The sequence below is a fragment of the Tachypleus tridentatus genome, chromosome 10 (genome assembly GCF_004210375.1).
Source record: "Tachypleus tridentatus isolate NWPU-2018 chromosome 10, ASM421037v1, whole genome shotgun sequence".
NCBI lineage: Eukaryota > Metazoa > Arthropoda > Merostomata > Xiphosura > Limulidae > Tachypleus > Tachypleus tridentatus.
Genome location: NC_134834.1, coordinates 191,788,241 through 192,035,452, shown reverse-complemented (window position 1 = coordinate 192,035,452; position 247,212 = coordinate 191,788,241). Strand labels below are relative to the sequence as shown.

Here is a 247,212-nt window from a genome sequence, read left to right as displayed (position 1 = left end):
TTCGCATACCCGTCGCACCAAACATGCTCGCCCTTTCAGCCGTGTGGGCGTTATAATGTGACGGTCAATCCCACTATTCGTTGATAAAAGAGTAGCCCAAGAGTTGGCGGTGGGTGGTGATGACTAGCTGCCTTCCCTCTAGTCTTACGCTGCTAAATTAGGGGCGGCTAGCACAGATAGCCCTCGAGTAGCTTTGTGCGAAATTCAAAACAAACAAACAAACAAATTTAGATCCTTATTTTTTAAGTCACTATCTTAAAAGCGTTAATACGATTTAAAATAATTACCCACTGATAGTGGTTGTTACTAGTAATTTAACTCTTACAAAAAAAAACAATAAAAATTAGAAGATTGCTTATTTAACATGCAAAAAATTAGTTCACATACAGTGCCTCATGGGTCGTAGCCAGAGGTCTAAAGATATTGGGGCAAATCGAAAAATATGTTACTTTTATTTTTAACAACTTGTATAAACAAGGAAAGCGAAATGCTGTCATTAAAGTTTATTTTATTAGGTGACCAGATCGAACAGGCAGCATTGTTAAAAGTTGTACTTCCTCTACGTTTTACCTTATGGTTTTATGAAAAGGTAAATTAAACACAAGCCCAGTCTCGACAGAACAGCTTGTTATTTAATTTCTGTAGTGCATATTGGTGCGTAGGAAAGTTTATATTAAAATTTTATGTCCGTACTTTTAGTGTACTTCAAATTAAAAAAATCTTACTATTATATTATATTACTATTAGTCACAAAATTACACAATCTGTACTGTATCCATGACAAGGACTGAATCCCATATTTTAGTTCTGTAAGGCATCAAGCTTATCGCTGGACCACAGAAATATATTGTAACACAGCAAATTAAACCCTGTGAAAATGCACACTTTGTTTACTAAAACGAAACCACAGTTAAAACATGTAAAATGTGGTGTTTTAAACAAGTGACGAAGACAAGCAACATGATGACATCATGTTTTGTTATAGTAACCAAAGATCGTCAATTGTAATTCAAATGGAAATTTAATGTTTGTTTTTTAAAGAAAGTATACCCTAAAATGCTACAGTTTATTGTGAAGTAAGGATTCTTCGACTTGAATAATATTTCACGTGGTTAAGAATTTGGCAGAAATAATGAATGTAGCGAATATTAGACTCGAGTGTCTGGAAGCTTGGTTTGTTTTTAATTTCGCGCAAAGTTACACGAGGGCTATCTGCGCCAGCCGTCCCTAATTTAGAAGTGTAATTCTAGAGGGAAGGCAGCTAATCATCACCACCCACCGCCAATTCTTGGGCTACTCTTTTACCAACGAACAGTAGGGTTGAGCGTCACATTATAACAAGAGGTTTCAGCACGGCTGAAAGTGCAAGCATGTTTGACGGTGATCCGAAGCCGCGAGTGTCTGGAAGTGTGTATCAGGAGTGACGAAAATAATTTTGAAACATATACCATGTTAGTTTGTATAAAACTGTCATATAGTTAAGTAAGGTTCAAACAATAAGACTTAGAGAATTTTATTTTATTCAATAATTCAAATGGGAAAAAAACAAAACTTTTTTGTGAGTGTATATTATTTTTATTTCGGTTGACTTTTTTGTGAGACCATTTGTAATTAGATCTTAAAAAATGCTGTCAGAGATTGTAAGATCGAAATACAAGCAATAGTTAGAGATCATGCGGGCTTGATGACATTATAAAATGGATTGGAGAAGAGGAGATGGAATTACGGAATCTGATGAAGGAAATAGTGGTCGGTGACATTGGGAATTGGGAAGGACATGAGGGTTGACTGACAGTCAAAGTTGTGCCATCCGCTGAATGTTGTACTTCGAACAATATGCTCTATCAACAAGTTCATTTGTTGTTAAGCAAAAACTTCCTAAAGGAATATACTTGATGTGCCCAATATATGAATCAACTCTAGAAATTTAACGTGATAGGATTTTAATCGATGGGAGGACTGACCTTGCGACCTCATTAAATACAACTTTTACGTAGCGTGATATCACTTAGTTTTAGTAGCCTACTCATTGTTGAATGGACTTCATAAACATGTTAAACGTTTTTAAGATATCAATTCTCACGAGGTATAAAAATAATCGGCGTTTGACAAAAATAAATTCAAACAGTTCACAAATCAAAGGATTTGTTTGTTTGTTTGTTTGTTTTGGAATTCGCACAAAGCTACTCGAGGGCTATCTGTACTAGCCGTCCCTAATTTAGCAGTGTAAGACTAGAGGGAAGGCAGCTAGTCATCACCACCCACCGCCAACTCTTCGGCTACTCTTTTACCAACGAATAGTGGGTTTGACCATCATATTATAACGCCCCCACGGCTGAAAGGGCGAGCATGTTTGGCGCGAAGGGGATACGAATCCGCGACCCTCAGATTACGAGTTGTACGCCTTAACACGCTTGGCCATGCCAGGCCTAACTAACAAATACCCAGGCACACCTATATATGATCTTTGATCGTTATTTCTCCACACATACTTAAGCGTATGCAGATATTTTGCATAAAATATTCCATAGTTTGTTACATTTATGCATCTTTCTCTTGATTTTTCTTTAGCCATACATAAATAAACTGTAAAATTCATGTACATTGATATTTACATAAGTAAGTAACCACAATCAATTTTAGAATTTAATGTTGGATTTCGAATGTTTATTTAAATTCCAAAACGTTCTTTATTGTTAAACCTTGTGTACTTCATAACGATCATACCAGTGATCGAAACGTTGTCCCTGTTCTATAAATTAACCGTACTTACTATTAAAGCTGTGAATTGTAATGTAATAGCATATAATAGAAAATACTGGCAAAATTATATTGTTTAAGATTGTTAATTCAGATTCAAATTACACGTTATGAAAACTAAACCTTACAACCTTGTGAAAGTTTCCTCGTGAAAAAACGCCACCTTCCTTTTTATATTATTTCTTCAGAACATATAATATTTTTTTGTCGGTGGGAGAAAGTGATAGAGGGGAATTACGGAGACATTCTGACTCTTTATGCACTCCATATCTCTGACAACGGTTTGATTTGTTTGGAATTTCGCGCAAAGCTACACGAGGGTTGTCTGCGATAGACGTCCCTAAGTTAGCAGTATAAGACTAGAGGAAGGCAACTAGTCCTCACTACCTACCGCCAATTCTTCAGCTACTCTTTTATCAAAGAATAATGGGATGAAGTCACATTATAAGGCCCCCACGGCTGAAAAGTAGAACATGTTTGGTGTGACGGGGATTCAGACCCACGACCACCTGGACATGCCTGGCGATGGTTTAAAAAAAAGCATAAATAAAGCAATTCTGTTATAAGAATATGTTGTGGGTTTTAAATTTACGATCATGTATATCTTACTAAAAATCTCAATTCTCTTTGGTAATTATTGTTGTGCTATAAATTCGCTAAAACTCTTCCAAGAAACATTTGAGAGTAATTGTAAATGAATCGTTCTAATATTTTTACAAAAACAAAAGGTAAAAATATCATTAATTGAAATCACACTATTTGGTTTAAAAAAATTGCAAATATTCACATCTTCTATGGTTTAATGAATAATACGCCTGTTGGTGCTTCGTGATTTTCTATATCGATGTTTATTTTTAACACGAAATTATTTTTACCTGAAATAATTATAGTATTATTCATACAAATCTAAAAGTTTAGAATTGGAGTTTATATGTTACGCAAATCATTATAATTTTGCTTCACTGTCTTAACACCACAAACTCGATGTATTTTCCTTTTTAAGTTTACCTCACTTTACTATACGATCCCTCTCCAATAAGTCTTCCTAATTTATAACCATGTTGTAACAAAATTTGTGCCTCAGGCATTATTATCTGAGCAAAGTTTGTTGACGTACTAGGTTGATCGTTAAGTAATTTAACCGGCCATTGGTCCATAGCTAATTATTTGTCCGTTTAACTAATTTTGAGATATTTAAAAACGACAGAATATTTCACGGGCTAATGTGAACTATTAATCAGTATCATTTTTGTTCGTGATTTTAAATTTAATCCTCGATCAAATAATATTGTCATGGATACAGTATTGTGCTTCAATAATATAAATATCGTCTTCGTGGATCTCCACGTCATCATGTGATAAGCATTGTTGGTTAGTCTTCTGCTAGAAAGCTTTATTTTGTTTACTCTTTATGTGTAGCCCAACCATAAAATACTTTCGATGTTTGAATAACATGTGAAATAATGTCGCAGTTAATTATCTATTATTAATCAGCAGCTTAACTGTGTATGTATTTAGTTGTTAATTTCTCTTATTCAGCAAAACGTGAATTTTATTGAAGAAAAAAAATGACATCGATGCCTAATCTATTTACTGATTCACTACTTCTACATAACACCGCGAATACTAGAGGGTTCTCAGGGTGCAACAGTACACTTCTATCATATATGAGGGGTTTCGATTTTGTTTAGTGGTTTCCAGGTCTCCTACTGCAGAAAATTTTCTAGCGTCAGTTGTTATCGAAATACCCGTTGCATTTTAGGTTAGTAGCGATGAGCACATCACAACCAAACTGCTCACTGTACGAGGCCTACTTTGTTTCGCTCTTTCAAGTAGCACAGATGAGCTGTTAATTCAGCGAAACTAGTCTACTGCAGTAAGAATAGCCAATTGAAAACTAGATTAGCCCTTTGCGTCATCTGTTCTTTACCAAAATTCACGTTTTGTTGAGAAAAAAAAGTAGCTAAATAAAATGCTTTATTATAAAAGGATGGTAAAACGATTATTTAGTCTCTAGCTTTCAGAATAACGTTCATCACTTTAGTAACCCAAGGTTTGATGATACGGAAATACAAATATAACGTGGGATAAAGCTCTTTCGTTGACAATATTTTTTTAGAAATTCTTTTTTTTTTCCATTGGCATTTCAGGCGGGCTTAAGTCCCTCGTATTATCACAATTTGTTGCAAAACTAGTAGGGTCTATCTGCCGCTACCCCTAATTTTGAACTGCCAATCAAAGGCAAATGAACTCTTGGGTGCTGTTTACCAACAAATAGTATGACTTACCGGCAACCTTAAAACGTTCCCACGAATGAAAGAGCGAGCATTTTCGACACCAGGTTTCGATCCCCCGACTTTTAGGTTATGAAGCGATCGTCCTAACCATCAGGAAGGAATACTGATATGGTTTGAATAACACACACAAAACCTTTGGAGCCTCGTACTTCAAGTAACACTGTGCATTGAACGATTTTTTTTAAACACAGTACATCTGGCAACCAAAACGTTTTTCTTGAACTACTTTTTCACAAGCATAAAATAAATAAATTATACGGTCATAAAAACAAAGATAAATTGCTTTGTTCATTAAGCGAAAATCTATATAACGAACTACCTATGCTTTCCATATCGTATGGATAAAACCCCTACTTTTAGTGTTCAGAGCTCAGAACATACAGCTTAAATACACATTTGTACAATTTTGTTTTTGAAATCTTTAAAATGCAACCATGTTCTGTCTACCATACGAATATTAATTAAAACATATACACATACCTAGAATGGCTATAACCATCACTTCTAATTTCAACATACTGAGAATTTCCAAAAGCTCTCAGAATTTCACTTTATTTCACGAAGATTAACCTGATTTTATTTCAGTGTAAAGTTTCACTGTCTCAATCTTCGGAAATGAAAAAGCGAAATACTATTATCCACAAACACCTATACCTACAATATCAGAATCTTGCGCAAGACAACTACAGATTTCTATAATAGCCGTCCCTAATTCGCCTCTTCTTTGTGGGTATGTTGGATTTTAGATACTTAGGAGGATCAGGTGCAACAGACCTCTTATTATACCAGTTCTAGGCGTCTAGTGCATGGTGGCCAGCTTGATTTATATTTTTTAAATATATATTCATAGGAGAGGTACTTAGGACTATGTTGTTCATCACGTACGTGGTATCTGTCGAGATCACATAATAAATCATTTTTATGCCAAATTAAAAAAAAAATAATTTAGTGCATTATGCAACAGTCTTATAGATATTGTCTGTGTTTGCATACTTGTGCATAAATGTGAATGAAGTACTGCGGGGTACTTTATAAGCTGAAGTTAAGATTGAATTTTGTATTATGTCTATCCAGGATGGACATGCGTATTCTATTATATGTCTAATGTATGTTTTGTAGATTTTTATTACATTATCAGGTGATGTACCTTGATTTTTACCTGACAGACGTCTTGCACAATTTGCTTTTTCCAGATTCTAGTCAGGATATTGTTAGTATGCTGTATCCACGTTAATTTGATATCGTAAGTTAATCCTAAAAATTGAACCAAAGTAGTAGTCTGTAAAATTGATCCATTCATGTATAACTTTGGTGGATCTTTTTTCAGTTTATTTAATCTGGTGAATGGTATTACTTGGTTTTTCAGAATATTTATTTTTATTCTATATCTCTAGCAGTATTCTTCTAAACTATTCAGGACTGGTTAGAGGTTCGTTGCTGCTATTGGAGGAGTGGGGACACTTTTCCAGACCGCTACATCGTCAGCAAATTGTGATGCAAAACCTTTAGGTCCGACAGTGGTATATTACTGACATACATGATACACCCTTGTGCTAATTAATTGTAACAAGACGGAAAATTACGATTTTTTCAATTTTTTGCATCTTATTTCTGAGAATCCAAACATTACTCACAAATTAATACATGATATGACCGCCTTTATTTTTCAGGAGATCATTAATCCGCTTTGGCATTGAGTCCACGAGTTGTCTGCAATCTTTACTAATTTTTGATCGCGGTACCCACCTCAATTATGGCCTTAATTAGCTTATCTTTCGTAGTACAGTCTTTTCCCCGAGGCCTGGCATGGCCAAGCGTGTTAAGGCGTGCGACTCGTAATCTGAGGGTTGCGGGTTCGCATCCCCGTCGCGCCAAACATGCTCGCCCTTTCAGCCGTGGGGACGTTATAATGTTATAGTCAATACCACTATTCGTTGGTAAAAGAGTAGCCCGAGAGTTGGCGGTGGGTGCTGATGACTAGCTGCCTTCCCTCTAGTCTTACACTACTAAATTAGGGACGGCTAGCACAGATAGCTTTGTTTTGTTTGTTTGTTTTGGAATTTCGCAAATTTTGGAATCTGTGCTAGCACAGATAGCAATCGAGTAGCTTTGTGCGAAATTAAAAAACAAACAAACTTTTCCCCGAAGTCTTTCTTTACAAATCGCCCAAAGATTTTCAATAAGATTAAAGTCTGGAGAGTTTCCAGGCCAGTCCAGTCCAGCTCCTTTATTTGCGTTGTAGTCATAAAATTCTTCACAAATTTCGATATGTGGCACGGAGCCAGATCTTGCTGGAAAATGCTAGATCCATCTGGAAATCTCTTTTTGAATTCTGGAACGACTCTTCTCTGCAAAACTTCGATGTACTGTAATCCTCGCATCATACTTTCTACGATATGTAAGCTGATAGTAGCTGAAAAAGCCTCAAAACATCTTCTTCAAGGGATGTTTTACGAACTGATTGACGTGAGATTCTCGAAGTTTCTCACCTGGAGATCTGTGAACATGCAGACTTCTTTGACCCTGTACGAAGAAATGAGTCTCGTCACTGAATAACACCTTCCTCCATTGTGCTTGCGTCCAGTTCTTGTATTTCAGACCCCATTGATACCGTTTTTTCTTCATTGAGTTGGTAAGAAGTTGTTTTTTTACTGGTCTCCTTGCCCTTCTAACGCAATTTCGAATGACGTAATATTCCTCAAAATTTCGTCATGTATCCCAAAAATAGATCGACCGTACTGCAAAACACAGCTAATGACACCGCCTGTGTGAAAAAAATGACTATCAAAGGAAATCAGCGGGTCCAACGAGCCTACATCGGCCGCCATGCTGAACATTTTGTAAAATGACCATTTGTTTCAATTAATTTGCACAAGGGTGTAAATAAGATAGGGTTGACTACCCCTCCCTGTGGGGTTCTTGCCTCAGGTGAAAAGATCGTGAGTGGGCCCCATTCACATCTACTTTACACGTTCTGTTATCCAGAAAGTTAGATAGCCAGCGAATAATTTCCTGGATTTACCATTTCCGTTAACCGGTGACGTCCTCCGTTATGCCAGACCGTGTCGAATGCTTTCTCACTGTCGAGAAAGCAAGCTACAGCACATTCGTTCTTGTTAAAACTGTCTGTAATTGTTTCAGTTAATCTGATTATGTGGTCTGTAGTTTGTCTATATTTTCTAAATTGTTTTGAATTTCGAGAAATTTTATATTTACTTCTAGGTATGTGGATAGTCGATTATTAATTATTTTTTTCTAATATTTTTCTGATGCAACTGGTTAGGCTAATCGGCCGGTAATCGTTTGGTTTATTTGTTGGCTTTCCTTCTTTCTGAAACATGAAAATTATTGCTTTCTTCCAATAAACAGGGTAACTGTATATATATATTTTTCTCTACAAGTGGGTTTTCTCGACATCACTGATTATTATTTCATCACGGCGATTGTATGAGAAGTGTAAGTCTTTGTGTTTTCTTTATGTATTTGTACTTATCTGTTATCATTATGTCTGAACTAGCATACCTTACACCACTATTAACAGTACACGCTCAGTTACCTCTTTCGTTCTTTGTGAACCTAACGATGACCGAAGAAGGTCGAAACGTTGTTCGCTCCTCTACGTAAAAAATTTTCTCAACTCAAACGAGCCGTTTTTACATATATCGAAGTGTTTATTGTTTATTTTGAATTTCGCGCAAAGCTACACGAGGGCTATCTGCGCCAGCCGTCCCTAATTTAGCAACGTAAGACTAGAGGGAAGGCAGCTAGTAATCACTACCCACCGCCAACTCCTGGGTTATTCTTTTAACAACGAATAGTGGGATTATAACGCCCCACGGCTGTAAGGGCGAGCATGTTTGGTGTAACGGGAATTCGAACCCGCGACCCTCAGGTTATGAGTCGAGTGCCTTAACCACCTGGCCAATTCAGAAGTGACAGACTAGAGGTAAGGCAACCAGCTTTCTAGTTTATTTTCACCAAAAAAACGTGGGATCGAACGTTACAGTCTAACGCCCCCAAAACTCGTTTTTGAAAGGACAAATGTTTATAAAGGAGGATTCGAACCTCCCAACCCGCAGGTTGCGAACTAAGCGTTTTATCCGCTAGACCACAAGCTACATGAGACGTACTCAAAGAAAAATGTTATAGCTTATTACTTTGTATGTATTAAATCAGCTACAGGCGTTTAACAGCAAATATGTTATTAGTGTGAGAAAAAAAAAGCGAAATAAATAAACAAGTCTCTCGGTCAGATTTTGTCTATTTTATAGGATTTTATTAATATACAAGCACAGAAATAAAAAGTAAAGAAAGTTTTCATACAACGGTAGACGAAATGATCACCATCTGTACTTATAACATCCCTTAAAACAATAATAAGATCTGTAGTCTATCACCAGGAATAATAATTCTTATTTACATTAGAAGAAAAATTGGAATGGTGAACGTTTATGGGTGAGAACAGTAGTAGATCAACCGTGGCATATTTTGTTTTTACGTCTGGTTTGGAAGTCTACTACAATATATACATAAAACAATTTTAAGTTATCATAAACAATTATATAATTATATGTTATCTCTATAAAGAATCAATAACCATATAAATAGGCAGTGCAGAATTTTACGAATATTTTAAGATATGCCAAGAAATTGAAAAACATTTTCGACTAAGAAAAATCCAATATTAAAAAAGGGCTGTAACTTTGGTGATCACAATTCTGGTAAGCTTTTAACTTAAAACTGAGTAATTCCCAAAAATTTGTATTGAATACAAATATCAGATATAATATGGACTTGACTTTCAAACAAAATCAAGAGGCAACATGAGATAAAAGGTTGACAAACAAACCAAGAACCAACATTGTTTTTTTTTAAGATTTCTAAAGTGCAGTATAATGTATTTGAGAAGGACAATTATATAAATAAAACAAACCCAAAAACCCAAATTTTCACAAGTGATAAAACAAAAAACACTTTTACTTTATGGTAATAATTGTTACTTCTTTGAAAATGGCATTCTCTGGGTGGTTCCACTCAGGTGAAAAATTCAGTGTAGTTAAAAAATTATTTCTTTGAATCGGTGAGTTAAAGAAGATAAAACGAAAAGCAGTGTATCTACAGAAGATAGGGCTTTTATCTTCTTCACCTAAACCATTCACTTTATAATAATTCGTTAACATACATTGATATTAAAGTTTGAGAAACAAGTTTAAAAGTCTTTCTTTACCATAGTTTTCACACTTTACATAACTCATGTGGGTATTATCATTAACTGGAATGAAACAAGTTTTCTTCAATCATGTAAACATTCATTTCTTGTTTTATTAGTGCTTAATTTCTAGAAAAAAGCTTCTAGGTTCCTGTTGATGGATACAGATAGAAGATATTTTGAAATATGAGGAGATAATTTAAATATTAATAAAACTACTACCTTGGATGAGCCTGGAAAGAGGTAAAATAGACAAATTTTCAATGCAACTGAGTCAGTCTTATAAGTGATAACATCTTTTAAACCAAAAACAACAGGTTTTGGATCTCTATTTCAGCAGATATTATGGAACATAAACACTGATTTTACTAAATACGGGTAACATTATTTTAAGTAATTAAATATGGTTATTCAAAATTGATTACTATTATTAACAAACACTTTCTTTTTCATTACATAAATACCACATCTATGCTATACCTAAACATTAAAATTGCATTAATTTTACAATTCATTTTAGGGCAAGTTTTTTGTATTATTTTTCCTTTCATAGTAGTAATTCTAATACACACAATTTATTATAGTAGTAATAAATTATATCATATGTTTTTTATACTTGCTAACAGCAGTAAAGTACCCACAAGTTGTCAGGATCAAACATCATAAATACAGAGGGCAGAAGGGGGACATGTCCCCACCCCCAATTTTTCTAGTTAATGCACATACACTGTTATTAACCTCTATTTTAGACTGGATTAGATTATGTTTTTATTATAACTAAGTCTTTAATGTCTTTCTATAGTTATGTTAGTTTAAAATTTATAGTCTGAGGTATTTCTAACAAACTCATATTACTCAAATTTACTAAGAAAATCTTAAAGTATTATACAAAAAAATATTTGTACACAGTTCTCCAGTCATGAAAATCCACAAAAAGTGGTAAAATTGTGATAAAGTCTTTGCAACACAATATTCCAAGTCAAACTTGGGCATGTGCTTGATCTATTATAAAGATCTGTTGCTGTTTTGACCATCAACAGTAAAGATAAGAGTACTTTATTAAGGGTAATAGAAGCAACTGGAAACAAATTATGTTAAAAACTACTCCAGATGAAACATACTCTTGTTTTAACACTTTCTTTTAAACAGTAGATGAAAAGGGTAAACATTTAGAATACAAGATAATAATAGATAAATGCTGAACAAAGTATTTTAACAATTCGTCAACTATGAATAAAAACAGATCATATCAAATTAAAATTACATACAATTATATTCAGAGAACAAATATCAGTTGTAAAAACAATGACATGTTTATGGATTCTCCTGACAGCTGTTAAACTCTTTTTGGTTAATAATTTATGAAAATCAACCAAAACATACCAAGCATAAATCCATTCCATCTGTCTTGTCTTGATGTGTATCATGCAGTCAATTCCAAACTGAATTCCAAGTCTGTATCACACACTCAGTTATGAACTAAATTCTCTGTGTGTATTCTACAGTCAATCATAAACTACATTCTCTTGTCTGTATCCCACAGTCAATCATGAACTGCATTCTATATCTGGATCCCATAGTCAATCATGAATCAAATGCCAAGACTGTATGCTACAGCCATTCATGACCCAAATTTTGAGTCTGTATTATAGTCAATCAAGAACCAAGTTTTGAGTCTGTATTACAGTCAATCAAGAACCAAGTTTTGAGTCTGCATTACAGTCAATTAAGAACCAAGTTTTGAGTCTGCATTACAGTAAATCAAGAACCAAGTTTTAAGTCTGTATTACAGTAAATCAAGAACCAAGTTTTGAGTCTGCATTACAGTCAATCAAGAACCAAGTTTTGAGCCTGTATTACAGTCAATCAAGAACCAAGTTTTGAGTCTGCATTACAGTAAATCAAGAACCAAGTTTTGAGCCTGTATTACAGTCAATCAAGAACCAAGTTTTGAGTCTGCATTACAGTAAATCAAGAACCAAGTTTTGAGTATGTATTACAGTCAATCAAGAACCAAGTTTTGAGCCTGTATTATAGTCAATCAAAAACCAAGTTTTGAGCCTGTATTATAGTCAATCAAAACCAAGTTTTGAGCCTATATTACAGTCAATCAAGAACCAAGTTTTGAGTCTGTAATTCATTAACAAAATTTCAGATCTTCTCAAAATTCCATTTAGTACATGTTTCCCTGTTTTCATTCTTTTCACATTCTACACAGATTATATTGTTACTTGTTTTGCTCCTAATTTACAATAACAGTACTTTTTTGCTATAATTTTAGCTTTATTAATTTTACAAATTCAGTTTTATTTCTTTTACTTAGTTTATCTTTTATTTCAAAACAACTGGCCTGCATCTGATTTGTATAGAGAAGTATCAATCAGACACAAAACACTGACATGAAAAGACCAATGACTTCAGATACAGTAGTTAACAGATCAATAATACAATAAACATCATGCAGTTTCTAATCAACCTAATGGTGAAAACTTTAAAAAATTCACAGCCAAAAAACAATTTACAAACCAAAAGAAATCACAAACACTCACCAATAACAAACTTGCAAACAGCAGTTTATAAGCACAAAGAAGAGTTTTTGTTGGTGGCAGAACATACTGCATATTTTGACAGAACAATAGTTTGTCTTCTTGCACTACTGACACCTGAAGATGACAAAACAATGTTCTGTCAAAACATGCAGCATGTTCCACCATCACTTTGAAAAAAAAACACTCTTATTTATCTTTATAAACCATTGTTTGCCCGTCTGTTTTGTTTTGTTTTTACAAGTACACACTTACTAAGTAATTTTAAATTAACATTTCTAAACTATATACATCATATTTAGATAAACAAGTTGTTTCTCTATACACCAATATACTCAATGTTAGTTTACATACATTTTATAAGACAAAATGTTGAAAATAAATCATGCTTTACCACAACTTTAGTTTATTTTTTTATATAGTGCCTTACAATCATGTTCACACTTTAACTTTTATTTTTCAATCAATATTTTAATTCTTCAAGATAAAGTTTCCTTTTTTCTCAGCTTGATAACACTTTACTCCATTTACCAATACATATAACAAACAATCTATTTTCAGAAATGTCCAGTGACTATGAAAGTTCATATAAATGTAAGAAATTCTATTTCAGAGTCATCGAGCTTTCCTTGGAGTTTGAATACAAGTAAACAATGAAACAGCATGGCTTTCAGTCATTATTTTACCAATATATATATATGGATAAATGTGAAGACTGATGTGACGTGTTAAATTTTAACAAATAGTATATCAAGTTAGTTTCCGAGAACACTGTTTACTAATGTTGACTATCTGTTCACTATCATTTCTCACCAAAAATTGAGAATAATAAAAACTAAAACATTTGCATTATATTAATACCTTTAAATTAACTTTAAATAATTAATCTTTTCAAAAATATTCAATTATTAAGTAATTTCAACTTCACTGTCCAAGTGCGACCAGGAACCTTGTTACTAAATATACTAACAAAACGTACACGTGTATATTTATGATCATTATAGTAAAACTAATATTATACGAAAAACTACGAAGGTTAGGAAACGTTAGAAGTGCTTAATATTTAGTGATTTTATGATAATATTCCTCTTTATACGTTCCAGTGTTTCAATTCACATACTTTATGATTTGTAATTCCTCGATTAAGATTTCAAGGGTTACATAAACTTGTAACAGTTTCTTCAGAACTATCTACAAGTTCAGTTACAAAGATATCTGTAGAGGGTGTTTCGTTGTAATAAGTACTTTTTTATACGCTAAAGTTGATAAATACAAGTACACAAGAATTGTAGGAAATTAATTTCATGGAGTCTTAAACATAATTTTATTTATAACAGTCACACATTTTTAAGCCACAAGGAAACAAATATTAAATGTGAATTTCCACCAAATGTAGTTTAAATTACATGTAAGAGGACATGGTATTAAACTACTGTCACCTACTATGGACAAATCGAGATATATGTACTTTTATGATTTTTTTCTAAAAACATAAGTTATGTTGTTTATTTAAAATCATTTCCTAGTTACAAACAAAAACATTCTCATATGGGGTTTATAATCTGATCATATAGGGCCCTTCATAACTTTTGGTAGAGAATATGTTCAGATATAGCTCAGAAATTTGTGTGTGGTTAACTTACAACAGAATTTTATTATGAAGCTGTGGTTTCAACCTGGCTGAAATTATTTAAGAGTGGATGACAAGAAATACAAGATATACCTGTTAAACAGCATGAAATACAGAACAATAAACACCACCAAATTTCATGGATATCACACAGTACTGACCAGGAAATGTCAATATTTGACACATGATTAGGGTCAGAAGCTTTCTCACTCGTCAACACTTTAATAATTATCAGTAAATCTCTGAACATGATTTCAACAGCTATATACAAAGAACAACTTGTTTTACAAAGGAAAATGCTAAAAACACACAAAGATTCATGACAGTTATCATGAAGTCTACTCCTAGCACCTTACCAACCTTTTCACATCATACAAATTACTGTTACAAACAACAAAAATTTACAACTACAAATTGAAAGTTACTGGAGAATGTTATAAGCAACTGTTTCTTGTGACTTGGGTATATGAAAATTATCCATTGTTTTAAGAAGCATTAGTTCCCATAAATCACACGGACCATCTCCAGCAAATACATGTACGTAACCAACTTCCCATTAATTTTATAGCAATGATTATAGTGCATTGGCCACCTGACTAACTTTGAAGTTAGGTCAGTTTACAAACAGGAAATGGTTAGCTGGAATAAGGGTTTTGTTTGGACATATACAAACAAGTAAAGTACTAGGAGCTTAAATAGTTAACTGAGACACCAATGGCCTCCTAATTTGCGATCCTAAAATCAGAAAAGACTAGTAATTTCTAGGAAAATGTTATTTAAAATATCTCCTTTCTCTCACTCTTGAGGGCCTAAAAATTCAAGAATCACTGTGATAAGTAACAAAGCTAGCATTTGGAACTTTTTTTGTTCTTTACTTGATATATGACCTTTGTAAACTTCACAGATTCAGAAGTAAAAAAAAATCAAAGGAGCTACTTAAGAGTTAACGAGTTTCTACCTACACTGTTCCTTATAAAGTAACTTTTACAGTCTTAGAGATTTAATAAGTTTGATTTTTTTGTTAGGTAATACAGATACAAAATAAAAAAAGGCTATTAGTGTCAAAACATTTTCAAATTGTTTGACTTATAGGAAAATGAATATAAAACAACAAATATGAGTAGCTAAGTGTAAGTAATTTCATATTAAGACACTCAAATCAGATTAGTGCAAAAATATAAAGTGCATAATATACATGTATGAAAAAACTCCAAAATGTATCAGATACATTTAGCTAACATATTTAACAAAACGTTTTACAGTAAAACGTACAAGAAAACACTAGCTTGGCACTCAAGTTTCTGACTTTTCTCCCCTACAAAGCATCTTTTTGTTAGAGCTAATAATGATATGGAACATTTGCTAAAAAAGGTTCAATTCTGAACAAAACTGTTGCTAGTTTCAGAAATGTTTGATTAAATAAAGGGAACAATAACCATGATTATAGTACTTACATAACTTAAAGAAACTTAGTTCTGTATAAGCAAGCAAGGTTTTTCAAACATGATAAAATATAAACAAAATTATAAAAGGTATTCGAAGAAACATATATATAAACATATCAGATGACAGTGATCTAAATACCACTGGCCCATATACTCTCAAATAAATATGAAACTTCAAAATAAGGAGATATTAATTGGAGAGGAAGAACAAGACGCACAATGATCTTTTCTCACTTTTAAGCAGTACAGTTAAGGTTCACGAACAACACAAGTTTGTTGCCAAAGGCTTAAGAACAAACCAGCCAATCCTGGTCTGTAACCATTAGTAACATGATGATGTTGGTTTGTGAGATTAGGACAAAGAGAAGAAGGATGAAGAAAGGTGAGCAAATAGAGGAAACATACTGTACTTTTACCCTTAATCTTAAAAATAGAAATTATCCATCCAGATGGAGATAAGCTCCCTATCATGTATTCTTTAATAGACGTCTTATGTTTAGGGTTGGCCATCTTCAGGCAGTAATTACTACATGTCCAACAGTGCAGTTAGATCTTGACACACTGAACTGCCTTCTTGCTCTGCTTTACGTGGAACATTCATGATGGTTCTCTCTGAAAAAAGGTGGGTTTTTTTCATTAAAACAATAGCCTAGTTTTAGGCTATGAGTACTTTTTTTTCTTTCAGTAGATCTAGGTGTTCCTGGGCAGAAAGTGTTATTTACTAATTGCTTATGCCTAAAGTAAATGGTAAAGACCTATTTTTCTCTTCAAACTTTGCTTTTGTGACCTGGGAGCATATAAGGAAAACACAATGGGAGACTATATTTGTGGACTGATACGTGAAAGTGATTTACATTATAGTAGCAAATCTCGAAAAACTACTCACTTCTAAACATTTTTGTTCATTTTTGTATAACTTTAGTATAAATACATGTAAATCTTGATTCATATGTTTTTTTATTCAGACCTTATGTAAATGAAAATGTGCAAATTTGCCCATTTTTACATAGAAAATAGGTTAATTTCTAAATTTCATTATCCAGGTCACAAAAGCAAAGTTTGAAGGGAAAATGGCCATTTTCTGTACTTTTACAACATAAGCAATCAAGAAATAACACATACTATCCAGGAACAAAATTTATGTTACATAGTGTTATCTGAGTCTACACAACATTCACAGAGTTCACTATCTCTAATGGCACAGTTGTCATAAGTCTTGCAATTACCACAAGCTCCCACATCATATGATAAAAGTATCAAAATCCTTACAGTGCCCATACAATCTGATCTGACAGTACAGTGGTCACAGTTATCTTGTTATGAAGATAATTAATTATGCGTGTGTGTGTGTTGGTATTCATCACCTACAGTTGGTTGGATCAGTTACTAAAATAATGTGGTGATAGTCTAAATAAATTACTAAGTATGTCAGAGATTAAAATATACTTTTTTATAACACTAATGATATAAAGAAATGTTTGTATGTCATTTTTATTGTGTCCAGATTTGTTTTCACTTTCATTCTGAATCACTGTAATGTTAGATAACTCACATCTTTAATTCATTACTTCCCAAGTGAAAAGAATACTGATTACTCACTTTTTGACTCAGTTCTTCTCAAGTGAAAAGGTTACTGATTACTCACTTTTTGACTCAGTTTTTCTCAAGTGAAAGACTGATTACTCACTTTTGACTCAGTTCCTCCCAAGTGAAAGACTGATTACTCACATTTTAACTCATATCTTTCCAAGTGAAAAACCTACTGATTACTCACTTTTTGACTCATTTCTTATCCAGTGTTAAGGATATTCATAATTTACTTTTAGATACATTAAAGACTACTAATTTCTCATTTTCAACTCATTACTTACTAAGTGATAAAGCTATTCAATATCTACTTTTGGATTCACCATTTTTTGGGTAAAAAGGCTATTAATTCCACACATTCTGATAATTATTTATTGGATTTGTAAATAATTTATTAATAGTTGTTCAACTCACTTTTTTCTCTCTATTCTGCTAATGTTAGAAGGCAGCTCCCGAGATCTTGGGAGCTGTAGCTGCTGGCCCACTGCTTCCCCCCGTGGCCTCTCTTTTTCTGCAGCTAACGCACGTTCTCTCTGTAACCTAAATTTCAAAAGTGAAACAAACTAAGGATTGATATTTTTTATTATGGATTATATTGTAATACATAGAAAATATTTTATTAAAAAATGGTTACTTATGTTCAGAGAACTTAAGTCTACATAGAAAAATAACATTCTGTGAAACACACAAAACAATTTTTATTTGCAGTATGCATTTATAGTATTTTTTAGTTTCTAGTGTAAGTTGTTAAATTAAAAACTATTTCAAATAAAATAAACAAGTTATAACAATAAAGACAAAAAGACAAAGGTAGCTGTAATAGGAGAAGTGCAAGTCCCACTTTTACATCAAGAGGATGGCGGGTACCTGAGGGAGTAACAAGGTAGAGGAGATTAAAGGTTGCTGCCCAGTGGGGGGTATGCTCTGAGTACATGTGGACTGTTAAACTTATACAAATTACCACCAAAAGCAGGTTGAACTGCGCAGGAATAGTTCCACACAGTGATACCAGAAGAACAGATATTTCATGAATTACAGCCAGTATGTAGAGAATGTCTCTAGGATGTTACCCAAAACAACTAATGTTGGCTTGCCCCAGTATGAACATAGGCCATTTCTCACATTAGCTCTGCACTCTTGTGATGATAAAAATGTCTACTTTATAATATCACGTTAATATTCATACAGGTGTGACAGGAATATGTTCACAGATTTATAATGCTAAAATTTAGGGAATGATTCCTCACATCTACACAAAGTTAAAATTATGTGATTAAACAAACTTTTTTGTGTGGCTTATCAGTGGCTCAGAAATCTGAAGCCTCATAATGCTAAAAATTGGGTTTCAATACTTGCAGTGGACAGAGTGCAGACAGCCAACCATGTGGCTTTGTGCATAATAACAAACAAATAAAATCCACTTATATAATAAACAATATTTGATTCATGTTACATGTATTACAGTTTGACTAAACTTATAGCATAATTTGTTGCACACACATAAATTACACTATGTAACAACATTTTTACTTTTTCTTGTTCCTGGACAGAAAGTGTTATTTCCTAATTGCTTACACCTAAAGTAAATGGAAAAAAAAACTTTTCTCTTCAAACTTTGCTTTTGTGACATGTGACGTATAAAGAAAACATGATGAGAGACTATATTTGGGGGCTGATATGTGAAAGTGATTTACATTACAGTCGCAAATCTCGAAAAATTACACTTCTAAACATTTTTGTATTACTTTAGTATAAATACATGTAAATATTGATTCATATGTTGTTTTATTCAGACCTTATGTAAATGAAAATGTGCAAATTTGCCCGTTTTTACATAGAAAATAGGTTAATTTCTAAATTTCATTATCCAGGTCACAAAAGCAAAGTTTGAAGGGAATAATGATCATTTTCTGCACTTTTACAACATAAGCAATTAATAAATAACACATACTATCCAGGAACAAAATTTATGTTACATAGCGTTATCTTTGTACTAGTTTAATTTTCAAGCTATGTATTCTTGAAAAGGACTGTTTTACATGTTAAAAATTATTTAAATTTTGAATATATACCCTATGCATTACATTAATTAAAGTTAATACAAAACAGTTTGATTTCATGTTTTTCATACAAATTATTCATACATTAATTTTCCAGTTACATAGTCCTGAAAAGAGCTTTTTTATATTCATCTAAAGAATTCAAAATTCTAGATACTTATACCATGCATTGTACTAATTAAATACAATATTTTCAAACAAATAGTTTTTTTATATAAACAGCATGACTCCTTGAAGTTGAATTTTTCAATCCATAATTATCTGTATATCACTGTTTTCATTCTTAAGTGATTATAACATTTTTATAGTTTTACCTCTATAAAAGCTTGTTTATTCTAATTAACAATTGCCAGAATGTTGCCTAAGAATGCAGCTCAACTTCTGGTCAGAGATTCATATAGTAAATGCTTAGAATATATCTAGTATTTAAAGTAGGTTACTATACATAGAATAAATCATAATTAAAAGTGGCTGTATTTGTTAATAGTATCAGTGTAGGTGATTTTTCATAAATTCCTAACTATTGTATCTACTTTTATTTGTAAACTATTTTGAAAAGCAGCATACAATCTGATTCTTTTGATAGTTGAAAGTAACATGTAATGCACATGTTTTATAGTGATTATGTTTCATCTATTAGGGAAAACTGTTTTGCAAAACGAATTATATTTGAATTCAGGATTGTTCTATGGAAAGATATACATATAATATTGTTATCCATAAAATAATAAGTACTCCATAACTTATGATTTATGTGTTAAGAAAAACACTACATTTTGGCAGTCTTTAGCTATAATAAGTAATTTCTGGTAGAAGTTAATAACTAGAGAGTAAAATAAAAATGTTATACCATTAATGAAAGCTAGGGTATATTGGTAATTACCAATTGATAAATGTAAGTTTAAACAACTTGACTGCCTGTATATATATATATATATATATATATATAAACACTTTTTTAACATTCTACTGTCTTTAATTAAAGTTTGTTATGGTTCAAGTATCTAGGGTTTTGAATGCTTAAGGTTAATATAAAAAGTCATTTTCAGGACTACATATCTGTAAGATAAACAAGTGTACAAATGTATGTATGTATATGTATATAAACTACAAAGATGAACCATACTTATTTTGTTACCATTAGTTAGTACAATGCATACAAAATATACATAGTATACATAGTTTAAATAATTTATGTTAGTATAAAAAGCAACCTTTGCAGTTGGTATGTTAAATTAACGTATGGATAATTATAAATGGAAAACATGAATTATGCTATGTATTTATAATCAACCTGTGGCACATATTTATTTCAGGCATTAAAATGCTCTATTATTGAATAAATGGTTTTTGTTTGTTTGTTATATGCAGAGTGACAGAATGGGTTCTGTATTTTGACCACTGTGGATGTCAAAACCCACTTTTTTACAAGTCCTCCAGCTTAGCAACTTATTGCTGAGCAATCATGGAGCAAAACAAAATCTTTGTTTTATTATAAAACCACATTGCTATCTGTGCTCTTTCCATCATAGGGAATCAACCTCAACGTTTTGCATTATACTTCTGAAAACTTACTGCTGGCTCACCTGGGGATAATAAATGAATAATGAAATTATAAAACAGAATAGTTATATATGTAAATTGCAAAGTCAAACTATACTGTTTCACCATAAGTTAGTATGTAGAGTTTGAATGCAATATTCAATTAATATGAATATGAAAATATGAAAAATGGTCCTTTTCAGGAATATGCACACTGAATATTTTGTGTAAACCGTATATCAGACAAATTTAATGAAAACTGTTATATAATAAAATAATAATTTTACATATCCAAAATCTTTAGTTTATTATTGAATAATTGGGTATTGAAGTTAAATTTTGAACAAACAATTTTGATTGTAAATAATGCATAACTAATAATGTATCAGGAATTTTTGCACTTGAGGTCAAAGTTTAATATGAATATCAGTCATTACCAATCTGTGGGTCCCATCCTGAAGGTACTTTATAGAACTGTCCACCCACAGGAAGAGGTTCCTAAAATACTTGCCCCTTGGTGATACTTCATGATATTATTGCTCCTGGTAGTAATTTGTATAACTAACAGTTATGACATCACTAGTCACATAAACTCACAGCCTTAAAGCATACCTCTTCATGTCTTCAGGAGCTGGGATCCTTTGGATGAGCAAGTGGAGTGAATACTACTGACATGTTTAAGAGGAAGAAAGTGTGGAAGATTGATACAGGAAAAGTCTTTAGTATATTTGAAACATTTAATTTCAGATGCTTACAAAACTTAATTGATTTGTGCACTTCAAGCAGCATAATATAAAAGAGACAAAATAAATCAATATTAATGTTGTTTAAACATACGTGTGTGTGTGTGTGTGTGTATAGTGAAATTAAATAATTATATCTAAATGAAGTTAAATGAATAAACAAAATCATGAGCAAGGACTTCATTAAAAACAGCAAATCGCAACCTCTGATTAATTATATTATAACCATAAAATTTGTTTAAAACCATAAATCAACACACATTAACATGAAATAAAATATGCAACATATTTTTAAAAAAGGATCCTAAGTTTTGGAGGTGATTGAAGAAGTAGAACCCACATTGCAGTGGGGATACACCATCTGTCAGTCTTATTCTCCAATTTGCTAGTCTCACATAAGAAAATTAGAAATTAGGACAGCGAGATGTGTGTGCTCAAGCTAACAATGTCCCACATCTATATCACCCTTCACTGCCTGCACAGTTATGGGAAGATGACTGCTCTCCCAAGTTTCTTATTTTAACTAAAATATAGGTGTGGGACATTGTAGGCTTGAGCACCCACACCTCGCTCTCCTAACTTCTAATTTTCATATGTTAGACTGGCAAAACAGAGGTTAAGACTGATAGGCAGTGTATCTCCACAATAATGTGGGTCCCATATCTTTAGTCACCTCCAAAACCTAAAATACATTTTATAATCCACACATTGTAGTTTGTACCCTATGATAATTTTTAATAAATATGCAGCATATTTTATTTCATATGAATGTCCTTTGGTATATGGTTATACATATATACACACACATAAAACACTGTATAACAAAGATTTTTTGCTAAATACTTTACATGAAAGAGATGAAGACTTACAATACAAACTTATAGAGTAAAAAGAAATTTATCTGGTAAACTTTTAAAAGGTTTCCATGAATAAATATATTTAACTGGAACAGTTGACTTCATATAAAATAATGCTGCACAAAAATTCCTTTCTACATAAAATGGTGAAGGTATCTCATTGACCTTGAACTTGTGACTTATTTCAAATCTCTAACTGTATTACAGGAGATATATTAGTAAATACCTGAAAAACGCTTTTAGTTTGTTAATAAAATACACCTTACTACACATCACAATACAATGTTGAAAATTTTAAGACTTAAGGTCTATTGGTTAATTTTATGTTCATAATTAGATTAGTAAAATATTTTATAGCTGTAGAAGTGACACACATTCTTTTCATCTTTTATCAAATCAAGTTCAAGTGCAGTTTATTTCAAGAACTTGAAATTAAAAAAAAATTCATCCATTTGAGTATGGAAACTTTGTTATTCATAAATAAAAAAAACAACAACAATCTTTTCATTAACAGTTTTAATGTAATAGACCAGAAAAAAAAATTTAAATAGACATTTTATAGTAGTGTTTATTGTATGTGGAATAGCATCTGGATTGTAAAAGTTACTTCAAATTCCATGAAAATAAAGAACACAATTGCTAATATTAAGAAATATTTTAGACCTAAAGGAAAGCTCTAAGTATGTGCCAATTATTAAGTGTGTAAAATATATATTTATTTATTGTGAATATTAACTGAAATAACTCACTATTTATGTAAATAACTCTATCAGTAACAAAAGCATGTTGTTCTGAAGAAACTATAAATAGAAATAAAATAGAAGGATGGATCAAGGCTTAAGTTTGAAAAATTAGACCATATATGTATGTGTGTAAGGTTTTAATACATTTGATTAAGGGAAACAAACAGGTATACAACATAAACAAAATACTTGAAGTTACAAATTAATGATAAGAAAATTATTCAATCTGTGAGTCATAATAAATTATAGAGCTTTATTACTCTTAACAAATCTCAAGAAAAGCACACTTTGAACAAATAAACACAGACAAACAGACAGACACAGTAGTTGCTGTGTAAAACTCACCGCTCTCCCGTGCCACAAGTCCCACACACTATACAAGGTTAGCAATGAAATAAGAGAGATGGTGACTAGTTAGTGGAGAATGCAGCTAAAATAAACCTTTCTCATTGGTTCGAGACCATAATAAAAGATCATGTAAATATCACTGTGCTGTTTCAGAAGTGATATAGAAAATGAATTACAGGAAAAAAATTACTTCAATAACTCTTCATTAACTTTTATCAATTAAAATACCTTTTTGAAGGTATACAAAACTGTGAGTTAGGGTTAACATATACATAAAAGTATAAGTTATGATAAGACATCAGACTATGCCAGGTGTTCTAAACTATTTTTAGAGTCAATAATTTTCCATATATATATCTATGTACATATAATTATTACATCTTAATGTATGTTAAGCATACTATATAATCTAAAATTAACTAATTAATAATCAAAGTAATTTTAGGTGATTGATTCCTTTTTCAAAAATGGATGGAAAATCTAAAGAACTGAGAACTCAAAAATGTATCTCAGTGAGATTGACCATCACATTATAGCACTCCCACAGCTGAAAGGGTTTGCATGTTTGGTGTGATGGGGATTTGAACCTTTGACCCTCAGATTATGAGTCAAGTGCCTTAACCATCTGGCCATGCCAGGCCTATAAACTAGGGCTTGTTGTCAAATTCTTGATGATGAGAAAACCGCTTGAAATAAAAATGTATCTCAGAACAACTGGTATGGGTATTAACACTTATTGATAAGGATAGAACAACGTTTTGACCTTCCTAGGTCATTTTCAGGTTGTATACTGGAAGTTCATATTGTAGCTTCAGTAATTATCACTCATAATATAACAAAAATATATCGTCAACTCAAATTCTACCTGCTATTATCTCATCAAAACATCCAAACTGCAATGTTTTGTAGTTGTCAATAGAGGGCCTAACAAACTTTAGGTCAAAACATTGTTCTATCCTTATCAATAAAAGTGTTAATACCCATACCAACCATTCTGAGATACAGTTGTATTTCAAATGGGTTTCTTGTCATCAAGAACTAAGCACTCAATTCAGAGGATCATTGGTTACCCAGAATTATTCGTAAGTGTACTTTTAAATTGTCATTCCATTTTAAACAGTTTAAATCTAATTTTGTTCTTCAATACTCAATGTTCACCAGTCACCATAATACAAACACCCACAGATCAGTGCACTAGCTCAGTAAAACATTCAATTTTGGATTCAGATTAAATGTGGATTAAAAACAAACCTAAAAAGAAAGTAAAGAAACAAAACTACAAAGAATTTGTGTATGCATTAAAAACATATAATATTTTTTAAGGTTGATACACAGATTTACTATTAATATGACTACACATCTAGCAACCTGAATAACAAAACTGAAAAGTCCAAGTCAACAGTGTTGCAAACACTTTATGACTGTGGGATGCAAACTTCAGAATTTAAAAAAATGGAAGTACAAATTTTACCAAATGAAAGACAATTTAAAAATGGTTCAAAATGTTTAGTCACAAATCACAGACTTTTATTTTAAAAAAACGACTGTAGCAGGCATTTCATAAATCTGAAAACAGTAATCACAAACTTTTACATCTAGAAATTGGGATGCAAACAAACCAGATCCGATAACCACCTTCCACAATCCTATATCTATGCTGAATTATGTTTGTATTTTTTGTTTTTCTTTTGAGGATTTACTTCGTTAAGACATTAACATCAATCTTAAAACTGAGTATACATAGTTATTTAGATGTACTAGACAACTATAAGTCACTTCTTAACTGGCACCCAACTGTTTACAGTGTCACATGAGCCAATAATTACAGCAGTGTTCTATTAACAAGTCGTCCCATTCGTTGTCCACCATAGTTTATCAAAATCCGTTTTAACTGTTTCACCTTACTTGTGGTTTTTTTTCACTTTAACCTAAAGCAACTGACGAATTCATGAAATATAACAAGCCTGTATGTTAATTCATTCAGGTTTTTTTAATAAATAAATACATAGGTTGAAAAAGTCTGAAAAACATAGACTGCAACACAGAAAATTACAGCAAACTTTTGTTTGTTAAATGATTTTACAACTGATTCAATATACCAAAAATCACATAATTAGGTGAGATTTAAAACTTGTTTCTTGATTATTGATGAAATAGTACTGAAAACCCATTTGATATAATTATTGTTGTGAGCTCAATAACAAACAATTTACAATATATAGAAAAAAGGAGACCAAAGTTTGCTTTTATTGAATCATTTCTGCATTCGATAAAAAACGCGTCCTTTCTACACAGTAAAACTTGAACCTCAATCATGGTTGGATTGTCAAAATCTAACCACCAAAAAATAAAAGGGTCATTCCATGTCAAATCATCCAGGGACCTGCGGGTGACCCCCACAGAATGCCTTGAAAAAATTCACATGTGCTCATCTACCCATATAATGAAAAACTGCCAAAGATTAGATCAATATCTCTAATAGTTTCTGATTTACAGCCCTGTAATATTTAATTTTTTATTTTTGGCAAAATCATTTTTGGGCAACTTTGGCTGCTTAAAGCTGCAAGAGTAATGGTGGTAGAAGGCTGAAATTTGCTACACTGACTGAATTAATCCCATAGAATTCAAAAATGGTCTCAAACCAAGTTTATCTCTCTTAGGATTTGCATAGTGAGGCAGTAAAATCACCTGAAAACCCAAAATCGTAAAAAACATTGGTTTGTGTAATATGCCATAGCTCTAAGACTTAATATGATACAAAGCTGAATTTTGTTTTCAAATATCCTATAACATATGAGTTGATAAATCAGCAATTGTTGTAATTAAAAGTCTGTTAGATCTCCTGTAAAAATATTTAGTTGCATGCAACTTTTTACGATTCAGGTAAAAATAGCCCTACTTCAGGCCACAGTTTGACCATGTCACCAGTTATTCAGCCTTTTCAGATTTCTACCATATATTCTTACATCTCTAAATATGATCTACACGAAAAATCAGGATGGTGTTCAACCTACTTTTTGAGTTATAAATTTTTAAAGTATCCTCTGACCATACGTTTTTTATTTAAAAAAAATTCAGTTCAGGTGTCTTACTGTGTGCAAATATATCCATACAAATTTGAAAAATACCTGTCAGAACTTTATGAATCCCACAGAAATATTCTAACCAGCCTTTCACAATGTTAAATAATGAAATTGTAAAAATTTTGGGCTTTCAGGTGATTTTACTGCCTCACTATGCAAATCCTAAGAGAGATAAATTTGGTCAGTGTAGCAAATTTCAGCCTTCTACCGCCATTACTCTTGCAGCTTTAAGCAGCCAAAGTTGCCCAAAAATGAATTTGCCAAAAATAAAAAATTAAATATTACAGGGCTGTAAATCAGAAACTATTAGAGATATTGATCTAATCTTTGGCAATTTGTCATTATCTGGGTAGATGAGCATGTGAATTTTGTAAAGGCATTCTGAAGGTGTCACCTGGAAAATTTTCCAGAATCTGGATGATTTGACATGGAATGACCCAAAAGACCTTCAGAAAATGTAAGATAAAGGTAAAGGAAAGACAATACAATGATAAATAATAATCTAATGCAAAATTTGTTGTTAAAAAATGGTTTTTCACTTAGTAAACCAAATTTTACAGTGTTCTGTAAGTTCTGAAGCAAAAACTCTGCATGTGATACAACACATAAATGAGACGCTGAACCAAACCATTCAGTGGAAGTTTAAGGTTTGTTTCATGACATGAATAGTTTAACAAACATTAGTACCATTAAAACCAGCATCTAATTCTTATGGACAGTTTAGCAAACATTAGTATCATTAAAACCAGCATCTAATTCTTATGGATAGTTTAACAAACATTAGTATCATTAAAACCAGCATCTAATTCTTATGGACAATTTAGCAAACATTAGTATCATTAAAACCATCATCAAATTATTATGGATAGTTTAAAAAACATTAGTATCATTAAAACCAGCATCAAATTATTATGGAAAGTTTAACAAACATTAGTATCATTAAAACCAGCATCTACTTCTTATGGACAGTTTAACAAACATTAGTATCATTAAAACCAGCATCTAATTCTTATGGATAATCTAATGAATGCATTAGTATAACTCACTTATTTTTGGATTGTCTCATGAACTGCTGAATTTTTCTTGCAGCCTGATGCTGTCTTCTCTGGGAGTAGGTGCGTCTTCATACATTGAAAAGAATAATTTTTTAAACCATAAAAATAATTAAAAACAGAAAAATATTAACTTTATGTCATTCATTATATCTCACTGATAATTCAGACTATGATTTAACACAATTCATAATTACAGGTACAAGAAAAAAAACTGAAGTTAAAAATAATAAAACAGAGGTCAAGTAGAGTCAAAATTTCAGTAGAGGATTCAAGGTGGCATTTCTATATTTTAAGTCTGAAAAATTATTTAATTTCATGATTAATAAATATAAATAACTTGTTCATTTTAAAATCAAATACCTGCTAAAAGTACTAAGGATTTTCCATTACTATGATACATGTATACAAATGAACTATATATATCAGTGATGTCAGCTTCTGGTCAGTTACCTCTTTCTTTCTTTGTGAACATGACGATGACCGAAGAAGGTCAAAACGTTGTTTGCTCTTCTACATAAAATATTTTCTCAACCCAAATGAGCCGTTTTTACATATATAGAACTATATATATGTTATTTTAGAGGTCTACACAGGCTTAGCAACGTTTCTGAATGTTTGTGAATTCTTCATTAATGCCAAACTACAGAGGTTAAGTCTATATTACTGACAACACGACAAGAACATAACATTAGGCTACAGTGGTCAATATACTTTTGAACATAAGTATGAAAAACTTTTGTTAATTACAACAAGACTATTAAGAACTGGTTTAAATAAACCAGGTAACCTTGAAAAGTTTTTGTTCTAATATTAAAGTTCACCCCACACAAATATTTATATACAAAACAGTAATGGTAATAAAGATTGCTGAATATACAATATGGCTCGTATATTTTTCATCTAATTTCAAGAGTAGTGTTAAAAACTTGTACCCTGTCTCTAACAACTAATATTATTAAACTATTGAACAGCTATATTGGTTGATGGCAGAGCTGTAAAAAACATACAATCCTAGAGGCCTACACATATGTTTGCAACTAAAAATGAAGAAATCAAGAATGAATCAAACTGTGTTATATTTACATTGTATATAACTACAGGGTCTACACATAAATTAAGGGTTAGCTAGGCTGCTGGCTGTAAACACATTATTTAATAATGCAACTAAAAAAGAACGAGAGACTGTGGAGAAAATTGCGTAAACTTTATATCATATATTCCACTGATTCTCAAACATTTTATTTATAGACATTCAGAATGTTTTGTTTTTCTGTATCTTTGCAAACAATGTGATCTATACACTATACTGCCTGTGCACATTGAGATTACTAATGTATGCTATTACATATAAACATATATTTAGGCCTAATAATGGCAGGAACCAGTAACCTACGTTTTATAGTATACACCTCATCAAGTTTGTATTGTACTCCCCAACTGATAAAACCTCTTTTCTTTCAGATGAAGCTCGAGATTGACAAAGTTACCAATAAAAGACGATCTACAAAAACCTGAAATTATGATGCCTGATTATAAAAACCCTTATAGGATAAGTTAGTATGGGTTATAATATTATTATATACATCAAAATGTGCTAGTCAATTATCACATATAGTTAATTCTGTGGTGCAGAATGTATTTAATCTTCTCGTGTTACAATTAAAAACATACTTAAAGACTGATGTTGGAGTTCCTTCTCGGCTGCAACTAGGCCTTCTACTGTCTCCATCTCCTATTGTTCTATAGAAAGACTGAAGACTAGGACTAGAAGTCCCTTGAAGACCACTAGAGCTGGCATTAGAACCTGCTAAGATTCCTCCTCCTTGACTCTTTTTGAATCTCTTGTGTTCGCAGTAGCTACGGTACTGGTTCTGTATCACCTGAGCTGCTCTAGTCATCTCTTTGTAATAAAGGTACTACAAACAAACAAAAATTATGAATAATTCTGTAATGGAAGCAGTACATATAAGTTGCTTGGAATACCATTGATACCCTATCTCTTCAATTTGCTGCCAAAAAATGTACTGGAAGAATTAGGTTAGAGTCTGTTGAACACAAAATAAAATCTGTTATAAAAGAAAGGACCACCTTTTCTATAAACTGTCAATTGAGACAACAGTATCAAAACATAAATGTCAGTATGACAAGCATTGTAATTTGTTTAACTTGCAGTGAAAACAACAAAAATATCGACATCGTTCATGTTTTCAGTCTTCAAACACCTCATCTATAGATTGGCAATAAGCTAAGAAAAAAAGTACTGCATGTATATATAATACTAAACAAGTCTTTTAGCATTTTACTTCATTTTGATACTATTTGTTTCTTTGGAGATACAGAATACATCCACAGTTTCTTTAACTACTATTATGGTAAAAGTACTTCACCACAGTTGCATGTTTATCATATATTCAATTAAGTGGTTCATGGCTAACACTTAAGTTTCTTCATTGTCAGTTTTGGTAGAAATTCAGTGTACAGATTTGAAAAGGTTTTCTTGACAATCAGGTTTATTAAATATTTAAATATGGAGATTAACAGCCACTGATAATTAATAGTTTCTCTTTACACTGACTTCAGACAATTGAAAGAGAATTTCATTTCTCTGAGAAATGTTGTTGTTTACATAGGTAAATGATTAGTGCTACCATTTTGTGCAGAAGTGTGTGTATAAGAACACAAGATGGCAAGATGATTTTCAAACTGATAAAACATTTATTGTGATAAAAGCCATTGTTATCTGTGCAATGAAAAAACAAATATGACCTTATTTCAAAACAATATTCAAGCTAAGTTTGTGTCTTTTTGTTTGCATCTTTCACTCACTATAGTAGTAGCCTATAAAAATATGGAATGAGCATGCTCATGTTTAATGTCCACGATGTCAAATTTTAGTGTCAATGAAAAATCTGAAATGCATTTTTTTTTCTCACAAAACCCCCCCCAAAATAACGGAACAGATTTTTGGTACGATGTAAGTGGAAATAATGAAAGAAAAAATTATGTCTTTTATAGAAATGTGTTGTTGTTTTGAATTGAGCACAAAGCTACACAATGGGCTATTTGTGCTCTGCCCACCACGGGTATCAAAATCTGGATTTTAGCATTGTAAGTCCCCAGACATATTGCTGAGCCACTGGGGGGCATAGAAATGTGTGCTACTACTCTGGTGTCAGAATAAAAGTCCATCAAATACTTCAGTGTAAAATATCAATAAAAAGAAAAACAATTCTGATTGTCATTCATGAGCAAGAAAACAGAAGCAAACAAAGTGACAATGAGACTCCATAGGAAACCAAAGATTTCATTTATCCAGAAGCACTGCAGTGTTTTGGGTTCATTTATTTTCTTCAATATTTATGATCTTAAGCCTTTTATCTAAGAGAAGTATGACCATCTGACATGTACTGTTATATGAAAAGCAAAAATTTTATCCTTTCTGTTTAAACATTGGTCCTCTGTTCAGGTAGCAGTCACATAATGCTGATTAGTAACTGTTCCAGTTTGCGATGTACACAGATTCATCCTTTCACTGCATGCAAGAAACTTCTCACTATCTTACCTGTTTGTACCTTCGATAATAACTCTGAATTAGAATAGCTGCAGCTTTTTCTTTTTCCTGCTCTTCCTGACGTTTGCGACCTTTGTAGGAGCGATAAGCTTTCTGTATAATCTTGGCTGCTTCATAAAGTTCTCTTTGCTCATGGTCTATGGAGAAAACTTAAATTATTCACAGGTTAAAAAAAACAGTACAATTTACAGCCACTGGGTGTGCTTAAAAAGCAAAGAAAAAGAAAGAGAGCACCATGTGGAGAGAAAATGAACTTTAGAGAAAAGGAAACATGTGAAACTTAAAAAAAACACCAACACCAAATTTCAAGAAGTGAAAGATGAACAAAGCAAGTGGAGTAAATAAAAGTAATAAACTGTTATATTTAAAATAACAAATATGAAATGAAACTGGAACAACAAATTCCACTTACCTGAAAGTGTTAGGTTAGAAAAATCTCTCTCCATAATTTTACCAGAGGCTTGGAAAAATTCACAAAAGTCTGCAGTGGTGGGTGGTGGTGAGCAGGACTCCAAAGTGAAGCTTGCTGGACTTTGAAGAGATGAAGAAGTGGGACTTAAGGAAGAGTTTGGGGTACCAGCCTCACAGTATCTGTAAGATGGAAAAATGTTAAACAGTTAAGTCCTATACAAGTATCTTTTGGAAACCTAAGTCACAAGATGCATTGACAGCTTTACAAATGCATCATATTTAATTTTCTACATTATTACTTTTTAATTATAAAACAGTCCAATTAGTTGCCATGGGTCCTAGTAATTCAAAATAATGACATTTGCTTGAAATAGAAAGTTGACCAAAAAATGTCTTTTATTTATTTTTCATCGTTAAAAAAACTTTTAATAACAAAACAAAATGTATAGTAAAAAATTTGTCTCCAATTTTAACTATGGTTTCAGGAATACAACTGTTAATCTAATAAGCACTCAGACAGCACTTGTACTATCATTACAAGTTTACAAGGTTAGTAAAAAAATTGCCCAAATAATTTCTCTAGTTAAACGAACAAACTGTTAAAACACACCTTTGACTACTTCCCTTACCTGTACTGGTGGTCACTGAACTCAAAGTTAAATAATTTCTCTAGTTAAACGAACAGACTGTTAAAACACACCTTTGGCTACTTCCCTTACCTGTACTGGTGGTCACTGAACTCAAAGTTAAACTCTTCACTCAACAGGGGAGGTGGAGGTTCATCCACAGGGCACAGTTCCACCGAGGACTTATCTTGATTGCAGTGGTTTTCAGAGATTCCACTATCTTCCTGTGTTAAACTTCCTTCACTTTCCATCTCCATAAAGTCTGCGAGCACACCAGTGTTTGAAGAAGCCTTAATACGGTCAGGCATAGCAGCAATGATTTTCTCTGCCAGACTTAAAACTTGATTGTCTGCATCGCCCATGTTCAGGTCACAATTAGTGTAGGTTTGCGGGTGGTTGGAAATGTTGCTGCCAGCTGTAATGAAACACAACAGCCTAGACAATTACAAGAGTGTTTATAAACAAACGAGACTGATATTTATGAAAAACCTTAAATAAAGTGAGCAACAAAATTTTAAAAGTGAAAATATTTTCAGTATTAATTTTAAAAAATGTATTTTTACTGTTCTAACTACAAACACACTAAGCTTGATAAAGACTAAACTTTTGATCATAAATGATAGATACACTTCTACCGAGCTGAAAATTAAAAGTAGAGGAAATAAAAATCATTAAATATTTTTGGCAAACGTACCTACATTAAGAAATATTACCTTCTAATGAAAAAATCATTAGCATATTATACTGAATTTTTTCTGGTCTGAAGCCTATCTAAATTTGTAGAGGTTATTCATTTAGCTTATCTTTATTCATAATCAAGTTTTAACGAATATTGTGAAGACTTAATATGCGAGATTTAATTACATTTTGCCACTATGGACTCTTGAATATAACAGAAACATTACAGAACAAGATTACTTATGAAGGTAGTGTAGGTTTAAAATTAATCAATAAAAGTAGAGTGCAAAAGATTTTTTTTCCTATTAGTCAGTAAAAAGCATGTGTATCTTGTCCTTCAGACATAATGATTTCTAGAAATCTGTAAAATTTTGTATTTAGTAAAAACTAATACATCACGAATTTTTTTTTATGAAATTAAGATAGGTCTACAAACATCTGAAATACAGCATTGAGTTTTATCATCATTGGTGAGCTAGTTCTTTCAACCTGGAGTCTTCACTGGTAAAATGAATAATTTTAATGGACTATGAAGGACCTTAACATGAGTAACAAAGCCCTCTGCTGGCATTAGTATTCTAAATATAAATGGCAGAGTATGAAACAGATGAGTTAGATGGCTAGGCCAGAGATCCTTAAGATTAAAACATAGCCATTCCTAATTCAAAAGTGTTGATCAGAGGGATAACAACTGGTCAACAGTATCCACTGCTTACCCTGTTATTTTTTAACTGAAATAGCAAATTGACTTTTATGGTTATAATGCCCTCACAGCTGATAGAATAGAGCATATTCAGTGGGATCTCAAAACTTTGATCCTTCTACAACCTGGAATATTGACTTATAGACCATAAATAGCCAGTAATCCATCAGAACAAAGAAAAACATGTTTGCTTAATAAAATTTAAATAACAAAAAGACAAATATTCCAAATATTCAATATCAGCATAGAACTTTATGTGAAGAAAAACTGATTACTGATACACACCCTTTGTTACAGCTATCACATTCCGACTGTCGTGTTCTTCATCAGAAACACCAACAACATCTATGTAAGGACTCTTATTATTGGACAATGTCTCACCTGAAACACAACAGAACTGCATGAGTAACATTCATCTACTTTAACATGATGAGCAGAGAGGCAGTTGTACAAACATTTTACCCATAAAATAAAAACTTTGTCATTATCAAAACAGAATGTGATATAAATCTAGAGAGATTAACAATGCTGGAATAATATAAAATGAAAACAAAAGTGAATCTAAGAGTTTTAGCAAGAGCAAAATTAATATATGCAAACTAAATAAAATGAGAACAACAAGACAAACTGGTGAGAGTCCTTTAAATTTGTTGCTGAAGTTAAACTTTACCAGCAATGTATTGTAAACAGTTACAGCTGTGCAAGTACACCATCGATTCTAAAAGTTTTATGCTCAAAATAGAATATTTTTCTGTGTCTGCTCCTAGAACTTTTCCACTGCTTAAATGATGTGTTAGAATATTTCCCCTGCTCTAGTCGATCTGTTACAAAGAAACAAAAGTTCTTTTTATACTACTACTAATCATACGTAGTTCCTGGAATCCACATTGGCTTAGAGAGTGTCCATCCATCATTTAGTAAATACATTTAAAATTAATACAAATGACTTAAGAATTATGTTACTTCAAAGTTTCAAAATAAAAAGCAGACCATTCTATTTATAAACTGAAGGGTGTATATTGCTTTCTTTTTTACTTATATTTACTAAAACACTAAGTAAAATGTTCACTGGAAAACTTTTACAGATAAATTGAAGAAGAGAATGAATATTCTTAGTCACTGATAAATTAATCTTTTTTTTGTGTAAATAGGGTCTGACAAATTTGAATGAGAAATTCGTTCAAAGATGACTGATTATCTAATATGTTAATTTAAGGTTTTGGTACCTTAAAAGTACAAAGAATTTATTCAAGAACTTTAAGATGACAAAAAGCAATTTTTGTTTCAAAAATGACATTAACTTAATCTTTTTTTATTCAATGCATTAGCTTGGTTCTGTTACATTACCAGTATCCATGAGACCAGGTGACGGTATACCATCCTTTTCTCTAATGTTGGAAGTTTTCACAACTGCAGAACCCGTCAGGGGTAAGGATAGGCTTCGATCACTACGAGATAATAATGGAGTTTTGCACAAGTTCTTGGTGCTAAGAGGTTGTTTAGACAATTCTACAGACGTGGTGAGTCCCGGAAGAGAGAGACTGCTATCTACAGAAGACTGTTTAGTTAAAAGAATATGAGAGGCTGTTTGATTAGGGTTCTTTGAAGATGTGAGATTTGATAATGGATTTAGGACTTGTAACACTGATGATGAAAACTTTATCATGTCAGGGATAGAAGACATCCTATCGATGGTAGACTTGGAATGATTTTCAAAAGCACTACTATGCTTAGGGCTAAACCTGTTAAAAGCAAATGTTATAACAAAAATTTGTAAATAACTCTTTAAATAGGGTACAATATGAATATCCAAAAAAAATATTAAGGACATTAGGAGAAATGCAATAAAGGAAACTTTCTTTTGAAAAAACAACAATAACAAGATCTAGAAAACATGTTCAGATTGAGACGGATGTTAATGTGAAACATGTTCTTACCCTGAAACACCTTCCTGATACTGTTGAGCTTGTTCCAAATGTTCAATTTGCTCGGCTAATTCATGATGACCTTTGTGGTGAGCAATAGTTAAGGGGTCATTACCAATGCTGTCCTGGATCTTGACTGCAGGCCCATTCCATTGGTATAACAACAATGCCACCTCTTTGTGCCCACGGGCACAAGCCCACAACTGAGGAAATAAAAATGTGAAACTTTCAGGTCCTCTTAGTGTACAAAGTAGATTAAAAGTTAAAACAAACAAAACAGCCAGGATTACCTATTTTGTTTTCACTTGATGTATATCCTTTTTCATATAATTCTGAGAAACAAAATCTATCTGAATTGCATATCTGCAGCTTACAGTATGTTTTTTTCCTTTTTAAACTCTTTGTTGTTAACTTAAATGATGGAGTAACGAAAGACATTTAAGATCAATAAATTATTAACACTCCCAGTTCTTACTGTGGAAAACAAAATGATATAAGAATACTCATATATGTTTTTAGTAATTCTGCAGTGTATACACAATAAAGATGTGGGAAATACAGAGACATGGATAAACAGAAGTAGGATCTCATGAGTTGTGCTTACTGAGAAGAATACAATTTTAGATGTGGAGTTTTACATCTTTTGAGCTTTGATACACGATATGGATTTAAATATGCACATAAAGCACATTAAATGTCTTTCATTTTAATAAAAATATTTTAATAAAATAGTTGAAGTTATTAAGTATTTCTCTGGTGATCAATATTTATATCCATACTTACTAGTGGCGTACACTTGTTTTTGTCTCGACTCAGAGCATCTACTTCTGACTCTAGAATTAACGATGGGTTTTCAGCTCTCCAATGCAGCAAAGTACACACCAGTTTGCTATAACCAAGGGCTGCTGCTAAGTGAAGTAAAGTGAGATCAGAGCGAGAAGTGACTTGCAGGGGACTTGTGTCATTGCCAAGAGTCCATGTTCCAGCAAGTAGCCGTTGACATAAAACAACTAAGCGATCTTCAAAGCTTCTCTGTTTGTCACTGCACCCCTGGATGAAGAATAATAAATATAAAGTACATAAAGTCTTTGGTTTCTTTGACTTTTCACCCTATAAAATCTTTACAAAGGTTTAAATAAAAGAAAAAAATTGGAAAAGATGTCCAGGTGTGTTGGACCAACATATAATTCTAACAAGGTTTAAGTTGATCTGCTAAAAAATGAAGAAATGGCACTCGACTGTGTTTGGAAGAAGAAACAAAAGAAAATAGTATGTCTCTCTGCAAATATATAAAAATTATATAAGAGCCTGTGCACACATGATTCTCAATTAATATAAAGCAATGAAACAATATTTTATAAATTGTTACATATCTAACGATTTATGTTACCATAATTGAAATTAGGTACTTATGCAAGTTTAAATGTTTTAGTAAAATCACTCAACAGTTTCCAAATACACCCACCATTCACACTAATATTCCAAGTCTTCAAAACACCTCATTTAGTACAACAGATGATTTATGTGTAATACACTAATATTAATATTAATTTACTACCACAAGTAGTTCTGTCAGACTACTAATTTTTTAATTACTCAATCAGTACACTTTAATGAATGAAGTTTACTTTATAATGTACGTCTTACTTGCGTAAAAATTCCAGCTGGATAAACTACTGTCTCCTGAGGCTGAAATAACATTCTTGTCTCTAACATTTCCAATCGTTCCAACAAGGAAAACTTTAGTACTCGATCTACAGATTAAAACAAATGTAATGAAATAACAAACATAAAGGACTGACTTTCAAATTTTCATGAAGTAAACAAGCATAGTTCTTTTCCTTAAACTTTTATTCAAGATTTATATCCTAAAAAAAGCAACTCACTAGCATTATTGAAATAACCTAACAACTAAAAATTCACACTTAATATTTAACTGGCATTAATAAGATAACCAAACAAAGTTCACACTGAACTGACATTATCAAGACACACAGTTGTGCGTCATGCAGCTGAAACAACCTGCTGTGTGCTATTAACAGGAATGATAGTTTGGTGATTTTCCACCTTCTGCATCTCAGACTGTGGTAATCTAACAACCTGCTGCAAGACATGCTGTGTGCTATTAACAGGAATGATAGTTTGGTGATTTTCCACCTTCTGCATCTCAGACTGTGGTAATCTAACAACCTGCTGCAAGACATGCTGTGTGCTATTAACAGGAATGATAGTTTGGTGATTTTCCACCTTCTGCATCTCAGACTGTGGTAATCTAAACTATAAAATATTTTTGGGAGATTTTTTTCCACTAAACTGTTACTTCAGATACCAGATTTCAAGGTAATCCATTTAGAAATAACTGAAATATAACATCTCCAATTTTGAATGAGTTTCTTCCCCCTTTTTTGTTTTCTACTTTCACAAAAGCAGAGAAAATTTCATTGATATAACTTTTTTTTTAAATTTGATACACTGGTAGATCTTTTAAACCTACAAATTAGGAGTCACATTTTGTGTAAATATAAGCCACATGTGCATAATTATTCAATAAAATCAGTCACATTTCAAGTGATCGGCCCTAGAAAATGTTGCTGATGTTGAGCAGGAGGATTCAACAGGTTGCCCACCAAGACACCAGCCGATCGTCAAACCAGATTAGGGCCCTTATGAACGCAGAATGCAGCTCAAGAACAATAAGATGGCATCTACGAGAGAAAGGCTTTAAAAACCATAAACATCTTCAAAGGCCACGCCTCCTTCTACACCACGAAACAGCTCGGTTAAACTTTGCTGAGAAGCACTAAACACGGGATGTAGAAAAGTGGACGAAGGTTTCGTTCTCTGATGAGAAAAATTTAACCTAGATGGTCCAGATGGCTTCCAATGTTACTGGCACGATAAGGATATCCCATCAGAGACATTTTCTACATGACACAGTGGAGGAGGTTCCATCATGATCTGAGGTGCTTTCTCCTTCCATGGAACAATGGAGCTTCAGGTTATACAATGGTGTCAAACAGCAGCTGGCTACATTGGCATGTTTAAGAGAGCATCCTTATTGACTGAAGGCCCTTGCTTGTGTGGAAATGACTGGATCTTTCAGCAGGACAATGCTACAATCCACAATGCCTGCAGGACATTGTACAAAAGTGATTCTTTTGTACCAGTAGGTACTCTTATAGCACTGATAGGAATTTTAAGTAAATATTCAATCATCAGTTAGCTAGACCACATACTTTGTTTTAACAACCATTATCCCCCAAGCTGAATAATATATATATATATTCAAGTTGTGTATGATATGTTAAGAAATGAGCAACTGACAAAAAACTGTAGAATAAATATATTATTCAACAAAAAGTAGATATTTACACAGACACAAACACACACACATAATCATTCCCTTCAATACACTAAGCAAGGAACCACCAGTACAGACAGGAACAGTTATTCACTGTCACAAACAGACTGCCAACACAGATAACCATTATAAGTTGCAGCAATTTATTCATTATCAAAACAAATAAACTGTTCACACAGATAGGAGGAGAATTATAAACTGTCACTGATAAACTACTAACATAGATAGGACAATTTATTTGTTATGAACAAAATATCAATATAGACAGGAGAGAACTTAACCAATACAGGTAAGAAAAACTTGTTTGTTATGAACAATCTGTCAATATGAATAAGAGAAATTATACAATGTAATAGATAAATAACCAACACATTCATGATGTTATAAAAACACATAAGTTGAACAAGTCTTGACAGAAATGAAACTGTATAACCTAAATACTTTCAAAAGGTGGACCTTTTGAAAACTGGTAGTTTTCCCCTGAAGAAATAACAACAAACACAGAGAGAAGAGACTGAGAAGAGAAGAGAACAAACTGTCAATATGGATAAAAGAAGGCTTGCACAACGTTACAGATAAATAATGAACATAGATAGTAGAGATTTGTTTATTATCAACAATCTGTCAATACAGATAGGAGATTTGTATAAATAAAAGTGTTAATACCCATACCAGCCATTCTGAGATACATTTTTTATTTCAAGTGGGTTTCTCGTCATCAAGAGATAGGAGATTTGTTTGTCACAAACAAACTGTCAACATACATACAAGATATTTACTATCAGAAATAAATTAACAACATAGATACAGAAAAGTAATTCACTATTACAAAATGATAAACTGCCAACCAGTTTCTTTAGTTTTGAATTTTAAGTGAAGCTACAAGAGGGCTATCTGAGCTAGCCGTCCCTAATTTAGCAGTGTAAGACTAGAGGGTAGGCAGCTAGTCATCGCCATCCACCGCCAACTCTTGGGCTACTCTTTTACCAACGAATAGTGTGATTGACCATTACATTATAACATCTCTAAGGCTGAAAGGGTTAGCATGTTTGGTGTGATGGGATTCAAACCCTTGACCCTCAAGTTATGAGTCTAGTGCTTTAACCACCTGGCCATGCCAGGTCCCTGTCAACCAAAGAAGAGAGACAAAGAAAATTCTTCCATTATGCACATATCAAGTATTGTATCCAATTACAAAAGTACAAGCAGATATATTCACTAGTGCAAAGACTTTGTAGAGATGATGTCATAAATATTTCAAAAGAAATTTTTGTGATAACAAGCTTCCCTTTAATACAAATAGTTTTAAAAAGCTGTGACACTATTACAACTGAAATATTACGTTAAAAGTAACGGAAAATAAGTACTTGCCATCCACACAAAACCAGTCCTGTTCATTGGCATCAGAGATCATATTTCTCTTTCGGTATTCAAATGACACAGAGTTTGAAACTACAAACCCCTGACAGGACACTTGCAAAGTCACTAGGCCAGTCTCATGAGCTGTAAAAGCATACCATGGTCATTTTAACAAATAATACAATTAAGTACGACATATCAATTTTTTACACTTTACAGACTAAATGTCTTACAACTATGAGATTAACTGAAGTAATCACAACTAAAACAGTATTTGCTTACACCAATCTTTAAATTTTCTCTACAGAGTATTCAAACTGAACAGTTTGAAAAAGTTAAAACTTATCTGTAATGAGGATGGGTTTAGCCAGATGTTATGTAATGAATAATAAATAGAAAGTTCAAACCAAAATTCAAATAAAGGGTACATACATAAAAAGAGAAACCAGTATTAAAAAATATGCAAGACAGAACAAGATAAAACCAAAGTATATGAAGCACACCCAAAGAGAGTTACAAGATTAACAGTTGTGTCATTTCACATGAAAATATTGTATTACATTTAATTTTATTTGTCAAACTTTCAATGCTTTACGTTTTTTATGTATAGCTTTGAAAAACTACCAAGTATTTTACACTGGAGATGTTTTTCATGTCACACAAACTTGTATTTGAGAGAATCTGATTGATACACATGCAGATGATTTCACAAAACATGCAAGAATAGAACTCTTTCAAATATTCTATAATTACTGAATTTCAATAAAGAAGAATTGGTAAAGTCAGTGACCAAAGGTCAATATAAGAATAAATATTCAAATAGGAACTTGCTGAAATTAAAAAAAAAATATTTTTTACATCAACTTTGGATGAATAGGGCTAGAAAAACAAATGGCTGAAGTTTACATTTTGTTTGAAGTTGGCATAGTTGTTTACTTTAGATGTTTTACCCCTCCAGCTATAAGATACTTAACACTCTTACGGTTTTATTTTAAAATGTTTTGATTTTTGTGCAGTATTATAATGCTATTTCAGAAAAAACAAAATTCACAAAAATGCTAGAATTTCCTCATCACTGACTATAATACTAGATCCAAGCTTCAAATGTTGGACATGAAGTTTTAGTTCACTCAGTATATAAACAATTTAAATACCTATTTTAATATACAAACACTTTAATATTATTAGAACTCAGACTGAAATTTATTTTTTAATATATTTAAATTTTTACATTTATTTAAATTTAATTTTTTTATTAAAGTTTTCATCCAAAAACTCTAATGATCCTTAACAATTCACTTACAATGTAAATCTGTTTATAATATTTAAAGAAGGAAAGTTTCAAGAACCAACAGTATATAATGTTAGCTCCTTCAAGCATAGAAATTATGAACTACTATTGGCAGTTATTGGCTTAAAAGTTTGGTTCTTAAGTTATGGAAATAACTATTTCAAAACTTGACCTTAAAATTCCCTAATGACTAAGCTTTTGATCATAAATTGTAAAGTAATTTTAATAATGGCATTAAGAACAAATTAAACTATTTTGAAAACAGTTAAGTGGAGAATACCTTGAACAACATACACATACAAAATTCTCTCATAATTTCTTAGAACTTGACAGCTTTTTTTTTATTATTATTTATCCATGACTGTATTTTGTTGAAGTATTTCATGTGGTTGATAAACCTTGAAAAAAATTCTAACTTTACCTGGACAAAAACACCGTAGAACACCATTCTGCACCAATGTCGTTGGGACACTGACACCATCAAATATGGCTGAGTACACAGAAGTTGTTGAATCCCACGGACCTGTAATTAACACCTTCACTCCACCCTTTCAAAAGAAATAATGAAGTGAATTTTTTAAAAGTCATTAGTTTTTTTTTTAATTTTACATCAGTAGGAAAATTGAAGTGTTTTTAAGCCTAGTGAATGTTGGATCCTATAATGTAACTATTATTTAAAAAAAATTCTATTTTAAAATCCCCACTAAATGATAAAAATACCTGAAGCTGACTTGAGAGATGAAAAATTAAAAGCAAAGTTGAATAGTTTGTATACAGTTCTGAACAAGCAATTATTAGTACAATGACTGCTTCGCATTTAATAGTTCTCTCATCCTATCAAAATACAAAAAAGAAAATTGAACAGAGAGGATTTTTTTTTTTTTTAAATGTCTTGACATACCTCCCAAACAACATATTAAAAATCCTCCCTTGCCTCCATGTGCTAAATATGAATACAAAGCCATATTAAAAATCCTCTCTGGCCTCTATGTGCTAAATATGAATACGAAGCCACGCATCTCCCCTACATCATAACAAGCAGGAAATCAGGGTCAGTTAACATGGTACATAAAAGGCAATAATAGCTCCAAAACTATAATTTACATATATATAAAAGCTCATAAAAATTATGGGAAACCACTGTTGAATGATTAACTAAAATTACATAATTTAATTAAAATTTGGCTGTACCTCCAAAATGCACCTACTCTGTGCTTATTTTATCAATCTTAAAGTAATTCTTTAAACACTATATTCTTAGTAAAACTATGTATAAAATACTCTACACTTATTTTCTCAATCTTAAAGTAATTCTTTAAACACTATATTCTCAGTAAAAACTATGTATAAAATATTCTACACTTATTTTCTCAATCTTAAAGTAATTCTTTAAACACTATATTCTCAGTAAAAACTATGTATAAAATACTCTACGCTTATTTTCTCAATCTTAAAGTAATTCTTTAAACACTATATTCTTAGTAAAACTATGTATAAAATACTCTACACTTATTTTCTCAATCTTAAAGTAATTCTTTAAACACTATATTCTCAGTAAAAACTATGTATAAAATACTCTACGCTTATTTTCTCAATCTTAAAGTAATTTTTTAAACACCATATTCTTAGTAAAAACTATGTATAAAATACTCTACGCTTATTTTCTCAATCTTAAAGTAATTCTTTAAACACCATATTCTTAGTAAAAACTATGTGTAAAGTGAAATGCTGTCATAAAAAATAGCACTCTTAAGCCTTTTTAGTGCATTCCAGGTCAGGAAGAAGAAAACACAATGCAGACATTCTGACACAAATTTTCAGCTTTATGACTACAAAGGATAAAAACTATTTGGTTGTAATAGACATTTATTTTTCTTTTTGTTTTAAAGCCAACAAGACATCATATTGTTAAAATATCAAACAAGCATTTATTCACCATTTAACTTTTTTTTTAAACACTGACTCTATAATGGTAGTAACAGTAGGCCTATTTGTAGTCTAATACAAAGATGTAACTTTAGGCTTAGCTGAAACACTACTTGGTAAATTTTATTTTACTTTTCACTACAACTCAGTATCATAAAGCTTCCAATTTAAGCTATTTTACTATTATATCACTGAAGTTATAAAAGAAAAATAGTAAGATCAAACCTCTCAAACAAGTCAACACGAATACTGAGCATTTGACACACACATCATAGCTGGCCTGAGAAAACTCAGGTGATAGTTTGTTGCTAAGTGACAATGTATATTGTGGGCATTCCCAATCAAGGAGTTTGAAAGTGTTCTCTTCAGAGCGACAAAAAGAATAAGTCATTTATAATCAGCAATACATAACTGCAAAGCTAATATATTTGTCTTTTGACTGATGTAAAAAGATTTCAGAAATAAACCTTTTAAAACAGGATTTTGGCCAGATGAGGCAAGAATGAGGTAACCTGAACAATACCGAAAAGACCTGTTTTGTTTATCATATGTAGATATATGCTAGGACACTACTGCAAACATACTTTTTATGAACAAAAACTGAAACAAATCAACATATTTGTAAAACTGTATTGCATAACTACATATGAAAATTACAGTCCAGACAAATCATTATGTCTGGTAACAAATACTTTTATCTTGAAGTGTTTTTTTTTATAATAATTTAGTTATCATCCATTTCTGAAGGCACAGAATTTTCACTGCTGGTTTGCATGTATTGCAATATTTAAAAGCTACTCTCTTGCAACAGTAATTTAAAGTTTTAATTAAATCCTGTCTTGCATATGCACCATATAATTTTCATGAGAGTTTCTGGAACAGGTGGTTTGTTACTTGTTAGAGGCATCAGTTTACCATTTGTAAAGCTTCCATCTCCATTCACAAGGATCAACATGATCATCCTTTCACTCTTGTATCTGTAAGCAGTATCTCAGACCATGGTACTTTAGCATCAGACACTGGTGGTTAGTACTCTCGGATCCATAAAGCTAGAACTCTTTGCAGATTTCACTGTAAATTTAGTGACATTATATTATTCAAACTTTCTTTCTTGTTACTCTTGTATATTAACTTGTCTATTACCTCCTGTTTGGTTACTTCACTTATTGAATACTGAATTCTTCATTTTTTACCCTCTCCCCAACAGGGGGGGGGGCATGGGTGTTGCAATCAGGTCCGTGTGTGTGTGCATCTGTATTTATATTAACCTATATCAAAAATTAATATACACAAATATTTTACACAAAATGAGAAATCAGTATTGGGCACATCTGTATCTGGGTCACATTGAAGCAATTACTTTTATACATATGGTAAGATATGGCATTTTTGAGGTTTTAGATTAATAATTGTAAAATGTGATCAGATTTGTACCAGATTTCGTAAGCATAGTATGATCTCAGGCCAAGAATGATCATAAAAGGACTTTGAAGTCTTTCAAGGTAAAATTATCAAATATAAACACATACAATCACGATAAGTAGTGGGAGGTTGAGGGTATGAGATCTCTGATTGCTCATTTCATATTGTTATCAATACAACACCCATCCCAAATCTATAAGTCACTGATGTGGTGTCACAGACTAGTCCTGCATGTAAAAACAGAATGTGAATACAAATATTGTCCCTGAACTTTTGTTTTGCCTCCAGAATGTTCAAAACAACAGGATTCTTTGATTTTGTACTTCATTTCAAATAAATACAGAGAAAATCTTTCTGCATACATTGGCAGAATAATACAAGTAAGTCAACACTATCTCCCACCAGAACTGTTTTATTTGTAGCTACAAAATATACAGCTGTTTTCATAATAAAGACATCAGCATCACCAGCTGCATGCAATATTCTTATACCAGCCACTTGAAGATTCTCACTTATCAGATTAATATATTTTTTTTTGTTTTTTGGTTTAAAAAAAACGTTTCTTGTTGCCTTTCATAATCATTGTCTCAGTGAGTTTGACTTTAATGCAGGCATACTCACCAGTGAACTGTAAATGAGTATTGTCTTTGGTGTATGGTATATCATTATATCCATCAAATTCCACTGTAGCTTTGCCATACCATACTTTGACTGGATAAATTCAATGTACATATTACAAAGTTATGCACAGTTGCAGTATCTTGGCCATGTGAGCCATTCCATAAACATTCCTCTATCTATCATGCATTTGATTTCTTCACCTGAAACACTGTTATTGGAATACACTTTAGGTTTTATCAATGCTGCAATGGAATGTTTATCAGCTTCTCTTAACAGCTCTACAGATACAGTTAATGCAGTACAAAGCTCATAGGAGAAAACAGATGTCAGTTCATCTTCTGAAATGGAACTCCTGGTAACCGTAATCAAGCTCTGAAATAATACATCTTCTTCTACACTTGTGTCTCTACAACAGGCAGTTGCCATCCATTCTACAAAGTTTCATCATGAATACTCTGCCTAAACAATCTGTCAAAGAATTATTTACCATAGTCAAAACCCAGAATAAAAAAAAAAACCATCTGATCATGATAGAAACATTTACATATTTTAAAGATTCCTGAGTTAAATATGGTTTAAAAATTATAATCACAGTACTTCAATTTTAATTTTACACATGAAATAAATGTACATTTAAGGTCTTGGTTTTAATACACATCAACTATTTTGATCCTTTGACCCTTTAGGGTCAAATTACTTATATCTTAAATCTTACACCAATCAAAACACAACTGCATCAGCTTTGTGATGACATATAGATTACAGCTGTGCAGAAACTATTTCTTCTTCTATATCAAGTTAACTAACTTTACCCCTCTATACTTTACAGTGTAGGAAATAACATGACCTCATATGACCAAATTTCCTATTTAAGATGCAGGAGCAACTGAAGATTCTTAGCGTATTGTTTGGGAGGCACATCCAGACATAAAAAATCAAAATAATTTCCATTTAAGTTTCCTTCATGTTTCAGCACATTTTTTAAGACTGATTTGATTATAAAAGAAATAAAACAAAAGGTGAATGATTCAAATTAATTCACAGAAGGAAGAAACTGAAGGTTAGTAAGAAAACACAAACTACTATACTAACAACATGTATAAAAGCATCTGGAATGTATAGTAAGAAAGAGCCATATATTTTTTCTATAGGATAAAATAATTTATTTCACAGCATCTAAAATGTAAATCCCTGTAAAAATTCTTATATCTCGTTATCTACAATATCAATATTGTGCATATATCTAAACATTCCCATCACTTAGGGAACACAATATCTGGACATACTAAAAAGTGCAACTGGAGATTTTCAGTAAGTGAATACTTAGTACATATCTACATGGGCAAAAGATAATCTTACAGAACAATTATTAAGTGATAATTAATAATTACCTCAGTCTATCTCCAGTAACATTATTATCTGAAAATCTGATAGAAGCCCAGTGAACAACATTACATTCTTTCAAGCATATATCACAATTTGCTGTTAAAAGCCTGATGATAAAACTTAAAACTACTGTACAAGTTATACATTTCATGCTGATAGAGTTCAAAATGAATAGTTCTTTTACTTATCACCAGGATTTCAACAAGGTCAGTCAAGCTTCAAATACAACTATCATGTACTTACCTCTGTATAAGACCAATGAGGGGAATAGTCAGTGATGTGTTGGGATGTATGATTTGAATCTGTGGAATCGTGGTGGTTATTTTTAGACACAGAGATTGCAACTGAGCTTCCACACAATCCACTGCTGGATACTAGGTCAGGGTGAAGGTCCTCTAGGTTTGGGAGATCAGTGAGCATGTCAAATGTGTCAAGGTTAAAAACCTCATCATCTGGTGTTGAAAGATCATTATCAATAAAGTCCATGGGATTTAGATCCACAGGGTCCAGGTCTGGGTGGTTGGTAGGCTCTGTTTTGATTAAAACTGAAGAATCAGAAGTGGTTAAAGGTGGAGACGTGGAGAGAAGGTTCGAAGACGTTACCTTCTGGAGATCTTGCAACAATGCCAAATTTCCATCAGGATCAAGAGTGAAATCATGAAGAGTCCGACTTAGATTTGGATCCTTATGACTAGACACATTTGAATTAAAGTCCATGTCTTCGCCCTTTAAAGAGTTGATCAGTTTGACTTGTGGGTAAGATTTAACTTTTGAATTTGTGTGTTTGGGTGTTGATGCCAATGAAGAGTCTGATGTTTCCATGGAGCTAGAATTCTGGGTGTTAGTAGGAGTCAGAAGACCTGCATCCTGGCCACACAGGAGAGTCACAGGAGTAAGACAAGCTGAATTTAAATCCATTCCTGCTGCTGCAGCAGCATTGTTTAAAATTAAGAGTCCTCCACCTCCTTGAAGTTGAGAAAGGTTTAAGATCAGAGATGTGTAGCCTGATGTGGTTGAGAGAGTTGCTGCTTCTTGAGAAGTCCCATTCTGTGCTAGTGGCTTACATGGGGTGGCAAAGATTACCCCACTTGAACGCTGAGAGACTGTAGGGGTACTTGCTGTTGTTGTAGCATGGATAATGCTCGTAACCATTTTCTGACTGACCGTTTGAGAAACAGAAGTTTGAGCAGAAGTTGTTGAAGTTACAGAAACTGCAACACTGCTGTTGTTAGCATCAGGAGCTGTAGCAGCTGCTGCTGCTACCTGGGTCTTGGGAGAAATGATCCGATGTAAGGTGTGGCTACATTTTTTGTCAACTGCTACTGATCCCGAGGCAGTAGACGACTTGGAGGGAGTACTGGTGTCACACACGCACTCGTGTGTTCTGACTGCCATCTTGGCTCTCTGTTTCTCCATAAGTTGTTGAACGATAGCTTCAATGGTTTCTGCAGTCTGCTTTATGACAAAAAAAAAGAGAAATCAATTTATGTCTGCAATCTTTTGCACTAGAATAACACTTTGCAACTTCATACTTAAGACATAAAAATCTCATAACAATAATTAATTAAATTAAAATTTTCCTCATAATTCTGTCCTTGAGTGGCTCAGCAGTAAGCTTGGGAGTCCATAATGCTAAAACTCAGGGTTGTAACCCCAAGATGAACACAATATCAGAGAGCCAATTTTGTAGCTTTATGCAAAAAATTATGAACCAATCAAAAGCCTCTAATTTTAATGTGCTTCTAATATATAAAATCAAAAACAGGGACATAATGTTTTTCCTTGGATGGGAGAAGGATAGAAATGTTCATGTAATTATAAAATAAATGCCTAAGTTGCTAGGTAGCTTAACCCATAATGGGTTTTAGATGCTCTTTAAGATATAAAGAATCATTCGAAAAAGGCTTAATAACATTCTTCTACATGTACAGAACAAGTTGACTATGCATATGGGTCATTTCATGCCAACTCACCTATGGCTTCCCACTTCATGTCACAATTTCCTTGAAAAAATTCAAGCAAAAATTCATTTTAATATATTCAGCCATGTAGTACAGTTTTAAAATTTTGCATAACTGAATAAATCAAAATGAAGTTTTAGCTTGAATTTTTTCAAGCAATTCTATGACATGAACTGGAAAAAGTTCTTTTTTCTGGGTGAATTGGCATGGAATGACCCATATCTATCTACCACAGGTTGCTCAATTAAGTTGGAAGTGCAAGTCTATAAACAAATATCATGGATCTCTCCACAATAAAGCTTAGATATCAAATGGCTTATTCTGTTTAGCATGTAGAAAGTTTACACATTTTTATGTATATTTATTTTTATTACTTATATTAAAAGTCTATTTCTAGAAGAAATCAAACTTTCAGGGCGTGACAAGTTCCAAAGTAATCAGTTTATGGTTAAAATCACATACTTGGTGTCATTACAATACACTGCTTATTCAACACTCGTTAAATCTAAACAGCTTTGAAGTATTTTTTTTACTTATAACTGAAAAACCAAAATCTGCATATCAATCACAAAAAAATGTAATGTACAAAAACATAAACTATTTACTTCTATAATATTTCAATGTTGTCAAATTTAAAAAATGTGTATACCTAGAAACCTCGAAATCTCAATACTTACTGAAATTTCTAATTCATTGTTCAAATCTGGTTCATTTTCGCTATAAACTAGAGAGAGAGAGAGAAAAAAAAAAAAGATTTAATTGACTCGAAAATACAAAACATAAATACAAAATATAATAAATCATATATATCTCTTTATATCTTCTCCAAGTTTTTTCTAAATAAAACTATTAATTTTTGTTAGGTCATTAAAATACAAGTCAGCAAACTTCCTTTCCTCTACTGAGTTCAGATCTTTCATCACACAATAGGCAGTTGCATGAACAATCAGTTCTCAGATATCAGTCCTTGGCCTTAATTTCAGACTTCATCATGGTTATTCCAACATAATCCTTTCTCTAATCCATACAGCTTCCCTGAAGCCATACTTTCTGTAATCTTTTCTGCTATTATATTGTCTTCTCAGACAAGTGTGAATCACTATCTACATATCAATAAGTGATACAATATTCTTCTACTTATATATGAACATTAAAACAACATTAACCAATAAGTTGTCTGACAGTACTTATCTATCATAGGTCAGCAAATAATTCAACTTGAAACTCAGTGGTTAATAAACAACAACAAAAAAAGATGGTTCCAAAAATATAGGTACCATACAATCTAATATTCCAGTCAATACAGTTGAGATACAACAGATGTAGGACTTGTAATTAATTTATATAGTTTATGATGATTTAATGTATATTAGTGAGGCCACACAAAATACATCATTGTGATTTATTTCCAAAAAAAAACTAAATTCGGTTGAAATTAAAGCTATGAACTCTAAAAATAAATTAAACAAACTTAAAAAAAAACACACATAAACAGAGTGATTTAAATTTAAAATACAATGAAAAAGGAAGTACAATTGAACACACCCTTAACAATGACCTGTGAACATAATTGTAAAAAGCTTTTGTACACTGAATCATATCTTTCTCCTGTCTCTGCTCCACTAAAATACTAAATGTATATACGTGTTATACTTCATCTTCACTGTTGTATAAGTTTGGGGCTACTTAACAGTACTCACCTAGAGAAACAGTGAATAGCAGACCAATCCCCATGTGATCAAAACACCATAAAAACTTCTAACGTGTAAAAACACCAAGTTATTCATAACAGAACAACCACGTGAGAAGTAACACATACATTAAACTGTTATTAGAAACTTACAAACATGCATAAGTAATGGATTCACTTACACATCTACTCGAGCCAGATTAAGGTCTTGTGGAGCCCAAATCTCAGGTAATATTTGGGAATAATAATAACAATTTACTCTTGCCTCTATTCTGCTAGTTTTACAAGCCATAATTCCTTTACTTGGGTGGCCAGTAAGGTCCTGGTAGGGTCAGGGCCCTTGACCCAGGCCTGATTAAGGTCTAGTGGAGCCCAAATCTCAGGTAATATTTGGGAATAATAATAACAATTTACTCTTGCCTCTATTCTGCTAGTTTTACAAACCATAATTCTTTTACTTGGGTGGCCAGTAAGGTCCTGGTAGGGTCAGGGCCCTTGATCCAGGCCTATGCATTAAACTGGCACTCCATCCATATCAGTTATTATAATTATTAGAGTTGCAGTTGTATATCAAAGTACTTGTGCTAACATAAAATATTCTTTAAAGCTACAAAATAGAAAATTTCATCATGGGGTTGTAACAAAAAAATTACTCAACATGCACAAATCACTTTTAGGTCAATAATAGGTCAAACAATTTGGACATTAACAGTTTTCAAGACTGTGACCTTTAATAGCTTCAACATGACAAAATTTGACAAAACAATGAAGCCCCCCCTAAAGAAAAAGTAAAACATGAACGGAAGTTTGCGTGTAATGAATGGAAATAAGAAAATATTTGAAACAATTTAGTACATGGATTAATGTTTACTTTATCGGCCACCTGAAGATAGTTAGATGTAAGTTCTAAACATTTGGTTAGGGAAACATTTGTGATCACATAATATGCTAATAATTAACATATCCGGAAAAATACATCAGACTACAATTAGGCCAAAATATAACAAAATGGCATAAAAAAAACAAAAAAATATCATTTGAAAGTTAATATCTGTGTTTTATTAGAGAGTAAGAAGGATGTACAAAAAAAATTCTTCAGATACAAAAAACCTAGAAATAGTCAGTGACTAAACTTACACATAGGTTTTAACTGAGACACCAGTTCATCTTTTGTCCATTCCTTTTTATCAGTGCAGTAACTGAGATTAGGTGAGATGAGGATTTTGTTATCATCACTGTAGGGGACATTCAGGTAATGAACCAACACAATGTCAGGATTCTGAAAAAGAAAACGGGGCTACTCGTAAGTTTTGTGGTGGTAAATTACTAACTAGATGGAGTTATGAGATATGCAGTATTTTTGTTGTGGATGTACCATAAAAAGTCTGCTGTTATGTCTGCAAAAAGCTGTAACCCAGAATGCCACCTTTTCCAGTTACTTTTGCAATAGTTTTTATCAGCACTACTTTGTCTTTCATACTTGTGCTTATATGGTTTAAAACTGAGAACCTTTACAGTCAAATATTTTTAAGTTTCTGACTCTCCAGTAGTATCAGTATTAAAACACGAGTGTCAATTGATACAGAATGAGACAAAAAAAGTAATAGATGTGGAGTATTATAATTTTTTTTTTAAACAGTGTTAAGAACTTCATTATTCAGTTGTTTTCCAACCGTTAAACCTAAGGTAGCAAACTCATTAATTGGAAAATATTAGGTTATATTTAGATCAGTATATCCTGATCAAGTAAACAGTTAAACTTTTCTAAACAACCAGAATGCTTTCAAAACTCAAATTAGAAATTCTCACTATGATCAACTAACCATGGTATATCAGAAACCTTTTTTCATCAAACACATCCTACTTTAGGACGGTATCTCCATGTTATTACTTTCTTCATAGTGTTGTACCTACAACTAACATGTGGATCTCAGCAATTTGTACTTCTAAAGTATGAGGTAGCATCATGATTACAGGGTAAATTGTGAACAGGGTTCCAGTTCATGTTGTTTACAAACTTTCAAATAAAACAGTCTAAGTTAACACATGTAAAGACGTTGCATTCCTCTTGATTGAATAATCATTACATTTTATTACAAACACACTAGTTGTTAAGATCATAAAATAATAATTCACATGAATGGACATAAATTGTAATTAATATAAGGCCTTGTGGAAACATCTAAAGCTTAAGAAATCACATAGTAGTCCAATCATAGTTTAATAACTTTAACCTCAAATGAATCTATATTAATTCAGTTCTAGTACTTTACTGAACAATGATATAATTTAGTTTTATAACAGTAAAAGCTACGACATAAAACTGTATATAAATTCAGTAGACTTTACTACCTGTTAGGCCTTAATACATGCTATATGTTGGACTTGTTTCTAATAAACAATAATCCATTACGGTTTCACCTCCAGAAAATTCATACAAATTACAATATATGTTTAAATATGATTAATATAACTACATCTATAATGTTTTATCATGAACACATCATTTGGTAAAAACTGGTTACAAAGTTTTATCTGTTAGTGTATTTTAACAATGTATTTTGCTAAGTTACACTGTTAAACATTTGGTTTCTCTATACCAAAAATACTTTGAAATGAGAGTTCACATTAAAACCAAACTCAACTGAAAGTAAAATGAAACATACATTACATGACTAGTCTTGAAATTATCTTAGTGTCGTATAAAAATAATTTTTGTACTAATGCGTAAAACCACACATATTCTATAAAAGTGGGAAATACTGTTTGCTAACAGACAAAATTACTTCACCTTTTTGTTTAATAATTGTGAATAAATCATTATTTACCATTAATACAAAGTTTTAAAACCTTTGTTAAACACTGTTATCTTTCCTAGCACACTCCAGTGCATCTACAGCTTGACTAAAAGATGAAACAAATGATAAATTCAAAAACTGTTAACGAACCTGGAGAAGCCAATAACATCGTCGATGGAAAGTCGGAAGAATTGCTGAGTGAACATAACATCCATAGATACACTGGAAAAAATTCAAATTTTATGTAGACAAGAAATGACATAAAGCACTTGTAGTTTTAGTCTTCATGTAATTACAAAATTACACAGAGAAACACTATGTACAAGAAGCAAACTTATTTGTTTGTTACAAAAGATTATTTTGTGAATTATGCTACAGCTGCTCTACCAATCCCAAGCTTGAAGTTCCTAACCTGAGAATGAACCATAGTGCAGTCAGATGATGTTAAGGGGAAATATCTGCATTTTCATAAAATTAATATCACAAGCACAACTTTAGAAGATATTTTTAAATCTAATAGAAATGTACCTAAAGTTTACACACCAACACAGCTATAGTAAGAATGATAAAATTAAAGCCTTAAACACAGTAGTAAAATAATTTCAATAAGAACTGTAAATGGACAAAGCAACAGGATATGCATCAGCCAGCAAACTCAAAATAATCATTTTCTGTAGACAGTCAGTGTTATAAGTGACACATTTTTGTGTTTGTTTAACATTACTGATGACCAACATTAAAATGTCTTACAAAGTCCTTAAATCATGTTATAAAGCTCACAAGACTATAATTTAAGAGTATAGGAGCTTAAATACGCTGCTAATGTAATACAAAGGTCATACAAGCACTCTTTAAACCATCTGACTTTAATTAGGTGAAGGATATAAACATATGTCTGCTTAAATTATAAAAAAAAAATCACTGTTCCCACACTCCATCTCCAGCATTTATCTCCAAGAAACTCAGAAGAATGTCTAAATCTACAAAAGAACATTTCATGACATTTTTCATAAGATCTTAAGTGAAAAATACTTTAAGCCTGCTTCACAAGACGTAAAGCAAGAAATATATGAACTTTTGTAGAAGATTACTGATTTTATTCTGGAAAAAAAAATTAATATTGAAGCATAATAGAAAATAAACAGTTTTTCATCATTTCGTTCTATAACACAAAAAGATTGGAAAATTATGAAAGGTATGAAGCATACAAACCAACTTGATAACAAATGATCACAATATTGTAATAAAAAACTACATTTTTCTGCTGTTTTTTTACTCCATTAAGCAACAAGAAGTAAAATAAAAAAGTTCCATGATTTTTTTATAAAACAATTTCAATGATAAATTTCATATTCTTGAATGAAGAACTTAATTAAAAATCATTATTATAATATAATCACTATCACATTTTACTTGTTTAACTGGGACTTAACCCTAACCATGCCTAATAAACTTTAGCTTTAACATCAAATATTTAAAACAGAGGTTACAAACCTGTTTAGCTTAAAGCCTCCATAACCTTAAACATCAAGGCAAGGTTACATTAGTCACTGCAACATTTTCTTTGAAAAAAATCTCATGTATCAAAATAACACTGTGTACCGATACATACAGCATTAAATATAATTTACTGTTACAAATACTGTTTATTCTGGTGTCTAGGAAGTTTTAAAAAGAATATTTCTACATGTGCCTAAATTTCCTTGCAGATCCTTACTTGGGTACCATTGCTATAACCTCCCTCAATGTCTCATACAATTCAGTACAAAATAACGCACATAAGTGCAGAAGGATCTTTGTAATAGCTTATCGATGAAGGAGTATTTATAAATGGAGAGCATGTAAGAGTCCAGCCTGGTCTGTGGTTTACTCACATGGAAAAATATTTCTTTGGATAGTAAGAAACTCATTTGGAAAAGAAATCATCAGTAAAGTCATAACCTAATAAATTATAACCTTTAAAATATAAATATACTCTAAGTGCATTAGGCTTATCATGAATTTAATAAAACAACTCTTACATCAACTTAATTTTAGAAATAAAAATTTTTAACTTAAAACTGATCTTATTCTTAGTAAGAAAATGTATCCATACACGTGAATAAATTTACAAATTTGTTTCACTAAATAAAAAAGTCAAGTATTTGAATTTGTGATTTCTCATCTGACTGAGTAAGGGGGTCAAAAAATGTGGCTTTTGAATTAAAATTTTAACAGAAAAATAGATATATGATAAACTATGTTATTTTTAAGTGACTTCTAACATAAAAGCAAAGGCTTTAGTAGAGAACAACGTTTTACAGTGATAATGCATCTAATAGGCTTCCTGAACTAAATTTAAAATGTCTAAACAGAGCTTGGATAAAATTATAAAACTCCTAGTCATACTTTTAACACAGAAAAAAAAAAACAATTTGAATTTCAGGATTTCATAAAATAATGCTACCAGAACAAAGCACTATCAGAAAGTCTATTCGCTTACTGTTACAACTGCACATTATGTGTTGCGTAAGATTCCAATTAAAACTATAGTAAAAACTTCCTTTCAATTCATTATAATAGAGCTTGAAGTCAGTCTCCTACATGTGTTGTATAATTGTAGAGTTAGGTGATATTCTGAGAAAATATTTTAACACAATGATCATGAAAATCTACACAAACATAAACAGACAATAAAATTAAAGATTGTTTACAGATAGGTTAGTTACTTGGTATATGGGCAAAACACTTAAATCTAAGTTACAGTTACTACTATGTACTTTAATTAAAGCAAAACTATAACTAATTAGATAATTGTTTGTTTTTGAATTTTGTGCAAAGCTACACCTGGGCTATCTGCACTAGATGTCCCTAACTTTGCAGTGTAAGACTAGAGGGAAGGCAGCTAGTCATCACTACCAGATGCCAACTCTTGGGCTACTCTTTTACCAACAAATAGTGGGATTGACTGTCACATTATAACGCCCCCCAAGACTGAAAGGGCGACCCCGTTTGATGTGACGGGGATTCGAACCCTCGATCATCAGATTACGAATGGTACGCCTTAATTAAACGGGATTTAGTGTTAATTGTACATTAGAATGATTAACAATTTTCCTTTTGTATTGAAATTTTAACAGGCTAAGTAACGTAACAGTTATTAGCATAAACTATTATACTAGTTATTAAAGTTTTGACACTTTAATCCACGACTAGGATTGACAACTTTAAGTTTTGAACTAATATTAAAAACATGTTTCCTGTAAAGCGTACAGCTTATGGAAGTTGTTTTTAAATGCCCAGCTTTATAATGAGACAACAAAAAGGAAAATAATAAATAAATAAAACATTTCATCCTATTGTTTCACAAACGCTCAACAGATGGCAAACGAGCAGTCGAGCAAACAATGGGCAGTTAGTGTTAAGCCAACAATAGGAAGAAGTATGAAACCACTTCTATATCTAAAAGTTGAGAAGCAATTGTTAGTGTTCATTTAACAAGAGCAATATACAAAAAACGCATAAAAAACACTCCAATTTTTAAATAAAATTCTTCATATAATTTTATTTAGTTTTATATATATATAGTGTTTATCACTTCAATAAAAATTATTTACGATAATATATATTTTTCCTTTTGCCACCAATATGTTAGCTTTTAACACATGCTGGTGACAATCGGAAGAATATCTGTAATAACTTCTAGGTATTACCATGTTTTGTTTTGTTTTGTTTGTAAATATGTGACCAGCTATAAGGATGGCCAAGTTTTATCATTTATTGCCAAAACCAAAATGTACCAGTATACATTTTAATGTCACTTGTAACTGTATATCGCCTTGAAGGGGTAGGTATGGAGGTCTAAACATATATATATATAAGAACAACAAAATTGAGTTTCTTTAGTGTATGATGAAGTACAACTTATGGACAATAGCGAAACACTTTAAACAGTAACGTTTAAATCATTATTTCCTGACTACTTCAAATGCCCTAGAGGAATTGTTACCGAATTTCGCCTGAGTTTACGTACAGCTATAGAGCTCATAACTGCCCCAAGTTTTGAACCGATAATATAAGGGGTTTGTTTATTTCAGATGTCCGCGCATAGCTACACTAGCCGTTCATAACATTAGTGCTGATAGACTAGATCACTATTGAGAAAGCAGATGATCAGGAGCACCCACCACCAACTGTTTCGCTACATTAACTGGCTTGGTTTGTTTTAAATTTCGCGTAATGCTAAAGGAGGGCTATCTGCGCTAGCCATACCTAATTTAGCAGTGTATGATTAGAGGGAAGGCAGCTAATCACCACCACCCACAGTCAACTCTTAGGTTACTCTTTTACCAACGAATAGTGGGATTAACCGAAACGTTATAACGTCCCCACGGCTGAAAAGGTGAGTATGTTTGGTGTGAAGGGGATTCGAACCCGACATTAATTGAATAGTAGGATTTGACAGTCACTTTTATAACGCACACAACTCAAAGTGTGATATCGCTTTTTTTTTTGTGCAGAAATAAAATTCGAATCATACCACAGTCCGGTGCAGTGACCGCTAGGCCACGCCTGGAAGGAGGGCGTCTAACAACCCTTGCCAACTTTTAAACTACTGGTTTGAACAGTTGACCACCACTCTTAAAGTATAAACATAGCTGCAATAGTCAGTGGTAAACCTTTCTGATTCATCGATCGAACACATTAATCTTCGTCCACACTCAATCATTCCGATGTCTAAAAACAAGTTTAAAATGTTTGTCGAATTTCAAAATCTTTTGTTTTTTACTTTTACCCCTTTTAAAGTTCACACAACTTGTATTCTTTATTCACAAGAGTTTACTTGTCTTTTTTCGGTGATCTTATCTTATATAATCTTGATTGCCTTGGAAAAAAAAGTTTAGAGGTGAAAAACTATCTTCTGGCAGACTAGTTTTCTATCGCTTCATCTAACAAGGGTCACCACCTTCGGTATCACACTCTTACAATACAAATTGTGCTGAACAGTATGTGTTTTCTTTCACAAGGGGTGGTTTTAAAGTACCTTTAAATAAATGTGCGCATATCTTTATGACGACTGCGCACTTGTTTGAGAAACAGGAACTTACCTCATCGTTACATGTACGGTACCGCATTAGGATGAAACACTGTGACTTATTATTAGTTTATTTGAATATATCTGACAGACAGTAAAATGTGGAGTTTAGAACACTATTATGTTTAACATTTTTACCCAAGCTTTCTCAATTTGGCTAAACACAGTCGAGGTTTCTCTCGTGTTTGATATATATTAATTACGTATCCTTTTAACATCATCACCTTCGAAACAGAGCAAAAAATTTCAACTAGAAAGGTAACTGACTTGTGAACAGGCGTTTATAAAAAGCCACTTTAAAAATGAAACCAAAATTGTTTTAATTGGCATTAAGTGTCTCGACGGTTCTAATCTTAGCAACAAGAATTCTATACTCGTGCCCTTGATGCCAATTTCCAGAAGCAGATGTTAACTGTTTTTTCTTTTTGTGTTTTTTAAAATCTATTTTGTCGTGGCAGCTTCGAAGGTATGGCTTTTCCATGGCTATAGCATTGTTAAGGTTACAAACGTGAAAAAGGGAAAATAGACTAGGCTTATTGACAGTATGAGACGTCGGATAGCATTAATAATAATACAAAAGGTGGTATAGAAAATGCAGATGAGAAAGAAAAAAACGCTAAACACGTTTGTTTGTTTGTTTTTGAATTTCGCACAAAGCTACACGAGAGCTATCTGTGCTAGCCGTCCCTAATTTAGCAGTGTAAGACTAGAGGGAAGGCAGCTAGTCATCACCACCCACCGCCAACTCTTGGGCTGCTCTTTTACCAACGAATAGTGTGATTGACCGTCACATTATAACGCCCCCACGGCTGAAAGGGCGAGTATGTTTGACGCAAACGGGATGCGAACCCGCGACCCTCAGATTACGAATCGCACGCCTTAACACGCTTGGCCATGTCGGGCCCCGCTAAACACGAAAGTTGCATTAATAATAATAATATTAACAACAAGAAATAAATAAATAGTAGATTATACAATTACGAGAATAGTCTGAGTTTGACATACAAAATATTACCGATTATCCAAGCTCATTAAGTACGAATATGAATCGTTTATAGTTTTCTTATTTCAAACACGAGGTGACAACCTATAAATTATGGGATATCATCACTTTTTCTAAGACCCTTCTAACAGTAAGACCTAATCTTTCGCCGTCAAATCTCTCTTAAAACTTATTTCCCATAAATTAGGAATAGATCCGGACAAGAAAATTGTAATGAGCGGTCATTCAGTTGAGTACAGCGGCGAAATACCCGTATGGTTTTTTTAAATTTTATTTTAAAAGGAATGGCAGTTGCAAGACGGTGTTATAAAGAGAACTGTAACGGGTTTAGTCATGATGGGAGGATCAAACCTAACAGATTAGACTAACAGCTACTAACTATGTGTAAAAATATATTTAATCTCATTTGAAACCACTGACTTTTTTTCTTTTTTAGCACAGAAGTGGAAAGTACTGTGATATGTAAACAAGTGTTAAACAAACCACTAAACTGAGTTAACAAAACACACACACACACACGCACGCGCGTGTATGTACCTAATCTAATCTACTCCACAACAGTCGCTGTTCTTGAAGACTGATAACAGCGCCTGGACCATTACTCCTTATGAATTTTGGTGTCCATGAAAAGTTACGAAGGCACTGATTGGATACGGTAAATGGAGTGTGGTTTACATATTATAAAACATTATTCTATTTTTGTCACTCATAAGTTGCTAGAAATGATACATAAAATGCCAAATTCTAAGGCGTCCTAGCTCAAAGCACCTATATATTACTGGGTACTATTGTAAATGGCATTTAAATAATACGAAATTCTAATGTTCAGGGCAACTTTTGTGTGTGAAGCGAAAGTGAAATGTACAAGCGTTAAAATGGGAAGGAGTTAAAAAACTGTTTATTAGTTTATAAGGTGAAAAGGCCCTGGCATGGCCAGGTGGGTTAAAGCGTTCAACTCGTAATCTGTGGATCGTGGGTTCGAATCCCCGTCACACCAAACATGCTCGCCCTTTCAACCGTGGAGGCGTTATGATGTGACGGTCAATCCCAATATTCGTTGGTAAAATGGTAGCCCAAAAGGTTGGCGGTGAATAGTAATGACTAGCTGCCTTCTCTCTGGTCTTACACTACTGAATTAGGAGCGACTACCGCAGAAAGCCCTCGTGTAGCTTTGCGCGAAATTCGAAAACAAAAACAAATAATTATAAGGTGAAAAAGTGATATTAATCGAATAGTGAAAGTATTCTCTAAAACGTGGAATTGAAGAAACGACTGATAAAGAGATTGTCTGAAGTATACGACACGTCTTCATCAGCACAAAGAGCGCGAGAGGCCGCTTGGCGCAAACAATCTTAGTGTTAGAAAGACTTGTGCAAAATAACGTGCTATTCGCACGCGTTGAACTATGACACCAGCCTCGTGTCAGCTCAACACAACCGAATAAAGATAAAACCTTAATCACCCTGGTTAAAGCATTATGCTCAAACTTTGATTGTTCGTTTGCTTTTGAATTTCGCACAAAGCTACTCGAGGGCTATCTGCGCTAGCCGTCCCTAATTTAGCAGTGTAAGACTAGAGGGAAGGCAACTAGTCATCACCACCCACCGCCAACTCTTGGGCTACTCTTTTACCAACGAATAGTGGGATTGACAGCACATTATAACGCCCCCACGGCTGAAAGGGCGAGCATATTTGGCGCGACGAAGATGCGAACCCGCGACCCTCAGATTACGAGTCGCACGCCTTAACGCGCTTGGCTCAAACTTTGAAAATTTTACTCCCCCCCCCAAGCTTTTCTTACTTTCCCTCTTGTCTTGCGAATGTCTTTCAACAAGATTTACATGTGGATTATTTCAACCGTCTATTTAAAGCGCTACATATATAAATTTCCTACTCAGAGAGGTGATAGGCTTTTAAATGTTGGCTTAATTATTCGAAACAAGTCAAGTGTGAGACAAATAACACAGCATACAACAGTCACTTTTGTATTTTATCAAATCATAAATAAGGTGTTGTCAAGCGCACCGACATCAAACCTGAGGTCAAATCGGGTTTTCTTTTACATTTTAAAACTAAAGCGCGACCTAACAAACATGCTTGTTATAAAATTCTTACGTTGCATACTTTAAAATAAAATTATATTTCTAGCTTAACCGAAATGCTTCTGCTAATTAAACTGTCCAGAAATTCAACAGTATTTCAGATAATGTAAACACTGAATAAAACTGCCCATTTACAGAGAAATACATCAAGGCAACCAGAAACAGTACGGTCCACAAAGAGGTATAAGTAAAGGCATTCTGTTTGTTTGTTTCGAAACTTCGCGCAAAGCGACAAGAGGTCTATCTGCGCTAGTCGTCCCTAATTTTGCAGTGTAAGACAAGTGGGAAGGCAGCTAGTCATCACCACCTACCGCCAACTCTTGGGCTACTATTTTACCAACGAATATTTTACCGTCACGTTATAACGCCCCCACGGTAAAAGGGGCGAGCATGTTTGGTGTGACGGAAATTCTAACCCTCGACCCTTAGATTACGAGTCGAGTGCCTTAACCACCTGGCCATGCGGGCCACTAACTGAGGGATATCCTAACTAATATATAGTTATTACAAGGCCTTTCGGTCGGAGAATGATATATATTCTCTGCCCTAAGAGGTCCACTCTAAACGTACTCAGAAAGAAGCGTCAAGTTCCGAGATGCTGCAATAGAATAATAGTCGTATGTAAACGTTGATCTGTTTGAAGACTGTGATGGCAGTAAACGGTGATGTTGATTTAACCAGTTCTCTTCTTTCTATTACAAACATAAACGGCGGAAGATTTAAACTAAGCTAAGCACGCTGTTAATAGTTGTTGGTCTAGCTCTTAAATTTGAAACAACTTTTCTGTGCTTACGAGCAAACTGTTAAATTAAACCTACAAAACTGAGCTGATATATTAAGTGCAGCAGAATATATGTAGTGTTTTACTAGAGAAAACACGCAGCCACATAATAAGTTATGAATTTCCTGGTAGTAGAATCTCTTATGTTGGTTTCATTGTGTGGTAGGCTTACATAGGGATAAGACTTGGTGCCGCAGTATAGTCTTTTAGTGGTGATTTGTTACAACTAACATAAACATTATACATTTATTTTGCTGTTTAAATATTTGTATATAAAGCTTAGCAAATCTGTAAATGGTCTGAATATATTTAACGCCTCCTGCCAGTAATTTATAGTAATTTATTTTCTGATATAGCCAGCTGACTAATCAATGATTTTGTTTGTTTGTTTGTTTGTTTTCAATTTCGGAAAAAGCTACTCGAGGGCTATCTGTACTAGCCGTCCCTAATTTAGCAGTGTAAAACTAGAGGGAAGGCAGCTAGTCATCACCATCCACCGCCAACTCTTGGGCTACTCTTTTACTAACAAATAATGGGATTGACCGTCACATTATAACGCTCCCACGGCTGAAAGGGCGAGCATGTTTGGTGCAACCGGGATTCGAACCCGCGATCCTCGGATTACGAGTCGAACGCCTTAACACACTTGGCCATGCCGGGCCACTAATCAATGACGTAATTACAAAAGATGCCCCTCCAAACACATAAAAATAATTGGAAACCTGTATTTATTTCCCTAAAACTGTAGTTATTATTCTAACTAATTGATATCATTGGCATAACAAAATAGTACAACTGCCGTTTGGTTCAAACAAATTAAATTCTATGTCAGTAATTCCTAAGTTTATCTGGTCCTTCGGGCCCATCCCTCTTGTTGGCGTGCATACTGTACGCCACTGTGACGAATGTATACAACATACAAAAAAATGCTATTATAGACAACATATATTTTTACCATAATAAAAATACAATGTTTTTTTTTTCAGTAGCTCGTGAATAATCAGATATGTTAACAAAAACTTCAACATTACTAAAAAAATTCCTCGTAATTAAACGCGCCTGCTCCTCTGTAAATTTCAAAAATAGAAAAGGGATACGTGAAACATTCACAGAATTTAACAATCTATACATAAATAACGTTTTGTAACTCAAAGCAGCTTTGTTTGAAACAGCGCCATCTGGTGTAAACATCCTAAGATCATTAGGTTTTCATAACGAATTGTTTTATCAGCCCTGTCCATTTCCAATTATGCTAATTTTAGTATATTGCGATTTGCAATATTTTCAAGCTGTTCCTTCTTCTTTTTTACTAACCTATACAAATATTTTTATTGTCAAAACTATCAAAAGAATCAAACCATTGTATAAATAACAGTATTTTTATTAAGACAGTGGCTTCAACATTAAAGTGCTAGTTAAAACCCTTTAGGAGATCTAACAATTTACTGGTGATAAATGTAACAGTGAGAAATGCAACAGTTACGACAGTGACAAATCTTACATGTCACTGGTGATGGCTACAACAGTGAGAAATGCAACAGTTACGACAGTGATAAATCTTACATGTTACTGGTGATGGCTACAACAGTGAGAAATCCTACCGAAATCTTACACTTAGTTTATGATAACTACAAGAATGAGAAATTTTACGCTTTTATGACATTACACTGTAACAGTGATAAACGTTACGTTTTTCTCATGGTTAGTGCACTTTCTGGTAACAAACGCAAAAATTAGAGAACTGAGCATTTCTCTGGACTCAAAGTCGGATTTCTGACTTGGAAAATTCAGTTCAACTATACCATTTGCCTTCAAGAAATTGTCTAATGGAGTTACTAAGCGATTCAAAGGCCCTTTCCTTTTCGGGAAATCTTTAATATAGTGAGAACTACGTTGATATGAATTCTATTGATCTATTTTCGCTCTTATCTATGGGAAAACGCCCAAGAACGATAATAGATATGTATGTCCTTCAACTACTTTAGTCTTCGGTCTAAATTGCAATGTAGTGACGTTAAATAGTGCAAATTGACCGGGAAACAGTCAATACTTTATCACGATTTTCTGTTTTTTATTTTTATGTCTACATAGTGTGGGTTTTGATTTTTAGAACTCAAGATGAAATAACACATAGAAAATAGTATAATAAAGTTATCACACTACCCTTGACACCTTGGAAATAAGGTCTTCTTCAAGAGTTTGGGACCATTTACAAATAAACAGGCGATAAAAAATAACATGCTCAGGAAAGTATCCACTGCTATACCCTTGGTTGGTTTGAATATTCGCGTGAAGTTACACAACGTCTAACCTGCATTAACTGTTCTAGTTTTGATGAAGAGCAGCTAGCTGACAGAACCCACCGCCAATTCTTGGGTTACTTTCATTGAATAATGCCTAAAAGGGGCTACACGGTGTCGCGGTAATTGAACACAAACCACAGACTTTCGGGTTCGACAACCAAATAAAGTGACCAGTAGTCCACGCCCAACCAACAACATGGGGGGGGTGTTACATAAGAAAAAGAAAGTTTTTTTTCTTATAGCAAAGCCACATCGGGCTATCTGCTGACCCCACTGAGGGGAATCGAACCATCGATTTTAGCGTTGTAAATCCGTAGACTTTCCGCTGTACTAGCGGGGAGGGGGGCGAATAAAAAAAGAAAAGTAAACGATTTGACAAATAATAATTTCATATAATTCACATATGGTGGCTATGTGAAAGCATTTAAAGTATCTTTATCATACGCTACTATATCAGGAGAGTATCCCTGAAATTCATTTAATTTTTTTAGAATATAACAGTAAAATATGATTTTATTATATGCAAGTTATAACGACACTTTAATGCATTCCTATTAAAGTTTCTTATTTAACTGTACTCTAGAACTGGTGATGGGGTTCATGAGCTTTGTAAACACTTTTATAAACCATTTACGCACCAAACTGTTTGATAAGTTTTGTTTATTATTGATAAACCTAAAGCAACACAATGAGTTGTCTGTACTTTGTCACCACAGGTATCGAAACCCGGTTTTTATCGCCGTAAGTCAGTAGGCTTACCATCAAGCTACTAGGTGACGAAGACACCAGACAATATTGCAATTAATAACATCAACGACTACTAGGGGCCACTTATATATTTAAAATGTAAAATTAATGATTGTACTCGAATTTTGTGTTCAGTTCTTCAGAATGAGTGTTACAACAGACAAAAGCAAAATTATTTAATACGCGATACGGTTGTTGGTTTATTTATGTAAAGCTATAGAATGAGCTGTCTACACTCTCTCCACCGCAGAAAATCGAACCTCGAATGTTAGTGTTTAAGTCCATGGACTTACCGCTTACCCAAGTCAGTGTGATACAATACACAGGTGGGCCTTTGCAGTCCTAAGGCAAATTAGTAACTTGAGGGTTAAAAAAACTGACATATCATACGCTACGTTCATTCAATCAAGTAAACATTTGGAAAGCTATTACAAATCCTTTTACGCGCACGAATAGCAGTAACTTGACAATGTAACAAAATTCTCAGATGAAAGAAAACTGAAACCTAAGGATGTTATAATTCGCTTTATATTAGACGTGTTGTTGATCTCTGACCGCTAGTGAATAGTTGAAAGGTGTGGTCACGAACAAAAATATGCGAAGAAATTCCAATCGGTGCAAACCACCGTGAATGGTGTAGAATATTATAAATATCGAATACTTAGATCAATTATAGATCACAGAATACACGCACTTTTTCGTCGTGTTTCGCAGAAATGGCTGAATTCACTACTTGAAACTGACGCGTGTCATGGGGTTACGATAAACACCAGAGATTCCATGAACAAGGAAAATCAATGCTATGGAAATCGGAACTTATACGGTCTCTCCCTCTACCGACTTTCCTGGGAACTATTCTTTCTCTCTCACACACTGTAACTCTTCATATCAAGTTCGACCAAAATGAACGAATTAAGTCTCAACTGTGATATAATTTAACTCCACTTAACATCTATATAAATGGATATACATCTGTCCACTCATCTATCCGTGTATCTATGTAACAAAACATGAAATACATTTTTAATCAGCTTCAATCTTCAAACGTGCAACCAGTTTTGTGGCAAAAGTCACTCTTCTGGTGCACAAAAAATATCCCGACGAAACAGACGACGAGTCTACATCATACACAGTACAAAGTTGTTCACACAAACGAATGAAAAGTATTTTGAGAAACTGAACTGCAATGAACGCCCACGTGATTTCGTTTCATAAAGCGTAGTAGGGATGATTAAACAGTGCCAGGTTTCATTACCTACAGTGGAACAGTAATGATGAAGTGAACTTTCCCGGAACGTTTTTTTTTTTTTTTTTGTAATAGAATAGCTAGATTTCTTTGTAACAGAGACACCTGTCTGTAAGGTTGTTAACGACTGTTTTTCACTTCTACTTCCCACACCCCGCGCAATATTATATTTTTCTTGTCAAACGACCGCTTACGTTTACTAGTGTTGTTTATCGTTAAATTAATTTCATCTTTCAAGACCGCTGCAAGTTTTAGTGTGTTTTTTCTTCTCTCTAATGTTCATTGTATTTGACGTTTTGGTTCTTTAAATAAATTAATTGTTGTATTTATTATTATTATTATGTGCGCTTTAGGCAGTTGGTCACATTAATACTAATGTATCTAACTCCAAATCTTTGTTGTTAATGAACATCATTCGATAACAATTAATATATTAATTGGTTTGGTTTGATCGTTTGTTTGTTTTTCTGAATTTCGCACAAAGCTGCTCGAGGGCTATCTGCGCTAGCCGTCCCTAATTTAGCAGTGTAAGACTAGAGGGAAGGCAGCTAGTCATCACCACCCACCGCCAACTCTTGGGCTACTCTTTTACCACCGAATTGTGGGACTGACCGTCACATTATAACGCCCCCAGCTGAAAGGGCGAGCATGTTTAGCGCGACGGGGATGCGAACCTGCGACCCTCAGATTACGATTCGCACGCCTTAACACGCTTGGCCATGCCGGGCCTGGTTTGGTTTGAATTTCGCGCAAAGCCACACGAGGGCTACCTGCGCTAGCCGTTCCTAATTTAGCAGTGTAAAACCAGAAGGAAGGCAGCTAGTCATCACCACCCACCACCAACTCTTGGAATACTCTTTTACCAACGAATAGTGGGATTGACTGTAACAGTATAATGCCCCCTACAGCTGAAAGAGCAAGCATGTTTGGTGTGACGGGGATTAGAACCCGCGACCCTCAGATTACGAGTCGAGTGCCTTAATCACCTACTACCCATGCTGGGCCAATATTTTAATTCAATACTTCATTCACAGATACGAAATCTTTGAGTTCTATGTTGGCCTGGCACAGTTTGAGCCGTTAAATAAAACTAGCTGAGGGGTACCCGTTAAGGAAAACAACTGTATGAAGTGTGATGAAATTAAGGTCCCCTCTCATTCTGTCTTCTGGTATTAAACCCTAATGACCTTATTGTATGTTAATTGCATATCCTGCTTTGTTGATCGTTTGGCTCATTCATACAATTACGGGTTTGAGTCTTTAAATTCAAAGACATAAGTCCATAAAAAATAGTGGAAAAGTGCCTGTTTCAGGGTGTTTTTTAGCTCCTTTATCGAGCAAGAATCCGAAAACAAGATTGCCCACGTACACAGTTGGACAACTTCAAGTTACCATAGAAAAAAAAATTGTTGTACTCGAGCCAGCTAACTCTGGATGATGAAGGTTAAAACACAAACACATAATAAATCATCTTATAGTAAGATAATTCCTTCCTAGTTGCAGAAAGCTCAGTTGATACTTGACGTGTAAGACATACCAGGTTCGATCCCAGGATGACAGAAGTTCTATTACTTCGGTGAAACTGATGCTCATAAGCCCGAAATAACGTCAGATGGCGGGACCACGTTTGTGACAGTTTTATACTTTTGAAAACGAAGGAACGTATAGTCAGGTACAACTTGAATAAGCGAGTTAGGAAGTTACTGAGTTAGCCATTTAGATCACATCGTATAACGCTTCTCGTGGTTTTAATTGAGGGACAAGATCAAATTCCAACTCTTCACGCACATTATTCAACTAAAGCTTAACCCTATAGCTGCAATAATACCAACTATACGAGTACAAATGTACGGTTTTAAGGGTTTGGTTTGAATTTCGCGCAAAGCTACACGAGGGATATCTGTGCTAGCCATCCGTCATTTAGCATTGTAAGACTAGAGGGAAGGCAGTTAGTTATCAACGCCCACCGCCAACACTTGGGCTACTCTTTTACTAACGAATGGTGGGATTCATCGTAGTAATAACGCCCACACGGTTGAAAGGACGAGCATGTTTGGTGGGACGGAGATTCGAACCCGCCTGTTTTAAGGGATTAAGCTTAAACGAAAGAGGAGAGATGAACAGTAAGTCTAAAATAACTGTCCTCCACATGACTTAAAGATTGAGATTAATCTAAATATATTTCCAGAATTCCAATGTCTAGGTTCTTGGCTTTTCTGAAAAGCAGAGAAATAGTAACCTTATAGACAAAAGACACAGTAATGAGAAATATGAAATAAACGGACTGGTTTGGTTTGGTTTGAATTACGCGTAAAGCTATACGAGGGCTATCTGCGTTGGCAGTCCCTAATTTAGCAATGTAAGACTGCAGTGAAGGCAGCTAGTCATCACCACCCACCGCCAACTCTCGGGCTACTCTTTTACCAACGAATGGTGGGATTGACCATCACATTATAACGCCCCCACGGCTGAAAGGGCGAGCATGTTTTGTGCGACGGGGATTCGAACTCGCGCCTCTCAGATTACGAGTCGAATGCCTTAATCACCTGGCCCTATAAGCTACCTGACGAATTTTCCTTACAGCTGAACAGAGGAATGTGAACCTACCTTTATTACAAGTAAACTAATAAGAGATTACATATACAAATACAATATTCTAATATCTTGAACAAACTTCGAAAGGCTCAATAAACAATACAGAGCAATCGTTCCGTACAAAAAACCACAAAATTTGAGGTAAACTTTTTATATCAGGGGCGTTCCCAAATGTTTGTTGGGAAGAGGGAGTACCACAGCAATTATATTGGAGCATCTGGGAGCCAAGTACGTTCTCAAGTGGGATCTAGTGGGAGTCCTCCCGGCAGGAGCTCCTGTGAGGCAAAGACCCGTAAAGCTAAAACATCTTAAGATTATTGAACGGCGACAATATGGAAATACAAGCATGCTTTCAGAAACTCATATATATAAAAGGTCCTGAAACGCTTGGGATATAACTGTGCAAGATTCTGGTATAAATCGATAAGGCTGTTTATATAACTCGGACGTATCGTTTTGGTATTGTTTTTTTTTTAATTTCGCGCAAAGCTACACGAAGGCTATCTGCGCTAGCCGTCCCTAATTTAGCAGTGTAAGACTAGAGGGAAGGTAGCTAGTCATCACCACCCACCGCAAACTCTTGGGCTACTCTTTTACCAACGAATAGTGGGATTGACCGTCACATTATAACGTCCTCACGGCTGAAAGTGCAAGAATATTTGGTGCAACGGGGGTTCGAACCCACGACCCTCCGATTACGAGTCGAACGCCTTAACCCACCTGGCCATGCTGGGCCCGTATCGTTTGTAAATACTGACGAAAACAAAGAGAAGTGTTTCAGTTTTTCAAGTAAATGCTAAGTGTCTCCCTGTCCAAAGTGATTCGTAGCCATTATTATTCTAACCTTTGTTTTTATGAAGATATGTTAAGAATGATTGGAAAACTTAAGAATCTGGTTGTATCGTAATTTGCTCGTTATGTAACAATGGTTACAGAAGACAAGAGGCCACCTATGACCTAGTTTTAACAGTTAAATTTGATAAATGTGTCGTCATACGTTTGTCCAAGGTAACTTGTCATCCTTTTAGTAAGTGTCTTCAGTTCACGAGTATTCATCAGACGTCCCCTTAGATCTGTTAGTGTGCTTGTGTTGAGATGACAGATAAAATAATTATCGTACCTTATCTTTTTACTCGCCAGATGCCACTTTGTTGACTGAAAATAAAGTAATTGATTTTAGCGTCCATTTGAGCAACTCAAAAGGTAAGTTTCATTGACATTCCAGGAGCACTCTTACATGTATTATTGATGATGTGGTGCTAAGTCGTGGAACTAAGGAGACGTGGTTCGCGTCCCATTACCAAGTAGCCCAAACTGTGGCAGATGGGTGCTATTTGCAAGCGAAGTTAAAGTCTTGCTAGTCTATTAGACGGGCAGTACGGTTAGCCATTATGACTTGTTTAACTAAATGACAAACTACGCAAGTTCATTTTTATACATAATTTAGAAGTATATAGTTTCTGGAAATAATAAAAAAAATGTGTGTATTCATAGCCTTTATATAATAACTAACGGACGTACCCGTTCACCCATGGGTAAAACATATCACGCCCTGGAGGGGATATAGGGTGGAGATGAGGGGGGAATATTCAAACGTCGACCCACCTACGTCACTCCGCGGAGCAACCTAAAGGTAACAGGTTTGGTAACAATTGGTCCATCGGTTCGTCAGTTATCAAACGGATACACATATACAAACCTCTGATAAATAATGATTTAAAAAAAGAGATACGACAACCCCCGTCTCAAGTTATCCCCCCTACCTTACAAACACGCTAAGTGTAAAAATAAATATTAAAAACTTTCATTCTGGAACTAAAAAAAAAAAAATTATCAAATAGAAGCAACGACACCAGTTGTTGGTAATACATAAAATTGTCCATTAAAATGTTGTTGGATTTTCGGGGGGAGGGAGGAAGTCCCTTAACATGGTTGGAGCGTGGCCTAGTGGTAATGGAGGATCCAAGGTGTGTAACCCGTTATTGCAAAATGTGAGGCTGTGGCTTCGTTACAACAGTGATGATCAAGTTTTAGTACTTGGTTACAGTAGAGACTAAGTCATTGCACGTGCTGTCAACTAGTTTTCCACTCTACAAGTTCAAAACTTCAGACTAGCTTTGCGTTAATCAGAAAAACAAAACACGAATCCTCCTTGACACACGTGTCCGCCACGAGTTTAGAATGGAAAAAAGCTTTTCTAAAGGCCGAAGAAAACATTAACAGGACAAGCTTGTGTACAAAAGTGTTTATACTGGTGTTTGACAGACACCAAGACACAAAACGCGATGTCTCTCGCTCCAGAGAATTAGTAGATATACTCGTGGATTGATAGTATGTCCTCCTCACGATTGATATCACCAGTTAAAAACTGTTCTGTGAACATATGTTAATATTTAATGTTCGAAATGTGACAAAAACACATTGTTGGATTTGAAACTGCAAACGCGTTTCGTGACTTTGTAAAGAACAAGGCAAAATGGTTTGAAATTATACCCTACCCACGTATAAGTAATGCAATTCTTATTAAAGTAATAAAGAAACTCAACCTTGCATACTTCTCTTAGCCTGTTAGCATCTTTCTGATAATGGGAGTTTCCGTAATTACCAGAAAGTATAGTGAGCCTATTATTTCCACTTGATAATTCGTTTTTAGCATCATACGTCAGACGTGAAGTCGAACGTACACTAATAATAGAAACTGTTCTTTAAATTTCGATCGATTTTGTAATATCCTTCCTTCGATCGACTACGTTAGCAGTGCAAATACCCGAGAGAGAAGTTAAGGCTTAAAATTCAATGTAAACAAATAACATTACAGGACTAACACTGTTTCTTGAGCAAAACCGAAGCAACTTAATAAAACAATCTCATGCTATGTTCTTGATACAAATATCCACTATGCGGTTTCGTGAAATATAATACAATGCAATGAACCAAAAGTCAATAATGTATTCACAATAAAAATATCCAATAAACGGTTATATCAATCAAACTAATGAAATAATACAAATCTAAACCAAGGTACAAATACCAATACGTGATCATACCTATTATAATCAAAGCAACAAATAAGAGTATCAGGCTCAAATGTCTGTTATTGTTTTACCTGCTCACATTTAGCTCAATACTTCAGTTTAACCTAACTAACCTCTGTTCCTTGAACTTTCAGTTTCATGTGGTCTTCTCGCGTTGTTTTCCCATCTTTACGTTTCTTCCAGCAGTAACCATCCCGTCGATACCTCACACGTTTCCTACTGTACAACAACATGGAACCACTCTTAGGCCTATAGAGAGAATGGGGTATGAACACCGCTTAGAAACAGATACACAGACGAATATTTATCAAAACTGGTTACTGACTGATATTTAATAGAAAGAAAACAATTAACGAGCTTAAAGGAGAGACATATAGTTAGTTAAATTTGTTTATACTGACCATTATTAACCCTGATGAATGAGAGCAGTCAAGCTTCTGGAATAGTGCTTATTTACACTTGACCACACCGGACAGTTTTAACAGTTCATATATCTGAATACGAGATTCCTAAGTCATGATTTCATTCTTACATAAGGCAATTATCGCTAGTAGTACACAGCACCGTGTCGAATACTTATTAAAGTAAAATTCAGCATCAAAGGAACATCGACAAAACTTTTACAATTTAGATGTTCGAAAAAAAAAGGTTTTGTTAAAACATTCCACCAGGTGTTTTCACGAATAAAACAAATACAACTTGACTATTCTAGTCACAATTTCTTATCGAATTATATTTTGACCATCCAAAGTCGTGCTACATTTGGATTCAGCTCGTGACACAGCGTCTCACACACTATCGGGTTTTCAACTGTCAATGTTTCAAACATTGACAGAGTTATTATCAAATGATTCACAATCCATGAAGGTTCCCATCAATTAATGTTTCACTTTATCAGAGCTATAACCAATATTTCACACGCTCCCTCAAGGTTTTCATCATTCAGGTTTCACACCTGATCAGGATACTCATCAATCAATATTTCACACGCTCCCTCAAGGTTTTCATCAGTCAGGTTTCACACCTGATCAGGATACTCATAAATCAATATTTCACACGCTCCCTCAAGGTTTTCATCAGTCAGATCTGGATACTCATAAATCAATATTTCACACGCTCCCTCAAGTTTCACACCTGTTTCAGGATCCGATGGATGTTCTAATCAATCAATGTTTCACACCTTATCATGGTTCTGATCCGATGAATGTTTCAACTCTGGATGTTCCACCTCTGTTAAGGTTCTCACCAGTAGATATTTCACACCTTGTTATGGTTCTGACCCGATGGATGTTTCAACTCTCTTAAGGTTCTCACCAGTAGATGTTTCACACCTTGTCATGGTTCTAATCCGATGGATGTTTCAACTCTGTCAAGGTTCTCACCAGTAGACGTTTCACACATTATCAGGCTACTTATCAATCGGTGTTTCAACTTTGTCAGAGTTGTCATAAGTCCTATGAATGAAAACCTTTTTTTCTACTCTTTAAAAGAAAAATTTATAGGTACTGCTTTCAGAGTTTTATACCTAAATCAGAAAGAAAAGCGCACCTTTTTCCTACCGCTTATATAGACGTTGTTGTGCCAAAAAAAGGGTTTTCATACCTTCTGGACAACACAAATACCTTTCTCGTGAAAAATTACATAAACCCAAGCCCTTTAGACTGCTGTTATAAAATGGAAAGTTATAAACCATATTTGTGCTTTCAAAGATGTTAGTTCAGACACGACCCATGTGGATTAGATCGGCTTTACCAAACTTTATTAATAATGATGAAGCTAGGATGTTGAATGTGCTTTAATTATATGTACATATCTTTATCATCTCATTTGTTCGCTTTTCTGGTGCGAGAGAGAGGGCGTTGTGTGACAACAAAGTTCGCATAGCATCTTTTCGCACTCAACGTTGCGCTTAACATTTTTTATCATTTGAAAAAAATATTATACTTTGGAATGTCCTTAACTTTAATACGTCGTACAATTGATTTGGATCTACAAACTAATACTGATCGACATAAATCGATCCAGCGAATAGTAGGGTCATAAAGAGCTATGAAAAGGCAAAAAAAGTTTGTTTGTTTTTTTTTACTTTAAACTGTACTATTTTACAGTGCAAATGTTTACATCAATTGTCACATATTCACTTAATAAAAATCATAAGTACAAAGGTCACTGCACTCGTGTAGCAACCAACAGCTAGTGCATGCGTCACAGTAGCAGATTATATAAATATGAACTGTTATAAACCTGTTAACTTACAAGTAAACTTGGAGTATACGAAACATGGCTATCGTTGCTTGTATTTACTACTTTGTTTGTTTGTTGAGGGATACCTGCGCTAGTCGTCCCTAATTTAGCAGGGTAAGACTAGAGGGAATACAGCTAGTCATCACCACCTACCGTCAATTCTTGGACCACTCTTCTACCAACGAATAGTGGGATTAACCGTCACAATATAACACACTAACAGCTGAAAGGGAGTGTATGTTTGGTGTGATGGGGATTCGAACCTGCGACCCTCAAATTATAGGCCCGCCCTGGCTAGGTGGTTAGGGCGGGCCTATATTGACTACATTACTGTAGTTTGAGAACATTGTTTTTTTGTTTTGAATTTCGCGCAAAGCTACACGAGGGCTATCTGCGCTTGCCGTCCCTAATTTAGCAGTATAAGACTACAGGGAAGGCAGCTGGTCATCACCACCCACCGCCAATCTTGGGCCATTCTTTTACCAACAAATAATAGGATTGAGCGTCACATTATAACGCCCCCCCCCCACGGATAAAAGGGCAAGCATATTTGATGTGACGGGAATTTGAACCCGCGATCCTCAGATTAGGTTTGAGAAGAGGGCGCTAGGTCAGAGAGAGGTTGTGTCGGTAAGAGCTACTCAAATATGGGAGTGTACGATTATTTAATTTAAAGTGAAAGTTCTCCAGAAAACTCTCCCTTTGTAGAAACTACTGATAAATCGTGTTCTACAAAAGATAACTTTGACTATGTAATCTTCGAACCATCACCAAAGGTTACTTCTATGCATGGCTTGAAAATGTGATAGAACAAGAAACACAATGAGGTGGTGATGACGCGAAACCCACTTGAAGTAAAAATGTATCTCAGGATGGCTGGTATGAGTACTAACACTTTTACTAATAAAACAGAGAACTACGTTTCGATCTTTGTTAATCTGAAGATGACCTAAAAAGGTCCAAACGTTGTTTTCTTATAGCAAAGCCACATGGGACTATCTGCTGAGCCCACCGAGGGGAATCGAACCCCTGATTTTAGCGTTGTAAATCCACAGACTTTCCGCTGTACTAGTTGGGTGCCTGCTTTATTACAAGAAGTTGGTGCTTGCCTTCGGCAACATGTCCTCAACTTTCTTGGAGAAGTAAAAGACTTCGGTCTCTGAAGTCATTCCTGCAGCGGCCAAAAACCGAAATATAAAGATAACCGAGTTTCTGCATCCTCAACTCCAGAATAATGCCTCCTTGAAGAACATCACTTTACACTTTGGGGCTTCAGAAGCCATCTTCTTTCCTGATGATTCTGAATTTGGCGAGGTCAACTATTTTGGTGACAAAAGTAGCAGTGCCTATACACAACAGATTACTAATAGAATGTGATGCAGGAATCCTTTCACTGAGATGATGAAATCAAACTTTCTTAGTTGTATTTAACTGAAGAAAGCAACTGTCAATAGAAAAGATAAACCAAGTGTTGTGATCTTCATGTGAACCTCTTGTCAAAAACGACTCAGCAGGTCAATACTGCACGTCATACTTGAGGGCGCTCCAGTCTTCCTTGTCTTTACCATGGTTTGAGGAGAAAGACAGTTTCTATGACCAAGCACGATAAGAAGCCTTGATTATCTCAACCCCGAAGACAACAAGGCATTGATGATGTCTATGGCTTTGACGGAGAGCGGAATTTTTGTATTAAGGTGGAATAGCCTGACTCGCTTTGCCTCGAGAACTACAACAATAAGCACTGGTGATAATAATATATGTTTTGGCAGTTCTGTCTTTCATAAATATATGAGAACGTATTGGTATTTCAGTTTGCTTATTATTGTGTGTCTTGAGAGCTTTTTAAAAATAATTGAAACTGGAAATCTGCCGTAAGCAAAAATTACCTAAGCCTAATGGTCGCTTTTCTTTTTCTTGCTAGTAACGAATAGTTTAATGTTATGAAATTATATCTCGATACATAACAATAATATCTATTGATTAAAAGTAGAACATACATTAGAGATGCATCACCGATTTTTTAAAATAAAATAAAACGTTTTGGTCATTTATACAAAGCTGTAGTTTACGAGTTAGGCCACTTTTATATAAAAACGTCCAATTATAGAAACTAACCTAATAACGTACCGTGCACACCATTAAAATTGTTATCACAAAAAATATAATTCTTTCCACCCTTCCGGAAGAGTGTTGAAGATGTAAAAAGGACAAGGACACCTAAATTAAGATTACGTGACCGTGTCTGGAAGTGCAATGGGGTAAAACACAACTCACATTTAACCTTCAAAATACCGAAATGTTTCCATACCGTTCACTACGGGGAGTGTCTACAAATTGCATTGTGTTTAAAAATGTCATTATGTTTTTAATTGTCACAACGAATTGTAAAGAACGGGGGAGAAAAGGGGTTAAATCCTCAATTTGCTACCTAAGTTGCACAGAAAGTACAGCAATTAGTGGGTTTAAATACAAAACTGAATGAAGGTGGATTTTGTGCAAATTATGTTTTATAACTTATGTATTGTTTGGTTGTTTCCGAATTTCGCGCAAAGCTACACGAGAGCTATCTACGCAAACCGCCCCTGATTTAGTAATGTAAGATTAGAGGGAAGGCAGCTAGTTATCACCATCCACCGCCAACTCTTGGGATACTCTTTTACCAACGAATAGTGGGATTGACCGTAACATTATAACGCCCCCACGGCTGAGAGTGCGAGCAGGTTTGGTGTGACGGGGATTCGAACCTGCGACCCTCAGTCGAGCGCCTTAACCACTAGGCCATGTCAGGCCTAACTCTTATGTCAGCGACCCTGTAATGAATAACAACAACAAAATAATGACCCCCAAGTAATTTGGTGCATAAAGGGTTAAAAAAAAACGTGTTCAAAAGTATGTATCCCACACAGTAACATTTCTAAAGAACCAGAACCAGAAAGATTTCTGATCAAACCGGTTTTTGTTTGTGATTAAAACTCCCTCTCCTTTTAAGTCCAAATTCTTTAAGTCACAAAAGACACTAATATTTACGAGTTATCTGTTTGTTGTGATGCACAAAGACATACAATGAAATGTGTTCCTCCAGCAGTTAGTATTAAACTCGATTCTTAAAGTTTGTCGCTTTCAGAGTTACTTGCTGAGCCATCGAGAAGCCCTGTTACGACTATCACAGTTTTTAACCTTTCCTCAAAACATACTAAATCATTCAGTAACATTTCCATTATCCCACGATAACTTCGTTTGCTGTACATCTGTCACGTTCACCTGATTCAACTCCACCCTCAGGGTATGGGAATCGTGCTTGGTCATATAAAATACCTACCTAATCTTTACCTCTCTGGACAACCAATTCTCATGTCTCTCGAAACTGATTAAAATGGCAGCAATCTCCTGAAGGAAGAAAGAAAGACAGGTTTTATGAGGCTTAGTATAGAGTATATACACAAAGAAACACATGTATTATTTGCAAGTGGAAGTCTGTTTATATACCTTTGTCATATTATCGATCTAAGCATCCTGTCAACAATGTCCTTTCCCCATCCAGTGCTATAAAAACAAAATTCACAGAAACGACTTCGTTCAAACAATTCTAACAGAAGTTGTACTCGGTGGTTAATCCTTCAAAATGCAAAACTTAATTCAGTTAATGTCAGAACGTTTGTTCGTTTACTTTAAGCATACAGAATCACATGGGCTATCTGCGCTTTTCCCACATAAGGATAGAACCTTTAACGTTTTCGTTGCAAGTCTTCGAGCCATCCGTTTTGATTTGTTTCTGGTGTTCGTACAAAGCTACATTTGGACTACGTGCACTAGCCGTCCCTACAACAACTGACAGACTATAGCTGGTTAAAGAGCACTCACCGTCAACTTTTGAACTATTCTAATAAAAAACTGGGCTGATCTTAACTCGTATAACGCACCCAAAGTGCGGACCAAATTTACTTATTCGGTAACGAGACACGAACCATAGACCTCCGGATCCACAGTTTGGTACGCTAACCTCTGTTTTCATATTTATACACGTGTGTATAGTTTCAAAGTTGTGTACAAAAATGCTACAAACACATAACTATCAATAAAATCTAGAAAGATACAAGTACGTTTCATGTAAGTAAATTAAACAATAATTGTTAATTACACCGACATTTTGATTTATTTTATATTTTAGCTTTGAAATTTCATTATGCTATTTTTAAGTGATGTTTCTTTGTTGTGACTTACAATGTTAACTTATATATCCGTATATGATCACAATACAGCCGAATAACGTGCACGTGTTTTGTGAAGTTATATTTAGTATTTATGCTAACAATAAACTTATGTCCCAACGTTATCGCGGATTACACAGCAACTAACTCAACTAAACGACTTCCGTTTCCGCCCCTTTTAAAAGTTGTTATATACAGTCAAAAGACTTTCATAATTTTTTGTTAGTTTGAAGAGAAATAAACAGAAATGGCTGACTAACGGAAATATTTGAACGCCAGTAACATATTTCTCTTATAAAACAGCCATTCGGTTTCTCGAGCTAGTCACAGACCTGAAATTATGTTTGTATGCTGCTGATTGAAATGCTACAAAATTGGCTATCGGAGCTTCGGTTAATGCAGGGATCGAAACTCGAATGTTATAAGTTATTCAGCTGAACCACTAGGAGAAGAGGGAAGGAGATATGTCGGTTGTTTGTTTTTTCTTTGGTCACCTAATTTAACAGTGTAAGACTAGAGAGAAGGCAGCTAGTCATCACTACCCACACCGAACTATTGGGCTAGTCTTTTACCAACGAATAGTGGGATTGATCGTCACATTATAATGCCCCCACGGCGGAAAGGACGAGCATGTTTGGTGCCACGGGGATTTGAACCCGCGACCCTCAGATTACGAGTCGAACGTCTTAACCCACCTGGCCACTAGTTAGCTATTGTAATATAAAACATTTTGATGCTACAAAAAGTTCTGGAACAAAGAGTACAAAAACTTGGATATCTGAAATTTTAAAAATAACTTTATACCTAGTTATTTTGGCTCACACTGACATACTTACCAAAGTACCGATTTTTGTTAAGTAACTCAGTTGTGTAGTTTTGACTTCCTTGTTTCAATATTTTTGTATCATTAAAACATTCTATATTACTACATTCAGCTAGATTATGTACGTATTGATCCATACCTGTAAGTACAAAACTTAAAAAATGTATTATATATATATATATATATATACAGTAAATAAAGTATCGTTTCGTATTAACATTTAAAATCACGTGTCATTGTAGTAGTAGTACTAGCGTTTTATAAGGGAAGTAAGAAGACAATAAACGAAATTGTTTACTCAGCACAACGTATCACACAAACAAAGAAGTAATGACGTTTCACGCGTGCAGTAAGGATAAAAAAAAAACAGCAAAGTTTAGTCAAGCTTAAAATCATACAAGTTATGACGTAGTAAAGTTTTACAAAGGTAACAAAGATGTGATTAGGAAACTTCTAAACAACAATATACCACACAAATCTATGTGTCGAGTTTGTTTTTTTAACTGGGTATGATAAATGAGTCGTAGTGCATTATAAAAAAAATCGATGAATCATTTTCTAGGCACTGTGAAGAAAATACGAAAGCCAAACCTGAACTTTCTAGAAACTTCTTTTGAGACCAACAAGTCTGTATTGAAGAGCAGTAAACGAAGTTTTATGAATGCTTTCTTATTATCGGTCTATACGTTTATATTGCCAGAGTTACATCGTAAAATGTTATTACCGACAATTCAGCTTAAACCGTGCTATAAAAAATGATACGCGTTAAAAGTTCCATTTAATAATACTAAAATACACACGCTACACAATGAAATACACACTATTCGAGAGACCAACTGCACATTAAACAAATGTGAGAGGTACCAACACTACATCGACTATAATTTTGAACAACAATCGTTTTTCGGAGCGCATTATGTTTTTAGAGCTAATAAGCACAGCAAACCTTTCACTAATGTGTGCTAAAGCTCATTTTGTTTTGTTTGTTTGTTTGTTTTGAATTTCGCGCAAAACTACACGAGGGCTATCTGCGCTAGCTGTCCCTAATTTTGTAGTGTACGACTAGAGGGAAGGCAGTCATCACCACCAACCGCCAACTCTTGGACTACTCTTTTACCAACGAATAGTGGGATTAACCGTAAAATAATAACGCCCCCACTAGCTTATCTTAATAAATTACTGTAGATAACACGCGTCAGTGTTAGATAATGCTGTGTTGTGCGCTGGTTTCTTTTTCTCTTAATTTTGTTGTGTTATATGCATTTAATTTTTGTTAAGTTTACTTTCAGTTTACGTGTGTGTGTGTTCTTCTTTTCTTTTCCACTAAACGTAAGATTTTTCATACGAATCATCTCTTAATAACTTTGTAAAATCGCACTTTCTTAATATGTTCAGAGTCCCGACTATTTGAATTTGAAGGCCTCCAACAAAGAAAAAGAAATGTTGAAGTGTTTATCGATTGTATGCACTTGTATTTATTACGGGAGAGTGGGCAAATACTATTCTTCTGCCCCATATGAACTAGATCTTTCCCTGGATACGTTATGTTTATCAGTAATACAAGACTATTTAATTTCTCATGGAAACTAAAGTGCCTTTGTTAGCAGTACAAAGTTAAAAACCCTTTGTTAACAGCACAAAGTATAAAAAATCATTTTGTTAAGAGTACGAAGTGTAGAAACAAAAACTTTGTTAACAATTCAATGTTAAAAACCATTTGTTAACAATACAAATTTAAAACATTTTCTCCGGTAATACTAAAAACATTTTGTCTCAAAACAAATGATTAAAAACAAAACAATTTTATGGCAGCTAAACAGTATGAAAAAATATTTTCATAGAGTCTAATAACAGTACGATTATCTTGAAGATGTACCCTACTGTTTATAAAAGTCATTCTAATTTATGATATTATTATTAATCATAAATTGTCAAGCTCACGAGACCCCTAGTGGTTAAACACTGTTATAAAAGCGTGTGGTGTATTATATATACTAAAATTATAGTTTCTCATGAATTATCACGATCACGAGTCCTCTAGTGGTGGATTATAGGAACGAAACTTTGTAATGATTTTATATATAACAATTATCAAGCTCACTATTTTTCTCACGCTGTCAGTGACAGCGATATAGTCAGCTCTCGTCGCAGCTATATGAAGTTATAAATGAATATTTTTAGAAGCTAAAATCCAGTGAATATGAAACATATTGACATTTTTTCCAATTAAAATATCCGTTTTTGCTACGAAAATCCAACTTCACATAATATTTCGATTTTTTGGGCCTGTTATTGTAGGGAGTTTCTATGTTTTGTAATCAGGCCAATTGCGATCTGTTGACAGTATAAAAGAAAATATCAGTGTCCTATAAATGTCGTGAAAAGTGCACACAAAGAGTCACACAACAAAGAATTTGCTTTCCGTGTTGTATTATATTGGTTCATTCCAAAGTAAGGTTTTGTATGCGCGTGTTTATTACGAGGTTCCATATTGTATTACACGAACCCAACCAAAAAATCAATACTTTTTTCTTTTTTTTTTTTTGTTACAAGGAGATCGGAGATGGGGTGGACTGTGTTCAGGAGTGGATTGAGAGCTTAAAACGGCCCAAGTAAATACTTACAAATACAGAGAGAAGAGAGAAATGTACAGTACGTTAGTCAGTAGTACTGGGACAATATAACCAAGTTACCATTCTAGGGGCTCTTAGTGATGTTGCTCGAGAATTTTCTACCACATATTAAACACGAAAACACATTAAACGATAATTTAAAACATTCCTGTGTTATACTGTCAATTACTACTTTACTACCAATATCTTCAGACAGCGATTTGGAAGAGAGTTACAAAACTGAATTGTTTTGTTGTGTTTAAATATAAATTTTGTTTATTTTGTGCAACTTAATTTATATACAAAAACACTCAAAATCCCCAAGTGAAACCAAATCACTAAACTTAACGTGATTTTCTAGATAAATACAAATATACATGTTAATAAATTTGCAACGTTTCCTGGTTTGTTTTTACTTAAAGATTTACGTGTTAACAGAGTGATGTATTGTTTGTTTGGTTTGGAATTTCGCGTAAAGCTATATGCTAATAGCCCATCATTTAGTAGTGTAAGACTACAGGAAAGACAGCTAGTCATCACCACCCACCGAAATCTTCTAGGCTTCTCTTCTACCAACGAATAGTGGGATTGATCGTTACATTATAGCACTTCCACGGCTAAAGAGCATGTTTAGTGTAATGGGGATTCGAACCCCCGACCAGCAGATTATGACCTAGCCGTTGCGGGCGATCAGTAATTACGCAGGTATTGTAAAATTTGTAATAAATTACAATATATTATTAGTAATGTTGAAATACTGACACAAAAATAATAGTTAATGGATTTAATAAAGAAATTGTAAATAAATTTATTAAAATATTGTGTAATAAATATAAGAATCTATTCAATAAAGAAATAAAAAATAGAGAAATTTTACTTAAAATTTCTAAACTATTTTTGGTTATGAATAAGGTAATTTAATAACGGAGCACTACTTTATGCGGATGTATACCTTACCGCGTATAATGGGTTGTTTAGAGCATAATAGTCACAGTAGGCTTAAAATAAATGAGTCGTGGCTGGGAGCTATACTAGTTTATTTATATAACTGGATGGGATGCTTTATACTAGTATAATCCGTCTTCTGTGCTATCGATTTGTACCTTTCTACCATAATAGGGACTGGAATGCTAACTTCAAGAGGTAAGTTTTCAACTCACTTACCCCTAAAATGGTATCATCTTTTTTCTCATCCTTATTTTTATTTGAATTAATTTTTCTTCTTTACTCTGGAGAGCAGTAATCTTCCCACAAGTGTCTGCAGGCAGTGAAGGGTGATATAGATGTTGGACGTTGTGGGCTTGAGCACCCACATCTCGCTCTCCATATTTCTGTATCTATAGCTACTATTTTTATTTCTTATATGAGACTGGCGAATGGAGGTTAAGACTGATAGACGGTGTATCCCCACCGCAATATGGGTCCTACTTCCTCAGTCACCTCCAAAACCTAGGGTTCATTACATAACTCACATTATAGTTTGTACCCTGGGATATTTTCAATCAGTGCAGCGTTTTTGTTTAATTTATTTTTGTTTCGGCTGTTGTTTAAGTTGTAACATATATATATATATATACGCGCTCGCATGCATATACATACTACTTTATATGTGAATACACAAGGGATATATATATATGTGTGCAAAGTATCAATGTAATTTAAAATATTAAAAAGGAATGAATGAGAGATATGGATAATAAATATGTGATTTTAATTATATGGATATGTTTTTTTAACAATACGCAGAAAGATTGTTTATTACAACCAATTTCCATTCTTTAAGGAATTGTGATAAGCTGAGACACTTGATCAAACCCATTCTGGGATGGACGGATTGAAATAACATACAATACGGGAGAAACTGATGATTTATTATTATTATTTTTTTAATCAATATTTAACTGTTGGTGAGACAACAACGTTTCAGAATTAATTCATCTTTTGTACATGAGTGTATGCATGCGCGCGTCACACGTTTTTTATTTCGTAAGCTGAAACCTTCGATTATGAAACACAGATACTTAATTTTCGCATTGAGTTCATGACACTTCCTGTTCATTAATAAACGTCACGAGGAAGAGCTCTGTGTCTCACTCAGATCATTATCTGGCCTAGAGTATGACAAACACTCGACAACCTTTTACTGTTGGAACTGCCTGTTAAGCCTAATTTTGAAATATTGGTAAACAGTTTACGCAGATTTCCTGAAATCATTTTAATGACAGGTTGTACGAGCATATTTATTATTACTAACCAATTTATTATCAATAAAGCACCAAAACTGCTGTAAAACATGTAAACTTGTACAAATGAAAGTTTGCTTCGTGGAAGGTGGAATTATAGAGTAACAATATGTGCATCTTAACCAAGAATCATAAACGAAGACAAACATCTGTCTGGACTTATGAAACGACTGATGACGTCACGTCATCAGACACAATTCGGAAAGAAATTGTGATTCAGCTTTCAAACCAAATGTTATTATTGCATAAAACTGATTACCCCAAAACGAAACTTACTAAAATAAAATAAAACTTTTGTAATAATTCACCACACTGTTGTGTGTATACGTAGTGGGGACTGACCAGTAACCTGTAAGATTCAAGTTTGTTTGTTCGTAGAATTTCACGCAAACCCACTCGAAGGTTATACGCGTTAGCTAGTCAATAAATACCATTCACCGCCAGCTCTTTAACAACGAAATATTTCATTGATCATAACATTATAACCTCCTCCTAATACTAAAAGGGCATGTTCAGCAACGGGTTTCGATCTCGAGGTCCACCAGTCCGTGCCTTTATCTGGATCCGAGTATAGCCGTTTCGAACTACTAAATAGAAGGAAAGCAGCAACATCCATTGCAAAAAAAGAAAAAGGGATTTGACTGGCTATTAAAATGAATAACAATCTGTCACTTCTATCACACATCTACAGCTGAACATTACAAAACTTGTTCAATGGCATCGTTTATGTCTCCAATTCTAGATCCCTTGATCCGCAGCCTAACAAGTTAATATAGGCCACATCCGCACAGGAAACGAAAGATTTATTACTGATAATACCAGCAATATTAAACTCTTTTGATCACGCAAAGAAAATGGTCAAAAACCCACACTAAACTATATAGCGATGATGGTATTCACCCATCACTTATCATTAAAAAGGCATTTAGGTGGTTTTTTTTTTAAATGACCAATAACATTGTAACTTCCGATGTCAAACTACAAAAAGAAAATATTAACTGTCAGCACCACTATACCATTCTGTGTCTGATATTTCAATTCTATGTTGTTTTTTTAAACGATGTATAAAACCTGTCAACAAACTGTTACAGTTTTGAATATTGTATTTATGGACAACCCGCAGAACCTTAATTTTGAACTGCTAACTAGTAGGAAGTAGCCAATCAACAGCATCCTACCACCCAAATTATAAGGTTAACTGTCACTCTTAAAACGCACACAAAAATGTAATTGCGGGATTGAAAATCGACTCATTGGCTAAAAGATTCAGAACTCTACCGAAAGGTCAACTCGTACCCAAACATTCACAGACATAGGCGGAGAACGGCTAGTCGCAAACGCAAACCAACGTGGCAGGGGTTCAGTTTAGAGAGAGAGAAATCTGAAGAATTCTTTCTCCAACTGGGGTGGTCAAGAACTTTGTGGTTCCTCTTAGACCCCTTTCGTGAAAAAAAAAAAAAACTTTTTAAAATTTACATGGGTTTTTTCTTTATTTTATTTTGACTTTATTAAGGTGAAGATTTTGTTTTTGTTTGTTTGTTTTTTGGAATTTCGCACAAAGCAACTCGAGGGCTATCTGCGCTAGCCGTCCCTAATTTAGCAGTGTAAGACTAGAGGGAAGGCAGCTAGTCATCACCACCCACCGCCAACTCTTGGGCTACTCTTTTACCAACGAATAGTGGGATTGAACAGCCCACGGCTGGAAGGGCGAGCATGTTTGGTGCGACTCGGGCGCGAACCCGCGCTCCTCAGATTACAGGTTGAGCGCCCTAACCGCGCTAGGCCATGCCAGGCCTTAAGGTGAAGAAGTGAGGTGAGAGTATCACGAAAGAAGGGAGAGCCGGACGAGGATGGTGTAAGTGAAATGAGCCAGGCCTTGGCCCATGGTCAAAATACCCTGGCGGCTGGCGAGTTCATTTAGAATTAACTACACCTGACTAAAACGGCTCTTTTCAGGACTAGGCAAGAATGTTGCCTTGGCTGGGATCTACAGATCCAATGCCGGAGTTTTAGCTGTAGGGGGAAACGGGAATACCCTGAGAAAACCCACTTTCACGGCCTGGGGGCTGAAAAATCTACCCAGACCGTGCCCGAAAGTAGCTGTGAAGAAACACAGGAATAAAAAGAAAACTGAGGGATTATGGTAGTGGTATACATTTGGCTGGATGTTGGGTGACTAGGAAAACTGCTAGCTGCGGTCTTGTAGATCAGGGAGGAACTGCGTGTTGAATTTGCGCTCACATCTGAAGCCCATTGGTGATAGAGAAAAACGTGGTCTTGGTGGTGAATGAAACAACTGGCTGTTCTTCGATGGGTTGTTCTTCGCTGGTCTGGGATGCTTTGTTTCTTCTTGTGATTTTGGTTTGTGTTTTCTGAGTGATAGTAGTCTGTTTCTCTGTTTGAGTTGACGCGTCGATAGTTGTCTTGTTAATGGTCTGAGTCTGGCTGGTAGTTGAATTCCGTGAAACTGGAACTGAAGTCTGGCATGATCTGTCACTTTTCTTCCTTGGGTTGCTAAATCTTGGCGTGTTGTTACCAGTAGGAGTTGTCGTTTTCTGGATCGAATTGTCTGTATCTGCTTTCGTGTTATTTCTTGCTTGTTCTGGACTCGGGGTTATTTCTGTAGGTTTTCGTTGAAAGTTGTCCATTGGTTGTCTATATTCTCTGGGCACCTTGTTTGACCACGAGTTGATGGGTCGGCGATGCGTTCGGCTCTAAAGTGAAAAATATGGTAGCAACATCCGTCACCTAAAATGCAGTCAGCACTGTACTTCAACGTTGTCACTCTCTTCATGAGGTACGTAGGTAGATTGGTGTTTCAGGAAAATATTCTATGTACAGCATATACCTTGGCCTGGATTTGAAATTCTATATCTAGTTTGATTTCCTTGGGTTGTATGGATGGGTCGACGCCCTTGAGGAATACTGAGTAAAGACTAACAGGACTTTTGGTAGGGGAACAACTTACTTTGATTTCAGCGTTCCATGGCTGGCATAGATAAACATGGTCTGCGGTAGTGGCGGGCTGGATGAGAATTCCTCCCCGGCGTAGGATTCGGGTCCGGGAAGGTTCGATGGTTGCCCCTGGCTTCGCTTGGGCGATGAACGGAGCGACTTGAAAGGCTAGTCTTAAAACACGTAGAAATATAAATTATCACGTGGCTTGGGGTAGTTAAAGTGCATGGTTCCCAACCAATCAGCAGTCAGCGCTCACAATAGCTGACTCCCAAGAAAGCGAGCATGAAAGTAATGGGTGAACTCTGCATCGATAAGGCATCATCTTCACGGAGGTTACCCATCTTACCCAATGAGCACAAACAGCGGATAAAACATTAACAAACAAACGAAAAATGAATGTTTACAAAATGTTGCTCCACAAACACGTGAAATCTTTAAGATACTCGCTTTTTAAATACAAACAAAATCTAATTCGTTTTCATGGTTAAATAAATACAATTCTTTAAAAATCTGTGCTAGCCGTCCATAATTTTGCAGTGTAAGACCAGAGGGAAGGCAGCTAGTCATCACCACCCACAGCCAACTCTTGGGCTACTCTTTTACCAACGAATAGTGGGATTGAACAGCTGGAAGGGCGAGCATGTTTGGTGCGACGGAGATTGGAACCCGCGCTCCTCAGATTACGAGTTGAGCGCCCTAACCCTGCTGGGCCCGCCAAAATAGCTTACAAACACGTGCCTAAAAAGCTGACGGGGTCCACAAGACATACTCACTCATATACTAACAATAATTTTTACTAGTGACTAATGATGAAACATATGGAACTTGTAATATTCAGGTGGAGTGATCTTTAACAATATGTACAGCATGCAACATTTTTGCGATAAAAAACAATCACGACTAAAATTGATATCAATTTTTATAACTTAAATAAATAACAAATTCAAATCGATAAATTTATTAGATTAGTAATTAACAGAAATGTTTTTAATAAACATTGTAAACTTGGTCAAATGAAAGTCTTTCTTCGTGTTCGTGAATTACACAGAAAACAAAACTAAGAACATGTGTTACACTTGAACCTGCATTAAAATAAAACAAAAATGTAGCGTTAGTAAGAACAAAAACAATCCAAGGAAAAATGTATCCATTTCAAAATATGAATGTAGCTTATTTGAATATCTTAACAAAAGCAGGACTACAAGTATTCGAAATTGTATATCTAGTGGCGCCCTGGCATAGCCAGGTGGTTTAAGGCGTTCGACTCGTAATCTGAGGGTCGCGGGTTCGAATCTCCGTCGCACCAAACACGCTCGCCCTTTCAACCGTGGGGGCGTTATAATGTGACGGTCAATTCCACTATTCGCTGGTAAAAAAGTAGCCCACGAGTTGGCGGTGGGTGGCGATGACTAGCTGCCTTCCTTCTAGTCTTACACTGCTAAATTAAGGACGGCTAGTGCAGATAGCCCTTGAGTAGCATTGCACGAAATTAAAAACAAAAACAAACAATCGTTTCGTGGCAAACCGTTGTCCTCCGCGGAAATCAAGCCACGAATTTTAAGCAACTGAACTTACTGACGAGAAATTAGAGATTTTTTCTTTTCTCGTAATAGAAGTTTAATACAAAAATTAAGTATGTCATTGTTAAAACTTCGTCAATTTCACTTCGAGGGAAGAATAAAAATAGAAATTGGAGAATAATAAGAAACACCACTGACTTCTTAACGTTTTTCTTGTCTTTTTCTAATTGTTTTCTCGGAATTAAAACAAAAAAAATCTAAACTGATTGATAAAAATTTACGATTTGTCGCAAAATTCCCAAACGGAAAAATATAATAAAACTGATTTATTATTATTTTTTAACAAAAATTTTAAATTTTATCATTATTTTCTATTACCGTGACTGTTGGAGCATGACACGAACCATCTTTGATATCATATAAATTACACTCCTCTGATAACTCTAACTGGGATTTACAAACTGGTGATCAAGAGAAACGTTGTGGTTACCCAGTGAGTCAGAGGTCAGTTCACGGATACGGAACGCTAAAATCCGGGATTTTCGATTCTGCGTAGTAAACAGAATGCAGATAGCTAGCTCATAGTGTAACTAAGTACTAAATATAGCTGTATCTCTTGAGCTCGAGATCTTATCACGATTTTGATACAAAGAAAAATTTGCGGTATTGTTATTCTCTAAGAAGTTGTTCATCCTAGGAGCACAATGACTTCCCCGTGATAGTAAATTATGTTCCGGTGAAAGCCTCATCAACTAAAACGGTAACTGGCGCCGAAAGATTAGAACCTTGACACTGGTTCTCTATGCGGTTTGTAAAATATCTAACCAAACTTGAAAAACCTTTGTTACCCAAGAAATGCTGGTAGTGTTATTTGGCAGAATGAACGTAAACGAAAATAGGTTTGGTAAAGTGCAGTACAGAATTGAGGGAAAAAAATGAAAATACTTCACCAACAAAGTTAATTCACACACAACACAAGTAATACTTATTTGTAAATATTTGTGAAGGAACATTACCACAATATATATAGACAAACAAGTATACACATGCATACATTAAAATATCTTAGAAACGGGAAAACACCATTTTTTTCTTTATTAAAAAATAGCAATTTTAAAGGTTATAATAACAATTACAAAATGAATTAGTCCAATGAAGTCTAACACAAACTTTATCTTCATAACTACTGTTAATGAAGTCTGACACAAACTTTATCTTCATAACTACTGTTAATGAAGTCTGACACAAACTTTATCTTCATAACTACTGTTAATGAAGTCTGACACAAACTTTACCTTCATAACTACTGTTAATGAAGTCTAACACAAACTTTACCTTCATAACTACTGTTAATGAAGTCTGACACAAACTTTATCTTCATAACTACTGTTAATGAAGTCTGAACACAAACTTTACCTTCATAACTACTGTTAATGAAGTCTGACACAAACTTTACCTTCATAACTACTGTTAATGAAGTCTGACACAAACTTTACCTTCATAACTACTGTTAATGAAGTCTGACACAAACTTTACCTTCATAACTACTGTTACATGAATGAGTCTGACACAAACTTTACCTTCATAACTACTGTTAATGACACAAACTTTACCTTCATAACTACTGTTAATGAGTCTGACACAAACTGTACTTCATAACTACTGTTAACATAAACTTTACCTTCATAACTGTTAGAGTCTGACACAAACTCTGACACAAACTTTATCTTCATAACTACTGTTAATGAAGTCTGACACAAACTTTACCTTCATAACTACTGTTAATGAAGTCTAACACAAACTTTACCTTCATAAATACTGTTAATGAAGTCTAGTCTAACACAAACTTTATCTTCATAACTACTGTTAATGAGTCTGAACACAAACTTTATCTCATAACTACTGTTAATGAAGTCTGACACAAACTGTACCTTCATAACTATTGTTAATGAAGTCTAACACAAACTTTACCTTCATAACTACTGTTAATGAAGTCTGACACAAACTTTACCTTCATAACTACTGTTAATGAAGTCTGACACAAACTTTACCTTCATAACTACTGTTAATGAAGTCTAACACAAACTTTACCTTCATAAATACTGTTAATGAAGTCTGACACAAACTTTATCTTCATAACTACTGTTAATGAAGTCTAACACAAACTACACATCGAGACAGAGAAATAAATGTTGGTCTAATTTTACTTTTCTCGTCATGGTATACTTTGCTGTGGAGCCAAATACTGGTTCGATACTTTACAAGCAATGCTCGAATTTTGTTTTAAAAAAAGGTTTGGGAGTGGTTATTTTATTATATATACTCATACAAATCTATGTTTGGATATAAACACAAGAACGATTGCACCATTTTAAATAGTAAAGAAAAAGTGCAAATAAGGAAACTCACGTACATGACTCTCAGTCTGTAACCAGCCAGTATACGACACCAAACACGACTCTCAGCCTGTAACTAGCCAGTATAGGACACCAAACACGACTCTCAGCCTTTAACTAGCCAGTATACGACACCAAACACGACTCTCAGCCTGTAACTAGCCAGTATACGACACCAAACACGACTCTCAGCCTGTAACCAGCCAGTATACGACACCAAACACGACTCTCAGCCTGTAACCAGCCAGTATACGACACCAAACACGACTCTCAGCCTGCAACCAGTCAGTATACGACACCAAACACGACTCTCAGCCTGCAACCAGTCAGTATACGACACCAAACACGACTCTCAGCCTGCAACCAGTCAGTATACGACACCAAACACGACTCTCAGCCTGTAACCAGTCAGTATACGACACCAAACACGACTCTCAGCCTGTAACTAGCCAGTATACGACACCAAACACGACTCTCAGCCTGTAACCAGCCAGTATACGACACCAAATACGACTCTCAGTCTGTAACCAGCCAGTGTACGACACCAAACACGACTCTCAGCCTGTAACCAGCCAGTATACGACACCAAACACGACTCTCAGCCTGTAACCAGCCAGTATACGACACCAAACACGACTCTCAGCCTGTAACCAGCCAGTATACGACACTCGACACACGACTCTCGGTCTGTTACTAGCCAATATACAACATCCAACTCTCAGTACGTAAGTAGTCAGTATACGACACCAAACACGACTCTCAGCCTGTAACTAGCCAGTATACGACACCAAACACGACTCTCAGCCTGTAACTAGCCAGTATACGACACCAAACACGACTCTCAGCCTGTAACCCGCCAGTGTACGACACCAAACACGACTCTCAGCCTGTAACCAGCCAGTATACGACACCAAACACGACTCTCAGCCTGCAACCAGTCAGTATAAGACACCAAACACGACTCTCAGCCTGCAACCAGTCAGTATACGACACCAAACACGACTCTCAGCCTGTAACCAGTCAGTATACGACACCAAACACGACTCTCAGCCTGTAACTAGCCAGTATACGACACCAAACACGACTCTCAGCCTGTAACCAGCCAGTATACGACACAAACACGACTCTCAGTCTGTAACCAGCCAGTATACGACACAAACACGACTCTAAGCCTGTAACCAGCCAGTATACGACACCAAACACGACTCTCAGCCTGTAACCAGCCAGTATACGACACCAAACACGACTCTCAGCCTGTAACCAGTCAGTATACGACACCAAACACGACTCTCAGCCTGTAACTAGTCAGTATACGACACCAAACACGACTCTCAGCCTGTAACCAGTCAGTTTACGACACCAAACACGACTCTCAGCCGGTAACCAGCCAGTATACGACACCAAACACGACTCTCAGCCTGTAACCAGTCAGTATACGACACCAAACACGACTCTCAGCCTGTAACTAGCCAGTATACGACACCAAACACGACTCTCAGCCTGTAACCAGCCAGTATACGACACCAAACACGACTCTCAGTCTGTAACCAGCCAGTATACGACACCAAACACGACTCTCAGCCTGTAACCAGCCAGTATACGACACCAAACACGACTCTCAGCCTGTAACCAGCCAGTATACGACACCAAACACGACTCTCAGCCTGTAACCAGTCAGTATACGACACCAAACATGACTCTCAGCCTGTAACTAGTCAGTATACGACACCAAACACGACTCTCAGCCTGTAACCAGTCAGTATACGACACCAAACACGACTCTCAGCCTGTAACCAGCCAGTATACGACACTCGACACACGACTCTCGGTCTGTTACTAGCCAATATACAACATCGAACTCTCAGTACGTAAGTAGTCAGTATACGACACTCGACACACGACTCTCGGTCTGTTACTAGCCAATATACAACATCGAACTCTCAGTACGTAAGTAGTCAGTATACGACACCAAACACGACTCTCAGCCTGTAACTAGCCAGTATACGACACCAAACACGACTCTCAGCCTGTAACTAGCCAGTATACGACACCAAACACGACTCTCAGCCTGTAACTAGCCAGTATACGACACCAAACACGACTCTCAGCCTGTAACCAGCCAGTATACGACGCCAAACACGACTCTCAGCCTGTAACCAGCCAGTATACGACACCAAACACGACTCTCAGCCTGTAACCAGCCAGTATGCGACACCAAACACGACTCTCAGCCTGTAACCAGCCAGTATACGACACCAAACACGACTCTCAGGCTGTAACTAGTCAGTATACGACACCAAACACGACTCTCTGCCTGTAACCAGCCAGTATACGACACTCGACACACGACTCTCAGTCTGTTACTAGCCAATATACAACATCCAACTCTCAGTATGTAAGTAGTCAACATACAAAATCTAATCATTTAAATTCTAAATGTTCCATAATTCGTTGACAATTTAACAGAAAATTTATTTTCAAGAACACATTCAAACTATATAGAAAAAAAACACTTGAGGAATACATTACAAACCAAGCTCGACACACACACACAAAAAATTATAGGAGAGGAAATTGAACATGAACGGATAATAAATAGCACAGTTATATTTCTACAATATGGAAATTACATACTAAAGTTAAGAGAGATGCCGTGCGATGCACAACATCTGAGAAGACAGAATGGGACGAAACGATGAAAGATGGTGTGAAGAGAGGAAGAACACAATTGTACATATTAAATTACAATGCTGAAAGTCTGCCAAGAATGTCGTCTGGTATTTCAAATTCTATTAGCGAACCCAGATATATATACTTGCGTCTATCGGACTTGAGGTTGGAAAGGTGACAGGCTGGGGAAGATGTCTTTTCCAGCTGTTACTACTCTGTAATCTATAGGTACAAGTCAGGAATAACACAAGGCCTACTGATAACGTACGAGTTACATAAAATTAGCGGATATTGTTAGAACAATTAGAGAACTGCGAAACTGATAAAAAAAACTGTAAAACAAGACAAACCGCTTGTAAATAAAGACGTAAAATAGCCCTTAATTTCACACAGCAAAATGAAACAAAAATCCTTACAATATAACTAATTTCATATGTGATAATTAAGACAAACATGCTTCCTACTGTTTTATTATACTATTTTACGGTTTCGACACCATTTTCAGGGTAGTTCTTCAGATAAGGCTTAACATTACCCTTTTTCACGCACATCTGTTTTAATCATTATGTTAAAAAAATATAGCATTGATTCTTTAGTTGCTCTGTACACGTGACAATAAATCAAATTGCATTAATAACGATAGAACTCCATTTTATTTGTTTTAATCTAACCCTAAATAGGCCTTTTGGTTTTACTTGCTGAAGGCCAGCTCTAAAAAAACTGTTTAGCTTTACTTGCTATACACCAATCCTAGAAAGGCTTTTTGGTTTTTCTTGTTGTAAACCAACCTTTGAGGCCCTTTTGGCTTCAGTTGTTGTAGACCAATCCTTGAGGCCCTTTTGGCTTCAGCTGTTGTAGACTAATCCTAGAGGCTCTTTTGGCTTCAGCTGTTGTAGACTAATCATAGAGGCCCTTTTGGCTTCAGTTGTTGTAGACTAATCATAGAGGCCCTTTTGGCTTCAGTTGTTGTAGACTAATCATAGAGGCCCTTTTGGCTTCAGTTGTTGTAGACTAATCATAGAGGCCCTTTTGGCTTCAGTTGTTGTAGACTAATCTTAGAGGCCCTTTTGGCTTCAGTTGTTGTAGACTAATCTTATAGGCCCTTTTGGCTTCAGTTGTTGTAGACTAATTCTAAAGGTCCCTTTGTTCACACGAAAAATTTATCAGGATTAACAGAAACGCAATTTATTTGAAGTAGAAATTTAGACTAAGTTTGCTTGAAAAGGCAATGAAATACACTTTACTTGGGAAGTTTCAACATAGTTGTCATATCAAGTTTTGGTGTTAAATCCTGGTTTAAAACGATAAGTTGTTTTACTGTTTTCAGCCGCGGCATAATGGCTCATGGAATGGTTCTATGCTTTCGTTTTTTTTATTGCTGTTTCTTTCAAGTACAAACTTTTAGCTCATAGCTCCGTCATCTCTTTGCCGATTTGAGATCTAATTACAGTGTTGGACTCAAGAGGTCAAACCCTTTTTTTTATATATACTTTACCGCATACAAGATTTCATAGATTAATTTCCTCTAGTCCTGCTTAAAATAATTTCAATTTGAGGGTAGACTGGTGAAAATCCTGATGAGTAATAAAATCGAATCAGGTGCACGCGCTCCAACAGCTTGGTATTGCTGTCGCACAACAATATAAGCTAATAAAAGGATAACGTCCCATATATTAATTTACTCAAATCTTGCCTAAAGTAATTTCACGTTTCACGACTACAGATGACTTTCTCTCATTTTTCGATATTCCATTTCTAAGCGAACAGTGCACGTGTCACTCAGAAATCCATCGAGTCGAATTCTAAGATCTTCTTTTGTTAATATCTGGAGTTGGACTATTGATTCAGAATTTCCCCATAAAGCTACAACAAACGGTTATATAATCATAAACTCTTATTTTTTGAATGACAGACCACAGAGAAGAAAGCTAGTCAACAGCTACTATCGTATGACAAAAACGGTGGAATCTCACCGTCACTTTTATATCACAGCCACAACCCCAAAACGTGGAATGTTTTTATGGCATCATAAGCCCTCCAATTCACAGTTTTATCACACTGGCTCGTGTAACGCCGTGCCCTATAGAGTTGGAAATATTAGTTTGTTTGTTGTTTTGTTTTTAATTTTGCGCAAAGCTACACGCGGGCTATATGTGCTAGTCGTCCCTAATTTAGCAGTGTAAGGCTAGAGGGAAGGCAGCTAGTCATCACCACCCATCTCCAAATCTTGGACTACTCTTTTACCAACGAATAGTTGGATTGACTGTCACATTATAACGACCCCACGGCCGAAAAAGCGAGCATGTTTGGTGCGAAGGGAATTCGAACCCCCGACCCTCAGATTACGAGTCGAACGCCTTAACAACACCTGGCCATGCCAGACCCAGGAAATATTAGAATCCTTTTGTGCGTGTGCGTAGAATAACTTTGATTTAAGATATATCTACAATCCTTACTGCACGAAAGCAATTATTACCTGCCACGAAATACACCAATAGTTACAAATTAAAATATCTAGAAGAGCAAAAAAACCTCTTAAAATCAAAGCATTAATAATTAATCTCTCGTAGCTAGATTGGCACAATACCTATCAAATGCATGCCATAATTTCACGTAGTTCACGGATGGGTAACCTCACACCACAATCCTCTCAATATAAGTAGGTAATTACGAATCCAACGGTGAGATTCGGGATAATTACTCAGCTCTGTAAGTTGTGCACGTGACTATGACAGCTACCGAGATTATGAGTTACCATGTTTTGAAATATACAATTATAAAGGAGGAGAAATTAAAGCATATTTCCTTCTGCAGCTTAATATAGAACTCAATCCATATCACACCGTCTACCTCTTTGTCTGCTCGCAATTCTGTCTACACCTTGCCAATACCGTTTCTCTGGCGTTTCTTGGAGGCTATTATTTTATTATCCACAGATTTGCCTTGTTCGTTTCGACTCTCAAGTTTTTTCCTTGAAACTTGAGGGTTGAAGAACCTGTTTCGGGTTTTATTTGTGAGAGAAAATTGAAGGATCTTCTTGCCAAAACGTTTTTATCTTCTTCTCTACAGAGTTGAGCACAAAGCTACACAATGGACTATTTGTGCTCTGCTCACCACGGGCATCAAAACTCGGTATCTAGCAGTATAAGTCCGCAGACATGCTGCTGTGCCACTGGGGGGGGGGCTGTCTAAAGGGTATTCACATAAAGTTTTATATAATGTAGAAAAAAACCAGCATTTTCCACAAAGCGAAATTACGGTTGTTAAAGAAACATGCTACATGACAAATGCACTTTTAACGCTTTTACACTCCTACGAAAAGTGAGGCCTAATAGGCTTAATGAAATGAAATCAAATGAAATGGCAATTTCATTTAAATACAAATTTATTAGCCTAATATTAATAACCTTTCAAGTTGCTCTGGGGCCTATTAGGCCCCACTTTTTGTAGGAGTGTTTATAATGCATAACTGTATGTCCTTTGATAACGATACTTTGTGATGTTTCGCGTCACTTGCCAAGAGCAATTGTGACGTTGATTTTGGTCGTAGACGTTCGACAATGTACAAATAATAAACATATAACGTACGTTACATTTGAATTGGAAACAAAATAAAAATAAAAACTGACCCTCAACAACTGAACTCCTGCTACACGAGCTACTACGATGCTTGTTAGAAGAACTGAAAACATTGTATCATAACTTCTCGTGGAACACAAACTGATTTTGATTTGATTTCGCGTAAAGTTACTCGAGGGCTATCTGCGCTAGTCGTCCATAATTCAGCAGTGTAAAACTAAAAGGAGGCAGCTTGTCTTTACCACCTACCACCAACTCTTGGGCTACTCTTTTCCCAACGACTAGTAGGATTTACCGTCACATTATAACGCCCCCACGGCTAAAAGGGCGAGCATGTTTGGTGTGACTGGTATTTGAATCCGCAACCCTCGGATTACGGGTCGAGTGCCTTAACCACCTGGCCATTGCCCGAAGAGGAATAGATCTTCAGTGAGACGATTACATTTTCCATATTTGAGTCTTTCTGTCTCGTATCTGTACAGTTCAAATGAATTTTCAGTTGTAATATTGTTACATTGTATTATCTCACGGTTATTGATCGAACGGCATTGTTTTGTTTATTTAACTCGAGTTTGAACGTACTAAGACGTTTATTTCTTATTAACCCATTCGCGTTGTTAACTCTGGTCAGAAAGTTGTAGGTCTCTCTATTTCATAGTTTTTTTGTGTTTTCATTTTAAGCCTACGCCTCAGTGATTAAACGTTTATGTCACTGCCAGAACCTAACTGGAGATTACACTACTCCCTGACCATAGATACATGTCCCCTGTGGGACAACGGTAAGTCTTCAGATTTACAACGCACAAAATCAGGGATTCCATTGCCCTCGGTGAACACAGCAGATAGCACGATGTGTCTTTGCAACAACAAACACCCATAAATACATGTAACATTACCATAACACAAGGAAATTGTTTAATGTGGCAATGGTTAACAAACAAAAGAATACATTTCCTTATTATATGTAAACACAATAATATACTTATCCAAGTTACAAGAGGTTTAAATGCTAGAGCAAATACAATCTCACTTAACATATTTTAGTAGTTGTACACACATTAAAACGACGCTCAGTACAATGAATCTTCCATGAACTTTATGCCAAGTTAACTCGGTAGTTTTTTTTTAAGACAACTGATTCTTTATACTCGTATTTTGTTCACATTGTATCATATGATGTTTATTTTGTTTTATAAACAAAAGCCACACCCAATACGCCTCTGTATCTCGATTAAACAAGTGAAACATTGTAACTCACTAACAGAATCACAGCAACAGAACTTACAAATAAAACTTTGCTAATGAAAGTACGGAGGCTAAAAAGTGCTATTAATTAAACTTTGAGAAGTATTGCACAAATGACAAATTGGAGCCAACACTGATCGCCGTTACACCCAAAGAAGGTAACAAAGGTGTCGAGCCAACATTTGTCTTAACTACAAACCAACAAGGGAAAAGGTGGCTGTATGTTTCATGTGTCAAATGACGAAATTCCTGGCAACTCCAATAAATTAGTCGTGTCAGTATCATTAACATTTTCGAGACATGCCACGTTCCAAGTCACGCCTTGAACTACATGTCATCAATAAACTGTTCCAGAAAATACGGTATACAAGTTTTGTTGGTCTACAACGGTGCATGTGTGTGTGCAAAGCTACACCAGGCTATCTGCGCTAGCCGTCCCTAATTTTGCAGTGGCAGACTAGCGGGAAGGCAGCTAGTCATTACCACCCACCGCAAACTCTTGGGCTACTCTTTTACCAACGAACAGTGGGATTGACTGTAACATTACAACGCCCCACCGCTGAAAGGGCGAGTATGTTTGGTATGACGGGGATTCCAATCCGCGACCCTCAGATTACGAGTCAAGTGCCTTAACCACCTGGCCAAACCGGGCCTAATCTAGAGGGATTTTTTCTACTTCTAGAGAACTGAAAAATTAAAAACCCAAATTGAAGTATTCTATAAGATAACTAGAAGAAAAATAAATGGAGTTTTAGGCCTATCATCTCTCATTATTTTCGTAAGAGAGATTGTTACCCTGAAGCTACGATAAGGCAAAAAAAAAAAAGAGAATAAAAATAAAAGCTTGTTACAATTTTTTAAAATAAAAGTATAACAAAAAGTGAAAAAACAGTAGCCTTACAGAGGAAGATTTTTTTCCTCGTCACTTGAATTGTGAATTTCTGTAAAAAGGTTTATTTGTTTGTAATTAAACACAAAGCTACACAATGGGTTATCTCCGTTCTGCCCACCATGAGTATCGAAACACGGATTCTAGTGTCGTAAGTCCGCAGACATACCGCTGTATCACTATGATTCTTCTGCAATAAAAGACAGTTGAAGCTTCTCCATAAGAAGGTCGGGTTCACAAAATGTATGAAAAATACATTAATTATCATTCAAACTGTTACGTAAATATAAGTTACCTGTAGTTAGTAAACGACAGCTTTTATAAATACACACCTATCAACTTGGAAACTACGCGATTTTAAATCGCTTACTAACTTTACAAAACGCGAATGTAAAATAAACTATCCCTCCAACAAGTGTAATTTGATAGTAACTAAGAGTGTAGAATTAATATTTGTAGCAGCTAAAACGTGCTCCAGTGGGGTGTTCTTAAAGTTATTAGAAAATATGTATACGCCTCAATTAGTGCAACTTACTTTTAAAAAAAAAGAATACGTCACATAAAGGTTGAACGAAAATTGATATATTACTTAATTGTATCCCAACTTACTTTTTGTGTGAACTGTTACTAAAAATCAAAGATTAATAAAGGTCAATTTTCTGCGTGTGCAACTTATACACGAGTAATAATACAATAACTTAAAGCAAGTTTTCTCGATGGTGTTACTTAAATAACAGTAAAAGTACTTTTACAGATGTGTTACTTATATATCAATAATAATATGACAAGTCAACAAAAAGTCAGTTTTATCGATTCCGTTACTTAAATAACAGTTTAACAAAAGCCAGTTTTGTAGATTATGTACGAGTAATAACACGACAACGAAAGATAACTTTATCAGTGCTGTTACTTCGAACTACATCTTAAATAGGTTTTTGTTGGGTTTTTTCTTTGCCAAGAAATATTTTCGACGTTGTTACTCGGCCTACAGATTATAGATCCGTTCTGGATCTATAATTTGTAATTAATAATATTAAATTCTATAAACGAGCAAGGATCAGTGAAGTATTCTTTCAACTAAAGCTTAAAACAATTTAGGTTTAGACAAAGAGATCTGTGATATAGTTCTTTGTATATAATGTTTTCCTTAGCTACATTTTCAACATATTACGTAATGTATTGAAGTGATCTGTTATACAGGTAAGTGGAAGATATATCATATTAACAAGACAAAAGGAGAAAAGACAGTAGCGACTCTTCACCATATATAAATTACAATATGACCAGACACTATAAAAACTTAACAATACATACATGAAGCATACAAGTTATAAAATATCTTCAAGAATCTGTTACTGCTATCAATTAAATCAGACAGTTAAAAATGTGTTCGATTTAAATCATTCATCAGATGGTTTATCTCACCTCGTTCGTATTCCAGCGGTGCCGCTGGGAAGGAAAATAGTCTACTTTAGGAATGGTTTCCAGGTTGCAAGGTAAAGCTGGCCGACCTTGGTCCGCTGAAAGGACAATAATCTTCAGTGGTGTTAAGAAAACACATCAGTTTTACTCTTTCACACACCCACACCCACATACACCCACACAACATTCTTCTTCAGAGGACAGTAACAACCGCAAACTTCATAACTGAACAATACATCAGATCGTAACTTCACTTCCCAACGTAATAATTCATCAGTTTGTACATTCAGTTTACGAGTGACCATTACATTGTGTCATACGTTCAGTTCACAACAGAAAAATTAATTTGTTCGTTCATCCCTCGAGCTTCAACTTTCATTTTTTCAAGACAAAATAATTAACCTGAACAGTTTTATTAATGAGCCACTGGACCCTCGCAGCATTACACTGGTTCCACCAGAAGTAGTGGCCGAGCACCAAGGGAAATGTTGCTTAAGGTCTTTTATTTTACGTAGAGATTTGATTACTCATTGCCTTCAGTGTGATAATACATGTGTGTGGTGTTACCGTTAAATCAGGAAATCGGTCAGATTACATGAGCCGTTTTCAGAAGTTTACTAAAGCCAAAAGAACAGATTTTGTAACCACACTCAAGTTTACTGAGACTAGGAAAATAAAAGATGTAGTCAGGTTCAGTGTCCATCTTTCGGTATTTGCAAGAAAAAAAGTCAAATTAGTATTTTGTCACTGTAAAATTTGCCAAAAGAAAGATATTACTCTGATTCAGTGTTAATACTCTTTGAAGTTTCTTGGGTCCAAGAAATCAATAATAATATAAATTTTGATTAATAGCCACGTTACAGATCAATAAACGTAACGATACAAACTAGTATAGAAATATCTGAAGAAAATTGAGATATTTTTTTTAAGTTTGAAAATAATAGTATAGAATACCAGGACCTCACTGAGAAAAAAACAAATATTGTAAAAGGTTAACGCAGTCGCAAAAACACATCGGGCTATCTGCTGAATCCACCGAGGGAAATCGAACCCCTGATTTTAGTGTTGTAAATCCGTAGACTAATTGCTGTACCAGCGGTGGACCACAAAACATTATTAACTACGTACGAAGGGAAAATAAAATATTACCCGAAGACTGTTTGTTATTAATTTCGCGCTAAGCTTGTTTGTTTGTTTGTTTGTTTTGGAATTTCGCACAAAGCTACTCGAGGACTATCTGTGCTAGCCGTCCCTAATTTAGCAGTGTAAGACTAGAGGGAAGGCAGCTAGTCATCACCACCCACCGCCAACTCTTGGGCTACTCTTTTACCAACGAATAGTGGGATTGACCGTCACATTATACACCTCCACGGCTGGGAGGGCGAGCATGTTTAGCGCGACGCGGGCGCGAACCCGCGACCCTCGGATTACGAGTCGCACGCCTTACGCGCTTGGCCATGCCAGGCCCACCGCGCTAAGCTACACGAGGGTTATCTGCGCTAGCCGTCGTCCCTAATTTAGCAGTGTAAGACTAGAGGGAAGGCAGCTAGTCATCACTACCCACCGCAAACTCTTGAGCTACTCTTTTACCAATGAATAGTGGGATTGACCGTCACATTATATCGATCCCACAGCTGAAATGGCGAGCATGTTTGGTGCGACAGGGATTCGAACCCGCAACCCTCAGATTACGAGTCGAGCGCCTTAACCGCATGGCCATGCTGGACCATTATCCGAAGACGGTTAGATCTTCAATGAGACGAAAACTTATAAATACTGAAGAAATTAGCACTTGTGCAAAAAGATACCCCGAGCTTTATCTATCACATTTCACTTCTTGCACTGACGTCTATGGAGTAATCTGGAAATAACAGATAAAATCGTAATAACTCCTAATGAACAACAATCAAACAATGGTCATCTCACCATGTTCTTCTATGGAAGAGTGACTCAGTAAGCTCGCACACGCGCTCCAGTAGCTGGAGATTATTGACAGAATAACTGGATTCTTATCCATTTCCGCCGTTCTGAAATTTCCACTGGAGATTCTCTAAGTTGCGAACAACGTTGAAACACTGACTGGAAAGGCTCTGTACAGAAGCAGTGCGGTAATGCGTACGTGGCCCGATATTTGATATGTTATTAAGATATAATCTGGACTGGTGCTACTCATTACATTGGTTACCTCGTATTCTTTCACAAACACATCCGAAATGATATAATCTGGACTGGTGCTACTCATTACATTGGTTACCTCGTATTCTTTCACAAACACATCCGAAATGATACACTTTATTCTTAGGGGTAACTTTGTATGTATTTGTATTTTTACCTACGTGATAAAATGTGTAGAAAGGATTAATCCTTTTTTAAGAGGGAGGGTCGATTTACTAAAAGTTCGATTTAATAAATAATATACTTCCGCAGGTATTCATACGCCTTCCACCATACATAAAACAGTTCTTTGTTTCGTAACTGTTTATTGCTTTATGCGTACAACAAAGCCATTCCAAAGTCCCGAATGGCCTGGCATGGCCGAGCGCGTAAGGCGTGCGACTCGTAATCCGAGGGTCGCGGGTTCGCGCTCGCGTCGCGCTAAACATGCTCGCCTTCCCAGCCGTGGGGGTGTATAATGTGACGGTCAATCCCACTATTCGTTGGTAAAAGAGTAGCCCAAGAGTTGGCGGTGGGTGGTGATGACTAGCTGCCTTCCCTCTAGTCTTACACTGCTAAATTAGGGACGGCTAGCACAGATAGCCCTCGAGTAGCTTTGTGCGAAATTCCAAAACAAACAAACAAACCAAAGTCCCGAAACCTGATTTCATGAATCTGGTTAGTTCGCAGACATCTTGATCTGAGTAAAACGTTTTAATATTTTAGAAAAGCAACAACAAAATTGGCGCTGTAAGAACACAAAAAATATTACGAGTTTAAATTTGGTGTCAGGAGAATCAATTTTGTTTCAAAACATTCGTGCACAGGTATAAAAAAAAACAACTCATCTTCGCGTAGTCGTCCCTAACTTTGTACTTCAGGGAAGGTAGCTGAGTCAACAGCATTCAACGTCAATTCCTGACCTACTTTCGTTTGATCGAACAATGAGATTTGACTAAAACTCTAAGAACATTAGGGACACATTTTACTCTGAACCCTATCATTTATAGTTTTGATGTACTCAGACGACTCTGGTACTTTAGTCTGAACCCTATCATTTATAGTTTTGATGTACTCAGACGACTCTGGTACTTTACTCTGAACCCTATCATTTATAGTTTTGATGTACTCAGACGACTCTGGTACTTTACTCTGAACCCTATCATTTACAGTTTTGATGTACTCAGACGACTCTGGTACTTTAGTCTGAACCCTATCATTTATAGTTTTGATGTACTCAGACGACTCTGGTACTTTACTCCGAACCCTATCATTTATAGTTTTGATGTACTCAGACGACTCTGGTACTTTAGTCTGAACCCTATCATTTATAGTTTTGATGTACTCAGGCGACTCTGGTACTTTACTCTGAACCCTATCATTTATAGTTCTGAAGTTACTCAGACGACTCTGGTTGGTTACTTTTAAAGCTAAGCCATACTGGGCTATCTGAGCCCCGGATTTTAGCATACAAGGTCCGTAAGCCTTCCACTATCCCACAAGGGGCACCAAAAATAGGCAACGATCTACCCTGCAGTACAGCTTCAGTTCTCTTGTTATTCTCTCTCTCTCTCTAGGTGGCTGCCTGAGAGAGAAATACAAGTTTCTGAAAGATATTAATGAAACAGTGAAACATGATCTATTCATTATGACGCTGAGACCCGAAAGTAAAAGAATCAAAACTGTTCAACTGGTGCCAAACACCTGGAAACACTGATCATGTGGCGGGCAATCATCCAGTCATTTCACTATTTGTAAGTCGATAATAAAGTTAAAATAATAAAAAAGTCATTTAAACTCCAGGTAATTATAATACAACTTTTTATTTTAACCGATCTTAGTCTTTGCAGCTTCTGTTTGATATTATGATATTCTATAAATTACAAATTGTTGTATTAAAGCCCAAGTCGCCGATTTGGAAAAATATTGGAGGTCCAATTGGAAGCTACACTTACAGCATTTGATAAACAAATTTACAACAAATATTCATTCGTTGGTTAGCCAGGATGCGTTTTGTTTTTCGTTCTACTTGGAGAATGGTGAGGTTGCCTTGAATTTGCTGTGTTAAATAAGGGTCCAGTAAAGCACATCCACGGAAAATACGTAATTTGGATTACCACAATCTGAAATGCTAAAGGTGGAAAATCGCCAAACTCACACTTCTGAATAACAGCGTGTGTTCTGCAACAAGTTATTTGTTTCTGGCTTCTCGACACGATATTGTGTGTTTTAACTTCCTTATTGTGTATTTTTAGTTGTAAAGTTGCCCAGTGGATCAGCGGTAAGTTTCACCCTTATAATGATAAAATCCTAGTTTGAGGGTCCCGTAGTGGACTGAACCTATCTATATAGCTCACTGCAGTGTTTTGCACTAAAACGAAGGAAATCATTGCAGAAAGATACGAACTAAGTTTTTCATATCTAAAGGATACCACCACTCTAACAATTTTATTGTTCAAACACATGGAATTTATATATATGTACATTTAACTATATTCATTGACAAATATTTTTAATTACTAACCACAATGGCTGAAACTGATATGGTGGTTAGAGCGCTCGACTGGCAATATGGGGTAACCACAATGGCTGACACTGATATGGTGGTTAGAGCGCTCGACTGGCAATATGGGGTAACCACAATGGCTGACACTGATATGGTGGTTAGAGCGCTCGACTGGCAATATGGGGTACAGCATTATTCTTGTAGTTTTACACAAATTATTGTGCGTAAAGTGTTAGTAAAACAAAATTTTGTCATTTGTGAGGTATATGATTTAATAACAAATATAAAAACATACTGTACTCTCATAAGATCGACTACACTGATCTTTAGTTACATTTACTTAACGGAGCCTATAATATACGGTTTATCACAAAACCGAACATAAATTTATTAAAGTGCAATCATACTTTGTAATAGTTAACCCTAAAATTACTGGTAAGTTTCACCAGCTTTTTAAAATAGTTTTAAAACTGTTTTTGCATCAAATTCATATCGAGTCCACGATTTTGTTGATTACAAGAACCCCAAAAACACGAGTTGTATTTTATTCTCTACTAATAATTACACTTCTGGGGATTGCCCCATTTATTTTACGAAGAAAACACAGTTCTTTATACTGAGGTTACAATCGGGCAAAAGCTCAAGTCAGTAATGAACGGTATAGAAACAAATCGGTGACTTGGGCTTTAATACAAGATTCAACAGCACAAAAGGGCCTTAATGGAAACAAGAGCGCGAGATAAAAGTTGGCGATTTTAAAACCTCGTGACCTGATCCTTCCTGTGTGTTAATAATCACTTTTGAGGATTCTCTCTGTTGATAATGCTTAGGGTTAGGAATAAATGTTTGTCAAAATGACTTCCAAGGTTTCATTTCAAATGCTTCTGTGGCACTTTTTTTAAAAAGTAAAAATCGATATATACTTACAGAACGCTTTAATGGATTTGGAATCATGTGAAACGTCATCACAACGACTCCTGAGTAACGTTTAATCATTACAAGTAATTGTAGTTCACAAAACATCTAACTAAACTATAACATTCTAAGCTCATCAACAAAAATCGAGATTCTATAGAGTCTTCTATAAAATTCGAGAGTCTTCAAAAGAATGATCAATTTCTATTTCATTCAAAAGAACATACATATACACATGCCGTTTTTTTATTTTACGATTAAATACATTTTATCAAAGTTCACATTTCTTCACGTTTGTTTTGAATAATTACAACGTCTTTCTCAAGTATTTCCTTCTATTTCGAAACATTCGTTCAAGTACCTTCAAGACAGATGCAATTTCTTGACCAAAATACAAAGACTCAATTACTAGCACCAGGTTCGCACAACTGTGTTATCTCTAACTACACTAATGACTTTATCTTTTATTTTGGGGAAAAGAAAACTGGGAATTTCTTTTTTCTCTATAGACTTTCGATTAATTCTCTACACGCGTGAAAGTATGTGTTGAAATTTACCAATTGCAAAGTTCTTCTGAAAAAAAAAAAAAACAAAAACGCCACGTTTTCAACAACAACAAAAAGCGTTCCATCACAATTCCAATATTGTAGAAATTGCTTCTTAAATATCGTTTGAATGTGTGTTTTTTCATTAGAGATAATTCGTGTTTTCAGAATATGCGCGCGTGTACATTAATGTAAATTTTTAACACTAGATCTGACTGCGAGGATGTGTACATACATTTCCTTATATTCGTGTACACGAACTGCAACATGCACATCACCAGATATTTCCTCGCAGTTTATCGACCACACAACCACGCACGTGCACGACTCGTTCGATTAAACTGTTATGTGTACAAAAATGGTGGCACTGTTTATCTTGAACTCTTTTTCGAACTTTCTTGGAAAGGAAAGAATTCCGGGCAGAGGTTAACATTTTCACAATTTTGGTTAATTTGGTTTCCCATCATTGGGAACCAGCCAAAGAGAGTGATCTATTCACTCATCCTTAGCCTACATCAAACACAAAGACACAAACTCGTAACACGCTGCGGACATCCTTGTGGTAATGTTTCTGGTTTAATGTATATGGTCGAAGTGCTCACATAATATCCGAATTACAGTATATTACTTGAGAAAATAAACAGTATGATTACTTTCAACTAGAACAATAATTCTATTTGCAATTATTTCTGTATTTAATAGACGCGATGATACAATGGGATATACACAACAACTGTCTTTAAATCAGGGCCTTAATGGGTTTAGCGTTAATAATATTTATCTATTTATTCGAAACATTACAACGAATCTTTATGTTGTTATTCTCCTGTAAATCGAACCAGAAATATTGTACAACTATCTGACGTGCATCAATCAGATACTTCGTATTCAGGTGATTACAACATCGTGTCATATCCGCTCGACAATTAAAGATATTTTAGCACTTTCCAAGGTAATAGCTGCATTCCGAGTACTTGTATAGACGTCGAAGTTCTTGTTCGTAAAGTATAAGTAACTACTTAATTAGTTAAAAAAAAACACATCATAATTACAATCGTTAAGAGACGACCAATGTTGTCCACTAAGACTTATTACAATCACGTTATGGAAATATTAGAAACTCGATATATATGGTGCTTACATTGTATGTGTGTAAATCTTTATACAACTGTAAAAAAAAAAGACTGTCACTGCAAATTGGCCGAACTAACTAACGAAAGAGAGAAGGAAAGTTTGTTTGTTTGTTTTGAATTTCGTGCAAAGCTACTCGAGGACTATCTGCGCTAGCCGTCCCTAATTTAGCAGTGTAAGACTAGAGGGAAGGCAGCTAGTCATCACCACCCACCGCCAACTTTTGGGCTACTCTTTTACTAACGAATAGTGGGATTGACCGTCACATTATAACGCCCCCGCGGCTGAAAGGGCGAGCATGTTTGGCGCGACGGGGATGCGAACCCGCGACCCTCAGATTACGAGTCGCACGCCTTAACATGCTTGGCCATACCGGGCCCAGAGAAGGAAAGATAGCGAAAAACACAGTAAAAGACTAGTCATGTTCTGCGTCATGTGGACACATTTCATGTCTCCTAATTCGCTTTAAAACTATACAGGTCATGATGGCTCTGCACGACACTAAGGGCTCTTTGTGTTTATTTTGTTGTGGTTTTCTCGTAAACAGAATAATTTAGTGAAGTAATACTAATACGTAAAAAACAGGCCAATTATAACACACTCTGGGCATACGAGATATAAACAGTTACTACCTTAAGTTATATCATGGATGGAAATAAGGTTGAATGCGTACCAGTAATCACAAATGTCTTTAAAAGTTTTTCACATAACTTTAAACGAGTTTAGTGGCATGATAAAATGAATTGGCGTAAAATATTTACCCAATATGCGGTGGCGACACTTGAACACGCCTGGACAGCGCTGAGTACTTGCGGGCCTTTTTATTAACAAATAATTCCCAACTAAATCAAGTTAAAATTAAATTGTTTAGTATAACTGTTTCGTTTGCTGCAAGATAAAAATTTAACTTGCTCCTTTTATACCCAGTTTCGAAAACAAAAACAAACAAAACGTGCTTGTAAGGTACCCTTAAACAAACCGACGAATTATTATTTAACACTTGTGAAACTGAACTGGTTTTGTTTTGTTTTTTTAATTTCGCGCAAAGCTACACGAGGGCTATCTGCGCTAGCCGTCCTTAATTTAGCAGTGTAAGACTAGAGGGAAGGCAGCTAGTCATCACCACCCACTGACAACTCTCGGGCTGCTCTTTTACCAACGAATTATAACGTCACATTATAACGCCCCCACGGCTGAAAGGGCGAGCATTTTGATGTGACGGGGATTCGAACCCGCGACACTCAGATAAGGAGTTGAGTGCATTCACTACCTGGCCAATGACGGGCCTGTTAAAACCCACTGAAAACGTCACTTTCATAAGATAAATAAAGACGTTACTACTAGAAAACACACTGACAAAATTTACTGTTTAACACAACGTCACTTCCATTCAACACAAACAACGTCACAACCATGAAAACTCTAACCACTGCGAGTTATTACGTGTACGAGCGAATGAAAAACTGCAAATCATATAACAGAGAACCAGTTTTATTATCATAATTGTTATCGATATTCACTGTTTTTTTTATAGAAAACCTTCTATTCGTGTATCCAATTTTGCACGAGGTGAGGTTACCACCAGTCAGCTAAACGTACATTTACTATGCTGTAAACTTAAAAAAATATTTGGAGATCGTCTCTGAAAATTTCATCTGAAGGCTCGTGGCACCCCTCAAACAAGGAGACAATTTCTGGCATCGTCATGATCTATACGTTACCTTGAGGGGCAGTTCGATGCTCCAAGTAATTAAACAATTGGTATATAACATATTTTAAATGGTAAATGTATTCTTAGAAAAGCTCTTTGAGTATTACATTGAATTTAAACAATATAATTCGACTTTTGACCGAATACATTTGGAGTAACCAAGCAACAGCATGGAAAAATGGAGCACTCTGAGACCGTTTCCAACTGATAGCATGAAGGCAACAAGTAAACAGCACCCACCACTACCTCTTGGGCTACGACCACCTAAACCGATTCAACTGCCACTCTTACAATTCACCCTATGACTCCAAAGTGCGGAGCGCATTTTGCAGCAACGAGCCGCAAACCATGAATCCTCGGATTCACAGTTCGGGTGATAATTATCAGGCTACACCCTGCCCCCAGTGTGGCGAAGAGTCTCGTCTCAATATAAAACTGTCTCCAGCCTATTCGCATGAGAGAAGCCTAACCACTGACCAGTAAAAACAAGATGTTACTAGAAAGAACAAATATATTCTATTCTATTGTTAACAATGTGCAATTATAAAAGTAGTAAAGTACTTTTTACTATTTAACTTCAAGCATTATCTTACGGAAGAAAATCAATGTGCAGCAACAATGACTAACACTGGTTAGTATGGATAACAATTCCACATGTGTTTTAATGGATCTGTGAGCCTGTAAGCTTTGTATTCTGTTCCTCAATTCGTACGTATTCGTTATTGTTTTTTCTGATGCCGTATTACTCCACGTTTATATTACTTAATTACGGCACTCAATAAATGTAAGAAACGTATTTGATCTCAATGAGTCCTAATTGTGGTAAAGGTTTCCAATTTACAATAAGAAACCAGACTGAAGTCGATTCAAATGTCGAAGTTCATTAGATAAACAGAAGGAAATACAGACAACCAAGAAAGTACTGAAATAACACATGAACACAAACATTAGCTAAGTTTAGCAACCAAGTACGGACAGACAGATGGAAGTAAAAGAAAGACAATGTAAAGAAGATACGGATAGTTGCCTCACTCATTGACTTTGTACGTTTACTAATAGTTTCTGACACCCCTGCATCATCTCTTATTACACAAACTGTTTAAATCCCACTGGGTTTGTCAGTCACCATTGTCTACAATGGAGTTGTAGATGATAAAAGACAGTTAACGTACAGTTGTGTGGGTAGTTTGTTTAAAGGCCCAATGTAGAGAATGAATAACGTAGAAATGTGTTTGAACGAAGAGCATGCGCAGTCGTAGTTATCTATTTTAAACTTTGTGCACTCCTATTTCATTTAATATATATATGTATATATACGCACACGCACTTTTTTTTATTGTATTACGTTTGCTATATCAACAAATCACATCAGAATACAGGTACTTCTTTAATATGCATTAATATATTTACTTTTTTCTTTAAGTACAGTAGTTACATTATATGAACAAAGGACGTGCCATAGTCTGGTTCATCACTAACCTAGGAAATAAATACACGAGTCACCAACAAGCGTAAAAATATTACAGTCTGGTGTTAAAGTGTTGACGTTTCCACTTCTAAAAGCCTTTCACATCGTCGATTAATTACTTCTGTCTTATACGGACTTTACCTTTCAAAACGTAAACAATTAGCCCAATAATTTCACGCTTAACCCTCTCAGCCCTGACTCAAGAGAGCTAAATTGTCCTTTGGCCTGAGCTCCACAGCAAAAATGCATAAAAACACGTGTCACAGAAACAGAGATTACACGAAAACTACAGAAGCACATAAAATTTGAGGATGTTATCTGTAATAGGTTTACCTTTAATCTAGTACCAATACTGGACCTTGGTGTACCAGTCTTCCCAGCATGTTGACCCACGTTTGATGCAGAGAGAGCAACAAATTGAGTTCTTGATCAGTTTGAAGGGAATGTCCTTGTATGGTTCTCCAGGGTGGTGTCTTATATATCTCAGGAGTTTTTTCACCAAATTCAGCTCTTGATATGTTTAAAGGGAACGTCCTTGTATGGTTCTCCAGGGTGGTGTCTTTTATATCTCAGGAGTTTTTCACCAAATTCAGCTCTTGATCTGTTTGAAGGGAATGTCCTTGTGTATGGTTCTCTAGGGTGGTGTCTTTTATATCTGAGGAGTTTTTCACTAAATTCAGCTCTTGATATGTTTAAAGGGAATGTCCTTGTATGGTTCTCCAGGGTGGTGTCTTTTATATCTGAGGAGTTTTTCACCAAATTCAGCTCTTGATCTGTTTGAAGGGAACGTCCTTGTATGGTTCTCCAGGGTGGTGTCTTTTATATCTCAGGAGTTTTTCACCAAATTCAGCTCTTGATCTGTTTGAAGGGAATGTCCTTGTGTATGGTTCTCTAGGGTGGTGTCTTTTATAGCTGAGGAGTTTTTCACTAAATTCAGCTCTTGATATGTTTAAAGGGAATGTCCTTGTATGGTTCTCCAGGGTGGTGTCTTTTATATCTGAGGAGTTTTTCATCAAATTCAGCTCTTGATCTGTTTGAAGGGAATGTCCTTGTATGGTTCTCCAGGGTGGTGTCTTATATATTTGAGTTTTTCACTGCAAACAGCACATGTGATTTCCAGACGTGCCTGCATTGTTACCATTAAACTGTGAATCAATCTCTGGTGCAGAAAAAAATATTACTACAATATGCATCTAGAACATTTGCATCACTCCCACCATCAGTCGATCGAGGACCACGCCCTCTGGCTTGAGACATATCATCATCACTTTCAGATTCTTTTTCTAAACTTTCTTCACCTTCAACTGATTCCAACTCATCCTCAGGATACATTTGGTCGAATGTCTGTTTATCTTCATCTAATTTTTGCAATTCCCTTAGCAGTTATAAAACATTCTAGGCCTTTGTATTTTCTCACTCGAAGTGCTTGGTTCCAGGGAACTACGCTTCATGGTAAAAATTAGCAAATATCTTTACAAAAACAACGAAATTGGCGCTAACAGAATGCTGTCATTGCAAAGTAATATTAATACCGCATTCACAACCTACCTTTATTCTGATTGGCTGATTTCAGTTTGCTCTCGTTTAAATGTGGGCGTTTCCTGTTCCCGCTATATCCGGAATTCGGTTGATAGTCAAGTCTGAAATTTCCGATAACCCGGGAAGACGACCTGAGCGGGTTAAGATTAGTTAGCTGTGTACAGCATAAGAATGTAACGACGCTTTGCTTGTTGTTTTAATTTCGCGCAAAGCTACACAAGAACTATTCTGTATAACTTTTCAGATGATAGAATACAAGAAACGAAAGCTAGTCAATATCACCAACCGCCAACTCTTGACTGTCACTCTAATAACTCACCCTAAAATACAGAGCGCGGTTTATATACGTTTTAGGTGGTGACGAGACGAGAGCTAAAGACCACCACATCATACTAACTAATCGGGGATCGCTTAGTTCATGGAATAATGCACAGGTATAACTTACACAAATATGGCAATTTGATGACGATTCAAAATGCGGCATTCTTTGCTGTCATTTGTTCCCTTACTTCGAATTCTATCATTAGTAGAAAGTTTGCAGAAAATGCAATCATAAAATAGCGCCATGTTCAGCTGAAATATTTTCATTTCTATATAACTTTCCTGTGTCTAGGAGATTAAGACACGTACAGAAACACATATACTCTAAAGCCTCACCGAAACATAACATAATGTAATACATAACTCTCTTCTTGTCTTATTTTTTTTAACCAAACAACTTGTATGAAGGTTCCATTACATTTGACTCACTTCGTTTGCGAAAAATTCCTATATTTCAAGGTATAATTTTGGAAAAGAAAATTTATCTTCAAAAACAAGCATGTGCATATTTTATAACCCAAAACTAAGAATGTCTGTTGAAGTAGAGATTTGAGAATTTGCAGTCTCAATTTTTTTTTGGTACTTAAGTGAAATATATTTTGTAGTTATTTTCATTGACAGTATTGTTTGGAATGTTTAATATATCCAGTTTTATCATTATACCTTTACTATAAAGTGTTTTCTTGTTGTTGTTATTACATTGTTCGTTTAGTATACGTATTTAAGGCTAACTTAAATCTCCTAAGCTGGTCGAATCCCGTGATGTCTTACTGGGATTACGGCCGAAAACATCGCTAACACTATGGAAACACAACTAAACAACGACAGCGCAAGAAAAGTGTATTTAATTATCTGTGGTCATCGCTGACACCAGGTTGAATTTTTAGTTTCGCTTCAAGCAGGTAACTTGCGTTGATCAGAAGTTGAGATAAATAGAGGCTGACATGGTAGTGGAGAAAACAGATGACAAGCAATACATGAGACAAGAATTCCCCCCCCCCCACAATCATTGTATCGTATGTATAAGCATATGTTATACATTTCCAGCATTTATTTTGACTTTGGTGGTTTTTAAGCACAGAGCTACACAATGAGCTTTCTGTGATCTTCTCACCGAAAATATTTCTAGCGTCGTAAGCTTGTAAAATTAATCACTGAGTCATTATTAGGTGTGGGAGGAAGGGATATATTTCGAAGAAAGAAATAATAAACATATTTCTGGTGAGGAAAACCAATATACATGAAAATCTGGCAGAATCCACTGAACGCCTACGTAAAGCGTTTGTTGTTGAATTTTTCTCGCAAAACTATACGAGGGCTATACAGGCTAGCCGCCTCTAATTTAGCCGTTTAAAACTAAGGAGAAGGCAGCTAGTCGTCACCAGTCACCGCCAATTTTTGGGCTACTCTTTTGCACGAATAGTGGGATTAACCATCACATTATGACGCCATCACGACTGAAAGGGAAAGTATGTTTGGTGTGATGGCTATTCGAACCCGCGACACTGGGGATTGCGAGTCGATCGCCCCAACCACGTGGTCATAGGTCGTATGGTTGGTTGGTTTTGAATTTCGCGCAAAACTATCCGAGGGCTATCTGCGCTAGCCGTCCCTAATTTAGCAGTGTAAGACTAGAGGGAAGGCAGCTAGTCATCACCACCCATTGCCAACTCTTGGGCTACTATTTTACCAACGAATAGTGGGATTGACCGTCACATTGTAACGCTCCCACGGCTGAAAGGGCGAGCATGTTTGGTGCGACCGGGATTCGAACCCGCGACCCTCAGATTACGGAGTCGAACGCTTTAACTCACCTGGTCATGCCGGTCCTAGGGCCGTTTGGTAGTGTTATCCCTTGTTCCTCTTGCTGCTACTTACATACAAAATAGGTTAAACCAAAACTCATCCATCATGAATATTATGGGTGCTAATTCTGTTGGATTCTATGCGATCTTTATACAATCTTTTAACGTCACACACAAGTGTCTTGATAGCGGTGGTGAATACTTAACCTGTTCGTTCCTCATGCACAGTTTAACTCTGTAGGAACGTTTGTCGAGGTATTCATAGTTTCAGTTTTTCTCCCCTTTTTTTTTTTTGTTTGAGGCAATACAGGCCCAACTTCAACATGATAGACCTGAGTACAACAGAAAATTATTATTATTATGCGACAAAACTGATATTATTTAACATGTAAAATCATGTTGCCTGTGAGAGTTTAGAGATGTGTTAGGAATAAATTAACACTTTATATATAACCGAATCACCAGTTTGTTTCTAGTTCCACAAAAAGGTTCTTCTGTGTAGCCAAGGGTCAACAGATTCACGAGGACTTCGTGATACACTATCCTTCCTCCAATATCTATGAGACTTATATCAAACACATTTCACCTTTTTTGGGTGAAGTAAGATAAACAAGATGTCCGTGTTCCGAAGAATTGATTTTGTAGTTAAAGAAAAATTTCTTAAAGAAGATGACGTACGATCACTCGCGAGACATTTCTAATGTTTCAAATACCGATCTGTTGTTTTTTAAAAGCTTTCGAAAGCTTTTCCGAATGGTTCCTAATCTGCATATATAACAGAGTTCTCTCAGTCAGTTGTAATACTTTCGATGTAAACAATGACGGCCATAGACGCTTGTTTTTGTTTTATAAACCATAGAATCTTCACTGAAAATAAAGATATATCTACAGAGCGAGCTGACTCAATGTAGCTCATCAAACGAGGTACAAAAAGCGAAGACTTTGTACCTTTTTAAAGAGACGAAACTTAAAAGCTATAGAAAATTTTATTTAAAGTCGGTACACCTCCTGTAATTGTCACACATCACTGTGCAACACTGCACGCATTTCATTCATGCAGGACCAGAAAGTGTATTTTACACTAATGGTTAATATAGCTATTTTCCAGAATATTTTAAAGAGTAAGTGTAATCATTCGAAGAAGTAATTTACCCCGTATTTAAACCTCAAAAATTCGTACAGATCTGACAGGCTCCAAACAACGAAGACCTTGTAAAGACAAGTCAACAATTTCAGTGTTAACAACAATGAGGATATCGCGTGAGAAATATAAACGTTAAAGTCAATACACGAAACACATATATATAAAAATACAAGATATACTGAATACGTAAGTCATGTAATATAAATAACCAGTCAAGAATATAGGTAGTTTATTCCCTTGGTAAAGGTATGTTATTTAACATGCGATATTTTAAACAAATAACCAGCAATATATATATCATAAACCTACAACATATATACAAAAGTTATGGGCAAGTTGGTCATATGATGTTTCATGCTACAATGGGTAAAGATGGGTGTAAAATATCAACACTTAGGATAAGGTGCTATCGTATACGAGATTCCACAGGGATTCTGCTGTATCCCCGTTATACACAATGTCTTGGATACCTTGGGAATATATTTCACCCATTTCTTCTACAAACAGATGTATTTTTGTTGTTGTTTTTTTTAACATACTTTTATTAACTTTGGTTGGCTTCGTGTTTTATGGTGCAAAGCAACTAGGCTATCTGCGCTACTTTTATTAACGTGATATCAACCCCATTTTTGACTCCAACATGTAATACACAAATATTTGAACAATTTGTTAAATTCGTGTATTATATCCCTACACAAATATTTGAACTTGCAGAAGCGAATCATATTATTTTGAGACACAAACAGAGATGGAACAACGTATTTAACACAGTTCGGTATACTGCCTTTAAACACAGTTCATAATATAGGTGTGGAAGTCTAATTTCTTAACGTCCAGAGAGGGCGATCAGTGAATTCACTTCTGCTCTGTAGGTGTCTTCTGCTAGTACAGTGGTGAGTCTACGAATTTTACGCTAAAATCAGGGGTTCGTTTCCCATCGGTGGACTCAGCAGATACCCCAATGCGGCTTTGCTATGAGAAAACACACAAACACACTGCCTTGTAGGATAACCACATTCGAACAGACTGGTTCATTACAAAACCAGATTAACATTTCTCTTCGCTCTTATATAAATACGAAAATGATCAGAACAGTATAGACAATAGAGTATCCACACAAACAAGAACCAACCTTACAAGTGTAAAACTCGTTATTACAAAAAGAGTACAATATACGTTTATCCAATTATCACATGTTTTTCGTCTTGTGGATGGGAAGTTGTCTACCAGGACAGACAAAATATATTAAGTTGAAAACAGTCAAAATATCTTATCTACAAGATATGTTGTCGACAACACACATAAAATATCTTCGTGCTGAACCTTTTAATGACACATTTAATCATTTTTATACAGGGGTGGGGCCGGAATAAAAGGATATAATGATGAGCAGTGGAAATACGACTTTACAAATATAAACTACTCGACTTTATTTCACTTGTTAAAGCACGTGGAAAAACATCAATGGATTCAAGGACCCTTAAAGTTTTGTTATATCAGACACTCACCAGAATGCATCTCAGGACATCTAGAATTTCAAGTTTCTGGTACACGTTTCGTAACTTCGGGGCCTTGTATTGCTCGTAATCTGAGGCACACAGGTTCGAATCTCCGTCCCATAAAAACACGCTCGCCCTATCAGCCCTGGGGACGTTATATTGCGACGGTCAATCTTACTATTCGTTGGTAAAAGAGTAGCCCCAAGGGTTAACGGTGGGTGGTAATCACTAGCTGCCTTCCCTCCTTTTGTCTCTCACTGAGAAATTAGGGACGGCTAGCGCAGACAGTCCTCGTGGAGCTTTGCACAAAATTACACACAAACCAAACCAATCTTGCCTTCGGTGTTTTACTTCTTCACAAAATTCGAACGGCCAGTTTTCAGACCCTAGCTAATATCCTGATTCGCCACCTTGTTTGAAAGGCAGTCTTTCGACTTAAACTGGATAAAGAACACTTACTACAACACGCAATTAAATTCACTTCTTTCTTCGCTTTTGATCTTTCCCTCAGTTAGTAATTTATTTTCTTACAGCTAGAATTATACATTCATACTTTTTTCCCACTCAAAGGCACGTGCACGTGAACGTTTCCAACATTATCAATAATCTCTACTCTACTGCTTAAGCCTAGGGAAACCTAAAGATCGAAAGACTTATGGCCCGATGTTTCACCAAAATTACTAACTGCACTCACACTCATTCACACAACGAGTAAGGTACGTTTTTTATCATCTCAATCACAAACTACGCTATAATTATGTATGTTAGAAAATCAACAAAGGAGTTAACGCGTCAAAGTCATGCAGCATAAGCCTTCAGCATTTCTGGTATAACACGAAAAGTGTAACCAGCTTAAGAAATAGTACTTTAGCATTAAAGGCTTAACTTGTATCAACAGAAGATTCGAAAGCTTGTTTGTTTTTGAATTTCCCGCAAAGCTATATGTGGGCTATTTGCGCTAGCCGTCCCTAATTTAGCAATATAAAACTAGAGTGAAGGTAGCTAGCTCTCACCACCCACCGCCAACTCTTGGGCTACTCTTTTACCAACGAACAGTGGGATTGATCGTCGCATTATAACGCCCCCACGGTTGAAAGGGGCGAACATGTTTGGTATGACGGGGATTCGAACTTGCGACCCTCGGATTACGAGTCGTGCGCCTTAACCGCCTGGTCATGCAGGGCCAACTTCCTATTTATCCAATAACTTAATAATAGTCTTAATAACTGTTACACATTTTGTTTGACATTTTACTGTTGTTAATACATGTTTTGTCTTACCCTTGTAGAAATATTTCACTTTACATCTAGATCGTAATACTGTTTAAATTTTTTTTTTCCAGTGCCTCATTCTGAATGCTCACTATGTTTAATGTATAATTTATTTTTATCTTTCATCTTTTTTTCGTCATTTATCTAACCTATTTTTTTAACTCAATATTTTCCACCTTTTATTTGTAAGTTGTTGTTTCTTAAATCAAACTACCCTAACTACGTTTCTCCATCAGATAATTCTATATTCTATCCTTTACGTATATTTTATTTACTCAAAGAATATTCTAACCACTGATCCACCTCCCCCCATTCATCAATTATATACTGATACTTTTTTATATTTATGATTATTGCACTCTCAAGCCTTTTAATATTAACGTGCTACCTAACTGTATTTTGGTGGTTCATGATGGTCATCATATTAACGTGCTACCTAATTGTATTTTGATGGTTCATGATGGTCATCATATTAACGTGCTACATAATTGTATTTTGTTGGTTCACGATGGTCATCATATTAGCGTGCTACATAATTGTATTTTGTTGGTTCACGATGGTCATCATATTAACGTGCTACATAATTGTACTTTGTTGGTTCATGATGGTCATCATATTAACGTGCTATCTAATTGTATTTTGTTGGTTCATGATGGTCATCGTATTGACGTGCTACCTAATTGTACTTTGTTGGTTCATGATGGCCATCGTATTAACGTGCTACCTAACTGTATTTTGTTGCTTTATGATGGTCATTATGTGAATATACTACCTAATTTTGTATTTCCTATATCTTATCCACAAAGTTTATTCAACAAACTTCTAGATATCAGAGTCCAAAATTGCATCAGAGATACTTCTGTCACGTGGTTCGGTGTTATTCTATCATTACCTAAATCATTGTTTTAAATATATTTCCTGTTGTTATTTGATAAACTTTCATTCAGTATAAACTATTCATCCTCTTGAGTCTCTTCTGAAAATAACTAACATTCAGATCTTGTCTCCTGAATCTTCTATAGTTTTTAACTGGGTCTTTATAATGAACACTCTAATAAAGGTTTTAATTTAAATATAATTAATTAAATGTAATACTAACTAATTAATGTTACTACAAAAGAGAAACTAAAGATCCTTCGGTTAATTAAGTTCTACTGTATTTGTAAAAACAAACTTTAAAAACTCTGTATTAAAACTTCACACATTACATCAAGTTTGATTTATTATTTCTCGCATTCTCGACTATTAAATTTTTCTGAGCATTTTCACTGTAATATTATATGAAACAACTACAACTATGGCTTTACACGTATTCGTGCTCGATACAAACAGTTCTAAACATTACGAATAAAAACAGCACAGTATAAATGATACTTACGTAGCATAATGTACTATATGTTGGTTAAAACACACACACACAAATGCTTTACTTTCTCCTTTGGTTGCCTATAACGAAGTTTCCAATCAACAGTCTGATAACACTGCGTCTGAAAGCTTCAGAAACGTCAGAAGAAACAGATACTTAAACCCGCAATTCACTCGCTAACAAAACAAGAACAGGCAAACAAGTTACCACTGTCTCATTGTGTTCTTTTCTCAGGTAAAGAACTCCAGTTTCACTCTTAAGAAATGTCACAAGGGACTCGAGCGATCACTGTAGCTGTTTTGTCGTAACTGGTTAGAGTTTCCCAGCCTTCAACGGTATAATTTACCACCTCCGTTATCTTCGAATCTATAAAATGCGAAAATGCGGCTTCAACTCTGTTCGCAAAAACAGATTAACTTGAAGTATATTTCCAAATTAAGTCCACTCTGCCAGTTAGTGGAACCGGTGTTTGTTAATTAATTAAAACGAACTTTGAATCAACCAAAACTATTACATACACGACTGATTAAAACTCTCCGAGTCGCCACACCTGAAAGTACGTTTCCTGTCTTATGAAACTCAAAGCCTTTCCCGATATGCTAACGATCTATTAAGATTTATCAAATACTCTCAACATAAAGTATTACCAACTGGAACAATCAGTCACACTTGCTTCTTCACAAACGTACACTGCTAAGAGACATATAATAGAACCAAAACCGCCAAAGGTGAAATAATGAAAGTCAGTGTTTACCACTAGTGTTCCGGAAGTCGACGAACCAATACTTGATTGTCGTCAGCCAAATATTTTACAACACTACAGCCACAACTGTGTTACAACAGTTTGTGCAACTAACACAAAGTTAAGTATCAGGTGCTCTTACAATGTTTCAGCAAATACATGTGAAGTAAAGTTTCAATACAATCCGTATTTGTTAGAGATTCCCTCATCTGACAAAGAAAAAACAATAAAAAAAATAGCATTTAGGCATAGAAAATAATGCGCAAGTCATTTTTCGTCTGGCAGTCAGTGAATTCTAGTGGGATAGTTCACGCACGAGTAGGAAGTGTGCAACAAAGATTCCTTCTCTCATTCGTTGCTCGTTAGTTCTACCCACACAACCGCACACGGTGGCGCTGCTGCATTGTGATGTCAACTTTCAAGGGTAAATTTTGTTTTCCTCTGTACTTAGAAAAAAAGATTTATGATAACAGAAATCAAATTTCTTGACGAGAAAAAAAAATACAAATCTAGGGTAATGTAGTAAGGACATTACCACATCGAATCAATAAATGGGATTTTTTATTATTTTTTACAAAGAAACATTCGACGACGACGTTTGTTTATTTCACAGCACATGTAATAACGAAAACCAACAAACACAGTAAATCAAATTCCAAGTTATCGGAACTAGCATCGTTGTATGCCATAGCGAGTCTTTCAGAACATTTAAAATATTCTAAAAAAATCACAATTTTCTTTGTACAGTACAAAATTAAGTTTCTCTTATAAATACAATCTATGGAGCCTAGCTAGGTGGGTAAGGCACTCGACTCATAATCCGAAGGTCGCGGGTTTGAATCCCCTTCACATCAAACATGCTCGCCCTTTCAGACGTGGGGACGTTATAACCTTACGGTCAATCCCACTATTCGTTGGTAAAAGAGTAGCCCAAGAGTTGGCGGTGGGTAGTGATGACTAGCTGCCTTCCCTCTAGTCTTACACTGCAAAGTTAGGGACGGATAGCGCAGATAGACCTTGTGTAGTTTTGCGCGAAATTCAAAACAAACCAAACTCTATGGAGCCATTACAGTTGGCGTTAATTTTGTAGCATTCTACATATTTTAGTTTGTAAGTAAGCACAAAATTACACGGTAGGCTATCTGTGTTGTGCCCATCACGGGTATCGAAACCTGATTTTTAAAGTATAAGTCCGTAGACTGTCCTCTTAGTTACTTAGTAGCAATTAAAATCAATCGCTGATTTATTAAAGTTAAAGAAAAGAAAATATTAACCCAAAATAAAATCTGTGATTCACTTAAAGCACTGAGAACGTACACTTTATGTGCGAAAAAAAAATTTCTTCTTTAGAAACTAGTCCCACATTACAAAAAAAAAAACAACAGTTCTTCAACAGATCTCACACTTTTGTTTACTCGCTAATAGTTGTAACAGTTTCACTGTTATACATTTATTTTAATATCTATGTTTGTTTCATTTTAATATATACTTAGAAATGCATTGTTAAATGTATATTGCGAAAGTCCCACACGTTCTCTAAATTTGTAGAAGATTCCCGAGTGTAAGAATCAACAATGTACTATGTGTTTATGCAATATTATTATTAACTGCCAGTAATATTGCCAGCTGCATTTTCGATAATCTCACCAAATGAGAACAAAAGACAGATATCGCAATACACGGGGAAACAGTTTTAGTATTGTTGGTTTGCTACAGTTAGTACACTACAAACCTAGGAAGATATAAGTGTGGTTAACACCTATTATCGGAAAACTATAGGTATTTGACCAGGAACATTTACATATTTCGAACAGTACAAACAGTTTAACCTCAGTGAATTAACTTCGAACGTTAGTATTTCTACGAGGGCATTATGTACTGTCGTCGGTGAAAAACTTTCGTGCGATCAAACAAGAACAGAGCTAGCTAGCATACTCGTCAAGTGAAGTGTACCTGTGAATCAACATAAAATTACAGAATTAATTCGCTCTCCGCGAGTCGTCGACAAAAGATTCAGTTTCAGACCAAATAATAAACTCGGTATTGTTAAGTTTGTAAAACTGTTGTACATAAATCACTATTTGTAATGATTATTGTTACATATTGTTGTTCGTATATTAAAATATATTTGTGTTAAGAAAGAAAATTTAGTGCATAAATAATGTTGGTAAATATCATACCTACTTTAACTTCTAAATTAAAACTCTCGGCTATTTGATTGTTTTGTTTGTTTGTTTGTTTGTTTTGGAATTTCGCACAAAGCTACTCGAGGGCTATCTGTGCTAGCCGTCCCTAATTTAGCAGTGTAAGACTAGAGGGAAGGCAGCTAGTCATCACCACCCACCGCCAACTCTTGGGCTACTCTTTTACCAACGAATAGTGGGATTGACCGTCACATTATACACCCCCACGGCTGGGAGGGCGAGCATGTTTAGCGCGACGCGGGCGCGAACCCGCGACCCTCGGATTACGAGTCGCACGCCTTACGCGCTCTTTGAAATTATAATACATTAACATAATAAATCGGTGACTCCTCCGAGATAAATTATAATACGTAATGTGCGTGTTTTTCTTACAGCAAAGCCACAACGGGTTATTTGCTGTGTCCCCCAAGGGGAATCGAACCCCTGATTCTAGCGTTGTAGATCCGTAGACTTACCGCAATCCCAGCGGGGATCAATACGTAACATAAACCTTATGAATTAAGTGACACTAACTGATTGTGATCCACACATGAAATGTTCATTTTTCATTCTTATTTTATAATAAATGATTTCTTGACTGGACTTTATATTATCCAAGCAACCCTTATAATATATGGTTTTGATTACATGATTATTCTATCTATAAATAAGACTGTTGTTGTAGAATTCTCATCTTCCTTCAACAGCAATAAATAAAAAAAGGCTGGTTGTTTTTCTCGGTTCTTTCTTTCTCCCACGTACAGATTATTGCTGCTAAACCCACCCGATGCTTCTTAAATACTTGTTACAAACAACGTTTTTTTGTTGTTGTAAATCATGTTCAGCGCGACGCACGTGCGCTGGATACTTTTAATGAACGCTATGCAAGCTACAAATTTTTATCATCCACATATTCGATTGTGCTTGCAGGTACTGACTGGACTGTTATGTTACCAACTGATTCTTCCCTTTAATATTATGTAGAGTTAGATCTAGAAATGTAATTTTTTAAAAGACGAAGGTGGAGTTTCAGTATAAAATCACGAGCAGTGATACACCTCAAATCAAGTGATTCTTTTTATTATATATTTACTTAACCTGAATTTCGTATACAATAAAATAAATAAATAAAAGAAAAAATATACTCGAAAAATAAAGACGCAGCCCCGAGAAAGCAGAGAACAAGGCCCAGCATGGCCAGGTGGGTTGAGGCGTTTGACTCGCAAGCTGAGGGTCGCGGGTTCGAATCCCCAAGAAAACAAAGAACAGGGCCCGGCATGGCCAGGTGGGTTGAGGCATTCAACTCGCAAGCTGAGGGTCGCGGGTTCGAATTCCTGTCGCACCAAACATGCTCGCCCTTTCAGCCGTGGGGACGTTATAATGTAACGGTCAATCCAACTATTTCGTTGGTAAAAAAGTAGCCCAAGAATTGGCGGTGGGTGTTGATTACTAGCTGCCTTCCCTCTAGTCTTACACTGCTAAATTAGGGATAGCTAGTGCAGATAGCCCTCGAGTAGCTTTGAGCGAAATTCAAAAACCAAAAACAAACAAACAAGCAGGGAGCATTACATAATGACTTATCCTATGATTTGTGTCCTGATTAGTTATTTGGTGACTAGGTTTTTATTTTTCAAGAATATTTTGTCATTTATTTAATTACTCTCCCCCCCATTTCACTCCATAAAATTAAATTAAATTATATATCATCTTAGGTTTCGGTATGCTGTGTAAAATCAACGCTATTCATCCTTTTGAAGTAATCTGTTTTTAAAATTAAGCTTACGTATAAATAATTCTTATAGCGACATCGTGGTAAGTGTTATGACTTATTCCTAATGCTAGAAACAAGGTTTGATAGACGTGGTGGGGAAAGCACATTGTGTAGCTATGTGCTTAACTACAAAGCACACACATCTTCGTGAGAGCACTTTATTTACAGTAACAGAGTTACCAATAAAAACAGTCAATACTGTAACTTTATGAATGTCAACAAACGCAATACAGGCTTATTAATGTCGTTACACGAATTCGTAAATCCACGTGGAGAGAGGGACATAACTTCACAGCAGACACATTAAAAGGGGCCTCATCTGTACGGAACTACTTCTAACAAATTTCATTAAACTCCACTTGCTATAAACTTCTTTATTCAGTAGAAAATGATACAAATGCAGTGATTGGTGCAAAATAATCCTATGGCGTTGAATTTTACATGAATAATTTTAAAATCACCAAAATAAAATACCCTTTACAAATTCTCATGCACTGTTTATCACACCGTAAGGTTATAAAAGGGAAGAACTTTTGTTATTTCACCTAAACCACAATGTATAAGGTATTTGTTTTAACGCAAAACTATATAACGAGCCATTTGCGATATGTATATAACAGGGAATCGAACCTCTGATTTTAGCGTTTTAAGTTCGAATACTTAATGCTGATCCACCGGGGTACCAAACAGACGGTACCGTTCACAGGATTACCAATAAATACCCGCAAGCCAAATTGATAGAGAAATCATAGATTTCTGTTTTATTTTAATCTTATGAGCTTTGCTAGAAGGTGGGTCATACATAATATCACGTGCGTTGTCAAAGTCTCTTTACACGTACGAAAGTTTTAAGTTTGGAAGAAAAAACTGAAAATTTTCCATTTTTCAGATGAATAACAACCTTGAAGAATACTGACACATCAGTAACTTTTTCTAACATTTTTTTACATTAGGAATAAATTTATTCGATTTCTTTGTATTTAAACCCCAAAGCTACAAAATGGGCTATCTGCGCTGCATTTACCAGGTGTATTAAAACATGATTACCAGATTCATAAGCCTTCAAGACTTACCGCTAAGTCACTGGGGATTTATATATGAACTAACCCAAGGTTCAGTTTAATTCTAATACCGATGATTAAGCCAGGTCTATGTGTACCCCACCCATTTTCTTAAACGCATCTTTCCGAGATATTTGTCCGTCAAACTCCTCGTTGATCTATCAGTATGTTAGTTTAACAGTCTTTAATCACACAAAAATAAATAAAATATAATCAAAACTACAATTAGTCTCATACAGCCAAATAACACAATCACACAAAAATAAATAAAATATAATCAAAACTACAATAAGTCTCATACAGCCAAATAACACAATCACACAAAAATAAATAAAATATAATCAAAACTACAATAAGTCTCATACAGCCAAATAACACAATCACACAAAAATAAATAAAATATAATCAATACTACAATTAGTCTCATACAGCCAAATAACACAATCACGCAAAAATAACTAAAATATAATCAAAACTACAATAAGTCTCATAAGCCAAATAACACAATCACACAAAAATAAATAAAATATAATCAAAACTACAATTAGTCTCATAAGCCAAATAACACAATCACATAAAATAAATAAAATTTATAATCAATACTACAATTAGTCTCATACAGCCAAATAACACAATCACACAAAAATAAATAAAATATAATCAAAACTACAATTAGTCTCATACAGCCAAGTAACACAATCACAAAATAAATAAAATATAATCAATACTACAATTAGTCTCATACAGCCAAATAACACAATCACAGAAAAATAAATAAAATATAATCAAAACTACAATTAGTCTCATACAGCCAAATAACACAATCACACAAAAATAACTAAAATATAATCAAAACTACAATAAGTCTCATAAGCCAAATAACACAATCACACAAAAATAAGTAAAATATAATCAAAACTACAATTAGTCTCACAAGCCAAATAACACAATCACACAAAAATAAATAAAATATAATCAAAACTACAATTAGTCTCATAAGCCAAATAACACAATCACACAAAAATAAATAAAATATAATCAAAACTACAATTAGTCTCATACAGCCAAATAACACAATCACACAAAAATAAATAAAATTTATAATCAAAATTACAATTAGTCCTACATACCACTGCTGGTATTTTACAAATACCAAAAATTTTTAAAAATTTTACAATTTGTTACACCAAGTCACAATATATAGAAATAAAAGGTAAATCAGTATATGAACTCCACCAGTCCTGAAAAGTTAAAATAGTTTGAGTTATCTGTATTTTACACAATCGGATATTATTGACTTATTCAAGTGTTAGTTGCCATATTTAGTTAATGTGAAATTATGGTGATCACAACTCTTGAGATGACAAGAGCGATTTAGGTTAGTAAACACACACACATACATTTTTTTGCTATTTTTCTTTGGCTAAATCTTTTCCTAGTATTGGGAGGAGTACAATATTTTGGCAATAGGCAATTAAATAAACGTTGTTAAGAATATTTCAATAAACGTACTATGTTTGTATTCTGTGGCAAAGATACTAAAGGTTTGTCCTGCTGATCCCAATTATGAACCACTATCCAGAGGGAAAGACAGCCAACCATCAGCACCTTACAATTCACCATCCACACTAAGAAACTGACTGTAATCCTTATAACAACGTAAAGTGTGTGTGGTCTCCTGCTGACCCCAATTATGAACCACTATCCAGAGGGGAAGACAACCAACCATCAGCACCTTACAATTCACCATCCACACTAAGAAACTGACTGTAATCCTTATAACAATGTAAAGTGTGTGTGGGGATTTTATGTTAATATGTATAATGCAGACTAAATCGCTAAGCCCCAAAGCTCTACTAGAGTCAATCCACGCTCCACGGAACGAACCACCGGAAAAAACCTGAAACATTTATCCATTGAAGCAAAATCATTATCTTTATTTTTTTAATCAATTAATAAGCAAACGTTACAACATTTTAGTGTCCAGTTATCAATCTTACTCCAGAACAGCTGGAAAATGTCGTAGACCATATAGCCAAAGCAATTATAATGTCCGAAGACCCATACGTGTTGCTTCGGTTTAAGTCTGTGCTGGAAATGGGGCGACTGTTGAAAAAACAGACATTAGAACTCAGAGGAAAGTATAGATGCAATTTATAATAATTATAAGCAAACCGTATGGAGACAAAAAATAGAAAATAAAATATGTTATACCTTGGCCCACTCGTTTTATCCATCTTGTTCAACGCCGTAATACATGCTTTAAGAAGTTATAGGATGTATTTACCATCATTAACAAATTAACACAGTTTTGAATACAAGTAACAAAACAGCACTAAATATTTTTATGTTTCTTATATTCAAAACTGTGTTAATTTTCAAACGTAACTACGTTAATTTAACGTTATGCTTTCAAAAATCAAACATCCTGTGTTCTATTCCCGCTGATGCATCTGGTACAGGTTCTTTCTGTATCTTAATTTTCGATTTTTTTCGTGCCCATAACCTTGGTTTTATCCTAGTTCGTTTTATTTTTCCCAACCACTGCGTGTTTGGTCACTTGAAAGTCAGTAACTGGTTTTAAATAGAACTTATAAAGCAATCTGATATAAATTATAAATTAACTATTTTTATTTTTCAGTTTTTTGTAAACAGCCGGTATGTGTCATACATTTACACTTCCACAATGTATTCTTTTTCACTCAGACAGCCAGTCACTTCGTACCAGCTGGACGGCTCAAAATAAGAGCTGTTCAACTTACGATAGCCTTCTCTGACTAAACATTGACCTACTTAAATACGATTTCAAAATTCCAAATCTAAATTTGGTAAAAACCGTATTCTATTCTGAGTACAAAATTTCATGTTTGCAAGTACTTTTGTTACCTTCCTAGTTACTGTTTCTTTGTTGTTATGTAGAGAGAGCTACACAATGGGCTGTTCTTGTTGTACCTACTGCGGCGGGTATCGAATCCAGATTTTTAGCGTTATAAATCCTCATACTTACTGACGAGTTACTGCGGGGTGGGTTAATTATCACAAATGGCTTTAATGTTAACAGAAACTTACTTAATCCACTGAATATGTGCATTTGACGTTTTACATCTCATTTTCTTGTAATTAAGAAAAGTTTTTAGCACAAAATGAAGTAACACATATCTCGTCATCTAAGCCCATATTAACACGTAGTTTGCCTTGTTTTTCTATACGTTCTATTATTCAAACTAATTATCCTTATCAGTTTTTGAATGTCTGATCAATAGAAAAATAAGTGTTTCTCATTACTCGAGTCATGCTTCGATACGAGCTAAGTTTTCTTTTGCGTATTGCCATATTAATGTGCATTTTCATTTTACCTATATAAAAGTGAATTATCGCTTGAGCATTTTTATATTATAACTATTATTTATATGTTATTTTAGCGATAAAAATAGATCACACTTAGACTTCTCAAATACCTTCAGTGTAACTACACTGAGTACAGAAAAAACAAGACTTGCCTAAACGTTCGTTAAAATTATTCAGAACACGAACTAACACATTTAGGGCAAGATAAGTTTTGTATTAATTCTCATTAGAATAAACGAGAACGGACAAACTACACATACCACCCGAAAGGACTGCCCAATGGTACACAGAAAATTAATTTCTCCATGCACGGGACATGATCCATACAGGGCAGTCAAGTCATGTTATAGATACGTTAGTAATGAGATCGCAGCCCCATCTATGATTCAGAACAGATTTTTTAAAATACAAGTTAAATTTCTAAAAATAATAAAGGGCCCGTGACATTTTTTTCTCTCGACGTTGTCTCTTTCATAATGTCCAAAATATTTGGACATGACCAAGTGGTTAGATCGTTCGGCTCGCAGTGTGAGGGTTGCGAATTAGAATTACTCTCCCATTAAACATGCTCGCCTTTCAGAGGTAAGTGAGTTATACTGTTCTGGTAGCTTCCACTATTCGTTAGTAAATGAGTAGCGCAAGAGATGGCGGTGGATGGTGATGACTAGCGCCTTACCTCTATTATTTCACTGCTAAATTAAAGAGAACGCAGCCAACTCTCGCGTAGATTTTGCGCTAAATTCAAAACCAATCAAAATGTTTAATTACTAAAACTCGCTATTAAACTTTGGCTATTTAAATCAATGTAAATCAATGTGTGGTCAAATTATAATTTAAAATAAACGTGAAACTATATCTCGTAACCAGACAGAACCCTCCAGAATGTATGATGAGTCTATTAACTAGGTAGGTAGGGCTAATGCAATAAAATATTTTCTTCTGATACAGTAGCTTCAATTCAAAATTGGTCTTTTAGATTTCTAAACAATAACATGCGAGGGATAGCAAAAAGTCTGCCCCTCCCCCGTCGATAAAGATACTGTACATAAGAGCAGTAATTTATTAGATATTAACGATTAACACAGAATAACAATGTTCGATTAATAATTCAAAACGTCTCTCTGCTGGCGTTTGTTTTCATCACCTTGGATACGTCTCCACGCCGACCTCCTTAACATAATAAATGCGAACACAGCGAAACTTTTAACGTAATTATGTTTCCAAGCGTCAGGTTTTACATATAGTTCCTTTGCCACAATTTGTTTGATAAAGCCCCACTAAAATCAAACTGTTAATGTTAACTTTAGATAAGTTAGATGTCCAACTTTATACGTCACGTCATTCTTCTCACTTATCAGTATCAGTAACCAAGCAACGTTAACACTTTATGATGTCGATACATCAAATCACCAGATAATACGCAAGTTTTACCAGTGTAAATTCCATTTAAAATACTACATCAATAATAATAATTGTAAATTTACGTGACTTAAATCTATAAGCAATTAATTACTAATGTAATCACATTCACAATGATTAGCAAACGTTAGTGCGAGACCCAGTTTTGTATTTCGTTGATCAGCGGGGATGGCGGGACGGCGTGCGTGTTCATGCAAATAAAATTTAAATATTGCTCAAACTCATAAATGCGAAGTCGTTAAAGAAAACAAGGGGTTTGTTTTAGTATTCTTATGGGGCATACCCAAGTACAGTTGGAAAATTTCACGGTAATGAACTGTCGTGAAATTGGAAAATATTCGTCAAGAGTTGTGTATGATGTATCTATTATTAAGGTTTGCTCAAAACCCATCTATCCAATCTTGAAATGCCCTATTCACAAGATAGGGGGCGGTTTGTTTGTTGAATTTTCGCGCAAAGCTACACGAGGGCTATCTGCGAATAGTGTGATTGATTGTAACATTTTAACACCCCCATGGCTAAAAAAGCATGTTTGATGTAACAGGGATTCGAGCCCTCGACTCCGTTAAGAGTCGAGCGCACTAACCACCTCACCATGCCGGGCCCAGATTGGGACGGACAAGGGCATATCCTTATGCCTCGCTCTGCTTCGCGAAGCTGTAAGGACGTAAGAATACCAGCACTCCGTTTAAACATTCCAGTACAACACATCACGTTTATTAAATGATTAAAACTGTATTTTGGGTAAGATGTTTTATAAACTTACAAAGTAGGTTTTTCACTAATTTTTCCTTGAAAAATAAATATTCATCAAATGAACGATTAATTTTATAACATTCAAGGTCAACTGTTACATCGAAAAATCATAAATATTTCTGAAATCTACAGCATGATTTAACACTATGTAAAGTAAGGTGTAGCTAGTGATAACAACATGATTTAATACTATGTAAAGTAAGGTGTAGCTAGTGATAACAACATGATTTAACACTATGTAAAGTAAGGTGTAGCTAGTGATAACAACATGATTTAACACTGTGTAAAGTAAGGTGTAGCTAGTGATAACAACATGATTTAACACTGTGTAAAGTAAGGTGTAGCTAGTGATAACAACATGATTTAACACTGTGTAAAGTAAGGTGTAGCTAGTGATAACAACATGATTTAACACTGTGTAAAGTAAGGTGTAGCTAGTGATAACAACATGATTTAACACTATGTAAAGTAAGGTGTAGCTAGTGATAACAACATGATTTAACACTATGTAAAGTAAGGTGTAGCTAGTGATAACAACATGATTTAACACTATGTAAAGTAAGGTGTAGCTAGTGATAACAACATGATTTAACACTATGCAAAGTAAGGTGTAGCTAGTGATAACAACATGATTTAACACTATGCAAAGTAAGGTGTAGCTAGTGATAACAACTGAATTTTGAAAGTAAAACTTAACGATCATGTTTACGATTAACAATGAAATGTTATTAAGTTATGCGTTATTTTTTAGCGCACAGCACACAAAGATTTTAGCTCCGCCGACTTGACAAAGACTTAGGTTCATTATATGCACAATAAAAAGACGAAAAATAAAGTTTATTACGAAAGTGGTGAACTCACACATTTCTTTATATAATTTATCTCAAACTTTTCTCAAGTGCTTTCTTCAGCGGGAAATACGAGTAGAATTAAATTTGTTAATGTTGAAATTTAATATTATTAATATTATTCGACAAACCCCAAAAATATGTCATTACGGCAGCAAAACATAGTCGCAACTTTGAAACTTGGTTTAATCTGTGCCTCGCGTTAGCCGTACCTAAGTTAGCAGTGTTAAACTAGAGGGAAGACAATTACTCAACATCACCTACCGCCAATTCTTGGGCTACTCTTTAACCAACAAATAGTGGGATTGATCGTCACATTATAAAGCCGCCATGGCTGAAAAGACGAGCACATATTCGGTGGCGGAGGTTAAAGCCCGTGATCCGTAGATTGCTACTCCAACGCCCTAACCAATAGGCAATGCTAGAACAAATCTTAAAACGCTTGTTATCACCGCTCAGGTGACTTTTAAAGTATTTTAATTTTCTCACTAAGACTAAAACAAAGTTTCTAGTAGTAGCAATTGTACAGTAACGTTTTGCAGGGACACGATTTATTTTTTATTACTTTATTTACTAACAATAACACCAAATCAACTGTCCGCTCAAAGACTAATCTTTATGAAACGAAACGCTGACAAAACACAGGCTTCTGAGTTCTCTTATTTTTGAGATATTTCGTTTAGTTACAAAATGTCTGTACAGATCGAACGTATGCTGAGAGAAGTATTGTCGGTGAAAACCTACCCGTTTCCAAGCTACAGAAAATCGCTAACGAGGACGTTTAGGAGTAGAGGCACAATAAACAGAATTTCTTGTTTGTTTGTAAGATTAACAGTATAATGACAAATATGTCTTCAACTTCGTTTGTAACTTACCAACGAAAACCTATTTCCACAGGCCGACTTTCATGTTCAGTCTTACCTTCTGACTGAACTCGAGTTGGTCTGAAACGTTTAGATCATTTAACTTAAAGCACCCAGTATCTTTAACAGCATTTATATCTTTGTTTACGGAACTGCGGTTTTAGGAGAGGATTTCTTAAGCAACTATGACCAATAAAACTCAGCGAATAAAAGTTTTACGATTATAAACTAGTTCTAAAAGTTATTTCAGCAACAGGCCCCTAGTATTTTTGTTACGCAATCCATATTTACCATTTTGACCGTTTCTGCTGATTATATTCTACTAAAACCTTATCTTTGAATTTTTAAAGAATTTATAATTTTAAGATCCTGTGGTTGTACAGTGACACCTGTCGACTGTATTACAAATTATTGATTTTCTTTGTTATAATAAAAGGTGCGTCGTCATCTCGACGTCGACTTTGATGAATAGTAGAGCTGATATCGACACACAAAAATCACCTCCCAACAACCTCGACGTTCATTGTTTTGCTTAACTCTATGTCAACAAGTGGTGTTTATGGCTAAGAAGTTTTCTCCGAATTTTTGTTTACATGATTCTCATGTTAGGATAACTTCATAATAGTGATTTTAAGAAAGTCGATTTCTTTTCCCCATTACAAATACGTTTGGTAAATAAAGCTCGATTAGTAATTCGAATTGGTTGTTAATATGCGTTTAACTTTGGAAATAAATGTATCATAAGTACGAAAAACATAAAATGACAAACTGTTGTAATCAGAGGGTTTTGTGTGTTTTTTTTAATTAAGATCTGGAAGATACATATGGAATGTACCAAGACATTCATTAATTACGTTTCTGAATAGCAGGTGACATCGCTTGAAGTAATTACTCCAAAGTCTGACTATTATCGCGCAGCATATTGCGTTGATGAAAATTCACGACCAATAATTACAAAGTAATTTTGTATTACGAAGAATGTCGACAAACAAAGTATTGTTTAAACTTCCAGGTGTATGGAAACTAGAACCGCTTAAACTACGTGTCTTTGGAGTTAGCATGGAGGAAACCACAAAGATTGAGAGCGAGGGACATGAAACTCTCCGCCATCTTGACAACTTGTTGTGTCTAAATACGTTACGACCTAATTTTCATACAATTTTTACTCATGTAATCATTATTGTTCATCACCAGTTTAATGCCAAGTACTTTAAATTATATTAATAGTAATAAATATTACTTTTTTAACAAATTGCGTTAGTTTGAAACTGTTCCCATCAGAAACAAGTAATTTCTAGTTTAAAATTGTATAATCTGAAAGTGTACACATAACATCTGAGTTTGTTGAATGGTAGGAAGTTACTAATTTTGCACAACCGTTAGATGTCGCTGCTACTCTATAAAACACGTTACATTTACATTGAAAAACATGATTTCACAGATTTGTTTGTTGGTAAGCGAAAAGCTACACGATGGGATATCTTTGTTGTGCCCACCGCGAGCATCGTAACTTGACTCTTAGGGTTATAAGTCCTCAGACTTACCGCTACTGGTGAGCTAATAATGGCGTAAGTTAGTTATTCGCTTGTTATGGCGCAAAGCTTCACATTAGGCTGTCTCTATTGTGCCCACCGCGAGGAATCGAATCCAACTTTTTTAAAACTGTAAATTTAAAAAATAATATATCATTTACACTTACAAGTTCACGCAAATGAAACCTAATATATGGATAACACCACTATAATACTAAGTACACAGACAAAAACATCAAAATAAATTAGTAAGAAATACATGCGTATACTCAAACTGAGGTAGACATACATAGCTAGCTCCGTACAGTTAATACAGTGCTTCACTATATAAGCAGTACTGTTTCCATACAAAAGCATGTTGACCACGGGAATCGAACTTTGAATTTTACCAAATAGTCCCCAAACTTTCCACTGAGCTACAGATAAAACACGGGATAAATAGTGTTAATAATAACGTTTAGACTCATTCAATAACAAATAAAACAATCGTGTTTAAACTTCGCCTTGGCAGGACTGAGTTCGTAACGTCATTTTGACGTACCCAAATGTATTTTAAATACATGCAAATATAGATATTAATTGTATTACATTTTGGATATACACGAATACCCACATGTTCTACTATAGTCTGGATACATGTATTATGAAACCGTGTCCTATTATATTTTGGGTATACACATAATGACACACATGTACAAGTGTCACACAGAACGGGAAATTTACTACCTTCCCACGATAGTTTACTCTGAAAAACAAAAAAGTTCGATAATGTATATCGATTAAAGCTAGATACAGGTTACTTGTGATTGAAACAAAAAAACTAACTAAACAACGTAAAGTCTGAGCCGAGAGATGTTCGTATTATCAGGTTTGGTTTGAACTTTGCGCCAAGCCACACAAGGACTATCTGCACTAGCTGTCACTAATTTAGCAGTAGAAGACAGCTAGTCATCACCACCCGCTACAAACTCTTGGGATGCTTTTTAACCAACGAATAGTGGGATTGACCGTCACGTTATTACGCCCTCCACGGCTGAAAGGGCGAGCATGTTTAGTGAGATGGGGATTCGAACCCGCGACCCTGAGATTGCGAATCGATCGTCCTAATCACCTGGTCATACCGGGTCTCGCAATGTCAGAGTTTTATTCCTTAATATTCTATCAGCGCAAATAGCCCTTGAGTAGCTTTGGGCGAAATTCAAAATAAATAAATAAAAAACGCAATAATATTCTATCATCTTTTAGCATAGTTTACAAGACAAACCAAGGTAGCATTTTCAAAAGTATCTGTTCATATTTTATAATTTTTGCGAAAAAAACTGAATATAAAAAAGTATTTATATTTCTTTTTTTTTGGTCGAGTTTTAGGGGGGGGGAGATACCATGCAGTTGACCCCTTAATTAATCCCCATAGTTCAAATCTGCTTTGTTCTTTTTTTTGGGGGGGGGCAGTTTTGGAAAGCTGCACAATTATCGGGTTTTCGACAATCCACGATAACTTACAAGGTGTGTGTGTATATATGATACGCCGCAACTACCAGTGTAAAACAATAACTCATACAGTGTTCAGGGATCAAAACCGAGGTCCTGACGTCATACACAAACGCTCATAACTAATGTACAAACATTACCAATTTGAAAAAAACAAAACAAAATTGCTTATTAGGCGGCCTAAAGTAGTAAGATCATTTTGTAACCTAATATAGTGTATTATATCCATACAATTACAATAAACTTTAATAAGTGTAAAACATCAACAAGAGAGAAAAAAATTGGATGCAACAGTTTCTCTTAAATTACATGTATACACGAGCAATTTTTATTTGCACGTGTTGGGTTTCATAAAGCTTGTTCCAGGCGAAGAAACATGACCAGTTCCAGCATGGCTAGGGTATTGTGTACTCTCCGTCGTGAAGACATCAGGTGAATATACCAGACTCATTTCTCTTTTAAATACACAGAAAGCCTAAGTTCTTCAAATTGTGTCTGTAAATGGATCACAAGTGTTGAATTTCATCAGATTTTTCTAATTTTCTCTAAACATGGAGTGTAACCTTAATAAGTAACCTTTATACTGAAACTGGAGTGCTATAATACATATGGCTGTGTTATTAAGTACAAAGCTATAAGTTGCTCACCTCTGCTGTGTTCGCAGAGGGAAACAGTACCCCGGATTTTACCGTTATACCTTTTCTAGCTAACCACAGAGCCACTGAAGGACCAGGTAAACAGTATCCAAAATAATTAGGGTGTGTTATGTCTTTACTGGCAAACAATCACACACCATGCAATATATCTCATGACACTTTTTATTTACTTAAGAAATGTCTGCCTCTTCACACAAAACGAGGTTAATTTGCATTTTGTTTCATTGAAATTTTACGCTTCAAAATAGCTACAGGGTTAAAGGTTAACCATCGTCTATCTCCACGCTCCGTCCATTCGTAATGGGAAGTTCGTCAACATTTATATCCAGAAAACGTTTCTTTACCAGAGTGCATTAACATTTGAACTTCAAAATATGTGTTACCATATTTGTAAACGTCGTAACACAATGAACGACGTTATTTCTATCGCATGCTGACACTTGTTAGATGATAAAATATGACAAATTTTGCAATTAAGCTATGAAGAGCAGTTACTCAGGTTCAAATATTAACAAGTGTTTCTTTGGTGCAAAGCAACCCAATGGCTTATCTTTGCTCTTTTATATGCAAAAACGGCTCGTTTGGGTTGAGAAATATAAGTTTACGTAGAAGAGCGAAAAACGTTTCGACCTTCTTCGGTCATCGACAGGTTCACAAGAAAGAATAAATTGACCGGAAGCTGACCACATGTTTGAAAGGGGTTGTGTAACTGAGTGTCGGAATGTAGGGGCGGTGTTAGATGTTTGAATATATAATTTTATTTATTTTATTATATTAATATAGGTATAAAGGCGTTCCTTTATATTGGTTTATTTTGGGTTTATGTTGATAGTATTGTTGTATAAGTAATTTTATCTGGTGAGCTTTTGTGGCTTTAATTTTGCGTTTGTTTATGTTTGTTTCTTTATTTAGTATTGAAAACACTCAAATACTAAATAAAGAAACAAACACAAAATTAGTATTGAAAACACTCAAATACTAAATAAAGAAACAAACACAAAATTAAAGAAGCCTTACTTGTACAACAACATAAACCCAAAATAAACCAATATAAAGGAACGCCTTTATACCTATATTAATATAATAAAATAAATAAAATTATATATTCAAACATCTAACACCGCCCTCTACATTCTGACACTCAGTTACACAACCCCTTTCAAACATGTGGTCAGCTTCCGGTCAGTTACCTCTTTCTTTGTGAACCTGACGATGACCGAAGAAGGTCGAAACGTTGTTCGCTCATCTATGTAAAATATTTTCTCAACCCAAACGAGCCGTTTTAGATATAAATTTCTCAACAAGTGGGTTTCTCGACATCACTGATTATTATCTGTGCTCTGCCCACTACAAGTATCAAAACCCAGTTTCTAGCGTTATAAGTCCTCAGACGTATCGCTGTGTCACTGGGGAAGGAGGGGACTATTTGATATGAATTTGTATTTCTTACTTAGAGCCAGACTTGCGTTTTGTATTTATTGCAAAGTCTGTATTCACGACAAATCTGTATTTATGGCAAAACTAGTAAGGTTATCTGCTGCTGTCTGTTAAGGTATTGATTGTCACACTTATAACACACCGATAGTTTAAGTGCGGAGAATGTTTTATAACATCGCACGTATTCAACTCCAGCTAAACATTTCTGAAATTTAGGGTTATTACGACAGGGTCAACCTGAAGCCCGGCGTTTAGAATGAACTTTAACCTTTTAAGATAACCAACACTATCCATTCAGTACAATAATAAAATAAATTGAAGTACTAAAATGGAAGAGATTTTAAACGTTAAATATTGTCACAATATATTTAAATGTTTTTAACAAAATAGCTAGATTATGCAAAATACACCCTTCTATCACTATCACGTGGTATTGAAGAGAAAAATACAGTTCTGTTGATTGCACGTACAATCGGATTGTGCAGCACAAATAGAGGTCCAAGACAGCTGTCGATTTAATTAATGAAAACGTGTGACAGAAATTACTGACTTTGTAAAGCTAACCCTCTGTTTCGGATATTCACGCACAGCTATAGGATGGATGTTTTCCACCATTTTTAAAAATATAGAACAGATGGAGAGGGGAAGACACCTGGTCAACAGTACCCACCAATAGTTTTGGGACTATCTAATCGAATAGAGGAATCCGACTATCACTCTTATAACTCTGCCAAAGTGAGGGGAATGAGAACCATTACTCTGAAAGCCATAGTGTGTGTGTGTGTGTGTGTATTTTCTTATAGCAAAGCCACATCGGGCTATCTGCTGAGCCCACCGAGGAGAATCGAACCCCAAATTTTAGCATTGTAAATCCAAAAACTTACAGCTGAAAGCCATAGTACGATACTCTAAACATTAACAAAAAACACAAAAGTAAACAACAACAATAGATGATTATTGTGTTACTCTCTTGTTAAACAAAACTGTTCTGATTAAACAGAATAACAGGTTACGATCCGAGTAAATCTAACCAGTTAACAGTTATACACTAGTTCTCGATGACGAGAAACCCACTCGAAATAAAAATATACATCAGAATTGTCGGTAAGGATATTAATATTTTTACTGATAAGGAGAGAACAACGTTTCGACCTTCCCAGAAAGAGAGTAAAAGTGTTAATACCCATACCAGCCGTTCTGAGATACAGTTATAAAATAAATTGGATATATTACAACTGAGCTATCCATAAACAAAACATCTGTATAACTTCTAATCACTTTAAACATACGACCCAATTTAAGGTTCTTTGAAAAAAAGCTCAAAATAATGAATTTCAGTAAAAACTAGAATGTAAATTAAAATGTTTAAACTTTTGTCAAAGTAATTTCCATTTAATTATATCGATAACTTTGTTTGTACATGTGTATGTGTGTGAACGGAAAACACGAGCATTAGATGAAGATGGTTGGTTGTTTCGTTTGGTGTTTCATGGCGCAAAGCAACAGGGCTATCTGCGCAAATTAGATGAAGTAATAGTTACTAGTCACATATCATGCTATGAAACTTTTTAACTTAAAAACAATTATTAGTTCAAATCGAGCAGAACAGCTGAGCATCCCAGGATGTGCATTCGTTCATACGAGGTTTACAAATATAAAAGAATGTCTGGTTGTTTTTGTTTTTGAATTTCGCACAAAGCTACTCGAGGGCTATCTGTGCTAGCCGTCCCTAATTTAGCAGTGTAAGACTAGAGGGAAGGCAGCTAGTCATCACCACCCACCGCCAACTCTTGGGCTACTCTTTTAGCAACGAATAGTGGGATTGACCGTCACATTATAACGCCCCCACGGCTGAAAGGGCGAGCATGTTTGGCGCGACGGGGATGCGAACCCCCGACCCTCGGATTACGAGTCGCACGCCTTAACGCGCTTGGCCATGCCGGGCCCAGAATGTCTGGTGATAATAGCGGTGTGCAAGCGTACACAAACAACTCGATGTAATGGTGTTTACAATCTCTTAAACCACTGATTATATAAATAACGTTTAGATCATTGGTATATCTGTCATATACTTGTCGACCTAACGAGTTGTGGTATTTGCGAAAGGCCTCGTCGGCACTGGATATGACGCATATAGTTTGGTTGCCACATTATTACATATCTTTCACTCATAACTAATGTAGCTTGCTACCGATGACGTCATGGTTTCTTGACCTCCTCTGGACAGAATAATACTGACTTACTGGTTCGTTATTTCTTCTGAACGATATTAAATAGAGTTAATACAAGTTAAGATAATCACATTTAATAATTAGGGTTAACTTTATAAGCACACGTGTCCAGTAATCAGGAACTTTCAAACACCAGACTAAGAGAGTGATAAAGTTACAGCAACCTTGCACATTATTATAATGGTTGCTTTCTGCTATGCCTACAATGAGGCACAGAGCCGAACGGGATGGTTGGAAGAGAGGTCGCTCTTTCAGGGTGCTGGATGGCTACAACACAAAATCAAAGAGATTTTCTAATTTGATTTGTGTAATATTAGATTATGTTTTGTGAGGAACTATGTAAGTGTATTATACGGTTTAACACTATCAAGAGATAACAACAGTCATTCTCTAGCGTCACTCAGTGAGTGGGTTGGGCTGATTTGTGTTTTATCTCTTTATTGAAACATTAGAAAACGTCAAGACAAATGTAACAGAGTCAAACATACAATGACATTGCCAAAAGGTTCGACTTGAAATTTTAATACCAAGTCATCATTATATTATTTGACGAATCCTGTTATTTAAACACGTATGAAATGTTTAATTCTATAGATAAAGGAGTATTTCAAGCAACTTACCTTAATTGTGTAAATTATGTTACAATTTAATGTTTGTGTTGTTCTTTAAGTTAGCCAACATTCCATCTTCCAAGACTGTTGGATTTACTAACAAAACTGAAGTTCCTATTTGTTTTCCAGTTTTCTGTTGAGTTTAAAATAATTCTGATTTAGATCTTCATTTATATTAGCACTTCTTGTCTTTAACGTTTTGAATTTGTTTAGAAAGTTTTTGATCAAGGGTCTTATGTTTCCTGACAAGCAAAAGATATTGAGTAGCCGAGTTGTCCTCTTTACGTATCAGCATCAGAATCTCCACCAACACTACTAATATAATCATAAATAGCCCTCTAAGATCCTCTGAAAAAGTTCGTGTAGGAAAAAACATCTTCGAATAACTTGAATAATTTCAGTTACTCCAGAGAATGTATTTTTTTCCAGAAGTTTTAAAGAAATACTAGTATTCTCTCGCCACATTATTATATACACAAACTTTCTATCTTTATCACTTCGTTTGTTTGTTATTAGAACATGTGGCGAGTATTGTCATGACAACTTTTGCCCAAACAAGGGGATATTTACTTTGCATAGCTTCACGCAGCACTACATAAACCTCATGGCTATCTGTAATGAGGTAAAATAAGAAACAATAGCTGCACCTTCCAAGCTCCCTTCATATTTTGATTCATTAGAATCGCCCCCGGTAGGTGTCAATAGTATCTTTAAGGGTTTGCAACGTTAAAATCCGGGGTTCGATTCTCCGGTTGGTAGAGTGCAGGAAAAAAACAACAACAAGTTTACTAGAATGTTCTGTAAATTCATTAACTGTGAAAGACTTATCTTGAGGGCCACAGCAATTCATTACAACGACAATTTTAAAATATTTTTGTTTCTAACTTTATAATAAGTAATAGTAACGAGAGATATATAACCCTCCCGGTGTCTTTCAAGCAATTTGATTGATCAGCATGCAGAAAGCTGCTAGCTATTGTGGTTTCTTGTTACAATTGCACTTTGTTTCAGTACACTTAGTATTTGTGTTTGTTCTTGAAATAAACTCCATAGGTTTGACAAAAAAATTTTCATATATATATATATGCTTCTTTACTTTGCATGCGATATTTTAAGAATGCTAACACATCTTTTTTGTGCAATGTTTATCACCTTTCTCTCTACAAACCAGTCACTGTAAGACAAAATTTCGAATCAATTTAAGTTAAACACGCATCTTTGTTGATAGTATTATTCAAGTGTAATATACACGTCCAATTGACATTTTTTTAATGCCACAGAAAATTAAAAATGACAAAAAAAAACATCCACCTCGAATAATAGTTTTACGCATGCGCAGTTGTGTCACAACTGTGATATGACTATTCTTTTATTCAAAATGTTTATTTTGGTATAATTTTAAAATCGAAAGTTTAGATCTCACTTAGCATTACTGATTATTCATGGTAAGAAACCATACATTTCGTCAACTCTTTCTTGTCCTTCGTACCATACATGCAAACAAAACCCAACAAGCATCACCTTACTTTGAAAGTTTAAAGATACATATTAATTCCGCTATAAGTTTTAGGAACTATTTTTAATTCTACGAGTTTTCGAGATCTATACAATTTCTGAAAATTAACTCTGGCCAGCATTCATTAATATAACAACTATCTACATGTACTCAAAATGACAATTAACAATATAACCAATAAGACAGAACAAAAATCGATGAATTTGTTAATGACACACCACGAAAACTAAGAACATTACTGCTCAAAATCAAAACAAATTAGGTTATCGTGCACGTATAAAATTAAGTTATTGCTTGTTTGAAGTTAAGCACAAAGCTACACAAAGAGCTAATTGTGCTCTGCTCACCATGGGTGTCGAAACTCGCATTGCAGGGTTAAAATTAAACTAAACTGAAACAGTTACACACGAATAAACACGCCCTAACAAACATACACAAATATATATATTATACAGGCACTTAAAAGGTTTATATACTTACAAGTTTGATAGTTAAAACTTTATATTCAATTAGCTTTCCCGTGTTATATAACTTAATTAAAATATTTTATTATCGTCGACCAAAATCCGAGTTTTCCTACGAACAACGTTACTCATACAGTGCTTCGTATCTAAGTTATCGACTTACAGACATGTTACGCAGAAAGACCTCAACACTGTTAATGTTTCTTTCTCACAGCAACTATACAAACACTTACCTACTTGTACATTAACGTCACTTAATATCCATTCTGAACAACGTCCAAGTATTAAAGAAGGTTCCCTGAATAAATAACGCAACATTCTTAACGCATACAGATGTGATCTGTATAGCGTTGTATTTTTACCATTTTACAAATTAAATAAAAACTCTCGTAGGCTTAGAAAAAATTTATTTGTTTGTTGGTTATTGTTTGTTTGTTTTTTTTTAATTTCTCACAAAGCTACACGAGGGCTAACTGCACAAGTAGTCCCTAATTTAGCAGTGTAAGGCTACCAATATCGTCAGGCAGCGATTTGGAAGAGAGTTGCAAAACTAATTTTTGGTGCGTTTAAATACAGATTTTGTTTATTTTGTGCAACTTAATTTATATACGAAAAACACTTAAAATCTGTAAGTGAAACCAAACCACTAAACTCACGTAATTTTCTAGATAAATACAAATATATGTTAATAGATTAGCAATGTTTAATAATTGTTTTTGCTTAAAAAGTACTCGTTATAAAGCTACACCGACCACTGTTAACAGAACTGCTATGTTAACAGTAATGTATTGTTTGTTTTGTAATTTCACGTAAAGCTACACAAGGATTATCTGCGCTAACAGTCCTTAATTTAGCAGTGGAAGGCAGCTAGTCATCACCACCCACCGCCAACTCTTGGGTACTCTTTTACCAACAAATAGTGTGATTGACATAATTATGCCCCCACGGCTAAAAGGGTGAGCATTTTTGGTGTAACGGAGATTCGAACCCACGACTCGCAGATTACGAATCGAGCGCCTTAACTACTTGGCCGTGCCGGATCTAAGAAAATATGGAACAAGTTATATTTCCAGTTGTATGTGTCTATGTCACTTGACTGGTACACGTGCTTAGATCTTGTGTGCTGCTCTGTCCTTTTATTTTAAACACTTATTTATAATCCAGGCTGCTCCAATAAGCACAAAGATGTTTGTGTTTATTTAGAAAGTTCATATTTCCTCTTTACGGTTTCGATTTGCATTTCAAACTACAAACATAATTTGTCGTTTGATTTTTGTACACTCGTGTACAAAATCTAGAAATGAAGCCATTCCTTCTAAAAATGGACAAGAAGCGCGATTTACTTCAACTATTTTAGCGTTTCTCTAAACACCCCTGCCAACTGTCGCTGAAGTTCCAGACCACACAGCATACACATCACATGGAAACGAACCATGTGACAAACTGCACTGTAAGAGACTGAACTCACCGATTTTGCCCAGTGGAAGTACTGTTATCTAAGTAAAGGTGCCTCTTGCCAACCTTGAGATATGTAGAGTAACAGCCATCAGCTATGGCTCAGCATTAGCCCGTGAATAAAACAGCTGACAGAAAGAAACACACTGGCAAGTTGAAGGCAAAGTCACTTTATACAAACTGTAATCGGTAGGTTCTAATCTAGACAGTACTAAAACCAAAGATAGCGTGGAGGTGATCGATCCGGGGCACATGAACGATACTTGACAATTACTGCTACACAATATAGGCCCGTCACTACCGAGGAACAAGCAGGGTTTACATTACAATCAAAATAAACAGAACGTTCTTTATCAATGTTGATTTTACGCGCCAGAACACCAGCTGTATTCTCACACATGACCATGTATGATTGTCCTCGTAGAAAACTGAATTGACACATTAGCAACGAAGACCTAAAATGCGAGGTAAAGAAGTTTCATGATGTTTGGATATGTCAAACTCGACCAAAATAATTATAGATTGGGCACAACTGTTGCACTTCCAAACAAAAAAACTTTATATTTACACTCAAAATTAAAACAAGGGAAAACGACACCTGATATGCTTACTTCTATTTAAGTGGTCGGCTAGCCTATATACAGCAACTTAAGGCTATGTCTGGTCAACTACAATGGACAATCGCCAAGTTGAACATAACTGCGAACTAACTTTTCGCTTGAAACTGTATTCAAGACTTCCTAGAACGTCATGACATCTACGTCATCAGGCAGCCCCGTTCGTAGAACAAAGGAATCAAAGGTTTCCAATTACTTTATCTTTGCATATAATCAATATGCCAAACACTCCGCCGAAGCTTACTGAAACGTTTATTCATTAAGGAAGCCACAAACAAGTTCCAATCCAATGTTCATGAACAAACCCTAAGGACAGAAATAAATTCAAGTTTGGGTTATCTTGTTCACTAGAATGTCCAACTACATAAACTTGTAACGAAATATAAAAACACTGTTAGTTCTAGATGTATTAATCTGTAACATAATGAACCAACTGAATCCATAACACGCTTAGCTGGACGGATCTGTAGTCAATTGGAGGACGTACTAGTCAGAGATGTAAGACCACAGTTCTGAATGCTACTGTTACGCCACTCGTGTGTGTTGATGGCCCATCTTTTATCTTTATGGACCATAATGAAAAAAACAAATCACTGCGAAAGGGTGGAATACGAGTTCCATGGTCAAATCTGTGATATCACCGGACTTCAACATATTTAGGACAAGACAAGCGCAACCACACAATCTCTAATCTCAAAAAAGGGAAATTCGAAGTGCATCATGCTTTCATCGAAATGTTGTGTTATCAAGTATGTTAGATCGACGTTCACGTGCCATCAGTGTAGTTAGTGGGTGGGGTGACACGTTACTAAAGAGTCATTGTAACAGGTCTGTGGTTATAGAAAGGGCATGAATCACTCTTGTGAGTGGGTAGTGAACCACACATGTCCTACGCTTTCAATGTGCACGTGAATGGCATGCTGTATAATCAAGAATTTCACTGCCTGCTGTTAGGTATGTTTGGTGAAACTATAAACGTTGTCAGGTGAGGATTGCATGTCTTGTCTGTTTGGGCGAGAAACTGTTTGTGATCATACATTTTGCACAGTACGTATTTCGAAGCTATTTTCGTGAAACTAAACACCGCCCAACCTAATTAAAATAATATACTTTGGATAACTAGCAGATCTTATAGATTTCTGGGGGGAAAAGTAACGCGAATTCAAGACTTAAAAAAAAAATTATCTTCACTCTCAAGTCATTGTTAATACATCACAACTAAACTCACGCATAAGTTTTACGTAATAAGAGTAAAAGGCAGCAACACTCGCGTTGTTTCTTTGAGGGGTCTTGTTTAATATATCTGAATCACAGTGTTGCACCTGGTGTCAATATCGTTGTTTCTTTAGGAGGGGTCTTGTTTAATATATCTGAATCACAGTGTTGCACCTGGTGTCAATATCGTTGTTTCTTTAGGAGGGGTCTTGTTTAATATAGCTGAATCACAGTGTTGCACCTGGTGTCAATATCGTTGTTTCTTTAGGAGGGGTCTTGTTTGATATATCTGAATCACAGTGTTGCACCTGGTGTCAATATCGTTGTTTCTTTAGGAGGGTCTTGTTTAATATATCTGAATCACAGTGTTGCACCTGGTGTCAATATCGTTGTTTCTTTAGGAGGGGTCTTGTTTAATATATCTGAATCACAGTGTTGCACCTGGTGTCAATATCGTTGTTTCTTTAGGAGGGGTCTTGTTTAATATATCTGAATCACAGTGTTGCACCTGGTGTCAACATCGTTGTTTCTTTAGGAGGGGTCTTGTTTGATATATCTGAATCACAGTGTTGCACCTGGTGTCAATATCGTTGTTTCTTTAGGAGGGGTCTTGTTTAATATATCTGAATCATAGTGTTGCACCTGGTGTCAATATGAACAGATTTTATATCGTATGGCCATACAGTAAAATAAAAAAAACACGCACGTTTTTTATGAATTACGTTTTATCAGTTTAACATATCCATGTATTCTAAGTCACTAATATAAATAATAATATATTGTGCCTTCCTCCAACGAACTGCCATACAGAAGTCAAATAAAAAATACTGTACGTAAAAAAGTGCCAAAAACTTTACTTAAATGAAACAGAGTCAAAGCTACAGATCACTTCTCATTTCTCCCTTTATGCAAACTAAGCTGGTTTGCAAAATAAGTGTCCCCTCTTCTTCTTGAACTTCTCGAGCTGACGTCAGAAAGCAGCTTCAACATCTTTCTCTCAATCTTCTATTTTCTTTTGTTCCTTTCTGTCATGTTTTTATTTCATAACTGCTCTTCCCTAGAACCTTTCAATTGTGACCAGAAACCACTGAATCAACTATGTAGCCTACACAGAATATATCTTACAAAGCGGAAATACCTTCCTATGTGCAGAAATGAAGCCTGCTCATTCACTCCCTTAAAACTTTATAAATACTAAACAAGTGCTTAACACTCCTACGAAAAGTGGGGCCTAATAGGCCCCAGAGCAACTTGAAAGGTTATTAATATTAGGCTAATAATTTTGTATTTAAATGAAATTGCCATTAAATTAATAACCTTTCAAGTTGCTCTGGGACCTATTAGGCCCCACTTTTCGTAGGAGTGTTAAGGGCTCAAACAAAGAAACACGGTAAATTATCCAATTCAGCTTGATTCCCAGCTGCACGTGGTATGATATTCCCTCCCTAACCCCTTTTGAAAATGTCTCGCTTTCTTCAACCTGGAAACAAAGGACGTTATAAATTCGTTAAGTGTAAGTTTATGTTATTGTTGAAGGCAACTGAATTGATCTACACACAATTATAAGTGTAATCGACACTGTGTAAATAATATATACGTATCTCACACAAGGGATTCACGCGAGTATATGTAACAATAGTGAAAATTACACATTTCGTAGGTTTAGGGGTGCAAGGTATTTGGACTCACGGGAGTTAAAATGCTCTTAGCTACGTTAACAAAAAAATAATAAATTGTAAAGCATATTACTTCATCCTACATTATGTGTGTTTGTGAATTTATTTGTTTTGGAGCTAACACGATCAAACATCACAGACTGAATCGGGTGGTTTGGGGGGGGGATACTTATCTATATGATATAGATTATAGACTTTTTACGAAGGAGAGTGGAGTACAATGCGTCCGAAAGGTCAGGTCAACAGATACAATGGGGATCTGGAAGTAGGTTTATAGTGTAGCTAAACCCAAATCTGTCATAAGATTTTGTGTTCCTAGTGACACACACACACAGAAGCGCTATGTTTAACTGTGTTCATACCTGCTCTCAGGTACCATGGGTAAGTGCCACAACGAGATGTTTTTTTGGGTACAGACCCTCGTGAGATTGAGAAAGAAATAACTGGGGATAATGGAATAACTTTATCGGCACATTAATGGCTCTGTGAAGAACGAATAAAGTTTAGAACCCCAGGTATTTCTATGTTAGTATTACCAAGTCTCGAGTTATACTTTTAAATTTACGAAACGTACTATGCTTTTGTGTTTTCAAGTATTTTATACCGTATTTTACTTGAACAAACGTACCATTTCTAATTTTCCAATTTGACTAATCTCAGTATCTTATATTCTGAAGTGGGAGTACAAGATAACTAAATATAATGCCATTCATCACATGCAAGATAAAAACTACACAGGTTACAGTACAAGATCTTGAAAACGGAATGAAAAGAAACAACTGAAACGTAATGCGAAATGCTGTTTGTCTCGGTTTTTCAATCAAAACGACATGGCCATTGGCAGTGGACGTCCGAACTGTCCAACAAAAGAAAACATGACCGTTAGCAACGAGCGTCTGAAGAGTCCTACAAAACGACATGGCCATTGGCAGTGGACGTCCGAACTGTCCAACAAAAGAAAACATGACCGTTAGCAACGAGCGTCTGAAGAGTCCTACAAAATGAACATGGCCGTTGGCAACGGATGTATGAAGTCTCATACATTCAGTACTTGTTTGAAATAGAGTTAAGAGAAATGTCAAAAAGAACAAACTTCAACTGACTTCAGTGGTTCTTGTCATCATAACCAAAGGATATTGGTACTAAAAGATATAATTACTCGCATATATATACCATAAATGCTTACAAATGTATCTTGCTTGCAAACCTTGATCTACTCGTTGTCTAGTTATGCTAGTATTTTAATAAACAAATCATATGTGTATGTGTGACAGTTTAAAATACCTGACTAAAATCAATATTTCTTACGTGCAACTTTGTAATTATATCATCCACACAATTCCAATTTTAAAACAAAGAACTTAATTTTCATATATTTCTTTTTGTTTGTTTGATGGTTTGCGTGTGTGTGTAGTTCTATTCCATAATTTGTTCACCATGTTTAGGAAAATCATTTACCATCTACTTTGGAGAAAACACATAACTGACGTCTTAACGATCCAGGAATGACAAACAAAAACGTTCCTCGTGTATCGTTCTAAGGGTAAAAAACTGAAAAAATTGCTACGAAAAACGACTATATTTTAGTAGCGTGTGCAGACGTTTATTCTCAGTTATTCGGAGCGCAGAATACTTCCTTTTCCCTGTCATAAGTTTATTTCTATCGGAATTTTCGCACAAGAATACACACAAGGCCACATACCCATAACCATCCTTGTACTGGACACACGAGGAAAAGCAGCCAATCAAGAGCATACAACTTTGAGGATTACGGATTACTCTTCCGACCGTCTCTCTTATTCCACACCCAAGACTCCATCATAGAGAAGAGGTTTTGCAGCAAGGGACGCGAACCATTAGCCTATTTATTCACGGTCCAGGGACACCTATCGCTATTAGTCTAGGGTAAGCCTAGTAATGTTTAGAAATAAGTGCTAAATGTATTAAATGATCAGATAAACCTTTAACATTTTGCTGCTTTTCAAACTAAATATATTTGTTCATATTACTTTCAGTAACTGCGATTTCACTTGTATATGAAATATTGATTACTAATTTCCTGCTTAAAGCCAAAATGGCGACGCAAGACAAAGATAGGCACTTGTGTTATATCTAAGATAAAATTATTAGGTTTGTAAGAGAAATTAACCATTCTCTTCGAATACAGTAACTTCAGTTAAGGAAACTGGTTACTTGAACTGCTATATCGACTTCCCTACAAATCATATGTCGGTTTTCTGGCTAGAACCGTTTAAGGCTGATAATCAAAATAAAAGCGTCTTACAGACTCTGCAAATGTCTAGATACGTGTATATACGCTAAAAAAAAAAGTTAATGCGAGTCCAAAACGTCTCGACCAAACACGACAGAAGAATATGATAAAGCACAATAAGAAACAGAACTGTTAGCTGCTAAACCATTATTGTACTTTTCTTCAGTGTGCACACCGAAACGTTTGTTTGTTTGGAATTTCGCGCAAAACTACACGAGAGCTATCTGCGCTAGCCATTCCTAATTTAAATGAAGGCAGTTAGTTATCACCACCCACCACCAACTCTTGGGCTACTCTTTTACCAACTAATATTGGGATTGATCGTAAAATTATAACGCCCCCACGGATGAAAGGGCGAGCATGTTTGGTGCGACAGGGATTCGAACCCGGGACCCTCAGATAACGAGTCAAGCAACTTAACCTTCTGGCCATGCCGGGTCCCTGGGAAAGTAAAAGCTTAAACTACGTAACTGTCACGTACGAAAAAAAACAAAACATTTTAGAATATGTCAAACAGTAACATACAATATTACAGAATAAAACGTTCGTTTGAAATAATAAAAATATGGAAATAACATGCAGCGTTAAACAAAGATGAAGGCCCAGTTAGTACATGATGTAACCTTTCGTAGAGGTCAATCAATAAATTCGGTCAGTCATGGAGAACGTAATACTAAGACGTGCAACAAACGTTGATATTCTGTTCTTGGTACATCAGTCATGAAGATGGTGTTGTAACGTCGAAACGTGTAGTTTTTTGTTGTACATCAGTCATGAAGATGGTGTTGTAACGTCGAAACGTGTATTTTTTTGTTGTACATCGTCATGAAGATGGTGTTGTAACGTCGAAATGTGTAGTTTTGTTAAGTTTTCGTTTCTTTGTTTTTGTTTTTTCAATGAAGGTTGTTGATTTTAATTCTTCACCTACACAAGTACAGATCATTCTTAATGGTGCTCAATTACATACTGAAAAACATGACCCATCCTGTGTGACGTAAAACAAGCTGAGCATTGGCGTGCTTTGTTTTAAATTTCTCGCAAAGTTACACGAAAGCTATCTGCGCTTGCCGCCCTTAATTTAGCAGCATAAGACTAGACGGTATCTGTGTGTGTTTTTCTTTTAGCAAAGCCACATCGGGCTATCTGCTAAGACAACCGAGGGAAATCGAACCCCTGATTTTAGCGTTGTAAATATGTAGATTTATCACGGTTCCATCGGGGAAAAAGACTAGAGGGAATGAAGCTAGACATCGCCACCCACCGCCAACCTTTGGGCTACTCTTTTACCAATGAATAGTGGGAGTGACCGTCACATTACAATGCCCCCACAGCTGAAAGAGTAAGCATGTTTGGTGTGACGGGAATTCGATCCCGCAACCCTCAGATCACAAGTCGATCTCCCTAACCACCTGGCCATGCCGGGCTAAGTAGAGAATTCTCACAGAGGATGGGAAAAAAAAATTACACAAGGAAAACGTATCCACGCTGAGTATTAGGAGTTAAACTACATGGTCGCTCGAATGTATGAGAAACCTATCAAGGTTTGGATGTGTCGTTACGTATGCGAATCTAAAACACTTCCTGTCGAAGTTTTACAAGTTTTACCATACAAATATTAACACATTACTGCGAATTTCTTTCAAAATAAAATGAACAAGTACACAAATAAATCGTATTTAGTTTATCTTAGATAAAAAATGAGCTGGCCCAGCATGGCCAGGTGGTTAAAGTACTCGACTCGTAACCTTAGAGTCGCGGGTTCGAATCCCCGTCGCACCAAACATGCTCGCCCTTTCGGCCGTGGGGGCGTTATAATGTGACGGTCAATCCCACTATTAGTTAGTAAAAGAGTAGCCCAAGAGTTGGCGGTGGGTGGTGATGACTAGCTGCCTTCCCTCTAGTCTTACACTGCTAAATTAGGGACGGCTAGCGCAGATAGCCCTCGAGTATCTTTGCGCGAAATTCCAAACAAACAAATTTCTCAAGTCTAACTGATCAGAACATCTCGAATTCAAAGGCGATACTTGTGAAACCGAACGGTGGACAAAATGATCTGGTATATTAGACTATCAGAAAATATTAATTAATATTTAATTTGATTAGCAATTAACAAACATTGTTAACATTTTTTTTTTTAACATTCCCCATTTTAACACATTACGGTAACTAAATCAAGCTCTAAGTTTTTGAAATAACATCCACTAACGAAAATGAGTTAAATGGTATGTTTTTTTTATTCTAATAACAACTTTTTCAGCTTAAAACCCGAATATTTATTTGTACCATACATGGCATTTGACGAGCAAACTAGTTCCTGGTATACAAAGTAAAACTGTAAGAAATACCAAACACTTCAGCTGTCGCAAAATAATCCAACAATCAATTAGCTAGAGGAAAGAAGTGACATGAAGATACAGCAGCTGAACAGGATTGTCACGCATTGTCTTTCAAATTAGTCTTCTTTGTACATTATTTGTGGCGAGATCTCATTTCTCTCTTCACGTGGAGTCCTTGGCTTTCCAAAGGAGAAAAATGTCTCGTGAGTTTTCAACTTTAATTAGTCCTCTCGCGATGGGCATTCTCTACTGTGCACGTGAAGTGGCACTCAAAATTCAATTAAACCATTTTTTGTTTGTACACGTCACACGATTAGCATCGGATTAAACCGCAGCTAATTTTCATAAGGTAATATTAAAAAGGGATACTGAAGTTCCCCTAGTGTGAGAAATGTGGCATTCTCTGTTCTCTAATTTATTTACCCACGAAGCACGAAATTTAAATGTTTATTATATTGCCATTAATCAGGTAAGGCGTAATTTTTATATCCTTCCATTATGTTTGGTTACAGAGCCATCGAATAGAAACTCGCATCTCGTCTTCCTACACTCAGGATATGTCTGTAGCTCTCTGATGTTTTGTACAATGCTATTGTCAACCAATAGAAAGCCAGAGTTTTATTTATCAAATGACGTATTATATATTATATTACATTATTTTCTGTACAGAAGTGTTTTGTTTGTTTTTGACTTTCGCGCAAAGCTACACGAGGAATATCTGCGCTAGCCATCCGTAATTTAGCATTGTAAGACTAGAGGGAAGGCAGTTAGTTATTACCGCCCACCGCCAACACTTGGGCTACTCTTTTACCATCGAATGGTGGGATTGATCGTCAAGTTATAACGCCCACACAGTTAAAAGGACGAGCATGTTTGGTGGGATGGAGATTCGAACCCGCCTGTTTTAAGGGATTAGGCTTAAACGAAAGAGGAGAGATGAACAGTAAGTCTAAAATAACTGCCCTCCACATGAATGAAAGATGGAGGTTAATCCAAATGTATTTCAAGAATTTCAATATCTATGTTCTTGGCTTTTCTCAAAAGCAGATAAATAGTAACCTTCTAGACAAAAGACACAGTTATGAAAAATATAAAATAAGCGAACTGGTTTGATTTGAATTTCGCGTAAAGCTATACGAGGGCTATCTGCGTTAGCAGTTCCTAATTTATCAATGTAAGACTGCAGTGAAAGAGGCTAGTCATCTCCACCCACCGCCAACTCTCGGGCTACTCTTTTACAATCGAATAGTGGAATTGACCGTAACATTATAACGCCCCCACGACTGAAAAGACATGTTTGGTGCGACGGGGATTCTAACCCGCGACCCTCAGATTGCGAGTTGAGCACATAACCACCTGGCAATACCTAGTTCTAAAGTAAGTGTTAATTTCCCTTTTCATATAAGCTTCATTCTCTTGGTAAACACATGAACTAGCTGAGATAAATTTGTAATGGCTCTTGCTGCATAATTAGAAAGCCAGAAAATTTGTAAATGTTGTGGGACATTTTTTGCTTTTTGCGTGTCGTCATTCTATGTGAGAAACTTGGAGCCGTTTGTGGATAATGCAATTCGATAGCATAATGTGAGCGACACGTTCCTTAAGTGATTTACAACTTATAATCGCGCGAATATTATTAGTAGTTAGAAACGATTCAAAGGGCAATGAAGTTCAAGTACAAATAAACGTATATTGTTACGAGTTTATCGTTACTTAGGATAAACTAATGTAGTTTCATGTTGCAATTTGAAGCTATTCTAAAAAGAGTAATTTCGATTTTTTCTTGATGGTTACGAAGTTGGTCAAATTAGCCAACTTTGTGTGGAGGTAGTGTATTGCAAATAACAGATAAATTTAATTTTTTTCTGAAAATGTATTCAGAAAATGTTAGAGATTAGGAAAATGGCATTTGAACAGAAGAAAGTATTTTTAATGTTAACATGAAAAATTACTTTACACTCGAACTGGTCAAAAAACAACTCGGTATATTCACAGACAAACCTTTAGTGTAAATACTTCACTAAAAGTATATTTTTTTTTATACAAACGAAATATAATTTTTACTAGAAGTTTGCCAAATTTTGTAAAGATACACCTACTGTGTTAAAAAATTATGGTGTAAAAACTATTTACAAGTAAAAATGGTCGCATGTTCGGTCCATGGAGGCCGAGCCAGTATTGAGAATTCTTAACCGACTCAATGCTTGTCTAGTCTAATCGACTAGGTTGCGGGCGCCGACCAGGCGCATTTCAAACATCATTAAGAGACTACCACAAAGGTATGTGATATACGCATGACAAAGTATGAAAATACCGCGGAATTTTCGAAAAATGAACACCAGTTTGGCTTTGATAATACCAATCTAAAACGTTATGGGACTTTCACTGTGTTGTGGGAGGTCTCGAAGACAACATACAAGAGAAAGGAATGAATGATTCGCAAGTTATGCTAAGTAAAGAGGAAAGAGACTCACAACTGGGGGTTGTTTTGATTGCAAATTGCGATGCAAACCCGGATATTTTATCCCTTCTTCTCAGTGCTATCGTCTTTGTGTTCGCTCTTCATGCCTGCACTTTTTGATCTATCTCGACAAGACTTAGCCTTTCAGAGGCAGGTGTGAAGTCTTATAACGTTTGAAACCGGGCTTCGATACTCGTACTTCACTGTACTTAACAAAAAAATAGACTTAACATTTTACGGAGTGATATAGAGGGGATCGTCATTCGAATCCGACCTATCATTGTCATCATTCCATGTGAACCTTATGTCTCTCCTGTGCGCTGAATGAGTTCATCAGTTACTTTATAAAAAAACTACATGTGCCTGAAGTCGTAAAATTATTTTCAGCTCAACAAGGGCGTGTAATCACGCATTCTGTCCTGAAAGTCTCATATTCGATGTCTTCAGCATTAAAAACGAAATAAAACAAAGAGGGCCACATATGGATACAAGTTATCGCACTATGATAGTAATTTATTTTTGGTTTGGTTTGGTTTTGAATTTTACGCAGAGCTACACAAAAGCTATCTGCGCTAGCCGTCCCTAATTTAGCAGTGTAAGAATAGAGGGAAGGCAGCTAGTTGTCACCACCCACCGCCAACTCTTGGGCTACTCTTTCACCAACGAATAGTCGAACGCCTTAACCCACCTGGCCAGAAATGTAAGAAATCTTTATAGGTTGTACACTGACGCATTTTGTTCTCATGCACATGGTTCAATATAATCGTGTCGTATACAAAAAAACAACAAACACACGTATACTATTTTACCGTGAACTCTCATGTATGTGGTATCTGTTATTGTCCTTTCAGCGACTTGTAATTATGCGTCAAACATGGTTTAAGTGGCATGACTAATATGTGGTTCCTTCCTGAACCCTCATGCACCTGTCAAACAATCCCACAACGTGTGTATGTGGAAGGGTCACTTGTTTTAACCACTGTATAGCAGTATGTTATCTGTCAATCAGTGAAACGTATGCATGCTGTGAGTCACGAGGAGAATTGTGCACTCTGTAGGCTACAACACTGCAAGACATACGAACCTCAAAAGCAAGAAATAAAAGCAATTGTTAACCTTAATTTTGATTTTATTCACCCTTGAGAGAGGACATTTTCGGGGACCCTGCGGAAGCACATCTAGTATATATACAGCAGGAGGTATCGTTAAATAAATTTGTTACAACCAGAGGTTGGATTGCGTTAAAAAAAACCAACCGGAACAAGATGACGAACAAATAACTATTTAAACAAGGCCTTTCTCCTTTGAAAATAATAACAATGATATAGCGAAATCATTGTAACAGGACAACAAATGGCTCAAGGACACAAGTTACACGGTGGAAAAATATAAAAAGTATCCTGGTTTCGAGATGTCTGAGGAAGTTGGACAGGAACTGCAACGGGGATACACTGCCTACCAAACCTATGTCCTTCTTTCGCTTACTGAAAGCAAAATCAGAGAGCAGGTAAGAATATTCAAGTTTTTATAGCATACAGAAAACAAACAAGTATACCTAATCTAACCTTTCTTTCACTAATTATCACGCAGTAATGTCGAATTTTTACGCTTAAAAAAACGTTATTCAGAAAGTTCTATATCTAACGAGGAAAGATAATACCCCTAATGAACGTAATATATATATATATAATTTATATAGGAAAGACGAAGTTATTAACATTTTACGTGTAAATAATTATCAAACTACAAACCAAGAATCTTATCAGGACTAGTTTTTACTTCAATTTGGAATTTCGCGCAAAACCACTCGAAAGCAATTTTCTCTAGCTCTCTGTAACTTATAAATGGCAGACAACAAACACCAACCAATGCCAAGTCTTGGGCGTAGTTTTTCCTAAAATATAATAGATTGATAACATTATTACGCCCGCGGCTGAAGAAGGAAAGCATGTTCGGTAACAAAATTCTAATTTGGAATTCAAAGACTGCGAATCCAGCACCCTAACCACCAAGTGACTCTCTGCACTTTGACCTCTTCCTCCTTCCTTTACTTGCATGATCCTGCAGTCTGGGTTGGTATGGCTACTGCTTTAGGATCAGAGTGGTCTGAGTTCACTCCGACCCTTTTCAGAACAATGTCCATCTAATAGTTTCGTACATTTATAGATGTTATTTGCTCTATCAGTAGGAAATCTAGTTTGATGGTACCCCTTTCTTTTTTAACTTCCCTTTTATACACTTTTTATTATTTTTATATGTGTTCAAAATACATGTTGATTGGGGAAGAGATGTTTAGGACTATCTTCACCATGTATGAGGTACCTGTCTAGTTCGCATAATAATTCATTTTTCATCCAATTTTTATCAGAATACGTTATTGTACTATGTAGGTGTCTATTCGGTATGTTTGAATATTTATATATAAATTGAGATGATGTTGCTCTGGGAACTCTGTATACTGTTATGAGGAATGTGTTTTGTATTGTTTGCAGCTTGGTTTTGATAATTTTGTCACTTAACAGTAATCTAAGCCGGAGCTGAATTGTCAGTTACTGTTCTAATGTACGTTTTGTAAATTTTTAGTATGTTGTCTGTAGATGCTCCACTATTCTTGCCAGTTAGACTCCTAGCATAGTTGGTTCTTCGCCAGACTTTTAATTTCATTTAAGTGGTTAATCCATGTTAATTATGAGTTAGACCGAAAAATTTTTCCCATGTGGCAGCCTGAAGTAGTGTTCCATTCATATGTATTTCAGGCGGTAGTTTTTGTGCTTTGTCAGTTTGGTAAATATGACTAATTGTGTTTTTGCTGTATTTATTTTTATTCTGTACTTTTGACAACACTCGCTTATTCTATTTAGTTGTGTTTGTGGCTGTTATTGTTGGTGTTGTGGCACTTTTCCAGATTGCTACATCATCAGCGAAATGTGAGGAGAATCCATGATTAGGATCCTTTAGTGGCACATTGTTTACATACATGATGAAGAGTATAGGGCTAACTACCCCTCCCTGAGGGACACCAGCTTCTGGAGTAAAGTACTCAAAAAAGGTTCCCTATGCATTTATTCTGCATTTTCTGTTTTCCAAAATCTTAGATAACCAGCGAAAAATTCCACGCGGTAGTCCCATTTCATACATATGGAACCGAATACCATTGTGCCATGCAGTGTCAAATGCTCTCTCGATGTAAAAAAAGGCGACAGTACATTGTTTTTTTGCTAAAGCTATCTATTACTCTTCAGTTAGTCTGACCTGTGGTGAGGTGTTTGTCTGAATTTTCTGAAGCCACTTTGTTCTTCAGGCAATTTAAAAGTTACTTCCAAGTATGTGAAGAGTATTGCATTCTAAAATTTTGCCTACACAGCTGGTCAGGCTGATTGGTCGGTAGCTGTTAGGTTTATTTGCTGACTTTCCTTCCTTATGGAACATTAATATATTAGCATGCTTCCAAGAAACTGGTATGTATCCATAGAATAGAGATAAATTGAAAAGTGCTTTTAGATGGTCAAACAATTTGTGTTTTGGTTTCTCTGCCTCTTGTTATCATGAACTGTCTTCTTAATTGTCTTCGGTTGTTTTTTTTTATTAGGGTTATTACTTGAGTGTTTGGTTTCCATTCGTTATTTGTTCTTTTATGGTTTCTTTTCGGTAGTTTGATTGGCTGCTTTTTGAAGACACTCCATTATTGTTTGACAGTAGTTATCCAATTCAATGTGGTTTTTCATTTCTTCTAAAACGTTATTAAGTAAAGTAATTGATTATATAATTCCTTTTTACTTATCACGTTTAAAAACGATTTTAAACCCCGCCCTTTTGAGGTAGTTCTGTAAATAGAAAGATGTGATACACACATATATAAGTAGCTAATTTTCAGTTTTCTTACTAATGAGGGTACTTGATGGTCAGTTTGATTTTTAATCCAAAAACAATGTACCGGTTTCAACGACACAAGTTATTAAGAATGGTCATACTTCCCCTCTGAACAGGATTCCTGCGATCCACTGCTAAACTTTATATAGCTAAAGCAATTGGAGTAATATATCCTACTCAAGGACACAACACGTCGTAAGAGCTTTGAACTTGAAACCTTCCGAATAAGAGCCACAATAACTAGCAAATGGCGACACTGCCCAGAATATTGGGCTATTTATTTAAGAGTACAAGTTAAAACTATGTATTTCATGTTTTATTTCCATGTATCTTACAATTATAACAAACATACACTGACAGGCGTTTTCGTACGTTTATAGTAGTCAAATTCATCACTCATTTTCAGTTTTACATCATGATAACTAGTGCTTATCCTCAGTTTCAAGTTTACTACGTCATGATGCTCTCTGGGAGATTCCTTGAAACACCTTCCCAGTTGCACAAATGGGCGCTTAAGACAGATAATTTGATGAGTAGAAACGAACGAACAATAATTTTAAGGTAACATTTCAACACAAACGAACTAACAGATTTAAGTGGGGCATCTGGTAAACACTCGTAAAGTGTAAACACACACTGTATAGAGTGCATGACTCATCAAATCGCAAGTGTTAAAGTAACGGCTGATCTCTTGAGTAACCATAACAATATTATGATATAACTTCGAACTAGATGCCAAAATATTCACAGCAGGTGTATCACACTCCCCATGGGTATTAGAATACGCTCTGTTCTCTGCATAAATACAGGAAGCTGTACAACAGGATATATAATTTTGGGGATTTTGGTTTTTGTGTGACAATACTTTTTGTGAGATTTATTTATGGTACAACAGCGTGTGATTCTCGGGATTTTTTTGCACAACAGGGAATTCTTTCCGTCTAAGTAAACAGCACAACTTGGATTATTCACTACAACAAACAATTTGGTGAGCTTTATGGTTTGTTTGTTTTTAATTTTGCGCAAAGCAACACGAAAGCTATCTGCCCTAGTCGTCCCTAATTTAGCAGTGTACGACTAGATGGAAGGCAGCTAGCCTCCACCGCCCACCGGGAACTGTTGGGCCACTCTTTTACCAATGAATAGTGAAATTGACCGTGATATTATAACGCCCCCACGGCTGAAAGGGCGAACATGTTTGGTGAGGTTTATGGATAAATGCGGTTTCAGCAAATATGCTGGTAAAAGCAGATACTTTTTATATCTTGTTTTTTCGATAACTATTTCCCATCTAAAAAAAACTAAAGACTTTGAAATGCTGTAACGTCTGTGGGCTTCGCTCCTCGTAACCTGTTGGGGGCCAAGTTGTATCCCTTACAAAAAACTAGGAGCGTCCTTACTATACACAAGTACGCAAAAATATTTACACCTACAACATGGGAACATTTTAAAAAACTATTCTGCATAACACATAACGATTATCTTTTCTCTTGTATTTTTTTTTTTTATTTAACATCAATTACCATTTTTACACGAAGACAACCAATCCGTAGCGACAACTGGTACATCAAAATGAAATTATCCATGAATGCTTTTTTCCTTCTATAATTATACTTTCGTTTCATTATTTTATTCAGACCAGTTGATTAAGGCGCTCGACTCGTATTCTGAGGGTCGCGGGTTTGGATCCCAGTCGCACCAAACATGCTCGCCCTTTTAGCCATGGGGGTATTATAATGTTTCGGTCAATCCCACTATTCGTTGGTAAAACAGTAGCCCAAGAGTTGACGGTGGGTGGTGATAACTAGCTGCCTTCCCTCTAATCTTACCCTTCTAACTTAGCCCTCGTGTAGCTTTGCGAGAAATTCAAACAAGCATTATTTATTCGCCAGTAATCGTTTTCCGTACAGGTATTCACCTCCTTACAACATTTATTGTGTAGTGGACCCATACTTAAAAACAAAACAAAAAACCTTTCATGTTTTGACAACTTTTCTGTTTCGTTTTTCATAGTCTTGAGTGTCAAAACAAATTTGAGTCAATAAGCCCCAAAACATGACAAGTTCTCAAAGACATCCATACTTCAGTATTATTATATATTGTCACATATGTACAAACAAATGCATTCACAACAACAGTTTGCTTTTGATAATCGTACATCCATTTTTTGGGGCAGATTAATGTTTAAACAGAGAAGCTAATCCGCTTTTACTAGTTTCCTATTTATGGTGTCCTTTCGTCCCAAGCCAATAATCACCAACTCCAATCACGTGGTGACCATTATTCACGGCACTACAATATCGAAATGACTTTTCGGTTGGTTAGCTTGGCTGCTGGATTTGTAAAGTTCCACTTTACAAAATTACGTGGAGTGGAGAACCGCCCTTCACAGTTACGACGATTATCTTTTTGCATAATTAAACTTGTATTCGAGTGTTAATAGATGAAAGCAAATTATTCTCAAACAGAGCAGGTACTTTCTGTGTGCGCTCGCACGTACACGTGTGTGGCCCCCTAGTAACTATCGTTTCTACATTCAACTAACAGATTATATACAATAAATTATCCTTTTTTCTTTTTTTTCTCACAAGTTTTCAACTTCAAACTGTCACGCGATTGGAATGCTAAAAAACGTACAGGAGGGGGTAGATAGAAAGATGTTCAGAAGGAATTACTGGCTAAAAATCGCAACCCTGGTGAAAACTGAAGGAGAAACTTAATAATAGTAATATCTCTATACGAATTTCACAAAACAAGCGAAGTACAGTTAAATTGCATTAGCATATTTTCTTATAGAGTAGAAATTGACTGAATTTTAGAAACTAACTGGATATTTCTTACCGTGCACCTTAATTTTTGTGGTATAAGGAATACCATCATGTGCAGAACGTTACAACTGCATGTGGTCTCAAACATTTTTGTCCTTTGTAGTTAATTTATAATTAGAAGATAACCATTACAACAAAAACATCAAGTGTGTTGACTTTTTAACTACTCTGATTTCGAAATATTGTACGAACAGAAAATATAAAATGGAAACAATGTTCATCTCATCCAACAAGCAACTAGCCTACACTTTATTACGTTTCCTCTTCAGTTGCCTTTTTTAGCATTCTAACAGTTGACATAAGCACTATACTGTATAAGTTTTATACAGCGCCAAGCTAAAATATTTTTAAACATATTTACCTTTTAAAATATGTTGCGTTGGCGCTGTATAAAACTTTTAATACCCGAGGGGGTTGCTTTGTTTCTTGAATCTCTCTCTCTTGTCTATTTCTTCTGGACTCTTTCCCTACTGGTTTGGTTTGTTTTGAATTTCGCGCAAAGCTACTCGAAGGCTATCTACATTAGCCGTTCCTAATTTAGCAGTGTAAGACTAGAGGAAAGGCAGCTAGTCATCACCACCCACTGCCAACTCTTGGGCTACTCTTTTACCAAGGAATAATGGGATTGACAGTCACATTATAACGCCCTCATGGCTGAAAGGCGAGCACGTTTGGTGCGAAGGATATTCGAACCCGCGACCCTCAGATAACAATTCAAGCACCTTAACCCACCTGGCCATACCGGAATACTGCTTCATCAGAAGAATACGACGACATCCAAAATCGTATATTGATACAATAAATGTGGAGGAACATCCTCAACCTACTAATTAATACTATTGTCAAAATTATGGATAAACAAACATACTAACAGAACATATCAACTTACGTTTCACTGATCAGAGATTAACAATTTATCTGGAAGATTCTTACTAATCATGTGTTTTTGTGATTAGTCCGATAAGAAAAGTTACAGATAATTGTACTGATACAGCATAATGTTGTCGGGATTCAGATCTTTGTGGATCTGAGACGATCATGTTTTTTTTTTTTTTAGATCTCTTTCCTCCTCCTGAGCCATCGTTAATTTGTCTCCTGAAGCATTGTTAATGTTGGTTTGTTTGGTTGTTTGTTTTTTAATTTCGCACCAAACTACTCAAGGGCTATCTGCGCTAGCCGTCCCTAATTTAACAGTGTAAGACTAGATGGAAGGCAGCTAGTCATCACCACCCACCGCCAACTCTTGAGCTACTCTTTTACCAACGAATAGTGGGATTAACAGTCATATTATAACGCCCCCACGGCTGAAAAGGCGAGCACGTTTGGTGCGACGGGGATTCGAACCCGCGACCTTCAGATTAGGAGTCGAACGCCTTAATCCACCTGGCCATGCTGGGCCGTTAATGTTTGAAGTTACTGTTGGAGTTGGCGTGCTGATAGTGGATATTTTTCAAGTTACTCTTGCAGTTGGCGTGCTGATAGTGGATATTTTTCAAGTTACTCTTGCAGTTGGCGTGCTGATAGTGGATATTTTTCAAGTTACTCTTGCAGTTGGCGTGCTGATAGTGGATATTTTTCAAGTTACTGTTGCAGTTGGCGTGCTGATAGTGGATATTTTTCAAGTTACTGTTGCAGTTGGCGTGCTGATAGTGGATATTTTTCAAGTTACTGTTGGAGTTGGCGTGCTGATAGTGGATATTTTTCAAGTTACTGTTGCAGTTGGCGTGCTGATAGTGGATATTTTTCAAGTTACTGTTGCAGTTGGGGTGCTGATAGTGGATATTTTTCAAGTTACTGTTGCAGTTGGCGTGCTGATAGTGGATATTTTCAAGTTACTGTTGCAGTTGGCGTGCTGATAGTGGATATTTTCAAGTTACTGTAGGAGTTTGGGTGCTGATAGTGGATATTTTTCAAGTTACTGTTGCAGTTGGCGTGCTGATAGTGGATATTTTTCAAGTTACTGTTGCAGTTGGCGTGCTGATAGTGGATATTTTTCAAGTTACTGTTGGAGTTGGCGTGCTGATAGTGGATATTTTTCAAGTTACTGTTGCAGTTGGCGCGCTGTTAGTGGATATTTTTCAAGTTACTGTTGCAGTTGGGGTGCTGATAGTGGATATTTTTCAAGTTACTGTTGCAGTTGGCGTGCTGATAGTGGATATTTTTCAAGTTACTGTAGGAGTTTGGGTGCTGATAGTGGATATTTTTCAAGTTACTGTTGCAGTTGGCGTGCTGATAGTGGATATTTTTCAAGTTACTGTTGCAGTTGGCGTGCTGATAGTGAATATTTTTCAAGTTACTGTTGCAGTTGGCGTGCTGATAGTGGATATTTTTCAAGTTACTGTTGCAGTTGGCGTGCTGATAGTGGATATTTTTCAAGTTACTGTAGGAGTTTGGGTGCTGATAGTGGATATTTTTCAAGTTCCTTCCTTTCTTCTTTTCAAACCCATGTTCATGCACTTTGTCCGTTCACTATTTTGTTATTGTGTAGTTTGAATACGGATGGCTTACGTATTTCTTGTCCTGTGTATTTTGTATTGTAGAATACATGAACTAGTGTATTGTGCATTGTATTAATGGTGTAAAAATGCTTTCATTCACGACTGTTATGAACCCAATAAACGTAGTCGTCTCAGATTTTGTGCGTCTTAGTACAATGCGATAACATCATAGGATATACTTTTGGCTAGTTCCAGGATTGGGTTCATTCATTTGGTATGTTCTTTTGGTTTTTCTACTGTGATACTTGTGTTATGATTTTGTTTGCTTCATTTGTTCACGTGTTCCTTGATTTTCTATTTGTGTGCTTGTTGCCTGTATGCAAGTGTAAGATATTCCTGGTTTCTGCAGTTTTCTAACTGGGTAAAAAAAAAAGTTGTTTTTTTTCTCTCTGTTCTATTTACGCTTACTTCGGGGTACTGAATCATTTGAGATGGACAACATTTCTTGGTTCGAATTTCGCGTAAAGCTACGCGAGAGCTATCTTAACTACCCGTCCTTAATTTAGCAATGAAAACTCAGAAAATGCAGCTAGCCATCACCACCCACCGCCAACACTGGAGTTACTTTTTACAAACAAACAGTGGAATTGAAAGGGACGTGGACTCGAACCCGCGACCCTCATAATGCGAGTCGATTACCCTAACCACCTAGCCATGCCATAAATCAATAAATAATCCATTCAAGGCTACACTTTTATCTTTACCTGCTCTTGTTCTTCCTCTGCTATAAGAAGTATTTTTCTGACAAGGCTTAGCAGACACCCAGAAACAAAGACAAAAAAACAGCCACATAAATCTCAAACAGGATTTGTCTCGGAAAGCGCATATCAATATATGCTTTAGGCTGACAAGTATGTAAAGGTCCAAATATTAAGATTTCAGAACATAACCGATACACTGTGTTCAACATTAATGCCTGGAGGATTCTCATACCTCTATCGTACATTAGGCTTAGTGGTTAATATTTAGAGACTAAATGAAAAATATGGAATTCACTTTTCTTTATATTATTCATTTTTATATAGGTCTGAGTATATCCCAAGCACGAATTATCACTCTACTGATATCATACTGCAACAGTTGATGCTTTACTTTTAAGATTTTTTTGAGCACAAGCTAAGCCTATTTTATGGAACACTATCTGTTTAGATCTCTATTATTTTATTTCGTGTGACTTTGAACAATGAAATGTTTAGGTCAGTTGCCAAAAAGCTGCAAAAAAAGCAACATTCTGACACCTACCATATAATGTGTATAGGCTGGTAACATCCTGGTCATCGTATCTTCATGTCTTTCAAACTCGAACTGAAATTCAAGCGACAGAGACAATGTTCTTTAAGCGCTTTGTTACACTTATTTCACATTTTTCCTGTTTTTAAGACTCTGCATCGGATCTGTAATTTTGAACAGACTGTGATATTTTAATCTTACTATTTAAGTGTTAGTGTAGTGTGTGCAACTTTAGTTTCTTAATTTTTTTCAAACTGTTATGCCCTTGTATATAAAAAAAAAAAAAAACTGAAACGTATTATTCCATAGAAATAGTTTTGGGTTACAAAGTTGGTGACTCATCCAACTGTGAAGGTGACATGAAACATGGCGCTTCTAAACCCAAGACAAAGCAAATCTTTAATATGAAGAAAAAATAAGTTCAAAAATTCAAAAGATGCAGAGAAACTGAATTCAAACCACGACCAACTCAAACAAAAATCTACATCTTTAAATAAAAGCTTACCACTCTCTATATTGCATAAAGACTCGTCTTGGACTCAGAGGAAAGTGCTAACAGGCACTGAGTTAACAAGTAACTAGCAAAGTTAAATTGAATTTTATTGCATCTCATCTTGGACAAAAGCGAAACGAAGCGATTTTTTTTTTTAATTAAGCCTCAAGTTTATATTTTGTAGAATATTAGAAACTTGTCAGATGACCTTCTCAAGCTAAGGTCAGTGGCCTGGGCCAGACTTGGCAAGGAAGGTGTCATTAAAGTTGTGAAGCAAGCCTCTGAATTTATATTTCAAGAATATGTCTGTGGTCACCTTTTGAAATATTATTTCTCTATTACGTTGGATGACACTACGAAGACGTTTGTTGTAAAGCAGATGGTGATTTATGTCAACTTTGTTGACGACTGTATGGTTACAGGTGAAGATATTTGATTTCAGTCAATGGTACTAAAGGTGTTTTTGAAAGGTAAACTGAATAAAACAAACAAAAATAATCAAATTCCTCCTCACAAATGCATAAAAAATTTATTCAGATATAATAAGCACTCTGATAGGAGTCATAGTATAATGATAATTATTAAGACCGAGTACCATGGGTAACTACTGTAACGTGTGCTTGTAATTATTGCTAACTTTGTATTATAACTTTAAAAAAAACTACCAAAGAGTTTTGAAGAAGAATGTTAAACGTTACATCTCAAAACAGCATGTTTAAGGAGAGTTTCAGGTTGTTACTGAGGCACCAACTCACAGGTTTGTGACTGCTACTCACAGCAAGATGGCTTTCCTTGAAGAAAGGTGGAAAACATGTACTAAAACGGTGGGAACCCTTTGACTTTCCACTGAGGAAGAACTGTCTCTGGAGGTTTTTCTCATGCGTCATAAATCTCTGTCATACGATGCTAGTTTAATTTGTAGACTATAATCTCGGAATCCTTCAGAAAATTTTATAAGAAAGATACTGGGAGTAAATTCCACAAATTAAACTGACATCTTGTAGTTATGGTATGGTTTGAATTATGCACAAAGCTACACAAGGGCTATCTGCGCTAGCTGTCTCTAATTTAGCAGTGTAAGACTAGAGGGAAGGCAACTAGTCATCACCACCTACCGCCAACTCTTGGGCTACTCTTTTACCAACAAATAATGGAATTGACTGTCACATTATAACGCCCCCACGGCTGAAAGGGCGAGCATGTTTGGTGTGGCGGGGATTCAAAACCGCGACCCTCGGATTACGTGTCGAGCACCTTAACCACCTGGCCATGTCGAGCCTTGTAGTGACGAGTCTTCAGTCTATCTCAAACTCGAGCCCAATATAGAGTCAATTATAAACAACTTTAATTGAATCCAACTTTGTCAGATCTGGTACAAACGTTTCAGAAAATTGATCCGAGCCAGTTATAACTGTATTTTCATTTACAGACAGTTTCTATATGAACATAATACAGAAATTCAGTTTTTTGGAGGTAAAGAAATTAACTCCACTGTTTGAAACTAATCAAGTATCCGTGAATCACAAATAGTTCCACATAGAAGCCAGATCGACAGGTAAAAATTTTTCCCTTTAAACAAAAGTCCAGGGGCGCAACTTCGTGAGTGAGTAATTTTACTTCTGGATCGCCATAAAAACATTTCGACCACTTACCACTCGCATGGTCATCATCATATAACGTGTCGTCCATTGTATGAAATATTAAAAAGTTGTGGATTTCGATACAATTACAAAAACATATACCTGTAGTTTATATCAAAATAGGTTTTAGTTCACGGATAATTAACACTTCTATAATATTTTGTTAATCAGTGTGGTCTAAGCGTTGTTATATGGATCAAGACATAATCCACTCAAAAAGCTGTGTCTCTGGATATATTTCCCTGTAGTAGTGACATCTACGAGTACATCAGTATTTTATTTCATACAGTGACCAACTTCTAAGTATGTTTTTTGTTTGTTTCCAAAACTCACCAAACTGTTCCAACATGGGAGGAAGAGTGGAGAATCCTTTAAACATCTCACCTTGAATCGATGATTACTGAATTTACTGGGGTTGTTCAATGTTTTCTTATAGCAAAGCCACGTCAGGCTATCTGCTGAGCCCACCGAAGTGAATCGAACCCCTGATTGTAACGTTGTAAATCCGTAGACATACCGCTGTACTAGCGGATGGCAGGTTGTTCAATACTGGAAATGAATTTCAGAGGATACAAACCACCACTGGAAAACATAAGTTCCTCAACTCCGTTGAAATTGTTTCAATTATATTGTTGTTTTTCGAATGGGTTAGCAGAACGTGCTTCTGGTTCAATAAAAACGAAACAAGGTAATCGTTTTTCGACTTCGAAATTAGCCACAGGTATAAACGAAGCTTCCGAGTGATGGCGCGAGAAAACGAAACTAGATGAGCAACTACCAAAACGAATGAGAATTATAAAAGGAAATTCTACCTCAAATGAATCTGTTTGACATCTATAAGTAAAATACCCGAATCTCAATTCATTATTTCTCCCTCTTGGTTAATAGACGTTTTCTTGAATACTTATAAATTGATTTGTTGTTATTGTCTTGATATAAACACTGTTTTATCCCAAGTTACTTAGTTCACTCATTTAGGAAACACAGCGACCCGGCATGGCCAGGTAGGTTAAGACGTTCGACTCGTAATCTAAGGATCGCAGGTTCGAATCCCCCGTCGCTCCAAACATGCTCGCCCTTTCAGCCGTGTGGGCGTTATAATGTGATGATCAATCCCACTATTCGTTGGTAAAAGAGTAGCCCAAGAGTTGGAGGTGAGTGGTGATGACTAGCTGCCTTCCCTCTAGTCTTTCACTGCTAAATTAGGGACGGCTAGCGCAGATAGCCCTTGTGTAGCTTTGCGCGAAATTCAAAAACAAAACGAAGGAAACACAGCAACTTGTATCGTAACAATGGAATGTGGAAACAGTTATTTACGCTAATAGACAACACTTTATAACTTACAGCGTAAGTTAAAAAACAAAAATGGTGTTTGATTTTAATAGCTGTAATACCATTGAAGAATTAACAATTGGATGAAATAAATGAGGTATACACGTAGTCACTTCATGAGCGTGCCATACAAAACTGGTGAAAAATGCTAATACTTTGTACACCGGATAACGTTATCCAATCGGTAAAACAGGCACACTTTGCACACCGGATAGCGTTATCAAACCGGTAAAACAGGCACACCTTGCACACCGGATAACGTTATCAAACCGGTAAAACAGGCACACCTTGCACACCGGATAACGTTATCAAACCGGTAAAACAGGCACACCTTGTACATTGGATAACGCTATCAAACCGGTAAAACAGGCACACCTTGCGCACCGGATAACGTTATCAAATCGGTAAAACAGGTACACCTTGCACACTGGATAACGTTATCAAACCGGTAAAACAGGCACACCTTGTACATTGGATAACGCTATCAAACCGGTAAAACAAGCACACCTTGTACACCGGATAACGTTATCAAACCGGTAAAACAAGCACACCTTGTACACCGGATAACGTTATCCAATCGGTAAAACAGGTACACCTTGCACACCGGATAGCGTTATCAAACCGGTATAACAGGCACACCTTGCACACTGGATAACGTTATCAAACCGGTAAAACAGGCGCACCTTGTACACTGGATAACGTTATCAAACCGGTAAAACAAGCACACCTTGTACACTGGATAACGTTATCAAACCAGTAAAACAGGCACACCTTGTACACTGGATAGCATTATCAAATGATTCAAATCAGCAAAACAGACACAAAATTGTACTACGTCTTGCGAATTTTAGGCGCTCGGACTTTTCATATGCGATTCATTTATTTATTTGGTTCGTAAACTTGAAGAAGCTTACCTTTGTTCAGTTTCTCAGACTTCGCCTTCACTAAATTAATGTTGGAATCCGAGATTTTCCGACTTCCCTTCTTCTCGATCTGTTTCCCGGGCGTTCCTGTAATTAGAAGCAACTTACTTAGAATCGAGATGCATTTAAACAATAGTTCATGGTTTAAAACACTCAAAACTATTGCATGAAGTGACAACGGAAGCGGACATTACCAACACGTATGCTAATATGTTTAGATTTTTCATCCTACCTAAAACACTGAAAGATGAAAAAAGTCGCTACTATGTAGAAAGATATAACTATGTTTGAAATACAATTAAATATTGACTGAAAAGAAAAATAATTAATTCGGAAGTAAAAAAAACCAACAGATAATCGGCTCGACAGTGAGATATTACACATTAAACTATACAGAAATACACATTACATAAAAATGCATCATTACACATTAAACTACGTGCAATGAATCTCTTAGTTTTATAGCAAATGTTATAGATATAGTACCACTGAATTTTAAGTTGGTTAGTATTTTCTTACCACATGTAAACAGTATTCGCCCACAATCTCGAACGAACATCAGTCGTAGGCTCAAACTAAAGTGTTTATTTTACGGTGTATATTTATATTCTAAATCGGTTTCTCACAAAGATAAGCGAAGTTAAATAACTGCCAACCTAAATTCAAGTGTTTCAAACGACCTGCCAATTGAAAATTCATAATAATAATAATAATAAACCACCAACAAGAACACTAGAAGTTCCTACTTAGAAACTAATATATCGATTCATGAAAAAGTAATTTTTTACTTTCGTAAATAAATATTTTATAATATAAAATCTTACAGTTCTCGTGTTCAGTTTAGAACATTTTGTTGCTTGAGTATCTTCACCCATGCAGAAATTTAATTTGCCCTGTTGTAAACATCATGCATGTTGCTCCAGATCCACAGTTATCGGTAGATTCAACTACACTATGAGTGTGTAAATATACTAACACGTACTTCGTACAGTCGTTCGTTACCTATGCTTTGATTTACGCATTTCACGGAACTGTTACTATGAATTTTAAAGTACAATGGAAGAAACGGATTAGAGAATACATTGTAAGAAGCGACATCTAACTCCCCACACCTTCATTACAATTGGTATATAAATATATATTTGTTGTTTGCGGTGTAATACAGTTGGCCAACAAATAAAAATCTCATTTACCTTCGACCATCCCTCGTATATTATCTGTCTACACCAGTCATCTGACCACAGCAATTTTTCCTCGAAAGTCGTACAACAAATAATAGGAGGAGTAGAAATAACTCAACTACTAATAAATTTAGCACTGCTGAAGAACCTCTTTGTGCTTCCTACATATTTTTCGGTCAATCCGCAATCTGTATTTTAAATAACAACTCAGCCAGTATTCCTCGTCTTTTTATTTTTTACATATCTTCATGTCTCTGCAACGTTTTACGAGCTGTTAAACTTTTACTAGTTTATTATTAGTCCTAACACAATAAATTGCACATAATATTTTAAATACCCAATGAAATCAATCCGTTAGCGATCTCCTATGCTGCGGTTTTTGGCAAATAGAATACTTTGTTTTGACAAAAATCATGACTTAAAAATTAATATTCATTACAATTCGCTTGCATAATCTGATCCATGTAATAACGTATACAGTGCCAAGACCATAACATCGGTTGTAACCCAGCCGACTTCACGAGTGCTGGTAATGTTCGAAAGGTCTCGTTGGCACTGGATAAGGCAGATGTACTTTGGTTGACATATTGTACAATATTTGGTTTGGTTTGTTTTGAATTTCGCGCAAAGCTTCACGACGTCTATCTACGCTTGTCCCTAATTTAGCAGTATAAGACTAGAGGGATGGTAGCTAATCATCACCACCCACTGCCAACTCGTCGTGGGCTACTCTTTTTTACCAACGGATAGTGGGATTGATCGTACATTATAACGCCCCCCACGGCTGGTGTGAGTAGGATTCGAACCCACAACCCTCAGATTACGAGTCGAGTGCCGCAACCAACTTGCCATGCCGGGCTAGCTTTTATATTGTACAATATACTTTTGCTTTCATTAATGGGTTTCTTAGAGTGGCTTACTCGTATGAAAATACTAACCATTTCCTACACTTTGGAAACAGTTTATTAATTCAACTAACTTCTGTTAATGTTATTTACCTTGGTGATATGTTGATCTGTAACATACGATATGGTGTTCTGAGTTACTTTAGTGAATCATACAAATTCGTAGTTTGCTGAACCAAAGATTGCAAGATCAACTTAATTCCACTATATATTTTATTCAAGCACGCCAAGGAGGATTTTCTATGAATTTTTATATTATTAATTATAAAAGCTTATTCCCTTTGTTTGTTTGTTTGTTCTTGAATTTCGCACAAAGCTACATGAGAACTATCTGCGCTATTCCCTTTGCCACTCTGTCGAGAACGCTCTAACGCTTGCTTCTTTTTTGGTAATGTTCCACAATGTACATTTTCGCTTAACAACAAAACTATCACCTCACTGTTTTTAAGGCAACTATAGTGTTTGTGTTGAATGCTCGATATTCATGATTAATTGTTTTTTTTATTATTATTTTTTATATAACTTCGGTCATATAACAGCAAAATGGTTTGATTCGGAAATTTTATGGCACTGAGCTGCAGCCAAAAACAAAATAACTTTACAAAATAGTGATTCAGCTACGCCTAATATTACATTTCTGCATTAAATTAAATTACGAAATAGGCCTACTATTACTAACGTTATATAGTCAGTGTTTAAACGGTTTCAAGTGGTTAATAAATGTTCTTTTGGTATTTCAACATGTTACCTCTTGGCCTTAAAAATAAAGAAAATAAACGTGTTTTTTTTTTACAACTAAATATCTTTTATCCTTTGTACAGTCGAAAGAGTTGAAAAATAGTTTCCATGTTTAAAATGGTGAGTAAATAATTTCTACTTTGCTACTTCAACCTATATATCTATATGGTCTTATGTCACAAAGAGAACACGTTTATTATTACCAAATATTTTTTTAAATTTTTTATACAGTCGAAAGAGTTGAAAATGTGTCAAAATGCCAACACTATCTTTTCTACTTCCTGAACTATAATAGTGAAAAAGGCTTAAGAATACTATTTGAATCTCTTTCACAAGTAAACTTGTACTTTTGTTCACGATACCATTTAATTTTTCTGAATAATTAATTAGAATGTAGTGATTAAACAACTTTGAGACTGATTAAATAAATGAAGAACAGATGCATTTTGAAGGTATAGACTAGTTCGTTTTAGTTAAATTCCATAATTTTCGTCATTTTTGAGGGGCTTTTATACTTTTAAGCATCTGGAATCTTCAACAAAAACACTTCTTAGCTTAAACATTACAACACTGAAATATAAATGAAAATTCATATGAGATATTTATACATATAAACCTCTAAAATGGGCATTTTCTATAAGGTGTTTCTCTTTTATACTTGAAAAACAGCACAATTTTAAAATTACTTTAATGTGTGTGTGTATGTATAAATATATAAACTAATTTCAGTGTATCAGATTAAAGCTGTAAAAATTATAAAACAACTTGTATATGGGTTATAAATTCCAAATAAAAAGTTCAATATTAAAACAAGTTATGAGAAACATTCATATTAATACACACATATTGGGAACGTAACTGTTTACGTTGAACTATACGGTAGATCTTCCAGCCTATTAATATTTAATTCATCAATAACCTTAAACTTACGACCTCAAAAGTTCACAATCCTGTACAAATCACCCGTAGAGTATTTATAATTACATTAATATGTTCCTGTACCAATACTTTGATGTCTGGTGTCTCCTCGAGTGGGTAACATACGGCGATGCGATACCTTGCGTAAAAGTGTGTTGACGTACATTACGCGAAAGAAAAATGGAAGTTCATCTGGCTAATTTCCTGTGAAATGATGACGACTTTACTTAAAACAACGGACTCCTTATGTTTGCCAAGATAAAAATATTTGCCACAACATTTACCAAAAACTATTTTAACAGCCATTCGTTTCCAAATCAACCACAACATACTCTCTTCAAATAAACTTTTCTTCGCGGCTAAACGAATGATTCGTTCCGCTCTTTAATCTCAACTGAGTGATTTACGTGAAGGTTGTATCTTAAAACCATCAAGATGTTACCTAAAGGGTGAAGGACGTAATGAATCTTGTAATTTTGACTAATGTCTATTCAAGGATACATTGTTTGGAAATACGAGTAATCAGTGAAGAGATGTTAGTGAAGTATATAACTGAGTTGTGGTTGAGTAGTTTTGGAAGAGAAAACTCGATCGTATACAACTGATCAGAAAACTACTGACGTTTATTATCAAATGAATAAATTTCTATTAAATGTTAACAGTAAATTAGGCCTACAGTAGTTTCGTTGGAAATTTAGTTTGTGAACTTAGGCTTACAATTTGTGTCGAAGTGAACGTAACCTGTAGCAAACGTGGTTTAACAAAATTCGTTATCGTTCCAAATAATCCAAAAGGGCCGACCAAACACACACACATATATATATTTAATTACACTACTGTGTGCTCATAGACACAGAAATTTTGTTGTTAATATGTTATCTTTATTTGATCATAAACATGTCCGTATAAGGCCTATTTATAATGCGAAAAATGTATGTATTGCGTAAATGAGACGAGTTGCCTTTCAGCTTAAACAAACTTATACACGCCCACTATTATGATGTCTATCTTTACATTTCATTAGAAAGGAAGTGTTACGAGTACAAATATCTATACGGGCATTGTGAGTACTAAGAATAAATTTTTGCTTTGAAGATGACAACGTACTCCAAGTTTCAAAGACGATAATCAAATATTTAACACAAAGTGGTTTTTCAGCTCAAAGGATTTTACTAAAAAATACGTATTTATTAAACGAACTTTGAAAGGCTTGTTTGTTTGTTTGTTTGTTTGTTTTGGAATTTCGCACAAAGCTACTCTAGGACTATCTGTGCTAGCTGTCCCTAATTTAGCAGTGTAAGACTAGAGGGAAGGCAGCTAGTCATCACCACCCACCGCCAACTCTTGGGATACTCTCAATCCAACGAATAGTTGGATTGACCGTAACATTATAACGTCCCCACGGCTGAAAGGGCGAACATGTTTGGCGCGACCCTCAGATTACGAGTCGCACGCCTTAACACGCTTGGACATGCCGGGCCCTTTGAAAGGCAAATATCATAAACGTTGAACTTTCTTTACTCTTGTGTTACCGTAAATTAGGTCAAATATGTGAGTGAGTAATTACGATAGCCACGAAAACGGACGTATGTATATTTATGGCAAAACTATTGCTGTCGTTCCTAAATTTGACTACTGATCAGCGTTTTCTTATAGCAAAGCCACATAGGCTATCTGCTGAGCCCACCGAGGGGAATCGAACCCCTGATTTTAGCGTTGTAAATCCGTAGACATACCGCTGTACTAGCGGGGGGCCACTACTGATCAGAGGAAAAGGAAGCAGCCACCATCCGTAATAAAGGAACTGACTTTCGCTCTTACAACGCATCTACAATTCAAGGTAAGGGAAATATTTTGTGGCTACGTCCCTGTTCGAAATTAGCTCACCAGGTACGACATTCAGAGCTCCACCAGACAGACAACTAACACCATGAAACTACTAAGAAGTAACTCACATACTAACACGTAGTAGAGTGTAACAGTTTGATTTCGTTGTTTGTTGTCAAACACAAAGCTACAAAATGGGCTATCTGTGCTATGTCAGGTATCAAAACCCGATTTTTCAGTGCCACCAGCCTGCTGTCTTAACAAGGCGCATCATCACCGAGTTGTATAATAAATTTGTGTTTTTGGGGTTTTTTTCACATATCCTATTTTTCTTGAAAGTTTGGGCAAAATAACATAGTGTTTCAGTTATCTGCCATTTTTTTTCAGTTTCGATTTTATCAGTTTACTACAGTGAATATTTATCTCATCTTACTGATCACTGACCCTGACCTTTTAACAAAAACACAAAATCATAGGCTCACCCACACGCTGACGAAAAACAATTGCTGCGATCCCGTGAAGGACGAAGAAAAGAAGACAAAACACGCAGTTGAAGAGAATGCGACAGCAATCGTTACTATGGTTACCATTACATACGTCCATAATTACAACATATAAAAAGCGCGAACCAACTGTGGAATTCTATATACCGTCTTAAGGCTGATACAGACGAACAAAATACGTATATGTAACAATTCTGGAAACGCAATTATTTTAATTGTATAAACTGAAAATGAGCGCCATAACATACATATCGTAAACTGAACAAACTAAAAATACGGCTTTTAATCCTACAATATATAAAACATTATTCATATTAAATATCACTTTGGAACGGTTATTTTATCAATTCCAATTTTTTTGTAAAAACACACTCACCAAAAAACGTTCTTACATTTTTAAGTGTAATATTCAAGGACTACAATATTATAAATTATACAATAAAATATAATTCGTTCTTCAAAATATTTCAGTTTGGAAACTTTTTTGTGACAACCTTTCCTTTAATGTTATACAAAAACTACCTTTAAAACGACTTAATATTACATTTTTAACTCCAATGTTAAAATACACACAAAGATGAGCATACTAATTCATGAAATTCGTGTATCTAACTACGTATACTTCAAGATAAACCAGCAGAAGGTATTACAAAGATTTCTTAATTAAAATGATTCCAAGTAGCTATGCAGCCTTGTATAAATAACAAATTATGAAACAAAAAATCAGATCACTAGTGCTTTACATTGTATTCAACCTCTCAAATTAACAAAATAAAAAATCCTCACCACTTAAAACTTGAGTATGCACATCTTCTGTTTTAGGCCAAAAAGTATCTAAAGTCTTTACTTGTAACTTGTGTGTGAAACTATGAATGATGAATGTATTGAAATGTTCATAGGACATTAATATATAGGCAAACATAAAAAAATATGGTGCTCTGTAATCTAGAGTTTAAAATTTCTACTTACAAAAATTTCTTGAAACGTTTTATATACTTACTCAAAATATAAACTTCTTAATTGAAATCTCAAAAAAATCCATCTATCAGAAAAATACTATTATATATATTTTTGTAAAACTTGTGTTTAAATATTTGTACACTGAAGAAAATGAAGTTTCATCAAAATTTATTCCAAGTGAAATTCAATTCTTTCTTTTGTTTTCACTACTGAAGACAGTGTAAGTGTACTCATCTTCTAGTTAAGCCTAAATGTCGAAGTTGAAGTGATGTATGCACAGTTTTAAAAACATTTCAACTCATTGCAATGGTTGTACCTTGAGGTGATCAAATATTTAGATATAGGAAAAAAAAACAGTGACTTAAGTAAGGTAGAAACCAAGGTTTGAAGGTCTTAAGAAACTGTATTATGATTACTAAAGTTGATAATGGTAATGAGACTGTTTTTAAATATAGTGGATTACACAAACAAAGTTGAACCTATTATAAGTAACATGGATAACTTTATAAAAATGAAGAACGATCCCACAGAAAACAAGGAAGCTAATCTTAGTAGATACTTTCAAGAGTTACAAAAAAGATGGTGTTACACTGAAAGATTGGAAGAAAAGTATCAAAACATCAGGCCAATGGACTTGCAGTGTGAGGTTTTATACAAACTCAAAGTTCACAAACAAAGGTGTCCAATTAGATCAATTGTTTCTAGTGCAGGCACCTATAATCAACCATTAGCATATTTTTTACAAACAGAATCAATATTCTCTTATGGATATTTTAAATCAAGAGGTATGCTGATAAGTTTTAGTGTTTAACAATGTCAAGTTGGTTAACATGTTTCTCCAGGTTTAACTGAAACACATCCCAACATAAAATTTACTGTTGAAAATCAACAGAATGATAGTCTAATTCTCAGATGTTCATGTCTTAAGTAACCAGTGCATATTTACCATGTATCATAAACCCACCTGAATAAATATAATCTGTATTACTTATACTGTAAAATAAAATGACATCAAATACAATGACAGTCTAGAAGAAACCTTACAAAAAATAGTCTCAAAGCACCAGAAAGGTTCAGAAAAACCTTAAGACTTTTAAATTGCAGAGATGAAAAGTTAGGGTTAATGGTATTAGTTTAAAACATTTGCTTTCTCATGACACCAAAATTTTATAATAATCAAGAACCACCTAATAATTCTAAATGATACTTAGAAAGAAAAAAAAAAAGTTTTATTTTCCTAAGAAACACCTCCAGACTTTTCAACTATCAGACATAATCCAGGAAAATGGCTGAATAGACATATTTTACTGAATTATATTTAGAGCAAGTCAATACAAATAATTTAAGCTAATTTTTATGTAATACACAACATTTAGTTTAAAACTAACTCATCTATATGTAGTGATTCTGTAAAACAAGTTAATTAATTATAAGCATCTTTCTTAAATACATTCATGCACACAGCAGATACATATAAAAGTGTATGTGTGTGTTAAATAACTTTTAAAAATTACACTTGATGTTACTTGGTAATTTTTAATGTAAACAATTTTTGTAATTTATAGTTTTCTTTTCTTTGTACAATAAACAGCTCGAGTCACACTTCTAAAATATACAAACATTTCTTGTGGTTTTAGTGGCTCTGCTGTCATTTTTCTCAACTCGCAACTTACATTTTCACACTACATGAAATAAGTAATTTCGCTTGTGATTCCTTCCAGTTCCAAGGAAAACAAGTCAGTAAAACGTGTTTATATTAACTACTTCATCAAGTCTTTTCTAAGGAAGCAGAAATCTACACAACCAACCTACACCAAGGATTCTAAAACTATCAATCATTTCTGTAGTACACACTAATGGTACAAAAAAGAACAAGTGAAGTGATACCTAATGTAAACCATCCATTGAAACAGTCATACCATATATGGATGAGATGCAATTTATCGATAATTGATGCAAATACATCTTACACCATAGCTGAATGTAAAATGTTTTCACTAAGACATGAGTTTAAATATACCACATATGTAAAATCCTTTTTGAAAGAAGTTCGTTAAACATGCTTTCCCATTCTATTTGCTACAATTCTACACTTTACAAACCAATTCATCTCAATTTTAATTCATCTTTCTTAAATACATCCACACAAACAGACATATATAGACACACACACGTTTAAACTGTTTTTAAAATTACACTGACCTATATACTTTTTGGTAGATTTAATTTTATATGGAAATTAAGGGTTACTGTAACCCCCCTATCAAGGCATTTCATTTCAACTTAATTACAACTAATATGTTTGACACCTTAGATATTCTGCATCATATGATTGTGTTTACTATAAAAACCATCATATGCCATATTATCAGATGGACTGTTCTGTAAGATTATTTATGTAGTGTGGTTTACACATTCATGCATTCTTAAAATCCATAACTCTCAGAAGAAAAATAAACGTTTGTTAAAGAGTAAGTGCTCGTCTAGGCTTAAACCAAACCATCTCACGCTACAACATACGATGGACATTCGCAATGTGCAGAACAACATAATTAAATGTAGACATTTCTAGGTTGTGTCGCAGATAAACAAAATTCAAGCAGTCAGGTAGTTAATGTCACTGTTCAGGGTTAGCTTCATTATCTTCAACCATTGATTTTCAGAAATGAATTTTTTTGGAAAAGCAAAAGAACTATTGAAAAGAATCTAACAGAGAGAAACATGGATTGGTTTACAGATTAATTATTATTATAAAATATGCATAAGAAGCAATCATCATAGGAATGAAATTAACACTAATATCTGAATAAACTATACTTACACGTAAGCCAATGGGAAGATTAGACTAAACAAATTTTTTTTTTAGGCTAACAGTACAAACAAGGTCTTACCAGAAATAAAATGACACCAAACAACTACCTTTTCTAACCAAATTACATGCTATACAACAAAATAATACACACTGAACTGCTCATACACGTTTTCTGATTCTCTCTGTCTTCTTCCCTTCCCCAGTTCTGAATGGCTCTTTCTTGTAAGTTTATACTAAGCATCTAAGCTGTGGTTGACTCTTAACACCAGTTTACTCACTAGTGTTTACTGGTGCCTTGATTTTGAACTTCATGGAAAAGGTTGTAACATATACATGTCATTCTGTTCTTCTCATTATTAAGGGTAATAAACAGATACACCTGGGGTTTTTTAATTGATGGGTTTGTTGCAATCTATTAATTACATTTAAGGTTATAAAATATGTCAATGATTTATCTTCTACTTTTCTATTGGGTAATTAAGTATATATTCTGTAAACTACATTACTGTTCACCTTGTAACTTTGAAAATTACGTGTTACATATACCTAGAAGGGGAAAAAGACATACACTAAAGCATCCACACAAATGAACAGTTGTTTCATTAAACAATACCATACTGTATTTCTTTCATAACTCATTGTGTTATTGTAACACTGATACTTTTGAAATTAACCAACCTTATCTTAATGAAAGAAGTAATCTTGTTTTTAGAGTGGTGTAACTATAATGCTCAAGTTAAGGACTATAATCAAATCTACACATACACGTTATAATCCTTCATGAATTGCAGCTGGCTCGTGTTATTAAGTTTCTTTGGTATCTGTTTTCATTTGGTTGTAACAGATGAACAGTCTGTAGGTGTAATCTAAGAAGGTAAATTAAAGAAAGGAGTTATTTTAACATACTTTTTAATGTTTGCTGCTCTTTTCTGAGATTACAGTCATTTTAAGTTTCTAAACTCATTTTCCTAAAAACATATTTCAAAGCAGAGTTGACCACACTGTTGGTAAATGTACTTCTTGTTACTAAATGCTAACCATAAATTACCAGTTTTACACACAACACACATATAAACACAATTACCAGAAGGTATATCTTTTACTCTTTCCACTTAAAAATACAGAAGTATAATTTATTACAATCTGTGTTGTAAAAGAAAAATCTTACAATTATTTAATTTAGGAAAATGTATTTCCATCCATCGGGATGCACTTATTAGGAAAATGTATTTCCATCCATCGGGATGCACTTATTAGAAAAATGTATTTCCATCCACTGATGCCTTAATTTCTTTTCATTGTCAGTTAACCCTCCTGTTAAAGCTTTAAATTCCTGAAGATGTAAACATTAAAAATATTGTTTGCAAGGAAGTTTTACAAACAACTTTTCCAATACAAATTCCACAGAGGTTTTATACTATAATTTGAAATATCACAAATCTATATGTTCTGTCAACTTTCAGCACGTTCTACTATTAAAATAATATAATTTGGAAAGCTGATGTTTGTCTGTCCATTGTGTATGTTTATAAAAAAACAAGAAATACAGAAATCTGCAAAAATACAATTATACACATAGCTCCAAGGCCTACTAAGAGTAAATTATGGATGCTATATTCATTTCTGCATACCTTTGTTGTTAAACTTGAACAAAACCTTTTTTTTCTGCAAATTTTCAAGTAATAATATTCACATAATGCCACAACATCAAAATGATATTTAAAAAGCTGGTTTCCAGACCACAACTCACAACATCAAAATGATGTTTTGAAAGCTGGTTTCCAGAGTACAGCTTATTTCATTTTATTCCTATAAAGAAAAGTTACATTCTTATATTTAAAAGAAAATGTAAGCACAATAAACATGTTTGAATGCATTTTGTTTTCATTTAAGTTTCAAATAGGCTTGTGTAATTTTGTTTACAAATTTAATGTTTTGGTGAGTTCAGAAGTCTGTTGACAAATGCCAGAACATAAATAATTAATTCACACGTTGGGAAGAAGGGCTGTTCAAAACCATTCTGCTGTTTATAAATACATTAAACAGGAATGGCTAATTACAACATTTTAAGGGAAAGAGTGGTGTACTTTACGTCAACATTGCTGAAAGTTATCCTCATTTTTAAAAGAACTTTTGAAAGAGCATTTCTTAGAGGCCAAATAGTTGGTTTAGTGTAGTTAAATAAGACTGTTAATTGAGTGAAATACCACAACTCTATATACACTGTTGAATTTTAGCATGTTCTAGAAGTACGTTTATAAACACAGTAAGAAAATTTAAGAGTGTCACGACACCGTATACATTCCAAACTTAACATCACAGGAGCTGTAATTTTGTAAATGCATGAAAATAGGATTAGTGAATATATTAAACCTTATATATATACACACACACACATATACACCATTACAAAGCTTCTTCAAAGTATAACTAACACTAACATACACATTTACACAACATACACTTTTGGAAAACCTTAAAAATAAGTTACAGTTTTAAGGAAACTCATAACTTTAACAGTGCACATTAGATTACCGTTTGAATACCATACTAATTAACAGTTCTGTATACAAGTTTTCTTATTATTACAAGCAACTACAAGAGACTGAAAATTATCTAATGTGACAAAAAGGAAAGATTATACTGGATATACAAGATATAACCTTCTAACAAAAATAAACCAGTGTAAAGTCGAAATTTGCTTTTGCTGTAACATCTTGTAGCTCACAACTACAAATAAAACTATACATTAAAAGTTGTTTTTTTTATCAATTTGCAAGTATTCTCATCTTGACAGAAGTCTCTGACATGAATACATTAATCTCAAATAGATCATCTTTATGTATGTATAATACTAACCTAACATACTGGCTTGATTATAGAATGATCTCAAATCTAAGGCAACACCCATTTTCGGAAACCATAAGAGAGCAAAGAATTGAGTGTCTGTCATAAAGTCCTTTTTTAGGTCCACAAAATCAATGCTATAACTGAGCAGCCTGCAGGTGGATTAGTTGTAAGAACTAATGATAATCTTGAGGGAACATTTGGTGCTTGTAAGTAGACAGATGCTATCTAGTCATTCAAGAATGCGACAGACTAGAGTAGGGTAAAGGGCCTACGATTGGCCTTAATCATAAGGTGACTATGAATTTTACAGCATAATTATTAACATAAAAAACAGTCTTATCATTAGGCCAATGCAGTAATTAATTTCTTATTTTCTTCTAGGTTTGGTAGCTTTTGAATATGAAGCCCCAGAAAAAGAACTTAAATGTCATATCAGTGATATTAACTTGCACCTATAGGACACTTAGGAAACGTATGGTTCATTCACTCTTCATCATATATTACTTAATACAAACTGAGAAAATTACAACAAAATGAAAATAAATAGGATGAAGGAAATCCTACATGCATGAAGCTTACCACAACACATAGTACTCACATAATTAACCAATACATACACAGTATGGAATTTCACCTAAACTCAATATGTTGTTACAACTAACAGTTCATTTATAATAAATCTAAAACACCATAATTTCTGATATTTTATGTTATTGTATTTTTACTAAACACTGATTTTAGGCTACAACTGCTTCAGTGGTAATTGATAATGTTCTCTTCAAAACTTTTGATAAAATGTGTGAAAAAAAACATTGTGCCTAACTATACATCTCAGTACTGGCTACTAGAATCTTACCACCTTCTAATTCATACTTACTTTACTTACATCAACAGCACCTCCTGCAAATCCTGTGCAAGCAGATATGTAAATGTACTGCTTAATCTTAAGTAGTTGTTTATTTATTATACTCCATGGAATTCAAAACTTTTAATAACACCTCTCATTAAGTCTACTGTTCTTTCAACAATGAAGTGGCTTTCTCAATATCATGTATCATAAACTAGAACTACACTCTAGAGCCATCATTAGTTTCAATTTGATTATTAAATACAATGATTCTATGGTTATAATCTGCAGCTTAAATTTCAGAAAAGTATAGGAAATTATTCTACTTGACTATAGGTTTGCATTCCTTTAAATATAAAAAAGCTACATTACAGTGAACCTTGAATAACTGTTCTTTGCTTAGGTTACACACGCAAAAACTTGCAACCATATCCTGATTTATTAGTAGTATTTATGCACATAGACATAAAAATTAGAATGCAATTCATATAAATGCATTAAAAAATGTATCAGATAAAAAAAGGAAAACTAATTGCTTGACCCTTTATAAATAAAATTGTCAAGAATAACCTTTCTAAAGGTTAAATCAATTTAAGCCAGGTCACGTTAATCGTAAAAAAAAACTTGCCTTGTTTGGGAATACAAATCAAGCTTGGTTAAAGCACAGTGTGCATCCTAACAACCTTAAAGTTGCCACATCCAGGATCCTTTCACAGACAGAAGCAGGTCTTTAAAACCATGCAAGTCTAGAATTCAAAGAAGGTGAAAAGAATCTAGGACAGAATGTTCATGTTTTAGAACAAAAAGAGCCAGTCCCTAATTTCACCCAGAGGACCATAGGAGTTAGTAGAGAAAGAAAGTTGAACAAAACTCCAAGAATGTTTCATGATTTCTGAACCAATTATGGCATATGGGAAAGGAAGAAACCTGCAGTCACATTTTTACTTACAGTGTACTATAATTAAACATAGTTCAACTAAATACCTTTATGGTCTTAAGAGAAAAACACTGAAACTAGCAATAATATGAAGATATTTTTGCTGTCTCGTTGTCTTGACGAGTATTCAAGGGCTCCCAATAACAACAAGAAATTTTTAACATGGAAAATATCTTGCTCCAGACAAATGAACAGGTGCCCCCTATTTTCTGAAAAACAACATTATAAAGAATATTAAAAAACAATCAGCCAGATAAGAATGCAGAAGTAGCTTTGAAAATCACTGCCATCAAATGAAACCTGTGGATCCCCTCACCAGCAAACTCCTATCCATTGATTAGGTAGTAAAGTAAGTTGTATGAATACAATGGTTGACTGTTGCAAAAGAACTATTTACAAGAGAACTTAATTGAGTTTCTCTATACATTTCTAAACAAAAGATGCGGCTCTACCTTAAAGAATACAAGATATTCACAAACCTGCCAATTTCAATAAAAACACTTACAAAACTAAACAAATAATGAATGGGAGTTGCTAAAGTGGAATGACACACAAATAGCAATTTTAAAATAAAACTTTGAATCTCATAACGAGTTCTGAAAATATGAAAATATGAATAATTATCTATGTTGTATACAAATCATATCAAGCACTCAAAACTTGGATTAATTAATCAAAAAACAAATGTTAGCATTTTCCCTACCTATAAATGTATTACAGTTGGATACTCTACTCTTAAACAAACAAACAGGTGTTATCTTACACCACTAGCAACAAGAATTATATACATGCCACAATCCTGATAGAAAACTCCCATCCCCACAGGTGTTAAAGTAGACTTTACCAGTCTATGACTATAGCCCTCCACAAAAGTGGAACATACTATGTACAATAAAGCCCACATATACTAGCATTTCAACAAAGACTTATTCTTGATGAGATAAAAAAAAAAAAATGCCAGAGGTATGAAGGTTTTGTGGGTTATCTGAAATACATCAAGGAAGTTATGGGCTATCTGAAATACATCAAGATAAGAAAATGTTAACTCAAGAATATGAATATAGAGGTAGATATCTGGAATCCCACACTGTTAAGATGAGGGTGAGGCCAGGGTAGTTGTGGATAAACAAATTACAAATATAAGTTATTTTCTGTTATATCAGTGTCAGAAAAGAAAAACCCATGAAGAATGTCATCCATTAGAACTAATAGCCTGATTTGGCACATTCAGTGGAAGTCCACTGTGGATGAACTAAAGGAAGCAAAAGATAAGCTGACAAATGAGGATGTGTAGAAGGGAATGATAAATCACCTACATCCCAAGAAAGTACTCTTCTCAGAGCAACACAAACATCCATTTTGAACTGAGGAATAACCTAAGTTGGTTCAAGTACGACAGATCTATGACAGGTTACCAATCTCCCATAACTGTGGAAATGACAAAAGGATGGCAATAAAACTCTAGAGTGGAATTTAGGAATTGTTTCATGATGTTCCTAATAGGATGGAGAAGAAGAGTGAAAGGACATTGAAAATCCCCAAGACATCACCTGCCTAGACAAACAATCTATGACAAAGGAAGTCCACAGGTATACAAAATGGGAGAGATGAGTTCCAATTGAGCTGGAACCAAGGAGTGGGTCCAAAAAAAATAATCAGTTTCAAGACCCATCATGAACAGCCCTCAGATGGGAGGACATCACTTGGCAATAAAAAGAGGACAAATAGGTGAGACAGTGACTCCAGAATGCTTTAGAAAATGAGAAATCACTTGTCAAATAAGAAGAAAATAAGAAATAAACCAAAATAAGAAGAGATGACTGCTGAGAAGATGTATCAACTTGAAATTCCAGAACATTATAAATGTTCAAAAAAATACCTTAAAGAAAGGGTGCTAGATAGAGTCACAAAGTAAGATATCCCAATGAAGTACATCTCATAACCAAACAAACTATGTGGAAGGTTAAAATTGAGACTGACCTGAATGATAGGTCAGTGAATGTTTCCCCAGTAAAGCTGACTGGGTTATGATATAAAACCTCTAAAAGAAGGTGAACCATGGACAGAGAAAACACATTGAGAAAGTGTAAAACAATGACAAGTAGATGGAGAATGAGGGAGAGAGAAGTGTATGTAGAAAGATTTCCAAGTTAAAAAACATTGAAGTGATTGAGATTGATGTAATTAGGTTTATCAAGAATCAGCAAAATAAAAACTGAAGAAAAATAAAAGACATTTCTGTGTAATCCAAGCAAGTTAGAAGGATGATGGGACTACCTGATCCTCGTCAAGAAGAGGGAACCAGAAGCAAAAGTACATGCAGAAAGAGTTGCAGTTTTCTCTGTCAGGATCAACTGAAGTAACACAAGCAGGAAGTAAAAAAATCTCAGATTTAAAATCAGAATAATGCCAACCACTTGATGCATAATGGTGATAACATCACTGATCATTAGAGTGTCTCCTGTTACCTCTGCAGAAGTAGCAGAATCCTGTTGAAAAGTTTATGAATCTTGGTAGATGTCAAAAATATAAACACATGAATACGTAATTTAAATGATCCACACAACTGTCTTTTTTTTGCAGTTGGTGTTTCTACAAAAACAATTGACCTAGTATATCCCTGGTACACAGGCCTAGGACATTCCTGTATAGATGAAATTATGAAGTACTTTATGCACCCTGTGTATACTTGGTTAAAACAACAGGAAATAGAACTGTAAAACAAACCATACCACAGACAGTTGAACTCATGCCCAAAACTTAAGAGGTGAAGACAAAGTTAAGATAATCGAATCAAAGTTGTAACAGAAAAGCCTAAAATTTAGTCCCCGTCTTTCTTATAATTAATAAAATAAAAGGAAGACAAAGTACACTAAAAATAATAACAACAGATTATAATAATAAATTCAAAAAATTCTGACATTTTTAACAACAAATCAGTGTCAAGGAAAAGAATGAGTCGTTGTTGAAATGCTAGGACTCACAAAGGATGTGTTTCATTCCTACTGGTAGAGGGCTATAGTCTAATGAAAAACATATCATAGGCTGGTACAATCCATAATAATATGTGTAGGGGTGAGAGTTTCATTCAAGGCTCGTGGCATGCATAAAAATATTCTTGTTCATGATGTGAGATAACTGCTTGTTCTGTAGAAAAGTGAACAGTGTTTCTGAAATGCAGAGTATAGTGAAAGACATACTTGACAACTTGGGTGAATTCAATATAACAGCAAGCAAGCAAGGTGAATCATGAGTCAGTTTTATAAAAGGTCCAAACTGATTGATAACTAACATCAAGAGACTAACTGTATGGAACCCAAATGCATCGAACCACCACAGTACAAAGTTTCCAAGATATGTTGTTGTACGAAAGTTTTCAAATTTAATATTGATCAGTTACAAGCCAATCTCAAAATATGACAAACTACAAGTTCTACAAAAATGTTAGCCTATATATTAATTAATTAATATTAACAACACAGAAATTCAAGAAATGAATTTCACACAACACAATATCTTGTTAACCGAGTGCTTGTTAAAAATTTATCATTCAAAAGTGGTCAGATTATTTAATATAATAGGTATAATTTTTTTTTTAAGTAACCATGTGAGAGCTCTTTTATAACTAATTCTTCTGGCTTAACAAACTATCTTATTGTTATTAATCGTACCAAAAATAGAAATTAAACCTGTATTATACTCAGGTATGTTACTCATCTCCCCATACCCAAGTCAAAGACTTCAGTTACATAATGCATATTCTGTAAAAAATACATATTATGCAAAGAGTAACAGATTATATTTAAAACATTTTAAATCAACCCAGGTATTGTTTTCTTTATTTAATTACACTTATTGTCATTAAAAGCAATAAAATCTGCACAAGTCTTTATAATACCACAAACTCATCCATTTAAACAAAAATATTAGAAAGCAGAGCTTTATAGTTAGCATTATTGGTGATGGGATAGTTCTGGCTGGAGATGTAGCTGATGAATATTGATGTTTGTCTATGAAAAACAAAACACCTCAAAAGCATCACAAAGATGTTGTACAAAAAATACAGGAACTACCTTGATGACAGTTGTTACTGGCAATTAATTCAAGTACAGATATGAAATAATACCAAGAAAAATACAAAAAGTCAAAGAATAGGCTTGTATAATGAGACATAAATACAAATGTGTGTGTAGAATTATACACAAAATTTTCTTTACGTTAAACTACTTTTATCTGCAAGTTTTCAGCCCTGTTACAGAATCTTCATAAGAAAACAATGTAAACCTAAATTATGAGTTTTAAAAAACAAACTATTTTAAATCAACATTCAAGCTACTAAAGAAATATACAAAGCAAGCATATTTCCTGTAGATTTTCACACAAAAAGGAAAAAAATTATTAAATCTTTAAAGAATTTAAAGCTAACATATCAATTATTTACTTATGATAAGGGGCATAAATTCTGGGGGATGGGGGGGTATGGTGCATTCAATCATCCCCCTCCCCTACAGTTTGGTCTGTTGAATTGTTTTATTGTATCACAGGCCTACAAATTGTGTGTTTGTTCTTGTGATTCTTGTGTTCTTACCAATTGAATTACATAATTAGGCTTAGATGTAGGCTTTTTCAGTAGCCGAAATATACATCTTTAATATAGGCATGCTTCTAAGCTTTTCGATCTAAGCGATAGTTCATAAGTATCAGTCAGTAGACCTAAGTATGCATGCAAGTATCGTGGCAACAAGATTACTCTGTGACTGCATGTTTACAGCTTTCAGGTTCATGTAATCAGAGATTACCAATTTGCAAATTGAACAGTCCACATAAATGGTTGCAAAAATCATCCCCCCAATCGAGCATAAAAATTCTACACCCCCGCTTATGATCCAAACACTATTGCATGTACCTTGACTACCAAGTTTAATTGTATGAAACTGAGGCTTGTTACTCAATACGTAGAGTTTGTAATCCTCAAAGCTTTTTATGTGTGGCTTAGGAACAAAACATATACACAGTAAGCTTGTGACTGTACATGTTAAATTATTAATATCCCACAGTGAAACCCTAATAACTCAAAATAAACATATATTATACTAAACAGTATCATTCTGGTGTTTCAGTGAATTTCCAAAAGGAATTATATTTCAACTAATTAGAAACAATTTTTTGCAATCACAAATATGCATTTTGCAATCTCTTTGGCAAAAATACATGTATATCATTTGCTTTAGCATTCAACTTAAAAGCACTGTCACACAATATAATAAATAAAATTGAGTTCCATGTTAATCATGACTCATCCATACTAACATCAGAACTTTAACTTCCCTATAAAACATAACCTTATAACTAAAATATGACGTACATTGTTTTATTTTTAAATTAACTGCATATTATATTACATTTTAATAAAAACAAATAATTGCCAATTTATTTAAAAAGAATTTGGTGAAATACCATGATTTACACTTGAAGTATAAAAACTGTCATTATCGTGATAGAACAAACTTTTATAATAAAAAAGTGTAGCTACATTTCAGTTCATTATCTATAAAGATTAATTGTTGTAGAAATAAAACTACAGTAAAATGATCGCAAAAACATCATTGAGATCATGGTTTTGGTCAGCTAAGTGATCTCAAAGGGCCAAAGGACATTCTGTTGCTTTTATTTCTCATGTTTCTTAAACATAAAACAGAGTATCTTCTTCCAATGAACTGGTACCATGGAGGTTTGAATGCTATTAAGTTACTGCCCAGAAGCACTGATAAACACCTGAAACATTCATCACTAAACTTCCAGATTACAAGAAGTTCAGTGTCATCTATATCCTAAGTATAAGGCAGAAATATGGAGAAACTAACTCCAATTTAAAGTTTAATAAACTGTTCATATAAAATAGTCTTGAAAGCTTCTGACCAATCAAAAATAACAATTAAAAAAAACAAATTACTTTTAAACTTAGTTTCATCTCAACTATTATATACATTTATAAAACACAGTAGAGAAAATATAAAAATGAAAAAGCCATCCAGATTGATGAAAATAAGCACTAGGTCACTAAATATTTCTCTCTAATATCAACAATGACCAAGGCTGGAAAAATTAAATTCTACAAGCCTCAAACATCTAACCAAATCCACTACACTCAAAAGAGATCAGAACTTGGAATCAACAAAACTCAGTTGCACATTAACTCCCAGTTTCCACATAGACCACAAAAACATTACTCTCTCTCTCTTCTAAATCTGTAACCACTCGTAACCCTCCAGTTTTCTACACACCTAGGTTAATCACATGATCACTTTTCACCATGTTTAATATTATAATTTTTTTAAATGTATATATTTAAAAGTTACTTAACAATAATCAGTGGTTTCAGGAAACTTGTTTTATAAAGGTTTCTGTTTTTTGATAAAGATATCATGATTTACGTTATTAACTGTTTCAAAATTTTCCATTTGAGAGTACATGATAAGCAAATATCTTGTAAATAAAAGTTTGTAACTGAAACAAACTACAAAGGCTACAAAGGCCAGTCAGACCAATGAGGTTACTTATTAAAAATTCTGAATTCATATCAGATGTCAAAACCACAAAGAACCTGTTTTAATATATACATTTGATCTATCAAGGGTAACCAGTCCAATAAACTAAACATCAAACCCATTCCTGGTGCACTAAATGTCTATCAACCTTTTAATTGACTCCTATTTAAAGAACCTGAAAAACAGTGGGTAAATACAAAGTACTGATAGTGTCCTGTTATCACTGAAGGACAAATAATAACTTGACCAAGATATACATGGTATATGTTATGGTCTTGTCGGATGCAGCTGAATAGTTTCCAATCAAACTTCTTCAATAAAGAAAAACAATATTTTTGACTTGCTAATAGAATATAAGAATTGTAAGATATTCAAATAGAAAATTCTCACCTGTATTACCTTGTATACTGGTTTTTTAAATGAAATTCACCAAGTTCATATCTCCATGTTCTCATTCCAACCTAAACAGTTGGTCAATATAACAACCTAATAACTCTCATGGGTTGTAACTGGTACCATAGCAAACATAAATCATAATAAAATAAATATAAAGCTAGGTCCCAGGACCATTATGCTTACTGAAACCAAGAATAATCCACACACACACAAATTCTATAGCCCTTTATATTATATACCCATCCAACAATTTTTGAAAATTATTCAAATAGACACCATAAGATCAGGCAAGCCATTCAAAATGTTAGACCATATTCCATTAGCTTCCAAAGCTTAAACTTACAGTCTGACCATGAAAAAGAAAGCACCACCTTTCAAGAGCACTCAGATTATAGAGCTTTTATTCATTTGTATCACTATTTATTGAACCTACTCATGTTTTTATAATATCATGAAATTATAAACTATAATATTAGTTTCATTCATTCCACTAACAACTGTTAGGAAGACTGCAAAACCACAAATGGCTTTGGATATTTCTCTTCAGTTTAATTTTTCTCCTATGAAGTAAAAACAAAACCAAAACTTTCTACATTCACATTAATTTCGAACTCTTAAATCACATTTCCTCTAGTCTTTCAACATCTAGAAAAGTTTAGAAATTAAGCCTCAATATTTGTGCATTATTTTAAGACATTTATATTCTACCTGTAATAAAATAACTAAAACTGCACACAGTAAACAAAATGAGTCTTTACTTCTATCTTGTATAATATTACAGGAAGTTTCTTTTTCTAATATTCGAGATTCATATAACAGAACCCATAGTTCGTGATCCCTTCTAACAATGCAATATACAATACCATATCTTTCTCTATTCATTGGTAAGGCAGTTCGATATCAGGACACCACTAAACAATTATTGAAAAGAATGAAAGGATGAACATCTAAGTTTATAAAAGGGAACTGAGAGACTTAAAAACATGGCTAAATATTTGGATATTATAAGATGGTGGGAATTAAGTGAAATAAAAGAAAAGGTAAAAAAAATAAAAAATAAAAAATCAAATAAGGATGAATTTACGGCACTCCGATTTAGAAATACACGGAAAAGATTCAATAAAGATAATTAAAAACAGCAAGAACCAAAACAATTAGGATATTCTGGATAAAAAACTCAAAGGTTACACTTAAAAATAATTTAAAATACAAGTTTATAAAATATGGAATTTTTTTAAACCTCACCAAAAACCCACAACTGAAAAACTTCCCAAAAGAAAACCTAATACACACATAGTTTGAAAACTTGAAAGCATCAATAAGAAAAACATATTACAATATACATGAGATACACATATGGAAAAATAAACTGGAGATGGAAAAAGACAAACATACACACAAAAAAACTAGACTACTACAATTACATAAGAGGAAATAACAGATGAAAACATAAAACAAATGAATATAACAGTTTAAATTAATGAATGAAAATTTAGTTAAAAAAAAAGTAAAAGAACAGTTGATGGAGTAGTAAAGCAATAAAAACATTTTTTTCTAACACTGGTCAAAGACAGAGCTTCAGAAATATTAATTAGCATATGTTACAATGAAATGAAATATATGTATATATATTCAAATTTTCTTCCCCACTTAGTGAACAGTAATAATTAAGGTTAATATAATTAGGGCTTTAAATCTAACGAAATAAAAGTATCTGTGCATATAAAAGGTTTTTCTTAAAGCTACATTTTTAAAAGTTATAAAATAAAAAGTCTCGGTTCAATAACATCAAGGGAACTTGGACCGGTACGTTTACCTCCTGAAACTTTCCCCGCTTGTGGAAACTCCACAGAAGATCTCGGTTGGGAATGAGATGACGACTGAGTTGTCAATGCCATAGCATAAAACTAATATAGTAATAATACTAATAATATTGTGAAACTAAAATATTACAAACTGCTTTCCATAACAAATGTTTAACGTTATTAGTATAACTAATCTGATACGTGCAGTCTCAGACTTCATTCACAGAAGTTGCACATAAAGTATATATATATATATATAATCTAACTTTAAAATAAAATATATATTTTCACTCAGTAAATTACTCTTCTCGGTTGCTTTTCGCAACAGCAACACAGTAAGTTACGAAACAGTAATGGCCCATCCCACTGGAATGAAAGTTTCTATGGGTTCGAGAATGAAAAATGTATCGTTCGCTAGACGTCGATAAAATCGCTAAATAAAAAGGTTTTTAAATAAACAGAAATTTCACAAACTGTCTAAGTCTTAGGGTTCAGAAAATTATAAGTAAGGCTTGTGATAACATGTTAACAAGTTTGAAGAATTTTGCAGATAATTTTAACGAACAGAAAATTATGAATTTTCATTTTCAAGAAAGTTCCAAAGGAAATTGGAAAGTGTATGAGGATGAACAAAATTTTGGTAATGTGTACAATTTCTGTTTTTAGTGCCCCGCACCCCAATGATTCAGCGGTAAGCCTGTTGACTTGTGATGCTATAATTTGGGTTTCGATACCTATAGCGGGCAAAGCACAAATAGTCCAGTGTGTAGATTTCCGCTTAGCAACAACAAAAATTTAGTTCATCTACTGATATGCTAAGAATAACAAAACATTTGTTGTGCCGTTTATCTGTGATGAAGTAAAACACGAACTTGTAGAAAGTTTTAATAATCTAATTGGATCTGTTTAAATGTAAATGTGGTTTGTCCATTTCCAAAGTAATAGGTTTTAAATTTAATAATTTTATTGAAAGTTTAATTGCAAGAATTAGCGTTAATTTTAAGTGGCTTAGTTTGCGGATTATGTTTTTAAAATTTTCTTGTTTATTTATGTCTTTTAAAGAAAAGACACATTTGAGTATCTGCTACGTCCACTCGGGTAATCAAACCCCAGCTGTAAGAGATGTATGTCCTTAAACCTACCGCTGATAGTTTTTTTTTCAATTTGTTCAGGCGTTATAGTTAAAATGTAAGTTGATTTTTATAATAAAATTATCTGTCTAATAACGAATGATTTTTTACGTAGGCGTGAATATTGTTTTGGAATAATAATTTTTATTGTGATTTTAATTTCACATGTAGGTACTTTTTTTCTTTTTGGAAACCCATTGTGTGGATTTTGTAAATGACTGATTAAAGCTCTTTCTCATGAAACACTCGCAGTAATAAACAATAATATGCAAGACCATGATACATTGTACTTATACTATAGTTCAGAGATATCAACCACTACAACAGAGAAAATTAGATTGCTTTTTGTTGTTAGAGCATATCAAAACCAATACATTTTTGTCTTAGTTTCATCCCTCATATGTTCAGCTCCCTTCACCCTAATAAATATTTCTGGAAATAAACCTCTATAGACATATCGACCGAGTTCAGAAATACGTTATATATTTACAATAATAATGTTTGGACTCTTTCAATTAGTCAGAGATGTACGACTAGTTTGAAATATATCTGTAGTGCAGTATATTCATTCTTATAGGTAAATTTCATTGTTAATTTCTACCTGTAGTTACAATATTCTTATAAAGTAACAGTCGAAATGTCGTAATTCTTTTGATTGGGTAAAGGATACATATAACTTATATCAGTTTGGCCCTGTTTCTGTGTCCACTCCCTGACACAAAGCAAGCTCAAGCTTGTCTATAGCACTGACATAGACGATTTTATAAGTTGATATGAATTGAAATGTTTTTCTTGAATATGTCATTAGGAATAGTTATTACTATACATAATCTGTGGATCATATAATGCCGTATTTGGACATCATTTACGACCTTACATTTGTAGTGTAATAAAATTATTTTGTTCTTATCCTGAGCTGAGATAGTTGGAAAGTTTACTGTTGACCTTAAAATTCAACCAAAGTCGCAATGAAAAATCAAGAGTGGGGGGGGGGGGTAGTGGAGTTAATAAAGACGCACACATTGTCAAATGAATAGTGATTTATTCCTTATTTGTAAATTATATATTTGTATTTATATACACTTCATTTTAAATTATTCTGTACATAACACTTCCTGAATATGTTTTTGGTGGAAAGTTTTGAACTAACTGTACAACATTTGTGCTTCTGAATATTACAAATTTTATTCAAATTTCATAAATGATGCTATGATATCAATTTAATCTCATGTTAACAATAATGTTGTAGCATTAAAAGATATAACGAACGTTTATATGATTAAAGTATTTTCAAAACAACCAATATGAACATAATGTTAGTAAGAGAGAACTTATAATTAATTCTACAACAATTTATATGAAATATTTCAGGTTTTAGGACCTCAAGTAGTTGCCATACTATTTGATGAGAAATTAAATGATTAAGAATGAGTTTGTTTTTAAGTTTTCTTTAATAGATCATTTATAGAAGTATAGACAAAAGTGAAAATAAACATTAAAGGGACAGACACAAGACAACAAAAAGATTTATTTGAAGCATCATGGAAAACGTCTTGAGATGACACGTTGCTGGTTCATGAGTTGTTTACAGGTCACTGAGTGGTACATGCATAAGCGCCGAGTAATAAATAATAATAGCATTACAAAATTAATAAGTTTTCATTCATGTCGAAGTTCGATCCCATTCAAACAAGTTAAGGCTCAATTTTTGTACTGTATGATCTGGTACTAATGTCCGATACAATTTACGTCAGTGGATGCAATCATAATCAGTTTTTACAAATGGCTGCTTCTTTTTCTATATAATGAAACTTCACTTTTGGAATATGTGTTTGTCAAATAACAATCGCATTTAAGAGGCCAAGTTTGGTCAGATATAAATTCTTGGTTGCTGATATGTACAAATTTAAATCAGAGAGAGAAATGGAATCACTTAACAAAGAAGTGCATTATTCTTACTTTGCTTTACAGGGAAAATATTTACCATTCTCAAACCTAGATAATATGTAGGATTCAAAATAAGTTCGCACCAATCAGATTTAAAATGAGAGATCATCAAAGCCTAAGTCCACCTAGTCTATTTATCAATGTATGCGTGATATGACCTGTTGTTCAATCTTAAAAGTTTAGAGCTGGTAAAAATTGGTTTGCTAGAGGACTCACCAGGAGAAAGAGTGTAATTTGAGTTGTTTGTTTTTTTAATTTCGCACAAAGCTACACGAGGGCTGGTTGCGCAAGCCGTCCCTAATTTTGCAGTGTAAGACAAGAGAGAAGGCAGATAGTCATTACCACGCCAACGTTTGGGCTACTCTTTTACCAACGAATAGTGAGACTAACCATAACTTTATAACGCCCCCATAGCTGAAAAGGTGAGCATGTTTGGTATGACGGTGATTCGAACCTGCGACCCTCAGATTACGAGCCGAGTGCCTCAACCACCTGGCCATAATTTGGATTACATTTATCAATTTCAGCCATTTGGAGGTGGAGGAATGGGTGACATGAGGCTGAGTATAGCTGTTGTCAGCATCTGGTGCATATTACATTTTACTTGACCCAAGTTGTCCTTTCTCTCTCTCTCGTTCTCTTTGAAGATTTCATCATCAAATGAAGTCTCACTAATACTAGTTCATTGTCAACCTTCAAATGCATTCAGTAAAGATTTTTGTTTGTTTGGGAATTTCGCACAAAGCTACACGAGGGCTATCTGTGCTAGCCGTCCCTAATTTAGCAGTGTAAGACTAGAGGGAAGGCAGCTAGTCATCATCACCCACCGCCAACTCTTGGGCTACTCTTTTACCAACGAATAGTGGGATTGACCGTAACTTTATACACCCCCACGGCTGGGAGGGCGAGCATGTTACGAGTCGTACGCCTTATGCGCTAGGCCATGCCAGGCCTTCAGTAAAGAACATGACAATACTGATCTCAACTGTTTAGTTTACACTGGACCTTTAGGTGAGGGACTTGTTTCAGATTTCTTTTTATACTTCTTCGGTTGCATCACAATTGATATTTGACTGAGGAAGTCAACAACGTCACTTCCTTTTAATCCTATCCCAAAGTACTCAGACCAACGTCACTTCCTTTCTCCTATTCAAAAGTACTCAAACTATTATCTTCTAAAACCCCAATTCCATTCCTTCTCCATTCATGCCCCCAATGACACAGTGGTATATCTGCGGACTCACACTGCTAAAAACCAGGTTTCGATACCTGTGGTGGGCAAAGCACAGATCACCCATTGTGTAGCTTTGTGCTTAATTCTAAACAAACAAACCTCCTCCATCCATTGGACCTGTGGTTAGGGCGCTTAACTGACTCGCAATTTGTGAGTCGCAGGTTTGATTCTCTGTCATGTTAAACATATTCGCCCTTTCAGCTGTGGGGGCGTTATAATACGACTATCAACCCATTTAAAGAGTAGCCCATGAGTTGACGGTGGGTGATGATGACTAGCTGACTTCTTTGTAATCTTAAACTGTTAAATTAAGGGTGCGACCAGTACAGATAGCCCTCGTGTAGCTTCGCGCGAAATCCAAAACAAATAAACCTTCTACATCCCCCAACAGAAATTTGACACTTTTTTCGGTAATTAAGCACTTAATTGTTTAATAGTAACAAAAGTGTCTCAGTTTTGTTGAATAACGTAATTTCTAATGTACCCTACGATTCGCTTTATCTAGTATGTTACTATTTCACTGGTTGATGTTTTATGTACACGAGATCTGTTCCGTGATCAGCGTTTTTAATATGTTAAATATTTTAATCACAAAAGTAAAAGTTGTTGTTGTTGTTTTTTGGAATTTCGCACAAAGCTACTCGAGGGCTAACTGTGCTAGCCGTCCCTAATTTAGCAGTGTAAGACTAGAGGGAAGGCAGCTAGTCATCACAACCCACCGCCAACTCTTGGGCTACTCTTTTACCAACGAATAGTAGGATTGACCGTCACATTATACGCCCCCACGGCTGGGAGGGCGAGCATGTTTAGCGCGACACGGGCGCGAACCCGCGACCCTCGGATTACGAGTCGCACGCCTTACGCGCTTGGCCATGCCAGGCCCAAAAGTAAAAGATTCTCAAATTTTTACGTGTGATAAAAACTTAGCAAACACAATTATATTACAGTTCAACAATCTATCGCTTCTAAACAATATTGTAAAAGTTATTTCATCTGATAATATCATACTGAAGAGTAAAGTTGGTTACAGGTGGCGTTCACATTAAAAAAATAAATGCAAAATAAAAAGGAAACAAGAAAAATTTTATTCGGATAGCGTGAGCAAAATTACTAACGTAGGCCTACACAGAATTAGATACACATGGATGTGGCAATGAACAAATTCATTCCTACATATATTATTCTACGATAGTTCTTTTACAGATTTAATAAATAGTAGGTTATTTCTTAACTGTCACAATTAGGCGAAATTCCATGTAGGTCCTTTAATTTGAACAAATGAGACCCACTGAAACGCCTTCATTGGTTTGATATATAATAATTTTCTTTCATAGATCTTTATAATATTAATTTAATCAACATCACAATAAATTATTCTGAGAAACATGACTTCACTTGTTACAAAAACCCAAATATAAATAAAATCTATCTTGAAACCGCAAATATTTCGTATTACTATTTTTCGAGATTTGTTTTTTAAACATAGATGTATTAAATTTTAAAGCAATTTATAATCTAGTAATTATTCAATACACACAAAAAAGTTATGGAATGTTCAATCCGATCCAGAATTGTCTTAAAATCAGCAAGATCGTTCGATCATTTCATCTCTGACTTTTTAGTACAAATAACAATACACTTACTGTTAGTGTAAAATATTACCACAAGACATATACAATTCGATAAGAACGAGACGTCATGTGATGAAAAAGTATTTAAAAAGAACATCTATCACGATGTTGTCTTCTGTAATTGATATGAATTATCAAATGACATATTATACATGGAATAAATTTTTATGAACATCAATATTTTTAATGAACATAATTACCAATCAATTGATGAAAAATCTGATGTACTTTAGGCCCTATGTTTCATTAGTATGTACAGAGAATAAAAGACATAAAAAACGAATTGAACTAATTTAAGATTGTTTCAATTTTAACATCGTATACGCATTATAGAAACCTCAGGGATCGGTTCAGTGAAACAGAAGCAATAATATTTTAATTATTTTTTGAATAAAGTTGCAAATATCTTGTATATTATGCTGAAATATGTGTATTATCAAATGAAACGAAATATCCCCTCTAGTTATATCGTAAAGTTCAAAATATGGAAAAAAAACAATGCAGATACCTTAATGAGTAGCTTTGCGCGTGTTTTTCTTACAGCAAAGCCACATCGGGCTGTCTGCCGAGTTCACACTAAAGCAAAATTATACTAAACCAAAATATATAGAGAACATAGAAAAACAGGCCACTGGTGATACTTCTAATAATTCACTTACAACATTTTTTATTGAGATGTTCGTTTTCATCAATCTACATTTTAATGAACTTGATAAATTTTCAAAACAACAGTCTATCATTTTCTTTTAAAAAATAATATAAATTTGAAATTTAAAAATGTTCATTTATACTATTTGATATAAAACATACTAGATTTTTATGGTTTTATAAAATTACAAACTACAAATTTAATATCAACAAAAAGAAATAAAAGTGCAAAGTAAATTTTGTTCTTTTTATAAAGGCATTTAGAGCAAGTCTTGTTTGATTTACACATTAATTTTCTTTTAATGAAAAATCGTATATATCATTCTTTGAACGATACTCAACTCTATATTTAAGAATTTCTATTACTAGATGAAGTCTACTAATTTAACTCTTCCTATTTATACTTGCATTTTTAACAAAAAGGTACTTTAAATCAATTCCACATCAGTCTTTTGGATGCTAATGTGAGAATTGAAAATTAGGTTATTTTCTGCCAATAATTAATTATTTATTATTTCAACATTTTTACTTTTATTTAATTCCTCTATCAACGTCCCTGAGAGGGCTTAAATATAACTATTCACATGTAATTTTGTACATGATTACAAAAGAAACAATAATTATAATGTTCAACCTGTTTAACATTATTCTTCATAAAATGTTTTTTTTATATATTTTGGTGTGACATAATTTACCTTTCTCAACTTTCTAAGATCTTCAATTATTATTTATATCCATTTAAAATTTCTAACAAATAATGTGCAGCTGCATAAAACTAAGTTATTATAATTAATCACAAAAATGAAAGAACACTGAGTTGTACTGAAATCTTAACTGTTAATTATCACTTTAAACAATGGGAAGACATCAATTAACACTTTTTAAATTTTATAATATTGATCAGATAATGCTATTCAATTAAATGCACCTGACAACATTAGAAAAGTGACAATCTTTTGAAAAGTACAGTTATCTCTATTTGTGGGAGGCAACCATGTGGAACAATAATAGAAAAATATAAAATAAAGATTTCTCTCATATGTCAATTCTCTTTCAAATTTCAGTCACAGTAGGACTCATAATTCATAATGATTCTTTTTCATAACAATTAATATATTTTCTTTAATCAATTTTATGACCAATAAACAAATTACTGATTATTAAATAAATTAAGTCTGCAAAACCTGTTCAAATTCTTTCTTCCCAAGAAACAAATGATTCACGATCTTATATAGTGTTCTTTTATGATCAGTAACAAAATTATTGTCAAACTGTAAAGGAGTACTTTTTGGTTTATACTTGCTGATGCCTAATATAGATGGTATTACAAAGGAATTTTAAATATAGTTTCATATTCTTTTTTAATGTTCTTCTGGAAACTGGAACTTTTTCTGAACAAGTTAATTCATGTTGAAATTCTAATTATTTTTTTGTATCAGTTACTGTCAATTTACAACTAGTAAACGTATTGATTAATAAATGATCCAAAAACTATTCCTAGATAAACAAATCGTAGATACAGCTAAACAGAAGGAAGCTCACAAGACTTTTCCCTCGCAACACAAAATATCAGAGAAAATTTTCTTTTGCTGTATTACTTTGACCTTTTTTCTCTGATCATAACGATGCCCACTTCTCCATTCCCATTTATAATCTGGGAACTATGTACTAAAATAAATGTAGAATAAATGAGCTTTCTGTGAAATCTCTGTAAAATGTACGTCATCTTCTGTGTAAAACATAATCCATCTTCACTTAGAGAATTTCAACCTACTTGTGGATTTCATTAAGCATCTGGCAGGCATACACTCCAGGATGAGTCTTACTTTTCGAGCAATATGATTTACATATATACAGAAAATTCCAGAGAAATAATCATTCATAGAAAAGCTATAACCTTAAACACTAAAAGTTTAAGTTGTAATATGTTCATTTAGCCTATAATACACAAAATTGAATAATATACCAATAACAAAACAAAACAACAGACTATTCTACTTCTAATGGATAACAACCTACAGTAAGAAAATTACATTATCTGAGATTTGGTATGTGCAGAGTAGACCGTTGTCTTGTCAAATTGATTCTAGTTGATATTTCAATCCTATTTTTCACTAACTTCAATACTGATCTGAACCCCATTAGCTACTGTACTTTTACTAGTCACCTCTGAAGCATGAAGGATCTTCTCAATGGCTGCCATTTCTTCACTCTTCCGAGAAATGTCACCAGATGGAGTCCATGAAAGGTCGTGCTCAAGTTTGAATGAGCCCAGGAAATTGTGAGGACAAGAACGTCCCCACTCCTGTAGAAACAAAATCACTTTGTTTTGTCAGTTTTTCTAATTCTATAGTAACATTTTGTTTTGTTTGTTTTTCTAATTCTAATTTTGTTTTGTTAGTTTTTCTAATTCTATAGTAACATTTTGTTTTGTTTGTTTTTCTAATTCTAATTTTGTTTTGTTTGTTTTTCTAATTCTAATTTTGTTTTGCTTGTTTTTCTAATTCTAATTTTGTTTTGTTTGTTTTTCTAATTCTAATTTTGTTTTGTTTGTTTTTCTAATTCTAATTTTGTTTTGTTTTGTTAGTTTTTCTAATTCTATAGTAACATTTTGTTTTGTTTGTTTTTCTAATTCTATAGTAACATTTTGTTTTGTTTGTTTTTCTAATTCTAATTTTGTTTTGTTTGTTTTTCTAATTCTAATTTTGTTTTGTTTGTTTTTCTAATTCTAATTTTGTTTTGTTTGGTTTTCTAATTCTAATTTTGTTTTGTTTGGTTTTCTAATTCTAATTTTGTTTTGTTTGGTTTTCTAATTCTAATTTTGTTTTGCTTGTTTTTCTAATTCTAATTTTGTTTTGTTTGGTTTTCTAATTCTAATTTTGTTTTGCTTGTTTTTCTAATTCTAATTTTGTTTTGTTTGTTTTTCTAATTCTAATTTTGTTTTGTTTGTTTTTCTAATTCTATAGTAACATTTTGTTTTGTTAGTTTTTCTAATTCTATAGTAACATTTTGTTTTGTTAGTTTTTCTAATTCTAATTTTGTTTTGTTTGTTTTTCTAATTCTAATTTTGTTTTGTTTGTTTTTCTTATTCTAATTTTGTTTTCTAATAGTGATTACTCATTAACATATTTCTTCATTTATTCTTTGTCATCTTTCTATTTCTTCATTTATTCTTTATGTCATCTTTCTATTTCTTCATTTATTCTTTATGTCATCTTTCTCTCAATAGATATTTATTTCTCAGAGAAAGTGAGGAACAGTTACTTGGAAAACTAATAAAAAAATAAGTAAATGTGTAATATCAGAGAAAATACGAAGTTTTTTTTCCCTCTTAGTTTTTGAAGATGTACAGTTTTAGTTCACGTAAATTTGAAAAAAATGTTTCAGATATATACATGTCTGGAGAAGTATGTTCACTTTTGCATGTAGAGAATTAGCTTTGGGCTGAAGGTTTTTTTGTTTTTTTTGGTTAATTACACACTTTTTAAAGTTATTTCCCTTGAATATTTATGAAGTTTCCCATAAGTTCTAACAGAGAAATATTTTGGCTAGGTACTGTGAGTGGGTTTAGGAATGCCTGACAGTTGTGTCTTACCATAATGCACTGATGGGACAACCAACCAATGTTGGTATTCATACCCTTTGGAGGAGTTGCCCCTAATAACTTGAGTATATATTAATCACTTCTCTTAGCCAAGATTAAATTCAGCATATCTTCTCAGGTTTATTACCACCCTAAAAAGTGCCTTACATTATTCACTTATGCTCACTTTTACAGCTATATTGCCAGATGCTAAAATAAATACTGTTTGTGTGTGTTTTTATATTCCAATATTCTGCTCAACCATGTCAAAAATTTAGTTTTAATTTGACATAATATTGTCTGTTATTCTTCCTAATGTCATGGTTACAATTCTCACCTGTTACCACATATTATGTTATATTAATTTTATGTTTTTGCCTGTTATAAAATTCAATCTAATGAAATCCCCAAACTTAAGTGAATTTTTTTAAAGTTTTAAACAGGAAACTTCAATAGTAATTATTTGAATTAATTCTACTAATACTGATGGTGTTTTTGGATAAAAGTTCTTTAAGTTAATAGAAACCTTATAACGAACAAGCCATGATTTCACAAAAAATGTGGTACATAAATAATTTAGAAACACATGTTTAAAATGCTAACAGGAATCATACAGATCCCCATCCATAATACCAAAGTTAATAACATGAAGCATAGACCCAAACAACTTAAATTCTAGATATATAAAGTTTTGTCTATTTCACGAGACTTGTAATGTATTCATAATAAGGCAAAATTAAGGATAGAGGGGTGTAGGATATTTAATAAAATGAAAGGGAGATATGTAAATATTCTGCACCTACTATGGAATCAGGTTTCCAAAAATGGATTAGATCACTTATAAAGGAAATAACCAGTAAAGCACAACTGAGGTAAATATCTGAGGTAACTATTCACTATATTTATAAGAGCTAGAAGTTGAGTCATGTATAAAAACAGTCATGCACAAAAGAAGACTAGCAGATTAAGTTAAGTACAAAGTTAATTAAATAATCACACAAAAACAGCAGTCACTAAAAATTATGGTTTGAGAAGAGCCACAAAAAACAAACAAACCAGTGCTAAAGCAATCACATACAGAATTAGCACACAGTCACGATAATTCATTAAGAGAGTACATTGGTATACTAAATACACTGCTGGCCAAAACCTTAAAGTCAATAAACATAAAGAAAAAATATGCATTTCACAATGTTAGACTCAGCCACTTATTTGAGTAGAGCTTCGAAAGATGAAAATAAGAAAAGGGAAAATAAAAATAAAATTTTTTAGCATTTAATAGAGAAAGTGTGAACACTATGAAATTACCCTAAATACCAGCTGGTCTAAAGTTTAAGACCATACTGAAACGAAGCATTAATTGGTTAACACATAATGAAATTTAGTTATTTGTGTTCAAGCATTAGCGTTGTCAATATCTCTCACTGACATCTTCTTGTTAGATTGGGTAAAAACATGGCAAAGGTTAAAAAGTTGACAGAGTTTGAACGTGGCAGAACTGTCGAGCTGCAAAAGCAAGATCTCTCTCAACGTGCCATCACTGGTGAGATTGGGCGTAGTGAAACTGTTGTTGCAAATTTGTTAGAAGAACCTGAGGGATACAGAACAAAAATTTCAAGTAGTCGGCCCAAGAAAATTTCACCGGTGTTGAGCAGGAGGATTCGACAGGTTGTCCGGCAAGACACCGGCCAATCACCAAACCAGATTAAGGCCTTTACGGATGAAGAATGCAGCTCAAGAACAATAAGACAGTATCTACAAGAGAAAGGCTTTAAAAACCGTAAACGTCTTCAAAGGCCACGCCTCCTTCCACATCATGAAAGTGAACCCCATTGAAAATGTTTGGAGGTGGATGGCAAGGGAAGTCTATAGAAATGGACATCAATTCTAAACAGTGCATGATCTTCATGAAGCTATCTTCACCACTTGGAATAACATTCCAGCCAGTCTTCTGCAAATGCTTATATCAACCATGCCAAAGCGAATGTTTGCAGTTATTCGCAATGACCGCTGTGCAACTCACTACTGAGATCTCTTGTTGGGCAATTCCTACCCTGTTTAGGACTTCTTGTTGGTATTATCTTAAACTTTTGACCAGCTAGTATTTAGGCTAATTTCATAGGGTTCACATTTTCCCTATTAAATGCTAAAAACGTTTTTTATTTTATTTTCCCTTTTCTTATTTTCATCTTTCAAAGCTCTACTCAAATAAGTGGTTGTGTCTAACAATGCAAAATGCATATTTTTTCTTTATGTTAATTGGCCTTAAGATTTTGGCCAGCAGTTTAGCTACAAAGTAGTCACATACCAAAAGGACTATAGTGTAGAATCACATACACATAAGAAAGCTACAGAGAAATTACATTTAGTTTGTTTTTTAAAGCAAACTTACACTGGACTATCTAACTGTGCCAACCATGGGGGATCAAACCCTGGATTTTAGCACTAATTCTGTACACTTTCCACTGTTCCATTGGGAAACTTGCATTCAAAGAGAACTAGAACAATCATGTTCACAGAAAGGCACAGTAATTACATAAACAAAGACTTGCATAATATATTCAAATGCAGAGCAGCTAAGAAATATCATAAAATAAAACTATAAGGCAAGGTATCAGTAATTACAACTGCAGTTTTCTTCATAACACTAAGTAATCTTACAAGTTTAAATCATGTGAAAATAATTAACCACATAACCATCTCTGGACCTTACTTAATTTTGATATTTTAACTAAATATCTCTGACAGCCCAGTATTATATAATAGCCCTACAATCATTCTATTGTGAACTTTTCAAGCAAATATTTAATAAACAAATCTCATGTTGGCATAATTGCTTTAATGATTCTAGTTACCTAAGTTTTTAATTTTCTGACATTGTTCCCTGACATAAAGAAAAATTTAAACACAACAATGGCTTTAAGCTTGCATTTGTAGATTAATCTAATAAGTTACTTAGTAAAGATATACATGCCCTCTTTTGGTTTTGCAAAATGAATTTATTTTGATTAGCCCCTAAAAGTACATGGTGGAAATATATAATTAAAGTAATAGGATAATAAATTAATTTGGATTTTCATTTTGCAGAAAGTTATGCAGGCCACATTCAAAGATTCATTCAAGAGATTTGTGTTATTTACACATAATGGTTTGTACAAAATATTCCCAGTTGTAAAGAAAAAAACAACTCATGATGCAATGAGCCTCTGAATATGGAGGTGAAAGTTTATTATTATTACAAACATTGTTACTGAGAGTTGACTTTGTATCTGTTCAGCTAAGTCTACTAAACTTAATAAAAACAGGATTTGAAATTTTAACACTAGAATGGTAAAATAGTATAAATTACAAGAATGGTTAGATAGTATAACTTACAATTTTTTTTTTGCTTGTAAATTAAAAAAAAAAAAAAAGAGGGGATGTAATTTGTAGCAACCAGTGATATAAATGGTCAGTTTTGGCCAGTCATATATTATCAGATCTGTTGATATTTATATTTATATCTACACACACACACACTATTCTCATTGTCTACCATAAGTTAATATTAGCTAAAAAAAACAAAAAAAAAACACACTTACTTCAGGACTAATCATTGAAAAATATCGATGACCAGAGGACCTTTGATACAAATAATAAACACTGCCAGGTATTTTGCGAAAATTACAAGCTACGTGATGAAGATCAGAGTTATTCTTAGCTTCTTCCAATACTTTTCTTGCTTGCTCTTGTAAGAACCTTACTTGTTCTGCAATAACACTTAACTTGCTACAGGCATTGGCTTTAGTGAAATTGTCAGCCTGTTAAAAAAATTAAAATACAATCATCATACACTTCATGTGAATCAGAATGAGAGAGTGCTTAAAATCATATCAGACACTACTTTTTTAGTAGTGTATATAATATAAATGTATGAGTGTTGGGTTAAAAATTCTTATACAGTAGGTGTCTGTGACATGTTGGGGATGAACTTTAAAATGTATGAACAGCACAAACTCCACTTGTTTTTAAAACTATAAGTATATACGTGTGTGTGTGTGTGTGTTTGAAACAAACTAAATGTATGTACAAAAACTCTATGCTTTGTAGATTGTTACTAAATCTTAAAAACTAAACAGTTCTTTTCTTCTTATCAAAATTCCACTTAGTCCAATTCAATTACCTTAGAATTCAGCTGGTAGCTGAGCTATTTTTATCTCCATAGAATCCATGTATAATTCACTTATGTGCAACTGTTGGATCCTGAACTTCCAATAATCATCTGCCTTTTTTCAAAGTCCACACAGGTGGGTTCAATTAATTTAGAACACTCTTTGACAAGACAAGTTATTCTCCTTATCTCTTTCAAACTGTTCATTTCATTCTAACATAACAACAATTAGGTCACTCACTCTCATGACAGTTAATTTTATGTTTTGTAACTTTTCTTTGACATAATATTTGGATAGCTTCAACAATAATGAATTACAAACAAAATAAGTTATTTTATAATACTACCTACACTAAACAGTCTTTTATATCTGACAAAGTTAAACATTTGTTGGCAAAAATGTCATTTATTGTACTGAATATGAATAAAATTAAACTCAGTCAAAAGCTTCTTAAGATTAACACTTGACTAAGGTTATTTCATGGCAATTAATCTGCATGTGTTAAAGCACGGCTGTTAAAATGTTAATTGTTTACAATTTATCAGGCGATCACAAAACTGCTTTTAATGGCTTTATGTAAATCACTGTTTCAATTTCTTTATTTATTGTTGTTCAAATTCTCATGCTTTCAAGTGTGTGTGTGTGTTTTCTTATAACAAAGTCACATCGGGCTATCTACTGACTCCTCAGAGGGGAATCAAACCCCTAATTTTAGTATTGTAAATCTGTAGACTTACCATTATACCAGCAAGGGGCTGCTTTCAAGTGACAAAATATTAAGTAGTTTGTAAACAACACACATATAGTTTTCAGCTCTGTCAGCTGCAACTGACTCCTTGTTGTTGTACCCAATAAATCATCAGTTCTAGTTAAGGGTAAAATGTAACTATTTTGATAATAAAAAGTTGTGAAAAAACTAACAAAACTACCGAGACAACTTAAAATTAGCAATGAGACTTAATTAACTAACAATAGAAATTCTAAAAGCAGGTAAAAAAAATCTATATAACTCGTAAATAATATTTTAAATTTCAAGACTATCAAATGACCATATTATGTCTGCAATACAATACTAATGTATGTTACCAACTATTTCATTTTTCCTGTGTGGTCAGACAAACACATAATCCAATATTCCATTAATCAAATAATAATAAAATTCTAGTTGAAGGTATATAAAGAAATGTTCTACTACAGTTCTGACTATAAATTTATGAATAGTTATTGTACAAAAACATAAAAGCATAAAACTTATGCACATACACTAGGTTTTACTTTTCAAAAATCATTAAAAATAAATTATAATTTAAAACAGTTTCTATTAATTTTTTTAAAAAAACATAGGCCATTTTCTCTAAATTTGCATGTAATTAACATTTTACTAACATAAGCTCATAATTAATCTTTAACAATAAAAAAAAAATCAGTACTGCTTAAGAGTATAAACGTTTTATACTTGTAAGTACAAAAATTACAAGTGTTTAATACAGTTACAGCATGCATGAACTGAAATGCAGACGGTAAGACTAAAACACAAAAATAATTAGTTCCATTTTGTTAGATACCTTTACAGCTTTCCACTTACTGTCTGTATCTGTTGAGCTAGTTCCACAAGATCTAGATGAGGCTTGGCTGATGACTGTGAACACTCTACAAGTCGAGCACCACCAAAATTTTGTGCAGTTTCCACCAAATTCACAGCAACTGGCAAAAAAGATGCACAAACAAGTGTCACTAATGTTGATGTTTACTTTTTTGTCTCTCAGCTGAACTACTAATATTACTGTTATCTTTAAAGAAAAGAAAATTGTGTCATAGTCCAGCCAGCATGGGCTGTAAAAACACTAGGAAAGGCCTAAATGTACAAGAATAATATAACATCTGAGGTGCAACAAGAAGCCCCTTGGTCCATCATGGCTGCCCCATTTATTTCATCAAACACAAATCTACCTCTCTCCATCCCCAATTCCCCACACATTCACCAAAATTTATGATCTCTCTTGAACTGTCCTAATCATGTTGAGTTTGACAACCGATTTGAAAAGAAATATCTTTTAATGTTATTTTACTACTAATTTTAAAAAAGTAACTAATAAATTATGTTTTTAAACATCCTATCTATTTTATACTTTTTGTGTATTATTATATTAGTATGATGTGTGTTGATATGCTGAGGAAATGAAATACCATGTATTCATTTATTTATGTTCTAGTAGGAGTATCTGCACCCTATTCAGAAGTTACTTAAATTCATGATTAATGATTGGTTATATTATGGTATGAAAAGTTGCTTCCTTCATATGTAATTGTGCAAAATGCAAACTGTGAAACTGCAAAAATCTCTGCATGAACCCAACAAACCTTTATGCCAAATTTGGTGAAGATCTATTAACAGGGGGAGAAGTAAAATGCAAAACTGAAAATCTGTATGCATTTCCCAATGGACACAATAAATCTACATAACAAATTTGAAGATACACTCACATGTGGTGATGTAGTGGTAAAAAAAAATGCTGAAATACCCATAAAAAACACAGAATACAAAACTGAAAATGTGTATGAACCCCTGTATTTGTTTAACGAACCTTCATACCAATTTTGATTAAAATCCATCCACACCTTGTAAAATAACTACATGAACAAACACAGTACTTTTATATTTATATAAATAATACTAAACTGTTAATCTGTTGTATTAAATGTGGCCTACCGTACATATGCTTTTATTATTAAGATTTTAAAAGCATGAAGTATTGCTTTTTACACGCAAATAAGAGTAACTGGAACTTGTAAGCACCACATTACTGTTATTAGTAATGTTACCTAAGTAACGGTACATATTATTATGATACAATTACATGCAAAGGTTGAAAGTAAGCTTAGAACTTAAACTTTGAGATTCAATATGAGGTAATGTAACGTTAGTAGTGGTTAAACTTTTATGTCCTGTTACTGTAATTGTTTTCTTCGCTTCAGTTTAGCTGTTTATTGTTATCATTATAATTAAATTTAGATTAAAGAGTAGATTCAAACCTTTCTGGTTTTCAGTATTTGAGATTTCCATTTTATACGACTAAGTATTCTCACTTTTTCTTACGTGTAAAGATATTAAGTTGGTTTTTCTTTTTTGAAAAAAACAAACTCCAATTTAAAATCAATCACGTGAATGCAGTTTAATTTTTCTACACGTAACGCAATACTCTTCATCTAATTCAAACATGTTAAACGAATGTGCTGCCACATATAAAAATTAAACGACAAAACAAAAGAGCAAAGGAAATACTATAAAAACAAAATATATATTAATAATAAATTGTAATGAAAGAAACTGAAAAAGTGGTTGTAATTTTAAATTGTTCTGTTTATTTTTAAACGATATATATTATTCAGACGGTGAAAACGATGGTGTTTGCTTTAGCTTTAAAATGCCAACGTAAATTGCTTTCGACTAACTTCCAAAGTTCTAAATTATAACATAGTACACAATTGCTAGTTATGCATGACAAACTAGACTATTCTATATATAATGTTTTTGTTTTATAAATATAATACATTGATGCTGGTAGATTTTGGTTTGTGTGCTTAAACGAGCGAGGGGGCGTTTCTTTATCGTTCTCCAAATTAATTAAGGTGATTTTCTGTAGCTAATAAATAATGAACAATTTAAAAACTTAAATTAATAAAATATTGACGTTTCATATTGTTTTTAGGGGTTTTAAAGTGTAAAATTCATTGGCGTCTAGAACTCAGCCCGCTATAGACTTCGTTGAAAGAGCATGTATCGCGCTCCCCTACAGACTTATATTAACTCCCATGTCTGCTGCACTGAGCTTTCTCAGATGTACAGTTCCTCCTGGATTAAATAGTGGATATGCTACTGCATTATTATAAGTATAAAATTTATTTAAAAGTGCGCCCTTTAGTTTAATCTCACATGAACAAAGAAAACCCATATACGAGGGCTGTTCAAAAAATACGCGGACTGTTTGAATTGCGCGGCTCCAGTTGGTTCCAGGGGAATCCGCTTGGTGTCGCTAGGTTCGCACAGATCAGCTGATTACGACGCCATTTCCCGATTGCAGATATCTTTATTTGTGTATTAGCTACGCGGTTTTAAGTGAAGTGCGATTTTTTCGCTTGGCGAATTTCAGAATGAATGACCTGAAGGAGCAACGACTTGCTGTGAAATTTTGTGTTAAACTTGGAAAATCTGCGACTGAAACTTTTGCTATGCTTAACACGGCTTACGGTGATTTTGCTATGAAGCGTACGGCATGTTTCAAGTGGCATGAACGTTTTAAGGATGGTCGACAGTCCATTGAAGATGATGAGCGTCCTGAACGTCCTTTCACGTCAACTGACAACCCACGCGTCGACAAAATCAACACCCTGGTGCGGGCAAATCGTCGTTTGACTGTCAGGGAGCTTGCTGAAGAGTGTGGGATATCAGTTGGATCTTGTTACGAGATTTTGACCGAAAAATTGAAGATGCACCGCGTTGCTGCGGAATTTAGCCCTCAGAACTCGTGAGTTTTTGGCCAAACACTCGATCACTGTCCTTCCCCACTCCCCCTACTCACCTGACCTTGCTCCTTGCGATTTTTTCTTGTTCCCCAAACTCAAAAGACCCTTGAAAGGAAGAAGATTTGAGACGATTCCCGAGATTAAGGCAAATGCGACGAAGGAGCTGGAGTACATTACAAAAGAAGCGTACCAGGACTGTTTCAACAAGTGGAAACACCGTCCGTTGGGATAAGTGTGTGCGTTGGGGAGGAGAGTACTTTGAAGGGGTCCCAGACCTGTAACTTCTAAATAAAGTACATTTTGTTTTATGACGTCAGTCCGCGTATTTTTTTAACAGACCTCGTACATGTGTGAAAGTGTTAATTTTATTACAAGTTCACTGGTTAAAGTAGAAGGTATTTTCTGAAAGTTTTTTTAAGAATGAAACATTATTTTTGCTAATGTTGGTAATTGTTTAATCAGTTATTAAATTTTACGTGCTAAGCCGAACTTATGTTAATTTTTTAAGTGGTTTAAGTGATTCCTAAACTTTTCTAACTGACAAAATCGTGACCCATAGCACAATTACTTTGATCTGCTCGAAACTTCTAGTAACTCGCCGCGACTCAAGCTTTTGAAAACACTGCTTTCGTATAATTTATAAATTACTGATGTCAAATATTGCTTAAACATTTTCCGTCATAGCACTTCGAACTTATACCAACTTAGACGTAAATCTATTAACCTCTTGGAAGCTTATAATTATATTTAACATTTCAGTGTGATTGAGAAAAAACTTAAACTCGCAGTTGATAAAGGAGTTAGTTTTGATTTTTGGATTTCGAACTAAGCTACACGAGGGCTACTCGTATGTGCGTTAACCGTTCTTTATTCAGCAGAATAAAACTAGAGGGAAGGCAGCTAGTCATCCCCACCCACCGCAAACTTTTGGGCTACTGTTTTACCAACTAATAGTGGGATTGGCCGTTAAATTATAACGCCCCTACGGCTGAAAGGGCGAGTATATTTGGTGCGATGGGGATTCAAGCCTGCGACCCTCATATTACGAGTCGAGTGCCCTGATCACCTGGCCATGAGGGGTCGTTAATCAAAAAGAAGACAACATCAACAAAAAAAATACCACCCAATAGGTCACAGCAAAATAAAAACTTTGTGGAAAGTCTTAAAGATATTTGTTTCTATGATTATATAGTAGCTATAATAGACTGATTAGAATTAAATAGATTTAATAAGAATTAAATTAAAGTTTTGTACTCTAATAAAAATGTACTTTAAATTAACTTCTTTAAAAAATCCACCAAGTATTATGTATATCTTAACCTATACACCACAAGAAGAGAGAAACAAAATGAACTCAATTGCAACATTATCAGATTTTTCGCCCAACGTGATAACTAAACTATCAAGTAAGGTTTGAAACATATACGAATACAGTCTTTTGATTATAATATCGATATTAACTTATTTATACACCTCATATATACATATATAACATAGGTTCTAAGGCTTTATTTCTTTGTTTTATTCTATCACAAATTATACATATTGAATCATTGGTAAGCTGTCTTGGTAAATTATGGAATTAATTTAACGATGAGAAACAACAAATGCATTTTTAAATATAAATAACAGAAGTCCATATCTTTCAATATATCTTCTAATTATTAATTATCACAGTAAATAAGACAACGTAACTTATACAGGCTGATTGAGACAATAAATGCACCGTTCTTTTTTTATACTGATCTAGAAAAATCCAAGATATTCTGTTATTAGAACCAATTTAATCATGCGATAATAATGTAAAAAGTTTTACAGTTCAAATAAATATTTGAAATTGTTTATATATGTGTGTTAGTTTTAATGCGTTTTATTTATCGAATACAACATATGTGTAAAACTATAAAACTAATAATTCTGTAATGTCATCTATGAATTCATTTCAGTATTATCGCCCCTTGCTAGTACAGCGGTATGTCTTTGGATATACAACGCTAAAATCAGGGGTTCAATTCCCCTCTGTGGGCTCAGCAGGTAGCCCGATGTGGCTTTGCTAAAAGAAAACACACACTTCAGTATTATTAATAAAGTTTAAGAAATATTCAAGCCTCAAACACCTATTTGTTTTTACATTATCACTACGTGTGTGATGCACACAGTACATTATATTGAGTAATTTAACTGTTTAGTACAAAAACTAACAAATAAAAAGCAGTAATTTTTTTAATTAATTGATATATTAGAGGTGCTTATATATGTGTAAAAACGGCTGGTATGGATAGAGAAAACTCTACGTAGAGGAGCAAACAACGTTTCGACCTTCTTCTGTTATCGTCAGGTTCACAACTCTGTCTTTTCTCGAATAGTTTGGTTCTTAAATAATTTAGAAAAATGCGCTAAAAAGCATTGATAGCAGGGTCGTAAAAAGCGGTAAATCCAAGTCAAGCTACAGAGTGACTACTTTTATATGTTATATATACATATAGTCACAACTTACGTATTAAAATTTCTTTCTTTTAACTCAAAATATTACGTTGTGTGTATTTGTATTCAAAATGACTCAAGATTCAAAATCATAATACTACATTTTCAAGCATTTCCTTCTTTCTGTCCCATCTGTATATGATACGTAAACTTTACTGTGCCGATATGGTAAGGTTAAATGAATGTAGTTTTCAGTTATAATTCTCCAAGAACTTAAGATTTTAAAACTTTTGTATAAATGAACAAGTTTCATGATAATAAGAAAAAATAAATTCAATGACTATTATTCAGATTGAACGCTCAAATATTTTTGTTCATTTGAACATCGAACGTTAACATTTTGAACGGTGATTCATCTGCATTGTGGCGCCATCTTAAGAATTAATTCTCATAAAACGGGATTGAAAATTCACTGACATCTCGTCAAATATATTTAGTACTAATCATATAGGCCCGGCTTCCCCCCGCTAGTACAGCGGTATGTTTATGGATTTACAATGCTAAAATCAAGGGTTCGATTCTCCTCGGTGGGCTCAGCAGATAGCCCGATGTGGCTTTGCTATAAGAAAAACACACATGGCATGGCTTGGCCAGGTGGTTAAGGCACTCGACTCGTAATTCGCGGATTTGAATCCTTGTTGCTCCAAATAAGCTCGCCCTTTCAGCCGTGGGGGCGTTATATTGTGACGGTCAATTCCACTATTCGTTGGTAAAAGATTAGCTCAAGAGTTGGCGGTGGGTGGTGATGACTAGCTGCCTTCCCTCTAGTTTTATATTGCTAAATTAGGGACAGCTAGTGCAAATAATCCTTATGTAGTTTTGCGCGATATTCAAACCAAACCAAACTAAACATAATGATAAGAATGAAACAATCGTACTGTACCATTTTATTTGCTTTAATGAAATATCTCAGTCTTACATGATTCATAAAATCCCAATAAAAATAAATAACTTTAAGCTTTTCATTGAAAGAAGACCAGTGATATATATGGCTGCTTTTGTTTGTTTCTAGCTGGTAGTACAGCGGTTTGTATGTAGACTTACAACCCTAGAAACCGGGTTTCACTACCCGTGGAAAATGGTTATTAATAATTAGGGTTGACTTATATATCACGTGTTTTCTCCTTTCTTTATAACGTCCTAATTTGAAGGATTTACTGATAAAGATTATGGTAAGGATTACTTTAACTTCCTAACTGACACGTCAGTTTCAGTGAAGAAAATATGACTTTGAAAAATATATTTCTAATTAATTGCTTTAAATACTTATTTTTTTATAGATTTCGTGACATTTGACGAAAAAAGAAGTAGGACGGCTATTTTATTGTTACTGAAGGTCAGCAATCACAGGGGCCCCTGCATGGCCAGGTGGATTAAGGAGTTCGAGTCGTAATCTGAGGGTCGCGGGTTTGAATCTCCGACACACCATAGATACTTTCCCTTTCAGCTGTGGGGGCGTTATGATGTGACGGTTAACGGTCAATCCCACTATTCGTTAGTAAACGCGTAGCCCAAGAGTTGGCGGTGGGTGGTGATGACTAGCTGCCTTCCCTCTAGTCTTACACTGCTAAATTAGGGATGGCTAGCGCAGGTAACCCTCGCGTAGCTTTGCGCGAAATTAAGAAAAAAAACAACAAGCAATCACAGTTCTTTGACATCCTTCCGCCACCCCCGTCGCTAGTACAGCGGTAAGTCTACGGATTTACAACACTAAAATCAAGGTGTTCGATTCCCGTCTGTGGGCTCAGAGGATAGCTCAATGTGACTTTACTGAAAGAAAAACACACACACACACATATCCTTCCAAATAAAACACAGTTAATGTACTGATAATTATGATATAGGCGGATAATAAAGATGGGAACCCGCAGTTTGATTATCTGATTTACCGCGTTTTAACGCATGCATCATTGTCACCAGGAGGGAAAGAGAGCAGGTGCTTCCTTTGCCGTCCCAAAGAACTCCTTCCTTCTCTCCGCGCGCTGCTGGTTTTGAATTTTCTATCAATAACGAAATCTTTAAAAAGCACATCATTACGGTTACAATTGACGGATGATGATCACTGTTCCACTACGTAGTAATAGTTAAATTACGACCCTGTACTTGGACAAAAGAAAATTAAGTCAATAGACCACGCGGATAGTACTGGCATGCGTGAGAAAGAAAGGTCAAATACGGTTTGTGCTATACAGGAAACAAATTAGCCATGAATATTCTATGGTGACTGTTTGAAAATAACGGAATCGAAAATAAAAATTACGCTGTTTTGTCGTGTTTTTTCTCTCTCTTTCTCCATGTATTTAGTCAGTTTAAATATAAACTTTCCAGAAGTATTTTTAGAGCAAAAATTAATCAAAAGACTAAAGGAACAAGACCAGTTAAAATTAAATATCGAAACTTGTAACTGCACAATCACATAAATACTACATGTAGTATTATATGTAGTTAGGGTTACTACAGGGTACTCATAAATGAAGAAGGAAAGAATTAGGAAAACAATGCATTTGAAATGAAGGATAATAGAAATAGTCATGAATAGGTGGTCCTCGTGCAACTAAAGGTTTTCATCAATCACTGAACTTTCAGTTAATGAAAACAATGCATTAAACTTGCGCGATGGCCTGGTATGGACAGGTAGTACGGCCAAACCATAGGAATAAAATACGCCACTAGAGTGTGTCAGTTCCACTTTACAGAAATAAAATACGCTACAATATCATGTAATTTCTACTATACAGATATAAAATACGTTACAAAAGTGACCTAGTTCTTTTCCAAATAGCCCCCCTACGCTAGTACAGTGGTAAGTCTACGGATTTACAACGCTAAAATCAGGAGTTCAATTCCCTTCGGTGGGCTCAGCAGATAGCCCAACGTGGCTTTGCTATAAGAAAAACACACACACACTTTTCCAAAGAAATGAAAACTACGTCTTAATTATACGTCTAAAAAGTACTGAAATTACAATTCGATAAATTATCAAGTTGATTGATGAAACATTTGAATGGATAGACAGGAAGTCATACTAGGATATAGTCTGTACAAATTCATGCCTATATGTCTATATACCCATATATATCTTCTCTTCTAAAAATTGTATACCAAAATCTTGTAGGTCATGTTCATGGCGCCAAAATGCTGCAGAAAATTTAGAAAGTAGGTTATTTTACAAGTGAGGACAGTATTTTTTTTCTTTCTAATTCACTGCTGAATACACAAGTCTTGTCATACACCACATTACCCTTCATCACACTCAGAAATCAGCATGTCATTCTTTTTGTGACGTCAGCGTCTAAGGTCAACTCCACGTCATGAAAGGATTTTTTTTATATATACGTTATGACCAAATTCAGGTCATTATTCGTCAAAATTGAAAAAAAAAAAGATAAATTATAAGACCGTGAAGTATGACTCGCAAATTAAAGTAATTAGAAACATCAATTTACGTCTTAACGTCTTAGGGACCCTTTACGTCTTAAAATTCTATAACGTATTTGTAAAAACATGGTCGTTTCACGAAACATTGAAATTACACGGAAGTTAGCGATTGTGTTTCTCCGTAGTCTTTACCGTGTTTTTGTTGCTGTTCTTTTTTTTTTAAGTGTCTTCCTTTCTGTAGCAGGCACAGTTACTGGCCTTGAGGTACCGCTTGATCTATGTCCTACTTTCTCACGATCGTACTGGCGTTTTAAGATAAGAAATCGAAGTTTGAGGACATTATATTACATATTCCCCTCACTTTTTTTTGGTAAATTCAATGTTAATTGCGAAACAGATTTGAAGAACACTAAATTAATTTTGTCTTTTTTTTTTTTTGTAACAATGCGCTGTTTGGTTAAAAAAAAAAGTTAGAAGTGCATTCCATCGCCTTTAACAAATTATGTTAAAACGTACGAAAACTGATTCAAATACGTTTGTACAAAATTAAAATTGTTGTAGTATCCAATAGCGATTTTTCTTTTTACTAAAATGGTGGAATAATCTAGATTTCAATCTCTTCAGCACAAATGCAGGAATATTTGTTTGCTTGTACTTAAGCACAAAGCTAGATTTTTTTTTTTAATTTTGCACAAAGCTACTCGAGGGCTATCTGTGCTAGCTGTCCCTAATTTAGCAGTGTAAGAATAGAGGGAAAGCACTTAGTCATCACCAACCACCGCCAACTCTTGGGCTACTCTTTTACCAACAAATAGTAGGATTGATAGTGACGTTATAACGCCCCCACATAATTGGTGTGACAGAAGTGATACAATTACTTGAACCGTGAAAGAATATTTCTCTATACATTTTAAATAGATATATCTATCTCCCCTTAAAAAAATGCTACGATTTATGACAAGTTCTAATAGTACCAATAACTTTGTTTGCTCTACACAGCGATTGTTTAACTCTTCTGTTGCTTGCCTGTCTTAAGTAGTTATAAAAAATTTTTTGGGATAATATAGAATTTTTTCATTTTTGTTAAACCTAAAAAAGCGCTATCTGCACTTAGCCCTCCAATCCTGAACTGGTTGACGAGGACCTATTACTCCGAAGACTCTAAGAAGAAATTTCTTTTTTTTTTAATAGTTAAAATGTTAAATGGAATTTTGGTTAATTTTTATGACGAGGAGACCCCAGGACATGACCTAAAAGTTTGTAATTTCTCACGGATAGATGGATAAAGTTTATCATTATTTGCTTGATGTTATTGTTTTGTTTGCAGAACTTGCATCAGGACTGGATTTCAGAATCTAGCTCTTTTTACAGAATGGACATTAGAGATTTCTATTCTATAGTGAGACAACAAAGAATGTTATATCCCCGACTCGTTAAACATATTGAAAGCCTCAAATCAATAAAATTGTCTTTACACTGAGCCAAATGCAATGAGTTGTACACTACATCGTCGACTTAAGTATTTGTGTTGTATTTAAAACGAGAGTAAGCCGTCAGTGGTGGCTGGTCCTTCGAACCCCTGATAAGATTAATTTAAAATTTTCATTTGAGATTGCATTAATCTACTATGGTATAGACCTACGAATTTATCTATTTGTTCAATTTTAACTTATATTGTGAAAACCAAAATTCTGTGCCTATCAGGTCTTTGGAGTAGTGGGTGTTCATCAGACTAGTAGAGAAGCAGCTAGTAAACAGCACCCACCTCCAATTCCTTGGCCACTCTTTTCTAATCGAATATTTAGATCTGACAGTGTTGCTTAGGGTGCATCCATGACTTCGATTGTGGATCGCGTTTTTGCAGCAATGGATCACGAACATAGCTTCCTTTTTTTGTTACATTTATGAAGGCTACTCTGCATCTTTACCTTTTCATATATTTTAAGCTGACACAACTTGATAAAATATTATTGGAAATAAAGCCGAATATGTCGTTGACAGTGAAGATGCCATTTCTAACCAACTTCTTATATAAAGTTAGTTTTCATTCATTTCTGTTATTTTCATTCTGCTCAGCCCACCGAGGGGAATTTTTGCGTTGTAAATTTTATTTCTGCTTGGATTTTAGATTTGATTTACGTAGTTTACTCTTGATAAGCTATTATTCATCACTTTTCAAACTACCTGTATTCCTAAGGCTCTTGAAATGCTCATCTAATCAATACAATTGATATAAAAAAGGTGTAATATAAATATAATGTTTAAAAGTTGTTTTAGGCAAAGTCCAGATCACGTGTCCCTTATGCCGAAGAGAAATTAGACTTAATCCCTAAAGGTAAACGCAGGGAGCAGTTTTATTCTCTGTTGCTTTAAGCGTTGTCTGATTGATTAATCAGAAGTGTCAACAGAGCTCACAAAAAGTCTATTACACTGGATACTATCGGCCATAAATCTAGTGTTAACACACCCCATCCTGGGGCATTATTGCATTTTCCGATCAAGTGAATTATAGAGCCATGTGTTCTAATTATTTTTGTAATTAAGTTTTTATTTACCCTACACTCTATCCATTATCAGAATTTTTTTTTTTGTGTTCCAGTGTTTTCTTTCTTTTCTTATCCTTTTTGTTTTTTTTTCAATCTAAATACAAGTGAGAGGAAATTTTTCAAGGAACCGGAAAAATGTTATTCTTTTCCAAGTTACAAAGAGGGCGCGTGTGTCTGTGCTGCAAACAAGGCCTAAATACTCTTCAAACTACTTTTTCTTTATAACAGAAGTACATGTACAGAAACATGAAGTAGAAGTCTTCAAAACGTTAGTATTCTGACGTTAACAAAATCGTTGTTCAAATCTACTGTAATAATACTCAGTAGTTTTTTTATTCTAAAAATGTGCGCGCACTTTACTATCTAATGCGTCTGGATGCCCTTCATTTCACCAGATGTAAATAAGGTTTTGTAGACATTTCGTACAACAACGTATTAGAGGTTTATCAAAGGGCTCACATAGGTCTAACGTTAGGTCCTCGAACAACATTATAAATTTTTTGTTAATAGTATTAAGTACGCTAAAATTTAGCCCTAGCTAATCCCAAGCAAAAAATGTACGCAAGCTATAGTGTTAATTCGTCTCCTTATCAAATTTAGGGCCTTACTTAATAAAGGCTTAATGTTAGGCTTACAGATTTCGGTGTCAAAGATTATAATTATTTTGTATTACTCTAAAATTTATGTATTTAAAAAGGTACTGTTGCAATAAAGATACTAATTTAACAGCAAATATTTTGTGGGTCTTTGCTAGTAGTAGATTATTAGTATTATTTTGAAAAGTCCTATTGGTCTCCTGTTAACACAAATGCGGCAAAATGACTCAAATCATCTGAGGGTTGACTAATCTTAAGCCCTTATCTACCTAGTGGCTAAGCGGTATGTCTGCGAGCTTTTAATTCCACAAATGGGTTTCCTATACCTATGGTTGGCAAAGCGCAAATGCTAGCCAATAATCCAGCTTTGAGTTTAACAACGAAAAATGAACAGAAACCTAAAGCCCTTTATCGGCGTGTCAAACACCAGAAAATGTTAGAGGAATGAACTGTATGTAGTAGACGGGGTCCTAGAAAGTTCAGTTGGCAGCAATATTTTACTTACACAAATTGTTGATTTTAATGCTCGAGAAACTTTTATAAATTAGGGAATAGGCGGAAATTTCGCAACACATATTTAACACTATGAGTTACATATATTTCTAAACATACATTAAATTGAAACAAACATAAATATTAAAATAAATAAATAACAGTAAATCCTTTACATACTACCCAATTTCATTAGGTCAATGAGTTATAACGAAAAAATATCAAATTACTCAATATGGCCCACTGTGTAAGCTCCACTAGTAAGTAACGGTATAAAAAGTCGGTAATTTAAGTGTATTTGTATCTGTATTTATGACAAAGTTTGTTTGTTTGTTTTTTAATTTCACGCAAAGCTAGCCGTCCCTAATTTAGCAGTGTAAAACTAGAGGGTAGGCAGCTAGTCAACACCACCCACCGCCAACTCTAGGGCTACTCTTTTTACCAATGAATAGTGGGATTGACCGTCACGTTATAACGCCCCCATGGCTGAAAGGACAAGCATCTTTAGTGCGACGGGCATTCGAACCCGCGACCTGTAGATTATGAGTCGCATGCCTTAACCCACCTGACCATACCAGGCTTTTACGACCCCTTTACTAAGGTTACTTAATACCGTCCCTTCGTTTGAATGACGGAAAGGTATAAGTCAACAGCACCTTACAAACCGCCATCTATGCTAAGCAACTGACTTTCACTCTTGTGATGTAACAAACAAATATTTCGTGGTTTCGCAAAAATTCGAAACAGGCTCTCTGGCTCCAAAATCTAGTGTTATCGCACAGGACTAACTTATGATTTAATGGTTAACAGTAGTAGATAGATGTGAAGGTTTTCGTGGTAATTTAAGGCTTAACACGTGTTAGAATGCAAAGTCTTTCTATAATTATTTGAAAGTTAAAATGTGGTAAGTTAATGCTAAGTTTTTCTATCGTGATTTAAGGGTTAACACGTGGTAGGTAAATGTGAAGTCTTCTGTCATAATTGATATTTGGTTTCAGCAGCTAAGTTCCTAAAAAATCATGAACGCTGCTGTATTCAATGTAACGAAATTATTGTTACCAGACACAGTCAGCCTCTAAAAATACTTTAGCAAACTGAAGGTGTCCACTTAGTTTCAAAAGAAGCTCGGTTCCTGTCACCGGTGTCCCTATCTAACTACAGAAACCGTGTGGTAGTCGGTTCGAGTGCAAATGATTACCTACGACAAAACACGAATACAGTCCTTCCGTGTAGCTAGCTTATATACAAGTATCAGATATAAGCTTGTTCGTATAGACGTACGTTATTTTGTTATTATTTTGTACATTCTTTGGTTATTTTATTATAATTCTGTCAGTGTTTGCAGCTGATCTTAATGATAAGCATTCTCTTCTGTTATTGTCCAAGATAATGTGATAAAGGTAATTCAAATTCCTCAAGTACACGTGGGATATTTATGAAATTTTGTTTCACATTAATATTTGAGAGAAAAAGTGTGTATGCATTTCGGTATTGATACAGTTTCAGGATTGCACACATCATCAAACTATAACATACAAACTGAAAGCTGTAAATAATATACTTTTGAAATATTCAATATTACGCTTAATATATTTGCATTAGGCATGTCCGTTTATTCTTTCCTTATGGTACTTAATTGTTGATAGATGGCGCTACAAGTTATTTTAATATTATTTCTAAGAACTTTGTAAAATTGAGCTACAATACCATGCATTTTGTGTTACTTACAATCAGATGAAATCTCAAGAAATTTTTATCTGAAAATATCACCAAAAGATGGTATCTTCCTTATTTTATGATTAAGAAAAAAAAGTTTCATATTGAAAAATTAAGTACAAAAATATCACAAATGTCTTAATATATCACTATAACTGCTAGATGGCCCAACAATGTTGCAACAATAAATTTCAAAGCCCTTAGTTTGAACGTAAGTTTGGGTTTCGTTTTCGTTTATTGTCCTATGCTCTGTCGAAAACTATATGTATAGGATGTACAAAGGATACGTTCTGTATTACAAACCTAAACAACAATACAGTGAATATTACGGACCTGCAGTTACTGAATGTCATATGTAATTCTTTTTAATTGTAATCGAGGTTACCAAATAAGCAGTTAACTAACACAGCTATAGAGAAGGTCATGTGTGCCCTGTGGCTAGCAGGGGTTAAATCGTCTATTATAGCACAAAGATGACATCGTAGAGTGTATAGAAGCAATCCACCACTTAATAGCACCATCACTATCAACAGTCAGGGAGCAAGAACTGAGCCGCAATGGGCCGATCTCCTGGCAGGCACGGTTGCCAGATATCACTCTTAAAATTTTTTTCTTGGGGTGTTATGTGAAGAATATTTGCCACAGAACAAAAGTGTCTTGGTTGGGAACATTTCATTAACCTATAACCTATCCTATAGCTACTGTGATATCAGATATATTGGCCAACGCATGGAAAGAAATCAAGTGTCAACTCGATACCTCGAGGGCTACAAATGGAACTAATGTTAAAATACGCTGATGGCACATGATGTGTGGCAAAAACAAGAATAATAAAAAACGTATTCATGTGCACTTCATCCACAACAACCTTTCAGATAGTTACCATTACTATTTTGTGTAATACGTCATATATATACCTTTCAGTAATTATTGCAATGTCGGACTGTGAATCCGAGAGTCCATGGTTCGTGTCCTGCAACTTAAAATACCCTTTGCTCTTTTGGGCCGTAGTTACACTACAAAAATAAGTGGTCAAATCCTATTATTTGGTCAGACAGTAGGAGTCCAATAGTTGACGTGGGTTCTGATGGCCAGCTGATTTCCCTCTAGTCTAAATTCAGGACGTCTAGCTTCGCGCGAATATCCCAACCAACTAAAAAACTTATATGCAAAAACGGCTCGTTTGGGTTGAGAAAATATTTTACATAGAAGAGCGAACAACGTTTCGACCTTCTTCGGTCATCGTGAACCTGACGATGACCGAAGAAGGTCGAAACGTTGTTCGCTCTTCTATGTAAAATATTTTCTCAACCCAAACGAGCCGTTTTTGCATATAAATTTCTCAACAAGTGGGTTTCTCGACATCACTGATTACAACTAAAAAACTAATTATGAATACGTTAATAAAAACAAACAAAAAGCAGCAGTATAACACTTGGTAATTGTTATAACCCTGGTTATATATCTTTTAAATTAAATATTATCACAGGTTTCTTGACGGCGTTTTCCTTCTATTTGCTTCTTCTAGTGTGCACAAAATTAAGTACTTAAGCAGTTAATTAGACACGATAGGGGTAAGCCATGATCCATCGTTTCTGTTACACTGTTACAAGTAAAACAGAACAAACTGCTTAATGACAACTTGGAGCGTTTGATTCAGGCGTTTCTTAAAACCGGTGTAGGAAGTAAAAATCGCGACTTGTAACAGATCGGTCCGTAATTAGATTTCGATCTTCACTTGAATGGTTCTTTTAACTTATTTTATTATTTTTCTTCGCGAGTAAATGACGTACATGAAACGTGCCGTATATAAAATTCTTTGTTACTGTCCTACTTAGGAAAACAAGCGGGGTTTAGGCCTACGGTGATAAGCAGTATTGCACACAGCCAAGAAAAATGCGTGACCTCATCGGTACCAGTCTTTAATCTGTTTCACAAGTCGAGCAGGCAGATCGCGTTATAACAGGTGTGGCATTTACCCACGGAAAAGACTTAGACGCCGTCCAAACGGATGTCAAGGCGTACTTGTTTGGGCGAGGCCAACGCCCAACTTCACCAAAGCGTCACGCCGCTGTCTGGCCATCATTGATAAGATCGGGACGGAGGACATTTAAAACTACAAACAAATATTATGCATTTCAAGCAAGAAATGGCAAAGAGCCCGATATTTGCTCCATTTATGTAAACAAAACGGAATGGATGAAGGGAGCGACGAATGTTTGACGATTGAGAATCGAAACCTTTTTCTTCCTTTGAAGATTGAAGATACGTGAAGATTGAAGATACGTACTTGTACTTGAAACATGTTTCTGATTTAGCTTATCAGTAAAACGTTGCTCCTTTAAAATTATCGATCATTCGAATCGGTTTGAAAACATATGAATAACCAACCATCTGCATATTGGCTAGGTGGTCATGGTTCAACTCGTAATCCGAGGGTCACGGGTTCGAATCCCGGTCACACCATACATGCTCGCCCTTTCAGCCGTGGGGATGTTATAATGTTACGGTAAATCTCACTATTCGTGGTAAAAGAGTAGCCCGAGAGTTGGCGGGGGGTGGAGATGACCACCTGTTTTCTCTCTAATTTTACACTGCTAAATTAATGACGGCTAATGCAGATAGCCCTCGTGTAGCTTTGCGCGAAATTCAAAAACATATCGAAGAAGAACTAAAGAAGAAGAATTTTAAAGAAAATGAAATTTGTCTTTTTCTGGTTAATGAAACTGATAACAATAAACCAATTGACACTCAAATCTTTGAATCCAACTTGGAATCAAATGTATTTACTATTAAACGTTTCACAATATTCGGTAACTGTACCTAAAATGCTTCACTAATCTGGAAAGCTTCTTCTTGAAGCTACTGCTGTTGGCTTTAGAACTCTCTGAGTGTCTTCTAGCAGACATGTTTTGACATAATGATGACCTCCTGCTTCTCTGTCTTCTTCTCTGGATTTATTTTGTTTTTTAAAAAGTGTATTTTGTAATGGCAACTATAGAATAATTTGTTAACTACATAATATTTATCCACTAAAGACGAAAAGGCTATCAGTGTTACGGTACTAATGTGAAAAGTATTTTTGATACTCACACGTTGCTCAATATAAATGTATAAACTACTGTTCGTCACGCGCTTCGAGACCTTTGAATAAAAGGAGGAGAGAGAAGGTTTTGGTTTTGTTTCAACTTTGAATGACCTCGTAAGTTTTCATCATCACTTGAGATTTTTTTTCTTGTGTTTTCACGACTATCTTTCTCTGAGCTCGTTTCGTTTGGCCATTTCTGGATCATTAATTAACTTCACTGTATTTGAGAATGAATGTATTGAAACATCACTACTTATTTTTTTGTTTATTTGTTTTGAATTTTCGCGCAAAGCGAAAGCCATGTAAGAGTTTAGCAGTATAAGATTACAGGGAAGGTTGCTAGTCATCACCACCCTCCGCCAACTCTTGGGATACTCTTTTACCAACGAATAGTGGGATTGACCATCACGGTTGAAAGGACGAGCATATTTGGTGTGGTGAAGATTCTAACCCTTGACCCTTAGATTATGAGTCGAGAGCCCTAACTACCTGGACATGTCGGGCCCGACTTATTTTGATTCGCTTTCCTTTTAATTTACATTAAGTAATTTTTGTAACACGGTGACTTTGGGTCTATTTACGTACCTTTGTAAATACGGCCGCCACATGAAACTAAAGAAAGTAACACAGATACATATAAAATAATATGCCCTAATTATTCTGAGATATATTCTTGTACGCATTAATCACGAAACGTAACAAATACATACAAGCCAATAATTAGCACAAGTATTTTTTGTTTATTCCCTTTGAAATGCCGAACAATTATGATATTGTGGACTTATACGTTGATACTGAATGCTATTAAATAAAAAGTGAGATTATAACTATCCAGATGGCCTCGAAGTTCCTACTCAATCCTGTCCAACATGTCGTTCTTGCATGTCTTCCAAAGACCTTCATAGGGCATTCACATCATTAGGCATAACCTCCACGCAGTAACCTCCATGATAGCCTACAATCCCGTATGCTGTAGAGTAGTTCTAGAAAAGAAAAGAAATTGGCATCTCCTTATTACGTTGTTATCGTTCAAAATCTTAATATGTACGCGTTTGTGGAATTCGTTATATGCGTGTGCTGCGTGGATTAACGCGTTTTTGAAGGAAATGTAACTCCATGCTGTCGTCGATCCAATTTACTCTAGAGATCTAAGAGAAGTGCGTGTAGAGGTAACGTTATAACGAAGTATACAAATGATAACTGTAGACATTGCCTCGTCATTTGTTGCTTGGTATAAGGAAAATTCAGGAAATAACTGTGAATTTTGCTGTTTATCAGTAATAATCTGTAGAAAAATTGCATATATTACGTTGTGAAGTCAAGCGTGTTACCCAAGGTCTGATCAAATCTGGTGGTTTTAGGCTGACCTAAAAATTAAAGTCGAAATTTTCCATTAAGATTATAGTAATTGAATGCAACTGACTTCCTCTCATTTTATATTATTATATTTTAATCAAAATTAAATAATATTGTATAAAAAATTTCCCTCTTAGGACAATGTCCATGTATCACTTACAGATACAATCGTCTAGAGAAACGACTTCTCACAAAGAGTTCCATATTATCTTACACTTTCAAACGTTAAAGGCTTAAATTAAGAATAATTACATAAATTCCATAAAATGTTTTCAATTGAGTCTGGCCCGGCATGACCAGGTGGTTAAGGCACTCGACTCGTAATCCGAGGCTCACGGGTTTGAATCCCCGTCACACCAAACATGCTCGCCCTTTCAGCCGTGGAGGCGTTATAATGTGACGGTCAATCCCACTATTCGTTGGTAAAATAGTAGCTCAAGAGTTGGCGGTGGGTGGTGATGACTAGCTGCCTCCCCTTTAGTCTTACACTGCAAAATTAGGGACGGCTGGAGCAGATAGCCCTCGAATAGCTTTGCGCGAAATTCAAAACAAACCATAACCAATTGAGTCTAAAACTAATGTGGGGTTTTGTCTATTAATTAGGTGACCTGTTTTTATTTCTCACTTATATTATTCACTGGGAAGAAGTACTTAGATATATTATCATCATGTGTGTAGCATCTGCCAAGTTCACATAAAAAATAACTTTTTTTTCTCCAATTTTTCTCGAAATAATTTAGTGTTTTGTGTAGGAGTCTATCTGTTACCGTTTCTGTGTTTAAATATTTGTACATGAAGCCGGAGAAAGTTGTTCGAAGGACGTCGTATGCTGATGTGAGTAATGAGTTTTGCATTGCTTGTAGTTTGGTTAGTACTAGTTTTGGTGCTACGTTTACTCGTGCTGGAACTGAATGGCCAATTACAGGTCGTACATGTGTTTTCTACAGTTTTAATATGTTTTCGGCTGTTGCTCCACTGTTTTTTACCAGTTAGACTCTAGCATGGTTTGTTCTTGGCCAGATTTTGGTTCTGATGTTATTTGGATGGTTTATCCACGTTAAATTTTGAGTCATATGTTTATCCTAGAAATTGGGCGAATGTAGCAATCTGGAGAAGTGTTCCGTTAATATATAGCTTTGGTTGTTTTTGCCTTTTTGCTTTGGTTGTTTTTGCCTTTGTGTGTGTGTTTGGTTAATTTTGTGAAAACCACCAGCTGGGTTTTGGTATGTCGATTTTAATTCTATATTTTTGACAGTATTCACTTATTCTATTTAATTGGGGTTGTATATTTCCAGCTTCCATTAATGGTGTGTGGGTACTTTTTCAGACTGTTACATCATCAGCGAACTGTAACTAGAATCCATGATTTGGATCATTCAGGGACATATTGTTAACATACACGATGAAAAGGATAGGACTAACTACTTCTCCCTGATGGACATCTGCCTCTGGAGTAAATCACTCTGAGAAGACTCCCTCAACATTTATTCTACATTTCCTGTTTTCGAGAAAGTTTGAGAGACAAAGAATAATTCCACACGGTAGTTTCATTTCTGTCATTGGAACCAGAGACCCTTGTATCACAGAGTGGCAAAAGCTTTCTTGATGTCGAGAAAGTATGTGACAGTGTAATCTTTTTTATTAAAGCTATCTATTATGGGCTCAGTTAGTCTAATTAAATGATTGGTTGTTTGACTGAGTTTTCTGAATCCATTTTGTACTTCAGGTAATTTTGATGTTATCTCCAGGAATGTGGAGAATCTATCGTTAATTATTTGTTCCAGACTTTTGCTGGTCAGGTTGACTGGACGTTAGCTATTCTTTTTACTTGCTGGCTTTCCTTCTTTATGAAACATTAATACGTTTCCATGCTTCCAAGAAAATGGGTTCCATAATTCAGTGATAAGTTGAAAAATGCTGTTAGGTGTTCAAATAATTTCGGAATGTCTTTCGTTGTTGTTGTTGGGATAGCTTGTATATCATCTTTTCCCGGAGTTTTGTTTTGTTGTTGTTGTGGTTGCTTCTCTGATTTGTTGTTCAGATATTTTTTTTGTTAACATTTTAGATGTGAAGTCATTTGCTGTGTTTATGTTTGTGTTAGCTGGGAAGTTCTATTTGAATAATTTTATATTATTTGTAATATAATTGTTAACTTTATTACAGAAATGTGTATTCATGTTTAGGTCATAATGTGCTTTGAACGCGTTTTGTAAATGATGTTTGAAGACCTTTCTATGTTCTGTATTTGTGTGTGTTATGGTGTTGTTTTGTGTTAGTGTTGTGTGTCTTCTTCTTGTACTTTCTCCGTTTGTGAGCCTTTTTACGCGTGACCAGATTTTTTGGGGGTCTGTTTTTTTTCATTTAATTGGGAACAGAAGTTGTCCCATGGTTCTTATTTTAACAGTTTAACTTCTGCTCGTATTATTTTATTTGTGTTTTTATAGCTCTGTCTCCTCTCGTTTCCATTTACTGTCATAGTAGTTGTCTTCGTTCTTTAATAACTGTTATTAGTTGTGTGTGTGTAGTTTTCATGTGTTGTTTGTTGTTTTGTGTTCCTGTGGTGGTAGTGTTTGTTTGTGGGCTTTTTGAAGGCACTCCGTGATTATCTGACAGCACTTTATTTCGGATTCATTTTAGTGCTGTTCGAATTACTTTCGATGGGTAGTAAACTGTCTAGCAGTTGTTTAATATGCTTGTTTGGTTGTTTTTGAATTTCGCGCAAAGCTACTCGAGGGTTATCTGCGCTAGCCGTACCTAATTTTGCAGTGTAAGACTAGAGGGAAGGCAGCTAGTCATCACCACCCACCGCCAACTCTTGGGCTACCCTTTTACCAACGAATAGTGGATTGACCGTTACATTATAACACCACACAGCTGAAAGAGCGAACAGGTTTGGTGCGACGGGGATTCGAACCCGTGACCCTCGGATTACGAGTCGAGTGCCTTAACCTACCTGGTCATGCCGGACTTTGATGTTCTTAGCAATTTGTTTTTTTTTTTTTTTGTAATGGAGATTTTATTTTTGATGTGTTATATTTTTATATGGATGAGATCACTGTCAACGTGTCTTCCCACATTAAACTGTAATAATTCTTGGATCATATTGTATGAGCTTTGGCACAGGTCTAGTATGCCACTGCTAGTATTACATAGGAAGTAAGCGTCGTGAGGCATCCTTTAACAAGGCTATATTATGGTATATACATTCTATTAGTTGCCTTTCAGTTGTGTTTGTTGAGTTGCGTCTGAAGTTCTTATGTTACCTGTTTAAGTCTCTTTAGGAGCAATAGCATTTTGTTTCTGGAACAAGATGTTGAATAACCTTATCTATTTGTTTTGTTGGTGAACAATAAATCCCTGCTACAGTAACACTTGATTGTTCAGGAGAGCATCAGCTATTGAGCATTCATTATTACTACTCAATTTATGTTACTGATAGATTCTATTTATATAAAGGACTATTCCTCTATTTTTATTTGGCTACTAATTCTTTATTTTTTGATAGATGAGTAGTCATATATTTTAAGTCTATTATATTTATATAATAGTGTTACATTTATAACGATTTCTGGGTTAGTTTGTTGAATTGTGTCTTCGATCTTGTGTTTTTCTTGGAAGCAACTTGAATATTGATATATCCAACGGTGAATTTAATTTAAAGGCTATGAGGTATCCCGTGATTGATGTTATTAACTGTGGTATATGTGGTATGATGTGTGTTTTTTTTGATAGGTTTATTAGTACTTCTACAGTTTTTTATTTGTGTTGGATTTCAGACTACGAAGTCTGTGAAGACGTTTTTAATGATGTCTAGAAAGATACGTGTTTTTTCGTCTGTGTTAGTTTCTGTTGTGTTATCATTATTTTCTTGTGTTTTCTCCTGTTTGTGTTGTTCTCGTGATATATTATTTATTATAGTTATTGGTCTTGGTGGTTCCTTGATGTTTGGTTGTTGTTTTGCGTGGATGTTGTTAAAAGTTGTTACTTTGTTTGCTGTTGTGTATTTGTATTTATTATTCCATTGTCATTATCATTCATTGTTGTTGTTTTTGTATAACTAGCTGCCTTCCCTCTAGTCTTACACTGCTAAATTAGGAACGGTTAACGCAGATAGCCCTCGTGTAGTTGTGCGCGAAATTCAAAACAAACAAACAAAAATCCATCATGTCGCCCTCATCAGCATGGATGAGAAAAAACAACACATAAAGCACTATACATTTCATAAAGAAAATATTACTCGTTTCTAGTCTTGTATCAATAGGGGCAGTCTGTAACCAATGAACATGATTTGATAACAGTTACCTGAGATGGCTTGTTGTAGTGGCCCACAAAGGGCAGGACAATATCTTTAAATGTTTATAAATAATAATGAAATTGTAATGTACAAATACATAACACGCGTGTTGAGCAACCGAGTTTAAAAAGGCGCTTCTGTTCTCAGAATTATTTTTTTCCTTTTTTCAAAAGTTGAAACCAACTTGCATAATAGTTATTGCAAACGAAGTAAAACATGAAAATAAAGTTACAAAATAATAACCATTCAAGAATATAATTTAAAAAAATATTACAATAGTGGCATGTACATCCGAAGGATAAAAGTTTTTAATTAAGTGCATAACTAATAGGCCATCTTTGTTCTGCTCACCGCGGGTATCGAAACCCTGTTTCTAGAGTTGTAAGTCAGCGGTGTGCCGCTGGTAGAAGAGAGGGGCAAGGATTGGTTTGTTTTGAATTTTCCACAAAGCTATACTATTTATTTGACCGTTCATTCATCACACATGAGGTGCTGTTCAAATACCAAATTACGCTTCTCAAACCCTATAGCTCTTCTCTATTTGTAGCTCAGCGCAGACATATCTGATTGTGACCTGTATTTAAATTAGGAGGAAAGATCTAAATCATGGGTATACATATATATATACGTAACGAATAAATAAAGAAATGCGTTTCTCATTTTCGAGAAGCCAAGTGCTCCCTTGCTTTCCTGAAGATGCCCATGGCCATATATATATATACATGCTGTAGCAGTATAAATATGATTTTAATATTTCTAGAAGTCTGCGCTAGCCGTCTCTAATTTAGCAATTTAAAACTAGAGGGAAGGCAGCTAGTCATCACCAACCACCGCCAACTCTTGGGCTACTCTTTTACTAACGAATAGTGGGATTGACCGAACGTTATAACGTCCCCACGGCTGAAAGGGCGAGCATGTTTCGTGCGACGGGGATCCGAACCCGCGACCCTCAGGTTACGAGTCGAACATCTTAACCCACCTGGCATAGCTAGTCTCACTGCACTAAAAGACGGGAAATGTCTAGCTAAGCCTCTCGTTTCCTTTTTCGGTTAAGTCGGGATATGAGTACCTTTGCTCTTCCTTCTCATGTAACTTAACCCTGACATGACTCTTGTGTAGTGCTAAGTTTAGAAACGTTTAATCTTTTAATTCGTTATTCAGACTGACTGCTGTGTTTATCAATTAATTAGAAATGCAGACAATCGTTGCTGAAGGTGTATTACAGTGAAGCAGCGGTGTATGCAGTTATAAAACTTGGTTTTGCATGAAGTTTTCTCTGTTAGAGATATCTTGACAATTTTATTGATACACTTTGGAATGTATAAGAAAGCAACAGGGGGGGGGAATATGCAGGGGGGATAAACATGCATTTGAAGCGTGGAAGTACCGTTTCCTCCCCTGTGAGGGTTCAGCACTTCCTCGCGAACATACCGAATTAAGTCTCTGGTCATAAGCGCGTACGGGTACTCCGGATTTTATACGTTAGTTTTGACAGAGGTCAGTGGCAGTGACGGACGAGTCTAACCTGACTTAGTGAGTCGGATATGTTCTACTAGTCTTAATATTTAATCTCGAGGTTGAAGTTGTACGTCACAACTGTTTCTTTGACTAGTTAACACTACATAACTAGTTGGAGGACGCGACATGAAAACAAGAGCAACAAAACTGAAACAGCAATGTTTTGTTTACAACTGAACAATGAATACTGGGACACGTGTTAAATTGTATAAATATCTCTTTTTTTTTTAACTATGTTTAACAATGTAAGATTTTCAGTGATGTCGAGAAACCCACTTGTTGAGAAATTTATATGCAAAAACGGCTCGTTTGGGTTGAGAAAATATTTTACATAGAAGAGCGAACAACGTTTTGACCTTCTTCGATCATCGTGAACCTGACGATGACCGAAGAAGGTCGCTCTTCTATGTAAAATATTTTCTCAACCCAAACGAGCCGTTTTTGCATATAAATGTAAGATTTTACCAATTCAGCTGTCACATGCCTCGTTCAGTTTCTGCCAGCTTTGGAATTATATTTCTGTAATTGAAAGCGTTTTTTATTAGTCAGATAGCATGCTTATACTTCAAAAATAAAATAATTCTTAGAGTCACTTATATCTTTAGAATAATTCTTATGCTCTCACCAATGCCAGTCTTTATTTGTGTCTGAGCCTAATTCAGTTATTGAGAAGAATCGTTTGCAAATTACGGCAATTATATTGTTTCTTTGTTTGGTATTAAGCACTAAGCTTCACAATGGGCTATCTATGTTTTGCCCATTTAGGGTATTGAAACACGGTTTCCAGCGGCGATTGTCTGCAGACATCCCGCTGTGCCACTAGGGGGAGCATACTGTTACTATATCTGTTCTTAATTTTTATGAAAACTTTTTATAATTTTTTCAGTTGGGCCTAGCATGGCCAGATGGTTAGTGCGCTCGACTTTTAATCTGCGGGTTGCGGGTTTTAGCCTAGTGGCGTTACACGTTACGGTCAATCTCACTATTCGCTGGTAAAAAAGTAGCTTAAAAGTTGGCGGTGAGTAAAGTTGACTAGTTGTCTTCCCACTGATATTTTAAAATCGCTCGCTAGCTTTGTGCGAATTTCAAAAGATACTAAAACAAACATGTGTGAGTTAAACCGGTTAAAGTTTATTAATTTGATGATGAAAAATCCTTGTTTGGCTTCATCACGAAGATGATAGGATCACCACCACGCAGTATTCAAGTTATTGAAAACAGAAGTTAAGGATAGTCTTTAAGCCTACTATCACTAGAGCAGCTAATCTGTTTTGTTTTTTTCAGAGCTCCTAGTGGGTACCCAGTTCGCTCCTGGTTCATAGCTCATTTGGCTTTTGAATCATCAATTGTTTCGAGGCCCTAATGCGTGTAGATACAAATTTATTTTATGGATAATGCAATACTGTTTAAGTATTACATCAGTAGCTTTATAGGATGTCTTGATATTGTATCAGTCTTTTTTTTTTTTGGGGGGGGGGGGCTATAAATAGAGATTCTTAGAAACCTACTTACTACAACGTGTGAATGACGCTACTCTGGCCATGGGTTACAAGTTAGCTCCACAGAAGAAAAAAAAACAGAAACACTCAGACAAAAAAAACAGTCGTTGTTTCTTTGAACAAATACGGACTTCTACAAAGTAAACCGTCAGAAGAGTTAAATTTAACCAATCTACTGTAAGTTGCTGGGTGCAGAGTTACAGAAGACTGGCCGCGTAGCTGTGGAAGGGTAATGGTTGGAAGGAAAGTTTCACAGTGGACGATCGTGTTTTTAAATGCATAAGCTGACAGAATCGTCAACTGTCGTCCAAAAATCTCAAGATAACATTGCAGGAAACTTTAGGGGTCAGTGACACTCTCTGGTCTCGCAGCAATACGAACAAGAAAGAAGCCCATCCTTACCAACAAGTTGAGAAAGATGTGGCTCAACTGGGCCAAAGAGCTTGATAACAGGACTTAAACAATTATAGCAAAGTGGTCTTCTCAGACGAGTCAAAGTTCAACCTGCACTGGTCTGCTGGGAAGCATTTTGTACGACTTCCATTTGGAGTGGAGCTTCATTCACCAACTTTGATGTATCTGCAGGTTCAGGATAAAAATAAGAAATGTATCTCTGGTCAGGGTGTAGTTGACTGCATTTTGGGAAAGATATTATTAACGCTTATAAATACATTAAGATTTTCATTACTCTGTTAAAACCAACAATTTTGGATCACTTCGGTGGAGCTGACCAGTGCACATTCCAAGATGACTCTACACCATCTATACCATGGGGCTAAACAAAGGTCGGTAATATCCACGCACTCTATGCAGGAGATATGAAAAATAAAGAAGAAATTACACTCCACGTGTTTTGAAAAAAAAAAAATCCTGGATTTTATTTCATCGCTTCAGGTAAAGAACTGCCTGCGAGGATCAAGACACTACGCTGGAAAGTGACTGGTAATAAAGTTCAAAAGAAGAAACCGAGAAATGCTTGTAACTACAGGAAGCTCTGATCTCTGTGTGGCTACAAACAGTCCCTCGTGCATCATCAAGGACAGAGGAAGGACAACCAAAAATCAAAACAAGAAACAGACTTCGGGACCACGTTTTATCAACTACGTCAGTGGTGTTGTCCAATAACGTTTTCGTAATTGCCAAGTATTTGATGATCGTGTGCTGTAATAGGTCTGTGACAGTTGCTAATAAAGATCCATATTTGATTTTTCATGACTGAAATATCAGTCACTTTACATTGGGCAATGCCCACAACCGTTTTACACTGGTTCTTATTCTTCCACAATGCACAATCTCGTAAAAATTTTGGGGAACCTCCCCCAAAAAGTGTGAACAAAATGGGTAACGCGATATTTTCTTTACACCCACTCTAGTTCAAACATTTTAGTTTATGAATAATATTAAGGTAAATAACTACTTATTCATTTTAGGTAGAAAAATAACACTATTAGCTGGTGGTGGAGTTTACTAAGTAATTTATTAGTTGTCTGTGTGTGTGTGTGTTTTTTCTTATAGCAAAACCACATCAGGCTAGTTGCGGAGTCCACCGAGAGAAATCGAACCACCGATTTTAGCGTTGTAAATCTGTAGACTTATCACTGTCCCAGCAGGAGACGTTTACTAGCTCTAAGTAGTAATTCTTAAGTCAAGATTCAGAGTTCCTTGTATAAAACATTTAAATGGGTTTCGAACCCAGGATGTGTTTGTGACGGCATCTCTTGGGATAATATGGTACTATCAAACACTTAATTGTAGACTTCTTTAATAATCACAAAGTTAAATAAATGTCAAACGGTTTTATGGCATTATGAATCAACCAGTAAATACAGTAACAAAGTTTTGACATATATTAATAAATATTCCTGTTCAACGATTACAATAAACTTCTGGGGATCTAAAGTTCTTTAAAATTACCAATCTTGAGTAAACTAACTGTTTCTTTACTTTGATAGACTATAAATGTACAACATCTGTTATATCCACGATCAATTTTAAGTTTACGGGGAATTAAAACTGTCAACTTGACATATCACAGTCAGCAAAGATTCGAGTCAATGTTTCATTTCATAAAATAATATTTATAGCAACTTTATTACTTGAAAAAAAAAAACATTTTAAACACGTTCTCCGGAGCCGTGAAGATTCCTCTCCCTCCAAAATATTTTTCAAAGCACACGGAACTAAAATAATAATTTTCTGAATATGCGTAATAGAGTTCATATGTTTCTACACGGAATTTAATTTCTTATAGAATATATCAGGTTTGTTTGCTTTTGAATTTCGCACAAAGCTACGCGGGGGTTATCTGGGCAAGCCATCCCCAGATCCAGGAATTTAAGACAAGAGGGAAGGCAGTTAGCTAGTCATTACTATTCACCGCCAACTCTTAGGCTACTTTTTTACTAACGAATAGTGGGATTGACAGTCACTTTATAACGCCCCCACTTGAAAAGAGAACATGTTTAGTGTGAAGGGGATTCGAACCCTCGCCCCTCAGATTACGAGTCGGTTACCTTAACCACCTGCCCAGTTCATTTTTCCATCTAAGCTAAACTAAATACGATTTCTTTGTGTAATTGTTCATTTTATTTTTAAAAATAGTCGAACGTCCTAACCACCTAGCCATGCCGGGCCGAATATCTGAGGTTAACATTGGAAAAAAATCACACAATTAACCTCGATAATACCTTGAATTAAAGCAATATATTTCTTGAGATTATTCGCTAAAACATCAATGATAGAAGCTTTGACGTTATTAATGTCGGGGGGATTGCTATTGTGTTATCTGCAGTGATAGAAGTGTTAAGGTTATTAATATCGGAGAACGCTTATTGTGTTCCTATTCAATAGTGCGTGTGTTGTGCTTCACATATATCTTGCTAAGACTAACTTGTGCTCTCGTTTCTTTAATGTAGGGTACTGTTACAAGGTTCCTGAAAATCGTCGCCTGGTTGCTAATAAAAGTCTTCTCTATGACAACGTTACATAAATCTGTTTATTAATTTAACCAAAGTTTGTTTACTATTATATTAATATATAAAGTGTTTACCTTCTTATTGCAACATTTAAAAGAACAGTAAATTGTTTGTTGAAGATTAACTACTGCGGGGTAGTAAGCTATTATATTACTCAGTTTTGGTTTTTACCGAAAATGCATATGCTTCTCACTATCTAAATGCGCATGTGCGATCACTTAATTTGAACGAATGTGAACAGAAGGCATATGTTTGTCTGTGTCCACCGATAGTACAGCGGTATGTCTTCGGATTTACAAGGCTAAAATTAGGGGTTCGATTTCCCTCGGTAGGGTCAGAAGATAGCCTCATATGGCTTTGATATAAGAAAACGCTTGTTTGTTTTTTGAATTTCGCGCAAAGCTGCACGACGGCTATCTGCGCTAGCCGTCCTTAATTTAGCAATGTAAGGCTAGAGGGAAGGCAGCTTGGGCTACTCTTTTACCAACGAATAGTAGGATTGGCTGAAACGTAATAACGCCCTCACGGTTGAAAGGGCGAGCATGTTTGGTGTGATAGGGATTCGATTCCGCGATCATCAGATTACGAGTCGAGTGCCTTAACCACCTGGCCATGCCGTGCCAAAAAGACATATGAAAACATACTTATGCCAACGTTTTTTACAACGCAATATTTAAAAGCTTACAATACTTTATAAATGTTTGACTAGTGTTAGCCCTAAGACAAGTAAACTTACAGATTTCGGTGTCTGCGATTACAAATATTTTGTATTATTCTAGAAATCTTGTATTTAAAGAAGTACTGTTGTAATAAAGATACCAATATTACTGTAAATGTTTTACAGATCTCTGCTAGTATTCAGTAAAGATTCGTTTTGTTACACAGATATTTTTTGAAATGTTTGTTTATTTAACATAGCTGTCTGCTGTGATAATTGTTCAAAGAAGCTCTCGTATGTACACCACATGCTGATATATAACGAACACACCATATCACCCTTTACAAATGGGTGCCTTAATTTTGTTTTTATCTGTTTCCTTGGTCTTACAACTGTAAAATTATATCTACAGTTATAATAAAATGTGTCGTAAACAACACCAGTTAAACACAAAAGATGATTCTAGTACTGTATTAGACATTACAAATTTCTATGTGAAATTTAAGAATCAAGGGAAAAAGTAATTTTGTAAACGAATTTTTGTTTAATATCTTTTCTACGTATTCTATAAGATATATCAGAATACTTCACTATATCTCAACGTTAGTGTAAACTCTTATCCGATTAGCAGAGACACGCAAAACATGCGTTGTCAAATTAATATATTTATTACAACAGCACGTCTTTAAATTCAGGACTTACAGAATAATGCACAAGAATTCTAAGTGCAGACACCGAACTCCATTAAATCTACTTGTTTTAGGCCTAACATTTTATTAAGTAGTTATTAAGAACGACCTATATTTGATAGACCCCCTCCCATGGCACAGCGGAATGTCTGAGAACTTACAAGGCTAGAAACCATATTTCGATGCCCATGGTGGGCAAAGCACAGATAGTTCATTGTGTAGCTTTTTGCGTAAATAATAAACAACAGTATTTGCTGGAAATAAATTAACTCTTATAACTTGTGTACGTTTTAGTTTAGTTAGGGCTAAACTTTGACGTACTTAATACTATCAATAAACAAACTTATGATGTTAACCTACAACCTAACTTTTATAAACTTTTAATGCGTTACTGTACAAAATGTCTATCCGCCTTTTGTTTACATCCATTGAAATTGCGCGCGCATGCGTATTTATATAGTAATGTGCGTACTTAATTTTAGGACAGATAAAAACTGGATATTATTATTATAAATATCACATTGCTCTAGTAAACTGGAGGTGGTATTTTGTTTTCAAAGTGGGTTGCTTGTAAATTAGATAGAGACTGAAAATGACATCTCAGTTGTTGTTTTCTTGGTAACAAACCCGAAGTGTTAAATAAGTTAGTTAACGGTATAGAAGTGTACTAATAAGTCAGATTATACTTTCTGCTTGTCGTTTGTTTGATCATTATCCTCGTTCGATATTAGAGATATATTTAACTTAGGAAACTGTAAATACATGGAACATTTAAAAGAAAGTCTTGTTTTATTGACAACTGGAAATAGTGACGTTTATTGTGCTCTGTTTAGAAACCTGATTACGACGCGCATTTCAATTAGGTAAAATAACAATAAATGTAGTTTTTCTTTAATCAAACTCTTACTGTAACAGTCATCTCCAAACAGAACTAGGAAACCAACAGTGGTTATTTAATCTACATGTAAAGGTTTATAACTGAAACAAAATAAATAAACAAACGTAGAATTGGAAAAAAATGTTGGTGCACAGGTGCAAATGAAAACGATATATGAGGAATTGAAACTAAATATAGCATTTCGATAATTAATGTCAACGGTTTTAAGTTCTTAAATAGAAGTTCCGTTTATAATTTAAATTCGCGTTAGAAAAACACAGGCGGAAGTGATTTTAGTAAAACGGGGAGTGTAGTCAGTGTAATAAAAAGCGTGATATGACGTAATATTTTATAAATATGTCATAAAGGTAGTTCGACATTATTATATTCTTATTGAGTGAAGCTTTAGCTATAAATGTCCTCCTCATTCATACATCATGAACTATAAATATACTTCACTGTGCCATGGATCACCAAGAGTATTTTTGTGTCCACTGCCCCATAATGCCCTAGGGCTATCACTTTCCAACAGTGTTACAACATTCCGCCTATTGCTGAAAGTGAGGCCGTTGTTTTCTAACCTTTCCACTTATTAAAAAGTCCCGCTTCCTCGTGTTAATCCAGATCGCTCCTGTTTATGACGTACCCCACCCTTCCTTGCGGGGAATAAGAGAATCAGCCTATTATTTTCAAGATGTTATATTGATTCGTTTGTTTGTTTGTTTTTTCTTGCTGTTTTTGAACATTTTCTCGGTTCGAATCCTAAAAACTAGTATTGGTATCAAGACTTTTAACAAAAAAAATGGTTGTCTCAAGTTTTATAGTAAGTAGGACTATTTCATAACAAATGTTTATTTCTGTTGCAGGTTTTTATACATGTATAACCAAAAATAAACCCACTTCTTAGATTAAACTGGAACGTGTTTCATCCTATAGAGACCATACCCATGTAATTACGTACTGTCATCTGGCCAAGCAGTCAGATAGTCAGATTTTTAAAGGAGAATCTGCGCAATAAAAACGGTCTAGTATTAGAATGTGGTTACAAGCTGAGCTTATTTAACAGCGTTCTCTTGTTTCAGTGCACTCTTTATGTCTGAATGTGAGCTCATAGAGAACCTTTCGACCCTTTTTCGAAAAACTGTACTGCTAACTTCACGTGATTTTTTAAAGACTTGTAATAATGATGAAAGTAAATAACGCGTTTTACAAGTGTTCAATCATTTTATAAATCTGTATATATGTGAGTACTCGAATACAGGTTACCTTGCTCCTTCCTGCCCGATAGCCATTTTTGTATTGCAATCTCACAGTATGCGTGTATTACCCACGTGATGGGTCAAGTATGACCTAACAGTTATCGTGCACTTTGGAGCTGTCGGTGCGCCAAATGTAGCTCAAGAGTCGGGTGTTGTTGTTAACTGGCTATTGTTCCTGTAATTTGTCAGTGCAAAATTAGGGACATCCACGCGAGGCATCCCTTGTGCGATACTACGAAGTGAACAGACCTTCAGGCGATTGTATTAGAAATCGTTACGTGATATTACGACATTCTGAACCAAGAACAGATCGCACGAGAATAAAATTACTTTTGAAAAAACAAAACAAAAAAGGATAATAATATACTCCAACTTCTTAAGCCTAAAATTACTTTTGGTATCTATACATCAGATTTTGTTGGTTGTATGATAATCTAACACTATATGAACCACACAAACATATTGGATTATTATAATTACTGTTTCCGTTGTTATTGTAGGCAGCTTTTAAAAAAGGAGTTTCACGCAGCAATTCGAAATAACTACGTTTACACACATTCACATATATATATTATCTTAGTTGACGCCATCTTTGCCACTATAAACTTCTATATCAATTCAATAATGTCCTATTGATACATAGACAAAGTGTATCACAGACAACCCTCAACAAAGACATCAACATAACTAATTATGTTGCTTTATATATTGTTCCCTGGTTGTCACTGAAATTACTCATAATAAGAACAGAGCCAGAATAAACAAAGGCTAACTTCAAGTGATGATATACACCTGGAAACTATAACAAGTGATGGTATACACTTGGAAACTATAATAATAACTGATGTTATATATCTAAGGACTGTAATAATAAGTGACAACATGTATCTAACTCGCAATTTGTGGGTCGCGGGTTCAAACCCCCATCACCGAACATGCTCGTTCTTTCAACAGTGAAAGGTTTCAACGTTAGAGTCATCCCAGTATTAATTAACGAAAGAGTACCCCAAGGGTTGTCGGTGGGTAATGTTGACTAGCTGCCTTCCCTCTAATCTATCATAGCTAACTTAGGGACGGTTAGCGCAGACAGCTCTCGGAGTAGCTTTGTGCAGAATTCAACACAAATGTATTATGCTTATGAATTCTGGATTTTCTTGGTGTTCTTTGGGGGGGGGGGGTGAGAGTATTAATCTCGAAGTGTTCGTGTGAAGGTTACTTAGTGTTGATAAAAGATGAAAGTTCGCAGCTAGACCTTCTTATCGCTGGCAGTATGTACCTTCAAGTTCAAAGTTCATGTTACTTTCGCACCTGGAGTCTTTAGATTTTTGTCTTCTGTAACTTGTTCCTATGGTTAGTGTGTAGAACTGTGAACCTGAGGTTCCGTGGTTCGCGCCAAATTACCACTCTCCATCTCTCTACCGCCAAAAGCCCTCAGCACCTTGGGCTATGAGTGCGTCAGAAGAGAGAAGGCAAAAAAACAAAATCTTATGAGTGTTGATTAGTTACCTTCCCTCTAATCTATCTCTTCAATATTAAGAGGTCTAGCACCTTTATCTCCCTAGCAGCTTTCGCATGAAATTACGACAACAACCAAGCGCTAGTCGACAGAATTATCCAGTGAAACAAAAACAAAAAAAACAATTAAAACATATGTTATTCTTTGTGGAGAAATATTCATATTAATATGCATTTGCATTCCTTCCAAATTTGTTTTTTATGGCATTATGTGTCACTATCTCTTTCTTTTGTTTTTTTTAATTTCGTGCAAAGCTACTCGAGGGCTATCTGCGCTAGCGGTCCCTAATTTAGCAGTGTAAGACTAGAGGGGAAGGCAGCTAGTCATCACCACCCACTGCCAACTCTTGGGCTACTTTTTTACCAACGAATAGTGGGATTGACTGTCACAGTATAACGCCCTTACGGCTGAAATGGCGAGCATGTTTCATGCGACTGGGATTCGAATCCGCGACCCTCAGAATACGAGTCGAACGCTTTAACCCACCTGGTCATGCTGGGCCATGTCACTATCTACATTAAACACTACATACCACGTAAGTTTACAGTCATGTGAAAAAGTATGGACACCCTATGAAAGCCTGTGTATTTTTGCAACATTTTTGGATATGTAGATATTTAATCTCGATTTTAACAATACTGAGAGATTATAGAAATATAACGCAACAATTAAAACTGAAGAAAAGACTTTTCAAGATCTTCTGTAAATGTAATTCTACAAAAATGCATATTCTAACTGAGGAAAAAGTTAGGACACCCTCACATTTATTCCCACTTAAAATAGCTCAAATCACACACAGATGTATCACACCAGGTGCACACGATTAAAAGATCGTTACTCAGCATTTTGAATGAGGCTTGTCCTATTTAAATCTCAGTCATTTAGTTTGGTGTGCTCCTGACAGTTGAAGTGAGAGTGAGCACCATGGTGAGAGCATAAGAGCTGTCTGAGGCCTTCAGGAAGAAAAATGTAGCAGCTTATGAGTCTGGTAAAGGATTTAAAAAGATCCCGAAATATTTTGAAATCAGCCATTCCACTGTCCAGAAAATAGTCAACAAGTGGAGGGCTTTCAAAACAACTGCCAACATGCCAAGGTTTGGTCGTCCAAGCAAGTTTACCCCGAAAGCAGACCACAAGATGCTAAAAGAGGTCTCCAAACACCCTAGCATGTCATCACGGGACCTACAGCAGGCTCTGGCTACTGTTGACCTGAAAGTGCATGCCTCTACAATCAGAAAGAGACTGCACAAGTTTAACTTGCATGGGAGGTGTGCAAGGAGGAAACCTTTGCTCTATAAGAGAAACATCAAGACCAGACTTAAGTTTGCCAGAGAAAATCTAGACCAAGACCAGGACTTCTGGAATAATGTTCTTTGGACAGATGAGTACAAAATTGAATTATTTGGACACCAGAACAGAGGACATGTTTGGCGTAAACCAATACAGCATTCCAGGAAAAGAACCTCACACCAACTGTGAATCATGGAAGTGGAAGTGTTATGGTTTGGGGCTGCTTTGCTACAGCAGGACCTGGACAGCTCACAATAATAGAATCCACCAGAGGGTGCTTGAGGATCATGTGAGATCATCTGTACGAAAATAAAGCTGAAGCGGACCTGGACCCTGCAACACGACAATGACCCAAAACATACCAGTAAATCCACCAAGGACTGGCTGAAAACTAAGAAATGGAGAGTCCTGGAATGGCCGAGTCAAAGCCCAGATCTTAATCCCATTGAGATGCTGTGGGGTGATTTGAAACGGGCTGTACATGCAAGAAACCCCTCAAACATCTCACAGCTGACAGAATTCTGCATTGAGGAGTGGGGCAAACATTCTTCAGACCGATGTCAGAGACTGGTAGATGGCTACAAGAAGCGTCTCACTGCAGTTATTTCAGCCAAAGGGGGTAACACTAGCTATTAGGGGGTAGGGTATCCTAACTTTTTCCTCAGTTAGAATATGCATTTTTGTAGAATTACATTTACAGAAGATATTGAAAAGTATTTTCTTCAGTTTTAATTGCTTAGTTATATTCATATAATCTCTCAGTATCGTTGAAATTGAGATTAAATATCTATATATCCAAAATTGTTTCACAAATACACAGGCTTTCATAGGGTGTCCTAACTTTTTTCACATGACTGTATGTTACATGTTGGCTTATAGGCCTCGGACTGTGTACTCCTAATGGCTAATAAGTTTTTTGCAATGGTTTTGCCTGTTCGTGGAATTACAAAGGGTGTTAAGCTTCAGGATTCATGGTTTGCATTCCTTTGTTTAAAAAAACAAACTATTCCACACGTTTAGATTACAACAATCAAATCCAACTTTTCGCTGAGACAAGAGTAACCTAGAATTGGTGGTAGGTGCTTCTTTCTATTTAATTACACAATTCTAGTACAGTGGTAAGTCTACGGATATACAACGCTGAAATCAAGGGTTCGATTCTCCTAGGTGGGCTCAGCAGATAGCCTTTTATACATCTTTGCGCTAAAGGCGTGAAGTAACGAAATTTAAAGCGATCTACAAGTATCTTGTGTTTGAATTTTATGTGAGAAGTTCTTTGTTGTAGACATGTTTTACGCACTCACGTGCTTGACTTCAAACATTCTTCCCATTCATGGACATTACCAGATGAGGATCGGTGTTTAAAATAATGCCACGTTTTATAAAATATATTTTTGTTCTTGTGGTTTGAAATTCATGTATAACCTGGCGGCATTATATGAAGGGAAACTGTATTAGCCAACTGTTTATGACATGACAAAACAGTAGAGACTTGATGTCTATGTCTTCATATAAAATAATATGTCCCTCTTTTTCTCGAAGTGCCCAGGTAGTTTATTGTAAATCCCATGTAGAGCTGACCTAAATACAGAGACTATAATTACCACAAGCACCTAAAATTAGTAGGACATTTACCTATCTTGGACCCGCACTTCAATGACTGACAATAAATTTATCAATCAAAAAAATCGGTTCGTGTAAGAAAAAGTAATGAATATGATCTATATTTATGCCAAGTGTTTTCATTTGTGTCTCACCAACTGTTGGTTTCTTCTAAATCTTATTAACTATTCGATAGAGCATTTTAAGTGGTCAAGAGATGGGGGGGGATTATAAATCGATGAGAGAAGATCTCAACAAATTACAGCTTCAGATGGAGTCCGTCATACATTTCAAATATTGGTCGCAAGAGGAAGTATGAGATGGTTCCGAGATGGAAGATGGTTATATAATCATTTAGGCACGTTTAATATTTTTGTCTTCTTATAATGCACTAGAAATATAAACAAAACATGATCCACTACATTGAAAAATTAATCACACAAGCCCCCCCCCCCAGTGGCTCAGCGGTATGTCTGCGGACTTACAACGCTAAAAACCGGGTTTCGACACAGATAGCCCATTATGTAGCTTTGTTCTTAATTCAAAACAACATCAATCACACAGAGTGTCTTCCCTCCTTTCTGAATGTTCTCTCGCTCTTCTTTTCCTCCGGTATTAACCATCAGTGTCTCTGCCAATATTCCATCAAATCTAACTATATGCCCAAAGTTGAGTATCTTCTATCTCGTCAGTAGTTGATATTCGTCTTCGCACGTTCCACTAAATTTTCATTAGTATAGCTGATCTTCGTCAGTGTGTAATATCATATTTCAAATACTTCCGACTGTCGTTTTGTTTAAGCGTGTTTCCAGGCCTGAATAATCT

At 34.8% G+C, this 247,212-nt stretch overlaps 2 protein-coding genes across 16 annotated transcripts; both read right to left on the bottom strand.

Moving 5' to 3' along the window:
- Window positions 1-9,311: 9,311 nt before the first annotated feature.
- Window positions 9,312-194,082, bottom strand: LOC143227850 (calmodulin-binding transcription activator 2-like). Of its 15 annotated transcripts, none has more exons than XR_013015107.1 (24): window positions 193,718-194,081; window positions 170,471-170,566; window positions 101,333-101,427; window positions 78,084-78,151; window positions 72,634-72,769; window positions 53,785-53,856; window positions 51,974-52,115; window positions 49,824-49,870; window positions 47,429-48,640; window positions 42,252-42,378; window positions 40,552-40,683; window positions 37,467-37,573; window positions 36,603-36,869; window positions 35,832-36,022; window positions 35,242-35,636; window positions 34,180-34,275; window positions 32,607-32,928; window positions 31,889-32,067; window positions 31,468-31,613; window positions 29,577-29,821; window positions 27,897-27,971; window positions 17,889-18,014; window positions 12,362-16,499; window positions 9,312-12,292 (listed from the first exon to the last, which is right to left on the bottom strand). XR_013015107.1 is itself a non-coding variant. In XM_076459175.1 (24 exons), the coding sequence occupies exons 1-23, from the start codon at window positions 193,797-193,799 to the stop codon at window positions 17,913-17,915; spliced, it is 4,362 nt and encodes a 1,453-aa protein (XP_076315290.1). In that variant the 5' UTR covers window positions 193,800-194,082; the 3' UTR covers window positions 9,312-16,499; window positions 17,889-17,912. The 15 variants fall into 15 exon arrangements, 14 of the variants coding, with proteins under 14 accessions (XP_076315290.1, XP_076315294.1, XP_076315300.1 ...); XM_076459175.1 differs by adding an exon at window positions 23,765-23,792 and having other exon boundaries at window positions 9,312-16,499; window positions 193,718-194,082; XM_076459179.1 differs by adding an exon at window positions 174,288-174,425 and having other exon boundaries at window positions 9,312-16,499.
- Window positions 194,083-200,298: 6,216 nt separating this feature from the next.
- On the bottom strand, window positions 200,299-211,273 carry LOC143227849 (uncharacterized protein C1orf50 homolog). The gene is made up of 4 exons (XM_076459172.1): window positions 211,064-211,273; window positions 209,616-209,734; window positions 207,461-207,679; window positions 200,299-202,601 (listed from the first exon to the last, which is right to left on the bottom strand). The coding sequence occupies exons 1-4, from the start codon at window positions 211,092-211,094 to the stop codon at window positions 202,401-202,403; spliced, it is 570 nt and encodes a 189-aa protein (XP_076315287.1). The 5' UTR covers window positions 211,095-211,273; the 3' UTR covers window positions 200,299-202,400.
- Window positions 211,274-247,212: the final 35,939 nt, after the last annotated feature.

Bases quoted from the DNA above. Each gene is read 5' to 3' on its own strand.
- LOC143227850 (XM_076459173.1), bottom strand. From the start codon at position 193,799: ATGGCATTGACAACTCAGTCGTCATCTCATTCCCAACCGAGATCTTCT. The intron at 53,857-72,633 runs GTTAGTTAGGTT...AATTTTTTCCAG, and splicing joins TGAAAGTTCAAGGAACAGAG to TGTATCTATGGATGTTATGT. The intron at 36,870-37,466 runs GTAAGACGTACA...TTCTTCATCCAG, and splicing joins CAGCTGGAATTTTTACGCAA to GGGTGCAGTGACAAACAGAG.
- LOC143227849 (XM_076459172.1), bottom strand. From the start codon at position 211,094: ATGGAAATCTCAAATACTGAAAACCAGAAAG. The intron at 207,680-209,615 runs GTAAGTGGAAAG...TTTTTTTAACAG, and splicing joins TAGCTCAACAGATACAGACA to GCTGACAATTTCACTAAAGC. The intron at 202,602-207,460 runs GTAAGTGTGTTT...TTGTTTCTACAG, and splicing joins TTTCAATGATTAGTCCTGAA to GAGTGGGGACGTTCTTGTCC.